The 279,202-nt window shown below is 38.6% G+C and overlaps 1 protein-coding gene and 2 long non-coding RNA genes across 5 annotated transcripts; 2 read left to right on the forward strand and 1 right to left on the reverse strand.

Moving 5' to 3' along the window:
• Window positions 1-2,296: 2,296 nt before the first annotated feature.
• LOC110678800 lies at window positions 2,297-2,768 on the reverse strand. The gene is made up of 2 exons (XR_002501949.1): window positions 2,639-2,768; window positions 2,297-2,573 (listed from the first exon to the last, which is right to left on the reverse strand). It is a non-coding gene; the product is annotated as an uncharacterized LOC110678800 (long non-coding RNA).
• A 123-nt stretch (window positions 2,769-2,891) lies between these two features.
• Window positions 2,892-3,898, forward strand: LOC110679244. The gene is made up of 2 exons (XR_002502328.1): window positions 2,892-2,987; window positions 3,054-3,898. It is a non-coding gene; the product is annotated as an uncharacterized LOC110679244 (long non-coding RNA).
• A 68,549-nt stretch (window positions 3,899-72,447) lies between these two features.
• LOC5572136 (potassium channel subfamily K member 18) lies at window positions 72,448-242,581 on the forward strand. 3 transcript variants are annotated; one of them, XM_021850625.1, is made up of 10 exons: window positions 72,448-72,733; window positions 142,188-142,884; window positions 148,702-148,849; window positions 149,990-150,138; window positions 172,186-172,287; window positions 172,461-172,591; window positions 194,412-194,548; window positions 194,689-194,812; window positions 240,898-241,002; window positions 242,208-242,581. In XM_021850625.1, the coding sequence occupies exons 2-10, from the start codon at window positions 142,746-142,748 to the stop codon at window positions 242,310-242,312; spliced, it is 1,140 nt and encodes a 379-aa protein (XP_021706317.1). In that variant the 5' UTR covers window positions 72,448-72,733; window positions 142,188-142,745; the 3' UTR covers window positions 242,313-242,581. The 3 variants fall into 3 exon arrangements, with proteins under 3 accessions (XP_021706317.1, XP_021706318.1, XP_021706319.1); XM_021850626.1 differs by lacking the exon at window positions 72,448-72,733 and adding an exon at window positions 72,778-72,930; XM_021850627.1 differs by lacking the exons at window positions 72,448-72,733; window positions 142,188-142,884 and adding an exon at window positions 148,437-148,643.
• Window positions 242,582-279,202: the final 36,621 nt, after the last annotated feature.

Below are 279,202 nucleotides of genomic sequence, written 5' to 3' on the forward strand. Positions count from 1 at the left end.
TCGGGATACCATCGGGTCCCGGTGCCTTGTTTGACGCGAATTGTTTCAGGACTTCTGCCAGCTCTTCGTTTGTCTCGCCAATTCTTCTCCTTCATTTGGAGCATACGGCGCTGGGGGCTATGGGCTTATGGGATGGTGCGGGAATAGTACATCGATTATCGATAGCAGCAACACGGGCGACTTCTCTTGGGGCGCTATAGCACCTTTGGTCTTAATCATTACCAGGGAGGGAGGCACCGATATTACACACTAAATATGACACAAAGGCATTTCGAACTGCAAGAAAACTCCAGCTTGCCAACGACAATCAAGGCCGACTTGATGAAAATCGTTAGTTTTCTTTTGTTGTGTTCCTTCGATCGTTCTGGATAAACGGTCAAAGTTTTCTATGCATTTCATTTTCGTTTTTATTGGAAAAAGTAAAATTATGCGTATTTGAATACTTTATATTCAATGAGAATAAAAGGTGCTATTATGACATTACTTTTGAATAAGCATGAATAGCTTTTCAATCGATTTGTTTTTGTTACATTTGATAAAATGCAAAGATATGTTTTAATCAATTACGCGCTTCAATCATGTTTGTTCATTGTTTTAGATCTGGGCTCACAGTGACATTTCGTGACAGCAGAATCTCGGCTCACCTTGACGTACATAAATTTCGTATCGGTTTCTCCCTCTCAGGCCATTACCACTCTGTAGTCGTCACCCCATGGACTAGAATTGGCACTCTCGCATATACTATCAAAGCATGCCCGTTTTCGACTCTTGATTTCCTCTTTGAGAGTCAACTTTGCCTCTCTGAATGCTGCACCGCGTTCTTCTCTTTGTGCTTCTGTGCGTGCGCATTGCATTCTTCGTCTAGCCCGAAGGCAGATTGATCGAAGATTTGCAATTGATTCGCACCACCAGTACACCGGCGGCCTGTTCTCTCTAGGAGGGTCTTTTCTCGACATGGAAGCATCACACGCTCGTGATATCACAGCAACTAGCTCTTCCCCGTTTAGGTTCAGAGTGTTCCGTTCACGCCTCAGGGCTTCAGTGCATACTGCGTACACGGCATAAAAATTAACAAGGCAGTCTCTTTACTGATGTAAATATCAAGTTTAATTGTAAACATGTGACGTCACTCCTATCGTACCATATACCTTCCGGACCACTAGATCATTTTTTTCGAAAATTTGTTCGAGGTGGATAGGAATGACGTCGTCAAGTAGCTGTCAGTTTTCGGAATATATCACCTTCTTAATTTTAGTACAGCGTGACTGCGTATAACCGTCATCAACGCGCCATTTCATGGTACCTAAAAGGTTAGGACTACAAAACGTCACATCGATACTCGATTCTGCACCATTTCTGCGGAAGGTACTCGCTGTACAAATTTGCCAATTCTACATTTAATGTGGCCAGGGATTCCAACAATAGCTGGCCTCTTTGGTTGGTGCAGCGGCTACCGACACCACTGCCCATTAGTGTGGGACAAAATTTAGATTTTCGCTCCAGACCACTTTTTAGATTGCATTTGGGTCCCATAACAACTGTGCAAAATTGCAAGCATGTATGGGATTTACCATGGGAAAACTTATTTTTGCAACGAAAAATCGCCAGAGGTCACTCATTGACCTCTATAAAAATTCTGAACACAGACCTCGATAGGTATTTTTACGATGAAGAATATTGCCGAAGACCGCGAAACAATCCGACACTAAGTTTTCCCATAGTAAATCCCATACAAACTTTGAACGGCTGGCGCTAAAATATAGTTTCTCCGATCGAGCTGAAATTGTGCACAGTTGTTATGGGACCTAAATGCAATTCAAAAAGTAGACTGGAGCGAGAATCTAAATTTTTCATATAACCGTGTCCCAGGCTACTGCCCATGCATTAAAGTCACCAGCTATCACTACTGGCTGCCGATTAGCTAGTTCGGCTATCATCCTGTCAACCATGTGGGAAAATTCCTCAATCGACCACCTTGGGGGCGCGTAACAACTGTAATAGTACACGCCGTTGATTTTTGCTATCGCAAAATCGTCATTTGAGATAGAGACTACTTCTAGGATTGGGTATCGTCCTGTCGTCCCTATATCTGCTAGCTGTTGAGAACTATCCGCCACCCAGTTCCCATTGTTGGCTGGTATGCGGTATGGGTCCGATAGTAACACCACGTCAGTGTTGGTGACGTGAGCCCATATAGGCATCAACATTCTTCACAATACTTCGAAAACTTACTTGTTACGCTTGTAGACCTAAAGGCCTATACGAAAATGAATGTTTGTATAATCTTGAACGGTCGTTGAACTTAAAACTGGACAGAATCGATTTTTATTTATTGAAACATTTGGATATTATTTATTTTCATAAGTTTAATTATTATACTCTCCTTATAAGGCATGAACAAAATTCACAAAATTAATCTTTTATAGGTGGATCCAGCATTTCTCGTCGACATGATTGATAGTAGCTAAATTGGTTGCAAACACAGTTGATACCTTGTCCTATTGGTACAATTGAGTTTGGTTTGCTACATGTTTCACCCAACGGTTTTCCTTTTATTGCTTGGGGAAGTGAATCTGATGGGATATTATGAAACACAATTATTACAGATTATGCTCGAGTATGATGCTCGATGACCTACAAGTTACACTAAGCAGAACAAGCAGAACTCCGAGCAGAATGGTGGCAACCTGTTTCATCTTTCACAGTTGTTTTACGTGCACTGATCCTTAGTCCACTAGAAAGCGAATCCACTCGGTAGAGACATTATATGAAATCTGATTTGAAAGGCATGCAAACTGATTACGGCCATGTACTCAACCACATCAAATCAAATTTAATTTGCTTAATGCTTGTTAATCGTCTGGCGATTTGAAAGAGCGATAAAACATGATGGCAGTTTTAACGACTCACCATTTAGTTGTCTGAAACGATGTTCCAAGTAACGTATTTGCCAACTCTCCTAATTATTGTGCTATTTTTCCTAGCAGGTAAATACCTAGATGCACGTATAAGAGCGTTAATTTGGTGACATTAGCAATTTCAATTACTTATAGTGCCATCATATACCGCAAAAAAGCTGGCATTGCGTCTAGATGGGTTACCTTGTACGGATTTGGACCAGCAGTTCGATCAGGATGGAAACACTTGTTTTTGTTCTTCGTATGGCATCACCCTCTATTGCCAGCCCGAAATTGAAACCGTATTGAAGTGAATTAATCGTGTACAATTGTCCCTTCGTTCTAAGTCATCTGATGGTACACAATTTCCTAGCCACGTGCTTACTCCCCCAATAATGTAATTAAGAATGTTTAAAATTAATCCTTATGAAATCCTTCGCGAAATTTCTAGCAAAAAAACATTCCCATCATATACACACCGTATCCAATGTACTCTGATACATATCCGATGCACAATTATTTCACACTAGTCTAACTGAAAACATTTTGATATTGTTTGAAATATATACCACACTTTCCACAATTTATGTTAAGCGGTGCACTCATAATCATAGCCAAATTCAATCTGGGACCATGTTCTTGTATTACTGTACATAGTAGTTTGATTATCTAATTTCAAATCTTAAAAATGTAAAGAATTTTAATAATGTTTGAAATCAACTCTATTAATACTAACGAACTAATTATTTCAACAATTGAAATGTCTAAGATCAATCTATGAAAATGTGAAACATAATTGCATTGTATAAAAATAACATTGAAATGAACTAAAATTAACTCTTAAAAGCAAAAAAAGAAGGTTTGTATCATCCCTTCCGTCGACTCACTAACAACCACGCCTATGATTCATGAGCAAGCAGTTCCACATTTATTTCGCACACATCCATGTTGAAAATATGGCAAACATATAATAAACCATTCTGATGCAGCGTCCCTATCAATCTCCCTCGAACCCCCTTCAGGTAGAGTAGAAAATGAAAAATGTTATCCTCGTCAAATGTTACCTTGTTTATAAAACCACTAAATTACGGACCAAACGAGATTAGCTTTTCCACTCGAGCGTGGCAAAAATAGTTTTCCACAGAGCATTCCTGTCTCGTTTGATGAGAGCATAGTAAAATACCGTCCGTTGCATTCTGCGTTAGTAAGGAGATAACCGTTGGTCTCCCTGTCTAGCACCAAGAACCTGACTGCACTCTGGTTTGACCATCACAGATCGCATCTTGCGTACCTATCTACTGGCTGCAAGGTGCTCCCCAGACCGTTTATCTTCAGAAAAAAATATTTAACGAGTTTTCAACAGGACAATTGTTTTGGAACAATAGGGTTGCAGACCAGGTGGTTGGGTGACAAAAAGTCGAAAGGAGAAAATAGGAAGGAAACGCAAATTTCTTGGAAGTATAATTCTCTTTCAAAATAATATATAATTCGACATATTGTCCTTTCGACTAGAGTCAATGAATAAAGAGTTGCGCGAAGAGTGAAACCATATCTGCCTATCGAACTGTCAAACGTAGGTAGAACAACAAAACAGATAGGGTTTTTTTTTATTTTTAGCATTCAACATTTGGCCTTTCAAAAGTTTGTTTCAAAATCATTGTCGGAATAGTTATTATACATAGGTTTTCACAGAAGACACATTTAACAAAATTTATATTTTTCCTACTTTTTGACGCTCTTATCTCTCGAATGTTCAAGGCAAACTTATACAAGAAGATTCTTCTCTTAACAATTTCATGGACTTAAAAGAGCATCTGAGAGAAATTCTCCGAAAAAATATAAGAACTGGTAAGAAACTTTGCGTTTGTATCGACTATTTGGAAGAGTTGCTCGTTGTCACTATCAACGCTTAAAATTTTCTGATTTTTCTGGCCGACTGCGATATAATTCGGATTATTATATATCACATCAACATCATGCTGTATTGCTGTGTGCGTTTGAAGTGCTAATATCAAATGCGGGAACAGCAAACGCGGTAAGATTTTTCACAAGGAAGGCGAAGTCAAAAATGATTTTCTTTGCTGGGTTGGCGGTGATATCGATCATGGTTGCTAAGTATCCTTTGATTAGTTTATGTTACCGCGTTTAAAGCTCAGTTAGACATATTTAGCACCTCAAACGCAATCAGCAATATACTCCATCAATGCACAGATGGCGATAGACTATGGATATAACTGATGGGTGACGTTTAGCCATAAATTAAGCAAATCAAATCTCTATTCGTGATCTCTATCGTGATCACTCATTCAGCAGTGATTATGATCTAGAGTGCGATGTCGCATCACTGCTGTTGGTTGTCAAATCAAAGTGATATTGATAGCTTGCAAGTGATATTGATAGTTTTAGTGCATCAGCTATCAGCTGATATGACTGATATTGAGCAACTCTGCTATTTGGACGGTGAAAACTGGATCACTTGCACAAGTGTTCGTCATGTTTTAATTTCAGTTTTTGAATTCGTCACTGATTTGCTATGGAGAGTGGCGAATAAAGGAACACCATTGCGAAATAGGGTACAATGGAGCTAAAACTTGGAGCTTTTCGGAGTTTAGAACAAAAATTATTAACAAAATTTTGAGTTATAGCTGCTTTTATGCATAACCATTTGAAGAATTGTTTTCAAATAGAATAATTTGGCATTCTTAAACTATTCTTCTTCTTCTTGGAGAGAAACGCTCTAAGCCAAACTATGCAATATGGTCTTCCGAACATTTAGGGGGAATGGTCTTCCGGGATCTGCGATCCGAACACTTGATTTTGAGCCATCCAGCTTAGCACATATCATCCTAATTAGTTTCGCCGGAAAACCATGTTCAGACATTATCTGCTACAGCACATTTCTTTTCACTGAGTTGCCGGGTCTATTCCCGTAAAATCAATCCGTTTGCTCTTCTTTTGCCTTTCTTGGCTGGTGAAGAGTCTTCGATAGGCCACCTAACCAGGGTTGTGCTACCTACATCCTGCTAGAGAAGCTGACACGATACAGCATTGTCCGATTGTTCTTTACAGGATGACCACGGTTATAGCCATCACAACCATCCACCTTTATCAGGGCTTTGGATTTGTAGCTCTGGTTCTCAATAGCTTCAAGTTCTTTCGGACTGGTGAGCCGTCATGCGCTAGCGGTGTTAACATTGCACTCGAGGGTGCTATTAGGAATTCTGGCGTGCAGAGAGATGGCACTGTTATCACAAGGTTGCACATGCTCCTTGGCTTTGCGGACGATATAGACCTAATTGGAATCGATCGCAGGTCAGTGGAAGAGGCCTTCGTGCCTCTAAAGAGGGAGTCAGCGACGGTAGGCCTGACCATTGATTCTACCAAAATGAAGTACATGGTTGCAGATAAAGATAGAATCAGGCTTGGTGGTGTAGGTGCTGAGGTAGTACTTGATGGAGATGTGTTTGAAGTTGTTGAGAATTTGTTTACCTTGGATTACTTGTGACATGTGACAACGACGTTTCCCGCGAAGTGAAAAGACGTGTTGCGGCTACGAATAGGACCTTTTATGGACTACGTAACCAACTTAGGTCCCGCAGCTTTATTTATTTATAATATTACACCAACAGACAACAATTGTCCCAATGATGCCTTAACCTAAACATATTTTTTTCACAATAAAAAATATAACTCATAAGGATATCACTAATCGTCATTTAAATTGGAAAATAGTACACAGAAATTACGACGAACAGTTTCACGAGACAAAATAAAATCAAACACAGAAATGGCCCTTTTGAACGTCCGTTGCATGCCTATTATTGCGCTGTGCTGTCCGTAATTAGTGCATTGGAAAGGTAATCTTAATAACGAATTATTTCGAAGCGTTCTAGGACGAACTTTCAAGTTCACCGCCCCTAGAATATCTAGGCATCAATCCGGCCTTGTAAAGTATCAGCTACAAATAGAGCTCTCGAAACGTCCTTTCGCACTTGAAGTGAGTCGATATGTATTATTCGACATCGACTTTCATAGCTCGGTAGATAGAATGGATCACGCCAAGGAAGTCGACCAAGAGCGAACCGTATGAAGCGACGTTGTACTGATTCGATCCTATCTATTACATTTTGATAGTAAGGATGCCATACGACCGAGCAGTATTCGAGATTGGATCGAACTAGCGAGCAGTACAACGATTTAACACAATAAACATTCGTGAAGTCTTTTGCGTAGCGAAAGATAAACCCTAACGTACGCGATGCCTTCTCTACGACATATGAAACACGCCGTTTGAACGTTAGCTGGTTGTCTAGAACTACACCTAGATCCTTTGCATAATTGTTATTTTATTTAGATGGTGTTACATCAATTAATTTGATAAAACCTCGTTAACGATGTTAGGCCAATTTACTCCGTCCACGGCTGCGTCTCTCTAACTTCGATTTTGGCCCACATTCTCCAGATCTTGTTGCACCTGACCAAGCCACCTCACTCGCTGTGCTCCCCGCCGTCTTGTGCCAACCGGATTCGACGCGAACACCATCTTTGCAGGATTGTTGTCCGGTAGTCTTGCAACATGGCCTGCCCAGCGCACCCTTCCGGCTTTCTCAACCTTCTGGATACTGGGTTCACCGTAGAGTCTAGCGAGCTCGTGGTTCATTCTCCGCCGCCACACACCGTTCTCATGCACTCCGCCAAAGATCGTCCTTCTCAGACAACCAAAATGTACGCATAACGAAATCACTTGGAGGCTTTGTATGTGCCAAATTTCACTTATAAGATGTAACGAAAAGGCCTTCTACGTACAAAAGTGGAGGCGATATGCGTGCATATTAGAGTGATGCAAATTTTGAAATTTTGGCTCCCCTATGCTTAAGGTGCAAATAAAAATGGGACAAAAGTCAAAACTGAAAAAGCAGTTTTCTTTTTTACAATAGACAAATCGAAGAAAATAGAAACACACAGCTCTTTTATTTCCCAAATAAAACGGCTGTGTGTTTTTATTTTCTTGGATTTGTTGGTTTGTAGGGAGAAAACTGCTTTTTCAGTTTTGACTTTAGAACAATTATTACTTGGGCCTTAAACGGCTTAAAAAAAAAAGTAAACTGGGTATGCATTTTGCATGCTGAACCAACTGCCCGGCTGGCAACAGTGGTGCTCCTGGTGGGTGGAATTGATCAAAGTAATCCAGGCTACTATGTTCTACAACAAAAAAGCAGTGTTGCTCTGAAAGTAAGTAAATGATCATCTCAGCATGATTTAGACTTTGTTATCAATAATAACAAATTATTCTTACGTCCCATCAAAATGTGGTCTTCGGCAAAGTTGTAGCTGGGAAGATTTTACATGAAAAGAGTTTGTTCACTTTTACATTGATTATTATTTCGAGCAGTTAGAGGACTGAACACAAAAGCTTTGCCTTTTTAATAGTAATTTCCAGATAAACTGCAAATTGCGTGTGCACAACCAAATTTATTCAAAACCACTTCAAATTATGGGAGAATGATTTTCATCATAATTGACATCGTTTGAGCATAGGGGAGCAAAAGTTTCAAAATTTGCATCAGTCTAGTGCATATATTATGTGATGGTTAATTAAATACAATGCGAGTGTATAAATATTCTCCCGAACTAACCTGTTATCTTTTGCGACTTAACTTATGATAACAGATGTTGATTTGACAGCTGCTACGGATTGATTCGACTTACTTTGTAAGAGTGTACGGGACGAAACAAAATGTACAAATGAACTCAGAAAAAAGTGTTTTATGCGAGGAAGCTCATCAATTTGACGAGTTTATCCACGGTGTTTTGCGGGTTTGATGTAATTAGTATGAATAAACGAGTTGTAACGTGAACTTTCATGCGATTTCTGGTTGTCTGTGTTAGAACTCTTCACTCGAACACTCCAAGTACTTGCAGATCCTCTTCCAGCATGGTCCATGCTTCATGTCCATAGAGGACCACGGGTCTTATAAGCGTTTTGTACATGTTACATTTGGTGCGGGGGTGAATCTTTCTCGACCGCAGCTTCTTCTGGAGCTCATAGTAGGCGCGACTTCCACTGATTATGCGTCTCCGTATCTCACGACTAATGTTGTTATCAGCCGTTAACAAGGATCCGAGGTAGAAGAACTCATCAACCACCATAAAAGTATCCCCGTCTATCGTAACACTGCTTCCTAGGCGGGCTCTGTCGCGCTCGGTTCCGCCTATCACGTTCGGCGCAACTGGAGAAGTTTCGTCCAAGACCAAAGAAATTGGAGCACTACAATGCACCCGGCAATTGCGTGACGCTACGCTGTAGCCATCAAGGTATCAAGGTAGGTAGGTCCTCGGGAAATCTAGGGGGTTGGTGTCAGACCCTGCAAGCCAGCCGTAAAAAATCAAACAATGGATAATCAACGAGAGAATACGAATCGAGACAATCGGTGAAGACCACAGCGACGTAAAGGGACTAGCGATTGGAAGCTAGGTACGTGGAAATGTAAATCTCTTAACTTCATTGGGAGCACACGTATACTGAATGTGCTGAAGGACCGCGGATTCGGTATCGTAGCTATGCAGGAGGTGTGTTGGAAGGGTTTAATGGTGCGAACGTTTAGAGGTAACCATACCATCTACCAGAGCTGCGGCAAGACACACGAGCTGGGAACAGCTTTCATAGTGAGACATGGTACACAAACTATGTAACGCTAAAAATCGTTTTCGTAGCCTCCCCTACAATTATTCAACGCTTACACAAACTCTACCCCCCTCCCTTATACATAAGAAATATTGTAAAATTAAGGTTTGATTAGAAATTTTAATTTCTTGGTTTCTAATAAGAAAAATCTCCTTTTCCCGATTAGTCAAAGCATTTTCTACGGCACGTGCGTTGGATGTTTCCAATTTTGAAAATTTGTTACGTAACGGTTACCAGAAATCCTCATCCCTCTGTTGTAACAATATGTACCGGAAGTTTAACTCCCCTCCCCCTTCTTTATGTGTTAAGAAATTTGTGTACGATGCCCAATGGGTATGTGCAGAGGCGCGTGATCGGGTGGTGGCCGATCAATGAAAGAATGTGCAAATTGAGGATCAAAGGCCGGTTCTTCAGCTTCAGCATAATAAACGTGCACAGCCCTTACTTCTGTACTGGTTTACGACACAAACCAGGGACGGATGTCAACCGAAGTAACTGTGGGAGTTCCACAGGGTTGGGTCAACACTGTGGAATATGATATACGATGGAGTGCTAACCTTGACACTGCCGAATGGAGTCGAGATCGTTGGGTTCGCAAATGACGTCGTAGGTGGAGATGACGGCGGAATCGCTTGACACCATTGAGTCGTGGAAGACTGGAGTCAAGCTGCAGTTGGCTCATCATAAAACTGAGGAGATGATTGTCAGCTGCAAGGCGGTTCAGCAGTTCGAGATCAACGTCGGAGGACACGTAATATCATCGAAGCGCTCCCTGAAAGCTACTTCAAGTAATGGTCGACGACAGGCTTAACTTAGTCAGCCACGTAGATTACGCCTGCGAAAAGGTAGCGAAAGCAGCTAACATTGTAGCTACGATCATGCCCAACATTGGAGGACCAAGAAGCAGTACAAGGCGTCTTCTGGCGACCGTATCATCGTCCATACTGAGATACGGAGTCTCGGGTTGGGCTGCAGCGTGGACAGGCAGTGTGCGTTATCGTCGGAATAATCCCCATCTGCATCAATCTGACTGAGGACATTGTATTTTACCAGCAAAGGGACATTAGGAATGTGAGGAATATCATCTGATTGGTTACAACTGGCAGCAGGAGTGGAATAACCCGGAGAAATAAAGGTGGACTCACAGGCTCATTCCTATGGCGCCATCCACAAATTACGTAACGCTTTAGGGGGAGGGGAGGAGTTGGCTCAAGCGTTACGGGTCATACAAAAATTTGAAATTTTCCATTCAAAAAGGGTTATGCAATCTGAAATTTTTCATTCAAAAAGTGTTACGGACGGGGGGAGGGGGACGAAAATTGACAATTCTAGCGTTACATAATAAATGGATACCGCCTAATGTGTCGGTGTGAACGATCAGAAGACATGGGGAAGTTAATTTTCCTGGCCTAGCTTTTGTCAGGCTATGGATGCTTCCGGAAATATCTGCACAGATTCGGACACAATATCGAGGAGACACCGAAGCATGTTATATTCGATTGCCCTGCGAAAATGACAACTTTGGCATAAAAAGCTCTCAGTTAATAACTGTGGAAGTGCTCCTCATAAGAACACTACGCTGAGACGCAGGCTCTGTCCCAGTGAGGACGTTAATGCCAAGAAGAAGAACCAGAAAGCTCAAAGTCGCGATCGGAATAAGCTAGATCTTCCGTCGTAACGTAGTATCGGTAATAAGTCGTCGGTGCGCCTGCAAACCGGAAGTCAAAACTGACTCTGGAACTTAGCCGACCAACGTCGAGTCGAAGTAAGCTGAGTCAACCGCCGGTAATTAATTCTCGAAACAACACCAACAAATGGTCGTCGGGGCGAAACCGGAATCCCAGAACCGACTTCGGCATCTGCCCGGATAGCATCGATTCGGGAGATCTTCCACCGCTGGGGAAATCTTCATCGGAGTAGGATAGATCCACCACCGGGGACTACTCTGAGTAGTACGTAGCGTATCACCAGCTTGAGTCGTCGGAGCGCCACTGGACCGGAAGCCAGCCTCCAACCGGAATCACTGGACCGACTTCGGCACTCCACTGGCCAGTATCGAAGTATGAAGAGGCGTGTAGCCGGATGAGGCTGGCTCCACCGTCGGGTACTAGGCCGAGTAGCATCGGTCGTCACAAAACAGTTTTGGGTCGTCGGGCGCCAGTGAATCGGAAGTCATCCTCCAACCGGAATCGCTGGACCAACTTCGGCATCAAACTGGTAAACCAGGAGAGCTCGAATAGCAGCAGCGGAGAACGAGGCATCGTATAGCAACGAAATGCAATGAGCGTCCAGTAGAAGTCTAACAGGGCTCTGACGCGAGGCCAGCCCAAGGGAAGTATGCGGCGTGGCACAGAAAGCTGTCCAAAGTCTCGGTGAGATCTTTAACCGCCAATTGGGCAAAACGAGAAGTCACAGACACACCCTAGAAATGTCATAATGAACAGTGTTTTGACGACCTTAAACTCCAACAGCGAACAAGCAGAACAGCTAGTGACTGAGACTGACGAAGTGCAGCCCTCCATCGATGAAGTTGCATGATGTAGTTCCAAGGGAGATCGAGGCACCAAAAAAGAGCAATAAATATAAAAGGCCATCACTCCGGAAGCACTGATGATGATGATAATGGCGCTTTTTACGATACTAAATCATTATTTATTTATTTATTTATTTATTTATTTATTTATTTCGTCAAGCATAGGTAGACTACATACAATAATTACAATACTTTCTTACATGCTATGGATTACTTCTATTGTTCTTTAGCTGTGTTTTAAGCTGCTCTTTGGACATAGTAATGCCAATGAATTCGCAATGTACATTATACTGACGCATCATACGGTTTATTGGTCCGTTTTGAGCATAATGCGTTCTGCATGATTTTTCTGAAAATAATTTTCTTGTTCTTAAATTCCGAGAGGTTGTGTAGAAGTTTAGTTGAGAAAGAAGTGCAGCAGAGTCTACACGGTTCGAAATAATGTTGTTTATAAAGAGAAGCATTGCGAATTCCCGGCGTTGCTTAAGTGTTTCCAAGTTGATGAGCATGCAGCGTGCTTCATACGACGGAAGTGGCAGTACAGTCCAATTCAATTTCCGAAGGGCGTATAAAAGGAATTGCTTCTGTACTGATTCTATGCGTTCTTCGTGTACGACATGATACGGGTTCCATACTAGGTGACAGTATTCCAAAATTGGTCTTACATATGTAATATACAATAGTTTAATAGTATATGGGTCTTGAAAATTGTTACTGAACCTCTTAATGAAGCCAAGCATGCTGTTTGCTTTGTTTATTATGGAATTATAATGTTCTACAAAAGTGAGTTTAGAGTCTAGGATTACGCCCAAATCCCTAATAATTTTACACTTCTGCACTACTTGATTTCCTAAAAATACTTCAATTGGTGGTGTTACATATTTTCGACTAAATGCTATTGAATTACATTTTTTGATATTGAGCTGAAGTAAACTTTTTTGGCACCAAGTGAAGAATAAGTTAATGTCATTCTGGAATTCTTCTGCTTCGCTAGAATTACTTACTTCCATGAAGAGCTTCATGTCGTCTGCATATATAAGAAATTTTATTTTTCTAAGTAAAAAGGAAATGTCGTTTACATACAAAATAAAAAGAAGTGGGCCTAAATGAGAACCTTGGGGTACTCCAGAGGTTACAGAAATGGGTGCTGATAATTTATTTTGAAAGCGCACAATTTGTTTCCTTTGTGATAGATATGACTGGATCCAACTCAAGAGTCCTGGCTCCATTCCTATTTTTTGCAATTTGAAGATTAATTATGGTAAGTCGATTCGGTCAAATGCCTTACTGAAGTCAGTGTAGAGGGCTTCTACGTGCTTGCCATTGTCCATTGCGTTGAGAATAAAAGATACAAATTCTAGCAGATTGGAAGATGTTGAGCGGCCTTTAAAAAAGCCATGCTGCATACAAGTAATTTGGTTTTTTACTTGCTGGAAAATTTTGTCGTTTACGAGAGATTCAAAGAGTTTGGGAATACATGAGATAATGGCAATTCCGCGATAGTTCCGTATGTCAGATTTTGTACCTGATTTGAAAACAGGCACCAAATATGAGGATTTCCAAGCTACTGGGAATTTTCCATTATTTAGAGACATGTTGAAAAGGCGTTCTAAGGGAAGGGTAAGTTCTTCTGAGAGATTTTTGAAGAACACGGGTGCAATGCCATCCGGTCCTGCTCCCTTAGTTGCGACCAGGTTTTTTAGTGCCGATAAGATTTCTTGTTGTGATAGTTTTTCAATAGATATACTATTAGAAATTTCTGGGAAAAAAGAAAAGAAACTGCGGTCGCGGTCTTCTTCGGAGTAGGTGGTATACACTTCTTGGAAGAAATCTGCAAAGAGGTTGCAGATATCGGAAGAGTTTTCACCTACGTTTCTGTCAAAATGCATTCGCGAAGGGAAATTGCTACTTTTTAATTTTGTGTTTACATAATTAAAAAAGTTTTTAGGACATGATTTGACTTCGGATTCGACCTTACGATTATATTTTTCATGTGCGGAGTTAATGGCAGAGTTGAGTTGGTTACATATGTCATGATAATTTTGTAAGTTGGTGGCAGTATTTCCTTTTTTGTATAATTTATGCGCTTTCTGTTTCTTGTTCTTTAGGTTTTTCAGATGTGGGCTAAACCACACCGGTAATTTGTTATTTTGTATACTTCTTTTTCTTCTTGTTGGCACAGTTTCATTAATTATTTGTTGAATAATTGAATGGAACTTGTCTACTTCGGTGTCGACATTCCCTTCAATACTTATGATATGTTGCCAATTAATTGTACATAGTCTACGTTTGGCTTCTTTGTAATTTGCCTTATTGTATTCCGGCACTTCCTCGTACTCCCAGTCGTTAGGGAGAGAAGTTTTATGTATGAAGATTGAGTATTCAATTGCTGTGTGAAATACCTCATTTTTCCATAGAGGTGATAATGATGTATACACACAGAAATCTTCAGTGCAATTTGTAAATAAGAGGTCCAAGTAAGAATTTTGCTGGTTTTTTACGTGATTAATTTGATTTAGGCCAAAATATGATGTTTTGTCGAATAAAAATTGTAAAGTACTGTCTTCGCCTACGGCTGGGAGTAAAAGTGATTCATTTTCATTGTCTGCAATAAAGTCGGCATTGCGTTGGTTGAAGTCGCTATAAATATGCAGTTTTACTTCAGGTTCCATATTTGAAATAATAGTTTCGACAATTTTGAAAAATAATTCAAAAGAATGTTTGTTAGCGTGTTCAGGTGGAAAATACACGGATGAAAAAATATGCGTTTCCCCATTAATTAGAGCTTTAGCCCAAACATTTTCGAATTCTTTGTGTTTGAAAGTTTCAATTTCTTCAGAAGTAAAGTCTGCATTGATGGCTATGAGAACTCCACCACCGGACTTCTTATTACAGTGTTGCAAATTTCGGTCGTGCCGAAATACATTGAAATTGTTTCCAAAAATTTCTTCGCTTCTTACGCTTTCGTCCCAGCTAGTTTCAGTTCCAAGAATTACATTGAAAGAAGAAGATAACAGTTTTTGTTGAATTTCCTTCATTTTGGCTGAGCTTTTCATGCGATTGAAATTTTGGCAATATACCAGAATTTCAGTCGCATTCTGTTGAGAAGACGAAGAAAGTTTTGGATTATTTGTGATACTTACATTACTATGTGCGTCAGGTAGCGTGTGTAGGGTGGATGTTGTGGAGACGTCAGTGATGTCTGCTTCCAAGGAATGCGTCTTTATTTTCGAAAATTTTGTAAGCCGGTTGAGTAAAATTTATTAGCACTCTCCCTGGTAAGCTGCAGTCGCTGTATGCGCTCGCTGGATAAGAATGCCCGGTACGACTTCAAGTCTTCTAAGGCGTCGCTTCGCGAAATTCCGAGTTCTTCGTGGACGTCCAAGAAAATTTCGCGCAAGAGATTAGTGTCCGCTGGTAGTCCTTCTGCAGCTAATGTCAAAGATGCGCTAGTTTTGGTAAGTCCACGAATACATGTTGAAGGGGTCTGGTCATGCAAGAATGAAAGATAGGTCCGCACTATGTCCATGATTTTTGGGTCCCGTAGACGTGCTTTCAGGAAGCGTTGGTCCTCGGCTGCAGATTCTTCCGTGAGTCTGACTTTAGGTGGACGCATGGGGTCAAAGAGTGGAGGGTTTTCAAGCCTGGCAGGTTTTTCAGGGCGATAAGGGTTGATGGTTTCCCCTTTTTGGAAATTTATGAATTTCGGTCCATTGTCCTTCATTGGCGGCTGAGAAAATTGTACACGTGCCGCTGCCAAAAGTTCTTTGTCCAATGGTAATGACGAATTTGCACGCACAGAATTCATGTGCGTTGAAGTGATTTCTGTTTTGTTAGTAGTACTTTTGTCGATATTGTGGTTGTTGTCGTTGATGTTGCTGATGGTACTGTTATTTCTGCTATTGCTATTGTTGTTGATGTTACTGATGCTTCTGTTGTTGTTGTTTTTGTTATTGTCATTGTTGTTGTTGTTGTAGTTGTAGTTGTAGTTGTTGCTGTTGTTGTTGTTATTGTTGTTGTTGTTATTGTTGTTGTTGATGTTTCGGTTGTTTTGATTCCTGGCGTAAATTTCCTGGCGTTGTTTCCTCCTTCGTCTGGCCTTCTTTTCCTTCTTTTCTTGTGTACGACGTGAACGCTGTTTAGCGTCATATTCAGTCGAGTCATGCTTCCATACTTTTTTATTGCCTAGCATGCGCCAGCTGGGGGAGGGTTTGATGATGTCCCTCAATTCATTGGCTAAGTTGTTTGCCATTATTGGTTCACATGTATGTGTATGTGTCGCCGAAAATGTTTTTGCCATTTCTTCGATGTGCGATTTTACATCGGAAGCTAGAATGGCATTTTTGTCGACCAAGTCATTAATTAATTGGGGCAGTTGGTCATTATAGGAGATCTAAGCGCTCAGGTTGGCCAGGAGCTGGAATTCAGACCGACTATCGGAACGTTCAGCGCTCACCGGATGACGAACGAAAACGGCTTACGACACCTCCAAGAATATGGCCATTCGTACCACCTACTTCCAGCACAGCTTTCAATGCCGATACACCTGGAGATCACCACAGCAGACAGTACCACAAATCGACCACGTTCTGATTAATGAATGGCATTTCTAAGACACTATCGACGTCAGAATCTATCCTGTCGCTAACATCGGCTTTGGTGATGGTTAAACTGCCCCCAAAACTATGCGTCGTTAACAGCGTAAGATACCGACGGCCGTCCCGGTATGACCTAGAGCGGCTTCAGCAACTGGATGTTGCAACCGCATACGCGCAGCATCTCGAGCCATCAACGATGCAGCTGAGAGCAACGTCGCACAGTGGCGCATGGCTGGACAAAACCTCAAACATTCTTGTTCTTAAAACCACTTGTTAATATTTTTATAGGCTTCTTTACTATTGAGTGACAATTTCTCAAAATATGAGATTGATCTGTATAGTTTTTTTTGGCAGCATCATAAGTGTGGAAAAGTCAGCAAGTACATGCCAAGCCGAGTGCAACAGGGCTCGCCTAGGTTGCAGGTAGTCGGATTTACGTTCGATGTGGTCGACGAGTTCGTCTACCATGAATCCTTTAGACCGCACTGGACGGTGTTTTAATCACCCTCTCCATTTGAAGAAGCAAATCTCAAGTACCAATCAATATATCGATGCGAAAACTGCATTACTATAATTATATATATAATGCACAACCCAATGAATATTCAGTTTAATCGGTTCACTAAAACTAAAGATTTTCTTCTGCAAAGTTTTGATGATAATTGTTAGAGTGAGACAAAAGCTAGAGAAAATAACACGGTCTTCCGTGTCACCTTAATGACAGCTGATAATAACGTTAGCCGTGAAATACGGATGCGCATTATCAGTGGAAGTTGGGCCTACTGTGGCCTCCACAAGAAGCTGCGGTCAAAAAAGATTCACGCCCGCACCAAATGTACCATATACAAAACGCTCAAAAGGCCGGTAGTCCTCTACGGACATGAAACATGGACGATGCTCGAGGAAGACCTGCAAGCACTTGGGGTTTTCGAACGTCGGGTGCTTAGGACGATCTTCGGCGGTGTGCAAGAGAACGATGTGTGGCGGCGAAGGATGAACCACGAGCTCGCCCAACTCTACGGCAAACTTAGTATCCAGAAGGTGGCCAAAGCTGGAAGGATACGATGGGCAGGGCATGTTGCGAGGATGCCGGACAGCAACCCTGCAAAGATGTTCGCTTCGGATCCGTTTGGTACAAGAAGGCGTGAAGCGCATCGAGCAAGGACGGCGGATCAAGTGCGTATTGATTTGGCGAGCGTGGAGCAGAACCGAGGATGGAGAGATGCGGCCACGAACCGAGTATTGTGGCGTGAAATCGTTAATTCAGTGTTATCTGTTTAGATGTTACTAAATAAATGAATGAATTCAGAGCTGAATGATGACATCATTTGCGTTGGTGGCCGGCTTAAGCACGCCGATATATCAGCAAGTCGTAAGCATCCGTACATAATCGATCACCGACACACGGTGTGCTGGAACACACATATTATCGAACTTTCATGAACCTCCGATCATTTTTCATTAAAAGTTTGCCTTGGTAGACAAGAAAAGCATGCGGCATTCAAAAAAATCTTTCATCGGCAAAAAAATTAAAAAGTCGATTTTTGTGTTTTTGTCCTCTCTTCACATTTGGGTTCATAGAACAATAATAGAATTACACTAATTTCGATGAATTTTAACGCTTGAAGTCCAATTTGACACATCATGAACCCACATAATTTATGAAATGTTCTAAATTTAGCGTCATTTTAACATACACCCACACAATATGAGCAGCCCATGGCAGTATGCCGCATTTTATGTAATCAAAAATTTCTCTAACCACATTGCAGCAGCTAGGATACCGGTACCTACATTATTTACTACTGGTGCACGTGTTCCAATAGTTTGGATAGAGCTCCAGTAAAAGACTTTGGGAAGTGGTGCAAAAGGTTTCAAATAAAGTAATAAATTAACACGTAAGTTAAACATTTTTGTAGTAGCAGTCATTTAAATCTTTTGAATTTTGCGTACAAATAATCTCTAGAACTCAACTTTATTTGGAGGTGAAGATGCAACGAAGCCACACCTCAAATTTCCTGGAGCACAAATCACCACCAGCGAGTAATCAATCGATCAAGTTTTCAATTCAAACCCCTGACACATATTCTAGATTTGGGCTGTTGAAAATTTGAGCAGCAGCGGCAGCACAATAGCAGTCCAGCTGATAGATCCCAGTCATCCAGTCCGCCGACTGTTTTAGTTTTCAATGCGTTATTTTTATATCTAGTATATAAGTCAGAAATAGTCTAGCAAAACAAAACAGTCAATAGCTAGAGCAATTAGTAGGGCAGGTGTACCAGTTATGGACATAATGGTTCCCTATTCCGCCATACCTGAGTAATTCGATTATCATCAATTTTTTAATAACTTTGTGTGATTAAGTAGTTTCATTTCAAATATATCTTGATGTTAAAACATTCAAAAATATTCAATATGTGAAAGTTTTTGAGAAAACCCATATGGCCAAATAGGGAACCACTATGGCCATAACTGGTACACTTTCCCTAGTTGAAATCAGAACATTTTAAGGCGGCCGGCAAATGTTGAAGCCAAAAACAATCACTACTGGCCGACCGATGGGTTTATATTTACGTTATGCACAATTTCTTTGCGATTGCTTCTCGATCGTCAGCCAGCCAGCAATCAGCTGGTAGTTGAAAATAAATCGTCGTGCGGCCGTATTAGACGGCAGAAAATTACAGTTTTGTGTTCGCGTTATACAAAGTGTAGTTCTGTTCTTACGTTAAATAAACTGTTTGTGTGTTTATATGTAGAAACGAGTACTTTAGTGCAGTGTCCGAAAGTCCGTTTATATGCGCGCAAACAATCACTTAATAAATTGGAGAAATTTTCGGAATAATCGAATCAAACTTTTATCTTTTGATTCCTATTGGGTTACGTTTTGCTTTTGTGTTTCCTGTTTGGTCTATTTTAGGAATCTTTTTGGCGTCCTGCAAGCTAGATGCCTCTAAATTTAGAGTTTGTATATTCAAGGCACTTAAACACTACCAACCTTGCAGTGTTATTGATAGAGTCATCTAAAAATTAATTTTTAAATAATTTAGCTCTATTACTTGATCTGCAGATCTATAAATTACATTCGTACCTAGACTTTATCATCGTTGGGAAAGCTTTCGTTACAGTTGGAAATGTCACGTTAGAAAATCGTCAGGAATTTAAACAAAAAGAGTTGCACTCAACTTGTTTATCCAAATTATTTTTTAATCTTTTCGTTTCTCATGAAGTCAACAAAATCCCATTCTAAGTGAACTGATATTTTGTTTTATGAATTTCATTCGACTTTATTAGCATAGGATTTCTTTAAAAATCAAAAGAGTATGTACTATTGCATTGATTCTAATTACACAGTGCTGGGAATGGTAATAGTAGTAGGCTTGAATTTCGCGAAAATTACGTGGCTTTCCCAGTACAGTAGTTCAAAAACTTGAATCTCATCAAGTAGCCTATGTTGGGTGCATGAGTTTTATAAATTTTTCATAAATAATTTTTCTACAGTAATTTTGGGTTTGCTGTTAGCAACGGGTGTTTTGCAATTTTCAAGACTCTTTGCCTACAGCAGCGATAAGCGTGAGTTTCACTGGCTTCGCTGACTGCGATTAGCTTTGTTTGGCTACTGTAGAATGAATTTCAGATTTTTTCCCAACCCTGTAATTACATATTTGTAAAACTTTAACTACATGTATGTTTGTCAATATTTGTTGACCACCCACCATTCCCTCGTAAATGCGGCCCTGTGTTCGAAACTGGGGGACAGGAGGAGCTACACCAAAATTGATTCTACCCCATTACCCCGAATGCCATTACCCCGAATGCCATTACTCTGAGATCCAAATCCCCGAACGACCCATAACCCCGAATGACATTACCCCAAATTCCAATATCATTAGAAAATGTCATCAATGTCATCTCGTCAATATAATTGTAAATTCAGGGAAATAGCATTCGGGGTGACGGAATTCGGAGAGATGGCATTCGGGGAAATGAGATTCGGGGGAAATGGTGATTCTACCCCAAATAACCAATATTGTATTTTGACCAATTTTCGCTCAAATATAGTACAAAATACATTCTTACGTTCAAATTATGATGTTTTTTATTATGCTTCCAAAATCCGAATTATTTTTCCTTATTTATAATCATTGTTAAATAAGTACAAATTTTAGGTTATAGGGTGCAGAGCTACTTGGGCACTTCCATGATTCAATTTGGCATGGGGGGTTTTCTTGTCTGAAACTTTGCAATAAGAAGCGATACGATTCACATTGTGGCCAAATATGAGCTCAGTAGCTTATAAAAAAACTCCGCTGCCGAAGTGCCAAGGATAAGATCCGGCTCCCTACGTCAAGTTTATATCGATTTTCAAATATATCTATTTTTCCAAAAAAAAAAGAAAAAAGCGTGCATATTTTAAGGATATGTTACTCTACCCACCCAACGATGTCCGGTGTTGGGTGTCTGGGAAATCTCCCCCTACCACGAAAGACGGATGTAAAATCCAGTTGGTGCGTGACGAAAAGATCCCGAGAAAGAAAATGACTTACCAATGAAAAAAATATTTATCCCAGCGTGGCCAGCCGGCCCTTCGAAAGCGTTGAATGAATCGTGGAACGAAAGGCACCTAGTGAGGCCGGCAACGCTGGTGGTGACCAATCGATCAAGTTTTCAACTTCAACGGCTGTTGAGTTCTCTATTTTTTAACTCTTGAAAATTTGAGGTTTGGCGTCGACGCATCTTCACCATAATGTTTTGGTGGTTACCACATTAAAACGGCGTAATTCAAAATTTTGTTGATCTGCACTGCATTTTATTTCAAACTTCTCCCACGAGACTACTGTTGACATTACAAACCAAATTTGAAACATTCCAACGGTATATTTCTTTTGATAATAACCATATCTTTAATATCGTAAATGATTTCCTTTGAATGTGTGAGCATATATCACCTAAAGGGCGTAACCGCCTAGAAAGTCAAGATTTGATGGAGATTTTTTGCTGATATAAACGTCTTGAAAATCACCGTGAGTTGGTGATGGTAACGCATCAACAGAGCATCATTCAAATAGCTTCAACCGCTTATTTTTTTTCTCTGTCATGAGGTGAAGACAGCGAGCAATTGTGAATGTGAAGATCGGAATTCGAAACCAGCAACAAACTTATTTTCGAATAGGTAGGTGCAAAGTCACTCTGCTCTAAATCTCTGATTTATCGATGGACTGTCATTCACAAACGAATAAGGGGAACGAACGTTTGCCACTCGTAAATTTTCGCATATCAAGAGAAAAGTTCCCCAACACTAATAACTCACATTGACATACTGTTGTTTATTTGAGGCTAAGGCAGGTATAAAAATACACCACCTCTATGAGTGTACGCAATGGAAATTACTGCCGGTGAGGTAGAACCTGATGACCGCGTAGGTGTCTTGCAATGGCATGTGTGAAACGCTCATGTGCTCATGGCGAGAGTGAAGACAAGTATCACAGAATCGATCTTTGCCGTGGTTTAGAGTTCCATTCTCACAAGTGGAGCTGTTCGAATAGTTACATTTATATTGAATAATTCACCTAGGAGATAAACTTGTTGCTTTTTTTTTTCTGAAATTGAAAATCTTTTAATATGCTATAGCTCAATGAAATTTAAATTAAAGTTCCAACGTGGTTCTAATCCGTCGTTATCTCAATTGAATTCTAAATTAAATCCTTTATTTACAAGTTTAACCACTCCGAAGCCATCATCATTTGTGTAACTCCTGAAAAAAAACTGAAACTGCAATAACTTCTTTGTTTTTTTTTTTGGTTTATGAAGGAATAATTTCACATATAAGTTTTAATCAGGTGGATCATCGCTGCGGCAATTCTGATAGCAATGTAAATGATCTCAAAAGAGAAAAAAGAAACAGTACACTGCTAAAAAAAATGTTGTAAATTTAAGTTTATTTTCATGCACATCTTTGTAGCATCAAAATAAGTCTAAATTTCAACGGCCAATCCATTATTTTTCAATCGAATTTACTCTATATTTTTACGATCATGTGATATCCAAGCATTTTTAGTTGAAAATTGAATTAAAAAAAGACACTTATACGTTAATGCTTCCAGTGGGCAATTTGCCCTTTGAAGGAAGCACCACAGTGGCACAGTCGGAAAACATTCCTCTCGAAAAGTTTTTCGGCCTTAGCGGGAATCGAACCCACACTCCTTAGCACGATGTGGCTAAATGCCTCGGTGACACTAACCGCACGGGTACGAAGCCCACAATGGTATATTCATTGTATTCAATTGTATATTCATTTCAGTTTACATGATGCCGTAACATCACACGAATTTGATTCATTTTTACAGAAGTTTTCAGTTTACACTACATTGAAATTTAAATATATTTTTCTGTACAAAAAGAGTGTCTTTCCAACCGTGAGGAATATAATATCTTATTATCTCTGTTAGCAGGCCCATTATCAGTTTCAGACTGATTCGTCTCTTCAAATAACATTCTGAGGACAGCCGTTTTTCTTCATCATCATCTTCTTTATGGTGTTACGTCCCATCTTGAATGGAGCCTGCTGCTCAGCTTGATTTTCTTATGAGCACTTCCACAGTTATCGACTGACAGCTTTCTTTGCCAATTGACCATTTTTGGATGTGCAGTACGAAGATACTATATGCTCTGGGAAGCCCAGAAAGTTTCCATCTCGAAGAGATGCCCTGTGATATTTGAACCCACGACCCTCAGCTTGGTCTTGCTAAATAGCTGGGCGTTTACCACAACGGCTATTAGGTACAGTCGTTCTGGTCACTTTAACACCCGACAGGACCTCTGTGAGTTGGGGTTTGCCCAGGATGTGGTAAGGTTCACAGTGCACAACGGACCGAATCAACAATTTAGCCGGAAAAAGAGTTTCCTCTTTTCTCGTCGATTTCAGACCTTCGATGTCTTCAAGAAGTTATTCGTAATTGAGTTTTGCATCTTTAAAAAAAAAAAGTTTAAAAGGGTGGCCCTTATTTAAGTTAAAATTTTGACTCAAACTTTTTGCTGAACATTGCAAGTTTGTAATTCTTGTAATGTTGAAGTTAAAAGTAAATTTATGTGAAAAACTATGAAATCTTTAAATGCCCAATACTCATGGAGTTGGTTTGATAAAAAAAAAAAAATTAGTGGCATTAGAAAGGCCACATAATAGGCTGCAAAAACTGTGAGAACGTTATTTTTGTAAATTGAGAAAATTCACTTCAAAAATACACTTAAAAACCTCGAAATTCGCATGTAACTCACAAGTTTTTAAGTTAACGGCATGCTGTTTTCAGCAAAGTTACCAGAGTACCCCAGCCCAAACCAATAGGAGTGCCAACTGGCACACTTCAGGATTGATGCCAGTAAGATCTTGATAATGACATAGAAATGAAACTACGAGTAGGAGTGCTTCGAGCACATTGGAACCAACGCCAGTACGGCCCTAAATATGTATAATGGCAGCGCACGACCATGGAGAAGTAGCGGTATATGCATAGGATTTTGGTGGGTAAATGGCTGGGCAAGGAGTACCACCTGCAGGAATAAAAAAGACCCCTTTGTGTGGTCCTTAGCCTCTTGCCCAACAACTCCTATCCCTACCTCCTCGCGGTACTGACCGGGGTACGAGTATCCTTAGGAAAGATCGGGTAACCAACCCCGGTGGGAACTTGGGTCGTATGCTGGCAGGGAAGGGGGGGTTTGCTTTTGCTTTTGCAAACCTGGAGCGTCTGTACTCCATGTTAGGAGCGGCTCACAACAGCGTCTGTTCCCCATGTCAGGGGCGGCTGATCATCGTCCGAGTGCCAGAGAAGGACTCTAAGCTAAACTACGCACTATGGTCCTCCGAACTTTTAGAGGGAATGGTCCTCCGGAAATCTAAGGGGTTGGTGTCAGGCCCTGCAAGCCAGCCGTAAAGAAATCAAGCAACGAATAATCAACAAGAGAATGCGAACCGGGACAATCGGCGAAGACCACAGCGACGTAAAGGGACTAGCGATTGGAAGCTCAGTACGTGGAACTGTAAATCTCTCAACTTCATCGGAAGCACACGCATACTCGCCGACGTGCTAAAGGACCACGGATTCAGCATCATAGCGTTGCAGGAAGTGTGTTGGAAGGGATCAATGGTGCAAACTTTTAGAGGTAACCATACCATCTACCACACATGCGGCAACACACACGAACTAGGAACAGCTTTTATAGTGATGGGTGATATGCAGAGGCGCGTGATCGGGTGGTGGCCGATCAATGAGAGAATGTGCAAGTTGAGGCTCTAAGGTTGGTTCTTTAACTTCAGCATAATAAACGTGCACAGCCCTCACTCCGGAAGCTTTGATGATGATAAAGACACTTTGTACGCGCAGGCCAAAGGCGAGTACGACAGCTGCCCAAGCTATGACGTCAAATTCATCATAGGAGATCTAAACGCTCAGGTTGGCCAAGAGGAGGAGTTCAAACCGACTATTGGAAAGTTCAGCGACCACCGGCTGACGAACAAAAACGACTTACGACTAATTGAATTCGCATTGTTCCATACTGATACACCTGAAGATCACCACATCAATCAATATCACAAATCAACTACGTTCTGATTGATGGACGGCACTTCTCTGACAAAATCGACGTCCGAACCTATCGAACCTCTTACCACTATCTGATGAACTGTGCCCGGTACTCTCCGTCGTTAAACACGTACAGTACCGACGGCCACCCAGGTATGACCTGGAGCGGCTTAAACAACCGGATTTCGCCACTGTATACGCGCAGCACCTCGAGGCTGCATTACCGGAAGAGGGTGAGCTGGATGAAGCCCCTCTTTAAACTGTTCGAGTACAGTGGAAGTAGCCACCAACGATGCAGCGCAGAGCCACGTCTGGTACGTGGGACGAAGTAGAAGGAACTTTGCAGTGCGAGCGGCCATGCTATAGCAAGGGACCCGACAGAACCTGGACTATTATAGACGGAATGGGCAACAGCAGACCCGCCTCTTTCGGGAGCAAAAACCGCCGCTTGGAGAAAACGGAGTGCGTGGAGATAGAACAGCCGTGACGGTCTCAAGAAACACGGAAGTCAGAAACTCAACGCATCCCGCAATGGCTTCGTACTGCGAGCCGAAATATGCAGGGATAAGGATGGGAGCATTTTGACTGACGAACGTGAGGTGGTCGAAAGGTGAAAGCAGCACTTCGACGAACACCTGAATGGCGCTGAGAGCACATGAAATGAAGTTCGAGAGAACGGAGGATACGTCTCCGTTAGTACAGCGGACGGTTGAGACAAATCAACCCCTACTTTTAGGGAGATTAAGGATGCCATTCACCAGATCAACAATAAAGCTGCTGGTAAGGATGGTATCGAAGCTGAACTCACAAAGATGAGCCCGGAGTGGCTGGCCATCTGTCAAATAGTATTGTCACATTTGTTCATATAAATCAACAATACAAAATCAACTAAAGCTTTCAAAACTCCAAACTTTTCCTTCATTATTCCTCCAAAAAATGATTGATTCTGTAAAATCTTATGCTGAGATATTTTGCGGAAAGATTAACTAGATATTTCACTGTGAATTCCCTTAAATAGTTTTCACAGAAAAAAAAAAAATTACAAAATCTTTTTTTCAATTTTTCATAATAATTTTTGTTTTCTGGAAATTATGCTTCAAATTTCCGGATTATACAAGAATTACTTACGAAAAATGTTTTTGAAATGTCTCTTGCCTTCGAATCTGTAGAGAAAATTTTGCGAAACAATACAGGAAAATGTTTATTTCTGAGATTATGATAGCGAGAAAGAAATTTGTAGAGAAGCATTCAGCAGAATATCTGTGTAGTGGAAGGGATTTATTAAGATATTTATACAGAACTTTGTGAGAATCTTCCTTCAAATATTTCTTTAGAAACAATTTATATAAAATTATGGGAAATCCGAATGTCAAAAAAGGAATTTTGCAATATTGCAAGAATTGTTTTTAAGAAGAATCTGATATATCCTCTTGAGATTTTTTTTATTTATAAGAGTGCTTTTAATTATCATGTAATAATTCACTTCTAGAGAAAAATAACAATTACTTCTATTTTGCTGTCCATCTGCTTCAACATTTTGTTGTTTGTCTGAAGCATTAACGCTTTTTTGATGAGTTTTCTGTTCATACTCCTGAAAGCAACACTATAAAGAATCTAAAAAATAGGTAACTTCTAGAGGTTAGCATTAAGCATTTAACACAAATTCGTAGGTGGTACAGTCCTAGACCATTGTATGAGGGTTGCCTCCTTCCCATCCATTACCAAAGTCCGAAATTTGGGACTAACTCCAAACTCTTGGACAAGATTGACGCATCCTCCAATGATCGAGAGCTGTTGTGGCCACGTCCTTGTGAAAGCTGGGGAAAAGGATGATTGATTGAACACCTACTTAAGAAAGATGCAGAGAACTCTACGACCTCTCATAGGTGTTACGGGATGTTTTGGAATGTTGATGGAAAGGGTAATGCCACAGGATACGTTTGATAGACGTTCTGGCCGACCAATATTTAAAATTTACGCATTGAGATCTTGCGCTGCTGATCAGAACAAACTCACAAAATTCGTTTTTCGAAACTCCTCTGCAATCCGTTGCTTCTCTAGCAATGAACACTACATAACATAAACTTACACGCTTGTTAAAGCCGTAACTTGGCACTGCCCATTTAAATGCACGCACCGCGTGAAAAATCGATACAAAAAACTCCCACCTCTAACCGTGCATCCAGCAACCATTCAATTTTTAAATCAATATGCTTAACACACACCGGAGATGAAAAACGAGTCGTGTGAAACGAATTCGGCTCGAATAAAACGCGCGAAAATCGAAAAAGAAACACAAACCCCACAAATTGTCTTCAGATATAACCTCCAACAAGAAAAAGCACTTTTTTCACTTTGAAAAACATGTTTCTGCAGATCATTTGCAGTTGGCATAGCACCATCTGCCGAATCTTATTTTCAAATTTGAAAACGGACCCGAACAATTTTCGATATGAGAAGAGTTTTGAATGGCACACACGCAAGTTATTTTATGCCAAACGTCCATTTTGCGTAATGTCTTTATGCCTAACGTCCATTATGCCTAACATACTTATGCCTAACGTCCTTATGCCTAACGTCTTTATGCCTAATGGGGTATACTCAGCGGTAAGTGGTGGCGAAGGATGAACCATGAGCTCGCCCAACTCTACGGCGGACCCAGTATCCAGAAGATGGCCAAAGCTAGTGCTTTTGCGCGTTTCTTTGGACAGGCACATTTTGCTGTTTGCTAGGTCTCTCGCTGCAGCATGACCAAAGCTACATTCTTCTCACTCAGAATCTGCTTGCATTCCCAATCAAACCAATCGTTCCGAATACTCTGTTCAACGTACCCGTCAATATTTTCGCCTGTGTCGAATCATCTTCTATGGCAGTCTCAGCGTACTCAAGCATGTATTCTTGTAGATTAGACGTACATATAAGGTCATCCAACCATCCAATGATCATTTCTTACTTCACACTTCCTCACATATCTTCATAAGTATTCAATTAACGTTTGATACAGCTGCTCATTTCCGTGTTTTTCGACCGCAATACAAAGCAGTTATTCTGTTGAAGAAAACACGACATTCTTGCAAAGAGAAACATTTTGATTTCACACCATTCTTCAAACACGGCAAACGGATGACGATATGTCGGTAGTCGGATCAAACGAGTCCGAAACTTGACGGTAGTTAAAAATACATTAGAAGCTGGTCTAAAAAATATTGCTGTTGGCCTGCGTGTCAGATGTCACTTAAAGTGCGGTTGGCTGACTGTCAGTCTGTGCACAAAAAAAACTTCCGCGTCAACTCCACGCACCACATTTCACCTGTAAACCACACTTCATATCGGTTAACCCTGCACGCGAGCGAAAAGCGTTGAACATCCGTCCGTCACACGTATGTATAATCCGCAATCGAATGGAAGATTGTGGTCAATTCGCATCAGAAATTCACACCATCTCTCCACTATGTGGAAAAAAGGAAAAAAAATCAAACCGATCTGAAAACCGCTGCCATCTCCAAACTACTCGTCATCAGCCTTAGGAGCATCATCACACAAATCGTCATCGGCCAACCAGGCAGCAGGTCATATCGGAGGATAGGAAAAGCCGCAACAAAAATAAAAAATGTAAATCGAAAAGTCCGTCCCGCCTCAAATAAGCAATGGATGTCAAAACAGCAATATTTCCTTCACGTCTGTGCTATTTTTGGTGTGCGGGGGTGGCGGCGTGCGCTGGTCTGGGGCGAAATTCTCACTTTTATTTATCGCCGTCGGTCGCCGACGTTTTAAATATAGTTTTTGGCGTGTACCAACTACAAGGCTTCGGCTTTGTATTTTGTGACTTCCATGCCCTCTTTGCGTTTCCAATGTCGGCACGGAAGGCGGAACACTTTTCATACTTTATGCAAGCAACGTTGGGATAGGGTGATAAAATGGTTGAAATGAATCGCAACAGAAATTGATTTCGGCTCTTTTGAAATATCAATTGCATAAAAAATGTCATCGATCATAAAAATACTAAACAACACTTTAGCAACTACATGTATTCAATTACACAATATTATATTACTGAGCAAATTTATTGACAGGCATTTATTTGGAACCCCTCTAATCATGACAACATGTCCATTTGAAGGTTTACAGAGTTTTTGGTTTATGTGGGAATACTATAAGTTGAAATTTTGGTATGAAGAAGAAATAACCAGATTAACCTCAATGCCCAATGAATTGAGAAGGCAAATAGGCAGCTATGAAAGTATACTTAACAAGCTGAATTTCAACAGACCCACCTAAAGTTTCAAAAACTTCGGTTTCAAATGACGAAAAAGGTTGATATTTTGTACGCCTATGATTGCAACTCTCCCACATATCTCTTTAAATCATTACGATAAACAAAAAGTTTGGATCTCTTTTTATTTTGGATATATGTTTCAAATAAATTTCAGTAATAACTGCTATAACACCGCAAGCGCATGACGGCTCACCAAAGTAGCATGTCCGAAAGAACTTGAAACTATTGAGAACCAGAGCTACAGGTCCAAAGCCCTGATAAAGGTGGATTTTTGTGATGGCTATGACCGTGGTCATCATGTAAAGAACAAACGGACAATGTTGTATCGTGTCAGCACCGAGGAGGCAGCCCCTTTAGCACGATGTAAGTAGCGCAACCCTGGGTAGGTGGTCTATCGAAGACTCTTCACTAACCAAGAAAGGCAAAAGTAGAGCAAACGGATTGATTTTACGGCAACAGACCCGGCAACGAATAAAGGACACGATTGGAAAGTTGGATCTTAGAACGTGAGAACTTTGAATAAACCCCGTGCGTGTTGGACTCCTGGCTCGTGAACTGCGGAATGTCGACGTAGACGTGGAAGCTATCCAGGAAATACGCTGACCGAGAACCGGAGAACGTGAATTCCGAGTGGTGGACCCCATCGCCAACACTTCATTCAAGTACCACATCTACTACAGCGGTGGCTAGTGTAGAACTAGCCCTCGTGTGTTAAAATACACTCAAATAAAGATTTAAAAAAAAAAAAAAAAATACAGCGGTGGCGACAGTGCAGAACGTGGCTTCATAGTGATTGGGAAGCAGATGAAGCGAATTATTCGGTGAAAACAGGTAAGCGACCGAATCTGTGTGTTAAGAATAAAAAGAAAGTTCCTCAACTACAGCCTGATCAGCATATATGCGCTAACGAACGATAAGCCCAATGGCATGAAGGATGAGTTCTATGAGAGCCTGGATAAGGCCTACGGAAAGTGCCTAAAACAAGACGTCATGATAGTCATCAGCGACGCAAATACGCAGATCGGGAAAGAAGATTTCCGCTGACCCGTCATTGGAACGGAAAGCTTTCATTCCGTTACCAATGATAATGACCTGCGGCTGGTAACCTTCGCTGCTGCTAGAGGGATGGTAATTAGCAGTACCTACTTCACATGAAAGAATATCCACAAACACACCTGGCGACACTCGAATGGCGATGCTTGCTCCCAAACAGACCACGATGGGTTGATGGGCGACATTTTTCAGATGTCGTGGATGTCAGGACCTTCCGAGGTCCTAATAAAAAAAAAAGTTTCTGAAGGGATGAACGCCTTAGCGTAACTGTGAAAGTGGTCCAGTTTTTAGTTGATTATATCCTGCTCCCGTTCCGCCTTAAACCACCCAGTGCCCATGATACGGTGAACGAAACAGTGATTTGAAGTTTTATCATTGAGTTACCTGAATATCGTTCGCGATCGTCTGCTAAAAGCTATATTTTCGTCGCGATCAACGATAACGTTCCAAGCTAGACCCCTTCAGAATATTATCTTTCTGCTTCCGTTGTTCAACGTCAAAATCCAACAAAAGCTATTGCGATATGAACCAAAAAAAAATCAGCAAAAACAAATCCATCGATCACTTGATCGGTTTCTACATCGTCTGTGTGCAGCGAAGGGAACAATAATAAACGACCAAGGGATGACGACGATTCTAACTGCGATATGCTCGACAAAATACAGGAAATGTTCTCTGCTTCTAACGCTAACAGTGATCTTATTATCTCCGGTATTCCCTATGCCGTCAATGAAAATCTGGTGGAGTCGTTCTACAAGCTTGCCGCGATCCTGGGTTACAACGAAGTGGATCGACCCATAGTGGACTTCAGTTGGTTGATGCGATCTCCGATTCCAGTCGGTGCCACTCCACCAACTGTTTGCCAGTTTGCAATGAAAAATGCAAGGGATGCGTTCTACGGACGTTATCTTAGAATGAGAAATTTGTTGCTACGTCATCTGGGCTTCGATAGTAATCAGAGGGTGTTCCTGAATGAACTCACTTAACATGCCAGGGATATCCGAACTGCTGCAACTAAGCTGAAGAAACAAGGAGTTCTCAAAAAAGTTTTCACACGTGATGGGATTGTATGCATTCAACGTGCTAACGGATCCAATGCAGAATCAGTCGTCGATTGCAAACAACTGTCAATTCCGCAGTACTCAACCCTTTCCAAATAGTTATTCTCTTCCTCTCCTCAGTTATCCGTGCCTCCTTTCATGAATAGTCCATGATTCCAACCACTCCTGAAAGTTAGTTTTCTTTGAATACAACCTTATCCAAATAGTTTTTCTATCCTTAATCTTCTACCATGACTCTTTCCTTCGGTTATTCCTTTGACTTCTGCCACTCCTAAAAGTCAATGCTGTCATCAGTAATCTGTTGCTGTTGCTGTGGCCTGTGGGGAACGTGGCTGCTCTTGTCGAGAGGACGTTGCTGTTGAAAAGGCGCTGTTGCTGTCGTTGAGAGGATGTTACTGCTGCTGCTGCTTCTGCTGTTAGGAAGGCGTAAAAGAATTTTATTGTTTCTGTTCCTTTACTTGCATACTGTTGATGGTATTTAAATTAATAGTTTGAATTGAATGGGATAATAATAAGCAATGAATTAACTCTGATTCGCAAACCTCAATGAAATGTTTATGTTAGTAAATAGTAAATTTTCTTTTTTGATGTTCAATATTGCATGTGGTATGGGTTCTTTTAGCGGATTTTCTTCAAAGCGGAGTTGCACCACTTTTTTTGATAATGGATAAAGTTCCAGACGAAAATGCTTCTCTGAACACAATGATACAAAGGATTGTTATGAATGCTGCATTGAACAATGATCACTTAAATGTCGCTCATATCAATGTACAAAGCCTAATAGCCAGGAATTTTACGAAATTTCATGAACTTCGAATGAGTTTTTCCGACAGTAAGGTTGACGTAATATGCTTCACAGAAACATGGCTTAATAGCACTATCAGTGATGCCATGATTCATATCGAAGGGTATAAATTAATCCGTAATGATCGAAATAGACACGGTGGAGGTATTTGCGTGTATTTGAGAAAAAGTTTCGGTCATCGTGTAATAGAAAAATCGCAGTTTTTGGATAACAATCACGGAGAAATTGAATATTTAGTTGTGGAAATCAAAAATAGAACGGAAAAAGTCCTACTTGGAGTGCTTTACAACCCCCTCAATAATGATTGTACTGACACTATAAGTAATTTACTAGGAAATTTTACTGTGCGATATGAAAGTACCTTTTTTATTGGAGATTTCAATATAGATTTACTAAATCCCAATCGTTTACGAAAGTTTAAAAAATGCTAGACAGCTTGTCATTTGTTTGTATTAATGCTGAACCTACTTTTTTTTCCATAGAACTGGTTGTTCTTTACTCGATCACATTCTAACCGATTCTCCAGAAATTGTCTCAAAACTAGATCAGCTCTCAATGCCAGGGGTTTCCAACCACGATAAGATATTTTGTTCTAAACGATTAATCCAAAAAAAATGCTGAACCTGTTGTCACAACATTGATTGGGATACTTTTTTATGTATGACTGATCCTAATGATTTGATTGATTTCTTGAATTACCATTTACTTTTGCTCCATGATAATTATATACCTTTAAGGTGCAAGAGAAACAGTTCAACCCCATGGTTCAGTAATGAAATTTCTTCTGCAATTGTTAACCGTGACTTAGCGTACGGTTCAAAACAGAAAACTATAGAAATAATTACAAACGACTAAAAAATAGAGTTAATACAATGATATCTCAAGCTAAAATTAATAGTGACAGACTCAAATTCAATGCCAATTTGCCTAATAAACAGCTTTGGAACAGTATTAAGAAATTAGGAGTTACTAAAGATTCCGCTTTTTCAAATGATGATTTTTCAGCTAATGATATTAACGGCTATTTCACTTCAAACTTTTCGAATGATGCATCATTTGAATCAATAACAACCAATTCTCAAGGGTTTAGCTTACTTCAATTTTCGGAACACGGCATTGTTAACAGTATTTTTTCAATAAAATCATATGCAATAGGACTTGATGATATACCAATTCAATTCTTAAAACTTCTATAACCCTTAGCTTTGCCACTCGACTCAATAATAAAACCTCAATTTTCCCAAGAGCTTGGAAAAGTGCTAAGATTATTCCTATTGAAAAGAAAGGAAATTGTTCTACAATTGGTAACCTTCGTCCGATTAGTATTCTAAGTGCATTTTCTAAGGTTTTCGAAAAGTTAGTAAAATCTCAAATTTCTAAACATGTTGTTGATCATAATTTGCTGCACCCACTTCAGTCAGGACTTCGAAGCAATTTTAATACAAATACCACATTGATCAAGGTCCACTATGATATAGCCCATGCAGTGGATAAAAGAGGCATAGCTATACTTTTGCTGATTGATTTCGCCAAAGCGCTCGACCGAGTGTCACATAGTAAACTAGTTAGAAAATCAACAAATCTGTTCGGATTTTCTCAGTCAACTGCTAATCTTATTAAATCTTATTTAACGGATAGATATCAGGCTGTATTATATAACAATGAGTTGTCATCCGTTAGTCCAATTAGATCTGGAGTCCCTCAAGGATCTGTTCTAGGACCTTTATTATTTTCCTTGTTTATCAACGATCTTCCGAATAGCTCGCGTTTTTGTTCGATTCACTTATTCGCCGATGATGTTCAAATCTATTTTAGTATGACTGGGAATTTCAGTATGGCTGAGGAAGATTAACCATGACTTGAATTGCATCTTCCAATGGTCGATAAATAATTTGTTGGCTGTAAATCCATCAAAAACGAAAGGTATGATTATATCAAAACTCAGAAACCTTCCCGTAAAACCAGAGCTTTACTTTGATGGTCAAAGAATACAGTTTTACGACAAGATAGATAACATTGGGGTTATCTTTACATCCCACTTGTCATGGGATGCTTTGATAAATTCCCAATGTGGGAAAATATACGGTTCACTCAAGAGGTTGAATACTGTGAGCAGGCATTTTGAAATTTCAACAAATATCAAACTTTTTAAGTCGTTGATACTTCCCCATTTTATGTACGGCGAATTCGTTTACAGCAATGCATCTGCTGCTTCACTCAATAAATTAAGAGTTGCTTTAAATTCGTTTATTAGGTATGTGTATAATTTATCTAGATATTCCAGTGTTTCACAATTTCAAAGTTCTTTAATCGGATGCAAATTTGCCAACTTTCACGCATACAGATCTTGTACACAAATGTATAGACTAATCAAGTCTAAGGAGCCGCCATATTTATTTGATAAGTTGCAATTCCTTAGGAATACCAGAACAAATAGCTTAATCATTCCTCAGCATTCAACATCGTTCTATGGTAATTCAATGTTGTTGAGAGGCATTTCACTTTGGAATAGATTGTCACCAAATAATAAATTATCTAATAGTTTAAATAGCTTTAAAGAGGGTCTGCTTGAAGAACTTGAACGCATGCTATAGATGAATTAATATTATGATAAACAAATTCAGAAACTTTGACTTAGAGTAAATAAATTGTTTGCAAAGCTCACATCCACTACAGTGTAATTAAAAAAAGGACTTATCTATACGTTACATAAATCCAAATAAATATATAATATCGACTCGGATCATTATTTCGTTGTAGCTCAAATTCGTGCGCTGCGCCTCAATATACAAAACACAGATGGCTCAAAACGCGAAAAACGCTGCGAATATAGCGTGGTATGTGATGAACATATCATAAGAAGGCGAATTTATGGGAACAGCAGCATATATGCAGCCGAATGTGCAGCTCTAAAAGAAGCGTTCCAACGGATAGTCAACAACAAACACGTTGGAGCATACTTAATATGTACTGATTCGCTCAGTGCAGTTTCAACTTTAGAAAAACACAAGATTAAAAATAAGTGGCATGATGAAATGATCCATCTTTATCGTAGTATCAGGGAAACAGAAAACGACATTAAAATTAAGTGGATTCCCAGCCACATTGGAATAATAGGCAACGAGAAAGCAGATTGCGAAGCAAAACGTGCACTGGGTGACTCTTACGAAACTGTAACATCAATTGACTACAAAGAAATCAAAACCGTCATTAAAAACCAGATCATTCTTCAGTGGCAGGCCCTCTGGTCTGCGACAAGGGACAATAAGTTACGCGAAGTGAAACCCTCTGTTAAACCCTACTCATCAGCATTCTTCAGAAATCGGAAGGATGAAGTAGTTCTGGTCCGCATTCGCATCAGACACACCAAGATTACTCATCAATACTTAATGAACAAGGAGCCTCCACCAAACTGTCAGTTCTGTATTGCGTTATTAACTGTGAGACATTTTGTCACAGATTGCCCAGTATTAGACGATGAAAAACAAAAATCAAACATATCGTCCACCAGCCTCCAAAATGTTTTGAAAGATAGTTTAGATTAAGCGAAAAATGTGATTCAATATCTTAAAAATATCGACATGTATAAACAAATTTGAAATTATTAGCGATATGTACAAGATGTTTGTAATTTTAAACTTCAGTGGATCCGAATGACAAAAGTTAAAAGATCCACTTTAATCAATAAATAAAAAAAATATTCAAAGCTTGTCGACTAATGGGGTAGCTGTACAGTACTGCCAGCAGCTAGACGATCAGTTGGGAGGAATCAACGTTGCTGGAGATGTCGACAGCCTGTGGGACCCTATTCACGAAGCTGTGACAACAACGGCGCGCGAAGTGAATGGCACTGGTCAACGACGAAGACGAAACGACTGATTCGACGAAGAGTGCCAGAGAGTGACAGACATGAACAATGTCTCCAGAAGCCGTGTGCTTGTGGCCCGTACTCGACAGAACAGAGACCGGTACAGGGCAGCGAGAGCTGGAGAAAAGCGAATCTACCGCAGAAAGAAAAGGCAGCACGAAGAAAGTGAAGCTCAAGAAAGCATGAACCGGAATGCTATGCGGAGATTCTATGCAACGGTCAAGGGTACGCGGCACAATACCGTATCAGTGCCCGCCATATACAATGATCGAGAAGGGAATTTGCTGATTGATAAAACGACGGTGGCACTTCCCGCAATTGTTGAACGGTGAAAATGGAAATGTAGTGCGGAACAGGATGAATATTAATGATGACGACCAAACTGTGGACCCACCGACCATAGGAGAAGTTTAAAAGGCTATCAGTGAGTTGAAGAACTGTAAGGCTCTTGGGAAGGACGAGATCCCGGTCGAGCTTCTCAAGCACGGAATTGAACAGCTTTATCAGTCGATCCAACGAGTATTTCTGAAGGTATGGGAGAACGAAGAATTGCCCACTGGCTGGATGGATGGCCTCATACGCCCAATTTATAAGAAAGGGCACAGGCTGGAGTGTGCCAATTACAGAGGAATTACCCTGATGAATTCGGCGTACAAAATTCTGTCGCGCATCCTGTTTAACAGACTAAGATTGCTGGAGGAGTCCTTCGTGGGCGAATACCAAGCTGGTTTTCATGAGGGCCGTTCAACAACGGACCAGATGTTTAGCTTGCAAATGATCCTAGATAAATTCCGGGAGTATAACTTGCAGACTCACCATCTGTTTACTGATTTCAAGGTGGCGTACGACTCAGTGAAAAGAAATTAGCTGTGGCAGATAATGTCTGAACATGGTTTTCCAGCGAAACTAATTAGGCTGATAGGTGCTACGCTGGATGGCTCGAAATCAAGTGTTTGGATCGCAACCGAGGTGTCAAGAAGAAGAAGCTCCGCCAATTATACTTTTGGCATCCATGTGATAATGTTTTGTACCATTACCCCACTTTTGACACTGAGTGTGGTTCTGAAAACGAATGTGCCATAAAAGCTTCGTGAGCACATTTCGGAGATACAGAAGGGAATCCATTATTCACAGTCAGCGAATATGAACTGGAGAGTTTTGGAGGGGTACACCCATAGCGCCCATCCAGCGATTCGCTATCGCACCGGTCTACAGAACACTGCACCAACAATAGGAGGCTAGCTGACGCAAAAGATGGTACCGGCTTGTGACGCAACTATGCCGTGAAAACTGCAGCCGTGGAGCAAACGGCGACCAGCTCACTTGTGGAATGACACACTCAACATGCTTTGCACTGCTTTTCTCAGAGCCAGAAGGCGGGCTCTGAAAGCAGGGACGGAAATGGAAAAAAGGAAACGAAGGACGCCTCAAGCTAAGTAAATCTTATTGCTACAAGGAGCGGTGCCAAAACGCAGACACCAATCCGTGGGGTTATGCGTATCGAGTCATTATGACAAAAATCAAGGGCCATTCGACACCAGCTGAGATGTGCCCAGGCAAGCTGAAGTTGATCGTGGAGGATCTCTTCCCGAAGTACGATCCTGCATCCTGGCCACCAATTCCGTACGGTGAACACGCATAAGCAATCGCTGAGGAACATCAAGTGTCTCACGACGAGCTTGTAGAAGCGGCGAAACGACTAAAGTTGAAGAAAGCCTCTGGTTCAGATGGAATACCGAACGTAGAGCATGAAGCTTCCATCCTGGCATATCCGGACATGTTCAGGAAGGTGTTTGACGTTCCTTGACGAAGGTAACTTTCCATAAATATGGAAGTTCCAAAAACTGGTACTGCTGCCAAAGCCAGGGAAGCCGCTGGGAGATCCAGCTTCGTCTAGGCCCATTTGCCTGCTGGATATGCTGGAAAAACTGCTGGAAAGGATCATCCTTACCAGGCTGGCGAAGTGTAAGGAGAGTGAGCGCGGGTTTTTAAAAATGTAGTTTAGATTCCGCAAAAGCTTATCGATGGTGGACGCAATTTGCAGTGTGCTGAACAGGCGTCGAAGCAGAAACTAAGAGGTGATCGATACTGCGCCGTGGTCACGATAGGTGTGAAAAACGCTTTCAACAGCGCCAGTCGGAGGCCATCGCTGCAGCACTGCACAATTATATGTGCAAGATCCTGCAGGTTCCCAATTATATGTGCAAGATCCTGAAGAGCTACTTCAAGAGCAGAGTCCTGATATACTAAACAAATGAAAGGCAGAAGACAATGCAAGTGACAGAGGGCATCTCTCAAGGTTCCACTTTCGGTCAAACTCTTTGAAACGGGATGTACGACGGAATCTTGAAACTGCAGCTACCCAGGAAGATGATGATTGTTGGTTTTGCGGACGATGTGTCACTAACGGTGATGGACGAGACTCTGTAAGAAGTGGATATGTCAGTGATGAACAATATTGACGCAATTGAGGGCTGGATGAGCGGAGTCAAACTGCAGATAGCTCCTCACAAAACAGTGGAATTGCTAGTCAGCAACTGCGAGGCATTTCAGCAGATGGAGGTCAACGTAGGAGAGTATGTGATTGCACCGAAGTGCGTGTTGAAGCACCTGGGAGTAATGATCGAAGATCGGCTGAATTTCAACAGCCACGTTGATTATGCTTGCGAAAAGTCCTAGAAGGCAATGAACGCAATAAGGAGAATCATGCCAAACCTAGGTGGTCCAAGCAGCGTACTAGGCGTCTGCTAGCTGACGACTCGTCATCGATACTGAGGTATGGAATTCCTGCTTGTGGAAAGGCACTAGAAATAAAGCGGAACCGCGAAAAGCTGAATAGAGCGTTTCGACTGATGGCAGTGCGAGTCGCGAGTGCATATAGTACGATATTGTCAGATGCTGTATGCGTTATACTCTGTACGATCCCTATTTGCATCACTTTGGCGGATATCGAGTGCTACCAACGAAGATACGTCAGAAACGTATGGAAAATGGCAGCATGAGTGAGACTGCGCGGAGAAAAGAATAGTGACCCACTGGCTCATCCCAAACCTGTCGAAGTAGGTGACTATCTGACACAGTTCCTATCAGGTCATGGATGTTTCAGAAAGTATCTCCATAGATTCGTGCACGCAAAGTTGCCACACTGCCCAGACTGCCCAAACATCGAGGAGACACTTTAAAGTGTAGTTTTTAACTGCTCAAGGTTCGCGGAAGTGCGGAACGAAAGGCTCGGAAGCAGCGACGGGGATATAAACCCCGAATGTATCAACAGTGATAACGCATATCATGTCGTCGCTGCAACAGATATGGCGAGAAAACCAGAGGGCGTCGGGCCGCGATTGGAGTAGGCTTGATCCTCCGTTGGGGGCTGGGCCGAGTAGTTCGAGCATCTCGGTGATGGGTAGTCGAGGCACCTGCGTATCGGAAGCATTTCTCCACCGGAAGCGCAGGACTGATCTCGGCACCATACCGATCACCATCAAGTTGGAGTAGGCTAGATCCTCTGTCGGGGACTAGCCGAATAGAACAGTACTGGCAAATGGTCGTCGGGGCGCCTGTGAACCGTAAATTTCCCTCCACCGGAATCGAAGGACTGACCTTGGCATCTGCCCGGATAGCATCGGTTCGGCAGATCTTTCGCTGTCGGGGAAACCTTCGTCGGAGTAGGATAGATCCACCCTCGGGGACTATTCTGAGTAGTTCGTAGCGATTCATCGGCTTGACTCGTCGGAGCGCCAGTGACCCGGAAGCCATCCTCCAACCGGAATCGCTAGGCCGACTTCGCTACTCTAGCGCCCAACAACAGAATAAGAAAAACGCGTAACGTTATCGGTTTCATGAGATATTCCTCTGTCGGTGAACTCTCCATCGGAGTAGGCTAGCTTCAACGTCGAAAACTACGCCGAGTAGTATCAACCTCGACGAAGTTTAGCTAAGAGTCTTTCTCTGGCACTCGAACGACGATCCCCAAACAACCAGAAGTAGCATAAAAGTTTACGTAATAACTCATTAATTCATACAAATTGCATCATTTACACAATACACGGTGGATAAAATTGTCAGATTGATGAGTTTCCTCGCATAAAACGCTTTTTTTTCTGAGTTCATTTGTACATTTTGTTTCGTCCCGTACGCTCGTACCGTTTTGTCTCAAATTCCAAACAGACTCATATTCCGAACACTCGGTTTTTGTATGGCGGTTTGGTTGAAATGTTTCGCTGAAATATGTCATCAAATGGCAAGGAAATTGACGGCAATTAAAATTCCATTTTAACGTCTTCTAATCTATTCTATACCTCGGGAGTAGTCATGATTATCTAGTTCGAGACCAGTATAACCAGCTCAGATAAATTTATTTGCGAAATTATTCATTTGAATACGATTTATTCGTGCTGTTCGGAATTTGAATCAAGGTGTTCGGAATATGAGACAGAATGAACACGGTGTTCGGCATTTGAATCAAAATGTTGTTCGATACTTTTACGTAAAAACCATACTAAACCAGTTTAAACAAACAATTTTATCGGCACATCTAAAAGCTAACAGTTAGATTTTGCGGAGAAATTATAATTTTCACAAATATCAGCTTATTTATGCCTTTCAGATGCATTTGAAGTCACGGTTGGCCTTAAGTGTTCGGAATATGAGTCAAAACGGTAAGTCAAATCAATCCGTAGCAGCTGTTACATCAACATATGTTATCATAAGTTATGTCGCATAAAATTAAAGGTTATTCTGGTAGAAAATTTATACACTCGCATCCCACGCTATTTTTCATCACATAATAGATGCATGTATATCGCTTCCACTTTTGTACGTAGAAGGCCATTTCGCGACATCTTATAAATGAAATTTTGCACATATAAGGCCTCCAGGTGATTTCGTTATTCGTACATTTTAGTTGTCTGGGTCATTGATCAGCCGCCTCCTAAAATAGGGAACAGACGCTGATCGCAGTGATGGAAAGTGGCGAACACTTCTTCAGAACTGGAACAAAAACAAAACCAAACGCTCCCGAGCGTCAGAGCGCTGGTTTACTCGCATCTGTCGGCTCCCGAGTAACTGAAGCTAAAAGTGATTCGCGAACGTGTTCGGAGCTGTTCAGAGTCATATTGTGCTTTTGGGAAAAAAGCTGCTTCCCCTCCGAGATTTATGGTTTTCAAGGGCTTTTGACTACAAACTAGTAGTTTACTGTCGATATGATGGTTATACAATTAATTTCTCTGTCAAAACCATAATAAATCACACCTTGCTCGGTTACTCGCGAGTAAACGCTCCCGAACTTGTTGCTACTTCTTTTGACATGTTCTCCCGAGCAGACGGGTGCGGACTTACTCACACCTAGCCAGTTCTCGAGTCTGTGATGTTTGTTATGCGTTGGTATACACTCGTGAGCTGCTTCGTGATGCGAACTTTTCCAGCACTGCGCTGAAGTGACACGTTTCTATAATGTCATACAGATGCTTCAGGTTTGTGTAAGCAAATATCCCCTTTCTCCGTCGGTATGCTATCAAAGTTTCCACCTTAAACTTCCATAAGGATACTCGTACCCTGGCCGGTACCGCGAGGTGTTAGGGATAACAGTTGTTGGGTATGCAAAGAACCAATAGTATGCCACGCCCAGTATTTAACAGCCAAGATATAAATGTTGCTGAACTCCAATAGGTTGTATTATAGTTGCAACATAGTCTGAAGTCAATGAATGAAGAAATTTATTTTGGGTCCTCCATTCAACATCTTCCGCTTGTTTTACTGACCTTTTCTGTATAACAGCCCAAACACTGTGATTGATGTTAGTGCTTATAAACATACAAAATATCATGTTTTAATTAGACCGTAAAATTTAAATAATAGGGTATATCAACGCTTTACATATCTGCCCCTGTATGTCACTCTAACCGAAAGACATTACGCATCCCAGAATTTTCAATTAAGTAGAAGTAATTTTCAACCATGCGAAAAAATTTCCCCTCAACGCAATATTTAGACGCCCATCGCAAAATTCTTTTCTTCTCAATGGCTCAAGCCAAGAAGAGAAGGAAACCCATTCGTAGCGTAACATCGTTTCGGAGATATTTTTCATGTACCCAATAAAGTAAGTTGACCGAACTGCCAGAACCGAAAAAGCGAATAGAATCCGTACTGAATCCAATGGGAACCCACCAAGAAGAGCAAGAAGAAGCCCCAAAATATCTTGTCTAATTATCTAGAAAACGACATGCCAAGAAGCGAGATATAAAACGTGCTAAAAGCGAACAGCGTCGTCCCCAGTTGTACGTAGTGTAAAATTTTCACCATCAATTTTAAAACAACAACAAGATTTTCGCTGACGCTGAACTGCCGCCAAGTGTTACAGTATATGGTATTCGGTCGGGTGCCATCAGTCGCACAGTGAAATGAATGCTCAAAATCATGACCTTTCTTCAGTAGTACCAGGTCCGTCGCACTCGGGCTCAGATTGGGTACCACTTCTAGTACTGCATTTGGTCCCTCGGTAGTGCAAAAGGTACCCAAGTTTGACACATCGTAGTACACTTTTCACGGCATTCTAGATTACCTTATGAGCCATAAAATTTTGGGCATTTGCAAGGGACATGAAGGTCTTTAATTTGTCTTTGGTAGTACTCTTCAACAATTTTCATTTTCACAGTTAACGAACGCAATAATCATACCCATCTGGTAAATTGTAATCATGCTCATTGAAATTTCCTCGTTTGGATAGTTATGGCTGCAGACAGGACCATAAGAATATGAAATTGAATTCAGTTTGAATTAGAAGGGTTTTATCTGCATACAATTACTTCCATAAAAGAGTGTGATGTTGCAATCTGTGATTGACCAGACCAATCGAAGTTGCACAGAGATTTAGAACCAAAACATGAAAAATTAATGTTTTCAACAAATAATAGACCACACATATTCCTTGTTTGCATTCTGGAATCATACTCATCCCCACAAAGTTGTTTATTTAGACTATGTTCAAGTTTGTAGAACATTGTTATCATTGAAAACTTTTTTAAATATTTTGATACAACGATTGTTTAGAATCCTTCTAAAAGTAACTCCTGTGTTTCGTTCATCCAAAGACCCTAAGCACGTTTTAAAGCGTTACTCAGATATGGCCACAATTTTCAGCTTTTGTCCCACTTTGCATCGGCCGCTGGCCAGTGACAAGATTTGGCATGTGCCATGTGACGGTGGCCAGAAGATCCATCCACGATGTGACCCGACCAGTTAGTGGTTAGTTTTGTTCTATGCCCGAGTTGGTCTTTGGACAATTTTGCCCGCTTGCCACATCGTATAAAACGTGGGAAATTGCACGATCATCAGTCATTTTGTTGCTTTCTTCCCGATGATGTTTTGCAAGTTTTATTTTTCAACTTTCAACATACCGTGTCACGTTCCCGAACGTTGGTTGGTTGCCTGCTTTCTACGGTGGGTGGACAGAGATTGGACGCTTTTGGCTTATTTCATAAAACTGACCGCATCTATGGCAGTGAATGGCCATTGGCGTAGGGAAAAGGGATCGGCTGGGCTAAGCCCTTTCTCAAGTTTTTTTTTGGATGCTGAACATGAAATGGATAAAAACAATCAGATTTATTTGTTTGCTACTGTTTAGCTCCATATTAGATTTTAGCCCTGCAAGCTTCTGCAAAAAATCCAAAACAAAATGAGCTCCAAAAAGACTTGTTTCTTCAACAACTTACTCAATAGGGCTAGGAAAATAAGTTTACATTATGAGATAATAAGAATAACATACTGTTCTTATGTGTTATGGAATATTATTTTAATACTATTTTTATTTTTTATTTTTTTAATTATTTTAATTTTATTATTACAGTCGACTCTCCATTTCTCTATGCTCTACATCTCGATATCTCTCCCTTTGTCGATGATTTCATAAGTCCCTTCAGTCTGCATACATTTTCACTCTCCATATATCGATATCCTCCTTATCTCGATATCTCCATATCTCGATATGGATGTGTTTCTATTGATTTTTTGTTCTCAATTTTCTCTCCGTATGTCGATATGACCAATATCGAAGGTTACTAGACTAAAATTTTGGGATTCAAAACAAATTAGGAGCGCGAAATGACGTCTGTTTGTGTATGGACCAACGCACAAGTTCACTAATTTGACGTTTGGGCGGTGCCGAATTCACTCGTTGCCATGGTCACATAAATAACACGCCTCCGCTCAAACGTCAGATAATAAACTCGTGCATCGGTCCATTACTTTCTTGGCAACGGAGTGTTTCTCAATCTAGTATTCATCAAAAATTTGTTCTCTGTCTCAATCTCTCCCTATCTTGATGGTCCCTGCGATATCGAGATGTGGAGAGGCGACTGTATTTTGGAATTTTCATATAAGCCTTTATCGCTTTTGGACCATCTTTGAATCACCACAGAAAAAGCTGAACGTTTCACAGATTACTATTTTTATCGTAAGGATGGTAAGATATGGGAGATTGGATTTTCAAACTTTTTTAATTTTCCAACCGTTCTAGTGCACAGTGATCTAAAACACTACGATAGATTCACGTAAATCACAAAAGAGTACAATAACTAGAAAACAGCGAAAACTACATCCCCGACACCAGAATACGCTGTCCCCTCCAGGACTCTTTCCAGAAAAAATCCTAGCTACGCCAACGTGAATGGCAGACGCGCTAGGTGGAGTTATGTCCCCCTTAGTATTTATGGCATGCTTCTGTCACCTGTGGTGTCTCCGAATGGACGGAATGAACTTTATTAAAACGTATAAATTTGTTAGCTTGTGGTTCCCATTCTGGCTCAACTTCTGCTTCCAACCCAAATCGGTCCGGTCCAGGTGTTGAAAGTTTGGTATACTTATGAATGCAATAGCAATCATTTTTTTGGCACTGCAAATAATGGAATGTTAGCATCGCAGCTTAAGAGGATGTTTGCTTTATTGGATGGTAATTTTGAACCAAGAAGGGACTAAAATGATGCAAATTAATGAAGTAGCCGTGCTTGGGTTTGTCGGGTGGGTACTATTCCTGCTTCAGTCCGGAGAACTTTCGCGAGGAATGTTTTCAGATTGTATCACTGGTCGTTGAATGCTAGCCCGTTGTCTTTTGTGGTGCTTGGATGTGCACATGCGTCATTTAATGCTTGTATGCAAACTTCTATGACAAAAGCTAAGAATTTGTATGCCGTCCTCTAGCTCTATATAAAAATATTCTTTGAAAAAGTTTGCTCTTTTTTCCTAACGAAAGTTTTTCTTGCTACAATTTAGCCGGAGACCAAATTCTGATTGAGCATCTGGCTCTTTAGATGTTCAAATATATTAAAATGTTTGGCTGTTCGGTACGCAATATGCGTTTTACACAGTGGGTTCTGTACTTTTTTACATTTGGCGACATTCAATAGAAACCAATCTATTTTTCCGCTGCTGGGATTTTTTTATGCTGAGCTTGCAAAAAGCTTAACAGTCATTAACATAAAAGAACAGCAACGATCATTTTTTACAAACTCATGTAAAATAGTACAGCTTAAATGGCGCTAGTTCAAGAACCTTACTTTTGTAAAGGAAACTTCTATCTAAGCAACCTTGTGGCCCCCGTTTTTGATAATTTCAGCAAAAATGGTACTAGTTCATTTTTGCTGAAAGTTTCCAAAACTGAAGCCACAAGCTCGTCAATAGAGCAACCTTTTTTACACTCAATTCTGAATTGTTTACCAGAGATGTCCAGGTTGGGAGCAGTAGCATAGCTGGGGGGTGCGGTGGGTGCGGTACGAACAGGGCTCTGAGCTCCTAGGGGCCCCAAAATCGTAGCTTGTAGGTAACTGGCAATTTATAGAATCCCAAAAAGAAAATGAGCGTGGCAAGCATAAGTTTTGTTGGATACTTGGATCAGCGATTATTTTGATTATGGCAAAATAGTTTGGATCACGCAAGCATGAAGGACCTTTTAGATCGACATCTTGTAAACTAAGTAAAACTAAAATTGTTCATGTAAATGTTGCAAATGCAATAAATTGGCTATGGAATTCTAATATCAATAGAAATCGAGCCATTTCCAGATAGTGTCCGGCGTTGTTAGCCGCCTTTTATGATTGGACAATTTGGTACTAGAATACATCATCAAAATATGATATAAAAATTCATACTTATTTTCCCAAATTTATTTTGTACCCTACAAAAACTGTAATATTTATCAAAAATAGATAATAATGTGACATAAACCACTATGTTTTAAATTATAAAATTAGTGGTTTGAATGTCCGGTTCCTAGTATGTAAGTGAGTCATTGTAGTCATTGTATGTAGTGACTACATTGTAGTATATACAGCTCGACGAAATAAATTAATAAAGTCACTTGATAACTCTTTTGCCAATTTGAATGAAACATCAACAGACAAATGAAATATTATTGTTTCGTCTTTAATGTGCCTCCATTTTTCATAAATTATTAGAGCAGGTCAAAATAAAGAATTGCTTCCCCTATATGATTTATGAATTTCAATCGCTTCACTGACATATCGATTGAATCTTGAATACGATGTTGAAATGTACCAATTTTTGCAATGCACTTCCAATCAATAATTGCAACAACCAACAATGCATCTCGTTTATTGGTACGTCTGTGCATAGTGCGGTGAACAAAAAAATAAATACTACCGTTCGATATAGTTCGCATGTGTTGATCTGCGAGACAAACAAAAATCAAATATTGGTGCACATTCCCGTCCAGCTTGAGCTGACGGTTTCGATTAGAAACAATAACTACCCATCGGTTGATCGAAACTTAATTGAATAAACAAAAAATTTACATTTTACGCATACGGTCACGAATCATATTGCGAACCATCCAATCAGCAGTCATCCAGCCAACAGCGCCAAACTGACGAACAAATCACATAATCCTCTTCCGTGTGCTCAAAACTTCCTGTCGCTTTGCTGGGCCACATAGGTTTTGGGAAAAAGGTCCTGTCGGTTTGCAGCTAAACTGTGGGGCGCTATGGGCCAGAATTCTGAACTTCGCGACAAAATTCAAGGATTTTGAATTATAGACAAAAATTAATTAAAAATACCTAATACAAACAAATATACATCTATAAAAAATGCTTAACAAAACGAGTCTCCAAAGTGGGACTATTGATTAGCAAATATTGAAACATTTAGTGTGAAATGTTTCCCATACAAAATATAGCATCCGGAATTTGAAGCTGTACGGAATTTGAATTAGAACCATACATTGTAAAATCAATGGTAAAAATTAAAATGTACATTACTTTTAAATCATATATGCAAAACATGCTCAGTGCGCTTTTCAAAAACGTACACCCAATGATAAACAATTTTCATTAAATTAAAATTCAACTCTAAAAATTGTTTTGAAATTCTGTAATAAATTATCGTTCACATTTTCTCCATAATAGGGCATTCCTCTAATATAATTCATATTGTATACAAAGTTTTGGCTTTTGTCGCGGAAACTTGATTTCTGCCCCATAGTGCAGACATAGGGAGATAGAGAGCGAATACAAGCGAGGTGGTTTTTCAACTGGACAGACTCAGCCAGTTTCAATATTTGGTGAATCGATTTTTCAATTATTCATAAGCTGAACTGATCCGACAGGCAGACAGTCTCTCGCGCAACCCTCCGCAGTTGAAACGCATTGGAATGTCACAAAACCTTCCGAAATCCTGCGGAAAACTCCTCCGCAAGAGGCAGCGAAGTGTGATGAAATGTACCAAGGAGGAATAAAATAATCAAATCATTTCGACCGATGATTTTCCTCATTCAAGGGCCCTAGCTTTGAAATGGGATATGTTTGCGCCCGAATCTGGACAAACGAAAGCTAATTGAAAAGACATTTTTCTATCTCACTCCCAAGTCCAAGCGGTTACGGAAAAATCTTTCGTGAGCTTAACCCGGATTATACAGCGATAAGAAGGGAAAATGGTAATAATAAGAATGGGGTTGGAAAGTATGCTAAACATCAATTTATTTTTAAGGGTTTTGATGAAGGAGGTTTTTAATAAATATGAAAACGAGAGGTTTTAAAATTGTAAATTAAACTCGAAGCGAAGCTTTTGATGGAGCAACAGAAATTTCCATTAGAAGTAAACAAAAGACCACGGTAAACGACTTCTCGGAGGTTGTATTTTGCAATATAAGAGAAACGAAGAATTTTGTATGCCGTGAAGCACAAGTCAGCATCATCTGCATTTTCGTCAAAATTGAGTTGTGTTTAGTTTTCAATATAACTTCCAATGATATTTCAGTTGTACCAATGAGACAACATATTTTGTTCGGACATAATAGAAAAAAAAATACCAAGTCGAATTATCACATAATGATATAAAATTGCTTAATTCAAATTAAAAAATGTTTCAATCTCCTGGATTTTTTCGAATATTCGTATAAAAAACGAATTTGCAAACTTCACAGCCCATTTTCTCAGTCCTTACTTTTTACAGATGGGACTGACTTGCGATTCACAACAGTGCAAGCATGTTTAATAACTCGATTTAATCTTAATCGTACAATTTCAATCAAATTATATCTGAAATGAAATTTGAAGTCACGTATTGCATGCTTGGTGGATTAGATCACTAAAAAGATTGAAAATCATGCTTTAAATTTCAGGTAAACGTCAATGAAAACAGTGATTTATACAACTTAGGCGAGCGATTCTACCCCACTAACCCCGAATGCCAGTTCCTCAAATGCCATCACATCGAATGCCATTACAACGAATATACCATCAACCCAAATTCCATCACCCTGAATGCTATTTCCCCGAATTTACAATAATGAGGTAGATATAATTTGATCCTTGAGATACGTAGAAATTTCATTATTGTTACGCTGTGTAACAGGATAATATAGCATTGATAACATGATAATATGTTCATTAGCCTGGGACACGGTTATATGAAATATTTAGATTCGCGCTCCAGTCCACTGGTTTGATTGCATTTAGGTCCCATAACAACTGTGCAAAATTTCAGCTCGATCGGAGAAACTTCCGTTTTGACTCATATTCCGAACACTTAAGGCCAACCGTGACTTCAAATGCATCTGAAAGGCATAAATAAGCTGATATTTGTGAAAATTATAATTTCTCCGCAAAATCTAACTGTTAGCTTTTAGATGTGCCGATAAAATTGTTTGTTTAAACTGGTTTAGTATGGTTTTTACGTAAAAGTATCAAACAACATTTTGATTAAAATGCCGAACACCGTGTTCATTCTGTCTCATATTCCGAACACCTTGATTCAAATTCCGAACAGCACGAATAAATCGTATTCAAATGAATAATTTCGCAAATAAATTTATCTGAGCTGGTTATACTGGTCTCGAACTAGATAATCATGACTACTCCCGAGGTATAAAATAGATTAGAAGACGTTAAAATGAAATTTTAATTGCCGTCAATTTCCTTGCCATTTGATGACATATTTCAGCGAAACATTTCAATCAAACCGCCATACAAAAACCGAGTGTTCGGAATATGAGTCTGTTCGGAATTTGAGACAAAACGGTATATTTTAGCGGAAGTCGTCCAAAGTTTGTATGGGGTTCACTATGGGAAAACTTACTTTTGCAAACAAAAATCGCCATAGTTCGCCCATTATCCTTTATAAAATTTCTATGATAAACAACATTGCTGAAGACCGTAAAGCAATCCGATGCATGTGAAAAAAGTTAATAAGCATAGACTATTCGGAAATTTTGCATTTGGGCCAATATTTTGTAAATGGAAGGTTAAAAATATTCTGTCGATGTTGCCACATATCAATCTAAGTTTGACTTTTTTCATCCAATATGGCTCTCACGTAGGATAAAATAAGTTTGGACGCCGGGGAACTGGGATCGAATCCCATCCCCGAGATAGTCACTTATGGCAAAAAAAGTTCTAGTGACGACTTCCTTCGGAAGGGAAGTACAGCAGTTATTCCAGAGATGATCTAACGCAGGGCTAAAAATCTCGTTAATAAAGGTAACAAAAAGTTTGGATTGACTGGCATATAGCTCTCAGTGAGTACCGCTTTGTCTCAAATTCCCAACAGACTCATATTCCGGACACTTGCTTTATTATGTGGCGATTTTGTTGAAATATTTCACTGAAATATGTCATCAATTACCTGAAAATGGCAGTCGCTTGCAATTCAATTTTACGTTTTCCAATTTATTTTATACGTCGATAGTAGTGTTGATTGTCAAGCTTGAGGTCGTAAAACTAGCTCAGATAAATTTGTTCGAAAATGATTTACGATACTGTTTGGAATTTGAATCAAGGTGTTCGGAATATGAGACAGAAGGAACACAGTGTTCGGCATTTGAATAAAAATGTTGTTCCATAGTCTTACGTAAAAACAATTCCAAACAAGTTTAAATAAACATTTTTATCGGCACACCAAACAGCTAACAGTTCTTCTTCTTCTTCTTCTTGGCATTTGCGTCCTCACTGGGACAGAGCTTGCTTCTCAGCGTAGTGTTCTTATGAGCACTTCCATAGTTTAACTGAGAGCTTTTTTGCTAAGTTGCCATTTTCGCATTCGTATATCGTATGGCAGGTACGATGATACTCTATGCCCAGGGGAATCAAGGAAATTTCCTTTACGGAAAGATCCTGGACCGACCGGGATTCGAACCCAGACACCTACAGCATGGCTTTGCTTTGTAGCCACGGACTCTAACCACTCGGCTAAGGAAGGTCCCAGTTAGACAGCTAACAGTTAGACCTTGCGAAAAAAAAACAAGTATTAGCTAATTTCTGACTATTAGATGCATTTGAAGTTACTTTGTATATCAAAATCCAACAAGAAATCCAATTTTCACCGGCAGAATATTTTTGACTTTCAGTGTATAAAAGTAAACAAACAATTACTTATCCTAAAAAGAAAAAAAAATCTGCCACAAAACCTACTATTTTAGCTGACTATCCCCCTTCTTAAAACTACCATGTAATGTCAGAACAATTTGCTATGTTTATAGTATATTTCACAACCTTACTGGTACATTTGACAAATAATTTTCTTTTTTCTAATTTCGATTATAAACAAGGTCAAATTAAGCGCAATTCTGGTCTACTGAAAATTGTCGGTGCGAGCAGCCCTGTCGTCCTGCTTAGTCGGACTTAGTCGACGACTAAGAAGCTTTTCTGAATTTTTTTCTTAACGCCCTGTAGGACTTCAATTGAAAATTCAAGCTGTATCATCGACCAGAAGTAATTTGACTTTGCTTAATGTTGATCTGGTGCAACCTAACGCCCTGTAGGACATCAATCGAAATTGTCGACATGTATCTACGCCCTGACATTACATGACCTTGTCTCAAACAGATCAGCAGCATCTAAACGCCCTGCAGGGCACCATTTAATAATTCCAAGCTGTATAAACGCCCTGAGGTAGTTTGACCTTGTACTATGTAGATCAGATGCATCTTAACGCCCTGTATGAAATCAATCTATTAAGGTTTTTCAACGCCCTGGGGTGATTTGAGTTTATTACACATAGATCTTTGCGAGATCTGTAGCATCTTTACACTTTGGAGAGAATCTATTGAAATTTTCGAGCTGTATCAACGCCCTGGCGTTTTTTTACTTTATCCTAGATCAAGTGTATCTCAACGCCCTGTGAGACATCAATTGAAAAATCCGAACGTTATCAACCCCCTGGAGTATTTTGACATTATTCCACGTAGATCAGATGCATCTTATTTCTAAGCTGTATCAACGCTATCCTGTATAGATTCAGTCCATCTCAACGCCCTGGAGGACATCAATTGGAAACTCCAAGCTTTATCAAGGCACTGTAGTATTTTGATTATATTTCACGTATATCAAATGCATCTTGAGGCCCTATATGACATCAATCGATCAAGCTGTATCAACACCCTGGAGTAATTTGTGTTTATCCCACATAGATCTTTGCGTGATCTGGAGTATCCTTACGCCCTGTAGAAAATCTGTCGTGATTTCCCAGCAGTATCAACGCCCTGTAGTATTTTGACTTTACCGTATGTAGATCAGGTGCATCTTTACACCCTGTAGGACATCAGTTGAAAATACCAAGCTTTATCAACGCCAGGGAGTAATTTGACATTATTCCACGTAGATCAGATTCATCTTAACGCCCTGTATGACATCAATTGGTCCAGCTGTACCAACGCCTTGCAGTAATTCCCCCTTATCACAAATAGATCTTTGCGATCTGGATCATCTCCGAACTGGATAATCGCACTGAAGTTTTTTGACTTATCCCATGTAGATCAAGTGCATCTTAACGCCCTGTTAAACATCAATTGAAAATTTCAAAATTTATCAACGCCCTGGAGTAAGATCTTATTTCATGTAGTTCAGATGACGCTCTATTTGACACCAATCAATCGAGGTGTATCAACGCCCTGGAACAAATCCTATGTAGATCAGGTAAATCTTAACGCTCTGTTTGCCATCAGTTACAAATTCTAAGTGGTATCTACGCCCTGGAGTAATTTGACCGTATCATACGTAGATCAGCTGCATCTTAACGCCCTGTATGATATCAATCATAATTATCGAGCTGTATTCACTTCCTGGAGTGATTTGATCTTGTTTCATGTATTCATCATCTAAATTCCTTGTAAAACGCCCTTAACCTTATTCCACATAGATCAGGTGCATTTTAACGTTCTGTTGGACATCGATCGACACTTTTGAACTGTATAAACATCCTGGAGCATCTTAACGCCCTGTAGAAATCAATCGAAATTTCCGACCCGTACACCCTCTTGTCACCAATAAATTCTGATATTCTGGTATTAATTACCTTTTCCACGTGGAAAGCAAAATTATGTAGAAATTGTTACGTTAACTCTAGCATGAGCAAAATTATGTTGAAATTGTTACGTTAACTCTAGCATGAGTGAAATAATATCGACAAATTATCCCGAGCAACTCTTGAAGTTTGATGAGATATATAAAAGTTTGGAGCTGAAAACAAATTTCAAAACATAATAAACATAGTAAACAGTTTATGGATTTTAAGTTAAATATCTCAAAATTAAGTTTTTGGCGCTTGGTGCAGTTTTCACCGATCATATGTTCTAAAGACAGTTAGTCAATATCCTTATTCATTTTGGACCAATAATTTGTAAATAATCGTGACGAAAGGGATGAGTGACAGTGGGCTTCATGGCCGTGCGGTAGTGTCGTCAGGCAGTTAAAGGTATCGTGTCATGGGGTGTAGGTTCGATTCCCGCTGTAGTCATTGAAGCTTTTCGTCAGGAATGTTTTTCGGCTGTACCATTGGAGCATGGTTGTCCGTTGCGTAGTGTTAAGTTACAGGTTGTGCAGCTAAATGGCTGAAGATGGTGGCCGTGTCTTTTAAAATAAGAAAGTTTATTATCAAGCATGCATCAAAACCAGCATTTTTGTTTTTTATTTGATGAAATGAGTTTTAAAGCCACCTCCCTGCCCTTAGGTGATGGGATTGACGGTGATTTATCAAGTGATTGCATATTGTTGATATTGTGAAAAATTACTCTAATGCTAATATATTGATCGCGAAAATAATCGTTATTATAACTTATAAAATGTAAGCTAGTCTAATAGTTTTAAATTAAATAATGACATGTGTTTCAATGCTTAAATATATTTTACACTTGATTTATCACACCTTCAGCATGAGTTTAGTTACTGTCGCATGATCTAACACCAGATAACTACGCGTAATGCTGGAGGGACCGGCAGGGCTCACTACCAGTCTCTACTAACACTCAAATCACTAACAAGACTGGGAAACTAACGATCACCTCCATCAGTAGCACTATTTCTAATAGTAGTATTAGTTCAATATACATAAATCTTTTTCAGTAGACCACGAGGCGCAAGAGTGGATGCGGGTGGTCTCTGCGTCTCACAGGTCATTGAAAATAGACATTCATGTTAGGTTTACTAACAATGTAGTAATTATTACCTTAGTAATACCGTAAGGTGCCGTAATTCAGCGCATCGCCTAAATCCGCATATTTGGTCCAAAATTAATCGAAATTTAAGAAAAAATTTGAAATTTGTCCATACCGCTATTTGTATATGCTTGTAATGCATCATAATTCCAATTAAAATTGTCATTAACAATAATTTACGATTTTTGAGAAATACTTCAAAATGTTCTGAATTACGGCATTTTACGGTATTGCGTTATTTAGTAAGGTAGGTTGTAGCGGTATTAGAGATAGTTTAGTAATGTTACTGATGTATGTATAATAATTAGAAAACTGATGGCACTGTTGTTACTGAAATGTTTCATTTTTAAATATCTTTTATAATATAATATAATATTGTTGAACAAAATGCTGTAATTAATAACTTATTTAATCCTCTACGCTTTTTTGCACTACTTTGCATTTATCACACCAACACTGGCGACAATAGCGTTCTTTGGGTAGTATTTCTGTTATGTAGTAGTAACCTCTATCGTTTTTATTCTAACGATCATAACATAATTATCGTGAGCGTAGTAGTGGAAATAACATAGAAGTAGCTTTTGTATTCGTAATTAAGGTATCATGGTATTAGTTCCCTGTCCTTTGGTTCAGAAAGGGGTATGGGCGCGTTCTGCCAACTCGGTCGAGGCAGATTTCTTGTGTGAACAAGTTACAACATGGACGTTCTAAAGTTCCAGAATGAAGTGTTGTGCATTTGAAGATGGGATGGATTCGCGTTTGTGCTTTACTGCTGCTTATCTATAAAGTTATATGCGATAACCTACCCTTAGCTTAACTATTTAAATTAACAGTTGCAAATATAATAATCGTTTTGAAAATATAATATAATATATAATTTTGATTTTGATCTTTTATCTACATCCGTCGAACCATTCTGAATGGCCGTTGTGAGAATATCACCAAGAACTTCTCACATGCAATAAAGCTGGATTGTCATACATTGAAACATCAAGGTTCTCGCTCTTTCGTATTCATTTTTTGTTGTTTATCATTAGTTTCAGGGATTGTTATCGTGGGAATCCAAAGAGCAAATTTTGTATGACTTCAATGTACGCCAATACTGCCATATAGCATGTAACAATCACTAACATTCCTTCTCTCTTTATCCTTGTTTTCATATCTATCCCGCTTCGAGGAATAATTCATCGAAGAGGAAAGGCATCTCTTATCATGGCAGCGTAATGGCCGAGAAAACGACGGTTTGCGGTCGCATCTCTCCATCCTCGGTTCTGCCCCACGCTCGCCAAATCGATACGCACTTGATCCGCCCACCTAGCTTGCTGCACTCCACGCCTTTGTTAAGTATAAAGTTTCTGTAACCATTGAATACTAATTGAAAGGTAAATCAAATGAACTTATTATTTAACTAATAACAAATTTGTTCCACAGAGCGATTTACAAAACACCACACAAAATCCCTCCTTTCACATATCCTTAGGCAAAACACTTCACTACCGTTATATGTATGACTGATTCATGTTCTTTCGACCTTGCATCATTCATACGTGTAGGGGAAGTCTAGAGTAACAGCAAAATTTAAAGAACCTTCTGGTCAAAGATGTTGCGTTGCCTACTTCCCAAACTCCAAAACCCCCGGTGTATTATGGAAGGTGTGAGTTTTTAAACTTATGCTGGAGACTTGGCCCCTGACCCCCTTGTACATCAATAAAATAAAATAAAATAAAAACATTAAGGAGCATCATGGAGTCTACATATCAGATATACCAACTAAACCACTGCTCTTCATTTTTCAGCATGTCGTTCTTCCCTATGTATATGTATATCGTTTTTACTTTGAAGGGCACTTAAGGAGGTTAAATTCATCACGTCTGTTGAAATAACTTTAAACATCTATATCAACTATCTATTAACATGATTTACATTTCATATATCTTATTATATTCATTTCGATTGATTATATGTTGGGATTAGGGAGGGTGCATCAGTGCATCATCGAAGTTGCAGCTGGACAATGGAGTGGAGTGCCACCCGGATTTTAGGAGAAAATCCAAAACTCAAGCTAGGATGGTGGCTATCTACATACATACATACATTGACATTGTTTTTTTTTTCAGGCTTGTTGGAACAATCTGTTATTTGGTTTTTAATATTAATCATCTTTCATTCATAGATTCTAGGTCAAACCATCGAGTTATTACATGATTATCTATATTTTTATATTTTAAATTATTATATTTAATTTTATTAAATAAAAATCATTTAATTGAATCATATGTTAAGTGAAACCGCATGCAGAGCAAGACTCAAGCTAGGATGGTGGCTACCTACATACATACTATTATTTTATTTTCATATTTTATTACCATATTATTATTATATGAGCAATTCTCGCTGAAACCAGGCCGCCATCGGCACCCATCGTTAGATTTCCAATTTTATGTCACTGATCGCTAGCTTTCGATAAAACTTAAGGGTGGTCCTTTTTGTTTTCTCAAATTGGTGGACCCCTCGTACGCCAGCTAGCTAAACAGTTTGCAAAAAAGCCCATTTTTTGATAAATCTTGGGTATTTCTTCACGTGATATGTCTCATATTTCCCTTGGAACACATACCAAACTTAATGGCATCGTATAGAGAAAGGATATAGCTTTCATTTGAAGTTAAAAAAAATCCTGCGGCCATTTTGAATTTGGCCGCCATCTTGAATTTTGTTAGAAAAATCGTTTTTTCACCATTAGCGCACCGCTCGTTTTGAATTCTGAGATCACCATCAGAAAGCTGAGGAAAAATTGCGTAAGATAGGCTACAGAAACTAGGTGTGCAATGGTATTTACCCTATGAAATGAACGATTTTCTAAAACATGTTCCACGATTTTGACGTATATGGCGAGTGCAATCAATGCAAACATCATTTTTTGTACAACAAAGATACAAGTTTTCAATAGTTGGTGTATTTTTCGAGTCAGATGAAGAATAGGAGTATTATTTAGAGTGATAAAATCTGGCAGCCATCTTGGATTTTGACGCCATCTTGATTTTGACTAGTAGAATGAATTTTTCACGTTGATAGCACTCAGCATGTCGAATTTAGAGGTTACCAATAAAAACAAGGTTACGTATACTCTTCTTCTTATTATGCTTCATTTTCCTGACGTTACGTCCCTAGTGGAACCGAGCCTGATACTCAGCTTTATTAGTTATAAATACAGGTTATTAAATAGGAATTTTCTTTTATAATACGATTTTTAATAACAGAATATTTCTTCGACGTATCTTTGAATTCAGTTATTATGAATAAATAAATTTAATGAATAAAAACCGTCCAAAAACATTGATTGAAAAAAAAACAACCATACGCTTTTTTTGTCATCGAATGAAGTTTATAAATTGTGCTTTGGGACGTTAGTAAGTTTTGTGGTAATATCTGTAGTTTTAACGTAAAACATTTCCAAAAGTGCATTTATTTAGAATGGAAATCTTAAATTTTTAAGCAAAAAAAATCCTTGATTTTCTGAATCATTAATTATTGTTTTTACTAACACCCAACATGCATGTGAAAAATAGCGAAATTGAAAGGTGAGAAGCAGGCTTTGTTCTAATGTGGACGTAATGCCGAAACTCAGGTGAATCATTTTGAGTTTGGAAAATCTGGTAGCCATCTTGGATTTCGACGCCATCTTAGTTTTTAGCAGTAGAATGATTTTTTACCATCTCAGCGCTCTTCATGTTTAATTAATTAAAGATCTCCGTTAAAAAACAAACAGATTCTTTATGTCTTATCTTATTTTAGCTGTTCAACAGATTGTTCATTTCTATCAATGGTTTTAGACCAAATAAATGAAAGAATTAACGCTATTTTTCAACTCGCAGATATGCAGAACAATCATTCAGGTGGCAAATAAGCGTTAAAAAATTCTACTTGTTAATTTATTTTTGAAGCTTAGGGGCTGGCTCTATTCCAGTAGGGACGTAACGTCAGGAAAAAGAAGAACAAGAAGAATAGTAAGTGTAACGGTGGCATTAAAATGCAACATGTTGAGTGTTATCAAGGTGAAAACTCATTCTACTACTTAAAACCAAGATGGCGTCAAAATCAAGATGGCCGCCAGATTTTTTCACTCTAAATAATACTCCTATTCTTCATCTGACTCGAAAAATACACCAACTATTGAAAACTTGTATCTTTGTTGTTCCAAAAATGATGTTTGCATTGATTGCACTCGCCATATACGTCAAAATCGTGGAACATGTTTTAGAAAATCGTTCATTTCATAGGGTAAATACCATTGCACACCTAGTTTCTGTAGCCTATCTTACGCAATTTTTCCTCAGCTTTCTGATGGTGATCTCAGAATTCAAAACGAGCGGTGCGCTAATGGTGAAAAAACGATTTTTCTAACAAAATTCAAGATGGCGGCCAAATTCAAAATGGCCGCCGGATTTTTTTTAACTTCAAATGAAAGCTGTATCCTTTCTCTATACGATGCCATTAAGTTTGGTATGTGTTCCAAGGGAAATATGAGACATATCACGTGAAGAAATACCCAAGATTTATCAAAAAATGGGCTTTTTTGCAAACTGTTTAGCTAGCTGGCGTACGAGGGGTCCACCAATTTGAGAAAACAAAAAGGACCACCCTTAAGTTTTATCGAAAGCTAGCGATCAGAGACGTAAAATTGGAATTCTAACGATGGGTGCCGATGGCGGCCTGGTTTCAGTGAGAATTGCTCATATATTATAATCTGATCTACTATATAACATGTCACTATAATTGAATTTACCATGTTTTGGGGAGGGAGGGAGCATCAGGGCATCATTGAATTTACAACTGGACAATGAAGTGGAGTGCCAATCGGAGTCAGGAGGAAAAGTGTTAGTCGTTCGCGTCTAGTATTTTTCTCTCCAACAGTTGTAAAAGATTTGACGCGCCCTTTTTCTAACAAACCTTTCCGTGGAAAGCTCGACAAGTATTGCAAATTCTAATGCTCAATCGGTTGGATCATATGGCTGGAAGGAGATTCTCTATTTCCCGCGGGTTTCGCGTGAGTGTTTCTGCTTACGGGTCCGCCACCCCCCTTTTGGCCCTTCATACAGCGGTATGTTGAATGCAGATTGGTAATAAAATTTGACCTTACTGTTGAGTGGAGCCGCATGCAGAGCAAGACTCAAGCAAGGATTGGTGGCTACCTACATACATACATACAAATGAGTTTTAAAGCCACCTGTAGAAAAGTTGTCAATTCTAAAATCCACTAAAAGATTCAACGCAAAACTACAATACAAAACCATAGCGAAATACATTTATATCCAAAGCAATTGACAAATGTTTTGCACTTTGATATCACTTCAAGAGCAGACACAATCAAATCTCAAAAAACTCAAAAAATATATAATAGGGTGCAAAGCTACTTGGGCACACCACCATAAAGCTAGCTAAAAAAAATAAACAATTTTTTTCGAGGATAAATCATCTCCAAATTAGTTGATATGCAAAATTTTTGCATTCAGGGTGGCCACAGAATCGGGAAAACCGGGAATGACGGGAATTGGATTCCACCGGGAAAACCGATAATTGGAGATAGTAACCGGGAACATCATTTTGAACGAACATTTTCGAGCTATAAATCTACAAATCAGAAATTGTGGAAAATCATCATGTTTGAATGTATTGTAATTCAGCATTTGTGAATTTGAGCAAGTAACTGGCTTTGATTATTTCTACTTTAATACACTCTTCTTCTTCTTTCTGGCGTTACGTCCCCACTGGGACAGAGCCTGCTTCTCAGCTTAGTGTTCTTTTGAGCACTTCCACAGTTATTAACTGAGAGCTTACTATGCCAATGACCATTTTTGCATGCGTATATCGTGTGGCAGACCTGTACGATGATATTTTATGCCCTGGGAAGTCGAGAAAATTTTCAACCCGAAAAGATCCTAGACCGGTGGGATTCGAACCCACGACTCTCAGCTTGGTCTTGCTGAATAGCTGCGCGTTTACCGCTACGGCTATCTGGGTCCCTACACTGAGCATTTTAAAAATGTTTCACTTTTCTCACAACATCGTTAGCCGTATTTCGAAATAATATTTTAATCTTTCCACTACTATCATGATTTTTTTAACTTTTCCCTTACTGTTTTGACCTAATGTTTTAAGTCAATATTAAATAAATTTATTTAGAAGATTCTGGCAATAAAACGTTTTGGAAAAATACCTTCAGTCACTGAACATTTATATCACAATTAAGCTGGACATGTATGTTGATTGATATGGGGCCCACATAGCCGTAGCGGTAAACGCGCAGCTATTTAGCATGACCATGCTGAGGGTAGTGGGTTCGAATCCCGCTGGTCGAGGATCTTTTCGTAAAGGAAATTTTCCTCGATTCCCAGGGCATAGAGTATCTTCGTACCTGCAACACGATATACATATGCAAAAATGGTCAATCGGCAAAGAGAGCTCTCAGTTAATAACTGTGGAAGTGCTCATAAGAAAACTAATCTGAGAAGCAGGTTTTGTCCCAGTTGGAACGTAACGCCAGAAAGAAGAAGAATGTATGTTGATTCCCGGGATTACAAACTAACTATCCCACAAACTCATTCGGATTATGGCACTGAAACATCCTTTAATACTGATCAATGTATTTGTGCACCGATCGTGCGCACTCTAACTCAACTACTGATCCTGTTCACACAATTCAAATTTAGATCAACCGTACTATCCGATTTAATTTCCGTACATTAGACATGTTCACTTTGGAAATCCAACATGTATTATTGAAAACCAAACCTTGACTTATTAAAGTATAAGAGTAATTCTCTAAAAAAGTGTTGAATAAATAAGGTGCTTCTACTGTCTACACATGTGGCTTTGTTTCATTTTTACCTTGAAGTTATTTGCTTTAGAGGTCCCTTTATTTTCATGAAAAAAATTGAGAGATTTTAGATAAGATATGATTAGCGAAATAAAAACACGGGACAAAAGCGGGAATTTCAAAATTTTGTGGCTTACCTGTGCTTTGTATCTGATCAAAAAGTCATATAAATAATTAGGTTTTCGAAAAAAAAATAGTTTTCTTTCATCAGTAGTTACCATCGTAATGCAGTAGTCGATCAACCAATGGAAGAAGTCCTTAAAATAGATATATAAAAATGAAGAAAAGTCCTAGATATGACCTTTATGCTTCATTTGAGAGATTTCAGTAACTGCTACGAGGGAAAATTACTGAAACACGCGTACCAATTGTAGATCAAGTGATTTCATGTACAAAATAGTAGTTTACGTAACAAGTTGCAGAATGATGATCTTTACAGAACTAACCGTATATTTGGTTAATTTCGACGAATGCTGTAATAAAGAATTCCATAACGAGTTGCATACAACATTTTTTGCAATTCGGTAGAAAACCACTTGAGGATATCAGATATCATATTGGGACGTACTTACCATTATTTTGCAAATTTTGAGAATTGTCTTCCGAACTTTCGAGGTGGTGCTTGTCCTGCTCACAACGCGTTGTAGTTTCATGTTATTTATTGTACTTCTATCTAGGAGAATAATCAGATAATGTATACTAAATTATATTCATTTTAAACTAAAATATTTATTATGAATTTAAGCACCTTCCATTTAACATTGACATGTAAATAAAGCGAGCATCTGTAGCAACTTGTACTAGCTGTGGGGAATTTATGGACCCATTTTTTTTAAACAGGAGAATGTTCAAGCCCATGTACTTGGTCTCGTCGTTCCAAATTTCAGTTGAAATGAAACACAAACTAAACACGTGCAAATACATGATGATTCTTGTGTGTTTGGAATACATATTTAAGTATTTGTGACAATTTTTCTTATGAAACACCCTTATTAACGCTTGAGAGTTGAAGCGCCCTCTGGGCTATAGCAGCGCGCCCCTCAAATGGAGACGACTAAGAAGCTCAAATTTTACGACGACAGGGCTGGGCGCGAGCGCTTAAGTTAGGCCCCTTAGCTAATAGTTTATACCACACATTATTTTTGCATGTAGTTGAAAACAATCTGAGGTTCATGGAATTAAGATTAAAATTAAAAGCCGTCATGATACAGTCATATTTTACGGGTTTTATTAAAGGTCATGAATACACTACCCGTCATATATACGGACTCACTTAAATAAGTATTGCAACACTCAGCTGAATATTGAATCACCCCCAAAAAGTTTAGCATCACCCCAAAACAGGTAAATTCACATTGTTTTATCTCGAGATCCTTACGAATTGCAAAGAAGCAATCTTCAGCAAAGTTGTTCAGGGGATTAAGGACATCTGGAAAGCAAATAGCTTGGTTCGCGATTTTGCCGCTAGGTAGCGCTAGTGAGCATGTAAATTGAGCATTTCAAACTAGTTCTAGCTAGTGATCCACAAGAGATAGAAAGTTCCAGTCTTCAGCTAGAAGAGAACAGAAAGAAAGTAAAGGACATCCGAATAGCAAATTGTTTTTATTGCAATTTTGCCACTAGGTTGCACTTCTACGCATATTTAATTAAATATATGAAACAAATTCTATCTATTGAGCCAGATGAGATAGAAAGTTTGAGTCTTCGGCAAAGTTGTCCGGAAGGTCAAGGGCATGCAGGAAACAGTTTACTCTGAGTATGGAGGGATGACTGTACCTAAACAATATGGATTTGATAAGATAGAATCCCCAGAATGCCGTTCAGAAAGCTTTTGGCATTTACAAGTTGAAGTGATTCGGGACGGAATCATATTAAATTAAAGTGATTCAGGTCTGAACAATTGTATCATACTTACTTGATACTTGATGGGCTACAAATCGCTACGATGAATCTGCGCCGAATGGATGAGTCTTCTTCGCTGGGCTCGGTCCTGGGACAATCGCTTCCAGTCGCCCTGAACGTTAAGTGCCCTTAAGTCCTCCTCAACCGCAAAAAGCCATCGTGTGCGCGGCCTACCACGAAGTCGGCGGCCTCGTCCGGGTTCTCTGTTGAATATTATCTTTGCTTGTCGTTCTTCCGGCATACGGGCAACGTGACCAGCCCAACGCAGCCTGCCGTGTTTTATGCGCTTGACAATATCCACCTCATTATACACTTGGTACAACTCGTGATTCATGCGACGCCGCCAGATGCCGTTTTCTAGTTTACCGCCGAGTATTGTTCGCAGCACTTTACGTTCAAACACCCCGAAAGCTCTTCGGTTGACTTCCTTCAATGTTCATGATTCATGGCCATATTGGACAACCGGAAGGATCAGTGTCTTGTATAACGCGAGTTTTGTTTTCGTTTGCAGGCTACGGGACTTCAGCTGGTTACGGAGCCCGCTGAAAGCCCGACTCGCAGCTGCAATACGTCTTTTCACCATGTTCGGACATAATTTACCACAACTCGTTTCTCTTCACTGAATCGTACGCTGCTTTGAAATCTACAAACAGATGATGAGTCTGCAAGTTATACTCCCGGAATTTATCTAGGATTTGACGCAGGGTAAACATTTGATCCGTCGTTGATCGGCCCTCACGAAAACCAGCTTGGTATTGACCGACAAAGGACTCCTCATACGGTCTCAATTTGTTGAACAGAATTCCAGACATGATTTTGTACGCCGAATTAAGGAGTGTTATCCCTCGGTAATTGGCGCACTCCAGTCGATGCCCTTTCTTGTACAAATGGGAAATGAGACCTTGCAATCAACTTGTAGGCATTTGTTCTTCCTCTCATATCTTCGAAATGATACGGTAAAGGAGTTCGTGCAGCAGTTCACTTCCGTGTTTGAGAAGTTCGGCCGGGAGCTCGTCCTTCTCTGCAGCCTTGTTGTTCTTCAGCCCATTGATAGCTTTCTTTACCTCATCTAGCGTTGGAGGTTCCAATTGTATCATATCTGATTCATATTCTAGTGATTCTGGTATGACTTACTCCATGTGCGAGTGACTCAGTCAGGACTCATACCCATTAAATCAAATCATTCAAGTCAGAATCTATCATATTCAAGTGGTTTAACCTTCGGGCTGTCGCGCTGTTGTACTTTGTACAACAGTTGTGATTTATATGCTATCATTTTGCAACAAAGATATCTATCGACACCAAACCAAAATGTATTCCTCAAGAATCTTCTTAAGAACAATACTCGACAGTTTTTATTTACAGTATGACCCTTTTATAATACGGTTAAATCAACAAATGTACATGGAAGTCGCATAATAATGAATGCACTATGTACGGTTCGAGGAAACCACAGTTTGAAATCGTCATATCTCGAAATCCAGATAATATAGAAACTTGGGATCTTTAGTAAAGTTGTTCTGGAGGTGGAGGAGCGCTATCTGATGGTACCTTATTTAATTCGGGATTTGACCGCTAGGTGGCACTAGTGGGCATGGAAGTTTTGCTTTTGTTTTGCAGATTTTTCAGGATCCTGACCATTTAGAAGGATGTCGTCTTCGGCAAAGTTGTTAAGTAAGTTAACCCATTAACGCCCGAATTATTTCACATTTATAGTAATCACCTGATTCTTTCTGGAGTATCGCATTATGATAAGAGAATACTTAAACCGTCATTTAAATGGAAATCTACGGTCACATTTTGTCACAGTACACAGTGGGTCATATGTACGCAAAATATTGAAAAAAATTAAAATACTTGATTATTTTTGCAAATGTTTGAAGGTGGTATGGTGCATTAAAAAGTGACAAGATATTATGACAAACATTATGTAAACGGTAAGAACATGATACCATAAGTATAAATAACAAAACGAGGCTTAATTGAAAACTACACCCCAGAATGATGCTGAATGTGACACGCGTACGAAACACACACACACGATCACATATACGTACATGCACAACACAAACTTTTTTGTACATACAAACATGCATACATTCATACACATATAGCCGCAGTAGTCGCATTTTCCTCCTTTATTTTACGCCAGGCTCGTTTGTATCAAATGGTTACGGGGTACACACTTATACAAATTTCCACGAATATGATATTTTTTGTCGTAATAAAAACCACTCAGGATTTAGCAGGATTCTCAACAATTACATATTGTTTCTACAGAAATCCTGAAGGCTTCGCACAGAATTCCAATAGGATTCCCTCAGGATTCTCGAAGAATATCACAAAATCCACATTGCATTAATTCCAGGATGCTGAATTCTCTTAATGTTGATAATTCCCGCAGTATTTCTACACAATACCCAAATAATTCTTACAATTGACTCTTACCAATAAGACCAATCCAAATTCCCAAAGTATTTCTACGTGATTCTCTCAGGAATACTAACTGTTTGCCATATAACTATAAGACAAGATTTCAACAAGCCATCACAAGAATCTCAGCATTCTCGTTAGATTCCCAATGTTTTTGCTCACTATTTTCGCAATTTTTTTACAAAATTTGCACAGACTGCATAACTCCAACAGGATTCCCTCAGTATATCATTGGGTTATCATTTAACAATTCCCACTGGAATGCCAGAATCCTCACTGGAATACAAGCATCTGCACTAGAATCCCAAAATCCACACTAGAAATCCATGATCTATGCTGGAATCCAAAGATCCACGCTGGAATTCAAGAATCTACACTGGAAACTCAAACTCTTCACTGGTATCCTTCAATGAAACCCTAGGATCCACATCTGAAATCCATACTGGAATATCCCAGCATCCCCAGTGAATTTCAAAGATCTACACTGAAAATGCATTATCTTCATTGATGTTCAAATATCCACACTGTAATCCTAAAATCCACACTGAAATCCCAGCATTCACATTGGAAACCAAGGACCCATGTTCTAATCCTGCGGTTCACACTAAAATTGCAAGGTCCATCAATCCTGAAAACACAAGGTCCCTACTGAAATCTCAGGTTTCACATTGAATTTACACGACCCATGCTACAATCCCAGGATCTAAACTGGAATTCACGGATTCAATTCCAGGAATTTCAATATCCACAATGGAATACCAAGATTCGGAACAACAGTCCCAAGATATACACAAAAATACAACAAACCTAGTGGAATTCTAATATCCACATTAGAAACCAGGGATCCACAATGCAGCAACACAATCTACACTAGAATCCTATGATCCACACTGAAACACTTGGAATCAGACTGGAACACCAGGATCCACATTGTAATTCCAGGATCCACACTGGATTCCAAGAATCAACACTAAATTCCTAGAATCCACACTGGGTTTCGCAAAATCCACACTGGATTCCCAGAATCCACATTGTATTTCCAGAATCCACATTGTATTCCCAGAATTTAAACTGGATTTCAAGAATCCACACTGGATTCCCAGAATCCACACTGAATTCCCAGAATCTACACTGGATTCCTAGAATCCACTCTGGATTCCCAGAATCCACACGGGATTCCCAGAATCCACACGGGATTCCCAGAATCCACACGGGATTCCCAGAATCCACACGGGATTCCCAGAATCCACACGGGATTCCCAGAATCCACACGGGATTCCCAGAATCCACACGGGATTCCCAGAATCCACACGGGATTCCCAGAATCCACACGGGATTCCCAGAATCCACACGGGATTCCCAGAATCCACACGGGATTCCCAGAATCCACACGGGATTCCCAGAATCCACACGGGATTCCCAGAATCCACACGGGATTCCCAAAATCCACACGGGATTCCCAGAATCCACACGGGATTCCCAGAATCCACACGGGATTCTCAGAATCCACACGGGATTTCCAGAATCCACACGGGATTCCCAGAATCCACACGGGATTCCCAGAATCCACACGGGATTCCCAGAATCCACACGGGATTCCCAGAATCCACACGGGATTCCCAGAATCCACACGGGATTCCCAGAATCCACACGGGATTCCCAGAATCCACACGGGATTCCCAGAATCCACACGGGATTCCCAGAATCCACACGGGATTCCCAGAATCCACACGGGATTCCCAGAATCCACACGGGATTCCCAGAATCCACACGGGATTCCCAGAATCCACACGGGATTCCCAGAATCCACACGGGATTCCCAGAATCCACACGGGATTCCCAGAATCCACACGGGATTCCCAGAATCCACACGGGATTCCCAGAATCCACACGGGATTCCCAGAATCCACACGGGATTCCCAGAATCCACACGGGATTCCCAGAATCTACACTACAATCTTAGCGTCCACACTGAAACCCTACGATCCACACTATAACTCCAGAATTCACACTGGAATCCCAGGATTCTGCAATGGAAACCCTGGATCCACATTGGCATCCCAGGATATATTCTGAAATCTCAGAATTTACTCTGGAATCCCGGAATCCACACTGACTTCCGGCACAGGAACCATTCTATAATTGTTCAGGAATCTCTGATTTGCAAACCACGCTTATGGTAGTATAAGACGAGCGTGGTGATGCCGACAAGAGCTGGTGACAAAACAGAAATGTTTCATGCTGATAGCGCAACCTAGAGGAAGAAATATGAATTAAAAAACCTGTCATTAGACTGCCCATAATATCTTTCACAACTTTGTCAAAGATACCAACCATCCATTTTGTCTAAAAAATTAACTGTATTCAGAAATGTTACTGATCTCAAAATAGATCACTGGGCGTTCGAGGCATCTGATCTCAAAATAGATCACTGGGCGTTAATGGGTTAAGGACCATCATTTTTCGAGCTAGTTGATTCAAAATATTGCCAGTAGACGGCGCTAGTGTGCATGAAACTTTTGTTTGCAGGTATTTCAGGAGCCTGACCACTTAGAAAGATGATGTCTTCGGCAAAGTAGTTTGGTAGCTCAAGGGCTATCATTATTTGAGCCAAGAAATACGATATTTTGCCATCAGGCGGCGCTAATGTGCGTGAATTTTTTTTGCGGATCCTGCAGGATCTGGACTTTTTAGACAGGCACCTTTGGCAAAGTTGTTCAGAAGCTCAGGAACTATCATTATTTTAATAAATCTCTAACTTTTAGGATTAAACAAAGAAAGAATTTGAGCTACTGAACAACTCTGCCGAAGACATTCAAAGTGATCAGGCTCCTGAGATATTTGCGAAACAAATGTTTCTTGCTCACTAGCGCCACCTAGTGGCAACATTTTGAATCAACTAGCTCAAACAATAAAAGTCCTTGAGTTACCGAACAACTTTGCCGAAGACGCCATCTTTCTAAGTGGTCAGGATCATGAGATCTGGGAAACAAAAGCTTAATTCTCATTAGCGCCGCCTAGTGGCAAAATCCCGAATTTCTTGGCTATAATAATGATAGCCCATAAGCTACTGACCAATTATGCCGAAGACGTCATCTATCTAAGTGGTCAGACTCCTGAGATATTTGCAAAACCAAGGGTATTGTACAAAGTACAACGCGCGACTACTCGCGTTACAAAAATTCGCGCGACGACCGAAAGGTTAAGTTTGATTGACTTCATATCCAAGTGATTGATGTCTGATTCTCTTTATATTCTTTCGGGTTTGATTCTTTCTATATTCAATTGGACTTAAATATGGAGTAAAAAAAATCATGTCAAATTTACTCCATGTTCAAGTAACTCAGGATTAATTTAATTTATATTCAAAATATGCAAGTTTTGTTCTCTCCATACCCGCAAGTATTTCACGTGAGATTCACTTTATTATTAAGTGATTCAGAATTGATTCATTTCATATTCAAGTGATTCAGTTCGCTTCATATCCTAGTGATTCTTATCTGATTCACTCATATTCGACTGTTTCAGGTTTGATTCACTTATGGTGGTAAGCTCCTTTGAAGTTAATACGCCAATCGTGTATTATCCTCGATTTTACTATAGTAAAATCGAGGATAATCGCGGTTGGCGTATTAACTTCGATGGAGCTTACCACCATTAATGTTCAAATGAATTCAAGTGATTCATACTTGATTCACTTCATTTTCAAATGTTTCAAATTTGATTCACTTTATGGACAAGTGATTCAGGTCTGACTGTTTTCATATTCAAGAGATTTAGGATTCATTTCCAGTGATTTATGTTTAATTCACTTCATATCCAAGTGATTCATATATTCAAATGATTCAGGTCCGATTCACTTCGTTTTCAAATATTTCAGTTTTGATAAGCTCATATTCAAGTGATTCACATCTATCAGCTCATTTATATTCAAGGGTTTTAGATCTAGTTTACTTCATATTCAAATGTTTCAGAGATAATTAGTTCAATGTCGATTCATCTAATATCAAAATTCATCTTCATATTCAAGTGAATCGTGTCTGAGTTACTTCATATTCAATTGATTCAGGTGTCATACATTCAAATATCAGTTATTCCGGTTTGTTTCTTCTCGTTATTCAGTTATTAAGGTTTATTTTAATTTACGTCTCAGTACTTCAGAGCTCATTTACTCATTTGAAAGCAGTTCATGTATGATTAATTTCATATTCAAGTGTTTCAGGTTTGATTCACTTAATATTCAAGTAATTCAGGTCTGATTCACTTAATATTGAACTAGTTTGAAATGCTCAATTTTACATGCTCACTAGTGCAAAATTGCGAACCAAACTGTTTGTCTTCCGGATGTCCTTGATCCTCTGAACAACTTTGCTGAAGATCGCTTCTTTGCAAGTCGTAAGGATCTCGAGATAAAGCTATGTGAATTTACCTGTTTTGAGGTGATGCTAAACTTTTCGGAGGTGATTCAATATTCAGCTGAGTGTTGCAATACTTATTTGAGTGAGTCAGTATTCATGACGGGTAGTGTATATCCAAGAGTGCAGAACTACACTTATAATGAAAAAATTCGAAACTCGTTCAGCTGTTCAAACTCAAAACAATAGATTGAAAATTTTCCAACCAATGCAATTCTGCCGTTTCAAGCCACGGACTTTGAAATATTTGACGAAAAAATAAATACAGTATCATTCGTATTCAAGCCAAGACTTTTGAATGTTAGACGTAACAAAAAAAAAAATGTTTCATATAGATGCTCCATTGTCATAGTTATAGAAAGTTTTCCAATCGAGTTAAACAAATCTCTTAAAATTAGAATGAAAGTTTAAAAATAAAATAAAAATTAATGAAAGATTGACAAAAGTTAAAAACAAGATACAAAATAACAACTAAAGGAGATTTGACTGTAGTTATATAGTTCAAGTAGGCGTAGAGACATGTAATGTCTTTATTTTTTTAAACACTACACTGACTTCATATGTTTTCCACAATTTTTCCAAACAATGCTTGTTATGGAAAGAGTATATGTTGCGAAATATCTGAATACAGATATGGAAACAACCGTCCATACCCAATTCAAATGTTCGAAGTGCGTGAGAAAAGTTTCTATTTTTATCGGCTAGTGTACTGTATAAAACAACAATATTGTACTACACAAAAAGGTAGAAAAATTTCCAAGCATATTCGCATGATGTTTCTTAGGTCGTAAACATTTGTTGTACAATCTCAAATTCGCTAAAATTGGATGTCCATGTCGTCGTCGTCCCGAATCTGTGAAACGTTCATCGCAACCTGACTCAATATCCAAAGTCGCAACCCTTGATGGTTCGTTTGTTTGGGATCCCATCTTGCATACAGATTGCCTGAGCTCAGCTCAGCTCAGCTTCTGTTGCCAGTCAATCGGTTCGCTAGTTTCGGTTGGAAGATCGGTGGCGTCATTTCGAACACGTGTGAGCTGATGATCCAAATTATGCGCGCACTCAATCTACTTTCGCCTGCGGTTCTCTGACTCTGACTCTGACAAGAGTGGACACAGTCAGCTAGCAGAGGCCGATGAGCGTTCTGGTCTGGATGGATGTGGATTACGGGTTTTGCCAGTCGTCGTCGTCGTCGATTCTCTTGAACGTCATTACTACCACACTGTCGAAGGCGGGAATTGCGGCATTTCGAAGTCTTTTACCGCATCACCGTTGCACACTGGGGCAGATCGCTGTTTCAGATGGCAAAAACCTCTAATTTTCTGGATATGCATCCTACAGGTTTGGTGTCTTCGACAGAGTTGTAATAATTTGAATAATTTGTATCGTAAAACGGTATAACTTTGATATTTTTGGTAGAAAATTTGCATTCTGTTTTAAACAAAAACGGGGTATCTTTGATAATGCGGGTATCCTTGATAGTGCGTTACCTATCACATACTAAACAAAATATCATAATTTCTGTTAATCGGTTAAGCAAAACGAATGCAAAACTTATGAATATTTGTATAACACTAGATGTAAAAGCTGTTTTTATTTGAATCTAGAACATTTGAGGCTCTAAATATCGATACTTAGGATGCCAGTACTTGTTTCAAAAATATAAATTGTAATTTTTTGAAACAGCATGTATAAATATTCAAGTTTCCTTCGAAAAAACTTTTAAAGTTACCCCGTTTTACGGTACTGATATTTAAGTTATCGATTGTAGTTGAAAGCTTGCCTAACGATTTATTTTTACAATTTGGAAGAATAATTTAAAAGAAGATTTGGTAGCATGCTCAGTTGTAAAATACAAAGATGAAAAAATGTGTGTTTCTCAATTAATTAGAGCTTAAGCCTAAATATTTTCGAATTATTTGTATTCGAAAGTTTTAATTTCTTCAGAAGTAAGTCTGCTTTGATGACTATAAGGACTCCACCCCAAATTTCTTTTTACAGTGTTGCAAATCTCGGTCGTGCCGAAATTGTTTGTGTATTTTTGACGCATTCGTCCAAGTCCCAAGAATTATATTGAAAGGTAAATATAAAAATTTCTGTTGAATTACTTTTATTTTGGTTGACGTTTTAATGCAATTGAAATTTTGACAGTATTCCAGAATTTCAGTCAATTCAGTTATCAATGAAAAATCCCTAAAAATCGATAGTTCATTAGTAATTCTAAGTAATCAGTTGATAATAAGAACATCAAATTGACACTTATTTTGTTATGCTATATATTGTTTTATACTGTTTGGTAATCAAATCCGCATGGTTATTAAATTAATTAGCTCATTACGGTTTTGGCCGTCGAAGGTTGAAAACGGCGATCGGCCCCAGTGTGCGTCGCGAGATCTTGTTGCTACAGAATGGATGGCGGGTGAAAAACACCGGGAGACGAGTGGTCCATTGAAAAAACGTGTTCGAGATGGTGTGTCGGTCGAATTTTCGGCCTCGGTAGACTGTTATTGTCGGTACGTGCCCCTTGAGTTAAACGAGAGTTAACGTTTCTTTGGACGTTGAGGAAAATGAGAGGAGAGCCAACAAACCATGCACTGTTTTGCGGCGGCTTAGATTGAATTTTCTATACAGTTTTGTCATAAAATCCGTCGAGTAAGGAGTGACGCGTCGTTTCACGGGTGAAGAGTGAAAATTTTTCGAACGTGTGTTGTTTTTTTTTTCTGTGCTACTCTTTGCCGGAGATATATTTATCTCGGTTCACCGTGAAGAAGCGGCATTTTCCTCTGGGAGCCACTCATATCGTGCCTTGGTTGAATGCGCAAGCTGTGGTAATAATCGTGAAAATGCGAATGAATGTTACTTGCTGTGATAATGGAATATACAGTGCAAGGAAATTACAAGAATATCTACTGTGAATGGAAGAAATAATGGATAATGAACCGAATGGATTCATTTGAATTGGTCGATAGTATAGCTTTCAGATTCGATCAGATATGGGAGAAGAAACGTCTGTTTTCAACATACTGTGAGTTGATGTGAAATGATCGTGTATAGTGTATAGAAATCGTGATAAGTGAATCTCCAACAAGAGATTCGAATTAATATGGTATAGTCAATGGAGCAGACATGGATTCAGCGAACTACTTATCGAATAGAATAATTAAAATATCCCTCATATGATAATACCAGGCTTGAACGAGAGCAATTCAAAGATGTTCACAGCAGCACCAGTTCGATCAAAAAAGCAATAGCATAGCTTGATCAAAAGGTTTGGTTCATTGAAAGTACAGACGCAAAAAGGATTTCACTCATTATTCGTTTTAAAACCAGCTTTGCCGGCGATAATCAGATCAGACATGTCAACTGGCATAAATAGATAAGTTGACGATAAAAAATCTATGATTCAGAGATCTCTGGATGTTATTCGACCCAAGCTTTTTTTAAACTAATAAACTCGTCCATCATTCAAGATATATTTCGGATTGTCCAGTATATTCTCATACAATCATTTGGCTGTAATTTGTCTGACAATATTGGTGATTTTATTTATTCAAAGGCCTTAAAATACTGATTCACAATATATTAGAAATATTTCATTAATTAACAAATTAAATTAAAAAAAAAACCTTTCGACGTTTGTTTTAAGCGACACGCCAATTGGTGGTGGTAGTCAATACCACCACTTGATTGCACTCCTCCAATATACTCATACATCAGGTTTTGTCTACCCATTACAGATCGCAACAAAAATGACATATTTGCGTGTCTCAAGGATCAAATTATGTGTCTCTAGTAGATTTGGGGATGCTCAATCCAATGTTCTAGCACGACACCATTTTTTAGCTATATGTAGTTGGCCGAAGTTGTATAAAACACTGATTTAATTGATGTTTACATAAAATTTAGAGTACGATTTATCAAACTTTTTGTGATGAAATCCACTAAGCGTGCAAAATTGCTCTTTAACTTTCATTTCAGATATAATTTGGTTGAAATCGCATGATTAAATTTAGACTAAATTTTTTCAACATGCTTGCAGTCTCCATACAAAATTTTTCGGTTTCTCTTATATGACAAAATACTATACATTTCTAAACCATCAAAAAGTAACTTTTCAGCATTGAAATTATTATGAACTTGATAAGTATTGTTATACACACGTCGATCGAATTCTGTGGCGAATCAGGCAAATAAATTTCCATACAACCTGTCAAACTTGCATGTAAGTTGGCTAAAATATTCATATCTAAAAATTAGACGTGCCATGATATTTTTAAAAATGCAATGGATTCAGCAATCCTTAATTAGACAGATGGATGTAGTTTGATGCTGGAGACAAAAACGTGTTCCACAGTGTTACTATTGGAGTCTTCCATATTCCATATAAAATATTTGTAACTTTCTTTAGTGAATAATTTAACATTGAGAAATTTCTCTTGAAATTTGACCTGAAATAATTCAAGCAACACTTTAAGAGCGTTTTAAAAAAATATTCAAGATCTACCCAATTGGTACCAATAGCGTTGGTCAAGGCTTCCGAGAAGAACATTTTGAAACTCTGAGACACTTTCTGAATCATCAATGACTTCCAGCAGAATATTTGGTGAAAGCATATGATTTCAAAACGATATTAAAAAAAAAAATGATTCTGTTTTAGGACCACCAAAAATTTGAAATAGTTTCAGAACAGTTAATTTATAGCTTTTAAACAGTGCTTCCCAACTTTTTTGAAGTTGTGGACCCTTTCAAGTTCTACAAACATTCCGTATCAGGTATCAGGAGGAGGGACTGCACGAGCAAAGGGATGGGAAATAGGAGTGGGGTCCTTTGTAGAGGGAAAATCGCATAAGCGAAGAAGCATGTAGCTCCATACCACTATGGGTTCGAACAGCGCCCTAAAAAGGGCACTGCAACTCATGAGCGTAAAGGGAGCCTATAGCGGGTTAAGAATAACAGAATGTCCTGAAGACTCAGGCTTCTGAATTCAGTTTCACTTAATTAGTGTTTACCAAGAAATTGGAATCGCATTTGCGCCAAAACTGGACAGTTACATATCAGGAGATACCAAGTTCCATAATCGGAGTCACAACTATCACACACATATGGGTCAGCACTGAATATATGCCATGTGATAGTTGAGTCGGCAGTGGGCTGTCAACGCTCTGACCAAGAGACTGCAATTATGCTTTGACAGATTTGATGAATACTTCATCACCCTTGGAGATGGCTCAGTAATATACAATTTTGTTCGACGACATGACTCAAAATTATTTCAATATTGCTTGTGTTGAGTTTTCACCCAATAATTTATCTGAAGCTTCACCCAGCACTTTGAAATTAGGATAGCTGGCACAGGGTCAATGAAGTCTTGCGATGCTCCATCGCGAGCTAGCTCATCAGCCAATTCATTTCCAGCGATGGAAGAATGGCCAGGTACCCATACAAGGTTTACAGAGTTGACTGAATTCAGTTCCTCAATTTGAGTTCGACATGCGATAACAAGCTTCGACCTTGAGTTGGCCGAAGCGAGAGCTTTTATAGCAGCCTGACTATCTGAACAGAAGTAAATGACTTTACCCATTACGCGCTGCTGAAGTACTGATTGCACTCCACACATAAGAGCAAATAATTCCGCCTGAAAAGCGGTGCAGTTTCTACCAAGTGAGTAAAACTGATTCAGCCTTAGGTCACGAGAATATACTCCTGCACCAGCTCTACCTTCAAGAAGGGAGCCATCAGTGTAACATACTATATTGCTTGATATACTTCTTTCCAAATAGCCCGACGTCCACTCTTCCCGTGAAGGGAATTGTGTGGTAAATGTCCTGTAAGGAAAGTGACAAGCAATTGTGAGATCACTTGTCCCAATTCACCAATTTTGTCCCAATTCACCAAAAGTGGAAACAACGAAGTGTGTGTAGATCTACGATTTACTGGATTTTCCTTCAGTAGATCCAGTACCCGGTAAGAGCAAGAAAGTTCTTCTTGTTTAAGATGTATGTGTAGTGGTGCAACGTCAAAACGGGCCTCGGGCGCTGCTGTGGGAGTTGTAGAGAATTTCACGTCGCTCATTTGCCAACAACATGAAACATCCATATGCCAATATTGGTCGAACAACTGTTGTGTAAATCCATTTGATATACTTGGGATTTAGGCCTCAAGTTTTATCAAAGGTTCGCCGAAGGCTATTCAAGCTTTTTTAACTCCGAAATCAATATGAGGTGTTCCTAAAAGTTTGTAATCAAGAATGACTCCGACATACTTTACTTAATCAGTCACATTAATATCAGTGCCAAAAAGACGTAAAGGTCGAATTCCATCGCAGTTTCGTCTTTCTGTAAAAAGAACAATAGATGTTTTATTTGGGTTAATCGAAAGGCCATATTGGCGACACCAACTCTCGACTACCTTAAGAGCACTTTGAATATATTAAATGACCTACAGGGAAATTTTTCTAACATTGTTAATCTCTTACCAATTTTGAAACTCTTAGCATTCTTTTCAAGATTGAAGAAGATAGAAATTATGAAAAATTCGTTGAATAGCAAATTCATCTAGCCAAAACTAATCTATGCGAAACGTAGTTTCTTCAAGTTTTTCCTTATATTACAAAAAATTATCAACTTTGTTTGACTATAACTTCATGGAAACTCAACCGATTCCAAGTATTTTACCATGCTTTGAAAAATAATTTGGCTGCATTTTAAAATTGTGAAATAACTTTATGAGCTTTTTGGCGTCAGTTCGACAAAAACTGTCGAAAGACACATTTTTTCGACGAAGAATCACAAATTTAAGGGAATGTATCGTTAATATCAATACTGGCTTTCCTTAGCCGAGTAGTTAGAGTTCACGGCTACAAAGCAAAGCCATATTGATTGTGTTTGGGTCCGATTCCCGGTCGGTCCAGGAAACTTCCTTGACTTCCCTAAGCATTGTGTATCATCGTACTAGCCACACGATACACGCTCAAAGCTTTTTTTCTGGAAAACGTAAACTGTCAAAAATACACCGTGAACTACCATGAACGTTCTCGTATACATGATCTTGTTCACGGTGTATTATTGCTTGTTGACGAGTTCACGCCTGCTGTTCACGGATACGAGAACGACTTTTTTTCTGTGTTCGAAAATGGAAACTTTGGCAAAGAAAGCTCTCAGTTAATAACTGTGGAAGAGCTCATAAGAACACTAAGCTGCGAAGCAGGCTCTGTCACAGTGAGGACGTAATGCCAAGAAGTATAAGGTATACACATTTTGTAATTTTCGACAAAAACTTTAATATTCTAAAGATATATTATTTTTTTTATTAACATTTCTTGTTTTTGTTGAATAACAACAGTGGCTACTTTATCATGAATCACACACTGTTACGGGACAAATGCATTCTAATTACATGTGGAACATTGTGACTAATTATCGTGATTAGGTTACCATAATAGTGTAGGTAGTGCAAATCAAAGCCATTTATCAATTAAATATGTTTTCTGCACAGTTTGACAACAACTTCAAAATTGACTGTGAACGTATGTTTAAAGATTTAGAATCGGTTGAGTATTGTTGAAGTCATGGTTAAATAAAATTGTATAGTTTTTGTAAAATGAGGAGAACATTTGAGAAAACTACTTCAAACTAAGATTAGTCTTGATATACTAATGCCTTTCATAAATTTAATTTTGAAGAGAATAACGCCATTTTTTCCAATACAATTAGGAAAACAACAATGTTGCAAAGACTTCACTGTAGATCATATTTTATAACTTAAAAATTTACCTGTAAGCCGCTTAGGCCACCTCTTAATCTCAAGATTGTTGGCTCAAACTATGAGGTTTGTTTTTTAATGTGATTTGAATTTAGAAGAGCATACAAATTTTTCGTTTTATGAGTTTTTGAAAAATAACCGTACCCTAATAAGTATCAATCAATATCTATGCAAAAAAAAAAATTATACAAATTCCTCTAGATTTATAACGTGTTTATTCCATCTTAAGAAACTTACATACGTGATTTTTTCCTATAAAATCTGTACTTTGATGAATAAAATCTAATCTACGTTCTCTATTTTAGTTGTGGATTTATATGTGTTTATATACCCTCTATCAAAGTTATCCCAAAACCGAAAATAATAAATAATAAAAAAATAATAAAGAAATATACATACTTTCTTCCAAAAACTTTCAAAGTTACCCCCTTTTAGGTACCTTTTGAGAAACGAAAGTAATGCAAACTATTGATTCGTATTTTAGCACATAAAAACTTATTTCTGAACTAAATTAGGAAAACATTTTATTCGTAGTCAATTGTATGAACAAAGAAGAAGGGGGAAGAAGGTCTAAGATCTCGAAAAAATGGCTACGTGATTAATGGACGACCCCTTACAGAAGCCTGAACAAATGTGAATTAAAAGAAAACTTCTCAAAAAATACGAAACGTCCAGAAATATTGATTAACCATTCAATTTTAGCTGACGCTGCCAAATCCGTATTTAGAACTCCGCTTCACAGAACTTATCTCCAATCAACCATTTTCATTGGAAAATGACCGCCTGGCGTTATAAAAACCATTTGTCATCACCCACTCGTGCCAAGTGATGTTTTACATGCTGCGATGATTAGCGCGATGGCCTTGATAAATACGTCATCGCCCTGTTTCCCGATAACCCGGGCGATAAATCTTGGCCTGACCTCGCCGGAGGCCAACTATAGAAGAGCACCGACCGCTGGCTGCTGTTTGCATTATTCACCGGGATTGAATAATTCACCACGCTGCCAGTGGGTACTGGAATAATTGCGCACTTGTCGGGTCATAAATCGATAAGAATTGGTTTAATTTCAAAGTAAGTGTGTAATGCCCTCTGCGCCATAAGCATTACCTAAGCATAGAACGGCACCCGGTTGAGCATTGGCGAAGTTAGGATTTCTATCAGAGGAGGTTACATTTGGCTTGAATGCCCTTAATATAATTTTTGAATTTATTCAGCATGAGCCCTAGATACTTAACTTTATCTTACCAATTTATTGGAACCCCTCTCATCGTGACAACATGTCTACTTGAAGGTTTCAACTAAAGAGCTTTCAGTTTATGTGGGAATATTATTAGTTGAGTTTTGGAAGCATTAGGAGAAATCTTCCATTTTTGCAAGTATGAAGAACATATATCATTTTTTAAAATCTAGTACAGATGACACGCAGGCTTCGTCCTTTTCCAGAGAAGCCTGTGTAGTCCGCAAAAAAAAAAAAAAAATTTGAAGCAATTCCGGTAAGTCAAATGTGAAAATAGTGTATAATATTGGTTTCAAAATTCTGCCTTGAGGAACACCAGCTCTTACAGAAAGTCTTTCAAACTTGGAATTCTGATGATTAACCTGAAGTGCACGATTAAACAGATAACTCTGGATTATTATAACAATTTACGTTGGAAAAATAATGTTTTTTAATTTTACCATAAATTTTTCATGACTGTCGAATGCATTTTCTATGTCTGAAAGAGCAAGACCAGTAGAATAGTCTTCAGATTTGTTGGAACGAATCAAATTTATTACACGTGAAAGTTGATGAGTGGTCAAATGTCCATGTCGGAATCGGATCTATTCATTGGCAAAAATTGAATTTTCGTTGATGTGAACTATCATTCTGTTTAACATTACCTTTTCAAAAAGTTTGCTGAGAGGAAAGCAAGCTGATTGGACAATAGCTGGAAGCTTCTGCTGGATTTTTGTCCGGTTTTAAAATTGATACAGTCTTAGCATTTTTCCATTTGTCATGAAAATATGCCAACTGAAACAAATGTTAAATATATAAACCAAGAACGATAAACTACTCTATGGAAGTTTCTTGATAAAGACGTAATAAATCCAAGGGCTTTTATATTTTTATTTATTTATTTTTCAACCTCTTCCAACTAAGTCCTTGAAGAATTGAAGATATACTCTTGATTGAAAGTGCTTTCGACATCCTGAATAACTTGATTTTTAATTGAACTAGTGAGTCCTAAGTTAAAATAGCATAGCAAGTTTTTGAGCTTTTCGTCATTAGTCAGTTATAATTCGTTTAACTCTTTCAATGCCAGAATTGGCTCCTGAATTTTTTTTTTCTAAATTTAAGATAATTTTCAAAAGAGCTTAAAGCCAGTGTCCAATTGACAGATTTTATGTTAATTTTTTTTTGTTTCTCTTTGATGTAGTCATGTGATGATTAAACAAAGGAAAAAAATAGTTTCTTGATTGAATGAAACGTTTTTCATTTCTTTTTGCAGATCCTGCCATATAATTTTCATAGCAGGATCGCAAGTGCGATTTTATTGCCTTTCCTCACGTTTTTAAGAAAGAACAGGATTTGAAATCATCGTCTATAATCACGGATTCGAATTTTACTTCACATTTTGGTACTGCAATGCCCCTTGCTTCAACAATGGAATTTAATAAAGTTTCAATAGCATTATCAATATATTTTTTTTTGACAAAGAAATGTTAACATCAAGATTACTATTGGTACTGTAACATTCTTTGAATGATTGCTGTTGATATCTTTGACAAAAACATGGTTTTTAATTGGACTTCAAGAATTATCGAGAAAAATGTCATTACTCATTGATCTTCGTAACAAAGTAGTTGAAAGCCTCCCACCTGGCTACACCCATTCAATTCAGTTGCGGTTGAAGGATCTGCTGGATTGCTCTCGATGGCGGCGGCAGGCGAAACCAGTTGAGTGTGGCAAATTGCTCCACCACCTAGTGCGTTATTTGAATTATCTGTGAAATGTGTGTATCCGAGCGATAGCACCACTCAGCAAACATTTGCCTGCCGGATATGGCGAATGTGGAAATTGTTTAGTGAAACATAATATAAATCGATCCACGTGTTGAGGCAGTCTCCGATCCATGACTAAACCGTTGGCGTTGTGTGTGAAGCGAAGAGCAGCTAAAGGGCCGGATTATCGGATTGAAGAGGAACACTTTGCTATGTGTTTTGCACCTTCAAATTGAAATTCACAGCTTTCACCAACGTGAATACCGAAATCAATGCCGTTCAATGGGAGAAGACAGCTGTATCTTTCTATTGTAGTGCAGAGTTTTTGGCAATGGCATTAAAGACATCGTTGTTTGATGTAATCAAAATCTGTTAAGATACAGCTAGAGTACCGTTTTTTCTCAAATTACGAACACTCAGTTTTGATTGGTTGCGACCAAATTTCATGGATATTCTCCGTCCATTGAAAATCCAAGTGATCTGGATGATGCCGTTGATACTACAACATCCTAAATTATGGAAGCTTTTGAAGAAGCATGTCCTCTGCGGTCTGTAAAGACTACAAGAGGGACCCCATGGTGGAATTCCGATCTGACTAGACTCAGGAAACAATGTAGAAGGAGTTGGAACAGACGCCGTTCAGCTGGATCAGAGTCGTTCAAGTCAGCTCGCAAGGCTTACAAGAAGGCTCTTCGTTCTGCTGAACGATCCGGCTGGAAAAACCTTTGTACAAATGTTTCCAGTTTGAGTGAAGTCAGTCGGTTGAACAAAATTCTTGCAAAATCTAAGGATTTCCAAGTGAACGAAATTCGCTTACCTAATGGTGACTTTACTTCTTCCGATGAAGAAGTTTTAGAATGTTTATTCAATACACACTTCCCCGGATGTGTGGACATAGCATCTACGGATGAACCAAATGTCTTTTCATGTAGTTACGAGTCTCTGGCCTCGGCTCGCAGTATCGTAACTACTGAATCGATTCAATGGGCACTTAATAGTTTTGCTCCTTTCAAATCTCCAGGAGCGGATGGGATTTATCCTGTTCTGCTCCAAAAGGGATTTGAGTCTATCAAACATGTTTTGAAAAAGCTACTTGTAAGCAGTTTTGCTACCGGGTACATTCCCAAATCCTGGCGTGATATTACTGTAAAGTTTATCCCAAAAGGAGGACGTGCGTCGTATGAGGAAGCGAAGAGTTTTAGACCAATCAGTCTGACCTCTTTTCTTCTGAAATGTCTGGAACGCATTATCGATCATCACATCCGTGATGTTTATTTGGCAAACATGCCTCTTCATGTGAATCAACGTGCTTACCAATCTGGAAAATCCACTGTGACTCTTTTACACAAAGTTGTATACGATATCGAGAAAGCATTCGCTTAGAAGCAATCGTGCTTGGGTGTTTTCTTGGATATTGAGGGTGCCTTTGATAACGTGTCTTTCGATGCCATATTGGAAGCCGCACGAAACCATGGGCTACCTACAATGATTACCAATTGGATTCATCAAATGCTCAAAAACCGACATCTCTTCTCGACATTGCGTCAAGCAGCGATTCGAAAATTGAGTGTTTGTGGATGCCCCCAAGGGGGAGTCTTGTCACCACTTTTGTGGAATTTCGTAGCAGATACGCTATTGAGGCAACTCAATAATTGCGGTTTTCCAACTTATGGATTTGCCGACGACTATCTAGCTCTGATAGTTTGCATGTATCTGGGCATGCATGGGGCCCAGATAGCCGTAGCGGTAAACGCGCAGCTATTCAGCTAGACCAAGCTGAGGGTCGTGGGTTCGAATCCCACCGGTCGAGGATCTTTTCGGGTTGGAAATTTTCTCGACTTCCCAGGGCATAAAGTATCTTCGTACCTGCCACACGATATACACATGCAAAAATGGTCATTGGCATAGTAAACTCTCAGTTAATAACTGTGGAAGTGCTCATAAGAACACTAAGCTGAGAAGCAGGCTTTGTCCCAGTGGGGACGTAACGCCAGGAAGAAGAAGAAGTTTGCATGTGCATAAGCACCCTATTCGACCTGATGCAAAGTGCTCTTCAGGTAGTCGAGAGTTGGTGTCGCCAATATGGCCTTTCAGTTAACCCGAATAAAACATCTAGTGTTCTTTTTACGGAAAGACGAAACCGCGATGGAATTCGACCTTTACGTCTTTTTGGCACTGAGATTGATGTGACTGATCAAGTAAAGTATGTCGGAGTCATTCTAGATTCCAAACTTTTATGGACAGCTCACATTGATTTCAGAGTCAAAAAAGCTTGCATGGCCTTCGGTCAATGCCGGCGAACCTTGGTTAAACTTGGGGCCTCAAACCCAAATATATCAAATGGATTTACACAACAGTTGTTCGACCAATATTGGCATATGGATGTCTTGTGTGGTGGCAAAAGGGCGAAGTGAGAACAATCCAATCAAAATTGGGCCATCTCCAAAGGATGTGCTTGATGGCGATGTCTGGTGCGTTCTCTACAACTCCCACAGCAGCGCTCGAGGCCCTTTTCGACGTTGTGCCACTACACATATATCTTAAACAAGAAGCACTTTCTTGCTCTTACCGTTTATGGGTACTGGATCTACTGGAGAAAAATCCAGTGAATCGTAGATCTACACACACTTCGTTGTTTCCACTTTTGGTGAATTGGGACAAAATTGTCCTTGCTCCAAGTGATCTCACAATTGCTTGTAACTTTCCTTACAGGACATTTACCACACAATTCCCTTCACGGGAAGAGTGGACGTCTGGCTATTTGGAAAGAAGTATATCAAACAATATAGTATGTTACACTGATGGCTCCCTTCTTGAAGGTAGAGCTGGTGCAGGAGTATATTCTCGTGAGCTAAGGCTGAATCAGTTTTACTCACTTGGTAGAAACTGCACCGTTTTTCAGGCGGAAAAATTTGCTCTTATGTGTGGAGTACAATCAGCACTTCAACAGCGCGTAATGGGTAAAGTCATATACTTCTGTTCAGATAGTCAGGCTGCTATAAAAGCTCTCGCTTCGGCCAACTCAAGGTCGAAACTTGTTATCGCATGTCGAACTCAAATTGAGGAACTGAATTCAGTCAACTCTTTGGCAACTACTTGGCCATTCTTCCATCGCTGGAAATGAATTGGCTGATGAGCTAGCTCGCGATGGAGCATCGCATGACTTCATTGGCCCTGAGCCGGCTATTCCAATTTCGAAGTGCTGGGTGAAGCTTCAGATAAACTCTTGGGCGGCAACTCAGCACAAGCAATATTGGAATAGTTTGGAGTCATGTCGTCAAACAAAATTGTACATTACTGAGCCATCTCCAAGGGTGGTGAAGTATTTAACAAATCTGTCAAAGCAGAATTGCAGTCTCTTGGTAAGAGCGTTGACAGGCCACTGCCGACTCAACTATCACAAGGCAAATATTCAACGTGCTGACTCATTTGTGTGTGATAGTTGTGACTCCGATTATGGAACTTCGTATCACCTGATATGTAACTGTCCAGTTTTTGCGCAAATGCGATTCCAATTACTTGGTAAACACTTATTAAGTGAAACTGAATACAGAAGCCTGAATCTTCAGGACATCCTGTTATTCTTAACCCGCTGTGGTAATGAGCTATAGGCTCTCTTTACGCTCATGCGTTTTGCAGTGCCCTTTTTAGGGCGCTGTTCGAACCCATTGTGGTATGGAGCTACAAGCTCTCATTTCGCTTATGCGATCTTCCCTCTTCAAGGGACCCCATTCCTATTTCCTCCCATCTTTCCCTTCCCTTTCCTCTCCCATCGGGTAGATGATGAAATAGGCTCAAATATGGCGATGGCACAAATCTCCCAACTGGTGGGGAACGTGCCTTTGGAGCCGGCCTTCTGATAACTGATACTCAGCAAACATTTGCCTGCCGGATATGGTGAATGTGGAAATTGTTTAGTGAAACATAATATAAATCGATCCACGTGTTGAGGCAGTCTCCGATCCATGACTAAACCGTTGGCGTTGTGTGTGAAGCGAAGAGCAGCTAAAGGGCCGGATTATCGGATTGAAGAGGAACACTTTGCTATGTGTTTTGCACCTTCAAATTGAAATTCACAGCTTTCACCAACGTGAATACCGAAATCAATGCCGTTCAATGGGAGAAGACAGCTGTATCTTTCTATTGTAGTGCAGAGTTTTTGGCAATGGCATTAAAGACATCGTTGTTTGATGTAATCAAAATCTGTTAAGATACAGCTAGAGTACCGTTTTTTCTCAAATTACGAACACTAAGTTTTGTGTAAGGCGATTTGGTTGAAATGTTTCGCTGAACTGTGTAATTCAAATTACCAAAAAATGACAGTCCATTGAAATTAAATTTTAACGACTTCTTATTTGTTTTATACCTTGGGAGTAATGATGATCCTCTAGTTCGAGATTAGTAAAACTAGCGCACATAAATTTATTTGATAAATTATTCATTTGAATACGATTTATTCGTGCTGTTCGAGATATGAGACAAAATGAACAGTGAACACAAGCTTCGGCATTTGAATCAAAATGTTGTTCCATTCTTTCACTTAACGGGTCGTCGAAATATAACGTCCATCATTTGGAGGAGAGGAGGGGTCTACGAAAGTGTGACAGTGCATGTATTAGGTATTGGAAAAAGTGTGACAGAGGGGGAGAGGGGGTCTATAAATCCCGAACGATGGACGTCATATTTGAATCGTCCCTTATGAACAATACTAAACAAGTTGAAATCAACATTTTTAACGTCAAACCCAACAGCTGACAGTAGAGACTTTGTAAAAAAATTGAAATTTTCACAAATATCAGCTATTTAAGCCTATCAGATGCTTTTGAAGTAACTGTTGGCCTTAAGGACATATCCCTTTCAGTACCAAAATGGCATCTAATATGGCACCTCTCAGTGTTTCGGAGAGCGATCACAAAAATGATTATTTGAAGCTACTAACCTTATTGTAGAGCGGTGGTTACTTAACTGAAAGCATTCTATAATGTGTTTTTCAGAAATCACCAGTTTTTGAATGCAAACACGTAGTTATTGCTGTGATTTGTGTTGTAAAATACCACGCACTACCGTATCACTTCTTCTTCACGCACCGAGATATTGTTTGCTGGCTTTTCGGTGCTCGTTCTAAAACTCACTTTTAATCGTATTTCTACTCATCGTAACAATTCAAAAATCTAATTCGAAACTTGAAATACTTTGATTATTCACGCACGATGCTCCTGGGAGCAATAAATCACTTGAATTTATCAATTTGTGCTCGAAAACAGCACCGGAACGCGAATTCACTGAGCCAACATTGTTTATGATTCGAATGCGCCGCTCTCACTGATTGGAAGTGATGTCAGTTTTTATGTTTGCAATTAAATTTGTTACGAATATCCAGTACACTTGCTACAACCACGTATTTCACAATTTCATAATGGCAACTTTCTCTGTCCGTGAGAAGCGAGAAAAGAGAGGAGAAAGCTGCCAAAAACAGTAAACAACACACGCATGGTGTAAAAATGCTTATAATTTTGGTTAAAAAACATGTTTTCACTACCAAATGAAATAAATTGTGATTTTGAGCTTTTATGAAGTTGTTGATGAATTCATATCGACAATAATACCTTTGTATGAAACGTGTGCAAGTAATTCTGCCTACATAATTCTGTGGGTGGAGGTATACATGAAACATGATGATTCATTTTTAACCGACGCACATAACATTGTGCTCCGCCTTGTTGGGTGGCTCGAGAGGGTGGTTTAGCGGGTGGCTCGAGTGGGTGGCAACATTATGTTTACGTGCTCAATGAACTTTCACCTTAAGTGTTCGGTATATGAGTCAAAACGGTAACAATAATGTCTTCAGCAATATGTTCATACTGTGGACTGATATGAGGCAACGTAAAGCTAAAATTGACAATTTTACAAACGATTGTGAATCTGCAACATCTGCAAAGCTAACATCTAGTCCGTTGTTGATCAGCCATCACATATGTAAAGAGAAGACTATTTAAGCGATTCGATAAACACGCAGCATATTCAGCATGACCATGCTGTAAGTTCTAATCTCACCGATCTTAAATCTTTTCGGAAAATAACATTTCTCGACTCCCAGGATAAAAGTTTGCAGTGTTTTTTTTTTGGCTCACACAACAGATACCCTGTATGGGTTTGACACCTTGTTAGGTCAATCTTATAATATGATTGATTGTAGAATGCATTTGTGTTGAAGTAAAAATTTAAATACTTTTAGTAGAAGACGTTTTTGTTGTAACCTCGGCTTAGGGACGAAGGTTCGCACTAATTTGACACATTTATGTAAGAAGACTACTGTAAATGGATGGAATACACACAACTAAGAGATAGAGCATTATGCCAGGGAAATTCAACAGTAATTTGGGAATTTGTCGAAAACCAGTATGTGTCGCTTTTGGAACGTAATTCCAAATGTTCCTTTTCAACGTTCCGTAGACAGTAAACAGTGTAGAAAGTGTCAGAAGAGTTTTCACAAGCAATTTGCACGTCATACCCTTGTCATTTCCTCAATGCGAACTTTTGCCCCCACTATGGCGAAAAAGTTCACATTTACGATGTAGCACTGAATATTATATTTCTCGAAACACAAATGTAACTTGAAATAATGTAGTACTAAGTTTTAAAGGTAATATGTATAACATACCATACAAGCTTAAATACTTTTAATTCAATCGTTATCTTCTGAGGAATGCTAGGTGCGAATATTTGCCCCGCATTACTCTACGGATGCAGCAATGCTCAATTTGCAAAAAAAGCTCATAGATAATAAGTGATGAAGTGATCATAAGCAGGCTTCCCGAAATCTCACGACCCCACCGATGAGACCGTGAGCAATGCGATCGGCTGTCGCATTTCTCTTTGTATTATGGAGAGCGAAACAAACAGAGCATACACAACTAAACTGTTATGAGTGCGACAAATCGCATGCTCTCAATATTCCGATGTGTCGCACGAAGTGAAATCTCATCGCAACATTGTCGCAATGTGTACACGAGCTTGACTGCACATGTGCTGTTTCATGCGCTATCCGATATGTGACATGTCTCATGCGCTGTTCATGCGATAGGTACTGGTTTCAAAGCTCCAAAAACTTAGCGCGTTATTTTTGTTTTACAACGGTTTGAACTGCATGGGGCTCTGCACTGTTTTGATTTTGTATGGCATTTTGACTTTTACTGGCCTTGGAGTAGTGTTTGATCCTTCGACCTTGACACTTGCTCCTGCTGGGGCGGGTGATGAGGGCAGGATCAAACATGTCGCGCGTCGGTAGTGAAGCGGTGAAAAAGTGATCGGTTCGTTAGTAGTGTTTGATCCTTCGACCTTGACACTTGCTCCTGCTGGGGCGGGTGATGAGGGCAGGATCGAACATGTCGCGCGTCGGTAGTGAAGCGGTGAAAAAGTGATCGGTTCGTTAGTAGTGTTTGATCCTTCGACCTTGACACTTGCTCCTGCTGGGGCGGGTGATGAGGGCAGGATCAAACATGTCGCGCGTCGGTAGTGAAGCGGTGAAAAAGTGATCGGTTCGTTAGTAGTGTTTGATCCTTCGACCTTGACACTTGCTCCTGCTGGGGCGGATGAGGGCAGGATCAAACATGTCGCGCGTCGGTAGTGAAGCGGTGAAAAAGTGATCGGTTCGTTAGTAGTGTTTGATCCTTCGACCTTGACACTTGCTCCTGCTGGGGCGGGTGATGAGGGCAGGATCAAACATGTCGCGCGTCGGTAGTGAAGCGGTGAAAAAGTGATCGGTTCGTTAGTAGTGTTTGATCCTTCGACCTTGACACTTGCTCCTGCTGGGGCGGGTGATGAGGGCAGGATCAAACATGTCGCGCGTCGGTAGTGAAGCGGTGAAAAAGTGATCGGTTCGTTAGTAGTGTTTGATCCTTCGACCTTGACACTTGCTCCTGCGGGAGCGGGTGATGAGGGCAGGATCAAACATGTCGCGCGTCGGTAGTGATGCGGTGAAAAAGTGATCGGTTCGTTAGTAGTGTTTGATCCTTCGACCTTGACACTTGCTCCTGCTGGGGCGGATGAGGGCAGGATCAAACATGTCGCGCGTCGGTAGTGAAGCGGTGAAAAAGTGATCGGTTCGTTAGTAGTGTTTGATCCTTCGACCTTGACACTTGCTCCTGCTGGGGCGGGTGATGAGGGCAGGATCAAACATGTCGCGCGTCGGTAGTGAAGCGGTGAAAAAGTGATCGGTTCGTTAGTAGTGTTTGATCCTTCGACCTTGACACTTGCTCCTGCTGGGGCGGGTGATGAGGGCAGGATCAAACATGTCGCGCGTCGGTAGTGAAGCGGTGAAAAAGTGATCGGTTCGTTAGTAGTGCTTGATCCTTCGACCTTGACACTTGCTCCTGCTGGGGCAGGTGATGATGGCAGGATCAAACATGTCTCGCGTCGGTAGTGAAGCGGTGAAAAAGTGATCGGTTCGTTAGTAGTGTTTGATCCTTCGACCTTGACACTTGCTCTTGCGGGGGCGGGCGATGGGGGCAGGATCAAACTTGTCGTGCGTCGTTCGCTCAGAGAAATGAAAAAGCGCCGCGGATCGCTAGTAGTGTTTGATCTATTGATCGCGTCGCTTGCTCTTGCGTGGGCGAGTGACGAACCCTTGTTCGGCGTTTAATGCGATTATCGAATTATTTCGCGAATCCGGTTAGGCGTGATTATATCATGGATCGCATCACCAAACATTGGTGACTCCCAGATCTTTACCTTATCCCACTAACCCAATATCCTCTCCATGACAACCGTGGAGATGCAGAGGTGATCTCGGTCTCTAGTAACAACGGTAGTCACACTAACATTCCTTCCCTTCCCCGATGACCGTAAGGACGTGGCCGGCGCCGTTATTGACTTTTAAATTTGAGCTCTCGATTTGTGCACATTGAAGAATGGTAAGCTAATCCCAAGCCCCATTCATTAATTCCCTGTGCAACTTCGATTGTTCTGGTCAATCACGGAGTAGCAACTACGAATTGTACGGTCATCTATGCTTATGCTATGCTTATGCATTTTGACTTTTACTGGCCTTGTTGTTTACTAATTTCATGAAGGAGCGAAGGAGAGCGAATAATTCTTGTGCAGAGCCCCATTGTACGAGACGTTCCACAGTGCGTTGAATGCAAGGAGATGCGAGACAAAAATAAAATCTGTAAAATCAAGCCATTTTAACACCTCGGTATGGAAGGGAAAGTTGTTCTTAACTAAAAGAGCTGTAATTTACATAAATGACATATTATATAAATATAATCGCAAAACTGTCTCAAGCACCAATTTCATTGTTTTCCATGAACAACCCTGTAAAATGTACTTAAATTGCTCATAAAGACGCAAGAAATTACAGTACTGACCCGGTTTTGTCAGCTCCCGATTTTGTCTACCCCCGATTTTGTCAGCTTTTTGACCCGATTTTGTCAGCCTATTTTAAATTTGTCAAAAAAATGTAATCGTCATGTTTTACAACGTTTACATTAAAGTTAATGATGATGTTTGATGTCATGCACGCATGGGCGTAGCCAGAGGAGGCAATGGCACTGCCTTTTATTAAAAGTGAAAAAAATCGATATTACCAATATAAGGAAGGGGGGAGCCCCTGATAAAAAAAAACTGGCTACGTCCATGTCCATTGCCCTCTTAAAAGTCCATGTAACCATGAAACACGTTAAAAATTTGAAAAACAGGAACAAAATAAAATGACCCGATTTTGTCAGGTTCCCCATTTTGTCAGCCTAAAATTCATCGAGGGGCTGACAAAATCGGGTCCTTACTGTATTTGCAAACATGTCACTTTTACTTTTACGCCTTTATGCTAAAAAATCGTATATTTTCCGGTTTTCAATATAAAAATTGAATAAAATATTGGGAACTACACATATTATGTTGTATCATTTTTGATACAAATTTGCTCTGGTGTAGAGTCTGGTAGCCGATACAACATAGGATTAGAAGATTTTATGTTTTTTTTTATTGCATAAAACCCATGTTTATACTTGTGCTGGTTAAGGACTGTGCTGCAAATATTCAAAAATCTTTAAAAGTTGCAGTTAGTTGCAACTGTATCTTTCAGACCTCTTAAGGAACATACTTAGAAGCAAGTCCCGAACAAAGCTTGAGATCATTGTGAAAGCTTATTTTCATGTTGTAATGTCGCGGATTTTGATCACTTAGTTGGTTGTCATTTTGGTCGTTTTAACGGTTAAAATATCAAAACGGAGAGCAGAAATATGTTCCCATGAAATCAAATTGAAAACTATTTTTGCTATCAGTAACAGCAAATTGAAAACAATTCTGCTATCATTGAGGACAAATTGAGAACTTATTGAGATATTAATATTTTTGTTTGATACCAAAACAAGCCTGCAAAAAGAAGAATGCAGTATATTGTATATTATCATAGCTTTTAAAGATGAAACAGTAATAATATATAATTATATTAAACTGTTACATAAAAAAATTAAAAGATAACAAAACGAAAACAAAATATGATACCGAATATAATAATGTTAAATTGATATCAAATTTTGACATCAACTCCATGCTGAAAACAGGATATGTTTTCGGCTTGCTTTCTTTTCGATGTTGGACTTTGTTCCGGGTCTGTGCATGATTTAGCGTGAACAATGTGAACAATTTTTTGAATCGATAATTCAATTACACGTTAGTTTTTCATAACAAAATCAACGTGCTGATTCTTCAGATTCAAATACAAATTATGGTGTTCTTGTCTCATATAATATATTTACTAACCTTCAGCCATGTTTACTTAAGATTTTAGTTGAATAGATTAGGACGCAACAATTGAAGTACGTTTCGTCTTTCAAGATTGTTCCGTTTTTTGTTCTTCATTTGTCCCGTTTTTATCCGATTTGCTTATGATCAGCCTAGCCACAGTTTCGTTACTCGAGAAATTTGATGTTAGATGCTTTTCTCCATACAAAATAAAATTAATTTACTTTTGCTGATCAACTGTGGACATGAAAGAAAAATGCAATCCATTGATGAAATCTCATAAGACAAATTGCGGGCCAAATCGCAGAAACAATTATGTGTAGCGAGCTACTTTTTTAAGTGCACAAATGTTCGCATGAATTCTGATAAAAGTTAATAAATCAAATTCTTGAAATTTGACAAAATCTTTTTTTTTATTCAGCCATCCTATGAAAAACCGATCTAGTGGGTCACCGAACTCCGTGAAAATTTGATATTTTGTTCCTTATCCGAAATAAGGATACACGTGTTTTTGGATTTTTTTGATTAGGGTGACCTTTTCCGAAATAGGGTGATCAGGAAAATCGCGATTTTGCAAAATTTTTATTTTAAATAAAATTATAACTTTTGAACCGTTCGACCGATTTTCAAACTTTTGGGACGAAATGAAAGCTAAAGAATTTGACTTTTCATGAAAAATATAAGATTTCACAAAAAAAATGTTTTTTTTTACATGAAAAAAAATCAATAATTTCCGTTATTTAGTGTTTTGAAGGCCTCGGGACCAAAGGGGCTATTGCTGTTCTCATTTTTTCTTGAAAGTTCAAAAAATTTTACGTTTACTGTCAAATTTTCAACGATGTATGTTTCTTAGTATTTGAAATATATTTTTTTTTTGAAAATAAAAAAAAAACAGTCATTTTTCATCGGCACACACTGTAGGCCTCAGCGCATTAGATTTTTTATTTTTAAAAATATCATAACTTTTGAACAGCTCAATTAATTTCCAATCTTTTTTTATGAAATTAAAGCTTATGATTTCAACTTCTTAGACAAAATTGAAAAATCTAAAAAAAAATATAAAAATATTATATTATATGAAAAAATATAAAAATTCAATTTTTTTTTCTAGAAATTTCCATTTATTTTAATGTAAAAAATATATATTTTAAGTTTATATTTTATTTTGAAAAGTTGAAATCTAAGCTTTATTTCCATGAAAAAAGATTGGAAATCGGTTAAGCTGTTCGAAAGTTATATTTTTTTAAAAATAAAAAATTTTATGCTACACTTTTTTATATTAAATTTAGGGGAGGGATTATTAGAGTATGTTTAAAACTACAAATTGAACTTTAACACTTCACTTTTTGCAGAAAAATAAAATACTAAAATCACTGTAAGGCGAGCAACTACCTTTAAACTCTAATATGTGTTGCTTATCTTGACAGATAGGCCTATTTCGTCTGCGACTTACAGACTTCTTCAGTGTCGAGTGCTCGACTTCTAATGCGCTGAGACCTACAGTGTGTGCCGTTGAAAAATGACTTTTTTCATTTTCAAAATAATATATCTCTAAAACTAAAAAACATACATCGCTGAAAATTTGACAGTAAACGTAAAATTTTCTGATCTTTCAAGAAAAAAATAGAACAGCAATAGCCCCGTCCCGAGGCCTTCAAAACACGAAAAAACGGAAATTATTGATTTTTTTTTTTTTGTAAAAAAAAATATATATTTTTCCTTAAAAGTCAAAATCTTCAGCTTTCATTTCATCCAAAAAGATTGAAAATCTGACAAACGGTTCGAAAGTTATAATTTTTTTAGAAATAAAAATTTTGCCAAATTGCGATTTTTTTGGTCACCCTAATTCGGAAATGGTTACCTTAATAAAAAAAATCCAAAAACACGTGTATCCTTATTTCGGATGAGGATGACCCACTAGATCGGTTTTTCATGGAATGACTGTTTTATTCGGAAAAAAATTGCTGCTAAATATTCTGACGCTGGATATTTCAAAAGTCCCTTTCGAAATTATATAACAATCTCACCAAGAATATTTTGAAGGATCTATCGTAAATTTTTTGTGGACAGTGAGAATGATTCCTAAGATAAAAAAAACATATTCAGAATCCGACTTAGTATTATTCAAAATCCAGCTTAAGATGTTGTGAGAGCATGACTCAAAATTTATGAAAATTGTCATCACCTTTGCGAGTATCCTACTTTGAAAATATTAAAGAAGGCTTCTATCATTTAAGATTCTATCAAAATATTGAATAAGATTACAATCTTGCACAGGATTATAAAAAAACCGTTCGAATCCCACCTGAACACGTGGATTTTTTTTTCATGATTTCACTCATAATTTATCCATAAAAATCCACGCGTAATGAGCTTCTTCTTCTTCTTGGCATTAACGTCCTCACTGGGACAGAGCGTGCTTCTCAGCATAGTGTTCTTATGAGCACTTTCACAGTTATTAACTGCTTTCTTTGGAAAATTTATGCCATTTTTCGCATTCGTACATATATCGTGTGACAGGTACGATGATACTCTGTGCCCCCCCCCCTCTTTACGAAAATATCCTGGACCGACCGGATGTTCCGGATCTTCCGGTAAACCCCCAAGTGGCCATAGCTGATCATAAAGCGTTCGAAATATTAGTTTCGTCTTTTAATGTAGAAAACTAGTGAAATTAAAAAACAACGAGAATTTCCAAGACATCTTCCATGATAAGGCCAGTTTCAAGGACGTTCCGGATCGTTCGGGGGACCATACAGTAGGCAACAAGAGTCACATGGTGGCCTAAATACCGATACTGTTTATGGCAAGAGAAAACAATGAATTTTCAAAAATTGCGGTGTTGTGGGATAAATCACGCGGATTGTCCACTTTTCCGGATATTCCGGTGAGCACCCAATGGCCATATATGGTTTTATGCACTCAAAGCATTGGCTATGTCTATGTATGTTGAAAACTAATGAGATTGAAAAAACCGCGGCTTTCCAAGTTATTTTTAACGATTTGACCACTTTTACGGATGTTCCGGATCTTCCGGAAAGCATATTTCAGTTTTTAAAAGAAGCTTCCCTGAAAGTGACTCCTTAAATCACTTGAATATCTTTCATGTTGCACGATTGTCTGTTCCTACAAAACATGAGTTGTTAAATGACAGTTTAGTATTATAAAACTGCTCGGGAAAGGAAGTTGATCAATTTTTTACCCGACTCGATCCAGGAGGACACCGGAATAACTCCGGCCACAGGCAAAATTTTGGACCACTTTCCCCAGCATAAGAAAAAAGAAGAGTTTGGATTTCATATAGTGAAAAAAGTTTGCAAATTGAAAAAAAATAGCTTCACGAGAATTTTTTGATTTTCTTTTTTTCATAACCCGGTCGGATACGGGTTGAAATCATTAATATTTGATTTGGAAAAAAGGTGTAAAACTAAACTTAAAACTAAAACAGATTGGAAGAATAGTGAACGGGTCAAACATAAGAAATGTGTTCGAGATCTTCGCGGCCGCACGTAATTAAGTCGTGGGTTAGACGCGGCCCGCAAGCCGAACATTGGGCAGTAGCGTGGGACAAAATTCAGATTATCGCTTCAGTTCACTTTTTGGATTGCATTTGGGTCCCATAATAACTGTGCAAAATTTCAGCTCGACCAGTGAAACTATAATTTAACGCCGTTCAAAGTTTATATGGGATTTATTTTGGGAAAACTAACGTTTACTAAGAAAAATCGTCATCTATAAAAATTCTAGAAATAGCCCTCGATAGGTACTTTTACGATGAAAAACATTGCCAAAGACCGCGAAACAATCCGACACTTGTGAAAAAAGTTATTCCGAAAATGCTCCTAGAATACCGATCGGCAGTCGCTCTCCGTATACTACACATTTACGCAGCTGCCTCGTACATATGGAAGCCTCATGAGCTAAGTCTCATGAGACGATACATGCGCTACGGTGACATGCGGTTCACAAATTGCTAAATGCGACAAACGATGCAGTCGCACAGCGCTCGGGTTTCCTATGTACGTGCGATGCGACAAACAATAAAAGAGAGAGGCGAGAGAAGTCTCATTTCAAGCGCACGTCAAAACGATGATCGTGTGCTTCTTTTCGGTGAGTCTCACAAACAAAGTCTCACGCACTTGAAGCCTGATCATAAGACACTAAACTGAGAAGCAGACTCTGTTCCAGTTGAAGCGTAGTGCGTGATAGAAAATGACGAATATCCCTCTGTAATTCACGCAATTCAGCCTATAAACCTTCTTAGCTTAGCTTAGCTTAGCTTAGACTGACTACACATATCAATGGTTGCTATTCCGTGATTGACCGAAGTCAGTGAAAATGCACAAAGAATCAACTAGAAGTTCGGCTGGGATTGGCCATAATCTTCTTCAGTGTGCATAATTCAGTGCCTCCATTTATACATGTTCAATAACGGCGCCTGTCACGTCCTTGCAGTCAGGTGGGATTGGGGGAAGGAATGTTAGTGTGTAACCTTTGCTATTTGGAGACCGTGTTTGCCTCTGCATCTCCACAAAGGTTACTGGGAGGGATGTTTGTTAATGGGAAGGATCGTTGGGTCACAGGATTCACTTTGATAAGCGATTAGACCATGATAAATAATTATTTGTGAGATGTAAACATTATATGTAAATATAATATATTCGTTTGATATGAACAATATTTATGTGGAGAAAAATTATGCCGACACTTGAGGTGACGAACCTTTCAAAGTTTGTTGAATAATTCTAATTGCACACCGGTTATCTCTGATCTCGGCGGAGGCCTGCTTAGGTCTGGAAAACGACGAAATCTTGACCCATCAAGAAAAGAGAGAGCAACTATGAGCACTGAGTCAGCAACACCGTGTACCCCTCGAAAGTCTGCCACTGTCGCCAGAATAGAACAGACAGTCCTGCTTAGACCGAAGCGCAAACAAACATCAGAAATCACACAGAAAGATGTTCATCGTAAGTTAGACCCAGCAGAATTCTTAGTCAAATCAGCGTTTTTTAAAGAAGATGGCGAAGCTGTGATTAGATGTGAAACCAGCGAAAATGCTCTCAAGTTTGTTAATGCTGCTACCAAGATGCTGTCCGAAAAATACGATATATCCGTACAGAAACCTCTCAAGCCTCGCATCAAAATTTTTGGAATATCTGAAGATTTTACTGCTGAAGAAATACTCACCAAGATTCGTAAACAGAACAACCTTCCCGAATCCTCCGATGTTAAGATAGTTAAACTGCAGAAAGCCAAATCCAGAAAATCAAATCCTGTCGATGCCGTTTTGGAGGTTGATGCGAAATCGTTTGATTACCTGATTAAATTGGAGCGGGTCAACATTGGATGGAACCGCTGTCGAGCCATGGAGATGGTTAATGTTCTTCGGTGTTATAATTGTTCAGCTTACGGCCACAAGGCGTCTTCATGCAGTAATAGTGTATGCTGTCCTAGATGTTCAGGTGACCATAATGCTGATGAATGTGAAGCAGAATACGAAAAATGTGCTAACTGTGAGCGGTTAAACAAGGATCGAAAATCAAAAAATGATGAACTCCTCGATACTAACCATTCGGCATGGGGAACTGACTGTCCAATCTACCAAAGGCGCTATAAGTTGGCCAAAGAACGAATCGATTATTCCTAGCAATTAATGGATAGATCAATGAAACGACAGGAGCAACATAATGCTTGTTCAGGTAATTTAGCTGACAGTATATGTCTTGCCGAAGTTACCGTAGATACTGCACCCAAATCAAACGATGGTCACCGTTTTCAGAAGCCTTCGACAATACGGATCTATCACGATCTACCATTAGACGACCAGCAAGGGCCATCCCAACGTGTAAAAATCATCGACCAATGGAATCAGCAAACTGTTTGTCCAGGTAATTTAGCCGGCAGTATATGTCTTGCCGAAGTTACCGTGGATACTGCACCCCATTCAAATTGTGGCGACCGGTTTCAGAGTAACTCAACGCGGCCCTACCAATGTACGACCATAATTGACGAGCAAGAGCGACATCATCCCGTCGCCCACCAAGTGAATAACTACGATGAGCAACACTCTGCTCGTGCAGGTAAATCTATGCTTAGTATATGTCGCGCCGAAGCGTGGCAAGATACTACACACAGCTCAAGAGACTTCCATGGCTTTCAGGATACAAATCAACAAGCAAGAACCGACGAAATCAACAACTGTGAAACCAACACACCTGACGATTCACCTGCTGCCGCTCATGCATCGTCTTCATCGCCATCTGATCATTCGATAACTTTCTATTATCAGAACGTCAGAGGGTTGCGTACGATCATCGAAGACTTTTACCTGACCGTAATGGACGCCGAGTATGATATTGTTGTACTGACAGAAACATGGTTGAACTTGGAAATTCAATCCCCACAATTATTTGGACAGCTGTATACTGTCTACCGACAGGATCGCGATTCATCGCGCTGTGGAAAGTCTAGAGGTGGTGGCGTTCTTATTGCCGTCAACAACAGGCTTGCTTCTTCACGTATCGATATCGCTCGTATTGATACAATTGAGCATCTATGGATCAAAATTGAAGTGTCTGCTAGTACAACTTATGTCGGAGTCGTCTATATACCACCAGATGTTGCATCTGACTCAGGTACTATTAGCACTTTGGTCAACTCTCTCGAAACAATTGTTAATGCATCTGGGCTACATGATTCACATATGCTGTTTGGTGACTTCAATCAACCGAGCTTGACATGGTGCCTTTCCTCCGGACACGGTTTGATTGTGGATCATCAGCTTTCGACTACCACCGTGACTAGCGCAATCCTGCTAGATGGACTTTCATTGCTGAATATGACGCAAGTCAACCCCTTTAAAAATGCTCTCAACAGAACTCTGGATCTTTTGCTCGTAAACGATGATATCGCGGAAAAGTGTATCCTATATGATCCGCCTGAACCATTGACTCGTGTGGATCCGCACCACCCGCCGTTTTTAGTCGTCTATCATTGTCAATCTGTTACACAATTCAGAGATATCGTTGAGCTTGCTGCGTACGATTTTAACCGAACCGATTTTGAAGAGCTTAATCAAGCATTTCAGATAACTGATTGGACTCCTTTGTATGCGGCAGAAAACGTTAACGCTGCGTTGGATTACTTTGTCAGTACACTGACTGAACTGTTTAGACTCCATGTTCCACTACGCCGATCACCTCGTAAGCCGGTGTGGTCAAATGGAACTCTTAGAAGATTGAAACGTCAGAGGGCGGCAGCTTTACGAAAGTATTCAAGACACCGGAACCCATTTACGAGAAGATCATTTATTGTTGCGAGCACCAAGTATAAATGTTACAACCGCACATTATACGAAAGACACGCTAGACGTACGCAAACGAACCTTAGGCAGAACCCAAAACGATTTTGGTCATTCGTGAATGAGAAACGTAAGGAATGTGGATTGCCAACCTCCATGTTTTACGAAAACGATTCTTCAGACTCTCTTGATGGTATCTGCAATTTATTTGCTAAACACTTTTCAAGTGTTTTTGACGACACCACTGCTACTACTGAACAACTTGATGACGCAATCAGATATGTACCTGAAAATATACTTGATTTCCACACTTGCGATTTTTCAGCTAACGATATTTTATCAGCATTGCGCAAAATAAAGTCCTCAACTGCGGTCGGTCCAGACGGAATTCCGACGATTGTGCTGAAAAAATGTTCAAATGCACTATGCGAACCACTACGCTACATTTGCAACAGCTCTATCCGGCAATCTACGTTTCCCAACCAGTGGAAGGACTCTGTGATGTTTCCTGTGTTTAAAAAGGGCGATAAGAGGGACGTGGCGAACTATAGAGGAATAACTTCACTCTGTGCTGGATCTAAGTTGTTGGAAACTCTAGTAAGCCAAGACCTTCTGCGCGCATCAAAAGCTTATATTTCGCCGGACCAGCATGGTTTCTATCCTAGAAGATCTATTTCAACGAATCTAGTACAATTTACTTCTTTCTGTATCACCAATATGGGAGAAGGTGCTCAAATTGATACGGTTTATACGGATCTGAAAGCTGCATTTGATCGAGTCAACCATCAGCTACTGCTCCGAAAAATACATCGACTGGGATCACCGACGGATTTTGTGCAATGGTTGAAATCGTACCTCGTGAATCGACAGTTGTGTGTGAAGCTGGGCAATTGTCAGTCAGTTGCGTTCACTAACCATTCAGGCGTTCCTCAAGGAAGCAACCTTGGACCGTTACTCTTCTCATTGTATTTCAATGATGTGTGCCTTGTTATACCTGCTGGATGCCGATTAGTATATGCGGATGATTTGAAAATATTTCTTATCGTAAAATCTGCAGACGACTGTAGGCAACTACAGAGACTCTTAGATTTGTTTTCCCAGTGGTGCGAGGCCAACTTTATGTGCATAAGCGTTGGAAAATGTGCTGTGATATCATTCTCAAGATGTAGGAATCTTTTGATATGGCCTTACACAATCAGAGGAAATGCGATTGAAAGAGTTGCAAGCTTTAGAGACCTCGGGGTGATTCTTGATAGTCAGCTTACATTCAGAGAACACTACTCGTACATTATTGCTAAAGCCAACAGGAGCTTAGGATTTATCTTTCGTCTGTCTAAGGAGTTCACCGATCCACATTGTTTAAAGGCTCTCTACTGTTCTTTGGTACGTTCAACACTTGAAACCGCTTCAACAGTGTGGAGTCCGTACCACGACGTCTGGATAAAGCGAATCGAGTCAATACAGGCTAAATTTATCCGGTACGCATTGCGGTTTCTTCCATGGAGCAACCCTGATGAGCTTCCTCCATATGAGAACCGATGCCGCTTGTTGGAACTGGACACACTTGAAAAACGGAGAAAGATGATGATAGCCGTTTTCGCTGGAAAAATCATTACCGCGAACATTGATGCTCCTTTTATTCTATCCAGAATCAATTTGAATGTAGTACCCAGACCCCTACGTACTCGAAATTTCCTTAGGCTGGATTTCCAACGAACTGACTACGCTCAGCATGAGCCAATTCGAAGAATGTGCGAAGTTTTTAACTGTGTGTATGACCTGTTTGATTTTAATATGAGTATTGATGTCTTCCGTAATCGTTTATATTCTAGAAATTTGTGATGTTTAATGTTAAAATTAAGAATATTCATGTAGACATTTTTGTTCGATGAATTATGAAATAAATAAATAAATAAATAAATAAATAAATAAATAAATTGAACCTTTCGCAAGTCTACACTCGTAGTGTCGAACCATTCAAAGTTTTTTTTTTTAATTACAAAAATAAAGGTGTTAAGAAAAAAAATAGACATAAATAATTTATGTATCAGAGTTTATACCGACACTCACAGTGACGAACCATTCATAGTTTGTTGAAAAATCATATTTACGTCTCACCGTTGTAACGATTAAAGGTGCAGTCATACATATTTTATAGATTACAAATAGTAGCATGAAACGAGCTCACCAATTGATCCGTCATCCTTGAGCAGCAACAATCCACTTTCAGCTTCACTCGTGTGCTCGGCCATATAAAAACACTCAGAGAAAGTAGGCGCGCGACCCGAGAGGGAAAACAACTGACGACTGCTCGGGCTTTCTTGACGCACTGCCCAGAAGCAAGCGTAAACGTCGGAAGATCAAAAAGGACTAATCGAACGCGGCACATTTTCACTTTACTCGACCGACGCGCGACATGTTTGATCTTGCCCTCATCGCCGGCCCCCGCTGGAGCGAGCGTCAAGGTCGAAGGATCAAACACAACTCGTTCTCAATTCAGCCTATAAACCTTCTTATAGATAAAGCCAAATATCCAACTGTTGGCTTCGTATAAACATAATGAGCTGGACGATTTCGTCCACCGCACTTGAGTACTTCACAGTAGTCTTGTAGTTTTTCAGCTCGCTCATCATCATCAACGAATCTGTTTCTGTTCGGGATGAACCACTGCGACCAGTTTTCTTTGATCTTTTGTGGTATACCCGTGTCCTTTGTTTAGTGCATGTCGTTCTACTCCATTACTATTGAGAAATAATGAAGTAGTCGTTTTTTATTCAAATATCATTCTTTACCATTTTGCATAGAGCCTCTTTAGAAAAAGATACCGCTATTTATACCTTTTGTCGTTATAACAAGCTTCGACTGTATTACAAAGTTGTTGGATATATTAGAATGCGTGGTTGTTCTTTTGATCTTCGACACACCATCTTGCAGAACAATTGTGAATCACTTTTCCATAAATTGCTTAAAAGATACTAACCAAATTACTTGATTTTTGAGTGATTTTTATTTGATTTCTTTTTTCAAATAATAAAGAACAAACTGATTTATGGTATACGGAAATTTTCTGTTGGTTGGCATGTCTGATTAAATAATGAGACAAATAAATCCGATTGCAATGAGCAGTGAGGTAAAATGTAAAACAAATTTTTTCAGCAGCCGACCCTGTCATTTAAAAACGGCAAGACTGGATGTGAGCAAGTGGCAGTGAGATACTGAATTTATGTTTATGCTAATTAGTTCGATTATGGTCAATAACAGAAACAATCTAAAGTGGCGCTAATTGGCAACTGGGGGTCGGATAGTGAATGTAGTTCGTAGTAGTAGTAGTAGTAGTAGCATTGCAGGAGGATTCATCACTAACTGTGTAGCAGGCTGGAGTGCCATCAACATGTTTAGGTGCGTGGGATAATTTATGCCATCGAGATGATAACTACACACCCGTTACGTTCCTTGATTGGGGACACATCGGGAAGACACACCTAAACCTACATACAAAATCAAGATTCCGAGCGACATGGATCAAGCAGGATGAACTGGATGTCTTCGAACAAGAATGGTTTATATCATTTCAACTCCCGAGTGGAAGCATTTCAAGGAAAGCTGAATTATAGAAAATGTAAATTTTTGGCACACCGCGTTTGTGGAAATTCAAGCGATGATTCCGATGTACCATGCCCTAAAGCTCGTTAGTGATGACTCAAGCATGGCGTTCTAGCACTATCGTAGGTGCGAAATTCAAGTAAGGAGATGCTAGAAGCAACTCATTCACAACCAGTTTGATTTTCAAAAATGTATTATTGAATAGGATCGATAACTGTTCTTTACTCTCCTGCCAAAATACTATGAACACATTAATTTGATCGTTCTTTTTTCGAATTTATTTCATTTTGAAATTTTGAGAGCTAAACATACGATGAGTTGCAAGTTGCACTACTGAACAATAAAATTGAGATGGTAATTCATTTGAAATTTGGAACATTTGAAAGATGGAACATTTGAATTTATATATGGAAGATTAACTGTGGTTTTTAAGTCCATTATTGATCGGGCAGGTTTGTAGTGAAAAAAACTAATAATCAATTTAGATTTATAATTATTTAAAGCATTTTGAATAAGTTTACTGGTATGTCATTAGTAGTTATCATTGCAATCAATATGTGTGTTTTTTTTTTGTGATCGATGTAAGTCTCGAAGCTGCAAAATCCATATTTCCACTTGAATGCAGGACATGTTGCTCACGCACTTCATCAAATCAACACAACTCCTACCGTATGTGAGAGCATAAATTCACCACATCCGCAGAATCCATCAACAACAACAAAAAAAAAAAACAAAAACATGTATACAATCAATTCAGCGCTCAAATAATTTTTCCACCGCAAGCTCCATCCATTTTTGTTGGGCGCCATAATTTATCCACAATGGCACCTGCGTCATCCAACCGGCGCGTTGAGTGTTGAAAAGCGTCACGCAAATAAACCCAACACGTGACTATACTGGAAAAAGGGCGGACGGGAACAGGTCAAAACTACCGCAACCTATCGTCACATAAAAAGAATCATATTTTTCAAAAGTGACGTCAAAAGAGGGAGATCACAGCTGTTACCTTTGTCGACGAGGATTGCCATTTCGTTGGCGTCGTTACGAGGTGAATAGAACTAGTTTTACGAGCTCGTTCAGAAGACTGTCAGCTCTTCGTCGAAACGTGATTGAGAAGGTGTTTTTTGGGATGTTTCAAACAACTGTTACAAATGGTAAATGTATCCACTGTGATGATGTGACAACCGAGCATGATTAGAAAGACATCGACATTTAATTAGGAATGTAATTCGGTTGATGTTATGACCATTCCGAAGCATATGGCGAGGTCACGGTGGGTCTGAAACCGCTTATAATGAAAAAATGACCAGCAGCTCTCTGCCCTTCTACGCCTACTTGCCCCATGTTCCATGTAAACCTTATGGACCGCGGGGCAAATATGCGTAGAACGGCAGCTCTGTACCCACCATTCGCAAGATATAATATCCTAGCATTCTCCCCGTAAAATCAAAAGTGTTTCATCGAGGAAGGTGTAAATCATAGTGATTTGAATATATCAGTCTATTCTCAAGATATATAGTCATGTTTGAAACAAAACCTGTACTCTGATTTATTTATCATTTAAAAATAAATAAGGGGTAAGCGGGGATTAGTGAGCAGGTGGGGCATAGTGCATTATCACCGTAAGTTTCCTTTCAGACACACCGTGTAGTAGTTTGTGCACTGTACGTCATCCCTAGAGAAGGGTCTGAGAACGATGAAGGAATGACTTTTTCTTTTATTAACATGTGCAAAACGAAGTGAGTGCTGCAAATGTCTTCGACTAACCTTTCGGCTACTGCTGACTGATGACGGGTTTCAGTATGGCGATGATAATATTTCATTCTCAACACTAATGCGACAGGGTGGAACATGTTGGTGGCATTGACTGAGGTAATCTGTTACCGATTTTATGGTTTATGGGGCTCACGCATAAGGGCATGGCAAACACATTTGGATGACCCGCACGAGAGAGAAAAATAAGTACGTGCTCGTAAAAATGTCCAACGATAGTGGATGTTTTATTGCGACACATTAGAAATGATGCCGAAATTCGCAACCTTGCCAGATGGGTTTGTGATTGATTAGAGCTTCTCAAATTTCAGAGAAAAGCAATCAGTGTGGTGTTAAGAAACTTATTTGATTTATTTTTCTTCTTTCTGGCACTACGTTGCTACTGACACAGGTCCTGCTACTAAAAAGAAAATTTAAATGGACAATACAATGTTTTTTCGTTTTGCCAAAAGCGAACGGGTATTTTACAGTGTTATATAGGGTGTCCCAGAAAGTATGGACACGACTTCATCATACTGCCATTTCAAGACCAGTGAAGATACAAATTTGATTTTTACACACTTGATTACTGTACCCAACAAGAGCAGATTGCAATTTTTTAATGAATAATTGAATTATAAATGTGTTGATTACGTAACATTTCCTTGAAGCATCTCTTATCAGTCTTGCACAAATCGCGTTATTTTTGAGCGACTTTGTTTTACAAAATTTGTTCTATGTCAGAAAGTGCGTACAGTAAAAATCTGAAAAAATATATTTATCAGCGACGATATGATAATTGAGCGGACTATCACTTATTGGAATTAAAATTTTAAACTTAAGCATGTAAAATTTGTACTGGAACTGAAAAATCCGGTTCCAGCCGTGGTCGATTTGAAAATGGTCAATAAACCAATCCTTATATTTACGTACAAACAATAATAAATCGAAAATTAAAGTTGTCTATTCAAGAGAATAGGGATTAACCTTTCGTTAATCTGAAATTTATTATTTTTATTACTACTTATAATACCTGAAGAGTTATAACTTTGTAATGTTGTCTTATGTGGAGAGAAAAATACGATATTTTTCGATTTGTACCATTTACTCAAGTGATCTCTAACAAAACCAAACAAAATTTCAAGCAAAAATTTATGTAAAACATTTTTGATACAATGTACTTGAACTCACCACGGTGAAAGATTTTGATAAAAACATATTTTACTAGTTAGTTTTCAACAGAAACAAAATGTAGGGTCTGTGCTGACTAGATCAGAATTGATTTTCTAAAATCAAAATTTTCAATGTAAACAATTATTAAGTCAAACAAATTTTTCATAGATGCTGGTTGAAATAGCCTATAGAAAAATACAAAAATATAAAAATATTTGATTGTTAGGAAAAGTACTATGATTTTCATTATCAAAGTCGTGCCCATACTGTCTGGGACACCCTATAACCAATTTCAAAGGCAATCACAACTAAAAGATTTTAATGCTATCCTTAAAACTAAAAGTATAATAAATTTTGTAATCACGGAATCAACATTTTTCCTAGGCCTCTGCCAGAATTTGAGATACTAGGTGGAATCGTTCGAAATAACAGCTGTTTCGAATTTCTGCGAAACATTTCAAACCAAAATGTATTTATTTGTATAATGCATCGTACACAAATTACGTAACGCATGAAGAGGGTGGGGGAGAGGGATTAAGCCCTCGTAAGTTATTGTTACGATAGGGAGATGGGGGATTTGCTAACCGTTACGTAGCAAATTTCCGCGATTGCAATAATCAAATGATTTTGTTTCTACACGCTACTACGTTTACTGGAACAGAAAACGAGATGTTTTTTTTTCACCCCGATTAGGTCTTAAACCTAACTCTTTTTAAGGTGACACATTACGGAATTCAAACATGGCAGGTGCAATGGCCGGCTTGTGCCCCTACTCACGATTTCAAAGGCACTAATCTGTTGAAATTATGGACGTACAAGGTCAATCTTCTTATTTTAAACTTTCTGCTAGTGCACGAAGCTAAAATAGGAATTGCACTGTAGTTTGATGCCTCTTTCGCGAGATTTGTGCCTTCAAATTTTTGGTACATTATTGAATTATGATTCCAAGCTGTTTCACCTTAATGTTGAGGCAAACATTTTCAAAGCTTAACGATCACTTGGACATCTGGTGGCTAGTAGGAGAACCGTCAAAAAAGAGGTTGTGTTCAGAACGCACCGTGTGCAGCATATGAAGGAGCTCATAATTTGCACTTTTTCTCGGAATAGTTATTTTTTCGACGATCAGAGAACATTGAAAAACATGATTTTTTTTTTCCTTCGAAAATGTACAGATCCGGTTAGTGCTCATGTACGATAGGGGTACCCGGGGCAGTATGGACACCCTAAGGATTTTGCCTTTTTTTACATACAAAACAGAATATTACAGTTTTTAACAGCTAACATCTTTGTTACACTAATTTAGCAGTTGTTAGTATATAGAGCACAATTATAAAATAATAAAAATCAAATTTTAATTGCGACCGAAAATTTCTCATATACCTTGATCTTCGTCAAGGTAACGGGGCAAAGCTGACACCATAAGTGTTTTTTGATTTACGTTCAGAATGTTATCTTAAGAAACTGATTGTCCGACATTTCCCCGAAAACCATTTCCCCGAATGATTTCTTCCTGAAAGATTTTCTCCCGAAAACCATTTTCCCGAATGAACTGTTTCCCCGAATGTACCGTTTCCCCGAAACGAATGATTCTCTTATGAATGATTTAAATCGAAAAAAGAAAGATGAGATATTTGGAGTGAAAATCAATGACAGTTTTTACTGGCAGGTCTGCTTTTAAACATATGTTAAAAAAGTTAAGTTCGGTATTCAAATTTTATCATGCTAAGAATCGTATTAAAAATACATAAAATGTTTCTAAAGAACATTCAAGAGATGAACAAATCTGACGCTTAATGTTGTTTGTTCGAACATAATTCATCTTAATGACATCTAGCTGAACAGGCAAAGGCGGAATAATGAAATAAAGTTTGACTGGTTGAAAACAGTTTGCAGGATTCAAAGACGTGTCCCTAATGAGACCTTCACTCCATGAAAACTTAGAAAGAATGAATGAGTCACTAATGTCGTTTTCGTTTTTAGGAACTGGGTCAGTGATCAACACATAAACAAACCAACGTCAATCAAATTGTAGCTCGGTCAAACCTGAATCGGGTTGGAGTTGTAACTGTGAGTCAGAGCGACCAGTTCCAAGTTTCGCCAGTTCCAACCTAGGCTCAAAAACGAATTTGACATTAGTTGATATGGGACGTATTTGACAGTCCAGCACACCGTGTCCAGGCTATCATTCGATCATTATTTCCGTGTTAGTAGATTGTGTTTCTTAAAACATAAGCAGATTTTTTTTTAACTACAACTGAAACGTAAAAGGCATGTTTTCAATTATATAAAAATCCCTTCTTTAGAACGTAGGCTGTTCTTTAAAGCTTTGTTGGTTTGATATTGTTCTGCTTGCAGCTGCTACTGATTTCATCATAAATTTTCCCTTCTTTTATTTGAAGGCTGTTCTTTATAGATAAATACATATATCCATATAAATTGGCAAAGCTACTGAAACTTTAATCAGATTTTTTTTTCTGGTTATTACATGCTACTAGTTCAAATGGCATTTTGAGAATTAATACTACAGATTCTAATATTTTGATCCAACATTTTCAAATGCTTTCGATCTACTTAATGAATTTAAACTTAATTACTTCTAATTACTTAATTTAATTAGCAGTTTTTTTTTTCAAATAGGCGATTTTTTCTGTTTAATTAGTGATTATTAGCACTTTTAGTATTCATTACTAACTTGTTCTCTTTATCCAACGTTTTCGACTAGATGACCCATTTGGAAAAATTGACGTTCGGGAAAATTGTTGTTCCAAGGCATAAAAAAAAAATTATCTGGAAAACTAATATTGATTGTCAGGAGGAGAAAAAAGACTAGAAGGGAGACTCAAGGTTTAATTATGTAGCGCAAGATAAAATAGATTCTAAGGATCAATGGTTTCACTGTAGCTAGTCACTAAGTGTAATGAAATTAAGTTTAACCTAGTGGACATACACTACCCACCATAAGTATGGAATCGCGTATTGTAACACTCATACTGAATATTGCAGCACCTTGAAAAGTTTAGCATCACCTAAAATGAATATTATCTCGTGATTCTGAAGTACAAGATCAAAGTATTTTTGAGGTCATCTTAAAGAATACGTCTTTTAGCCCCTGCGTTTTTTTTATTCTCATTGAAAAAAAATGTATCACTGGATTTTGGGTGATGCTTGACTTAAAAGTGCTGCAATACTCAGTATTGCAACGATTCCATACTTATGGTGGGTATTGTATGGCACGAATACGTTTGGCCAAATAAGGCATCTTTGTGTAATAATGCGAAACAATGTGAAAGAACAGCCTATTATTATAAGAAGGGAAATTTAAGATTATCACCTAAGTGTCACTGAATGTTGGAACAGTATGAATATAAAGAACAGCCTATTATTCTAAGAGAGCAAAAACAAAGCCGAATGTTCATTCGTCCAAATGTTCATAAGCCAAATGTCTACACTCCAAAGATACCGCTTCAAATAAAACTGCCTATGTGCTCGCTTTTTTCATCAGGGTAAAAAATTAATCTAAGTTGTTTTGAGCCAAATGCTCGTGGCACGTTGTTTTGAACATCTGTAACTTTAAACACATGGATTTTTATAACAAATTAATCAATTTTCGTCTAATCTTACATCAGCTAACACGTCAAATACTTTTTGGCAGCAGGAAAATGGATAGCTTTCAGTATGTCATTAACAAAACGATTTTTTCGGGGAAATTGTACATTCGGGAAAATAATTTTCGAGGAAATAGTTCATTCGGGAAAACGTCATTCGAGGAAATTGCATTCGGGGAAATGGTTTTCGGGGAAATGTCGGACAATCTAAGAAACTTGCTTTTTAATGGAGAAAGATAAGCCGTAAAGAAATGCTTGATATGTGGTATGTGATTTTAGTTCAATTTATTTCAATTCATTTTTTTTTTAACGTAACAATGATCAAACAAATGAAAATTTCCAATTCAAGATATCGAATAAACATAAAAACTTTCAGTGACAGGAAGGGCAACGGGTTTCCTTGCAACCGTGAAACCATGTACTGCAATCCGAGCATTTGTGCCATCCAAATCCTCCATCAGAAGCACTGAAAACTTCACCGCAAAGATCACAAAGGGAATCTTGAAGAAGATCTAACTTTTTCATTTTCACACCTTTGGGACGTCCTCGTCCTCGTTTCGGTGTTTCGGAAACTGCTTTGGAAGCTCCGCTCACTTTCTTTCGACGTTCTTTCTGAAGCTCATTGATTTCCTTTGAAGCCAAATCCTTTCGTAGATCATCCCGGTATGGACTTGCTGTTATATTGGCTGTCTTCCCTCTTTTCCGGTTCCGCGTGATTTTTCGTGTAGTAGTTTTTGGTAGAGGGTAGATCGCATCTGGCGAAACTTTGAATGTTTGCGCAGTTGTTAGTCCACTAGTTGAGGGACAGGCATTCTGGCAATCCATCACCGTGTCATCTTGATGCGATTCAATTTGACCGACAGAAGTTGATGGATCTTCCGATTGCATGTTTACCGGAAGCGGCTGGAAAGATGAACTTCTTTCCTCAAAACTATCCTCGAATCCGAAAAATGGGCCATCTGAATCTTCATCCATTGGAACGTCCGTGACCATAGAAGGTGCAAAGTCATCATCGTTAAATGTGAACCTATTTAAAGGTACAATGCCAGCTTTTCTGAAGCCGTTGATAGCGGTGGTCGGCACAGCTGTTTACAAGAAAGCAGTCCAACCAATCTGCTGATGTCGTTCAAAGTTACCACCTTTCCGGGATTGGTTTTGAGATAGTTCTCAACCGCCTGGGACAGGTTTGTTTTGAGCGGCCCCATAAAAGACACATCCAACGGCTGCAGCTTATGGCTGCAGTGAGGCGGGAAGCATATTACTGTTACGTTGTTGCTTCGAGCTTTTTCAATGAACGTCAAGTTCTTAACATGGGACGCATAGCCGTTCAACAACAGCATCACAGTGCTTTGTGGAGACGGCCGTGTGTGTTCCAGAAAATGGTTGAACCAGATATTGAAATCCGGAATGGTCATCCAACCTGATTTGTTACAGCTAAAAATGCTGTCTGCTGGTGCCCCTTTCTTCAGCTGTTCGGTTAGTCGTGTTCGAGGGAAAATGAACATGAGCGGCAGGAAATGTCCAGTAGCCGAGACACACATGCATGCCGTAGAAAGGATTTTCAGCAGACGTAATACAACCTACTTGCCTTCTTCCCTTCAGTGCAAGGATTTTCGACCTTTTAGATTGTACCTGTAAGTAAAAATCAATAATTAACGTGATTTCCGGATTGATTCAATACTCATCTTACTGTTACAACCGCTGTTTCGTCGACATTGTAAATGCGACTCGCAGGGAACTTGTCCGTAGCCAGCTCTTTTTCTAGCACTTCAAAAAAACTATTTACCGAAACTATTTACCGATACTCGGTTGAACCCCTGCGCTCGAGCAGCGGATGTTTCCTCTGGCAATCGTAGCGATAGTTCAGGGTGCAGCTTTCGGAAAGATTGTAGCCAATCGGCACCAGCTAGCTCTGTTTTCTTGCTGAATGGATGATCCTTTTGGTTTCTTTCCGCGAGCTGATAAGCCAGACCCCTCACATCCTTTGCAGTTAATCCGTAGCAAGTTGATTCCATAGCGATTATGTGGTTCACTAATTCCAGTTCCTCAGCTGGAGTGAAAACCGGCCCGAACGCTCCCAACTGCAATATCTCCTCCTCCCGTCGTATCAAAGTTGGACGGGGAATTCCATACGCTCGTGCCGCTGCCTTTTTAGACGAACCTTCGAGCTTGACCGCATTCACTGCCGCCTCTAAGGCAGTTTTAGTCCACTGTCGTCGCTTTTTGGCCGGTTTATAGTTCCGCACCATGATTACCGTGGCAAACTTGTGACCGAAAACAATAATTAACGTACTCGATAGTTTGGTTTGTTTTGCACTTGAGGTTATGTTTGTTTCTCTTTAAGGTGTCAGTTCTGCCCCATCGAACGGTGTTCATTCTGCCCCAACGAGAGAAGATTTTTATAAATTTGTTTTTATCATAACAATTTAATGATCATAAACAGGTAAAAACGCAAGCTTACATCGAAAAGAGTTGAACAGTGCTACGATAACCGAATTTCAAGTAAATTTGCTGTAATTTGTTTGTTAAACGTTGTTTGGCTAATAGTAAAAATTATAAGTTTCTGGCATCAATAGAGCGTGGATATGTTTTTTTTTGTCAAAAATCGATTTAAATTTGAAAATTATCATATATTTTCTTTGAAATAACATGTTTAAATTATGGTTGAAACATTGGTAATATAGAAACCGAAAAAGAGTAGGCATATGTTAAGATACAGGGGGTGTCCATTCTGCCCCGTGTGTCCATATTGCCCCCGGTACCCCTAAGTGGGATAAAATATGGAAATTGGTGTTTGGCAACATAGGTTATACACTTCCAGAATCTTTGACAGTGGTTAAATTTGTTATGAAATCACGCGTATCGTAAGAATAAAGGGTCAAAATGATTATGCTAATGGAAAAAAGTTCAATAATAAATCAATTATGACCTAATTCTTAGGTTGAAAAATTGAATTTTGGACGTAAACAAACATTTTCAATGATATTTCTTTCCTTCTTTTCCAACGACCTCTATACGCTTCCAATCGCGAAACGCAACATACTGTTAGCCATCTATATTTTGGTAGCGCAACTAGTCAGTGGATGAGAGATTTCAGGATATGTGAGGTTAGTTTCATTGGAACTTTCGCCTGAGCGATTTTTGCACTTGAATAAAACACGTTTCGGAACATTCTCCGTTGACTCTAAAAATACCATTGGATAGAGAAATGAGTTTTCTACCATTGGATCTCATTTAATTTTACGCATTACTTCACTTAAGCGGCAAAAATAAATATTTTGTTCTGAATGTTTTGAAACCATAAATGGGTTTGACATTGCTCTCGTGAACCATAATCATGACGACAGCAGCACACCCCAGCGGACGAATTGTCGTTTTGGGAGCGAATGATGGTGGAATGATGGTGGCGCAGGATATTTGCCTATTCGAATCCTCTGAGCAGAATCTCAAAAGAGAAATAAAAGAGTAAATCGGAGTACCTTTTACCCTAATTCGGTGTAATTAAAAGATACAAGGTACTCCAACCTGTTTTTTGTTTCTCTCTTAAACTGTAACAAATGTCTATGTTACATAAAGTTATGTAATAAATTAGTTATTGATTATTTGATCAATTTATTTAAACTTCTTATAATTTGTTTATCAATTTTAGCGTGTTATGTAGCCGCTTTGTAGAAGGCAACATTATTTGTGATGTATTAAGCCACCTGTTGTCAAGTAGCCTCACTACGGGCTTAGTACCAAAACGATAAATGTCTGAGATAGGTGGGTTGCCTACTCACAGGCGAAATCATGTGCGAGCTCCTCTTGGGTGCTCGACTAAATGTGGAATAAGCTTAGGAGTGCTAGAATTTTGCCATTTAGCCCGAAACCGAAAACTTTTTTCCTAGGCAATCCAAATTCATCTAAAAGTTGAAAAAAAAAAACGGAAACCATTTTTGGACCAATCAGAAAACAGGGCGGTATACAATATACAGTTGTGGGCAGATCTTATACAAGAGGGTCGAACGAGCTTGTATCACACAAATTTGCTCATTTTGGTGGAAACCGTGGTGAAGAAAAGTGGTTGATTCTAAAGTTAAAGTTATTTCGAATGTGATTGATTCTAAACCTGATATTAGGCTTAATACGATGAAGTGATTAATTGTTAATCGTTTTGTGATAGTAAATATTAATTCTAAATGTTTTTTCAAAGTTATTGTACTAGTTTGTTTTCGGAAGTGGTTCTTAACGTTAGAAAGAGTGTGAAGCAAAATCGGTCGTACTTAAAGGATTTTTTTTTTAAATTGTGGTGAGTGCTTGGGCTTAAATTATGTACGTAGAATAGGAGGCTAAACCCATTCAACGTGGGTGTTTGTCTAGAGCCCATTGTAAGTGTCCGTTCGTCGCAAGGGGGGCAAGCAGCCGTCCACCACCCTCGATTCCGGAACGCCAATGTACCGGAAGAATCTGCTGTGCGGCCTCCCTAGAATACGACGATTCTCGAACCTCTCCGAAGAACAAGTGCATCGACGCCACGTGAAGCCAACCGTCTTTGGAACCCAAGCCAGCTGGCCAGCAACCCGAGCAAAGTTGAGTAGCAACATGATAATAAATCTTGTTACCTGATTATCATCATTTGATAACTGATTTTGTTATCATCTTGGCTGAATTAACAGCCAACATAACAAAAATGAGAACTCAAATTTGTTCGTCGAATAACAAAGTAATAGTAAATTTTGTTATCACTGAGTTCAAGTTGATAACTAAATTTTCATCATTATATTTTTGTTCAAAATTGTAGTCATAAATCACGGAAAACTTCTGAGAAATGAGTATTTTGGGTTAAACTTACGCTCCAAACAATTTTACAAAATTTTGCAAGACGAGGAATCAACTTTGTTTATTAGCACACGTTTCATAAAAAATGTGATGGGAAAAATATGTAATAACATATTTTGTTATCAAACATGTCTGTCACGGATACAATGATAACAAATTGTGTTATTATTCGGTTATCACTGATAACAAAATATCAAAATGATAACAGTGATAACAAAAGTTGTTATCAATTTGTTATTATCCAGTTATCCGGCTTTACTTGGGAAGTAAGCCCGTTCTTGTGCACTCTTTGACTCGAGCTCTGAAAAGATTTTTTGAGAAATTGTACATAAATGTAAATAAAATTAGTAGATAGCTATTTTAGTTTCTAGTTTTGCTCTTACACTCTTTCGTTGAAAATTAAATTCTTTAACTTGAATTTGTGCTTACATTTTTTTTAATTACTTTGGGAAGCGTTATAGAATTATGTTTTGAATTTGATCTCTCATTGCTTTATTAGAATTAGATATTTCTTTCGTAGTAACTCTTCTAGGTCTAAGTAATTAACCATCCGCCTCCATCAGTGCTCGAATGTGTGATATGGGTTCGAGTAGTTTATTTAATAGTTTGGTTCATTGTTTGGTAGTTTTCTGATTGGTTTTTATGGTTGAATTTTGGTATTGAATTGGAAGTGAGTTTACGGCGATTGGGAATAACTACCTGCCCTCAGAAAAGAGTTTTGGCCGGACATTGACGGTACTAGTGATCCTTCAGTTGAAAGTGGCGCTCACTAGCGATATGTAACCAAACACGTGGCTTACGACTACTTCCGATCGATAAGACAACTCTTAGGTAACAAAACCTAGTTTAATTATATGGGTAAACGTGATTTACGGCTTAGGCGAAGGTGAAGAAATCGGCCCTAAGAGTAATTCGGGACAGAAGTTCAGTTTTTTTTTCAACACACGAGAAAGAAGCCCTATGAACGATGTTTGGATATAAACAAAAATAATTAATTCAGTGTACCACGATGTTATTAATAAATTTGTTTTTTTTTTATCGTTTTGACCTTATATTTAATTGTTCGATAAGAGTTTTGAATTATACAAATATGAATAAATCTAATATATTATTATTATTATTATAGCTTTATTAAGGAGATTTTCAGCCCTAGGCTCTAATATATTGTAGTAACTTTCTGTGCTATATAATGATTGATTGTAAGGTGCATTAAATCTGACGTAAAATTAACAAATTTTTTTTAATAACAGAGCAAAACAGTGTTATATAATGATTGATTGTAAGGTGCATTAAATCTGACGTAAAATTAACAATTTTTTTTAATAACAGAGCAAAACAGAAGCTACTTACGCTTCTGTCAAAAGTTTGCAGGCATCATGGGACAACGTTTTCCCTAGAAAACACATTTAAAATATCTTGAACTGCTTCAGTTTATGATATAAATTCAAGAAAACTACTATATTTAAGGTTTATACAGTATTGGACAAAACATTTGCAACTTTTTCGATTTTCCATACAAAATAACCAACTTTGGTAAGCTATATCTCAGTTATTTATGGACCGATTCGAATGAAATTTTGGCAAAACATCAGACATAATTTGAATTTTAACATATATTTTTGGATGATTTTTCCAATTACAAGTTTAAAAGCAGTAACGGTTTAACTGAAGTGCATTTTATGATGATTTTTTATAAATGACATCGACATTTTTTATAAATGATCGTCTCCCCGCTTCCAGTACATTAACGATGTCCTCTGTACCCATCGCATCGTATTCGTACCGTTCATCATGCTCATCAACATCTAACCCGGGACGCTCGACACTAAGCACTATGGAAGCCCCTGGTCCACCTAGCTCAGTCGCGCCTTCGAGTGTCGTCGAAGAAACGTTGCAGCAATGTCGTTCGTGCCATCCAAGTCGTCCCGGCCCTGAGTCTAGTGTTGGTGAAGGGGTCTTCCAAGCCACCTGCGATGGCAAGTATCTATCCAATAATGGTGTGTCTTGTCCTGACGATTCTTCAATCCCTAGGGCCGCAACCAATGCGAGAAATGATGCGTCGGCTCCTACCAATATTCTAATGTACTATCAAAATGTTGGCGGGATCAACAGCTCTCTTGCCGAGTATCAGTTGGCCTTCAGTGACGGTTGCTACGACATCTACGCCCTTACCGAAACCTGGCTTAACGGAAATACTTCTACTAGACAACTGTTTGACGACTCTTATTACGTCTATCGACAAGATAGGTCATCCTCGAATAGTGATAAATGCTCAGGAGGTGGAGTTTTGCTAGCCGTTCGTTCAAACTACAAATCCCATGTGATAGATCCTCCTGGAAGTTCGATGGTTGAGCAAGTTTGGATCGCTATCAGCACTGTTGATGCAATGCTATATTTATGCGTGGTCTATATTCCACCAGATCGTGTAAATGACGAAATTGTGATCGAAAAACATCTCGACTCCCTGAATTGGGTGGTCTCACAAATGGGACCAAGAGACAAACTTGTTATTCTGGGTGACTACAACTTAAGTGCGATCTTTTGGCAACGGAATTTTCACGGTTATCTTTTTCCCGTCGCAACCCGATCCTCGATTAGCCTGGCTTCGCGGAAACTTCTTGACGCGTATAGTACCGCTAGACTCCGCCAGATGAATGATGTGGAAAACGAAAATAATCGCATACTGGATCTGTGCTTTTTCATTGAGGAAATACAAAACGACTGTGTGGTAATGCAGGCTCCGTCCCCACTCGTAAAAATGTGTAGGCACCATCCACCTGTGCTGACGAAAATTGCGATAAGACCACAACTACGCTTCCGTGATACAACTGAAGGTGTCAACTACGACTTCAGCAAGGCCGATTTTTCCGGAATGAATAATTTTCTTGCGAATGTTGACTGGGACGAAGCGCTCCACGATTCTGAAGCTAGTCTCGCTGCGTCGACCTTGTCTGGTATTCTGATGTACGCTATTGACCAGTTCGTTCCAGTCAAGCTCAGGCGCGATATGCCCAAGCCAGCGTGGTCGAATACCGGACTTAACCATCTGAAAAGAATGAAACAATCAGCTCTTCGGCGACATAGCAAGTACCGTACAGACTCTACGCGAGCAACATACATGGAAGTGAATGCCGAATACAAGAAACTCAATAATCGTCTGTACAACTCTTTCCAAAACCGTTTGCAAAACCGCCTCAAAACTAACCCTAAAAGTTTCTGGCGTTATGTAAATGAGCAAAGAAAGGAGGTCGGATTGCCCTCTACGATGACCGATGGCCTGAACGAATTCAATTCCACCATGGACATTGCAAATCTTTTTCGCACCCAGTTCAGCAACGTTTTCATCAATGAGCATCTCCACCCTCAAGACATAGCCAATGCCACCACAAATGTTCCTCGACTACCTGCATCAGTAGAGCAGTTCACTATCACTGACAACATGGTCATCGCGGCTGGAAAGGAACTGAAATCGTCTACTGGATTTGGCCCTGACGGCATACCCTCTCTAGTCCTCAAACGCTGTATGAATTCACTAGCATCGCCGCTGGCAAAATTATTCAACACATCTCTAAGTACTAACGTTTTCCCGGACTGCTGGAAACACTCCTATGTTTTTCCAGTGTTTAAAAAAGGATGTAGACAGAGCGTTTCGAATTATCGTGGAATTGCTGCACTGAGTTCAACATCTAAATTGTTTGAGTTAATTGTTCTTCGCAAACTAACTCAGAGCTACTCTCATTACATATCGCCAAATCAGCATGGCTTTATGTCTAGACGTTCAACGACTACCAATTTGACTTGCTTTACCTCATTCGTGATACGCCAAATAGAATCTGGTCACCAAGTAGACGCGATACACACCGATTTATCGGCAGCGTTTGATAAGATGAACCATCAAATTGCAATTGCGAAATTTGACAAACTGGGCTTGAATGACAACATGCTTCTCTGGCTGAAATCCTACCTGACTGGACGAAGCATGTCCGTCAAAATTGGCGAACATGTTTCAATGCCTTTCTCGGTCTGGTCTGGCGTACCTCAAGGCAGCCACCTCGGGCCTTTCTTGTTTTTGCTCTACATGAACGATGTCAACTTTATTCTGGACTGCCTAAAACTTTCTTACGCTGATGATATAAAGCTTTACTGCACAATCAATAAACCGCAAGATTCTGAGTTTTTGCAACATCAGTTGGAAATATTCGCAGAATGGTGTAATATCAACAGGATGTCCCTAAATGTGTCCAAGTGCTCAGTGATTTCATTTGGCCGCAGACGCACACTTCTACAGTTTAATTATGGTTTGGCTGGTGTCGAACTGCAACGTGTAACTACGGTGAAGGACTTAGGCGTTCTATTGGACACTAAGCTGACTTTTAAGGATCATGTTGCTTACATCGTCTCGAAAGCTTCTGCGCAGCTGGGTTTTCTGTTCCGCTTCAGCAAAAAGTTCACCGATGTGTATTGCCTGAAAGCTTTATACTGCTCAATTGTACGCCCTATCCTGGAATACTCATCGGTTGTATGGTCACCATTCTACAGGAACGAGATTCAACGAATTGAGGCCATTCAACGCAAATTCGTGCGCTTCGCCCTTCGCCGACTTAGGTGGAGAGATCCACTGAACTTGCCAAGCTATGAAAGCCGCTGCAAACTTATTGATCTGGACCTTCTGGAACCTAGACGCAATGTAGCAAAGGCGTGCTTCATCTCTGACCTTTTGCAAGGATCGATAGACAGCCCTCTGCTGCTCAGTTCATTGGACATCAACACTCGTCGCCGAAATCTCCGGTTTCATCCATTTCTGAACATTCCTTCCGCCAGAACAAATTATGGCCTTCACGAACCAATGCGTAGCATGTCCCGTGTGTTTAATAGTTGTTATCATGTGTTTAATTTTAATGTGTCGCGTGGAACAAATAAGTGTAATTTTAGACAATTTTTATGTTAATTCATGTGAAATGTTTGTTTTGGTTTTTTTGCTTTTAGACTTAAGATCAATTGTCATTGGGGTGGGAACTTCACCTGTTGACTAAAGCAGTAAATAAATAAATGAACTTAACATATTGAAGGAATAGCTTCATGGTATCTTCAGCAAAGTTATAGATTTCAACGAGATGAACAAGTTTGCTGTAATGCTATCAGATTTTGAGATAAATCGTTTTGAATTTATCGTCAAAAAAAAAATCCCCTATTAACACGATCCGCGATACCGTGGTACGCGAACGACACGCGAAATGTTAGATCCTGCTGCCGTCGCCTGCCCCCGCAGGTGCAAGCAACCAGGTCGAAGGATCAAACACTACTCTTTAACATAGATACACATAGATATAGTCTAACAGAAGACAAACTATTACGAAAAACGAAAATATTGTCACAAGGGTATTTGTTTGTACATTTGTTCACACCAGAAAAAATACAGTTTTTATTCAATTCTATGAAAATGTACTAAAAAGTACTCTTAGCCCATCCTGGAGAATTGTTTATTTTATTAGTATCATTTCAAACATTACATTCATTTCTTATATCTAGGTATTCTGTGTTATTAGACAACACTATCATCCTAATTTGGTTAAACAAATTTAAGATTTTATTAACATTTTGTTAACAACATATTACATTTCATTTGCCATATGCAAATTTTGAACCCAATAGTTTGAAAACCACGCCCATGACGAAGAGAACAAAGCTGTCGAAAATACAACAAATCACCCTCAGAATTTTGCTGAATTGTCAATCAGAAGAACCGAAAAAGTAAATTAAAAAAATTTAGATCCGAAAAAATATTACAAGATTTTTGAAATTTCTTGTCGTAATAGGCTTTTTTTCATCATACCAATCTGTCATGAAACAGCATAATTTCCTGAACTGAATTATATAGTGTTGTAATAGTCATCACGCAACTGAAATCAGTCACATAATGATAATTACGCAACGATTTTTCGTTACGCAACTGTTTTGAGTTGCGTCATTAATCACGACAATTTTCAGAAATTGCAAAATAATGGTGGATGCAACCCGATATGATTTATGATACTTTAAAGTACGGAATTGCAACTCATTGCAGAACTCGATTAAGGTTTGAAGAATGAGTTTTCAATATGGAATTATAAGTTTCTATTTACATTACAGTACTAGCGTGTTTGGAACATTTCTCAAAATTTTTTCATATGAACCTACATTGCCTTTGAGACACCTTCAAATCACCACCTAGAAAGCTAAAAATTCCACAAAACACTATTTTTATGATAAGGATGGTAAGGAGCATATGAAAGATTGCATTTTCATACATTTTTAAAATTTGAATCGCCCTACTGACCATGGCTCTTATTATTCAATTATGTGTTTCAATATACCATTCCTAAAAATTTAACAATGTTTGAAATGGGTTTTGATGGTGCAAAATATCATTTTCTGTCACAAAAAGTCAGGACAGAACAAAAAATACAAACGAGCATTTTTGAGGAATGGAATTGTACTACTTAAAATCTTAATTATAGGTATCTCACCATTCCCAATCAATTTTGATACCAATCCTATCATTATCATCCTCTCGTTCCTGCATGCGAATGCAGGTTTGTGGTTATTGTTTTTCAATTAGTAAAAATGGCAAGCATTGGTTTTTCGAATCAGAGAGCACATGTATATTCTGCATCCGCTTTGTGGCCAGTTCCAAACTTGAGCAATTTACAAAAATATACAATCCCAACCTGCTGGATTTGGTCAGATGTGTGCTCCCATCAATGTTCGCCAGATTCGTATTTTGACCAATTTGATTAAAAATAAATGTTCGTACTATTTCTATAGTTGCTCGTGCCAGCAGCAAGCGATGCATTCAAACATTTGCCTCCTAGCAGTTGGATGACAACACGTCGAACGACAAAACGTCGAATTGAAAAACGTTAAGAGTTTAAAAGGTCGAAGGGGCTAAGCGTAGAAAGGACAAGACGTCGAAAGGACAAAACACCGAAAGAAAATATGGAAAGAAACGAACATTTCTTGGAAGAATGATTTTATTCCAAAGGAATAAATAATTCATTTTAAGTCAAAAGTAATATTGCATATTTCATTGATTTTTATATTGCTGTTCTACGATGAAAACAAACGCTGCCTGCAAAATCGAACAAAATCAGTGCTAACGTTGAGTTACTTTGCCTAAATATACGGTTCGGGGGAAGTCAGTCTATCAGCCAACCATACAGAAGGGAATTTTATCCCGCCAGGAATGTGTGCAATTCAAAGCAAAGTCTGGAACGATGCGTTCCCCATTCCCCGAAAATCTCGCGTGATGTGCCAAATCAACTGCTGCAGCTCTGCAAGGATATTGACTGGAGAGCATCCGCCAAGCAAGCACCGGCGTTTTTTTCCTCGCTGCATTTCCCAAAATGCTGACACGGAAAAGCTGGTTCAAAATTAATTATCGAAGTGCGTTCCAATTTGTGGAAGCGCAGACGTTTGATTTGTCCTGTCAACCGTTCGTTGTGCTGAAAAGTACTTTTCGTCGAACGGTTTGCCACTTATCCATTGGCATCGTTTCTGCGCTAGGATTGACATGGGAACGAATAAAATCATTGGCAATATATCAAAGAGGTGATTCTAGAAAACTATGTGAATTACTTCAGGGTTGGTAGCGGGAATATTTTTCTAGGACTTGACTGTTAACAAGAACTTACTGTGACTAACGTATTTTAGTATATTTTAGTATATTTATTTAGTATATTTTAGAAACACGATTGATGACGCTCACAAACTTCTGGCTCAAGACATGGATTTACATACGGAAACAGCCTGAAAAAAATAGAAAATGGTTTAGCTATTCTATGGGTTCGAAAGGCAAAACGTTAAATGCCAAAACGTCAAAGGGGCAAAACTTCGAAAGATTTTTTTTATTACGAGAACATCCTGGGCCGACACCTCTCGGCTAAGGAGGGCCCGTAATGTATTTCTAACATGTGAATGCGTTTTACTCAAGACGAATCTTTAAATACTAATTTGCTGAGTAGAACAACGTACAATCAAATTGGCTACAATTGGCGCTATGGCCAAAACTAGTGCCTGTACTAGTGCCTAGAGTTGCTATCGAAACGAACGATCATTAAATCGACGGGTGATAAATTTCACTCCAAAATAAGATTCGCCGTTGTGTTTGTTTTCCTGTAGTTTATTTGCAAGTAGTTTATTGATATTTATAACTTTGTGAATTCCACAGCCTGTAAATTGAGGGTAATCAATTTTACCCGCAATTACAGTGCCCCTAAAAATTTAGTATTACTTTCTTGGATTCTTTCAGCATATACTTCTCCCGGATCAACAAATATTAATTCATGATTTTTTTCTAGCATGATCTTAGAAATGCTTACAGTAATTTTCTAGGAATCTTATTTTCCGACAATTTTGAGCATGTCTCTAGAAATTTTCCAGCCGAATATTCATTTAGAGATTTGCCAGTGATTTTATACCAACCGACCAAAAATTCCAACAAGTTTTCATGTGTGTTTGCCATTTACAGGTATTTCAATTTTGGGATATATTCCTACTGTATTCTTAGAATGATCTTTGCCAGGAATCTTTCATGTTTTCTGAAGAATACCTTCGACGAAATCGTCAAGAATCCCCTGGAGAAATTCCTGCTACAATCACTTAAATTACTCGAGGAATGCCAAAAAGAATCCGGGAGAGCCGACCGGAAAATTATTCAAATTAACCATTTCAAAATGTAATAAGATATGAAGAAAGAATGCCGAAAAGCAAACCCGGAGTATGAATAACAAAATCAATATGATTTTTATTAAGAGTCGGAATGCTTGGAGTTATCTATCACAAAATTCTTAGTTACATCACAAAATTCCTGGTCCTATCACAAAATTCCTAGTTAAGCTGAAGGGCTGGCTCTGTTCCAGTAGGGACGTAACGTGAGGAAAAAGAAGAATAAGTGTAACGGTAGCATTGAAATTCAACATGTTGAATGCTAACAAGGTGAAAACTCATTCTACTACTTAAAACCAAGATGGCGTCAAAATCCAAGGTGGCCGCCAGATTTTTTCACTCAAATTTATACTCCTATTCTTCATCTGTCTCAAATAATACACTAACGATTGAAAACTTGTTTCTTTGTTGTACAAAAAATTATGTTTGCATTGATTGCACTCGCCATATACGTCAAAATAGTAGAACATGATTTAGAAAATCGTTCATATCATAGGGTAAATACCATTGCTCACCTAGTTTTTGTAGCCTATCTTACGCAATTTTTCCTCAGCTTTCTGATGGTGATCTCAGAATTCAAAACAAGCGGTGCGCTAATGGTGAAAAATCGATTTTTCTAACAAAATTCAAAATGGCGGCCAAATTCAAAATGGCCGCCAATTTTTTTTCAAGTTTAAATGAAAGCTATATCCTTTCTCTATACGATGCCACTAAGTTTGCTATGTGTTCCAAGCGAAATATGAGACATATCACGTGAAGAAATAGCCAAGATTTATCAAAAAATGGGCTTTTTCGCAAACTGTTCAGCTAGCTGGCGTACGAGGGGTCCACCAATTTGAGAAAACAGGAAGGACCACCCTTAAGTTTTATCGAAAACTAGCGATCAGTGACATAAAATTGGAATTCTAACGATGGGTGCCGATGGCGGCCTGGTTTCAGCGAGAATTGCTCAATGTTTATCAAAACATATGTTTGGTTATATGTCTTATTTCGGTTGTTTCAGACTTGTACGAAAAACATGTTATTATTATTAGTATTATTTTGGTATTATTATTACATATTTTTGGTATTATTTAAAAGAAACGAAATTTTCGCCTTTTTCCAATACATTCGTCATGCAGTGAATCAAAGGGACCATCATTATTTCATTAATTTTACTTTCAATACTAATTAAAACTATGAGATTTGTGGTCCCAAGTTTTGATAATAGTAAATATAGTATAAAAAATTGATGTATTTTAGTAGAAAACGAAATTAACGAATCAATTTATTGAATGTGATGATCTCTATTTTCAAATAATCACTTGGTCTGATATACCATGTTGTATGCTGTACCAATATGGACTAGCTGTTGTAATACCAGGAAGAAAGCTCTGCAGAGAATTCAAAATAAAATTTTGAAAATGATTCTGAGGCTTCCTCCCTGGTATAGTACCAATGAGTTACATAGAATATCCAATGTTGAAACATTGGAACAAATGTCAAATAAAATAATCAATAATTTCAGGCAAAAATCGTTACAATCTTCTATTGCCACGATTAATGCGTTATATGTTTAGGTTAAGTTAGGTTAAGTATATTAAAAACTTTTTTTTTCTCTTATAAGCAGGTGAAATCAACTCACCTGTAAAAAATCTGAACTGCTACGGCAAATGAAATGTAATATGTAGTTAACAAAATGTTAATAAAATCTTAGATTTGTTTTACCAAATTAGGATGATAGTGTTGTCTAATAACACAGAACACCTAGATATAAGAAATAATGAATGTAATGTTTGGAATGATACTAATAAAGAAATAAAAAAAAAAAAAAAAAAAAAAAAAAAAAAAAAAAAAAAAAAAAAAAAAAAAAAAAAACTTGGTCTGATATAACAAAATGTTTTTCAAATGATTTATAAAGGCGAGCTGTTTTTTTTTTTCAAAGCAAAAAATGTATGTTTTACAATAACTTTTGATTGGCACATGAATTTACTGTTAAAGAACAGTTTTCTTCATTCGTAATCCTGTAATTAAAAATGAAGGCTTTTCAATGTTTGCACTTTAACATTTTTCATTGTCGACATCCCAATACATCTACAACATTAAATGTTATCAGCTTTTTGTTGCGTTTATGGTTTGTTGAACAAAGTAGAATACATATTTATGTATACCTAAACTCATATGATACATAATTTTGACAACAAAATTATGTTGCATCTCTGCGCTTTTCCAGTCATATATAAGTATAAATAGAAGTTTTATCGCCATGAAATAGAATTTTTTATTAGTCATGTTGGAGTCATTGTTATTTGTATGAGACATGTTGTGTTACTTGGAGTCTTGAGTTTAGATTTATCAGCATTTTTGCTCCGTTTACTGAGGATTTTTAATAATAGTCCATATCGAATTCAATACTTGTCACATTTTCAGCCATAAAAATGACGGGCTGCATATAACGTTTCGTGACGGCGGCATCTGGGCTGCATATGGTCGGCGTTAAGTCAGAGTGAACCAAGTGACATTTTAAATATTTTGTAATTTTTGAACTCGTCAATATTTCGGTTCAATATTTCTACACATCTTTGTGTTGCTTTCAAACAATCTTCTTCTTTCTGGCATTACGTCCCCACTGGGACAGAGCCTGCTTCTCAGCTGTTCTTATGAGCACTTCCACAGTTATTAACTGAGAGCTTACTGTGCCAATGACCATTTTTGCATGCGTATATCGTGTGGCAGGTACGAAGATACTTTATACCCTGGAAGTCGAGAAAATTTCCAACCCGAAAAGATCCTCGACCAGTGGGATTCGAACCCACGACCCTAAGCTTGGTCCTGCTGAATAGCTATGCGTTTACCGCTACGGCTATCTGGGCCCCATAATGGGCATACTGGGCAGCGCATAATCACAATGCGTAAATACTAACCATTTGTCGGCCAGAATGTCTGCCGAACGTATCCTATGACACTACCCTTTCCATCAACATTCCACAACATCCCGTAACACCTATGAGAGGTCGTAGAGTTCTCTGCATCTTTTTCAAGTAGGTGCTCAATCAATCATCCTTTCGTCCTTTCGCAAGGACGTGGCCAGGACAGCTCTTGATTATTGGAGAATGCGTCAATCTTGTCTAAGAGTAAGAGGAAAATCCCAAACCTCTGATTTTGGTAACGGACGGCAAGGAGGCAACCCTCATAAAATGGCATAGGACTATACCACCTACGAATTTGTGCGAAATGCTTAATGCTAATGCTAATCTGTCCAAATAAAGTAAATAGTCAAAAATCAAATTCAAATGCATCGAATAAAGTAATATTTATAAATTTCTATTGATGGATGAGAAAATTAATCCTTCGATGTGAAAAAATATGTCAAACCTCATGAAATGTGTTTCATTTCCTTGAATTCCTCAGCGCGCTGATCATTTTCGCTGTTATGGTAATCAGCACTTGGTCCACTCTGACTGCATACTTTTATGGATTTGTTTTGATCATCCAAAACAATTTATTACATTATTTTTACTCGTTGAAATTTTGGTTCAAATTTCTACATATCTTTGTGGTACTTTCAAACAATATAATGTGAAGTGATAATCATGAAAAATCATTGTCCAAACCTCTGATAGAATGATTTTCTGACTGAACTAAAGACCAGGGGCCCAGACAGCCGTAGCGGTAAACGCGCAGCTACTCAGCATGATCATGCTGAGGGTCGTGGGTTAGAATCCCACTTGTCGAGGAACTTTTCGTAAAGGAAATTTTCTCGATTCCCAGGGCATAGAGTATGTTCGTACCTGCCATACGATATACACATGCAAAAATGGTCATTGGCAAAGAAAGCGCTCAGTTAATAACTGTGGAAGTGCTCATAAGAACACTAATCTGAGAAGCAGGCTTTGTCCCAGTTGGGATGTAATGCCAGAAATAAGAGTAAAGACCACCGTTCAGTGAGTTGGTTCATTCTGACTGAACAATTTCTAGGAAAATAACAATCATTTAATAATTGCATGGTCAAACTGGGTGCATATCTTCAAGGTTAACAGATTAGCAACATCGTTCGACATCAGTATCGTGAATTCTTCAATAATCCATATCCTAAAACTCGAAATCAGTGGAATTACGATAGCTTGGAAATTATGGTTTCGCAAGGTCAGAAGATATGCACCTGAAGACCATAAATATTCAATATGCATTCAGTCAGAGTGGACCAAGTAAAAATCTTCAGTACCGACCACTGGACCAATAAGCGGGTTCTAGGACATTCCATAAATAAACCATAGAACTACCATAAACTGCTACCGGATTCTGAAATCGACTCAAAAAATGCAATAATCAATCAGCTTATTGCTTTTTTACACTTGGTCCACTCTGTCTGCACAGAAATTAATGCAATTTCTGACCACCCATCCAAATATGGTAAATGGTCAAAAATCAAAATCAAATGCATCAAATTAAGTAATATTTATAAATTTTCATCGATGGATGAGTAGAAAAATCATTCAATGTCGAAAAATCTGACAAATCTTTCGAAATTTCTTACATTTTCTCGCATTCCTCGGCGCGTTTATCATATTCGCTGCTATGGTTATAAGCACTCGGTCCACTTTGACTGCATACTTTTATCGATTTTTATTGATCATCCAAAGTAAATTTATAACATATCTCTCGCAGTGTACAGCATTCATCAAATCTGATCAAAGTGAAATGTAGGTAAGGTAATTTCGCATCTCATGAAAGAATAATCCAATTTTACCAAGTTTTGAACTTGGTCCCCTCTGACTTAACGCCGACCATGTGACGTTGATATTTTTCTTCTTCGCGAGTCTCTCTTAGGTTGGACTGTAAAAAATCTACCATGACAAAGACATTTCATGCACTGCCCTTCTACGCCTACTTGTCCCACGTTCTGCAAACCTTATTGACCGCGGAACAAATATGTTTGTTATAAACTAGTTTACCGTTTTGATTCATATTACGGACACTTAAGGCCTCAGTGAAGTATAACTCATCAGAAAGCGTATAAAATGAATCATTCTGTATGATTCCTCCGTGTCATCAAGCCTTCAAAACAATTAACTTTCGAATGGTGGATGAAGATTTTGATTCCACAACATGAATAAATTTAAATAAACAGAAATGTGTGGACTTTTCATGATTCTTATTCCGGACGCTTCCTTACTTTTGCCCCATATTCCGGACACTTTGATTCGAATTTCGGACAACTCATGAAAATCATAAATAGAAAAGTCAAATCATTAATTGAGATCGGCAAACCACTAAAGAAGCATTTAAGGCAGCTGAGCATTATAAATTTTCATAGATATCCATGGAAAATGTTAACTAAAACGAGCCTCGAAAGTGAGAACTTTTGAACGGCAAAAATTGAAACATTTCGTGTGAAATGTTTCCCATACAAAGTACAGTGTCCGGAATTTGAAGCTGTCCGTAATATGAATCAAAACGGTATTTTGAATTTATTTTCTGATTGATGGGAGGTGAGGTTTGAATCGCCCATGATATTATACAATATTTGTAAATATTCCATACAGAAAAGACTTAAAATCTTTCAACTGCTGGTTAGGTTTTGGTTTTATTTCACCTACGTGGTTCAACCGTGCAAATGTAAGATATTGCAACAAACTTTCGGAAGTCGCCTTCCAATTCATCCCTGGTGCCCTCAATAGTCCAACTATCGGTCACCATGTCGGACACCACCGGTTTCGAAAACGAGCCACTCTAATCGTCTCGTCTAGTGCAAAGGATGTCCATACATGTTTTCCATTACCATATCAAGAATATTTCCCTGTCAACGGTTTGATACCCTATTTCGCTTCTCGCATTGCTGGTTTTGACTGACACGATGATACCTACAACGAGAGACTAGACGAAGGATTCCCTGCTGCACTCTGTGTACACATCTGATTCATGCTCGTGTGCATGGGATGACCGTTCCACAGTGGCACACGTTCATTCGAAGGTTGGACAAAATCTGAAATATGTCTCGAATCGATTGAAAGTGGTAATCGATCTTTTTTTACCTTATAACGTCAACTTTTCTTCTATAATGTTATAAAAAAAATAAAAAAATGCGTCATCTCCAATAGCTACCTTTATACCATGAAGTAGCGTTTCGCAATTGCCGGGCGTATTGTAGAGCCCTGCATTTGTCGGTCTTGGGCGATACTACTCTAGGTGCCCCGAACGTTAAGGGTCACCATGTTCACTTCCACTGCGAACAGCCAGCGTATTCGTAGTCTGCCACGATGTCGTTAACCTCTACCAGATTCCCTGCTGAATATTATTTTCGCAATTCTAGAAAGATTCGCGAATCAGGCGAAACTGACAAAATGTACACAATATAAGAAAATATAGCGTTGAAATTGCAGCTCGATTGTCTATTCACTGTACTTGAACTTTTCCCCTATCGATAATTTAACTATTCAAAAAACGCAAATTTGTAGAAGACGAAACTTCACCTGGTGCAAAACCACACACTTTATTGATTACGCCTGTGTTTTTGTTTATCGAAGTGATGGGCGCATCTGAAATCGAAATCAAAACACGGCGAGAGTAAACGGCGACACTGCAAACAAAAAATAAACAAGGCGTACATGGCGGGCTTAATTGAAATCAGAATGTAAACACATCGCAAAAGTAATGGGCGACACTGAAAATAATATCGATTACAGGCTAATAACATTGGGCGATACTGGCATTCTTGAGTGCGTTTAAGGCGAAACCTTATGATATTTTTTTTTGGTACGAAATAGCTAGGGAAATTGTAGGAGATGTGTGTGGTATTGATGAGGATTTTAAAACTAGGTTTATAAAATGTGTATTAAAGTGAAAATGTTAAAGTTTGAGTATATTTCCTCCAATTGGGATTAAAAATTGCACATGAGAATTTCATTGGTTATTTTCTCATTGTTATTGAATTGTCAGATAGGCCCTTATCGCAAATCCCTCTAGAATTCTTTTTTCCGACATTCGCACTAAGTGACCAGTCCACTGAAGTCTTTCGTATTTCACACGCTTGATAAGATTGAATCGCAGGTCAGTTGAGGAGGCCTTCCGCACGAAGGCCTCCTCCACTGACGTGCGATCGATTTCAATAAGGTCGATATCGTCCGCAAAGCCAAGGAGCATGTGCGACCGTGTGACAATAGTGCCGTTTCTCTATATGCCAGATCTCCTAATAGCAACATCGAGTGCAATGTTGAACAGTAAATTCGAAATTATATTCGGTTACAGAATGCAGGCTTTCCGGCTTTTTAAATCAAGCATTTCGAGTCCAAATTGATCATAATTTCGTTGAGATACAGCTGTTCGAAGTTTGCTAGGTGGAATTTGTGTTGGTAAACAGAGCCGTAGCGTTGTCTCATGGCGCCTTTGGCGAACCTCTGTTTGCGCGCCCCTAGTCAAAGTCAAAATTTAACTTTTTTTTTTCTCATGAAACACGTTAAACTTACCATAAAAATTCCCAAAGGTTCATTTTCAATTTTTTTCAGCGGCTTCTATATGAACTCATTTTTGAAAAAAAACAGAAGAAGTGTCATGCTAAAGCTTAAGTGTTCACTTACATTTAAAAAACATGAACTGTTGATTGATTTTAAGAAAAACCCTTAAATTTGTTTTTAGATGAACTGTCTGAGAATTGTGTTTATAATACATTTGTTGATGAAATTCCATGATATTAGCATGAAAGAAATCGGTGGAAAAATAATAAGCTTTTAACAATGTTAGCATATATTAATAACAAATCTCAATACTATGGAGTTCAATTTTTTGAATTGTGTGTGATAAGTTCGTCTGAATGAGTCATTCTTATTCCATATTTTCTTAAGTCAAAATTGGTGTAAGTGTATTATTCTGAAGATAAATTTATCAGGTCCCTGTAGAGGTTTTATCTACGATTCTGCCAGGGAATTCTTTGAAAATTGTATCCAAGACGGTATGATCATTGCAGTGATGAATTTTGTAAAATCATACTCAGAATGCAATCAAAAGTATTCTGACTAGTATTCAATCAAAATGACACCAACTACATACTTAAATTATTTTACGGATTCCTGTGAAATCTCAACAGCTGAACGGTTCGGTAAAATATATTAACGGACTACGATAAATTTTCACAGTATTCGGTAAAAATTCACCGAAATCCGTAAAATTCCGACACAATTATGGTGTTTTATTTCACCGAACTGTTCAGCTGTTGAGATTACGGTGAAATTCACCATAGGAGCTAAGTATGTATTCTGTTAAAATCCAGATCTATGTCCACGATTTTCTGTGATAAGATATGTTGTTTTCAACAGCGTTAGTATTGTTGTAATGAACAGTGTTTAAAACAGTCTTAGTTCTAAATTCGTATGAAATTTTTTCTCACAAAAATATATCATTCAGCTAAATGTCAGAATGTTTAACTTCAAAAAACATTTCATTACAAATAGTAAAAACTGCAGTAAATACTCATGTTCTCCTAAGATCCCAATTATGTGTGAATCCTGTCTATAAATTCTGTGGAATCCGCTACTTAAGATTGTATAACAACGGTACCCTATTCACATAGAAATATTTTCTCAGGGTGTTCTTCCTGGATTTTATTAGTTGTGTTTGGCGAACTTCACTGAAGAGCAATAGTTTTTCTCCAGGTTTATTAGAAATACAGTTTAGCTTTCAAACAGCTTAAAAGGCATGGGAGAGGAAGCGTATCTTGTGATGCTTATATTTTTACTAATTCACAAAAAAAATTGTTTATTCTCGTTTTGAATCCTTAAACAATTTAAACAGTTATGAAGGATTTTATAACAGAAAAAAAAGAAAAGTACTTAGAACCTGGCTGCCAGACATACTTGTACACTAGTTTTAAAAAATAGAAATAAATTTCAAAAAATAACTAGCAAATTTTAAAGTAAATTTAAAGATTTTTAATTTTAAGAACTCTTGCCAGGAATCTTCAAGTTCCGAATACTGAAATCTTTTGAGATGCTTTCAACACATATTGTTAAAATATCACAAATGTGTTAATTTTTCCACTTTGAATTTGACACTTATTGGCTATGACTCTTCCAAAACTTTGCCAAGTGCGTCACGCATTTTGGCGCCCCCTGAGAGCTGGCGCCCCACACGCTACGGCACTGTTGGTAAATTTAAAGAAGTCGCAGTTGTCTGATTTTGCCAAACTTAAGAAGCTGCAAAATATCAAATACAAAACTTAAATCAAAAAAGAAGTCAGTTTCAAATTTTGGAAAACTGTCACTGCTATGGAAGTTCATACAAACCGATTTTGAGAACCCAAGTTTTGTCTGGCCATTCGCCACTGTGCACCCTGTGAAATAGTGCTACACTGCAGAGATCTACTGCAAGGACAGGACAGGAACCAGCATCGGCTGCTTGTCGCTAGTATCGATCACAAGATGCAAACTATTCATGTCATACGCGTATTTAGAGATTCTCTTATCACACTAGCCGAACAGGCACTGTCGAGTGTCCTACTTTCTTCAGCTCGTACAGCACCAAGTGAGGAAGACATTAGACCACACATGAAAGTGACATCGAGCAGCACAAAAACCGAATCGTTGTCAACTGATTAAAACCTGATGTTTGCGTTTGCATTTATGCTACGATGGATGATTTTCGGTTCTGTCTGATTGCAGGTTATTGCAATCGATATCTGATTGATGGGAGTTCGTCTCTGAAAATGTGTGTGTTTCTCTTGCTCAGGTCATAAAATGTGTTTCAAATTGGTGCACATTTCGTATTCAATGAGTGATTACCATTTTTCCTTCTCACTTGGCATCGATTCGGGTCCGGTTGCACTTTACATTGACTCAAATCTGGTGTTAGATGAAGATGGAAGACCGTGGACGTAGACAGGCTAAAGGGGCGAGTGACCTTAAAAGTTCATCTACGAATTTCATGCAAAAACGATCATTATACATGTTAGTTTACCGAGTTTTTACCACCCAATATGCGGATTACGATATCGAAACATAACTCAACAAACACAAAACCGACACCGATCGGTTTGACTTCAGATCAACAACTATCTCTTTATTCAATTCAAAGCAATATATATATATACATCAGTTCACCACATTTTATTAGGCATGTTCAATTCTTAAATCTAACATAAATAATAGATATTCGTAATAAATGATTTACTATGAGGCACATCCAGCCTCCTTCGTTGACAGTGATCGAAGTGCAGTCTGTTGTTATTGTCTGACTAACGAGTTCATGCAACGGCTTGAAAAAGCCCGAAAATTCGGTTGAAAAGATGCTAAATTAAACACTGCTTAGTTATTAGTTCCGTCAAATATTCCCTTAATTAGATTCAATCGGCATTTATTCTGGTAGTAATAACTCCCGTCTCGAGATTCCTGTGATGATATTTTCAGAAATTGGTTTTAAGTTTTCATTCGGATACTTTGCACATTATCTGCGTCGCAAATGTGATGCAATATTACCTTTCATAAACATATGAAAGTTATGTAGATACAAATTTGGGAAATGTAATATAATAAAAAAACATAAAAAGATGTAATAAAATACTTACGTAAAAAGCTACCAGCTGTATTTAATTCATATATATCGTTTTCTTATTCAGTTTTTTTTTTGTCAATTTGCACATTTTCACTCCAGTAATCAGTGCAAGAATTTCATCAACCCAATCCAATGATGGAAGGATTTAGTTGCAAAAGCATTTACCTTGTAAAAACCTAGCCTCCAATTGTAAGAACACAAAAAATACTCACGAAATCGATTACATAGTTACATGATTACATAGTGTGCATTGAGGGTACAATATAAACCCATGGCTTTGAAATGCTCTCAAACATCCATTTTTGAACCGATTCTCGTTCTTTTAGCATTATAAATACATATGCAATCCTGAACATTTTTAGTGGATATGGATACAAGAGCATCAAGAGGACCAACAACAAGATTTGGCCGGATTTGGTCGAAGTATTGCGAACCCGTTCCGGTAGGGTGTGATCTGGACATATTCAGAATATCACATAAACCCATCATGACTTTTCATCCAGATCTAAATCGGCACCATGCCAAAAATCAAACATAAAATTCTTCTTGTTTTTGGAGTAACGTCCCAACCAGGATAAAACATACTATTCGGCTTAGTGTTCTTATGAGAACTTCTACAGTTATTTAATAAACGTCTACAGTTATTCCCAAACGTAAAATTATCATACTCGAATATCATTTCCGTTACGGCCAAATTAGAAGAAAAATGTAAATGTAAAAAAGGCAACACAACGTTTCTAAAAAAAAGTCTCAAGACCTCTTGGGACCTTTTCAAAGGTTTGTCCAGAATTATGAATCAAACAAAAACCTTCACTACTTCTTAATAGGGATCAAGGAAACGGACAGTCAAGGCTGTTTAAGTTAAGTAAGAAATATAAACGAGCTTGAATACATAGGTAGATAGTTAGGGATTTGTATAGTCCTAGGTAGATTGATTGTGTAGGGACTTATCTGGTGTTAGTATTTAAGTTGAGAGATGCGACGATTTCTTCAGTGGATACGAGTAACTGACACTGAAGAAGACTGCAAGTGGTAGTCGAAATACGCGTATCTGTCAAAGATAAGCATTTAGGAGCGGAATTGAAAGGTACACGGTACTCCATCTACTATTAAGTTTCTCTCTTTGAGATTCTGCTCAGAGGATTCGAACATTCATTAAAGAGTATGAATCAAATGTCGTTTTCGTTTTTAGGAACTGGGTCAGCGATCGACACATAAATAAACCAACGTCAAGCAAATTGTGGTTCGGTCGAACCTGAACCGGGTTGGGGTTGAACCTGTGATTCAGAACGGGTTGCGCCAGTTCAAAAACGAATTCGACTAAAGATAAGACTATTCCAAAAGAAACCCCTAAACGTATGCTTTCCCTAACACACAATTTATCTGTGAGTAAATTGCTGTTAAAGTGTTCTGATCCATAATATGTGTCGATTTAATCCATAATACGGAACCTCCTCTCCTACTGATCCACATCTGTGGGATGGACAACGTTTGAAATTTCGATAGAAATCGACACTTTTCGGTAAAAAAAAATCAGGAGTTTTGAGGTGTATTCCGGAAAACAACTATATTGTGCAGTGTGCGGAAGAGTAATTTTGTTTTGTACAGCGTCACCATGATTTTAAATAATGTCTTCTTCTGAAAAATGACCCTTAGCTGATCCACAACTGTGGGGTGACTGTATAAGTAAAACGACATTTTATTGCTGACGAAAAAGAACTTTTGGCAGCAATCGCAATTTTGTGACCAATTCAAATGGGGCTTCTTCAGGAAAACTTCCAGAGATTCCTTTCAAAAATTCCTCCATTATAATCTCTACCGTAATCCCTACAGCTTAATTTCTAGGAATTCCACCAGGTCTTTTGCTAGATATTTGTTCAGAAACAAATTTTGTTCACCATGAGACATTTAGGGCCGGTTCTGATAGGGATCCAGAAATATTTTCAGCAATTCCAGGAGTTTCTGCAGAGATATTGCTACAGGGATTCCTTTATTCATAGACTTCTTCAAGGATTCCTTTAGAAAAATTTCTAAAAAGATTTTTGCAGATATATCTTCAAGATATTCACCAGGAATTGTTCAGTAATTACACAATCTCTCAATGATTACTCAAGATATTACTTACATGTCAAGCGTTATAATAAAACCGAGAAACGAACGAAGCAGAATAGGGGAAAAGAATCGATTCTTCCTTCTTCCGGATTACTTTTTATATGATCCGTACTGATCATATGAACCGACTCTCGTCAAAAAAGAGCTATAGATCACTCGTTCTTTCATTCTTCAGAAAAATATCTACCTGAAATTTCTCTAGGGATTCCACCAGCAAAGTCTCTACAGTGATTCTTTCTGGAATACTTCCAAGGATTCTCCAGGGATCCTTTCAGAAATGCCTGCAGGAGTCTTTCATTAATTAACTTAGATAATCCTTCCTACAGGAGTTTCTTTAGAGCCTCTTCCAGGGGTTAATCTAGGAAAATATCTACAAAACTTCCTGCAGAGATTTCTCTAGCTTATTATATATGAATTTCTCCAAGGATTGCTCCAGAAAATCTCAAATGGTTTCCTCTAGAAACAGTTCCAGGGATGAGCTGGTAAAGAATCGACTGTATATTTAAATTAAATATTCTTTTCGTCTACGCAATCTTTATTATAAAAAGCCGTTAAAAAATAAAGATTGCTTTAATTTTGTTTCTCGAAGAAACGTTGTTGATGGTGCAACTGTGTTGCTAGTAGTGTGCGCACTCATTTTTAAGAGTATTCAAATCATCATTTAAGCTAAAAACCATAAAAAAATAAAATTGTCTAAATTATTATGTTTTCATTAAAAACCGTTATAGAAGGTTTGACTGTTTTGTCCAAACCATTCCATATTCACTCAAAAACTAAATATGTAGTAGTTTAATGACGACATAACAATAAATCTAATATTACCGAATAGTTTCATGCCTTTTACACTAATGCACGGTAATAGGAACCATATGTATTGAAAAAGGTCCATTCACCGTGCATTTGGGTTTCGACTGAAACAAAATAAAAAAATCTAAATTGACGTTACCTATCGACTGAAAACGTATAGTCATACGGTTTAAGGTTCTTTCGGCCTTTGCAGTCTTAGACGTCAGAAAAACGGTTTTGCCTTAATGTCCGACGGTTTCGGTTTATATTAAACCTTCTTCAGGGAATTCTACAAATAAATTGAATAGTTTCGTTTCAAATTTTTGACGGTTTTTAACTCTAACCCTAACTACTTACAAAGGCTCGTTTCTTTGTCCCTATACATAGTAAAAGCCCACGTAAACTTGTCCAGCATTTGTAGATGGCGCCTACTTTGGCTGTGGGTAAAATTCTTGGATCACATTTTTGGTTTTACAAGTTTTTTGTGTTTTACTCACTGCGGTTGTGCCGCTATTTGCGTAGCACACTGTTGTGGTCTAAAAGTTTATAGCGAATAGCTTTTAGAGCTCACTTTTTCGCTTTCCGCTTAACTTTTATGGTTTTTATCTCCTACACTTTTTTCGACACCTGCTTTGGTTGCCTACGCACTTACTTGTTAGTGTGGATGAGGTAATAGAAGATGTTTGTGGTTTAGTGGTGGACATTTACAAAGATTTTTACATAGTTGTGTTGGGTTGTGTTTGTGTAATGTTTACATTTTCATTTTCATTTCTGTTTTCTGTTCGTGTTCTGCTTTTCTCTACTTCATGTAATATTCCAGCGTAGATTGCATGGAGTCCATCTGTATCAGTTCGTTTGTTGATACTTAGCCTGTTGCTCGCGATGTGACACATTTCTAAAAATGGTAATGCTTGTGTTTTGTTTGCCCTATCTAAAATTTTTACTTCTTTCAGATCAAATCGGTGGTTCTTGGTGATGCTGTGTTGCAATAATGCTGTCCTTTCACTTAGTGATGATATGCGGGGATCTGATGCGCTTGCTCCTTGTTGATGTAGTCTGTCCATGGTATTGTAGAGTGTTTTGTGCCCGCTCATCCTGGTTTTCAGGCGATTTTTTGTCATGCCGATATAGCACGCTGAGCAGTTGGAGCATGGAACCTGATATACGACGTTCGATTGATCTTCTAAAAGAATGGGATCCTTTACTTTAGAAAACATTTTCCCGACCGTGTTCACGTTATATTTGGCGAGTGTTATGTTGGGGTATTCTCGCTTTAATGCTTTGTCGATCCTTTCGGTAAGGTTCGGTATGTGCGGGATTGAACGGTACGTATGCTCTAGGTTTTCGTCTGTTGGTTGACTCCCAATGGCATGTTGAGTTGGTTGAGTTCCAACGGCGGTGTTGTTTGTTCTTTCGTTCATGCGGTTTGCAATTCTTTTGCTTAATGGACGGGGGTATCCATTCAACTTTAATTGTTCCTCGACGATAGTCATTTTCGCTTGTACATCGAGATCTGATGATAGCAGATGAACTCTTCTGGCAAAGTTTTTAGCCATATTTAGCTTTTGTTTTAGCGGGTGGAATGACATGTAGTTTAGAAATCTACCGCTAGCGATTGGTTTTTGGTACCATCTAGTTTTTACCTTCTGGTTTTCTTGACGAATCAAAAGCATGTCCAGATAGGGTAATTGGTTGTCCATTTCCATTTCATAAGTGAATTGTATATGGACGTCATAGCTGTTAAACACGTTTAGAACGTGTTGGAGTTTATCTAGTGGGAAAACAAAAGCTAAATATGGCTAAAAACTTCGCCAGAAGAGTTCATCTGCTATCATCAGATCTCGATGTACAAGCGAAAATGACTATCGTCGAGGAACAATTAAAGTTGAATGGATACCCCCGTCCATTAAGCAAAAGAATTGCAAACCGCATTAACGAAAGAACAAACAATACCGCCGTTGGAACTCAACCAACTCAACATGCCATTGGGAGTCAACCAACAGACGAAAACCTAGAGCATACGTACCGTTCAATCCCGCACATACCGAACCTTACCGAAAGGATCGACAAAGCATTAAAGCGAGAATACCCCAACATAACACTCGCCAAATATAACGTGAACACGGTCGGGAAAATGTTTTCTAAAGTAAAGGATCCCATTCTTTTAGAAGATCAATCGAACGTCGTATATCAGGTTCCATGCTCCAACTGCTCAGCGTGCTATATCGGCATGACAAAAAATCGCCTGAAAACCAGGATGAGCGGGCACAAAACACTCTACAATACCATGGACAGACTACATCAACAAGGAGCAAGCGCATCAGATCCCCGCATATCATCACTAAGTGAAAGGACAGCATTAATGCAACACAGCATCACCGAGAACCACCGATTTGATCTGAAAGAAGTAAAAATTTTAGATAGGGCAAACAAAACACAAGCATTACCATTTTTAAAAATGTGTCACATCGCGAGCAACAGGCTAAGTATCAACAAACGAACTGATACAGATGGACTCCATGCAATCTACGCTGGAATATTACATGAAGTAGAGAAAAGCAGAACACGAACAGAAAACAGAAATGAAAATGAAAATGTAAACATTACACAAACACAACCCAACACAACTATGTAAAAATCTTTGTAAATGTCCACCACTAAACCACAAACATCTTCTATTACCTCACCCACACTAACAAGTAAGTGCGTAGGCAACCAAAGCAGGCAAGCTTCCGAATTCTCACTCACTCTCACGATAATGGATTTCTCCATCACCACAATTTTCAGCGAAAAGCTGCCTTGCGAAATTATCCGTCTACAAAACAAAGCGAAAATAGATAATGGCACAACTCCACAGCTGTGAGAATTTTATTTTATCATTCTCCTCTCCATGGAGAACTTTTCATGTGTCCATCACCACAAGCAGCAGTTGCTTTTATGCATCAAATTAACTGCTGCTTTCGTCAAGTTGATGTGGTAGCATGGATAGAGTGCACGCATCGCGGCTGTTTTTAGCAATGTTGTAGGTTCGAATCCCGTCGGCGGCACCAGTTTTTGTTTATCCACATAGTGATAATTCTCCGGAGAAGTTGGTGAGCGAAAATATGATGGGGTGAGAAAGAAATTATCCCCGGAGTGGAATGATTTTCGGTTATCCTCCATCGTAACTCTAGGGAAAATAAGTGTGAGCGAAAAAAGATATTCACGTGAGGAAGCGAAAAAGCATTCTCCTTACGTGCGAAAAATCGTAGATTTCGCATCATTGATACGATAATTCAGAACCCTGAAAGCAGGTGTCGAAAAAAAGTGTAGGAGATAAAAACCATAAAAGTTAAGCGGAAAGCGAAAAAGTGAGCTCTAAAAGCTATTCGCTATAATCTTTTAGTCCACAACAGTGTGCTACGCAAATAGCGGCACAACCGCAGTGAGTAAAACACAAAAAACTTGTAAAACCAAAAATGTGATCCAAGAATTTTACCCACAGCCAAAGTAGGCGCCATCTACAAAAGCTGGACAAGTTTACGTGGGCTTTTACTATGTATAGGGACAAAGAAACGAGCCTTTGTAAGTAGTTAGGGTTAGAGTTAAAAACCGTCAAAAATTTGAAACGAAACTATTCAATTTATTTGTAGAATTCCCTGAAGAAGGTTTAATATAAACCGAAACCGTCGGACATTAAGGCAAAACCGTTTTTCTACCGTCTAAGACTGCAAAGGCCGAAAGAACCTAAAACCGTATAAAAAATTCTAATTTGCATAAAATCTTATTGTTCATACGATGAAATACATCTTACTAATAGTATCCACAGTGAAAACTTGTTGAAATTAAAAAAAAAATCATACTCTTTCGTAAAATGAAAATATGTGATTTTTTGGCGTTTTTACTAAGAGTGTTGAAAAATATCATTATCAAACAGAATTACATGATTTTGACTACATAAACTAGGTTTTTCAAAATGCTTTGTGATAAAAATTACTTCATTTCATCAGTTTTATCTTATTTTGCTGACAAAAGAATAATTTGTGAAAATTGTATGAATATTCTGTAGGAATTTGTATATGTGCGCGGTGACTGGTGACTTAACGGTGAAAATCATGCATGGACAAACAATTCGATTTCATAACAGCAATGTTGCCAATTTTGATGTTTTTTATTATGCTTTTATAGGTATTCCAAATTTGATGCATTCCATTCTCTATTGTTCTCTAAATATGACTTGGGGACTATATAAGAAAGTCTTTGAAGGCGTAGGTTATTTTGTATATAAAGATTATATTAGTACTTCAGTTAAAACGTATTTTAAACCTCAAAATGCTGTTCCTTTTAAAATTTTTTTTTAAAAGACACGGACGCCGTCTTCAGCCATTTAGCTGTACAGACTGTAACTAAACACTAGACAACGGACAAGCATGCTCCAGTGGCACAACCTAGAACCATTCCTGACGAAAAGTTCCAATGGCTGAAGCGGGAATCGAACCCACACCCCATGACACGATGCACTTGAATGCCTGACGACACTAACCGCTCGGCCACGAAGCCCACCAATTAGAAATATTTGTTTTTCTAAAAATCGGTGGAAATTGTTATTATGATATCTTTAAAAGTCTTACTCCGAAATACTTGTTTTTTTAAGGAAACTTCTTATTGATGATGCTTTTGAAGAATAAACCCTTTTTATAAATACAAAATGTAGATTGATTGTTAATTTGTACCAATGATCTTCAAACATATCTGGCTATGTACTTAATTGAAAGACCATCAATATGTTATAAATACACTTGGATATTTTAAGACCTATATTTCAGGATGCTCTTCAATTGCACTACAAAGAGCACGCAATGCATCAATAATAAATCTGTCAACGTATGTACATTAGAGTGATGCAAATTATGAAATTTTAGCTCCCCTATGCTTAAACGGTTTTAATTATGGTAAATAGCATCCTGCCAAAGTTTGAAGTGATTTGGAAAAAAATTGACTGTGCACACGCCATTTGAAGTCTATATAAAGATAACTATGGGAAACGCCATCTTTTCCAAATTCTTCTAATGTGAAATCCTCCGAGCTACAACTTTGCCGAAGACCACTTTTTGATTGGACGTCGTGATAAATTGTCATTCATCATCATAAAGTTGGTTTGCATGTAGCATGCTTCACCAAATGTTCGGCAGGCAACAGTGGTGCTCCTGACGGAAAAAATAGATCAAAGTAATCCAGGCTACTATTTTCTACAGCAAAAAAGCAGTGTTGCTCTGAAAGTAATTGAATGATCATTTCAGCATGATATAGACTTTGTTATCAATAATAGCAAATTATCCTTACGTCCCATCAAAAAGGGGTCTTCGACAAAGTTGTAGCTGGGAGTATTTCACATTAGAAGAATTTGTTCACTTTTCCAAAAAAAAATTATGACGAAGAGATAGAAGGCTGAACACAAAAGATTGGAATTTTCCTTAGTAATCTCCATATAAACTTCAAATGGCGTGTGCATAGTCAAATTTCTTCCAAATCACTTCAAACTTTGGGAGGATGCTATTTACCATAATTTAAATCGTTTAAGCATAGGGGAGCAAAAACTTCAAAATTTGCATCAGTCTAATGTACAGTTCTTGGTTCGCTAATAACATCTATTAAATGCAACAGGAAAGTAAACTCAGTAAGACTCAGAACAACATATTGATCTGATTTTTTTTTCAAATGTATCAAATGTAAGCACTTTCAAAGGTTCATAGATCACGCTTGTTCTTCTTCTTTTTCTTGACATTATATGCTCACTGGGACAGAGCCTGTTTCTCAGCTTAGTGTTCTTATGAGCACTTCCACAGTTTAACTGAGAGCTTTCTTTGCCAAGGTTGCCATGTTCTCATTTTCTCATTCGTATATCGTGTGGCAGGAACAATGATACTTTATGCCCGGAGAAGTCCAGGAAATTTACATTACGAAAAGATCCTGGACTGCCGGAAATCGAACCCAGACACCTTTAGCATGGTTTTCCTTTGTAGCCGCGGACTCTAACCACTCAACTAAGAAAGGCATCTATCACGCTTGTAAAACTGGTGAATATATTCTAGATTTTTCTGGAGTTAGGGGCAGATGCAACTCACAATCGTAGATTAACACACCTGAGTTGAGTTACAAAGCAGAAATTTAAAACAAATCACACTATTTCCAATGAATTGTCTTAACCCGGTTTACGAACTTCGTAAAAGAAACCGGCAATCCTTGGCTACGCTAATGTGAAAGACAAAGTGAAAAATTATCTGAAAGCTATCTCGATCTTGAAAGTACTATACGACCGAGAAAACCTCAAGAACGGTTGAGTTTAATTGGAAGAAAACCCATTAAAGAAAATGCATCTGCGAACATAAATTGCTAATTGTGTTGTGTCAATTTTCTCTTTTCTACTATCCCCTCCAGGAAAGGCAGCCCGAGGCAGTTGTGTGCGAGTGAGAGTATAATCGCTGAGTGAGTGCTTGGTGGATAATTCTCGAATGAAAATGAAGCAAATCAACGCAGCGGGAAAGTGTTTCAGTACTTTGCTGTGATTGGATCGTAAATTGAGAAGAAAAAAGTGAGTGCCCCAGAATAAAATGAAACCGGAAGAAAAATGAACGAAAATAGTGGAGGCTACAGAAACAGGCATAATAAAATTATCGCAATTCTAATAAAATAGTTTTTGATGAGTTGTTTCTACTGGCGCGAATTCGAGTGCAATACAGTGAGCGAGCGGTTGCACGGTTGTGCATCCGCAGAGTTTGTTCAACAGTGGCGCGGTTTGTAGGGAGCGGATCGAAGAAAAAAAGTGTGGTGTAGATTCGAGCGGAAATCGGCCGTCGGAGTAGAAAATAGCTTCCGGCGAGGCGCGACCGTTCCGGAGAGAAACCCGCCGCCGGTGGTCCTGACGTTGGGTTCCCAGACCGGTAGTATCGTATTAGTGGCCATCGACCGGGAAGCGGACAGCAGCATAGCCCTACTATGGAGCGAAAACGTTCGATCCGGAGGCGACAGAAACCACCGTTTGCAGAGCGGTTGAAAGATAACTGCCGAAATTTCACTGCATTTATGTTCAGTAATGTGGGAATCATTTTTTTAGTCGTCCTTTACATGATTGCGGGTGAGTATTAAGTATTTGTTAATTACAATTGGATTGTAATGATACCGTAGAACGGGGTATCAGCGAGGTAACTTTGATCGGTTTAATCCTACTGGAGAAAGTTCAAATCAAAATTTTTAGATGAACTATCTTCTTATTCTTCCTGGCGTTACGCCCTCAGAGCCTGCTTCTCAGCTTAACCCCTCTACCGGCAGCTTCATTTTTTACCGAAGGAATTTTGGAATATTTTCAAAACCAGACGACCAATAATCAATATCGACATGGATCCTAAAACAAGAAGAGTTTTTAAGAGTTTGTGAAAATATGGTGCAAAAATATTGGAAAACAACTTCCACATATTGTGTGCTCCCTTATTTATTTATTTATTTATTTATTTATTTATTAGTCAACAGGTAAAACATTACCCCAATGACTCTTGTTCCTTAAACAAAATACAAACACTAAAATATTCAAACCAAGATTACAAAAATTAGCACAAAACTCGACGGTAACTAGACTTATTAGTTTCACGCGACACATTAAAATCGAAAACATGATAACACATATTGAATACTCGGGACATGCTACGCATTGGTTCCTGTAAACCGTAGTTTGTTCTGGCAGAAGGTATGTTGATGAACGAATGAGTTCGAAGATTGCGGCGTCGTACGTTGATGTCCAAGCAACTGAGCAGTGTGGAGCAGTCGATGTTACCTTGCAGGAGATCTCCAACAAAGCAGGCTTTGGCTACGTTGCGTCTCGACACCAGTGACTCCAATTTGATTAGCTGACATCGGCTACCATAGCTGGGCAGGTTAAGCGGATCTCTCCATCTGAGGTGGCGTAGAGCAAAGCGGACGAATTTGCGTTGAATAGCCTCAACACGTTTGATTCCATTCTGATAGTACGGAGACCAGATAATTGACGAATATTCCAGAGTAGGGCGCACTATCGAACAGTATAAAGCCTTTAGGCAGTACACATCCCGAAACTTTTTGGCATACCGGAACAGGAATCCCAGTTGAGATGAAGCTTTGGACACAGCATATGCAACGTGGTCTTTGAATGTCATTTTTGAGTCCAGGAGAATGCCCAAGTCTTTGACTGTTGATACGCGCTCAAGTTGCGTGCCTGCTAGAAAATATCCGAAATGGAAAGGTGCATGTTTGCGGCTGAATGATATAACGGAACATTTTGACACGTTCAGCGACATTCGATTTATTTGACACCATTCAGCGAAGGCTTCCAACTCATGTTGTAGAAAAACTGCGTCTTCCGGTTGCTTTATCGTCCAATACAGCTTCAAGTCATCGGCGTATGAAAGCTTCAGGCACTTAAGCTTGAAATTAACATCGTTCATGTATAACAGGAAAAGAAACGGACCGAGGTGACTACCCTGAGGAACTCCGGACCAGACTTTAAAGGGTGATGAAACGTGATCTCCAATTTTGACGGACATATTCCGACCGGTTAGGTACGATTGGAGCCATAGAAGCATGCTGTTTCCCATACCAAGCTTATCAAACTTGGCCACTGCGATTTGATGGTTCATCTTGTCAAATGCAGCGGAGAGATCCGTGTAAATGGCATCGACTTGTTGACCAGCCTCCATTAGGCGTAAAATAAACGAAGTGAAGCAAGCCAGGTTAGTTGTCGTCGAACGTTTGGGCATGAATCCATGTTGATCAGGCGATATGTAATGTGCATAGCTTTGGACCAATTTTTGCAGAATAATGACCTCGAACAGCTTCGAAGTAGCGCTCAGCGCAGCTATTCCACGATAGTTGGAGACTAACTGTTTGCTACCTTTTTTGAAAACTGGAAAAACGTACGACTGTTTCCAGCAATTCGGAAACACACCAGAAGCCAGGGATAGGTTAAAAACCCTTGCAAGCGGGGCTGCAATTGTTTCTGCACAACGTTTGAGAACAAGAGAAGGAATGCCATCCGGACCAGAACCTGTGGACGATTTCAATTCCTTGCTTGCTGATGCAACCATATCGTCAGTGATTATGATTTGCTGCACGAAGGTGGAAAGCCGGGGAACATCTTCAATTGCATCTATAACAATGTCTGGATCGACGTGTTCATTGGTGAAGACGTTACTAAATTGCGTGCGGAACATATCAGCAATGTCTTCTTTGGAATCGGCCTCACGTAAGCCGTCGGACATGGTAGGGGGCAATCCAGATTCTTTCCGTTGTTCATTAACGTGTTTCCAGAAGCTTCTAGGGTTTGCTTTGAGGATGCTTTGCAAATGGTCCTGATGAGCGTTGTACAGACAATCATTCAGCTGCTTATATTCAGTATTCGCTTGCATGTACCGTGCTCTCGTAGAATCTGTACGAAACTTACTATGACGTCTGAGAGCTGCTTTCTTCACCCTCTTGAGATTTTTCAGTTCGGAATTAGACCAGGCTGGTTTCGAAGGTTCACGTTTGACCTTGACGGGAACGTACTGATCTATGCCGTACAACAAGATAGCAGAGATTGTCGAGGCAGCCAGATTTGCATCAGAATCTCGAAAAACGTCGTCCCAGTCAACATTTTCGAAGAAATTGTTCATTCCGTTGAAGTCAGCGTTACGGAAATCGTAGAAAACACTTTCGGAAACGTCGTGGAAGCGTTTTTGTGGACATATCTCCATTTTCAGCAGTATGGGAGGATGATGCCTGCACGTTTTAACAAGTGGCGATGGGGCTTGCATTACCGTACTAGCATCTCGTAATTCCTCGCTGACGAAGCACAGGTCTAGCACTCGGGAGTTTTCATTCATAATGCCGACAGTCTGTCGGAGGCAGGCAGTGCTGTACGCGTCTAGTAGCTTTCGGGACGTCAGGCTGATCGTTGATCGAGAGGCAACCGGAAAGAGAGAACCGGAACAGTCGTACTGCCAGGAAATACCACTCAAGTTGAAATCGCCAATAATCATAATGCTGTCTCTTGGTTTCAATTGAGAAACCACCCAATCCAGCGAGTCAGTATGCTTTTCAATCAGAGACTCATCGTTCACCCGATCAGGGGGGATGTAAATCACACACAGGTAGAGCGTTGCGTCGACAGTGGTAATAGCAACCCACAATTGCTCGATCGATGATCCGTTAGGAGAATTTAGCACACGAGATTTGAAATTCGATCGAACAGCGAACAAAACGCCGCCTCCGGTACGTTTGTTGCTATTGGAAGCCGACCGGTCTTGACGGTACACGATGTACGAGCTGTCGAAGAGCTGATTCGACAATGTATTAGCGTTGAGCCAGGTTTCGGAGAAAGCGTAGACGTCATAGCAACTATCACTAACGGCCCGATTGTATTCGGCGAGCGAGCTATTGATACCGCCAACGTTTTGGTAGTACATTAGGATGTTGGATGAAGCTGGTGCAGCTGGTTGATCAACACGTACAGTCCTAGAGGTTGAAGAGTGGTCAGGCCAGGAATTACTGTTACTCAATGGGTACTTGCCGTGGTAGGCAGCTTGGAAGCCCCCATTGCCAGCACTAGACTCAGGGCCGGGACGACTTGGATGGCAGGAACGAGAAACCGGCGGCTGATTGTTGATGACGGCAGACGGCGCGACTGAGCTAGGCGGATTCGGGGCTTCCATACTGCTTTGTTTCGGGCGTCCCGGGTCACATACAGCTAAGCTTGATTGGCAGGAAGATGATGCGTTGGAATTTGGTAGAGATGTATTTGTCGATATAACAAAACTAGCGGTAGCGGCCGCCTCGATAGCTGCCACCGGAATACTGGAATCGGAAGGGCCATCAGGAAGTGGAATGTGTCGATAAAAAACGTACTTGCCTGGTAAAGCAGGCTGGAGGACCTCGACTACAGACTCGACAGCAGGACCGCGACGGCTACGATGATCGCTGGCAGCGGATGGCCCGACTGAGTCGAGCTGAGACGAGGCCTCCATAGTGCTTTCTAACATGCGTCGCGGTGATCCATCATTTCGGCATCGTCCGGTGATGAAACATCTATTACCGTATCTTTCTGATTCAGCGTCAACCAAGCATGATTGGCAGGAAGACGATGCGTTGGAATTTGGTAGAGATGAAGATGTCGGTATAAAGCTAGTAGCAAAGGCCGCCTCGGCAACTGCCACTGGAATACTGGAATCGGAAGGGCCATCAGGAAGTGGAAGGTTTCGATAAAAAACGTACTTGCCTGGTAAAGCAGGCTGGAGGACCTCGGCTACAGACTCGACAGCAGGACCGCGACGGCTACGATGATCGCTGGCAGCGGATGGCCCGACCGAGTCGAGCTGAGACGAGGCCTCCATAGTGCTTTCTAACATGCGTCGCGGTGATCCATCATTTCGGCATCGTCCGGTGGTGAAACATCGTTGTTTGCTGTGCCTTCCTGGTTTGGCGTTGTTTGTGGTTTCCAAAAATTCGACTTCACTCGATTATCAATAAACTCGCGGTAGTAGATTCCTTTAGGCCATGTCGAAGAAGACAGTGCATTGGCCTTGAGATTAGCATTCACCCCAACTTTGAATGAAATGAACGAGAGGGTGCTTATATCGCGTTGTTGGCCGACTAATCTGACAACTTCAATGTCATCTGTGCCAAGACGACGCGAGGCCAAAGCTCGCACTTGCTCAACGGTAACGTCACGAGAAATGCGGGATAAATATAACCAAAATCTTTGCGTAGGCGCGGCGGCAACAATATTCCCCAGGGAAGGTGACAGTGACTCAGAGGTTCCATACATAAGCGGTTTGGGTTGACGTTTTTCGACGTGAGACTTTCCAAAAAGTCGGCGACGTCTGGTTGAGATAACAGCCGACGCTGAGTACTTTGATGTTCTAGGCGTCAATGAGCTTGAATTGAGGAGCGTCGAAAAGTTGGTCTTAATTTCTTTTTTTAGCTCAATCAATATTTCATGCTTCAGGCTTTCGACCATTTCGTTGTGCGAAACAAGAACTTTTTCCTGGCCCGATTCGTAGGCAGCGCGAAGAGCCTCTCTCGTGTGAATATTGTTCATAAGAGATGCACACTCCTTGCACATCCAAAATAGCTGTTCGTTTTTCATCACATCATCAAATACTGATGAAGGAATTCCGCAGCAAGTTGGGTGGAAAACCGCCGTGCAAAAGCCATGACAATTAACGTATGTTTCCGTAATTTCCTGAGCACACGATCCACAGGATGACGTCATTCTGCGCAAATTCGTGTAGCAAGACGAGAGCGATGAGATGAAAAATACGCCTAAAGGTCCGCAGCGGTAGAGCAGGCCAACTTGTTTGCAAGCTATATAAGAATTCTCGTTCGTGATGACTGGATGAGAGCGGGTCGGGATGTGGAGATGGATGAAATATCGTTGAATTCCAATCGATGCGAAGGTGTCACAAATAATAACCGATTTCGTAACTAACAGCACATATAACGATTAACTTTCACTGACATACGCGGCAATTAGCATTCAGATAGACCGACGAACTAATTAAAATATGTTCTGAAGGCTATGACATACATAAAAACGGTATCAAAGTGGCGCGGTAATTTCACAATAACAAATCAAAGATTAGACCTGTTCATTTGTTCATTCATTATTTAAAGGTAGAACATTACTGGCAATATAAATAACAAACATTGAAAATCTAAACATTACATTCAATATTGTGTACTGACTTCCTTGCAGGGTACAACATAATCACCATGTCCTACTCGGACACATTCTATCTGCTTTTATCTAAATCTTCCCTTTAACTGCCATCTTTCGCCTGGTGAACGGCTGTTTCGTGCTGTCGTTCTGTTCATTCACCGCCCCTCAAAGTAAGACCTATGTGTGCTCACCACTTGTTCTCATCTATTATGTATACTTCAATTACAGGTGCGTTCATGTTCATCGCGATCGAAGGTAATGAAGCTTTAGAAAGGTTTGCTCAAATACCGTCCAAGAGAATCGAGACTGCCATGCGACTTTGGCAGATTTCCTGCTGTGAGGTGAATGTGTTCAACAAAAGCGTGTTCGAGGAAAGGTGAGTAATTTTCCATCACTCCCCAGTTGCCATTTATCCACTCGACGAATGTAGCCTTTTATAACCTTTTCCGGCGGCGGCTTTATTCTTTTGTTCCATACCCTTTCCCATTTTCCATTTTCAATGCGATGATGGTCTTTTCCAAATGAGACATTTTTCCAACGCTATAGTCTTCAGACCAATTCACACCATTCAACCGGCATGGTTTCTGCTTTCGCTCACTTTCCCATTGCTTCGTTTTGGGCAGAATTATTCCGTTTAAATCCAGCTTAATTTGTTCGGCTTCATCCATTCGACCTGGATTTTCCTTGCATAAATCATCTATAAAGACCGGTGCTGCTTTAATGCTACAGGTGTTAATTGCTTATTGTAACGACCATGTATTTTGTTAAAGCACGATTCTGAAACAAAGACCTGATTTTTGGATGAATGGAATTTGTTAGGATATTGTTTAATCTGAAAGTAATTTATCTAATGCTGCACTTAGTATTGATATAGTATGTATCGGTAGACAAAATGTGTATTTTTTATTATAGACGCTTTAACAATAGCAGCTTAATCACGTCTGAGAAAATGAGCATACGTTCTATTCGGTTTCTCAAAAAAAAATCTTTGTGGGCAAGGGAATTTCCTCCATTAGGAGGTCAATGTTTAACAATGTGAATGACTTCGTTAGCATAGTTTCTTCATTATTTGATGTTTCAAAACTATTTTTAAAAGCTAAAAGGAATAACTGTGGCAGGAACGAAGATATTTTATGCCCTGGGAAACCGAGAAAATTTCCTTCACGTTTCTGGACCGGCGGGATTTGAACTCCCGACTATCAGCTTGGTCTTGCTGAATAGCTGCGAATTATAAGAATAGGAGCTAAATGGGCTCATTTTGAATCGACATCAACCACCCCAAAATGATCCTTGACATTTGAATCCAAGTTCCTCGAAGTATTAACATCTTTCACCCACACTTGCTCCCAGCAGATCACCCTTAATACTCACATTGTCTATAGTGACCTTCCCCACTTCGGCTTACATCCGTCGAGTGAATACCGATAAAACCCTAATTCAATTATCGACTGCTTTTCTTAAGAAATTTATTTTCGTACATTTTGTTTTCTTGCCGGTTGCCTGCTTTCCTTTCTAGAGTAGGAGAAGAAATTCGCGCCTACCAGGAAAAGATTGTTCTATGGGCCCGTCGCGGATGGCAGGGGAGTGACATCACGCTGGAAAGCGAGACGCAATGGTCCTTCTCCGGAGGATTCCTGTATTCCCTCACAGTCATCACCACCATCGGTAAGTGCTTTTCTGTTCGAGTTTTCTTTTTTTTTTCTCATTTCTCTGTTCCGCCACAGATCAGGTTTACTTTTGCACTTTTTCATCGCTAGGAAGATTTGGGAAATACTGAGTAGGGTGGAACTGCAGTGGTTAGTCCTATAGTGCACGTTTTATAACCACAGTATTTGAATCAGAAATAGTAATAAGTTTGCAGCATCTTTTGGCGAAAATGTCACACAGAAAATATATTGACAGACTACACTGCGGAACACGGTTTTGTCTCAAGCACCAAAATACCGCTATTTACTAAATTAAGGGTTGCTGAGTTCATTGCCGTTTTCAGAAATATCAAGGCACGTCTAGTTTTTGAGATATTGACTGTTGAAAATGCAAAATATGACTGTTTTAGCCAACTTGCATGCAAGTTTTCCAACTTGTACGGTAATTTATTTCCTCAATTTGTCACAGAATTCAAACTTCATGTATAGAACAATAATTATCATCAAAGTTCATAATATTTTCGATGGTAAAATGTTATTTTTTGGTGGCTCAGAAAAGTATTGTATTATGCCATATAAGAGAAACGAACAATTTTATATGAAGACTGCAAGCATGTTGAAAAAAATCTATTTAAACTAAATTTTATCATTAAATATCAACTGATTTGTATCTAAATTGAAAGTTCAAGTCCTATTTAGCATGTTTGGTAGATCATATCAGTATGTAGTATTTCGGGGGCCCAGATAGCCGTAGCGGTAAACGCGCAGCTATTCAGCAAGACCAAGCTGAGGGTCGTGGGTTCGAATCCCACCGGTCGAGGATCTTTTCGGGTTGGAAATTTTCTCGACTTCCCAGGGCATAGAGTATCTTCGTACCTGCCACACGATATACACATGCAAAAATGGTCATTGGCATAGTAAGCTCTCAGTTAATAACTGTGGAAGTGCTCATAAGAACACTAAGCTGAGAAGCAGGCTTTGTCCCAGTGGGGACGTAACGCCAGAAAGAAGAAGAAGAAGGTAGATCATATCACAAAAAAGTTTGATAAATCATACTCTAAATTTCATGTAAACACCACTTAAACCAGTGTTTTATACAACTTTGGCGACCTGTTGCTAAAAATTGTGACGTGTTGGAACATTTCTGATAACGGCATCAGATTCAGCGACCCAAAATCTACTAGAGACACATAATTTGATCCTTGAGACACGCAAAATTGTCATTTTTGTTACGCTGTGCTATTGAACATTTCGTGAAATAAGCATACTTTTTTGACTTATATTCCAAACACTTAAGGCCAACAGTGATTTGAAATGCACCTGATAGGCATCAATCAGCTGATATTTGCTAAAATTTTAATTTCTCTGCAGAGTCTAACTGTTAGTTATTGGGTGGGCTGATAAAATGGTTTGTTTAAACTAGTTTAGTATTGTTTTTACGTAAAAGTATGAAACAACACTTTGATTAAAATTCCCAACAGCACAAATAATGCATATTCAAATGAATAGTTTCGCAAATAAATTTGTCTAAGCTAGTTTTACTGGTCTTGAACTAGAGAATCATCACTACTCTCGACATATGAAATAGAATGGAAGACATTAAAATTGAATAGATTGATTGACAGCCATTTCTCTGTAATTTGATGACATATTTCAACCGAATCGCCATATAAAAATGGGGCTTTAGGACATTTCGTCGAATGACATTTGGTCGAAACGACATTTGGTCGAATGGACATTTGGTCGAATTGCTTTAAAACATTTATTTTGGTCGAATGGCGTTTAGTTGAACGGAAATTTGGTTGAAAGCTTATTTTCAAATGTTTTATTGAAAGATCATTCGGTAAAATTGATTATTGTTTTCTATGTTTTGCAAAGTTGGTGAGATTATTTTTTTGAACATTCTGAATCATCCACTGTTTTTGAATTAAAATGAAACATTTTATGTAGTCTTATTTTTAAAATTATATACATCTTTTTATTTATAAGTTGAAGTTATGCCACAATCTAGTATTTCGATGATTATCCAAATGAACAAGTTTTGTTGTACATTGGCTGAAATATTTCATACTAGTGAATTTATTATTCTTTGAAAAATTGCTTAACATTACTCAACGATGTATTATGTTGTTTTTAGTAATCATTATTCTTTTGAAATGCCATCGTTTTTCTTAATAATAAGCTGATCTTTATCTGATAGAAGCATTTGAAGATAGTGCTGGGGATCTTTCTTTGAATTCCGGGTTTTGCAGCTTACGGATTCGGGTTAGAATTTTGAATGCGGAAATCAGAATTAAAACGGCAGGAAAAATTTGCTTTAAGGAAAACCTTTATGGCAAAGTGAATGTAACGTGTCGGTAACTCTACTTATGACCAATTGGCTTGCTGTGACTTCCGGATTATTAACATTCCTCAAGCAAATATATAGCTTTGCTGACAGTGTTGATGACCTCGGGTGAACAACATAGTTTGCAGTAGAAGCTTTGAATCATTAAAAATGAAAATTGAGCTTATTCTATGTATCGGGAGAGAAAAGACAAGTTGACTGAGGCGACAAAAGTCGGCTTGCTTCCATTAAAAATAAGCTTATAAGACTCGGACACCGTCTTCAGTCATTTAGCTGCACAGACTGTAACTTAACACTAGACAACGGACAAGCATGCTACAATGGCACAGCCGAGAAACATTCCAGACGAAAAGTTTTAATAGCCGAAGCGGGAATCAAATCCACACTCCTTGACTCGATGCGGCCGAATGCTTGGTAACACTAACCGCACGGCCACGAAGCCCAAACAGTCCATCTCGAATCGCAGAACATGCCTGATCGAAAAAGCACAATGAAACGTCAAAAACGCAAGAAGTTGATAAATATGTTGGGAGAGCGTCCATCAAATTGAATAATAAAATTTTGCTAATCGCATATACATTATTGTTAAAATGGCTGATATTTTTCAAATTATTCAATTACTCTTGTATTAGCGACAAAATGCTACTCTCAACGGTCAGACTAAACGTAAAACTTTTTTCCATACTATTTAGTTTCGACCACTATCTTTTATACGAAATGTTGGTTCGACCAAATATCATATACATTCTGTGAATCTATTACATTTGGTCGAAAGACATTTGGTCGAATGACAAGTAGTCGAATGACGTTTGGTCGAAAGTACATTTGGTCGAACGGACATTTCGTCGAATGGACATTTGGTCGAAAAGGTTTAGTTGAAACAGAAAGCATATAATATTTGGTCGAACCGACATTTCGTGGAAAGAATAATGCTCGAGTCTAAACAGTATTTAGCAAGAAAGATTGAATAATTGAAAAAGTTTCAGCCATCTTACCAACAATCTATATGAGATTAGCAAAATTTTGATATTCAATTTGATAGATGCTCTTCCAAGGTATTAATCTACCTCTTGCGTTTTTTTATGTTTCATACTGCTTTTTCGTTCAGGCATGTTCTTAGATTCGAAATAAGCTGATCTTAAATGGAAACAAGCCATCTTTTTCACTTCAGTCAACTCGTCTTCCCTTAACCGATACATATAATTAGCACAGTTTTCATTTTTTATAATCCTAAGCTTCTACTGCAAACTCTGTTATTCACCCGAGGTCATCAGCACTGTCAGCAAAGCCATATATTTGCTTGAGGAGTGTTATTAAGCTGGAAGTCACAATCAACCAATTGGCCATAAGTAGAGTTGTGATTTCCGCATTCAAAATTCTTATCCACGTCCGTGAGCTGCAAGAACTTTACTTTACCAATTTAAAGAAAGATCCCGAGCACTCTCTTCAAATGCTTCCATGAGATGAACTGATTTTCATTACAAAGAACGATGATGTTTCAAAAGAATAATAAACGAAAAATAACATTATGTTCACATCGTTGAGTAATAGCATAACTTGTTGAGCAGTTTTTCAAAGAATGATGATATTTTAAAAGAATAAAAAATTCTCTAGAGCTAAAAATTTCAGTCAATGGACAAAAAACTACTAAAAACTACATTTGAATAATTATTGAAATCCTAGATTTTGGCATAACTTCAAAATACAAATAAAAAGATGTATTGAATTTAAAACTAAGACTGCATAAAATAGCCCATAATTTGTTCAACAACAGGTAATAATTCAGATTATTCAAAAGAATACGTTATCTTATCAACTTTGCAAAACTTAGGAAACAATCATCAATTTTACCAAATGATTCCGTTCAACTAAACATCATTCGACCAAAATAGATTTTCCAAAGCCATTCGACCAAATGTCCATTCGACCAAATGTCATTTCGACCAAATGTCCTTTAGACCAAATGTACTTTCGACCAAATGTCATTCGACCAAACGTCATTCGACCAAATGTCATTCGACGAAATGTCCTTAAGCCACTTTCGAAACTATGGCATTTGGTCGAAAGACATTTGGTCGAATGACATTTAGTCGAATGACATTTGGTCGAAAGTACATTTGGTCGAACGGACATTTCGTCGAATAGATATTTGGTCGAAAAGGTTTGTTTGAACAGAAAGCATAAGACATTTGATCGAACCGACATTTCGTGGAAAGAACATGTGGTCGAATCTAAGCAGTATGGAAGCAAAGTTTTACGTTTAGTCTCATTATCGTCGTGAGGAGCATTTTTCCGCTTATACACAGAGTGATTGAATTATTGAAACAGGTATCAGCCATTTTACCAACAAACTATATACGGTTAGAAAATTTTGTTATTCAATTTGATGCACCCTATTCTCCCATCATACTGATTAATATGCTGCTTTTTCGTTTTAACTGATCTTAAATAGAGACAAATCAACTTTTGTCACCTCTGCCAAATCGTCTATTCTTACCCGTTACATAGAATAAATACAATTTTCTCGTTCAACTTTTCAAAGCTTCCACTGCAAACTCTGTAATGCACCCAATGTCATCAACACCGACAGCAAAGTCATAAATTTGCTTAAGGAATATTATTCAACTTTTTTTCCTTGAAGCAAATTTTTACTGCCGTTTTAAGTCTGATTTCCGCATTCAAAAATCTTACCCACGTCCGTGAGCTGCAAGACCCGAAATTGAAAGAAAGATCTCGAGCACTCTCGCCGAATGCTCCCAGCAGATGAAGATCAGCAGTTCATTACGAAGAACGATGACATTCAAAAAGGATAATGATTTCAACAAATTATCATGTTCACATCGTTGAGCAGTTTTTGGCAAAGAATGATGGTATTTTGAAAGAATAATAAATTCACTAGATTTAAATATTGCAGTCAATGTACAAAAAACTACTTCTAAAAAGATCATTTGAATAACCATCGATATCCAATGCCGTTTGAGCCTCTTATTGTTAAGATTGTTTATTTTGAAATGTTTTTAGAGAAGATGAAGAGGTTTTTTGCCTTTTTGAGAAAGATTTCGGTTAGAAATCACTCAAAGGGGTTTTTCCATCTTCCAAAATTTCAAGTTAAAAATAAATAAATAAATAAATAAATAAATAAATAAATAAATAAATAAATAAATAAATAAATAAATAAATAAATAAATTAATAAATAAATAAATAAATAAATAAATAAATAAATAAATAAATAAATAAATAAATAAATAAATAAATAAATAAATAAATAAATAAATAAATAAATAAATAAATAAATAAATAAATAAATAAATAAATAAATAAATAAATAAATAAATAAATAAATAAATAAATAAATAAATAAATAAATAAATAAAAAAATAAATAAATAAATAAATAAAAAAATAAATAAATAAATAAATAAACATCGATATCTTAGATATTGGCATAACTTTAAATCATTAACAAATACATAGACGTATGAAATTTAAATATATGACTACAATACAGGGTGTCCGCAAATTATCCGTACAAACTTTGAAGACCTGGCTCTATACAATCAAGCATAATAAATTCAATATTCTTGCATGGTTTTAAACATTGGCTTATTATATTCTTAAAAAATAAGTTTGACACATTTCCGATTTCAAATAATTGCAAAACCAACCCAAATGTATTGAGGTGTCTTAAAGGGAGCTGTTTTCCGAGGTTTATGACGGAAGAGAAATGTCCATAGAACTCACTGGATTTGAACCGTACAATTTTCTATTTCCAGTCTAACTTGAAGCCACTAACCTGTAGATTACTTCAAATAATATAAGGACATTTGGATTCATCTCTGTTAGGTTTTAGGGATAACACATCCCCAGTATGACTAGCGGCCCTCAGAAAAAACGTCTCCGAAAAATTTAAATTTGCCTATCTCAGTAACAAGCAATCATTTCGAAATTTTCTAAAGTTGTATTTAGTGTTAACATATAGATGTATTATAAAAGGTACATGGACATTGATTTTTCATTGTTTTCAATGTGAGATCATCTTTCCAATATTTTGCTGTTCGGATAATTTGCGGACACCCTGTAATGTCCCATTTTTCATTCAACAACAGGTAATAATTCAGATTATTCAAATGAATCCGTCATAGTGCCAACTTTGCATAACTTAGAAAACAATAATCAATTTTCCCAAATGATCTATCAAAAACTATTTCAAAATAAGCTTTCGACCAAATGTCCATTCGACCAAATGTCCCTTCGACCAAATGTACTTTCGACCAAATGTCATTCGACGAAATGTCCTAAAGCCATCATATTTGGTCGAACCGACATTTCATGTAAAGGATAGTGGTCGAATCTAAATAGTATGGTATGGCATTTTGTCACTAAAAGAGTGATTGAATAATGGAAAAAGGATCAGCCATTTTCCCAACAATCTCTATAATTTTTGTTAAATATTGTTATTCAATTTGATGAACGTTCTCCTAACGTATTGATCAAGCTCTTGCGTTTTCAATTTTTCATGTTGCTTTTTCGTTCAGGCATGTTCTGCAATTTGAGATAAGGTGATCCTTAATGGAAGCAAGCCAACTTTTGTCTTCTCAGTCAACTAGTCTTCACTTACCCGATACATAATATTAGCATAAATTTTCATTTTTTATAATTCATAGCTTCTACTGCAAACTCTGTTTTTCACCCGAGGTCATAAACAGTGCCAGCAAAGCTATATATTTGCTTGAGGACTATAATTAAGGTGCAAGTCATAATAAGCCAATTGGACATAAGTAGACTTACCGACACCTAACAATCACTTCGTCATTTTCCTTAAAGCATATTTTTTCCTGCCGTTTTAGTTCTGATTTTCGCATTCAAAAATATTGCTCACGTCCGTAAGCTGCAAGACCCGGAATTCTAAGAAAAATCCCAAGCACTCTCTCTGAACTCTTTCATCGGATGAAGATCAGCAGTTCATTACGAAGAACGATGACATTTAAAAAGAATAATAAATAATGAAAACATCATGTTCACATCGTTGAGTAATCAAATAAAAACTTGTTGAGCGGTCAAAGAATGATGATATTTTCAGTGAATAATAAATTATAAATTCACTAGAGCTAAATATTTCAGTCAATGTGCAAAAAACTACTTCTTAAAAGATCATTTGGATAATCATCAAAATCCTAGATGTATGAAATTTATAAATTTAGCTACATAAAATGTCAAATTTTTTATACACTAACAGTTAATGATACCGATTATTCCAAAGAATACGTTATGTTACCAACTTCGCAAAACTTAGAAAACAATAATCAATTCTACCAAATGATCTTTCAATAAACCATTTGAAAATAAGCTTACAACCAAATTTCCGTTCAACAAAACGTCATTCGAGCAAAATAAATGTTCCAAAGCAATTCGACCAAATGTTCTTTCGACCATATGTACTTTTGACCAAATGTCATTCGACCAAACGACATTCGACCAAACGACATTCAACCAAATGTCATTCGACGAAATGTCCCAAAGCCCTCTTCCGGTAATACAGCCTCGAGGTGCTGCGCGTACGCAGTTGCAACATCCGGTTGCTTAAGCCGCTCTAGGTCATGCCGGGGAGGCCGTCGGTACCGTACGTTGTTAACGACTGAGAGTTTTGGGCGCAGTTTAACCATCACCAGATAGTGGTCAGAGTCGATGTAGGTGGTACGAATAACCATATTCTTGGAGGCGGCGAAATCAATTGGTTGTAGGCCTTTTTCGTTCGTCAGCCGGTGGGCGCTGAACTTTCCAATAGTCGGTCTGAATTCCTCCTCCTGACCAACCTGAGCGTTTAGACTTCCTATGACGCGAGTATGCGTGTGTTCCCGATAAAGTTGAGAGATTTACAGTTCCACGTACCGAGCTTCCAATCGCTAGTTTCTTTACGTAGCTGTGATCTTCGCCGATTGTCCCGATGTGTATTCTCTAGTTGATAATTCGTTGCTTGATTTATAAACTTCATATCAATGCTTGTTATTTTTTTAAATATTTTTAGCATTTTTGAAGAATTTTTAAAATATTATTTGCGAGAGTGTTTAAGCGTAATGCGGGAAACAACATCAAATTGATTCTTAGAGAAATGGAAAGAAATAGGATCAGTGTTCCCTTAGTAGACAGTCTCCTATAGTCGCACTAGTGGCTTTTTGCGGTCGTTTCGCTATAAATCGTTCCAAAATATGTTTTTGACACGAAGGTCAGGAGCTACTTATCTAAGTACCATTGATACACAGCTTGATTTTGTTCAAAAATGATCGAAATAATTAGTTTTCCTTAAAATTTAAGCTCCCTTGCACCTATACTAGACCTATTGTTCCTATAGTAGCACTACTGAGAGAAACTATTTTTTTATCATACGAAATTATTGATGAATTAAGAACTTTTTACATAAAACGAAAGCTATAGATCCGAACTTTAAAGGAAAATATGAAAGTTTCGTTAATATACGATTTTGATTTGTATTTTGCTATCGCCATGATGCTAGTGCTACTATAGGAACAGAAATTATAAATAGTACTACTATAGGCACATGTGTTCCTATAGTGGCACAAGCGATAATAAAAACAAACACATGAGTTTTGGTAGTTTTCATATTTTTCCTACAAAACCAAGATAGAAAGCTTTCAGATGATGTGAAAATAATGACGCTAGTGTTATTTTTCGATTTTATACGAATATTTGTTCTTAGGTGTGCGGTTATTGGTATATCGACCCTACCAAGAGAATTTTCTGTAAAAAAAGATAGATCTGTAGAGTACTCTCTGAGAAATCACTAGATATATTCCAATTGAATCCAGTATAATTCCTCATGCAATTTTGTGGAATATTAGGAGGAATACTTAGAGCAACAACTGGAACATTTTTTTGTAGGCTGTCCTGGATAATTTTTGCTTCGAACTTTTCAATCAATCTTTGCAGAATGTTCAAGAGATTTTCCTAGAACTTATTGAAGGAATCTGAAGAGAAGGTTTTGCAAGAGCATCAAAGGTAAAGTTGGAAAAATTATTGACGAACTCTCCGAAGAATTTGTGGGAAGAATCCAGATGATTTTGAAGACATTTTTGGTAAAACCCCTGGTATGTATTGTACTACTTCTTGAAGAATTATTTATTCCAGAAAATCCTGATAAAACTGTTGCTGAATAATTGCATGATATTTAAAACTAACAATTGGAATTATTAAGTAGAAAAAACCGTTTTGACTCATATTACGAGCACTTAAGGTCAACAGTGACTTTAATTGTATCTGATAGGAATAAATTAGCTGATATTTGTTAATTTTTTTATTTTTCCGCAAAGACTTACCGTTAGCTGTTGGGTGTGCCGATAAAAATGTTTATTCAAACTTGTTTAGTATTGTTTTTACATAAAAGTATGGAACAACATTTGGATTCAAAAGCCGAACACTGTGTTCATTCTGTCTCATATTCCGAACACCTTGATTCATATTCCGAACAGCGCGAATAAATCGTATTCAAATGAATAATTTCTTAAACAAATTTATCAGAGCCAGTTCTTGTAGTCTCGAACTAAAGAATCATCAGTATTCCCGAGGTATAAAATATATTGGAAAACGTTTAAATTGAACTGTAATTGACTGCTATTTCCTGGTAGTTTCATGACATATTTCAGCGAAATATTTCAACCTAGTCGCCATACAAAAACGAAGTGTTCGGAATATGAGTCTGTTCGGAATTTGAGACAAAACGGTATATCCAAGAAGGAGAGATGTTTACAAAAAAAATTTAAGGCATTCTCTGTCAGAATACTTTAAGAAATTTTGATAACCAATTTGAAAAAGATTCTCCGAGAACCTTTCTGTTAAGATCAGAAAGTCAAAAGACACTTCTAAAAAAAACTGTTGAATACAGTAATGACCCGATTTTGTCTACCCCCGATATTAGCATCTTTTTTGACCCAATTTTGTCTACGCCCGATTTTAGCATCCTTTTTGCCCAATATTGTCAGCCTTAAAATTGATATTTATTTTAATCAGGGTAAGCTCGTCTTAACTGCTGCATAAAGTCAATTATGACCTTGGCCACGTCCATACAATAATCTAAAGACCAAAATTTTGAAATCTGAAATTTTCAATAATTATTCATGAAACTGATCAATGTTACTTTGCATCACGGTACATAGAAATTTGAAGTAAAAAAACACAATGTTTATATTAAAACTAAGTCCTTCAGTTAAAATTAAGCTTGAAACCATTCGAAAATTTGTTTCCCGATTTAGCTCTTTTCCGATTTTGTCAACCCTAAATTCAGCAAGGGACTGACAAAATCGGGACATTACTGTATTAATTTTCCATGGGAATCGAAGGAAGAACTCAATGAAAACTGGGTAAAAAGTTTTTGAAGGAAGCACTGAAAAAGTACGGAAATAACTCATAAAGGAATCTGAAAATTCTCAGAGGAATCTTTTAAAAGCACATGGTTTAATTACTGAAAAGTTCGTTGAAAACCACATAGGACATTCCTCGCTAGTTCTTTCGATGAATTGATGAGACTTTATTTACTGGATTATTTGTGTAATTCAAATCAATATTTTCTGTAGTGAAAATTCAAATTAACAAATGTCACTAATGTGCAGCGATATGAAACAATATCACAAACAAATGATATCAATACAAATCTATACAAACTACGAAATTGGTTCAAATCGTGTTTACTGCGACCATTATGACTTCTCTTAAACATAAATTTGCTAGGCTTTCCCTTTCCATGAAAAACACGAAGCCCCCTCCAGAAAAAAAATCCATGCTACACCAATGCTTACGGTACATGTTCTATAACAACTGATTATGAAAACAAATCATTTTAGAGTAATACATCCTGCTATAAACTTGTCTCTTTCGTCTGGTTAGGAAGAAAGCTTCCGGTCCAATTTCAAGACTCAGCAAAGCGCTTGCATGTCGTAATATAGACGCAAACCCATGAAAAACGACCCAAAACGTTTCTGTGCTCAGGATCAGGGCTTCGAAGATTCCGCCAAGAAGATGCTCGAAGTGAACGAATCATCGAAGGTTGATCCCTAAGCATGGAACGACGATATGGCCACCAACACTCCGAATTTTCAAAATATCAACACCCATTCTAATTAAAATAATCATAAGAGTAAACATCACGCAAACTGCATTTATGTGATGTAAACATAAAGTAGTGTGAATTTAGTTTTCAAAACTTGAACATTTATGTTACACTCCAGTGCAAAAGTTTGGGTTCACCCCCTCAACAACAGAAAAAAGTGTTTTGCCAATAACTCTCTGATTACACATCTAATTGAAGCTATCTACACATTCTTAAGTAAATGATCGTAGATATTCTGACAAAAATATTTTTCCAAATTTTGTGATCTGAATTTTTCCTTGGTAGGTTGACAAAAATTTTGATTTTAGCGTTACACAATAAATGGACGCAGACTCCTAACATGACAACACTATAGTAATTCACAAACATGATTTTATGGATATGAAGCAAATAAAAAAAAGCAATTATGTTCAGTATTTTTCATAAAACTTCATAACAATAAATTAACGATTACCAAAGTTGATCCTAGAAGTCGCACAATTCAAGGATAGGCTGCTTGGACACGCGAAGCTATGATGTAGTAAATCTTCATGAAAAACACGGAGTGTATCACAGTCGATGAAATATGTATAAGTCAGTTTAGGAATTCTATTCAGCGCACAGATTATCCCGGGGGAAGCTCATAGACATACCTTTGTTGGCCGAAAGGTATATGACCTATGCCGCCGTATCAGCCACCCAGTACGACGATTGTGCACCAGTTGTGAAGGGAAGACGCTCCCACCCAAAGATCCCCCGTATCATCCATCTCTCCCACTTCGGAGATAATTGAAATTCTATAAATGTCGCTCGTTGGGCATGGCAGGAGAACATGGAAAAAATGAAACTACTTCGTCACGGCTGTTGACAAATTCAATAACGGAGACGGTTCGATGTAATGTTTTGCTACGTGGAAGAAATCTAAAACTTTTACAAATATTCTAATGTGGTAGGGCTCTTCAGTATATTTGAGACAAAACTGTTTTGTCCTACTGCCATAACGGGAAAAAATAAGGTTGCGAATGCACAGTCCAAAAGAAAGCTGAATTACCCTTGGGTTCTATGAGTAGAACGATTCATCCCATGTTGGAATAAAATTTACCCAAAATATATTTTTGATTTTTAACACCTTCCTTAGACGAGTGGTTAGAGTCCGCGGCTACAAAGCAAAGCCATGCTGAATGTGTCTGGGTTCAATTCCTAGTTGATTCAGGATCTTTTCGTAATGGAGATTTCCTTGACTTCCCTGGGCATAGAGTATCATCGTACCTGCCACACGATATACGAATGCGAAAATGGCAACTTATTCTCAAAAAAGCTCTCAGTTAATAACTGTACTAGTGCTCATAAGAACATAAGCTGAGCAGCAGGCTCTGTCCCAATGGGGACGTAATGCTAAGAAGAAGATGATGAAGATATTTTTGATGGTGGGCTAGTTTTTTTAATAGTAATTTCCAAAATTATTTCCCCGACCTCAACAAAATGAAACGCCGAGAACCGAGCAGCTGAGAGCTCCATCATTTTCAACACCGAATCTCGGTACTTGTTTTACCAAAATCTTCTATTTTCTACCGAGATTCGGTAAAGGTTTTTCGAGAATCGGCAAATATTTACCGACATATCAGATGTTGGATTGCCCAATTTTCAAATGGTTAGTCTAAATTTAAGGATAAAGATAATATGATAAAGATAAAATGTACATCTTTAGGTATAAGATCCGAAGGAAATCAAATAAAAATTGTCGACCAATATGATACATTCAAATTTCTAGGATCCTGTCATGAACACAATAGCACTTTTCCCAAAAACTGACAATGATTTAAAGTTCTGGCTAAAAATTTTAACAATTTCCATTTCATAGCAGCAGCTATTCAAAATACATCCTAGAATTAAATGCGGTAGCTACTCTCGTAGGTGCTGACGAACAAATACATATCCTGCATCGTGAGTGGAAACCCAAGATCCTGCAACGAAATCTCGAAAATATTTTCCTACTCGTATCTCACTGCATTTCGTACCGGTACAATTGCAACAAAAAAGATTCCAACAACCAACTCCAATGCCATTGGATCTTCTTGCTCGTTGGAAAATGCTGACATGTGGCTGGGTGATGGGGAAACAACGTGGAACAAGTGGTTACAAGTGTTTTGTTTTCCCGTCTTGGGGCATTTTATGCTGCGCTGATCCCACTTGTTCCAATGTAGCCTCCCAGCATCGAGTTGTCGGTAGCCTTTGTTTCTCTTTTCCGCTCGAATGTCAAGCCGTGTAATTTAATACATATCTACCACTCACTCTGTTCATATTCTTTCTCTCTCTGTTTCATGGTGAAGGACAATTTGGACCTTGGAGCTCACCGAACACAACAAGTAGACGAGTAGAATTATGAGTCCCCATTGTGACCAGGTGATACAATGCTTCAGGTGGGATGTATCCAGTTGTTGGAGAAAAAGGCATTGAAAACGAGGGGTGATGATAGCTACCAAATAATGGTTAAGAACCAACGGCTTAGTTTATGTGAACTATCACGCAATACTTATCGAAATATATCCTTATAAACACCCATTAGTATCGGCACATACTTATTAGCAAATTTCTTAGTGTTTTAGTCTATTCTTTGCAGACAATACTTTCATCTACCACACTATAAATTATCGTAATTATTTTCTTTACAGTACAATTGGTGAACTTTACTGTAATAACAATTGAATATACTGAAACAATATAAATTGAATGAATCATTTTTGTAGCTTCACATAAGATACAAGTAACGGATCACTTAAACTCAGAGGCTGTACAGACAAAGAAGCCATGATAGTATGGTTTCGGTTTTTGTCACGTCGAAAACAAAAGCTCAAATTACACTTCAGTCTATTTTGGTATTTGCTTGCCTCACATGCAAGGATAGTCATCAATGTGACAATACAGAAATGAAAATATGTAGCGTGTTTTGATGACTTGATTTATTTTAACACCTTAGAAAAATCTTTAAAAGCGGATCCGTAGCTTCAGCTTAACCCGTATAGGCCTGAGTGAAAACAAAAATACTGAAACCCTCACCGCTCAGCGAATTGGATTCAACGGATTCAAATGATTTTTTGCCAGTTCACTGGCCCACATATCTAGTTTCTAGAAGTGGCCAGAGGAACTTGGAAATATTCCTGTGGCCAGAGTTATTCCGGTGTTCAATGGGTCAAGTCGGGGAAAAAAGGGCTATTTTTTGGGACATGCCAAGTTACCTATATTTATTTGCAACTAGTAGTCCCGGCTAACTTCGTCTTGCCATCAAGTAGGCTGTTGAAAAACGCCATGCAAGCAGGGCTGGGAATGGTAATAGTAGTAGGCTTGAATTTCGCGAAAATCACGTGGTCTTCTCAGTACAGTAGTTCAAAAACGTGAAACTCATCAAGTAGCCTATGTTGGGTGCATGATTTTTCTAAATCGTTAGTGTCATTGAAGGCTCTAAATGCGGGAAATGCAGCGGGAAATAGAACATTTTTCTACAGTAATTTTGGGTTGCCCTTAGCAACGGGTGTTTTGCAAATTTCAAAGTTTTTTGCCTACAGCAGCGATGGGCGTGAGATTCACTGGCTTCGCTGACTGTGATTGGCTTTGCTTGGCTACTGTAGAGTGAATTTTAGAATTTTTCCCAACCCTGCATGCAAGTCTCGTGTAGAAAATGTCAGTTTCTTTTTCTCCCGTTTTCTCACTATCCCGATGACTTTCCCAAACTTTTTCTTCGCACAAACACGTCGGAGCTCTTGACGAATTCAACAGTGAAAGAATCATGTAAGTTCAATCACCCGTTCTCAAGCCATTTCGTGACATACGAACACCATTCAATTTTTATTTATATAGATGACAATCATTTTAATTTGCATAAATCATTAAGATCTGTTATTTGTTTTTTTTTTTATAACTAACACCAGCTGTACTGAACTTGGAAGCACCTATCACTAAGATATTCTTCATTGCAAGCTCTCATCCGATTACCGAAGTGAACATGATCGAGTTGGTTGAGTAAATGCGGTCGCCAGGCTTGGTCATATAGAGCGAATTCAAGATTAGCCTCTGTTCATTTTGCCTCTTCGATGATTTGGTTCAACTTAGAAAAATATGACAAAGTTCTTCTGCCGGCTCGGAACGCATGCTGCCCCGGATGGAGAAACTTGCTTTTTTCGAGGAAAGTTTTCAGACGATGATTCACCATGCGTTCGTTTATCTTTCCAATGCAACTCAGTAGAGTGATTGGACGATAATTCTCTACAGAATTTGGTTGAACACCAGGTTTGGGAATTAGAACAACAATCTCTTCTCTCCATAGAGAAGGAAACTTGCCTTCAGCCCTGACACGGTTGAAGCTTCGTAGCATTTCCACTTTTCCGGAGATAGGTGGATGGCGAATCGTAAAAGCTCTTGGTAACTGAAGTCACTGTCCAATGCACATTGGTCCCAAAGCCGTATCTAGGAAGACAAAAATGATTGCGCCTAAACCGTCAATTTTAGATATATAGTGGCTTCGGCAAAGTTTCTCCATATTTTTCAGTGATGTTAAATTAGGGTGGCCCACATGGTTTACGAGATCAGCATATAAACTTTTTCGCTGACGCATTTAGGCCTACATAATGTTCTACAATGTTTAAAAAGAACCAATTTGGAGCGACTTTGCCGAAGAACCCAAATTTCTATCTCTTATGGTTCGCGAGTTATGATTTTTTTAAACAACAAAGTTAGGGTGGTAATTTAAAATCAGTTTTTTTGATAACTTTTTATACGGTTATTTCAAACAATAGTAGATGAGATTCCGGTAGAATCTTACAAAAAATTCTGGTAGAATTCTGAGAATGATTTTTATGTAATTCTTAGCAACATTCTCAAATAATGGTGAAGAATTTGTAAAAGAATCCTGGGCTTGATTTAGGTGTAACCATAAGCAAATTCTCACAGAATTATCGAGATTATCATAGCAGTAAATACTATCGATAGTTTTCCAAAAGTAATGTTTGTAAATTTTATTTCATCCCACCTCTTTATTTTTCTGCAACAAAAAAGTTTGGCCCGCCACACAATATTGTTTCTGAGATTTGGCCCGTGGTTCGAAAAGATTGGGCAGGCCTGGTTTAGGCGCAATCATTTTTTTCTCCCTAGATATGGCTTTGGGACCAATGTGCAATGGACTCTTCTGTGGGGAATTCAATGGCACCGTGCTGCATCAATACCCGGACGCTTAAGCAGGGACCAATGTTCAAATTCTATTTTGAATAGATGTTTTCTAGAAATATATAATGTTCTGTGCTGCTACACATTCATTCAAATCTTATGTAAGTGAAGATAATGAGTGTTTGATTGAAAATGAAGATTTTATCATTTAAATAGTCAAATTAATGATGCTTGTCTTATCCTTAAATCCGGACACTTGGAACAAGCCTTGTTTTTAAATCCGGACACTTGTGAACCAAAATCCGGACAGCAGAATTGCATAATTAAATATTTTGTGAAATAGGTAATAGGCTTACCTGAATCCAATTAAACTTCACATTGTTACGCTTTTGATGCACTCATTTATTCTACGTTGCTCAAAATATGTGAAATGTATGTAAATTAGTGTTTTCATTACCTCAATCGAAGTCATAGATATCCTGTTAGATGCTTGTGTCTTTAAATTGCAGCATTACATGAATCGCACATTTTATTTTAAAATTAAAACGAAGTGAATGATCATCTAACACTTTTATAAAATAAGCTTCAAGTTTTCTCTTCATATTACTTTGAAAATGTTCTTTAACACATGCAAATTAAGGAATATTTTATCGCGTCCGGATTTCGAGCCACTGGTCTTCAATCCCGGACAGTCTATTCCAACACTTATAAAGTAGTATTTTCTCCATATTTTTCCATTTTTGTGTCACTGTATTGTTAATGAATAGTCCCGTTTGCACTTATACTAAAAACTCCATTGAAATAATTGAAATTAATCACAATATTATCAATCCGAACTTGATGAAGCTTCCATCGACGCTCAACCGAGAAGAGCTTGAACTGCGAAGAAAACGTGTCTGACTGGAACAACTGTTCTGTTTTTATTTTTAACAATTGTTTGGCAATGATTACTAGATCACAAGTTTCATGAAAATGATATACAATGTTAAAGGTAAAAGTGAAGCACAAAATTCAACATTATCACATATAACTTTTCCTTCATTTAATCAATATTATCACAGTGTCCGAATATTGGTACCGTCCGGAATTTGATTCATCACGGTACACGCCTGCTTTCTGGTTCCAGTACTTCCTCCTGACTGTGATATTAGGAAACAATTCGGGATGATTGGACCAAAGGCTGCAAATATTCCATTGGAGGAAAAACATCTTTCTGCTTGCGTCACCGAAGGTCGAGTTGCTGAGAGAGTCCTCATCGTTTTTTTGAATTTTCGTCATGATGAATTGTAGCCGCTTGAAGCTCTAGATTGTTGGAAAGACCAATGGAGTTTGACTGCTGACTTTGAGATATAAAAGCTTGAATACTTACCGAAGATGATGAAGTTACCACGCCGGCTGCCACCAGAGGCTCTTCGGACAAAACCGGAACATTCCTGGTCAGGGTCGACGCGGCAGGCCTCGCGATTGGCGAAACGTGATTGAAGATACCGTTCGTGCGATCAATGATGAGGTATCCTTCTGTATTGCTATTAGGTCGTATGCTTCAGAATCCCAGAGTGTTTCTTTCGGAAGTGGTGTTCGACATAATTGATGATGTATTCCTGCGACCGAGCTAGGAAATCGGCAGTCAACGGGTTGAAGAGAGACGTCCCGGGTTGCCTCCTTGCCTATACTCGCTCCGTGTTTGGAAGTGGGGAGGGTACTACACATTCCCCTCCCTCAAATTGCAATTTTACATTTGTTATTTTTTTTCTCGTTGCGTGTTGTTGAGGACAAGTTTATAATCGTAGTCCATTTGTATGCGAGGGTCGTTTGCTCAGTTTCGAGTTTTGCTAGTACGTTGTCCATATCAGGGTCCGGATTCATTGCAGGGTCGGTATTTTCAGAGGCGTACGAGGGAGAGTTACTAGCGGTCATCATTGTAATCTAGGTGCCTTCGTTTTTTACGGTCCCGATCCGGAGGGGAGGTACTGATACGCTTGTCACTTCGGCTTCGGTTTTGCAGTTCCATATTGTAAAACATTCTATTGTTCGTGCTGTGGGAATAGTCTTTCGGAGGCGACATTGATTGTCTTTCCGAGATTTTCTTCCGGTAGTTGCATTTACGCTTGTCCGAGTTTCAGTCATGGTACTAAGTGCGGATGACGACGGCATTTGGCTGTAGTGTCAACTACCTTAACAGTGGGATGCTGTTCTGCGCCACATTTTCAATCTCTGTTTCGCCGTTAGGGCGGTTCGACAGCGAGGTTTCTTTCAGAGTTTTCAATTCTGCTCTAACGGCTAAGAGTTCTTTAAGGTCACATCATTAAAGCGCGAGTGGATTGGATGATTTGCCTTACAATGCAAACAAAACGCAGGGTTTGTACCCCATCGGAAAAATGTACTTCTTGAGAACAGCGTAGGCAGATTGATGCTTCTTTACAGGCTTTTTTAGGGTGTCCGTAGATTCCACAATTGTAACTCAGAAGAGGCGATGGATAATACGTACGCATTGGAACTCGTAGTAATCCGAAATATATGAACTGGGGGAGTACCGCGCCTTTCAGAGACAATACAAGCAATGAAGTGTTCCGAAGAGTTCCATTTACCCGTTTCCGAATACGTCGAACCTTTGTAACCCCCTAAGTCTTCAAGTAGTCTAGAATATTGTCTTCATCATCGTTTATTGAATCTGACTAAACCACACCTTCAACTGAATTGATGGTTGAGTTGGGAACAACTTCCACAAGTGTCCCGCCTACCGGATATTTGATGGTTAGAAGCTTTTCGGCAGTTGGACGAGAGTTCGTGCGAAGAAGTTATTTCGTACCTCTACCTTCTCTGGAAGCGACAATTTCTCTAGCTTTTTCAGTACCAATCACTTGCTCTACTGACAATCTAATCACAATCGGGCTGGGAAGACGGGGGTTGATTTCCTTTCTCTCGAATCTAGTTCACGGCGGACTTGCATTACGAGTATGATCTGGTATCCTATCTCGTCATTGCTGGCCATGCGCCACTGTGTGACTGATTTTAGTTCTTCGATTCAAAAAACTTTTTTTATTTGTTTAATTGGTATTTATTGGTATCATCTAGATCTAGCTATAGGACTTAATTATTAATATATTTATTTTGAAAATTACTTCATCGATCACTTTGCAGACCTGGTAGCATTTAAGTGCCTTGAATGTAGGAACTGTAGAGAAATCCTGCATGAAAAAATGGACCAAAAAGAGACCAGACAGAAACCAAAACGAAACCAAAATGGAAAACAGGAATCGAAATTTAACCAGAAAAAATAAGAATCAGGACAGACATTTCTCTTTTTTTGTTATTCTTGTAATGTTCGTATTACTGTATGTATTTTTTCATGTTTTTTTTTTCTGGGAATTTCGTGAGAATTTAAGTATTTTCCCAAAGATTCACAAAAAAAAAATCGAAAATTAAGTTATTATTTCCAGTCAAATTCCTTCAAGAACTTTTCTAAGAAATTTCTCCAGGAATTTTGTTTTGGATATCTTAAGAATATAACCTGGATTTTAACAAAGATAACTATAGAAATTACCAAGGATTTCTCCGAAGATTCTTTTCGATATTTTTCAAGGAAGGCCTAAACCCTCCATGATTGTATCAGGTGATTCTTCCATCGGTTTCCTTAGTAATAACTGTAGAATTTAGTTAAAGAATTAGTGGGAAAATATCTTGAGGAACTCCTAGTACAGTTCGGGGTAATCCCTGAGGAAATAACTGGATGTGAATCGTTGTAATGTGTCTTTCTTCAACTCAAAACTGTTAAATAAATCTGTTTGTTCAATAACTTGAATATAAAACATGTATATGATAAGCAAATTTGAATTAAAGTACACCGGGGCAAGTTGAAACGGCTTGGGTGAGATGAAATGGCAAGGTATCATAATAAAATTTCATAATGATGAGAAATTCAATTCCAGAAATATTAAGTTAACAGATGGAACAAACTTTTAAGGAAAGAATATCTGCTTTCATTTAAAAATATCCTATTGAAAACTTTGCATTTCATCTTGTCCCACCCGTTTCAACTTGCCCCGGTGTACCTTAAGCTACCCATAAGAAAAAAATCATCAATCGAGTTTTGTTGTTGACGAATAAGCCACAAAAACATTGAATTCAACTTGTAAACATATTAAATCTTAGATGTTTTAAATATTTCAAAAAAATACATACATTAATTGAAATTTGAAATTGGTTAACGTTCATAGGGGATTTGAAGTATTTTTTAACGTTATGAAATAGTTTGACTCTGGTAATGAAAACATTAAAAATATCTAGTATATGCAAAGTATCAGGGGCTTTCCTTAGCCGAGTGGTCGGAATCCGTGGCTTAAAAGCAAAGCCATGCTGAAGGAATCTGGGTTCGATTCCCGGTCGGTCCAGGATCTTTTCGTAATGGAAATTTCCTTGACTTCCCTGGGCATAGAGTATCATCGAAACCTGGCACACGATATACGAATGCGAAAATGGCAAATTTGGCAATAACTATGAAAGTGCTCATTGAACACTAAGCTGAGAGGCAGGCTCTGTCCCAGTGAGGACGTAATTCCAAGAAAAAGAAGAAGCTATGATGAATAGAGTTATGAAAATATCGACTTATGAAAAACAAAACAAGATATGTAGGTGGGAACGGACCTGGTGTAGTGGTTAGAACACATGCCTCTCACGCCGAGGACCTGGGATCGAATCCCATCCCCTGCCTAGATAGTCACAAAAAAATTCTGTGATGACTTCCTTCGGAAGGGAAGTAAAACCGTTGATCCCGAGATGAACTAGCCTCGTTAATAAAGATAGAAAAAAAAAGATATGTAGGAATTGGAAGGAGCCGATACATTCATCTAGATATAGAAAATATTGGATTATATAATATCAAATTGTGGAGCGTTGACTGTACAGTTATTGATTTGTTCATATATGTTTACAACACTTATTATTATTTCAAGTATTAAATTTGAAACTGTACATTCCTAGTTTTACCGGTAACTGCGATTCCAGATGATGTTCGGTGCATTGCTAATAATGCTTTTCCGGATACCTTTGAAATTTATAAGTTAAATTTGTAGAACAAGTGAATATTTCTACTGTTGTTGAACACCTGGCATAAAATGAAACTGTTAATCATATTTTCAGCTTAACAGCTGCTGTGTCAAAATGAAACGATAGGTATTATCTTTCGTCGTGGTTACTAAACTTTCAATCTACGTTTATGAATGCATTCGGAAGACTAGCGAAACAAAAGGAGAGCTATTTCGGGTTTCCATGCAGTCCACAGACTAGCTGTTTTGTTTCCTCCTCGAAAAAACTATTTTGCTGACGGTAGCACGAGCTGGTTATTACATTTAAAAGTGGCTGAACAAGTTTAGAAAATGTACAAACTACTTTTGAACTTTGCAATTTCTCACTGCATTACTTTTCAAAAACTTACCATGCTGCATATTTCTTTTTCCCTTTTCCAGGTTATGGCAACATAGTTCCTCGAACAGAGTGGGGCAAAATTGCAACGATATTTTACGCAATCATAGGAATGCCACTATTCCTTCTCTATCTTTCCAACATAGGTAAGTTGCTTACATTCACGGAGCATTTCCCATTTTCCAAATGGAAGAAGAAACTTGCACAAGAGTTCAAGTAGGATTAAACTGTTCGCTTTTTTGTCGGTATCTGTTTTCAACTATGTGCCTCAACCACCTTCCTGATCCCATCTTCCCGGAAAACGACACTCGTGCGCCAGGTGATATTTTGGCTAAATCGTTCAAATGGATCTACGCCAAATTCTGTTTGTGCAGGGTATGTCCAGGTGTTGCTCGACGGCGTGCCCTCAGAGCTAGACGAAGAGCAAGGACTGAGGAACGTGACTACCAGGTAAGTGTGCAGCACTGCAATGCCAAACATAGGTTTTGCCTGCCAACCGCAATGTGCAATGCAAAACCGGAAGCAAAAATCTCTGCATGTGTAATGTGATGCCGAATAAACAATTTTATTAATTTCACTTCAACCGCTTACACCTGTCCTGGCCTGACAGAAGCATATTTAGCACTGTTGCTTCTTTCACTGCCTCTTTGCTTTCAATTTCCACCGCCAGCAGCTGGCTGAATAATGTTTTAAACAGTATCTGACTAGCCTCGGAATGTGGGCAGCCAATAAAGGGCCAGGGGGTGAGTGGACAATATCAGTTTGTAGTTGTTTGAAGTTTCCTCAGTATATCCAAGTGAAAAAATATTATTTAATTATGTAATATTCGTGAAATGAGATCTTTGGTATGTTATCTAAAATTCATGAACTCATTGGAGTAAAGGCTTTTAGATTCTAAAGAATCAACCAGTTCTAAAAACTATAAATTGCTGTGCAAACCACACAAAAATGTTTGAGCCAAAAATATTAAGATTTAGAGGTGACAAGCGACTTGAAAGTGAATTTTCTCTACAAAAATTAAATGTATCTAGGTGATTATAGAACGAAGCCACACCTCAAATTTTCAAAAGCACAGGACTTGAGAACCAAACAGCGCACCGCGTTGAAAATCTATCCCATTGGTCATCACCAGCAATTTGATTGGTTTTCAACGTGAACTGCTGTCAGATTCTCTCGTCTTGTGTAATTGAAAATTCGAAGTTTGGCTTCGTTTTATAATCACCTTAAAAGTTTATCTCCAAAGTTTAATCACCGTATGGCTTTATCATAATGGGCTTTTATTGGCTTTTATCGGTGAAAGCGATTGTGTTGTTCATATATGGCCCTAGCTAGTTTTATTCATTGCTTTCGTTGCTCGCTTGCGATTCTATCCATCATATTCTTTTATTATTTTCCTTGCTTCCTTCACTTTGAGAAGTATCGCTTTCACCGATAAAAGCCAATAAAAGCTCTTTGTTTGTTGAAACTCAAATTTGTCTCAAATAAAAACAAGTCTAAAAGTAGTTTTCTCTAAATGTTTCCTCTTTTTACAAAAACAATTATCTTTGTTTGACCGTAACTTTATGCATCCCCAAATAAAAAAGACTTGAATATTTTGGCAACTGTTTGAAGGTGGTATGGGGTATGAAAAGAAAGGGTGCTTTAGCGGGTGGCTCGAGTGGGTGGCAATGTTGAAACATGTTTTAAAAATGATTAGAGTAAGGTGGGGCAAAAGTTCGACCTTAGTGGTATAATCAAAGTATACAGAAAAACAATAGCAATTGAAACAAAATAAATACCATACAGTGAACCTTCAACACATTGGCTATAATTTTGCTGAACATACTTGTGTCAAAATATTAACTCATTTTTAGTTATATCATTTTCAAAATTGATTGTTTTAAACGAAATTTTGCCCCACCGGTGGTGCAAGAGTTCGAATCTAGTGTGGGGCAAAAGTTCGCTGGCTAAAACACTAAATATTGATACTTTTATGACAGGCATACTTTAAAGCAGCCGTAAACTTATGTTTGCCGGAAAACACACACTAAATTTTCGTAAAAAAATGCCCAAAACAGGGTTAATTTTGATATACCCAAAAATAACAGTTTTTCTAACAAATTAAGTGAAAATATAAAATTTTGGTAACATTTTTCGCACGATCAGGCAAATTTTGCTAGATTTGAAGATAATGTATGGATTTTGGGCAATTTAAATTATTTTCCGTGATTTTATACATGGGTTGAACTTTTGCCCCACTATGGGCCAAAAATTGTTTCCAAGCATTTATGCAAAAACTAATACACCTCAAAGCATCCTTATGGTAGGTCTAGAAACGCCCCTACATAAAATATTGAAAAAGATTTTATTTCTATTAGGTTCCGTGATACGAAAGTTTGAACAAAAATTACAACATTCACTTAAAAAAACAACAACTAGCCATAAATTTTACAAATCTCAACCGATTTTTATGATATTTGGAGTGAAAGTCTCCTACTTAAAAAGCATTAGAACCACCATGACATTTATAAGTTTTGTTTTGAATTGAGTTTGAAGTCTTAAAAAGAAACTCTTACCCCACGAACTTTTGCCCACTTTACTCTAGAATATTCTATAGAATTTCTGTAGATTTTTTTTGTAAAGTCCTTAAAAGAAAGAGATCTACAAGTGTGAGAAAGGGATCTACCAATGAAGGTACAATGGCGTTGTACCTTCTTTCGCCTCATCTTGGGTATAAAAGATGGACTGACACAAGATGAAACCCTCTTTCTGCTGCAATCCGGGTGACGTCATAGAAGTTGACTACCCAATATACCGTGCAAGTTTTTTTGATTTAGAGTGTTAAGAGTGCTCTCGATGATTATTCGTTGCTTGATTTTTTACGGCCGGTTAGCAAAGCCTGACATCAACCCCCTGTGAGCCGCTCCTAACATGGAGTACAGACGACAAATTAATCTCCCCTGAGGAAGAAACAATCCTCGTGTCGAAATGTTGGGTTAACCCGTTAACGCCCAAGGTATCTCACAATTGGAATTCAGCTCCGTTTTTGTTATTCATAGTCGTATTCCCATAAATTAAACCTTATTTCACCAAAAAAAAATCAAGTCTATGGTGGGGATCCAAAAAAATTCTTGAAAGTGTGTCGTCCATATCTAGCTGTTCTATAAGTTTATTTTCGAAATTAATCAAATATATTTTCATGCAGTTCGACCCATTACAATGTAAACAAGTTTGAAAAAAAAACTGCTGGTGAGAGGTAATTCATAAATTACGTCACGTACAGAAGAGGAAGGAGGGAGTTACAATGAAACGTGACTACCCATATAAAAATTGGAATCCATACAAAAAGTGTGAAACAGAGGAAAATTGAGGAGGATGAATATGGCAAAACTTTTCGTAACGTAATTTATGGACGTACCCTGATAAAGAAATTGCAACATAAAGAATAAAAATTTCAGAGGCGAAAGGTGTATGCCAGAACTAAATCATTTAGTGACTTCAATTCAATTTTCTGTTCTACCGCGTAAGTAAGATACAGACATACATACATTTCCATTTATGTACATGTACAATTATGCACACTTAAACCATTTATACCAAAAACAAAATAAAATCTTACATCAAATATTTTGATTTAACCAAAAACCTACAGATGTTTCAGAATAGTCTTCAAAAAGATTATATAAAACTTGCCAGCTGATAATGGAAACATAACTATCAAATGTTTTTTTCCCAGTCAAGTTATAAGTATACAATGTGGCTCGGCTCTGACAGCGATCCAAATCCTTTATATTTGAAAATATCAAAATTTCGTTAGTGCTAATCAAAAGTTTGTCGTTCAGTCCAATGACAGTCAAATATTGGACTCCGACTATTACATGCTGTACAGATGTGAATATTTGAAGCCAACATTACTCGGCTATAACGTTGAAGTTACTGCAACACTAATGCATATAGTCTTATTGGCCAAAATACCTGGGCAGCATACTGAAACGTGCCCGCTCAAAGGTCACAATTCTTGGTCCGAGTGAGTTCAGCAAGGAAGGCTCTTTACTGCTCTCAACGCGTCGCTGGTTCTAAAAAGTAAACAACCATACAAAACTACGACCAAACAATGGTGAAGGCGTAATCAACTTTCTCGAAAACATTCATTTTGAGAATTAAGTAGAATTTTCTGATTAAATTGGCAACAACGCACTGCAGTAGCGCGTAGTAAATAACTGCTTGAAACAATATCTTTCAAGCGCATTTATTACCTGTAATTTTGCGAATGATATTTTTTACTTTTCCACGTTTCAGTCATAAAACTGGTTCTGTACTTAGGTTGGCGGCTTTTCAATTTTACTCTCATTTGACAGCCGCCCTTCACCCTTGGAGTTCAGTTCATGGATGGATAGGGGAACACGGGGCAGTATGGACACCCTAAGGAATTTTCCAATTTTGACTGTAAAGACACGAATATTATACAGTTTTCAATGTGCAGTATGCTTTTTAGAGTTCTCAAGCATTTGTTAAACATTGTTGCAAAATTTTGAAAAAAAATATTTTGTTAGCAAAAATGGGTTTAAAAAAAGCTCATATTTGGTAGTCATCATCAAGCTAGCGGGGCAAAGTGGACACCCCCATGGGGCAGTATGGACACCTTAACGTTTATAGGAAAATTGTCCCACGATCATTCCCAAACTTCTAAAAATGAAGTACACATTCAGGAAACCATAGCGATAGATCACTGTGCCACTGAAAACATGATTAAAACCAATTTACGACATTTTTTCGTAGTGATGCCTTAAATATTGCCTCCAGATTAGTTTTAATACAGAACTGACGATTTTTAACCGATTTGTGGTTCCGAATCATTCATTGCATTGCATGCTTAATTGTTTTTGGATAGTTTTGTGTATTAAGTTACATTTCTTTTTCTTTAAAGTGTCAGCTCTACTTTGTCACTCGGTGTCCATATTGCCCCAACAGTACAGGAAATTTTCATATAAGTTTTTCAGTGTCTCAAAGTAGCAGAAAAAAATCTACTATATTTTTGAATTGAACATAAATAATTGAAGATTCAGTCAAGAGCTACATTTTCGGTCAACTTGCAGTCATTTGCCTCTGAAACCTTATTTGGTGAGGTGTGAATGTTATAATTTTTAAACCCAATAAAATCATGCTCCATTTTTTGGTTCAAAATCAATGTATAAAACATTTTTTCTGAAATTTTAGTGGACAACTTACTCTTTCGATAGGCAACTGAAATATTGTTTGCATCTAAAGTGTAAAATTATTCGCATATGCGAATATACAAAGGGTGTCCATTCTGCCCCGGGTGTCCATACTGCCCCCGGTACCCCTAAGTCAATTTGTCGGTTTTTTCGTTCTTCACTCCCTTCAAAAGATCAAAAGATCTAATCGGTGTCAAGGTTCATCTAAAAATGTAAGGAGCATTGCATCCGAAATAAGCGATTGTTGCTCGAATCGATAGTAAGTATCCATTGTTTTGATCTAGGCAGACCAATTTCTTATTGGTTGTTTCCTTGATGGCAATTCCCAACTAATATGTTTTTTGCGAAAATATCTCCTTTAGTTGATCATCGTTTTCAAGATACCAAATTTTTCATCACTGGACTTCAATCATGAGAATGACTTCCGAACTAAGAAGGTTTTAGGCGAATAATTTTCTTTGGATTTAATCAGTGGACTGATATATAAGCGAATAAAATGTGTGCCCAGTAGTGCCATTTAGGTGATTTCCGAAGTAATAAGTTTCTAGGCGAATAGGTCTCATTCAGATCTCCAACTTTGTCAAAAAAAAAGCAGATAATATGTTTGTCTACTAGCGCCACCTTGGGAGAATTTTCCAAACTACTATGTTTCTGGGCGAATAGATCCCATTTAGTTGAACACTTTTGTCGAAGATACCAATTTCGAGAGTTCGATTTTTTTCAGTCTCATCGCTAACCTGATATAGAAAAAATAAAATATTTGACCACTAGCGCCACCTTGTGAGTGTTTTTTCGAACTAATATGGTTTTAGGCGAATAGGATTCATTTAGTTGTTCAACATTGTCCATGACACAAACTTTGTATCTAATCACTTGACTGAGATATTAGCAAAAAAATCTTTGCCCACTAGCGCCATCTTGTGAGTGTTATAAGGTTTTATGTTACTAAGTATCATTTAGTTGTTCAACATTGTCGAAGACAACAATTTTGTATCTCATAACAGAACTTAGATGCAAGCAAATACAATATTTGCCCACTAGCTCAATCTAGTGAATGTTTTCCGAACTAATAAGTTTTCGGGCGAATAGATCTCATTCAGTTGAACACATTTGTCAAAGACACCAATATTTTTTTTTTTTAATTTTTTTTTTAGTATCATTCCAAACATTACATTCATTTCTTATATCTAGGTGTTCTGTGTTATTAGACAACACTATCATCCTAATTTGGTAAAACAAATTTAAGATTTTATTAACATTTTGTTAACAACATATAACATTTCATTTGCCGTAGCAGTTCAGATTTTTTACAGTTGAGTTGATTTCACCTGCTTATAAGAGAAAAAAAAAACGATTTAAATATACTTAACCTAACTTAAAGTAAACATATAACGCATTAATCGTGGCAATAGAAGATTGTAACGATTTTTCCTGAAATTCTTGATTATTTTATTTGATATTTGTTCCAATGTTTCAACATTGGATATTCTATGTAACTCATTGGTACTATACCAGGGAGGAAGCCTCAGAATCATTCTCAAAACTTTATTTTGAATTCTCTGCAGAGCTTTCTTCCTGGTATTACAACAGCTAGTGCATATTGGTACAGCATACAACATGGCTGGCCTGAAAATTTGTTTGAATATCAAAAGCTTGTTCTTAAGACAAAGTTTTGATTTTCTATTAATAAGGGGATAGAGACATTTTACATATTTATTACATTTGGCTTGAATGCCCTCAATGTGATTTTTGAAAGTTAAATTCTTATCTAGCATGAGCCCTAGATACTTAACATCATCTGACCAATTTATTGGAATCCCTCTCATCGTGACAACATGTCTACTTGAAGGTTTCAAATAAAGAGCTTTTGGTTTATGTGGGAATATTATTAGTTGAGTTTTGGAAGCATTAGGAGAAATCTTCCATTTTTGCAAGTATGAAGAAAAAATATCCAAACTTTTTTGCAATCGACTACAGATGACACGCAGGCTTCGACCTTTGGCGGAGAGGCCTGTGTCATCCGCAAAAAAAAGATTTTTGACATCCCTGAGGTAACTCAGGTAAGTCAGATGTGAAAATATTGTATAATATTGGTCCCAAAATGCTGCCTTGAGGAACACCAGCTCTTACAGGAAGTCTTTCAGATCTGGAGTTCTGATAAATAACCTGAAGTGTACGATTTGACAGATAACTTTGAATTATTCTAACAATGTATGTTGGAAAATTAAAGTTTTTTAATTTTACGATCAAACCTTCATGCCAAACACTGTCGAATGCTTTTTCTATGTCTAGAAGAGCAAGACCAGTAGAATAGCCTTCAGATTTGTTGGAACGGATCAAATTTGTTACACGTAAAAGTTGATGAGTGGTCGAATGTCCATGGCGGAATCCGAACTGTTCATTGGCAAAAATTGAATTTTCGTTGATGTGGGCCATCATTCTGTTCAAAATAACCTTTTCAAAAAGTTTACTGATGGAGGAAAGCAAACTGATTGGACGATAGCTAGAAGCTTCTGCAGGATTTTTGTCTGGTTTTAAAATTGGAACAACCTTAGCATTTTTCCATTTGTCAGGAAAATATGCTAATTGAAAACATTTGTTAAATATATCAACTAAAAATGATAAGCTACTTTCTGGAAGTTTCTTGATGAGGATGTAGAAAATTCCATCATCGCCAGGAGCTTTCATGTTTTTGAATTTTTTTATAATAGTTCTCACTTCTTCCAAATCTGTCTCCCAGGCATTTTCGAAAACGTTCTCTTGATTGAGAATATTTTCGAACTCCTGAGTAAATTCATTTTCAATTGGACTAGTAAGTCCTAAATTAAAATTGTGCGCACTTTCAAACTGCATAGCAAGTTTTTGAGGTTTTTGGCAATTGATTAGTAATAATTTATTTTCCTCTTTCAATGCCGGTATTGGCTTCTGAGGTTTTTTCAAGATTTTAGAAAATTTCCAAAAGGGCTTAGAGCCAGGGTCCAATTGAGAAATTTTATTTTCAAAATTTTTGTTTCTTAATTGAGCAAAACGTTTCTTGATTTCTTTCTGCAAATCCTGCCATATAATTTTCATAGCAGGATCGCGTTGAAATTGCCTTCTCCTCACGTTTTTAAGACGGATCAAGAGTTTAAGATCATCGTCTATAATCACGGATTCAAATTTTACTTCACATTTTGGAATTGCAATGCTTCTGGCTTCAACAATGGAATTTGTTAAAGTTTCAAGAGCATTGTCAATATCAAGTTTAGTTTCTATAGAAATGTTAACATCAAGATTAGAGTCAACATACGTTTTATATATATTCCAGTCGGCTCGTAAATAATTGAAAGTGGAGCTGATAGGATTTAGAATCGCTTCTTGGGATATTTAAAATGTAACAGGGACATGATCAGAATCAAAATCAGCATGAGTAACTAATTGGCTACAAAGATGACTAGAGTCGGTTAAGACCATTGTTATTGCTTTAGGTAGTTATTAAGAAAACTTCCAAGAGCAGAGAGAATTCAACACCAATGTTGTAACTCATCACTGAACTGAGATATAAACAATCAAAATGTTCGATTGCTAGCGTCATCTTTTGAGTGTATTACGAACTAAAAAGGTTTAAGGCGAATATGTCTCATTAAGTTGATCAACTTTGTCGAAGACATCAATTTTGTATCTAATAACTGGACTGAGATACAAGCAAATAAAATCTCTGCTCACTAGCGACCAAGTCAATCGTAGATGGATTTCTAGGATAAACATATAGGGCTATCAGGGTATTGAATTGAGAAATATCCTGCAGAGCAATCATCAAATAAAATTCTGCCGTTGGAATTACTTTGAGAATTATTCCATGACCGATGTTTGGCATTAAAGTCACCAATGACAAAAAATTTCGACTTATTGCGAGTCAATTTTCGCAAGTCAGTTTGGAGCAAATTAACTTGCTGCCCAGAGCATTGAAAAGGCAAATAGGCAGCTATGAAAGTATATTTACCAGACTGTGTTTCAACAGAAACACCTAAAGTTTCAAAAACTTTAGTTACAAAAGATGAAAACAGTTGATGTTTTATACGCCTATGAATGATGATTGCAACTCCCCCACATGCCCCATCAAGTCGATCATTACGATAAACAAAAAAGTTAGGATCTCTTTTGAGTTTAAATCCAGGTTTTAAATACGTTTCGGTAATAACTGCTATATGCACGTTATTAACCGTAAGAAAATTAAACAGCTCGTCCTCTTTACCATTCAGAGAACGAGCATTCCAATTTAAAATATTTAAATTATTATTTGGATCCATTAGAAAAACGTAATCCAATAACAATTTGATTTGTAAATTTTACACCTACTTGGACTGCTTCAGTCATAGTGCTGGCTTTGAACATTGCATCAATCATTAGATTCAATTGTTCAGTTAGAAAATTAAAATCAGAGGCAGACATGTCATGTGATTTCCCATTAGAATTTCCGGTAGATGAAGAAGCGGAATTACCTGTGGCGGTAGGGTTTTTTCCATTTGATTTGAAACAAGTAGAATGGGTACCCATGGATTGAACAGGGGAGGAGTTCAAATTTCCTGCTACGATATCGGCAAAGGATTTACCGTGGGTAGATACATTCGAGATTGAAAGATTCGAACGGCTACCCGACGGATTAAAATTAGTTTGTGAATGAGCATGATTATGATCTTCCTGATGGGTATGATTCATGATCAAGCGATCGTTAACTGAAAAATGAGCATTGTTCGATACTCTACCAGGAAAATTGCGGAAACGACCGTTATCGTAACGGATATTATCTTTCATCTGCCTGGCACGAGCCTCAATGACCCTTTTGCGTGAAGGGCATTCCCAAAAGTTAGCTTTATGAGGGCCCTTGCAATTGGCGCATTCAAACTTTCTGGTATCTTCTTTCACAGGACAGACGTCCTTAGCGTGAGAAGAACCTCCGTAAATCATGCATTTAGCATCCATGCGACAATTTTTTGTACCATGACCCCACTTTTGGCACCGACAGCACTGAGTGGGGTTCTGGTAATTTCCTCCAGGTTTCTGGAAATGTTCCCATGTCACACGGACATCGAACATAAGTTTTGCTTTTCTTAAGCTTTAATATTATTTAGTTCATTTTTGTTAAAGTGAACTAAATAATATACTTGAGAAAGCCCTTTCCGAACAATGCCAGATTGGGTTCTCTTTTTCATAATGATTACTTGGACTGGGGAAAATCCAAGTAAATCATTTATTCCATTTTTGATCTCTTCAGGTGACTTATAGTCACTTGAGAGACCTTTCAAGACAACTTTGAACAAACGTTCAGTTTTGTCGTCATAAGTTAAAAATTGGTGCTTCTTCTCTTCAAGATGTCTGGGAAGAAGTTCTCGATCTTTAAGAGTTTCCGGCAAAACGCGACAGTCTCCTTTCTTTGCGATTTGGAAGGAAACCTTAATTCCCCTAATGGAGTTCAAGATCTCCTACCTAAATCCCCCAAATTCGGAACAACTGACCACGATAGGCGGCACTCTTTGCTTCCTCACTTGAATCAAAGAGCCTGGGCTAGAGTGTATTACGAACTAAAAAGGTTTAAGGCGAATATGTCTCATTAAGTTGATCAACTTTGTCGAAGACATCAATTTTGTATCTAATAACTGGACTGAGATACAAGCAAATAAAATCTCTGCTCACTAGCGCCTAGTGAGTGTTTTCCCAACTAATAAGCTTTCGGGTGACTAGATCTCATTCAGTTAAACACATTTGTCGAAGACACCAACGTTGTATATCATCACTGAACTGAGATATAAACAATCACAATGTTCGACCATTAGCGCCATCTTTTGAGTGTTTTCCGTACAAAAAAGGTTTAAGGCGAATAGTTCTCATTTAGTTGATCAACTTCATCGAAGACACCAATTTTGTATCTCATAACTGAACTAAGATATAAACAAATAAAGTTTTGACTCACTAGCGCCATCTTGGGAGTGTTTTCCGAATTTATAAGGTTCTAGGCGAATAGGTATTATCTAGTTGTTCAACTTTGTCGAAGACACCATTTTTGTATCTCCTCGCTGGAATGAGATATAAACGAATTCTGAATTAAAATAGTTACCAAGTGGAAGTCAGCAGTCCTGTGATCAACTTTGCAGAAGACAGTTTTCTCCTAAACCTCTTTATTTTCAAGATATTTGCACTACAAGTACTGTCCTATTTATAGGACGCTGGGCGTTCGGGGCTTCTGTCCTATTTTTAGGACGCTGGGCGGATATGGGTTAAATTGAAACTCGTTTTAATCATTCCAAGACTGCGTAACCGTCAATTCCACAATTAAAAGATACAATCGATTCCTCCACAAAAATTATATTTTTGTTTTGTTTATTATTTTCTTTTAAGTATTTTACAACAAATAATCAATTTCACTATAACTTATATATGTTGCAAACAGACTTCGCCTCTTGCGCTTTTTGCGTTGCTATTCAGTGCAATTGTAAGTCATATTTTCAACAATTGACAAATCTGATTAGTTTCAAGAGATAATTTTATTCGTGAGTTGAAACAAACTGAGCTGCTTGGGAAACCCTCCCTTCCCTGTCAGCATACGACCAAAGTTCCCACCGGGATTGGTCACTTGATCCTCCCTAAGTTTGGATCAATCCTCGGCCAGTACCGTGAGGAAGAAGAAATAGGAATTGCTGTGCATTAGGCTAAGAATCACACAAAGTATCCATTTTTTTCCTTCAGGTACGCGAGGTACTTGCTAATGGCCAGCAAACATCAATTATGGTTTGTACGTACATGTAACGAATATTTCCAGAAATTATTCGGTATCAGATGTTCAGAATCAACTGATTCCAATTAGTCGACTAGTTTAAATAATTCCGTAGAAATCATAGGATGGTATTTTGTTTGCAATAATGTTCAAAAAATCATTACCGTACCATATGGTACGCCACCTTTCAAATACCATTCATTATCCATCAACCAATCCCAGGGCAAAATACAACCTCAATCCAGCCCAGACTGCTCTCTCACCCCAATTCCATAGCAATATTCCGAATCATCGTTTTTTTTTTTGCGTTCCCAATGCAGAATGCTGTCAGAGTCAACATTGTTGTTTGTCTTGTCTGTTTCCCTGCACTGAATCTACCCCTCTCTCGTCTTATGGCCCGGTCACGACGCACGGCAGGACAGGTGGTTTGTTTTAGAACACCACTACTGCCAGGAATTTTTTGCTGTGTAATTGAAAATTTAAATTTATTTTGCACAAGGATTCAGATTTTGTTTCCGAAACCGGACACTTCACCGAAGAACAATTTGCATCCGTTTCTTGGTCGTTTCGTTTTGGATAACACAATACACCATTTGGTCGTTGGATGCGGTTTGGTTGTTTTTCCTTTTTGCCCGAATTGCAAACCACTAGTTACTAGCGAATGGTGGGAAAACACTCTTGCACTGCAGCAGATCTGCGTCGTTTTCTTTCTCGTCTTGATAGTGAAGGACTGGGGTACATGTTGCCAGCACGTGACCTTCGCCTTATGCAAGCCCATGCAATTCCGCAGTTAACTGGCGAGGGTCATAAAAGATGCAGTGTTAGATCTTGGAGGCATTTTTCTGATGGTGTATTGTATGGAGTCGTTTCTTTGTCACTGAAAACTTTGAGCTTCCAAATCAATTTGGTCATCTTTGATTGAACGTGTTTTAATTCTATTCATCTTACTTGCTTGAAACAGTATTGCCGCCTATTCATCAACAATCGATTGCGTTGGTCGACTTGTGGAAGGTTGCTCTCTGCACCTGACCATTTATCAAGCTGTAATGGTGGTGCGAACTGTGTGTTATTTCTCACCTCCCACACAGACACCGAACTGCTTTTGTGGCAAAGACCGAGAAATTGCACAAACCAAGGACCTGCGTTGAATATCAATGACAAGAAATCCAGGCGAAGGCGTCGTCGATGGGAATAGTGTTTCCTTATTTCCCATTGTTGCACTGCTTTTTCATTCTGCACGTTCCGCTCCTCCTTCTATTATTGGACGGGCTGTTATTTCCGAAACCAGCTTCCGCAAAAAGAAGAGCAAAAAAACATTCAGACGTCTCGTTGCACTCTCTGCTCAACAGTGCACTGTTGCTTGCGAAAATGCACACATTTAAATTTATGTTGCAAGTGGTAACAATGGCGTGAGAAATGGAATCACCAGATCACTGTGCATGAAAATGCGAAAAATAACGTAATATTTCTAGTTCATTTTGTAAACGTTTGTCATTTTCGGTTATAAGTAAAATGCAAAAAAAAAAGAAATCATTTGCGTTTTTCTTATCAGCGAAGTAACAGCACGTTGCGTCAAGTTAAAAATCATGTGGTGAAATACTGCCGATGCTTTATTTTGAGGGTAGGTACCTTGAAGGATGCCTCAGATCAAAATGATTTTTTCACACGGTATAATGTCCGTTTCTAATTTTAGCAATTGCTAGAACATACGGATGAGCGTGAAGTGAGTTAAGTGAAAGAATAGATTGCACAACCATGACACATTAACAAAATAGTCTACCTAAAGACTAAACCCGGGAATGAACCCATAATCTACTGCTTACAAAGCATAAGCGGTAGTCATTAGGTCACACGGATAAAAATCTGATCCCCACACCATCATTTACAAATCATGAAATTCATAAATTGGTTAGGTCATAATATCAGGATCACAAATCATGGTTCCTGGAGTCATAATCATGATTCCTCATAAGCGTAACATCCAGTGTGAAAACACTAAGCGGCGCACTTTGCTTCATCTCATTCGTATCGATCACTCTAAATTCAAGATGACGAAGTGGTTGAGTGCTAGAGTACGTGGCTCACAATCAGAAGGTTCTTGGCTCGAATCTCAATGTATGCTGTTTTTAACTTTTTTTTTATTTTGTCGATCATAAACGGATGCGCGACTCAGCATTTTTGGAATTTGAATCATGATTCCGGGCCATCAGCTACAAAAACCTAACGCGTGTGTTGCGTTACGGCAATCTGACTCATGATATCATGAGTCCAAATCATGTTGTATTTTCTTAAGACGAAAACACGCTGAGTCATAATCTTGTTTTTGGATTCTGATTTCTACCCGTGCACGAAGCCCCATATTCTATAAAACCTTATACCAAGGCCCAAACTACAAAAATCGCTATAGTATAAAAGGCTTATCATCTTTGCTACACCAATACTGCGTGTATTTTACTATGTTCCAAACTCGACAAATTATGGATGGTGAGCCTCACACCGTCATAAAATCTTCTGGTACTCTTAGTGCACTTCTCTTCATCGTAATGACATACGTATATCATGGATCGTATCATCAACTGACTCTTCATTAATAACTGTGGAGATACAAACTTCTGTATCTCTGAAGGTCTCTAGTATCAATGTAAGTTAGACAACACTAACATTCCTTCCCTTTCCCTGAATCTCAAGCATGTTACCGCCGCCGTTATAGACTTTTAAATTTTGAGCTCTCGATTTGGGCATATTTAAAGTGGATTCCCAAGCCCCATTTATTGAATTTCTGTGCAACTTCCATTGTTTTGCTCAATCACAGAATAGCAACTACGAATTGAAGCAATACTCAAGCTCTTGCTCAATCTGGGGCTTCGAATATATCAGAGCCATACCAGAAGTAGATTCAAAACTTACTAGCAATACACGGATATAAGGGACTGTCCATTAATAAATCTTTGACAAAAGGTTGAAAGGACAGAAGGTCGATGGGCAAAAGGTCGAAAGAAAAAAAGGCCGAAGAACAAAAAAATTGGACAAAAGGTCGAAAACTGTTTTCCAAAGAAGAAACAAATTCCTACCTAGCAAGACGTTTTCGACCTTCTGTAGTTCGACGTTTTGTCTATCAACCTTTTGTCCATAAGCCCCATTAATTTCGTAAGGGTTTATGGGGGGAGGGGGCTTCGATATTTCTTACGCACCATACAAATTATTTGTATGTTTCTAACAAAAATCTTACTATGTGTAGACGAGGGGTTGAAAATTGACCAAAATTGTCTTCCGTTATCAATGGAAGGAGGCTAATGCAATGGAATCTACAAATTGTAGGCATGGAAGTTGGACCTCAACTAATAAAGAATGGCCTGGTGAAGCTGACCATTAGTCTGCACTGGCTGATAGGCACAATCTGGGAAACAGAACAGATATCGGGGCAGTGAAAGGAAGCAGATTGTGCGAACTATCGAGCGATCACCATTCTAAACGCAGCCTATAAAGTATAATCCCAGATCACCTTCCGTCGTCTACGACCTGTAGTAGGTAAAAGAGTTCGTGGAAAGTTATCAAGCCGACTTCTTTGACGGCCTACCGACAACGAACTTGATCTATAATGCACGGCAAATCCTCTGAAAATGTCGTGAGTACCAGGACCCAACTCATCACCTTTTCATAGATTTCAAGGTGGCATACAATAGTAACGATCGCATAGAGCTATGGAGAATCATGAACGAGAACAGTTTTCCCGCGAAGCTTACAATACTGATAGAGCAATGATGGAAGGTATGTCAAGTAGTATGAAGATTTCAGGCAAACATTACAGTTCGTTCGAACTCCTTCGGGGACTACGGCAAGGTGATGGACTTTCGTTTCAGTTGTTCAATATCGTAGTAGAAGGTGTCATGTGGAGAGCGGGGCTTAACAGCCGGGATACGATTTTCATGAGATCCAGACCATTTGTTTGCTTCACGGATGATATGGACATTGTCAGCCAAATATTGGAAAAGGTGGCAGATCTGCACACCCGTCTGAAACGTGAAGGAGAAAAAGTTGCACCAGAATGCGTCCAACACAAAGTACATGCTAGCAAGTGGAACTGAGCACGACAGTTCTCGCCTAGGTAGCAGTGTTACGATAGAGGGGGAAACATTCGAGGTGGTGAACAAGTTTATCTACCTTAGATACTTGCTGACGGCTGACAATAACGTTAGCCGTGAAATACGGAGGCGCATCATCAGTGGAAGTCAGGCCTCTAATGGCCTCCACAAAAAGCTGCGGACAAAAATGATTCACAACCACATCAAATTACAATATACTCATAATACCGGTACTCGAGCATGAAAAGTGGACGACACTCGAGGAGTATTTGCAAGCATCTTTGGTGGTGTGTATGAAAACGTTGTGTGGCAGCGAATAATGAACCACGAGCTCGCCCCACTTTACGGCGAACCCAGTATCCAGAAGGTGGCCAATGCTGAAAGGATACGATGGGCAGGGCATGTTGCAAGAATGCCAAACTGCAACCCTGCACAGATGGTGTTCACTTTGAATCCGATTGATACAATAATGGCGTGGAGCGTAGCGTGAAATTGTCGATTCAGTGTTATCTGTTTAGATGCTATTTTATTAAATGAATGAAATAATGTTGAAATGAAAGGAAGTTGCATGAAGGCTCAAGAATCCATCATTCAATCATCAGCAATCATCGAAAATGAAAAACCAGTCTTTTCGTTCAAATGTAAATATATCCTCATGAAAATCTATCACTGCATTACAGATAGCAAGTGTAATGCAATGATAAATTATCATAGACATTGCTTTGGTTTTGAGGAAAAAACTGGTTTTGAAAATATGTAAAACGATGATGGTTATTTTCCTCTGAAGTTGATTGGGTTACTCGATCCAGATAGGCGTAGTTCAATCCAACGTTGTCACGCATCACACGCCGCCTATTCCAACCCATTCATCGCAGTTTACACTGATATCCGTTTCAACAGCTACCGTACATGGGTTTCAGCTGGCACGAAGCTTTTTTCAAACACTCGTTATACCAATCACGTCGCTGTCAGTGCTCTATCTGCAACCTTATCCAGTGATAATCGCTTCAGCAGGCAACGAAATCAGCCAATCACATCCTCATTCGCATGCACTCGGATCATTCGTAGTCCCAGCAGTACTGGACACCTATGAGTTAGCAGCGAGACATCCTAGTTAAAGATACGTCCAAATTTAGTGGTCGTCCGGAGGACTGATCACTCTTTATCATGAACTTCGAGCAGTCAACGATAACGTGCGGATATTCCGATGTAATAAATCTTATCCTCCTCAAGAAATGCCTGGAATCCGTACGTAGTAAGCTTATTACTCCCTCCAGTGTTCCAGATGTCGTTCAAACTTTACGCACTCTTTACGGCAGACCCGAACTGCTGATTCGGTCCTTGCTAGAAAAATAATCATCAAGGTCCGACTTCTCAGCACGACCGGCTGAAAGCGGTGAAGATAAACGAGCGAAGGCACATTTAGAGTCCACCTGAGGGTAGGAGAGAGGGTAGCCCAGCAAATACGCGATTACGTACAGAAGTGATATGCGTGTAGAGCTACAGAACAAGAATTGGCGTCCAGTGATACCAAGCAAATTTGGTATCTTCTTCTAGGGATTGTTGTCAACCCAAAAAAAAAACAACAAGCTTCGATTTGTATGGAATGCAACGGCAAAAGTCAGCGATAATCTTCTCAAAGGCTTTCCAATTCTTTTGAAGTACTGCAAAGGAGTGAACAACGACTAGTAGAAAGTTCCAAAGACCTGTTGGTAATACGCGGCGAACTAACGGAATAAATTCTCGGAAAGCGGTGCATACCGACGGAAGACGTGATCATTTACTTTGCCCTACGTGCTGATCTACAAGCGGTGCTGGAAGAGAACCACGAACTGGCAAAGCGAGAGGTCCTGAAAGTGGTGATGTGCTTGTTTGGTCCGCTTTTCCATGATCCACGGTAAGGTGCTGTTCTTGGAACTCTTCTGGAATTAATTAGAGCACATCACACTATTCCAATTGCAAAATCTTTCTTGTGGAGCGATTCCAAAGCAGTACTTGCGTGGATTCAGTCGGAACATCATCGCCAGTGGCGTGAGAAGTGGGTAGGACAGGTAGGACATGTACTACGCACAAAAATACCTGGGTAGGACAGTTAAAGGGTTGTCCTACCCACGATTTTACAAAAAAAATATATCAGCAGAAAGCTTGAAAAATAAATTATATTATTCATCTTCTGTTGATATGATAAACTTGATAATCTTTTGGAATTCTCATGATTTTATTTTGAATACTTTCAGGGTCTCCTATTGGGATCTTTTCAGAAATTCTTCCAGATATTTGTCTACCAACTTTTGCTAAGAAGAATTTATCCTGAATTTGCCCCAAGAAATCCTTGAAAACTCCAAAGCTGCTACTTCTAGTTATTTGCTCAGTTATAACTTTGATTTTTTTTTTTTCAAAACTGTCCTAGAATCTCATTTCGATAATTTTCAACTAATCCTTCATAATTCCTCCAATCTAGGAGATCTGCCAAAGATTTCTACATCTGTATTCCTTCAAGAATTCATCCACGCTTCTTCGCGGAAATCCAAAATTTCTTGTGGGTTTTTCGAATAAATCATCCAAGTATTACTCTTGAAGTTTTACCAAACATTTCTTAAAAAGGTCATAACAAAATGCCCATTCACTCTTCATTTACTTTTAAGTTTTGTCACCAGTTTATACTGCAGTAGTTTTTCCAATCATTTCTCCGATCATTTGTACACAAATTTCTATAGAGATTCTGTCGAATGTTTTTAGAGTTTTCTTTGAAAAGTCCTGTGGAATACTATCCCGAGATTCGATGATTTATTTCGATTATGTTAGCAAATTATCTAGCAAATCTTATATACATAACTTCCTCAAGAGTCCAGGTGCTGTTTCAGAAATCCTTGTTTATTTAGGGAGCTTTTCAAAATGAGACTAGTTTTATCAAATGATTTTCTTTTTGAATTTTCACCAAAATTTCCTTGGCATTTCCAAAAGAATTTCCGATAAAAAGCTTCCAAGACTTGCTCGAAAAAATTTCAAAGAATTACTGGAGGAAGTTTTGTGGAAATCTTAGAAGAAATCTCTGGAGCATTTGCTGAAGGTATCTTAAAAAAAATCATATTTGAAATCTTAGATAAATCTTGACAGACAATTAAATAGAAAACCTGAGAAGTTTCTGGAGAAGTTTTTGATCAAATTAGAAGATGTTTTGACCGGGCATCTTGGAGGATGTTCCAGGGAAATCGATGGATCAATCATTCGATAAAATCTTGGAATCACGACTTTCTTGAAAAACTTCTCAAGGATTTATTGAAAAAAAAAAAATAAGATGATGATCGTCTTTGGAGAAATTTGATTTCTATGATTCTCCTTGGAAAACTTCAGGTTGTATTCTTGAGTTATCCTGAACAAAATTCTTGGAAAAATCCCCTAGGATAGTTGGTGGAAAAATTCCTTGGGAAATTGGTATATGAATCAATTTCTGATGAAAGAGAAAACAAGAAACAACACAACAGTAATACTTGACGTAATATCGCGAGGGAAAAGGTCTTAGATGTTAGATGAAAGTCTGCTCTGATCCTATGAAGAATCAAACTCGTATCTCCTGGCTCCTATTAGGTTGAGCTTTGTTTTCTTGGTTCCTATTTGGTCTCTTTTCGGCCTCATTTTGGTTTAGTTTTTTTTTCTGGCAAGACGTCTTAAATTTCCTATTTTTAAGGCACTCAGTCGCTACCAGCTTACTAAAGACGAAAAGCTTTTTTAGTCTTGTGGTAAAGATTGGCAGGAAATGAGAGGTTATACATAAAGGTGTTAATGACAAAAAAACTAGTTTTAAACAAATCTATTTTGAAGTCTTTTTAGCCTTTTTTTCAATCTACACAAATTGTATGGGAGTCAGTACAATAAGCCAGTCTTCTAAGAATTATGGTATTTTTTTCTGTTGAGTACTTGCAAGTATCGTTAGAACGCTTGGAAACAGTAGAGTTTGCTAAACTCAGCTCAACTCAAAACTGAACGGAATTTCACTTACGTCACTTGCGTTTCAGCCTCTTAAATATAGTAACTTTCAAATTTCAGTCCAGGATTACAAGTTTTCTTAGCTTCACTGTGCACAAATTATTTGCCAACGTTTTTCCTACCCACGCTTTCAAATGTGGACGCGCCTCTGATCATCCCTATCACAAGTTCGTTGTGATTGGTGTACTACTCTCTACCCGAGCAGAAGAAAAGTGCTACTGAATACCAAATTAAGGTATTCCATACCAGATAATTTGCAATACTTAATGCTTAAGGAGCATATTCAGAACCTTTAGATGCTTTGATCACTTTATAGTAGGTTCCCGGTGCACTGAGGGAAGTAACCAATTAGGAACATACCTGGAACCATATCAATATGAGCATCAAACTTCAAAACTTTTAAAGGTGATGCTTCCCGAAGCATTTTCAACACTACCGGCTGCCATGATCACTCTAGGTTAGGTTCCAGGTGCCCCGTGGGATATGGTCAATTTAAAACATGTCCGGAAACACATCAAAATGGGTATGGAGCATCAAGAAAGCATTTACAGAGCAACTAATTTCTTTGACCTCTGTATAGTAGGTTCCAAGTACCCTGGGGGAAGTGGCAGCCGGTGGTATTGAAAGTGCTTTCGGGAGAATCACCTATCAAAATCTTGATATTCGATACCCATATTGATGTAATTTCTGACATGTTTTGAATTGACGACATCCCACGGGGCACCTGGAATCTAGCCTAGAGTGGTCATGGCAGCCGGTAGTGCTGAAAATGCTTCGGAAAGCATCACCTTTAAAAATGTTGAAGTTTGATGCTCATATTTCGATTGTTCCAAATATGTTCCTAATTGGCCACTTCCCCCAAAGCACCTGGAACCTACTATAGAGTGGTCAATACGTCTAATGGTTCTGAATAAGCTACCAGAAGCATCTTCTTGAAATTTAATGCTTATTTTGATAGCGCCGGATAATATACAAACGGGGGTGACCCATTTCGCATAAAGACGTTTCGCATAAGGACGTTTCGCATACGGACGTTTGGCATAATGGACGTTTGTCATAAAGCACTTTCATGCAAGAACATGTAGCATTTTAAAGAAGGCATATAATTCTGATTATGCCAAACGTCCGTATGCGAAACGTCTTTATGCGAAATGGCCCACTCCCTATACAAACATGGTTGACAATATTCTCCGAAACCTGTTTTACGGAAATAATCATATTTATGAAGATTTTCAACGAATCTTAATGCGTCCGGCAGCATTCATTTTCCTTTAAGTTCTAGTTTCTAGGAAAATTGTTAACATCTGTACAACTTCACACCACACAAAAATACTAGTGACCTAAAAAATGCCATTTGGACGGGACCTCGGAAAATCCGGAACATCTACAGTGTCCGGTGGCCAATATGCATGGCCATGTAAGTTCCTGGCACTACACCAAATTTGTCGTCGACTGCTTCCGGTTGCATCCAATTTCATCCATTTTTCATAAAATTATGATCAAACTCAAACTCGGAAAAAAATTGCCTATCTCTATCATTTTGCCTATCCCCTGTATGCCTACTATATAAACTGCAACTGCTTATTGGGCTCAAATCTTAGCAAGGCGCCGTTATAAGTTATATCTTATAGTTCGTAGAACATTCTAAACCTGGAAGAAATGTTGTAATTATGTTGAAAAAACATACTTTCAATGGGCTTTATTTATTATTTCTTGTAATGTAATACAGTTATGAACTAAGTTTAGTTCAAAATCGTTTTTTTTACAGCTTTTATGAAGATACCAGGTTAATTTGGACAAAGGTTCTAAAAAAATTGCTTCTGGCCTTACTAACTCCTGATCATAAACCATCGAGAAATCCAGAGAATATACTGAAGAGAACAACTTATTTATAAGAGAAAAATGTACGTCATCGGTTTTTTTTTAATTTTGTCAACCAGTTTGTTGCCTAAAATCAAAGTAATGTTTATAAAAATCTGCACTTGCTAACTAGAATTTATTCACGATTTCTGCTTTATATGTTGGTTGCTCCACAGACTGAACTTCTTTTGTCCTCTGCTATTGAATGATGAACCATAATGCACCGGAAAGCAAATGTTCCATTCACACGCGCTTTGGCTCCGTGGCGAAATGAAACAAAGTGCGACAATAAATTTTTATTTTCGGAGGTATTTTTCAACGAAATTCACTCCTTTTTTCTCCTTTTTTATTTCTTTCCACAACTCATGTCTCGAACGTTGCCCTTCGCCCATCAGTCGGAGCTGGGTGATAACGGGTTCGATACTGCCACCATCACCACTTCCAACGTCGAGGACGAAATCGAGGAAGAAATCACTGCCGAGACGAACACCGTTACCGTTCCAATTACAATTTGTATAATGATAATGATCGGGTGAGTAATTGAAGTGCTTTTTCCTGAAGGATCCCTCATTGCGCTGAGCTTTCGTCAGCCTAGCTGTTGAAATTCAAATGAACGTTCCTTCAAAAGGTATTATTTTTCTTCTTCTAATGCGTGATTTTTTTTTCTTCAAGATATATATTTTTTGGTGCTCGACTATTTGCTGACTGGGAAAACTGGGACATCCTGGATGGGAGCTATTTTTGCTTCATTTCGTTAAGCAGCATTGGATTTGGAGATATAGTGCCTGGTGCTTCGGTAAGTTTATGTGAATAATATAACAAAATCATCATCTAACCAGCTCTACAAAACGGCGAATTCTGGAAAGGAGCATTTCTAGTTGAAACCAGCCGTCATTCGCACATATCGTTAGTATATGGTCTTCATTTTATCTCGTTTTCTTTTGTATTTTAACCTTCCTTGTGCATTGGGGTCATTTTTGGCCAATCGGTACGGTAAATAAGCTGTAACTTTGTAGAGAAAAGAGATATAAATCTGAAATTTTCTGACTTTTCCTAACTTTTGAAAACGAACATTTTCGTGCTAAAAGAAGCTTTCAACGACCTCTAGGAGCGGCGCTACAAAAAAAGTGACACATTATGCATTAAGGGTCAAAAATGACCCATGGCTTTAAAACGCTCTCAAAAATCCATTCTTTAACCGATTTTCGTTCTTTTAGCTTTATATGAAAGATATGGAACTCTAGAATAGAATCCTGGAAATTGTTTGTCAGTATGGCCATTCTGGGCACAAGGGCAAAAGGGAACCTGGAACCTGTTTCAGAAGGAACTAGCGTATATCATATTCAGCAGTTCATACACATGTATATAACGACGGTTCAAATTTCATGGTTTTTCATTCCGATTTACAAGAGCACCAAGAGGACCAACATTTAGATTTGGCCAGTATTTCGGAGTATTCCGGAACCGGTTCCGCTAGGGTGTGATGTGGACATTTTCAGACCATCATATAGTACCATCATGCGACGGCTCAAAATACATGATTTTTCATCCAGATGTAAATGGACACCATGCCATATACCTGGAGTTACGTAACTAGTGGAACAGAGCCTGCTTCTCAGCATTTATTAACGGAGAGGTTTGCCATCTGACTTTTTTTGCCTATGTATATCGCTTGGCAAGCACGATGATATTGTATACCTGGGAAGTCAAAAAAATTTCCAACCCGGAAAGATCCTCGTCCGGTGGGAATCGAACCCATGCCCCTTAGTTTGGTCTAGCTGAGAAGCTGTGTGTTTACCGCTGGGCTTCCCAAACATAAAAATATTATATTAGAATATCATTTCCGTTACGGCCAAATGAGAAAAAAATGATTATACAGTCAACTCAGCATAACTGAATTTTGAACGGATCAGAGAACAAGGGAGGTATACAGTATAAGCTAGAGTAACCTGACCAGTGGATTACAACAGAGTTGAAACAGATTTTGTTATTCCGTTAGCGCGTTTTTTCTAAAATAGTATGTTATAATTTTTAATGATTAGTAGTTAAAATAATAAAAATTATAACACAATTTACTCTAAACTAAACTAAACTGAAACAAATTATGTTATAATTCAAACAAAAGTGTAACTCATAATATTTCTAATCAACACAAATATAACTCATTTTGTTATTTTCCATTACTGAATTATAGCAAAATTTGTTATAAGCAATTGCTTTCACAAATTTTATGAAAAATGTGTTATAATCATGTTCTATCCAGTAACAAATTTGAAGCAGCTTTTGTTAATATAACTCGTTTTGTTTCAATTATAATTTAATTTCTTCCACGAATTCAAAGTACTTCTAGCAAAAATGAAACAAAATTTGATATTTGTAATAAATCTTTATATATTCGTGCTACAATATTGTTGTAATCCAATGGTCGGTAGTAGATAAAATAACAAAAAATACAATACAATTTCCTCTATACTAAACAAAATTGAAACAAAATATAATGTAATTTAAACAAAAATGTAACTTATTATGTTTCAAATCAAACAAAAATATAACTCAGTTTGTCATTATTCATAACTTAATTATAACAAAATTTGTTATGTTTTTACATGAATAAAAGCACACATGTATATGTAACTTCCCTCAGATTTTTTTTATCACGATTTGTTTTATAATTATGTTATAAATTTGAACAAATTTAAAATAGCCTTTGTTATTATAACTGATTTTGTTTTAATTATGTAAGGACATTGTTACAACTTAACGTGCATGAACAAAAATGAAATAAAATTTGATATTTGTAACAAATCTTGATATAATTGTGATACAATTTTGTTGTAATCCACTAATTGCATTCTGTGCACGTGCTGCAGCCTTATGTGCAGGAGCCACAAGCGGTTACCCTGAGATTTCTCCAAGAAACAAAATTTTGTTCGCTACCAGACCGTTTCCGATAGAACTCCAGAAATACCAGCAATTCCATCAGGAATATTGCCAGGATTTTTCCAAGGATTATTCCAGGAATTTCTGCAGGGATATTTGTACAGGGATTTCGCCAAGGCTTACTGCGGGAATGTCTCCAGTGATTCCTCCATAGATTCCTCCAGTAAAATTTCAACTACAATTTCTCAAGGAATTTCTCGAACGATTCCTCAGGGAACTTTTTCAGCTATTACTTCTGGGCCACTCAGGCTTCTCAGACACCCGTCTTGAATCACATAACAAGATTATGACATATTGTAACAAAAGCTGTTAAATTAACAGAAGTTCATATAACTTTGTCAAGATGGCTTTGTTCTTAACTTGTCACATTTTTTTGTATCAGATTAATTACATGACATTTGTTATATTTCTTATATTGCATGTGTAAAATGGTATTAAATAATATCTAAAGTTATGAACAATAACAAAATTTGCAATAATGTTTGTTTTGTTGTGACATGTCTGTAACACGTATTGTAATCATATTGGTATAATTTTAATAGGATTTGTTATATTCTATATTTATTTTACGTTAAATTTGTTATTCCAACTACTAACGGTATATGTTTTATAACAACTGGTCTTATAATAAAATCATATAAGAACAAAACTGTTATAATCTTGTTCCTTCTACTCTTCTTAGCATTCCTCCAGGAATATTGCTACAAGGATTTATGCAGTGATGTCTTTAAGGCTTCCTCCAAGTTACAATACAACGATTTCTTGAAGCATTACTCCAGATATTTCTCCATTTGTTTGTCCAGAATATTCTCGGGTAGTCTTCTCGAGATTTTTCTACGAATTATTCCTGAGACTTCCTCCGGGATCGCTCCCGAAATTCTCCTAGAGAAATTAATCTAAGGATTCTACAATAAATAACTTCTTGAATTCCTATAGGGATTCCTCAAAAGTTTACTTTAGGAATTCCCTCAGGCATGCATCCAGGAAATCGCTACATGAATTCTTCAAAGGATTTTTTCAGGTAATCTTCCAGGAATTCCCCTTCAAATTTCTTTAGAGACTCGTTCTGGGCCTCCAAAAGCTCCTCCGGGCAATTCTTCGAGAATCCTCTATAAATTCATACATAAATTTACCCATGAATTCCTCCGAAGATTTCATCAAAATGAATAATAATTCATCCTGAATTTCATCTGCAATTTTTTTAAAGATTCCTCTAGGAACTCTTTTTTTCAAGAAGATGTTTGAAAGAAAAAATCTTAGATGAGGTTCTGAAAAGATTCCTAGAGCAATCCCTGGAGAAACCTGAAAAAAAAAATTCACAATCGAAACACGTTCCTGACGAAAAGTTTTCCTAACTGAAGCGGGAATCGAACCCGCACTCCTTGGTCGATGCGGATAAAAGCGTTGTAATTCTAGAAAAAAATAGAGTAATCCCTTGAAGAATCCCCGGTTGAATTCCTGGAAAAATGTCTGAAGTAATTCTTGCAAGAGCCAATCGAAGGATTCTTAGAAGAATTCTCTAGAGGAATGCATGAAAAAATCTCTGGAACATAAAATATGCTTTTTGGCTCCGCTTTTTATTTTTTAAGCGGCTTTTTTTTATAATAAAGACTCCGTAGACGAAAAGCATATTTCATTAAAATGTGCAGTTGATTGTCTACCAGCCCATCCTTGGACAATTTCTAGAGGAAATCATTAAGAATTTTTTTCAAGCAATCCTGTGTGATATTCCTGATGAAAAAGCTGAAGAAATCCCTGCAGGAATCGCTGTAGAGATTTTACTAGAAAAAATCATTGGATGAGCCTCTGGAGATACTCCTGTAGGAATTTCTAAAGGGCTTCTGGAGGATTTTTGGAGAATCCTTGGAGGTGTCCCACGACAAATGCTGGTAGAATTTGTAGAGAAATCCCTGGAAAAAACCCCTGTAGCCTTTGTTTTGACTCTTCTGGAGAAATTCCTGGAATAATTCTTCAAGAAATCTCAAAAGAAATCTTTGGAGGATTACATGAAGAGATTTACCAAAAAAATCAATGTAGAGCTTTTACTGGAGGAATATTTGTAGAGATATTCGTAAAATAATCCCTGAAGTAGTTCTTAGCATAATGTATGACTAAATTCCTGCAGAAATTCATAGGAGAATCACTGAAGGAATTTCAAGAAGAACTCTTAGAGGACTCCCTGTTGGTGATTCAGAACGAGTCCCAGTTAGTCTGGAGAAATTATTAAAATAATTCATGTCGCGATTTTTCTTATGATATCTCTGGGAGAATTCCTCCAAAAAATTCTATAGGAATTTGTAATTTGAGAAACACCTGTAAAAATTCCTGGTAGAATCCCTGGAGTAATCCAGGGAGGAATCCAAGAAGAAATTTTCGGAATAATTCCTTGAAGCATCTTGAGAGGACTACTTGGAGATATCTTTGTATGTTTCCGTGGAGGAATCATCAGAGAAAATTCTGAAGAAATCACTAGATAAATATCTTGAGTAACCATTGAAACAAAATGTCCTAGTGTAACTCTTAGAGAAATTCCTGGGGGAAACCTTGAAAATATGAATATTAACATACTCGAACAATCCCTTCATAAAAAAAATGTTGCCTTGATTTTCTAGAGGAATCTCTGAAAGAATACCAGAAAAAATCGCTTAAACATTATCTGGAGAAATTACGCAGCTTTCCTGAAAGAATTCCTGGAACAGATCTTGGAGGATTTCTGAGAGAAACTCCTGGAAGAATCCCAGGAAAAAAATTACTTTAGTAATCACTAGAGACATTCTTGCAAAAACTCCTTGCGAAATCTCTAAAGGAATCCCTGTAAATGTCTTGGCTGTCTTGGTAGTGTTATTCGAACAACACGCCAAGCCGTTCCCATAGGGGACGTTAGCCAAAAAGAAGGACGTTTCGAGTAATACTGTTCTATATGGTAGGGGAACTGTGGGTAAAATGAAGGGGGGGGATAAAATGAACACGTTTGTGTTTTACGGTAATTATGCTTTAAATCTAAAAGTAAACAAAAACAAAGTACGCCTCTCCGTTTTCTCATATGATGTAAGTTTTCACTCGCGGAATTCAAGGTTTTTATGACTAAAATCATCGATAATCTTTTGAATCGCGCAGCACATCATATCTTTAAGGTATTTATGATAAGTAGACGGAAATTTAAATTACTTTTATCTTCTAATTTCTTAGAACAAATGATTTGAATAAGTTGATTCTTTGGGGGTAAAATGAACCACTCGAGATGGGGGTAATATGAACACCATGGCAGGGCGAATACTACCGGATTTTATTTCAGATGCCGAGAGTTTTCCGGAGAAAATACAAAGACAGACATGGACCGCCATCCAAATGGTCGCAGCTAAACGTTCCATCGATTCCGGAATGTCTGTGAGATATGCATTGATCATGTACCAGATGCCGAGAAACATACCGCAACCCGTTCAATTTGAATGGTGTTCATTTTACCCCCACTGCATGTTCATTTTACCCCCACTACATGTTCATTTTACCCCCATTACATGTTCATATTACCCCCATTGTATGTTCATTTTACCCCCAACATGTTCATTTTACACACATGTTTGGAACATTGACTCTGTGTAAAGAAATTTTCAAAATTATAATAATGTTGATAAAATTCTATTTTGATCACAATATTTGAACTTGTTACGTTGCATAAACATCTTTCTTCAATTCTAAGCTATTTAAAAATAATGTGACAGCTTCATAAGCAAGAAAACATGAAAATTGCTTAGGGTGTTCATTTTACTCCCAGTTCCCCTATGCCCTCTCCAATATCTAATCCAATTTCTCTCGCCTATCGTACCTATCCATCTAGTATTCATTGCTTTCTTCTCCATGCTCCCTCTTACTTCAAGTAAAATAGACTGGTATGCCGGTAACCAAATTAAATGCCTGTAAATATTGTTTGCAGGAATCCTAGGATGAATTGCTTATCGAATCCCTGGAGAAACTCCAGGAGGAATTGCTAAGATATTTAGCCTATCAAGAGCCCTATCAAAACTGGTCTAAAATGTATCATGGGAAACAATAGTTCTTCCTGGAGCAATCTCTGGCAAAAGCCCTAGTGAAGAAATTGCTGTAAGAATTGCGGTAGAAATTATTCGTGAAGGAATTTTCGAAATAATTCCTGGAGAATTCTCTGGAAGAACCTCTGGAGATATTTAGAGAGTGATTCTTGAAGTAATATCTGAAGGTTTTCCTAAAAGGATGTCTGGTGCCTTATTTGAGCAGGTCTCAAAATTGCGATTGATGTCAAAAGTTATAATAGTTATAAGTTAGAATTATGTCGAATGATTTCGATTCCTTATATTACATTTTTTACTAATTTGGTAATAACGGAAATAAAATTCAAGTATGATAACTTTATGTTTAAGAGACCCATATAGCCTCAGCGGTAAACGCGTAGCTTTTCAGTAAGATAAAACTAATGGGCATGGGTTTGATTCCCAACGGTCGAGGATCCTTTCGGGTTGGAAATTTTTTCGACTTCCCAGGTATACAATATCATCATGTTTGCCAAGCGATATACATTGGCAAAAATAGTCAGATGGCAAACCTCTCCGTTTATAAATGCTGAGAAGCAGGCTCTGTTCCACTAGGTGCGTAACACCAGGTATATGGCATGGTGTCCATTTACATCTGGATGAAAAATCATGTATTTTGAGCCGTCGCATGATGGAACTATATGATAGTCTGAAAATGTCCACATCACACCCTAGCGGAACCGGTTCCGGAATACTCCGAAATACTGGCCAAATCTAAATGTTGGTCCTCTTGGTGCTCTTGTAAATCGGAATGAAAAACCACGAAATTTGAACCGTCGTTATATACATGTGTATGAACTGCTGAATAAAATATACGCTAGTTCCTTTTGAAACAGGTTCCAGGTTCCCTTGTGCCCTTATGCCCAGAATGGCCATACTGACAAACAATTTCCAGGGTTCCATTCTAGAGTTCCATATCTTTCATACAAAGCTAAAATAACGAAAATCGGTTCAAAAATGGATTTTTGAGAGCGTTTTAAAGTCATGGGTCATTTTTGACCCTTAATGCATAATGTGTAACTTTTTCTTAATGCATTAGGAAGGTTAATTTTAAAAGCAGCGGTCTGTGCTATTTCTTCTAGCTAGGTGGCCAAGTTATCTTATTGTGCTTACTCCTTCACATAAAGAGTAACTACGCCTCAAGTTTTATGACGAGCAATAATGAATTATATATAAACGAATACAGTTCACAATAAGATAAGGAATGCCCAACAAACGTCACGTAATTAATCGAAGAATTCAACTCTTATCATTCGTGTCTGTCTGATTCGAGGAGATGCTAACAAATTCATTTCCAGCACTTCTCCGGTGGCACATAAAATAAGTTGATGTCTTGCATCATAGATGACAGACGATGACTTTCAGTCAGAGCACAAATCAAAACCGGCTATAATATGTTGGCAACTTTGAGATTGGAATTGTGGAACTAGAGGAAGGTGGACTAATAAGTCTTCCCAGTATTTAATTTGATAAGATTTTATTTAATTTTAATTTTAAGGGTAATGCGTTTGAGCAGTTCCAACTTTGAGTACCTCAACATAAATAATTGCAAAAGTTGTTGGATAAAATTCATCATAACTCTCATTTGTGGGCTTCGTAGCCGTGCGGTAAGCGGCTTTTAGGCGTATTGTACTACGGAGCGTGGGTTCGATTCCCTCAGTTGTAGGAAACTGTTCATCAAACGAATATTTCTTCACTGGTTCACTGGTTGTTACGTGCGTCCGTTGTCTAAAGGGTGTCCACGATGAAATTGCCACACACAAAATTGATTCGCAAAATTCGAGTTTTCATCCGATTGCCATCACATTTTCAGGGATTTAAAAATAACTATTAAACTTCATTTTACCATTTTACTCGTATTTTATTTACAGTCCATTACGCAAATGCCCGCACCTTGGCCTTAACCCCGGCCATAAGCTTCTGCACAACCTGTGAATCAACCGTTTTTTGCATGTAAACCCATACTTTCTTCAGTTCCTCGACTGTCTTCACTACCTTAGGTCGTTTAAGAAGGTGCTGCTTCATAATCGTCCAGTACTTTTCGATGGGGCGGAGCTCCGGAGTGTTGGGAGGGTTGAACATTTTCGGCATGAAATTGACCTTATTGTCCGCATACCACTTCAGCACGTCTTTGGAGTAGTGGCCTGAGGCCAAATCCGGCCAGAAGATTGTTGGGACGTTGTGGGCCTTTAGGAGAGGAAACAGCCGCTTCTGGAGGCACTCTTTCATGTACACCTGTCCGTTCATCGTGTCCTGGTTCACGAAAGGTGCACTCCGCTTCCCGCACGTGCAGATGGCTTGCCAAACCAGGAATTTCTTCGCAAATTTGGACATCTTCTGAGTGCGGAACTTATCCTTGGCCGTGAAAAACAGGTTGCCGGGGATCTGTTTGAAGTCGGCCTTCACATATGTTTCGTCATCCATGATGCAGCATTCAACTTTCGTCAGCATGTTGAGGTACAACTTCCTGGTACGGGTTTTGGCGGACTTGTTCTGCTTCTCTTCTTAGCCACATCCCGAACGGAGGCGTTCGGGTTTCGGTTGAAGGCCCCAACTACGCGGTTGTGATTTTTGGTGTTGTACGGAGTACTTTTTCCTTCACTTCTGGGCTTCCGATCGGTGGTCAATCGTTCCTCGAACCGCTTAATCACTCGCGACACCGTGGAATTCGCGATATCCAACGTTTTAGCGATGGAACGATGCGAGAGATCCTTGTTCTCGTGATGAATGCGCAAGATTTTATCACGCACGAGCTGTTCTTTCGACTCCATTTCCGCAAGTTTCGATCGCATGACTTTAAAACTCGCAGGATGTAAATAATGCACTATGAACTAAATCCACCTAAATTTTCATTAAATTCTACCCAACGGTTAAAAAGTTAGAGCAATTTCATAGTGTGGCAATTTCATCGTGGACACCCTTTAATGTAAGTTATGATCAATCTGTGCTATCTTTGACTGAAGACTATGTAAATTTTCTTTTTTTTTTGTACCTGGTGTAATAAGTCGATACTGTTTTTTTTCGTACAAGTATTATCTGCATCCAAGAAAATATCAAATAATAACTCAGCAAGCTCTACTTTGGCATAGGTCAAATGTCTTAAAGCATAAAAATTATTTGGCATCATAATCGTGTTCGTATAATATATAAATTGGCAATTAGTCTTAAAGCATTCTTGGTTGATATTTCATAATATCAAGATTCTCTTTGATTTTACTTAAGATTTATTTGAAATGATATCAAATGTTTTCCGATTGTAAAATTTTAATATATGTAGTGTTTCATATGTCATGTTGATAAATATGATATGTTGATGCATCAATTATATCATTGCATACTAGTTTTGACACTAATAAGACAAAAAATAGGTATCCAAGGGAGTCAGATGCAAATAATGTGTAAGTGACAAAAGTCTAGTTTAAAAAATGACTTTAAAGTTAAGTTATTTTTAGCAATTATCCATTCCATACAAATTGTAATTATTTTTTTAATTTGGTGTTACATCAATTAGTTTGATAAAACCTCGTTAACGATGTTACGCCAATTTACTCGGTCCATGGCTGTGTCTCTCCAACTTCGATTTTGGCCCACGCTCTCTAGATCTTGTTGGACCTGATCAAGCCACCTCGTTCGTTGTGCTCCCCGCCTTCTTGTACCAACCGAATTCGACGCGAACACCATCTTTGCAGGATTGCTGTCCGGTAGTCTTGCAACATGCCCTGCCCAGCACCATTCCGGCTTTCGCAACCTTCTGGATACAGGGTTCGCGGTAGAGCCTAGCGAGCTCGTGGTTCATTCTACGCCGCCACACACCATTCTCCTGCACACCGCCAAAGATGGCCCTAAGCACCCTTCGTTCGAACGCTCCAAGTGCTTGCAGGTCCTCTTCCAACATGGTCCATGCTTCATGTCCATAGAGGACCACCGGTCTTATTAGCGTTTTGTACATGGTACATTTGGTGCGGGGGTGAATCTTTCTCTATCGCAGCATCTTCTGGATCCCATAGTAGGCGCAACTTCCACTGATGATGCGTCTCCGTATTTCACGACTAACGTTGCACCAAGCAGTTGTCAGTTGTGGTCAGCCATTAACAAGGATCCGAGGTAGACGAACTCAACAACCACCTCAAAAGTATCCCCGTCTATCGTAACACTGATTCCTAGGCGGGCTCTGTCGCGCTCGGTTCCGCCTATCAGCATATACTTTGTTTTTGACGCATTCACCACCAGGCCGACTTTTGTCGCTTCACGTTTCAGGCGGGTGTACAGGTCTGCCACCGTTACAAATGTTCTGCTGGCTGGATCTTGTGAAAATCGTACCTGGGTTATTGAACCCGGCTCTCCGCATGACACCTTCTAGCGCGATGTTGAACAGCGGGCACTAAAGTCCATCACCCAATGTTCGCCCGAAATCTTCACGTTATTTTGCACACCGTCCATCGTTGCTCTTATTAGTCTTGTGAGCTTTCCGAGAAAGCTGTACTCGCCCATGATTTTCCATAGCTCTATACGGTCAATACTGTCGTATGACGCCTTGAAATCGATGAACAAATGGTGCGTTGGAACTTGGTATTCACGGCATTTTTGGAGGATTTGCCCTAAAGTGAAGATTTGGTCAGTCGTCGAGCGGCCGTTGATGAAACCAGCTTGATAATTTCCCACAAACTCATTTGCTATTGGTGATAGACGACGGAAGGCAATTCAGGATAGTGATCGCACGATAGTTTTCACATTCCAGTTTGTCACCCTTCTTATAGATGGGGCAGATGATTCCTTGCTTCCACTCCTCCAGCAGCTGTTCCGTTTCCAAGATTCTGACAATCAGCCGGTGCAGACAGGCGGCCAACCTCTCCGGGCCTATTTTGATGAGTTCAGCACCAATACCATCCTTATTAGTGGCCCTGTTGTTCTTGAGCTGGTTGATGACATCCTTAACATCCCTCAATGTAAGAATATATTGGTTTCCTTCATCCGCCGTGCTGACGTAGTCACTTTCTCCGCTGTCGTGACCTTCTGCGCCTGTGTTCTCCATGCCATTCAATTGTTCATCGCAGTGCTGCTTCCACCTATCGATCACCTCACGTCCGTCCGTCAAGATGCTTCCATCCTTATCCCTACACATTTTGGCTCGCGGCACACGACTTTTTCGGGATGCTTTAAGCTTCTCGAAAAACTTTCGCGTTTCTTGTGAACGATGCAGCTGCTCCATTTCTGAACATTCCGCTTCTTCCAGGTGGCGCTTTTTGTCCCGGAATAGTCGGGTTTGCTGCATCCTTCTCCTCTAAAACCTGCTTGCATTCTTCGTCGAACCAATCGTTACATGTCCTCCTTTCCACGTACCCAACGATGCTCTCGGCTGCGTTGTTGATGGCTGCTTCTATGGTACTCCAGCAGTCCTCAAGCGGGGCTTTGTCAAGCTCGCCCTTTTCCGGCAACACTACCATGAGATGCTGCGCGTATTCGGCGGTGACGTTCGGTTGGGACAGTACCGAGGCAGGCGCTGATACCTTACATTGTTGATGACGGATAGTTTTGGGCGCAATTTCACCTTCATTAGATAGTGATCAGAGTCAATGTTAGCGTAACGATAGGTTCTGACGTCGGTTATATCGGAGAAGTGCCGTTCATCGATCAAAACGTGGTCGATTTGTGATTCCGTCTGCTGTGGTGATCTCCAGGTGTACAGATACGGGAGGTTGTGCTGGAAGTAGGTGCTGCGAATGGCCAGGTTTTTGGAGGCGGCAAAATCAATCAGTCGTAGGCCGTTCTCGTTCGTCAGCAGGTGGGCGCTGAACATTCCAATCGTCGGCTGAACTCCTCCTCCTGGCCAACCTGAGCGTTCAAATCTCCTATGATGATCTTGACGTCGTGCCTTGGGCAGTTGTGTTTCTCGCGTTCGAACTGCGTGTAAAATACGTGTAAAATCATCAGTGCTTCCAGAGTGAGGGCTATGCACGTTTATGATGCTGAATTTGGAGAACCGGCCTTTGTGCCTCAACTTGCACATTCTTTCGTTGATCGGCCACCACCCGATCACGCGCCTTTGCATATCACTCATCACTATAAAAGCTGTTCCCAGCTCATGTGTGTTGCCGCAACTCTGGTAAATGGTATGATTACCTCTAAACGTTCTTCCGTGGCTGCTTGGGCACGTCAGGAGTTAATCATCAATATTAACCTCCTTTTCCCGAGCAGCCTAGATAGCCGCGTAGTGTCGGTAGCGGTAATTTCAACTGGCTAAGAATTAACACTACGGATTGCCTGTTCCGGTGGTAAAAGTCCACCTCACAGGTGACCCCTAATTTATGGTGTGATGCGTACCGTGCCTAAGAATGAATGGTTAGGGGGGTCTAAATAAAACCTAACCGCAAACGGAGCCTGTGGGGTACCAGGGCGCCCTCCACAGTATTGAGTCCTTCCTGTGCTACCCGGAGCAATGGTGCAGGTGACCTTGTGTTTCTCCGAGATAATCGGCTGCCCTTCTTCAGTCTCTATCTTGAGGCTTAATAAGGGTGGGATTATGAATATGTTGACATCTAATTTAAATTATCACCTATATGGATTCGCATTATGCGTTTTACACAGTGTATTCTGTGCTCTTTCGCCTTTGGCGACTTTAAATAGATACCGATCTGGTTTTTTCGTTGCTGGTCTTTTTCGTGCTGAGATTGCAAAAAGCTTAATCCTGCCTAGTTTGGGTAGTGGCTACGGTTAGGTTAGCTCAGATCAATCTTCAGCATAAAAGAACAGCAACGATCAATCTTTGCAGACTCATGCAAAATGGTGCAGCCCAAGTGGCGCTAGTTCAAGAACCCTACTTTCGTAGAGGGAACTTCTATCTAGGTAACCTTGTGGACCCAGTTTTTGCTACTTTTAGCAAGCTTGAAATGTCAAACTCGCGCTCCATGCCCCGCGCATGCGTGCTCGTTAATAAAGCAATCGTTGCTACACTCATTTCTGAGTTAACTACCAGAGATGTATGTGCTGTCACAATCGATGTTTCTGTTGGTGACCTCAACAGGAAATACGTCTATTGTTCGGTATATTTACCACATGATGAACCATCCCCAACGGATGACTTCAAACGAGTTGTCGTACACTGCGTAACAAAAGGCCTTCCGCTGATTGTGGGCAGTGATGCCAATGCTCATCACATCATCTGGGGCAGCTCGGATATCAATTTGAGAGGCTCCAGTCTGATGGAATACTTAAGTAGTACAGACCTTGGATTACTTAACATAGGCAATCGCCCAACCTTCATGGTTTCTAATAGAGAAGAAGTGTTAGACATAACGCTCTGCTCGAATAGAATCAGTCACGAGTTGACGAATTGGCATGTATCAGATGAGGAATCATTATCTGATCATCGCTACATCTTCTTTGAACATTCAAATGTAACTGCGCAGACTTTGCGTTTTAGGAATCCCCGGTCAACAAACTGGGAACTCTACATTGAATTGGTTGCGACCAAATTTCATGGATATTCTCCGTCCATTGAAAATCCAAGTGATCTGGATGATGCCGTTGATACTACAACATCCTACATTATGGAAGCTTTTGAAGAAGCATGTCCTCTGCGGTCTGTAAAGACTACAAGAGGGACCCCATGGTGGAATTCCGATCTGACTAGACTCAGGAAACAATGTAGAAGGAGTTGGAACAGACGCCGTTCAGCTGGATCAGAGTCGTTCAAGTCAGCTCGCAAGGCTTACAAGAAGGCTCTTCGTTCTGCTGAACGATCCGGCTGGAAAAACCTTTGTGCAAATGTTTCCAGTTTGAGTGAAGTCAGTCGGTTGAACAAAATTCTTGCTAAATCTAAGGATTTCCAAGTGAACGAAATTCGCTTACCTAATGGTGACTTTACTTCTTCCGATGAAGAAGTTTTAGAATGTTTATTCAATACACACTTCCCCGGATGTGTGGACATAGCATCTACGGATGAACCAAATGTCTTTTCATGTAGTTACGAGTCTCTGGCCTCGGCTCGCAGTATCGTAACTACTGAATCGATTCAATGGGCACTTAATAGTTTTGCTCCTTTCAAATCTCCAGGAGCGGATGGGATTTATCCTGTTCTGCTCCAAAAGGGGTTTGAGTTTATCAAACATGTTTTGAAAAAGCTACTTGTAAGCAGTTTTGCTACCGGGTATATTCCCAAATCCTGGCGTGATATTACTGTAAAGTTTATCCCGAAAGGAGGACGTGCGTCGTATGAAGAAGCGAAGAGTTTTAGACCAATCAGTCTGACCTCTTTTCTTCTGAAATGTCTGGAACGCATTATCGATCATCACATCCGTGATGTTTATTTGGCAAACATGCCTCTTCATGTGAATCAACATGCTTACCAATCTGGAAAGTCCACTGTGACTCTTTTACACAAAGTTGTATACGATATCGAAAAAGCATTCGCTCAGAAGCAATCCTGCTTGGGTGTTTTCTTGGATATTGAGGGTGCCTTTGATAACGTGTCTTTCGATGCCATATTGGAAGCAGCACGAAACCATGGGCTACCTACAATGATTACCAATTGGATTCATCAAATGCTCAAAAACCGACATCTCTTCTCGACATTGCGTCAAGCAGCGATTCGAAAATTGAGTGTTTGCGGATGCCCCCAAGGGGGAGTCTTGTCACCACTTTTGTGGAATCTCGTAGCAGATACGCTTTTGAGGCAACTCAATAATTGCGGTTTTCCAACTTATGGATTTGCCGACGACTATCTAGCTCTGATAGTTGGTATGTGCATAAGCACCCTATTCGACCTGATGCAAAGTGCTCTTCAGGTAGTCGAGAGTTGGTGTCGCCAATATGGCCTTTCGGTTAACCCGAATAAAACATCTATTGTTCTTTTTACGGAAAGACGAAACCGCGATGGAATTCGACCTTTACGTCTTTTTGGCACTGAGATTAATGTGACTGATCAAGTAAAGTATGTCGGAGTCATTCTAGATTCCAAACTTTTATGGACAGCTCACATTGATTTCAGAGTCAAAAAAGCTTGTATGGCCTTCGGTCAATGCCGGCGAACCTTTGGTAAAACTTGGGGCCTTAAACCCAAATATATCAAATGGATTTACACAACAGTTGTTCGACCAATATTGGCATATGGATGTCTTGTGTGGTGGCAAAAGGGCGAAGTGAGAACAATCCAATCAAAATTGGGCCATCTCCAAAGGATGTGCTTGATGGCGATGTCTGGTGCGTTCTCTACAACTCCCACAGCAGCGCTCGAGGCCCTTTTCGACGTTGCGCCACTACACATACATCTTAAACAAGAAGCACTTTCTTGCTCTTACCGTTTATGGGTACTGGATCTACTGGAGAAAAATCCAGTGAATCGTAGATCTACACACACTTCGTTGTTTCCACTTTTGGTGAATTGGGACAAAATCGTCCTTGCTCCAAGTGATCTCACAATTGCTTGTCACTTTCCTTACAGGACATTTACCACACAATTCCCTTCACGGGAAGAGTGGACGTCTGGCTATTTGGAAAGAAGTATATCAAACAATGTAGTATGTTACACTGATGGCTCCCTTCTTGAAGGTAGAGCTGGTGCAGGAGTATATTCTCGTGAGCTAAGGCTGCATCAGTTTTACTCACTTGGTAGAAACTGCACCGTTTTTCAGGCGGAAATATTTGCTCTTATGTGTGGAGTGCAATCAGCACTTCAACAGCGCGTAATGGGTAAAGTCATATACTTCTGTTCAGATAGTCAGGCTGCTATAAAAGCTCTCGCTTCGGCCAACTCAAGGTCGAAGCTTGTTATCGCATGTCGAACTCAAATTGAGGAACTGAATTCAGTCAACTCTGTAAACCTTGTATGGGTACCTGGCCATTCTTCCATCGCTGGAAATGAATTGGCTGATGAGCTAGCTCGCGATGGAGCATCGCATGACTTCATTGGCCCTGAGCCGGCTATTCCAATTTCGAAGTGCTGGGTGAAGCTTCAGATAAACTCTTGGGCTGCAACTCAGCACAAGCAATATTGGAATAGTTTGGAGTCGTGTCGTCAAACAAAATTGTATATTACTGAGCCATCTCCAAAGGTGGCGAAGTATTTAACAAATCTGTCAAAGCAGAATTGCAGTCTCTTGGTCAGAGCGTTGACAGGCCACTGCCGACTCAACTATCACATGGCAAATATTCAGCGTGCTGACTCATTTGTGTGTGATAGTTGTGACTCCGATTATGGAACTTCGTATCACCTGATATGTAACTGTCCAGTTTTTGCGCAAATGCGATTCCAATTACTTGGTAAACACTTATTAAGTGAAACTGAATACAGAAGCCTGAATCTTCAGGATATCCTGTTATTCTTAACCCGCTGTGGTAATGAGCTATAGGCTCTCTTTACGCTCATGCGTTTTGCAGTGCCCTTTTTAGGGCGCTGTTCGAACCCATTGTGGTATGGAGCTACATGCTCTCATTTCGCTTATGCGATCTTCCCTCTTCAAGGGACCCCACTCCTATTTCCTCCCATCTTTCCCTTCCCTTTCCTCTCCCATCGGGTAGATGATGAAATAGGCTCAAATATGGCGATGGCACAAATCTCCCAACTGGTGGGGAACGTGCCTTTGGAGCCGGCCTTCTGATACCTGATACCTGATAAAATCATCAGTGCTTCCAGAGTGAGGGCTATGCACGTTTATGATGCTGAATTTGGAGAACCGGCCTTTGTGCCTCAACTTGCACATTCTTTCGTTGATCGGCCACCACCCGATCACGCGCCTTTGCATATCACTCATCACTATAAAAGCTGTTCCCAGCTCATGTGTGTTGCCGCAACTCTGGTAAATGGTATGATTACCTCTAAACGTTCGCCCCATCGAACCTGTGTAGCACATCCTCCTGCAGCGCTACGATGCCGAAACCGCGGATTTTCAGTACATCAGAGAGTATGCGTGTGCTTCCGATGCAGTTGAGAGATTTGCAGTTCCACGTACCGTAAAACGGGGTAACTTTGATAATGCGGGTAACTTTGATAGTGCGAGACCCACAACATATTAAACGAAATAACGAAGTTTCTGCTAATCAGTTAAGCAAAACGAATGCAAAAGTAAAGAGTATTAGTATGACACTTCATGTCAAAGCTATTTTCATTGGAATCAAGTGCATTTGAGGCTTTTTATACGAATATTAAAAATTGACACAATTTTATCATTTTCGAAACGCTTACAAACAATCTGTTCTACGATCACTATTTGATGTAGTTTTGAATAGTTGGCCACTTATCTTTGACAGCCTAGTTATCATAGAACTTGAATACGGTCTCAAATCTCTTAGCGAATGGCATTTTCACAAACTGGGACCATTTTTGTAATCTAAGTCAGAAATTTCCATATAACGTTAAACGCCTAGAGGTATGCAATGCCCTATAAATGTTCGTTATTCATTCAATTTTGTTCGATTCCTACTCCATTATCAAAGTTACCCCAAAACAGAAAACCGACTTTCGATTATATGAAAAATTAAATATCCATTCATAATACTAGCATTTTAATCGTCAATCAAAGTAGACGTGTTTTTTATTCGCTGAAACCCGCGCGCGACTCGATTTTGTTTTAATTATTCTATTTTTTTGCGTACGTCATGAACTGCGAAATTTGTGCTTTGGACGCTTCTGCCGACTCAGTATTGTGGACATGTGCGGGGTGTCCACGTAAATTCCACGCCGCGTGTATCGGTGTTACGGTGCAGCGGAGTTCATTGAGGAGGAAAGATAGAAAATTGATTGACTTCACCTCATATGTTTTGCCTTGCTGTGAGTCTTGCCAAGAACTCTTACAAGCAAAATTGGACATAAAAAAGCTGAATGAAGAGCATAAACTTCTAACAGAGCAGCTCCATGCTAATACAGAAGTGTTGCATCGCTTCAATTTAAATAATGAAAAACCAAGCATAATCAACGAAGCTTTTGAAGGACTTGAGATTCTGATGTCTGCAATAAAAAATGAGCTGGCTATTATTAACAAGTCAAGTAGCTTGGCTGGAAGCGTTGCAACTATAAAAAATCATATAACGACGGTTCTTGACATAGTTGCCCAGAAAAACAATGATTATTTGACAAATACGTTAACATCATTTAAGTCCGATGTATCCACTGAGCTGCGGAACATAAATGACGATCTATGTCAAATAAATCAGCTGCAATTGGACATGGCCGCCACAACGTCTGCAAGTATGAACCCAAATTTATTTGTGGATATTGTCGACGAGCTGAAAGCATGGTCAGCAAACATGTTGTCTACAAAAAGCATTGAACCGTTGACACATGAGGCGTATCCTAGTTTAGAAGTTGAAATGGAAAAGTCCGAAGATACTTCAGGATGGCGTTTATTAGGTGACAAAAAAATATGGAAGGCCGATTGGACTTCATATGATGCGCGCAAAATGCATCGCGAGCGGCAGCAAAAACTGGCTGAAAAGGCCAAGCAAAAACGTAAAAGGCGAAACAGATTGCCACAAAACACACAACAACCCGCAAGGAGTAAATATATGAATAAAAGTCACCCGCGTCCAACCACCGTTAATGGAAGAAACTACAATGAGCCGAGCTACAACAGATGTTCCATCATCCATCAGAGAAATACCAGTAGGAACTGTTACAACCGTAGCAATACTAATGCCGCAGGAGATATTGACTTCAGAACAAATACTCCTCTTCTAGACAGAGAATTACTAGCAGCAGCGAAGGAAAGATTTTCGAGACCACCTCCCACTTCGTATCGTCCAACCATAGCATTCCAGAGAGGAGAAGTGCTGAACCCGTACCCTAGCGACAGACAACCGAATACGCCACACCGAACAAATGCCGCACCAGCACGTTTGAATGGAAGGTGCTCCTGCCAGTGTTTTTGCCAGAATTGACGCACTTCACAGAGGAAGGTAATATTAGTATCTTAACACGCAATGAATGTATTGCTAATAATTTAGGCTATGACGAAGGCTCAAATGACTGCGGCAACCATTCGAGTTGTGATAGGAATTGTATAAATTTAAATGATGAACACTTAAATGAATCTGATAATGCAAGGCATGATGTAGACCTTCCAAAAGCTTCCGAGGCTCTTGTTTATTGTCAGAATTTCAATCGTATGAGAGGATCTTCAAAAATCAAGCAAATCCATAAAAACATATTAGCGTCATCTTTTTCGATCATATTAGGCACAGAAACAAGTTGGGACGAATCTATAAAAAGCGAAGAAGTTTTCGGATGTGATTATAACGTTTTTAGAGACGATCGCGATTTTCTTATGTCACAAAGAAAATCAGGAGGAGGGGTCCTCATTGCAGTCTCTTCAAAATTTAATTCTGAAATTATTTGTTCTTCGAAATTCAAAGAGTTTGAACATGTTTGGGTGAAAGTAAATATAGAAAACGAAAAACATGTATTTGCATCAGTGTACTTTCCACCTGATCATGCCAACAAACATGCTTACGACTCCTTTTTCAAAAATGCTGAAGATATCATATCTGGTCTTCCCCTGAGGTGAAAGTACACATATATGGTGACTTCAACCAACGCAATGCTGACTTCATTCCTGATTTTGAAAATGAGGGCATCATGCTTCCAGTGGTCGGGGAAAATGAAACGTTACAATTAATTTTCGACAAAATTGCAATTTTGGGCTTGAACCAAATTAATCATGTAAAAAATCGGCAAAATTGTTACCTTGACTTTCTATTGACAAACATCCAAGAAGATTTCTACGTTACTGAAAGTATTGCACCCTTGTGGAAAAATGAAGCATTTCATACAGCACTGGAATACTCATTATTTATTCACAATAACTGCAGACCCACAGTGTGCGAATATGAGGATATCTATGAATACGATAATGCAAATTATGAAAACATAAAAAATAGAATAAACTTAATTGACTGGCAATCACTGATCAGAGAAGAAAATAATGTCGAAAAAGCTGTTGATATATTTTACAGTTTACTAATGGAAATTATTCGTGAAGAGGTACCTCTGAAAAGGAAAAAACTTTTTGGTAATTCAAAAAATCCCATCTGGTTCAATAGAAATATCAGGAATTTAAAAAATCGAAAGCAAAAGGCTCACAAAATTTATAAAAAACATGGAAGTGATGATAATATGCAGAAATACCTGGACTTATGTGAACAGTTGAACATTGCTATAAATTCTGCACTTGAAGAGTATAATAGAAAAATTGAGAGCGATATAAAGTCATGCCCAAGAAGTTTCTTTAATTATACTAAAACAAAATTAAAATCAAACAATCTACCATCAAAAATGCAACTTGACGATAAAGACGCTAACAACCCGGAAGAAATTTGCCACCTCTTTTCAACGTTTTTCCAAGAAATCTATACGACATTTTCAGAAGAGGATCGGGACCAAAATTATTTTTCATTCTTCCCTGCCCCCTCAAATGACATTAGTGTGCACCAGATAAGTGTACAAGACATCTTATCAGGCTTGAAAGGATTGGATGCCACAAAAAGTGCAGGACCTGATGAAATCCCTCCAGTATTTATGAAGAAGCTTGCTGTTGAATTAACATCTCCTTTGTTTTGGCTGTTCAATATGTCACTAAAATCCGGCAAATTTCCTAAAATCTGGAAGAAATCATTCTTAGTACCTATTTACAAATCAGGGAAGAAAACTGATATTCGTAATTATCGTGGAATTGCTATAATTTCCTGTATTCCAAAGCTCTTTGAATCCATTGTTAATAGAAAATTGTTTGGGCAATTAAGGAACAGAATTACAAATGCACAACATGGATTTTTTAAAGGCCGTTCCACTTCTACAAATTTACTAGAATTCACCAATTATACTTTGAATGCTATGGACAATGGTAACTATGTAGAGGCTCTGTATACTGATTTCAGCAAAGCATTTGACCGCATTGATATCTCTATGTTACTCTTCAAGTTAGAAAAAATAGGATTTGATAAACCATCTTTAAACTGGATACAATCATATTTAACAAATCGGCAACAAATAGTGAGATATAATGGTAAAAAATCGAATCCTATCCAAGTTACATCAGGAGTTCCTCAAGGCTCACATCTAGGACCTCTTCTTTTCATATTATATGTAAATGATATTTCCTACATTCTTAAGCATATAAATATTCTTATCTATGCCGACGATATGAAGTTATTCATGGAAATCAAGTATTTTTTTTTTTTTTGAGTTAATTATAGAGGTTTTAAACCTCGCGGTTCATTCACCTCTGAAATCAAGTATGCTAACGACATTGACATCTATCTGAGTGAAATATCTATTTTTGATGAATGGTGTAGTAAAAGCCTACTTCAGTTAAATGTTAAAAAATGTAATTTAATTACTTTTAGCAGAAAGCGAAACACAGAAGAAACAACTGTAGTTTTAGGAAATCAAATCGTTGAAAAATGCGATAGGGTCAGAGATTTAGGCGTAATTTTAGACTCAAAACTCACTTTTATCGATCATTACAACACCATTATACATAAAGCAACAAATATGCTTGGTTTTATCAAACGCTTTGATTCTAACTTTAATGATCCATACACTATTAAAACTTTGTACGTCGCTTACGTGAGGTCTATATTAGAGTATTGTAGTATTGTATGGTCTCCTTTTATGAAGACGCATGAAGAACGTCTTGAATCAGTTCAAAAGCAATTTCTGTTATATGCTCTTCGTAAATTGGGCTGGACATCCTTCCCTCTTCCATCTTATGAATCAAGATGCATGCTCATTGATATTCAGACATTGAAAAAGCGCCGCGAATTCGCTATGGTTTCATTCGTGAACGATATTGTTTCGCATCGTATTGATTCTCCTAACCTATTAAACAGTTTAAATTTTTATACTCCTTCCCGGCAATTGAGGAATCGTAACTTGTTTTGTATTAATCACCGTCGTACTAATTATGCAAAATTTTCTCCTCTAAACCGAATGATGAGTTTATATAATCAACATTGCGAAACAATAGACTTAACAATGTCGCGTAGTAACCTAAGAATATACTTTAACTCTGTAAGATATAGCAGTATATAGATTTAAGTGTTAACATGTAGTCTACTTTGATTGACGATAATAAATAAATAAATAAATAAATAAACTAAATAAATAAATAAACTAAATAAATAAATAAACCTTTTGGAAATCTATCGACTGCAATCGATAGCTAGGATGCCAGTACTTGTTTTAAAAATATAAATTATTATTCTTTGAAACAGCATGCATAAATATTCAAGTTTTCTTCGAAAAAACTATCAAAGTTACCCCGTTTTACGGTACCGAGTTTCCAATCGCTAGTCCATTTCCGTCGCTGTGGTATTTGCCACTTGCTCCGGTCCGTATTCTCTCATTGACGTTCCTGTGCTGATGTGTTTTTACAGTTGGCTTGCAGGGCCTGACACCAACCCCCTAGATTTCCGGAGGACCATTCCCCCTAAATGTTCGGAGGGCCATAGTGCGCAGTTTAGCTTAGAGTCCTTCTCTGGCACTCGGACAATGATCAGCCGCGCTGACATGGGGAACAAACGCTGTTGTGAGCCGCTCCTAACTTGGAATACAGACGCTCCAGGTTTGCCGAAGCAGAAGCAAAAGCAAAGCCCCTCTTCCCTGTCAGCATACGGCCAGAGTTCTATTTTATTCCTGCAGGTACGCGATGTACCCAGCTATTACCGTACCACGCCATTTACCGTGGCACCTCGTGTACCTGAAGGAATTAAAAATACCCCTTTGACCTTTTCCTTAGCCTCTTGCCTAGCAACTCCTTTCCCTTCCTCCTCAAGGTACTGCCCGGAGTACGAGCAACTTGAGGGAAGATCGGGAAATTAATACCGGTGGGAGCTCTGGTCGTATGCTGATAGGGAAGAGGGGGTTTGTTTTGTTTTTGCTTCTGCAAACCTGGAGTGTCTGTATTCCATGTTAGAAGCGGCTCACAACAGCGTCTGTTTCCCATGTCAGGGGCGGCTGATCATCGTCCAAGTGCCAGAGAAGGACTCTAAGCTAAACTGTGCACTATGGCTCTTCAAACATTTAGGAGGAATAGTCCTTAGGTACGAGCTCTAAAGAAAACAACAAACCAAAAAAAAAAATGGCCCTCCGGAAATCTACGGGTTTGGTGTGAGGCCCTGAAAGCAATCCGTAAAAGATCAAGCAATGAATAAACAACGACAGAATATGAACCAAGACAATCGGCGAAGACCACAACGACGCAAAGAGACTAGCGGTTGGGAGCTCGGTACGTGGAATTGTAAATCTCTCAACTTTATCGGGAGCACACGCATGCACTCCAATATGTTGTGTTGAAGAGGAATAAAGGTGCGAACGTTCAGAGGTACCGTCTACCAGAGCTGCGGCTGAGAACAGCTTTTATAATGATGGATGACATGTAGAGGCGTGTTATCGGGTGGTGGCCGATCAACGGAAGAATGTGCAAGTTGAGGATTAAAAGCCGATTCCGCAACTTCAGCATACAGCTCTCACTCCGGCAAATAGTCATCGCCTGTAAACCGGAAGTTTTCCTCCACCGGAATCACAGGACCAACCTCGGCATCTGCCCAGGTAGCATCGGTTCGGAAGATCTTCCACCGCCGGGGAGATCTTCGTTGGAGTAGAAAAGATCCACCGTCGGGGGCTATTCTAAGAAATACGAGCGTATCACCGGCTTGTCAGTGAACCGGAATCTCTGGGCTGACTTTGACACTCTACCGGCCAACAACGGAGTATGAACGTTATCGGTTTCGGAAGATATTCCTTCGTCAAGGTACTCTTCATCGGAGAAGGCTAGCTTCACAGTCGGGAACTACGCCGAGTAGTATCGATCACGATGAACAGCCGGCTTTGGGTCGTCGGAGCGCTTGCGAACCGGAAGTCACCCCTTAACCGGAATCGCAAGACAGACCTCGGCATCCAACCGGTCCGCCCGTAGAGTATGACGAGCAGAGTAATGAAGTCAAGCGCACCAACAAACACTGTAGCATCTTGTAACGGTTACCCGTTGCAGTTTGTAAATAAATCTATCTGTTAATATTTTCTTATTTAATTTTGTAAATAATTCAATCTGTAAATATTACATAAACTTCATATAGGATGCGTTAGAAACTGCGCGAATAGCAATAATAAATTTACGACTGACAGCAAATTAAAATGCATCCAAATCATGCTAGGCGCCTGCGCGTAGGCAATCAGTAACAATCTTAAAATACCTATGCCAGAATATGCTGAAGAGGAGTGGTATCACACCCGTTAAACCTCTCGCGAGAATTAAATGCTTGTCGCGATCGGGCCAAGAAAACCGAAGGTCACGTTCTGCGAAAGACCTTGAGGATTGGGGAGGAGAGCATGAATGTCGCATTTGATGATTACTGGTGGGAGCGAGATACCGAAAAACCGGAAAGGGAATAAGAAAGCCGACCCGAACTGTTCGTTAGGAGTTGTTAGTTTGTCCGAGGTTTCCTATCTGAGGACTATAAGATCCTAGATCACTTTGCCTGGACAATCGTAACGATTAGAAAGTGTTTCTCCCGTGTTCCGTAAAATCCATAGTAGTGAGTCTGATAAGCTAAAGTATATTGCTCAGTGAATTGATTGCCTTAACCATTGCAGGAAAGAAAGTTATTCCCGTGTGCAAAAGAGTGGTAGAAGCCTGTGCTTAATATACTTTTAGTGCAGAGAAGAAAGGTATGAAAGTCGTGCTTGATAGGTTGCGTTGCGCTCTTAACCCCTTTTATTGTGTAGCCGTGCGACGGCTCTATTTTGTTATCTTTAGAAGCCCGCTTCTCCCAGCTAGCAACGGTGATCGACAGTCCAGCAATCCGCCGGCCCACGCCGTTCTGTTGCCGAAGGGGCCGCGCCGTCAACATCGCGCCCAGCATCGATCGTCTTCAAGTAGCGTTGGACCAAGCACGTGACCAATAATTGGATGGTCAGAAAGTTCCGTTCGCCCTGGTAGGTGAATTAGCCACGCTCGACCCTCTTTCGTCGTCCTTCATCCACGCGGTTGAAATTTTGGCAATCGAGTCAGCCCAAGCCGACGAACAATAGGCTCAAGCCACGCCGACCAACAATAGCGGCCGCCGTCGCTGACCACCTCGCCGCCTGCTGACGCAATCAGCGTAGGTACACCCGATAGAATGCAGTAAAAGTGAGTAGAAATCATGTGCACATGTAAAACGTTTGGGGAAATGAAATTCTGTGAGATTTGAGTAGGGGAAAGAGCACGCACGCATAGGAAGGATTAGGCCTAGATAATAGTTTCGAAGTACTAGGAATAAATGTAGCGTTGTAAATATGAACATATGTGTTATGCAAAACCCCCAATAGAAACCCCTAGCTGTGGTGTAATGTTCTCTGGTTGTCGGTTCACTTGAGCAATCTCCTTTTTGCGCGCGTTCGTAGTTCCATTGAGTAATGTGGTTGAATGATGGTAAACTTTCTGGTCGGTGTCGCCATCTCTGGGACGGTGTCGGGACTTCCAATGATGATAAAACTTTAAATGTGGAAAGCTTCGCTTCGCACGTGCAACTAGGGTCGAGTAAGTAATATTCGCTTTGGGTTTATTCGGAATCTAGTAAGTCGGACGCTAGGAAAGTGGAATAGACGGGATTATTCTTCGAACCTTTTTCCAAGGTTCTTCAATGGACCAACTTAGGTGGGTCTCAGACCGGGCAAACTATTAACGTGAGCGGGAGGTCCTCTAACGAGGTGGCGCTTAAGCTTCTCGCTTTACAAGGAATGATCGCGTTAATCCACGGTGGCGGCAATTGAATTCCGGTTGTATTTCGGCCGACCACGAACTCTGTAGTTCGTGCGGCTACATTTGGCGCCCAACTGCAAGTTTCGAACCTAGGAATGCTTGAATAAATTATAGGATATTTCAATTTATTACGAAAAATAATTAATGTGGATTCGTTAAAGTCGTTTCTTCGGGATATTTAGGAAATCTAGTTATTGTGGAATTTTTGAATTGATTTTCGGATTTTTTCTTCTTGCTTAGGATAATTTATTTAGGAAATACTACATTTCGGATATTCAAAATATTGAAATTGTTTATTTATTAATTGGAAGAACATTTCTTGAATTTTGTATATTATTTTTTCTTTTTGCTGTATATATTTTTCTTAGATAAGCCTACATTCGTTGAATTTGTACTTTGAATTATTGTTTTTGCCTTATTTTCTTTTATCTTTATTTTTTCTCTTTGCTTACATAATGGATTTGTTAAAAGTAAACATGAATTCGAAATTCCCGTATGCGGGTCATTTAACTAACGATGAAATTGATTATGAACTAAAATTACGAAATTATACAGAAGACGTGGAGAAGGAATTGAACTTCAAACAGAGACTACTCAGGAGATTATTCAATGAAGATGAACAAGAGAATCGCGATTACCGAACATCCTTGACAATTGACCAAGAGTTTGAGTTTGTCGCAGGACGTGTTAACATGATTAGAGGTTGTTTGGCTAAATCATTCGACATTAAATATCTGTCGCGTTTGAAACACTACCACATGCGAGTGCAGCGTTGTATAGCAGGTGACGTAGAAGCGAATAAAATGAAAGAGCTCTTATTGGGAAATATAGCGACTCTTCTTGCGAGCCAAAATGCACTTCAATCGAAGATGCAGGCGAATCCAAAGGACTTGTTGGGGGAAACAGATTCAGATCAACATTGTTCTGAGAACTCAGAGGGAGCTAAAAGTTTATTGAACCAGCTTCCGTTTTTGTTACCCGCTATGGAACAATCGGAGCGAACACAAGGGAAAGAATCTGGACATACTGATCAGGATATAAGAAATTTAGGAGCCTATAGGAAAAGCGAAAACAAAATTACTCAAGAGAGAATTCAGGACAGAAATGAGAATAGTACAAGCCGAACAAATAATGGTTTACAAAGCGAAATTGCCACACCTGAACAAAACAGATCAGATGAAGTGATTGGTTTGCAGGCTAAAATGGACCAATTAGAGTTACAAGTTAGTAGATTGACATCTCTGCTCATGGCGTCCATCCCTAACTTGCAACAACAACAAGAAACAGGGTATAGTAATTTTTGCGAACTTCCAGCAAATGGATATAATCAAACCAATCAGGACAATCAAAGAACAAGAAGATTCGAAGGGCTTCCAAACATTAATTTGGAGCCTCAAAACGTGGGAAGTCCAAGAAGCAATGTAAGACAAAACGGAAACAGAATAAGATTCGAGGACAACAGTAGCGAGGATGAAACGCCAGTAGATTATCCCCATCTGAGAGAACGTGCAATACATAGAGAAGACAGGGTACAATATGATAGGAAAATGGAGAAGTGGAACCTGTTCTTTACGGGTGACTCCAGATCGACTTCCTTAGAAGATTTTATTTTCAAGGTCAAGGTGCTAGCAAGTATGAATAGCATACCAAATGCAAAACTGCTAAGCAATATACACTTGTTATTACGAGGGGAGGCATCGAATTGGTTTTTCACCTACTATCAACCCTCATGGACCTGGGATATCTTTGAAACCAGAATAAGGTTCAGATTCGGTAACCCAAACCAAGATCAAGGCAATCGCCAAAGGATCTATGATCGAAAGCAACAAAAGGGTGAAACCTTTATTGCCTTCGTGACCGAAATTGAGAGAATGAATAAGTTGCTCACCAAACCGCTTTCGAATACAAGAAAATTCGAAATAATTTGGGAAAACATGAGACAACATTACCGCTCAAAACTTGCTTGTTTTTCGGTATCGAATTTAGACCAACTCATCCAAGCAAATTATCGAATTGATGCTAGCGACCCGACGCTACATCCAGTGGGTCCGAAGCTCTCAGTTCACAACATCGAAGGTGAAGAAGTAGAAGGATCAGAAGACGAAGAAGTTAACGCGATAGACAGAAGGCAGAATAGAGGTCAAAATCAAGGGCTAAACAGAAATGGGCAAAATCCTAGGAGGGAAAACCAAGAAGCAACAAGAGCACCAATGTGTTGGAATTGCCAACAGCAAGGGCATTTTTGGCGAAATTGTAGGGAGATGAAAACGACATTTTGTTATGTTTGCGGCAACCCAGGAAAAATTTCCTCGACCTGTGACAAACACCCTAGACGATCTTCTCCAAATCAGGCGGTTGAATCCCCTTCTAGTTCGGGAAACTAGATTTGGGATGCGGTAGAGGGAACGCTGGCATCCCAAAGAAACAAGTCGTTCCAAATCCAAATGCCGTTCCCTATGTTGACCCTCTAGAAAGCCTTTTAGAGATAAAAATACAGACAAGTCGTTGCCCTCACGTCCAAGTTCGAATATTTAATGAAGAAATGGAAGCTTTACTGGATTCGGGCGCAGGAATAAGTGTAACCAACTCGAAGCGACTCATTGAACATCATGGGTTGAAAATTTTACCGTCGCCGATACGGATTTGTACGGCTGACAAAACCAGGTACTCTTGTGTCGGATACACTAACTTGCCAATAACGTTTAAAGGTATTACTCGGACAATTTCAGTAGTTATTGTACCAGAAATTTCAAGGACTCTAATTCTGGGCATAAATTTCTGGAAAGCGTTTGACATCAAACCAATGATGCAAGGCATTAGTGGTCTAGAAGAAGTGGCGGAAATTGGTCAGGTTGAAGAAACTCTTGGAACTGAGTTGTTTCACTTCTTCATCCATCCGATTGAGACAATTCCCGCAATCGTGCCTTCTTTACCAGATAAAACACTTGACATTCCAGAACTGGATTTACCAGAGGCCTCGGAAACTACTCCCGAAACTCTAGAAATTGAACATGACCTAAACACAGAAGATCGAAAGGAGCTCGAAGATATTATTCGACAATTTCCTTGCACAACCGAAAATTGTTTAGGACGTACAACTTTGCTGCAGCATGAAATAATTCTTAGAGAAGATGCAAAACCCAGACGGCAACCAATATACAAATGTTCACCAGCTATACAAGCGGAAATGGATAGAGAAATTGAGCGATATAAGAAGTTGGATGCAATCGAAGAATGCACAAGCGAATGGGCCAATCCTCTAGTTCCGGTTCGGAAATCGAACGGAAAACTTAGAGTATGCTTGGACTCACGCAGAATTAATGCTCTAACTAAAAAAGACTCTTATCCAATGCGGGATATGAGGAGCATTTTCCATCGCTTAGGAAGCGCAAAATTCTTTTCTGTAATAGATTTAAAAGATGCGTATTTCCAGATTCCTCTCAAGGAGGAATCACGAGATTATACGGCTTTTAGAACAGCTACAGGACTCTATCGATTCAAGGTTTGCCCGTTTGGATTAACCAATGCTCCATTTAGTATGTGCAGACTGATGGATAAGGTGATTGGTTTTGACTTGGAACCCTATGTATTCGTCTATTTAGACGACATAGTGGTTGCCACAGAAACACTCTCAGAGCATCTAAGACTTTTGAAGCTGGTAGCGGAACGCCTACGAAAAGCAAATTTGACTATCTCGTTAGATAAATCAAGGTTTTGCCGAAAACAAGTAAGCTATTTGGGTTACTTACTGACTGAGAAAGGAGTAGCAATTGACAGTGCCAGAATCGAACCGATTTTAAACTATACGAGACCCAAAAGTGTGAAAGATATTCGTCGTCTGTTAGGACTAGCAGGATTTTATCAAAAATTTATCAAAAATTACAGTAAAATCGCTGCCCCAATATCGGACCTTTTGAAGAAAAACCCGAAGAAATTCCTATGGACAGAATCAGCTGAGGAGGCTTTTCAAAACCTTAAATCAGCCTTGATATCAGCACCAATACTGACGAATCCGGACTTTTCTTGCCCATTCATAATTGAATCCGATGCGTCGGACAATGCGGTTGGTGCAGCATTAGTCCAAAACATCAACGGAGAAACAAAAGTTGTGGCTTATTTTAGTAAGAAGTTGAGTAGCACTCAGCGGAAATATGCAAGTGTAGAAAAAGAATGTCTTGGCGTATTGATGGCTATTGAGCACTTTCGTCATTTTGTAGAAGGAACAAAGTTTAAGGTAGTCACAGATGCTCGAAGTCTACTTTGGCTTTTTACTATTGGCATTGAATCAGGGAACTCGAAGTTACTTCGATGGGCTCTAAAGCTTCAGTCGTATGACATAGAGTTAGAGTACAGAAAAGGAAAATTGAACGTAACAGCGGATTGTTTATCACGGTCCCTGGAAGCCATAACTCCAATTGACCCCGATTATGAGGATTTGATAAAACAAATTATCAAAGATCCACAAAGCTATCCCGACTTTCGAGTCATAGATAATCGAGTTTATAAATTGGTGAAAAATCAAGGCAAGATTGAAGACACTCGATTCCTATGGAAACAATATCTTCCAATATCTGAGCGAGAAAGTGTGATCAAAGATATCCACGATAAAGCTCATTTGGGGTTTGACAAGACTCTAACCGCGGTGAGAGAAAGGTTCTTTTGGCCACGCATGAGTACTCAAATCAAGACATTCTGCCGTAATTGCTTAACTTGTCAGACGAGCAAAGCCACTAATATCAATACGACAGCTCCTATAATGGCCCAGAGAAAGACGGCTGATTATCCCTGGCAGTTCCTAACAATGGACTATGTAGGGCCTCTGCCTGTTTCAGGGAAAGGAAGAAGTACGTGTCTGCTAGTTATCACAGACATTTTCAGTAAATTCATACTTGTTCAGCCTTTTAGACAGGCGACGGCCGATTCTTTAGTCCCCTTCGTTGAGAACATGGTGTTCCAGTTGTTTGGAGTCCCTGAAGTTATTTTAACGGACAATGGGACTCAGTTCCTGGCCAAATCATTTCAAGACCTACTAGAGCATTACAATGTAACACATTGGCGAACTCCTAATTACCATCCGCAGGTAAACGATGCGGAGAGAGTAAACCGTGTCTTGACAACGGCTATACGAGCCTCAATCAAGAAGGATCATAAAGATTGGGCCAACAACGTACAAACAATTGCCTGCGCAATCAGAAACTCGGTGCATGAAGCCACCCATTACTCACCCTACTTCGTGATGTTTGGGAGAAATATGGTCTCAGATGGGAGAGAATATCGGTACCTGAGGGACAATGTAGAGGCAAATGACTCTACCAACATAGAAAGGGAAAGACTGTACTCAGAAATAAGAGAGAACCTCAAGAAAGCCTTCGAAAAACATTCAAGGTACTACAATTTGAGAGCGAATGCCAACTGTCCTACATTCTCATTGGGGGAGAAACTATTGAAGAAGAACACAGAACTATCAGATAAGGGAAAAGGCTATTGCGCGAAACTGGCTCCTAAATACATCCCTGCTATTGTAAAAAGGAAAGTTGGGGAACACTGTTATGAGTTGGAAGACGAGAAAGGAAAGCGTCTTGGAGTGTACAATTGTAGGTACCTGAAGAAGCTCACCTCGTCTTCATAATAGAAATGTCGATCAAGCTATGCAACCTTTTAAGGCAACGATGCGTCTTTGAATGCACAAAAATACATGTTTGGTATCTCATCTTGCTCTTCGCGAACGAGTTGAGACGTTGGTGGTTAAGCTATGGTACCTTTTTGGAAAGGAAACTAAGCTCTAATTTGTGAGCAATAAAATCAACCTAGTTGCATAGCAGACAGTCTCCTCGTAGATCGAGTCGAGCCATTTGGTAAACAGCTATGTATACTCTAAGAGTGGACCACGCAGTTAACACCTGCACCAAAATACAACCAGCCTTTCTTGAAGTGCTCCTCAATGAGTCGAGCCGTCCCACAATAACAATCAATCTACTGGTGACGAACTTCAAGAATGAGCATGGATAAATGGACACAATTGAAGTGTGAGTGGGAGGAATAACGGGAAGCAGTGTTTTCCAGAAAGCTATGTACTACTCGGGACAAATAAACAAGGAAACCCTGACGAGGTAACGTTTTATGAACGGAAATGACCCAATTTGACGAAGGAAAGGTGAAGGAATGAGCCCTGCCTAACCTGATTTAGTCCGAATATTAATCGTTAGTAATCCTATCCTTATTCTATGTTAGTTCTTAAGATTATTGTTAGTCTTAGAATCTAAAATGCTCACATGTTGGTTTAGTTTGTAAATATTCCATGTTTTTCGTTTGTGAACTTCAGCGGCGACGTTCCTGTTGGACAAGATCCGTTGAGCCAGTGTTTGTGAACCACTGCTTTGTTGTAAATAGTAGTCCGTAGTTTCATTCAAGACCCATTTCCATTCATTGTTGGCGAGAGCTGTTGTTAATGATCCTTGTTGTAGTGTTCTGGTATCACAGCGATTGTCCTGGGGTCCCATTGATAACAATACGTCCAATATTTCATATACTTGTCTTGTCCATAGTAGTTTCTCCTTGTTATCCAATAGTAGTTCGTTAGCCAATCCATCAACATCCAGTAGTAGCGTCCAATAGCCAATTCCAATTAGAAAATTTTGCTCAGAATCCATAATCTCCATTGAATAGTCTTCCGGTAATAATTACTCAATCCCACGTCGCAGCAACTGAAATAAAGACACAAAGCACTTAATTCTTATTTTGGGGAAAGTATTGATAATACTCCCCCCGTAATCTATATCCAATTAATGTTTCTGCAGGAAAAACTCAACAAATTCAAGAAAAACGTTTACATTTCAAAGAAAGCACACTTTCACTTTCAATCTTCCACTTTGTTTTGATCAGTTTGACAGTTCGTTTCGAGTCGGTATCGCGCGGTGCGTTTAGTACTCGGGTACGTATGAAGTTAGTGTGAAGTGAAGTGTGAAGGATTTGCTTCGAGGGGTGTTTAGAGGTTTCGGCTCTTTTCAAATTTCGCTTATCAGATTTGAATCTGGTGTGAAATGTGAATAAGACAATGTGGTTACGTTCTATGAGAGAGATGGACAATTTGCCTGAGGAGAAGCTTCGGGGTGGGCCATTTCTCCATAGAGCAGTTATGTTTGCGGTGAATTCAGCAAAAGGTCGGTGCTCAACGTTATGAATGAGGTAGACCTGGAGGCTGAATGAGCCTGTTTCAGGGTATTCATGAAAATTTCAATTGTTTTCATTCTGTTCCAGGTGAACAGTTTTGAAGACTGATTATGGGTGATTGTTTGAGGATTATTGTAGGGAGTACAAGACAAGCCGTTTCGCCGCCACTTGAACGAACTTGTCAAATTTTTTTTCTGCTATACAGTGAGTTAGTTGTAGAATAAATGTTCTGTTGTTTTTTTTTTGTATTATATAGTAATGTCCAATAGTTTGAATATCCGTTAGTTAATTGTAAATGTGATTTGTAGCTTTATTGATGAAAGTAACAGATACATTCGCTGGAGACCGGAGTCAATTGACGTTGATGGTCAGTAGTAGGCACGGTCCGTGATAGATCGTGTGCTATAGATAGAGGAGGAGTTGACCTTCGCGGTCGACGATGATACCATATGACCCCGAATGGAAAGTTGATTTCAGACATTTAGTTGCTTGTCTAGAATATAATGTTGTATATAATATTGAATTAACTAGTATTTTCTTATGAAAATTTAGTTGAATCAATTCAACTAAATTTTCATACTCTAAGCAGGGAGTGATGTAACGGTTACCCGTTGCAGTTTGTAAATAAATCTATCTGTTAATATTTTCTTATTTAATTTTGTAAATAATTCAATCTGTAAATATTACATAAACTTCATATAGGATGCGTTAGAAACTGCGCGAATAGCAATAATAAATTTACGACTGACAGCAAATTAAAATGCATCCAAATCATGCTAGGCGCCTGCGCGTAGGCAATCAGTAACAATCTTAAAATACCTATGCCAGAATATGCTGAAGAGGAGTGGTATCACACCCGTTAAACCTCTCGCGAGAATTAAATGCTTGTCGCGATCGGGCCAAGAAAACCGAAGGTCACGTTCTGCGAAAGACCTTGAGGATTGGGGAGGAGAGCATGAATGTCGCATTTGATGATTACTGGTGGGAGCGAGATACCGAAAAACCGGAAAGGGAATAAGAAAGCCGACCCGAACTGTTCGTTAGGAGTTGTTAGTTTGTCCGAGGTTTCCTATCTGAGGACTATAAGATCCTAGATCACTTTGCCTGGACAATCGTAACGATTAGAAAGTGTTTCTCCCGTGTTCCGTAAAATCCATAGTAGTGAGTCTGATAAGCTAAAGTATATTGCTCAGTGAATTGATTGCCTTAACCATTGCAGGAAAGAAAGTTATTCCCGTGTGCAAAAGAGTGGTAGAAGCCTGTGCTTAATATACTTTTAGTGCAGAGAAGAAAGGTATGAAAGTCGTGCTTGATAGGTTGCGTTGCGCTCTTAACCCCTTTTATTGTGTAGCCGTGCGACGGCTCTATTTTGTTATCTTTAGAAGCCCGCTTCTCCCAGCTAGCAACGGTGATCGACAGTCCAGCAATCCGCCGGCCCACGCCGTTCTGTTGCCGAAGGGGCCGCGCCGTCAACATCGCGCCCAGCATCGATCGTCTTCAAGTAGCGTTGGACCAAGCACGTGACCAATAATTGGATGGTCAGAAAGTTCCGTTCGCCCTGGTAGGTGAATTAGCCACGCTCGACCCTCTTTCGTCGTCCTTCATCCACGCGGTTGAAATTTTGGCAATCGAGTCAGCCCAAGCCGACGAACAATAGGCTCAAGCCACGCCGACCAACAATAGCGGCCGCCGTCGCTGACCACCTCGCCGCCTGCTGACGCAATCAGCGTAGGTACACCCGATAGAATGCAGTAAAAGTGAGTAGAAATCATGTGCACATGTAAAACGTTTGGGGAAATGAAATTCTGTGAGATTTGAGTAGGGGAAAGAGCACGCACGCATAGGAAGGATTAGGCCTAGATAATAGTTTCGAAGTACTAGGAATAAATGTAGCGTTGTAAATATGAACATATGTGTTATGCAAAACCCCCAATAGAAACCCCTAGCTGTGGTGTAATGTTCTCTGGTTGTCGGTTCACTTGAGCAATCTCCTTTTTGCGCGCGTTCGTAGTTCCATTGAGTAATGTGGTTGAATGATGGTAAACTTTCTGGTCGGTGTCGCCATCTCTGGGACGGTGTCGGGACTTCCAATGATGATAAAACTTTAAATGTGGAAAGCTTCGCTTCGCACGTGCAACTAGGGTCGAGTAAGTAATATTCGCTTTGGGTTTATTCGGAATCTAGTAAGTCGGACGCTAGGAAAGTGGAATAGACGGGATTATTCTTCGAACCTTTTTCCAAGGTTCTTCAATGGACCAACTTAGGTGGGTCTCAGACCGGGCAAACTATTAACGTGAGCGGGAGGTCCTCTAACGAGGTGGCGCTTAAGCTTCTCGCTTTACAAGGAATGATCGCGTTAATCCACGGTGGCGGCAATTGAATTCCGGTTGTATTTCGGCCGACCACGAACTCTGTAGTTCGTGCGGCTACAATCTATCGGAAAAAGTCTCACATGGCCCAGGCGTGTGGCCGGCTCCTAAATGTAAGTGACGTTGAAAAACAAACTGCAGTAAGATCGAATAGAGCAAGAGGCGACGAAAAGGCGTATAGACATCAACAAACCCTCCGCCCCCTGAAGTAGTACCAAGAGGTAGTTCCAGGGGGGAATCGGACTTGTAGCCCAAGCCAAAGAAAGGTGGCGTGGTACAGAGTTGTTTTCCCCTTTTTCTCTGTTATCACATTCGAGACATACATCCGTAAAATATACCGTTGAGTAATATATTGTAAAAGACCATTGAGTGAGAACCATTGAGCCTAAACCCCATGAGCTCCCCAGATAGCCGGGTTAGATGCAAGTGTCTAGCTTTGCTAGAAGTGCAAAAACTCTATTAAAAAAGCTCTCACTACGGAACCATATGGAAACAATATCGCTTATGCAATCTCACACAAATTTGATTAAAAATGATCGCAATGCACTAAATGATTTGAAGGATGCACGTTATGTTAGTTAACCCTACGAAACGATTGGAGGAAGAGAAGACGAGAGCCAAACAATCACCATAAAATGCAGAAGCATCGCAAAATACAGCAGATAAAGGCGTTTTTCAAGTATGGCGAGCTTTGTAAACGCTTTTTTAATGATCTAGACAAGGCAGTTTTAAGCAGGAAGGAAGTTAAATAAAATTCTGCCATCGTCGCCGTCAACAGTATGGGTACTTCTGCCATCACGCCCAACTGTCCGTGATGAAAAAATACGAACGTCAAACAATGTAAAGGCGATTTCGAAGTCACCTTCAACCATCTCGTAAATATCTAGCCCATCATGGTTAACCGATGAGAGCAAATGTTGAGTGGTTTCATGCTTTAGTGCGAGAGAACGTGCGGATTGGCAGAAGTACCGTAGACCGGGGCAAATTAATCAAAATTTTACAGTTTCTTGTTATTCAAATATTGTCAAACTAGTTTCGACAAAACCAGTACATTGATATCTATCGGATTATCGAATTTTCATGAGAAATAAGTGCTTCTTTATGAATCGTTAAAAAATTGAAAATTACACGCTAGGGCGATATTGATCACCATATAACAAAACAGGTTCATGAACAAAAATTTTCTCTTTCTTGGGTTCCCTGGAACTGCAAAGAATATCAAAATGTTTACAAGTTGTGTATTTGATCATTTTATTGCAAAATTTTACTTGGAATATCAGCAGACCACCATCCTTGCGAGGAAATGCTGCTTGATACCAAGCTGATCAAATTCACCTCAGTTATCAAATTGACCCCGGATTACGGTACACCCTGTTAAACACAGCAAGTAATGGTCACTATTTTACATAAATATAAATTGTATGAAGATCAGAGCATGCCTCCCGGAACGGCATGGTGGATAGTATCATAATCGTATCCATTTTCTGTGGCTGAAAGAGTTCGGGAAAGCTTTTGCGGAGTGCTTTTTAACCCAAATATAGTGCGCGGTGTGCTCGTATAGCACCAATAAAAGAACTGCTCCACGCAAAGTCCCTACCCAGGACAGGCGAAAATAAAAATGCTCGTTTTATATCCGCAAATAAAAAGCTGCGTGTGTGCATAAGCACGCGATGTATAAAATTATATTAAATATAATAAAACTTCATGCTTCAACATTATTCGATTCACTTTGGCGCTGACACGTACCACATTAAAATACGAAAGGTTTTATCTGGCCGATTTTCGGCAAATTCAGTGTACAGATTGGAACCTTTCAAATGATCAGGGCCCATGAGCATCCATTACAAAAATGGTATGCTGCAAGAAACAAGAAACAAGACCTTCCAGGATTGGTCAAACGAAATGTGAAAATAATCATTTAGCAAAGGACGCATCTTACTCTCGTGCTGTGCATACACGCTGACGGAATTTTTGAGACTACCAAAAGATTATACCTAATCCTTTTTGGACACCGCCATAGAAAAAAAAACCTCTTAGGGTCACTTCCTAATATTCACTTGCTGTTAAGAACAAAACGAAAAATAAATCTTTGGATTCACAACTCTTACTGAAAAAAGTGGCTTTTAAAACTATAGCTAAACATGTCAAAATATAAAATATAAGTTTCCCCTGAATGCGCCCTTTTTTTGCAAGTGCGAAACAGATTAATGTTGATAATTGCATGGAAATGACTAAGCATGTCGACACTAATAAACTGCTTTGATTATTTTTCAAATAGCTAATCGAATAACGTTCTGGCCCAGGCTGAAAAAGCAAAGAGTGCCGCCAATCGTTTTTCCGAATTTGAAGGTTTTGGGCAGGTGGCCTTTTACTGTTTGAAGACAATTAAGGTTTTCTTCTATATCGCCAAGATAGGAGAATACCGCGTTTTGCCGAAAAAAAAACTGAAAGTTTGCGAACTATTTTCCAAACAATTAGAAGACAAAAGGCACATATTTTCACCCAAGACAACTAAACAAAACGGGAATGAACCTGCGCCTCTGACACCGAAGACCTGGTTATCCAATCCCATGCTCGAGATGTCATTTATTTATTTACCGTCAAACGGGGTAACTTGCAACAGGGGTGAAACTTGCAACACGTCGACATTGAACCGAATTATCGTTTCGTTCAGCACTGAGTTGAATTATTATGATTTATTCCGCCATTTATTGACCTTAGGTTTTCAACAGAAGATTTTGGCAAGGGTTTGAACATTTTTTCGTTTTTGGTTGGTTTGCTGGAGGTGAAAATCATATTACACGTTGGGTTGTTTGAAATTCATGCTGAAAAACGTTCCTCGTACCACACGAATGGTAGAAATATGTCATTTGAGGCATTTGCTATCAGTTACAGTACTTGGTAGTGTACAAATTGACAATATAAAAGTTTTGATAATTTGATGCTTAAACACTATAAAAAAATCAAAAACGTTTTTGCCTACCCTTGTGGGGTATGCTAGAATTTCCCCTTGTGGACACCCTCTGCAATGCCAATGGAGTATTCAATCGATGTGGTTTAATACTCATAATTCAATCAATAATAATCAGTTTTCTAAGAGTAGAACAGCCTATCCCTGGTTATTGTCATGCTTTTACTGCAGATAATTTATAAATGATCATGATAACACGATAAAGGTTAAGTTTTTAATAATTTACTTTAGGTAGCACTGTGTGTTGCATGTTACCCCACATCAGGGGTAGCATTAAAAATGTATACTTTTCGTCTCTCCTGATTCCAGAAAACCAAATATTGATAAAATTAATACCGCGTGGTATTCTTTACTTGGCGATTAGGGTACCAGATGGTTTTTCTTGGTCACAGCTGAGTATTGTTCGCAACACTTTATATGGGCATAGCCAGAGAGGAGGCAAGGAGGGACCGATGAAAAAAAATTATAATTGATTTGCTTTAAAAACTAATTCAAAGTCTGTAATACAAAAATAAATCTAATGTTTGAACATCACCTGTGAATTCTCTGACCCCAAGTATTTTCTATTAGAAAGGAAGAAGAATTGTTGTAGACGTTCTACGTAATTGAACTGTCAATTGGTCAATTGGTCAAATTGGTCAATTGGAGTTTATAGTCAATCGTAACTTTCAACTTGATATTGATGATTACGTTTGCAGATCCGAAATTGTTTTTTTTTCAATAGAGCTCTTGGATAACCTTACACATTCATTGAACTCAAGATGGTTATGGAATGAAGCCAAATCTCAAGAGCACTAATCCAGAGAACCAAACATTGCTCTGATCTGAAAATTCGATCGGTTGATCATCTCCAGCATGCAACCAATCGATTAAATTTTCAAAATGAATGGATGTCAGGTTCTCTACCTCTGTGAACTTAAATATCCGAAGTTTGGCTTCGTTTCATAGACACTGTAAATACGACTTGTACATATTTTATTGCGCTTGAATTGGTATGATCTTAACTTGTTAACTTACAAAACATCACCAGCTATTTTTGTAGATCTGAAACAGTGTTGATAGACTCACACTCAAATCTCAATTAATACGCTCTCCCTTGAGAGCAAACTCATTAGAGCAGCGGTTCCCAAACTTGTTAAGGCCATGGCGCACTTGGAAGTATTTTGGAAATTTCGCGGCGTCCTTAGGAATAATCACAACATTTTTTTCAATTTTTTCTAGGTATAACATTTCAAACATGATATAAAAGACACGGAGAATATCATAGAAGTATCAATAAAAATGGGAACTATACAATGGTGGGTAATCTTACTTTTACGAAACTAACAAAAATGCAGAAGACTCTTCGCTCTCAATCATTTTTATGATATTGAATGAGTTTTACAAAGATATAATGTTGCAAGTAGAAATCTTGAACTTTGTCAATGAATAATTTTTAATCTACTTTAAGTGATTGTTTACCAAATCATATGGATTTCAAAATATACATAAATGACGGGTCCGCATACAAAAAGGTGTATGTTTTTTGTTTCCATTTGATTTGTTGAAAACAGTTGAAATTAAAATTTTAAAACGTTTTTGATAAAATTAGCTATTATACACTTATATCAATTCTACTTCTAACCTGCATAATTCATTTTAAAATCATTAAAATATGCTGTTATCTTTTCCATGCAAAATTCTATTCAGATAACTATTTTTTTATAATGCGTATAGGCATGACTTTCATGAAAATCCTGGTTACTGGCAAACCCTGATTATCGATTCGTCATTACAGACAGTCAGGGATATTCAAGATACCATAAGAAGTCCAGAATTATACTTCAAGCTTATAAAGATTAACAAAGATTTCGACATTGACGTTTAAATATTTAAATAAAATATTGTGCACATTTTCGGTAGTGTGTAACATCAAACTGTAACTGGTAAATCACTCATCACAGGTAGTAAATCAATAGTTAGAATAGAAATAGAACAGAATAGAAACAATCATAATGGTAAAATGGTTGAAAAAAATCAGATAAAAATACAGTTGGAAAGCTTAAAATCAGTAGATAGTAGCATTTGGGCAAAGACAAGAACACAGAAATCAGGACAAATAGCTGAAATCCTTCGATGTTTTACTAAAACATAAATAATAATTGATGTTATTCCACATATAACACACAATCTGTTCCGTGGTTCATAAGGTTTACGAAGAACAAGGGTAATGTAGGAGTAGAAAGGCAGCAAATGTCTTGAAAGGATAAAAATCATCCACTGTAAGCATTAACATTTATTTATATGTTAAAATTCTTTGTGAAAGAATAAATGAAGATCAGTGAATTTAAAAATGTATTCCATAAATATGAGCTGATTTCCATGTTATTTATGAGTTAATTCGCGGCGCCCTTGGTTCAGTGCTACGGCGCACCAGGGCGCCGCGGCGCACAGTTTGGGAAGTACTGCATTAGAGGTTCACTTCGGAAATCTCATGCTTGAGATTTAAATGCAAAACTCCATCAACTCAAATTGTATCAAATGATTCAATCACAAAACCCGTAAAAAACATGATACTCGAATGCTGTTGTTTATATTAGAAAGGATTACTATAATTCTACCAGACTACCAAGAAATTATTGCCGTGTGCAAGTAAACTTTAAACATATGTGACAATGAGTCAAACAGGTGAGCCAACTTATCCATGATTTTTTGAAGTTGTGTGAATTATGAGAAATTGAGTTTTTCACAATACTGATCTGAAGGGCTTTACTCAAAGAGTTCAATGAAATGATAACCAGATAGCGCAATCGGAACCAAAGTTTGGTGCAACATCATCGTATGGGCCCACATGATTTTAAAACTGATTTATTAATTTTCAAGAGATCACTGGTAACGTTTAATGATCCACTGGCCTGTAATCAGCAAAGTTCTTGAGATACCCTAGTCAGCTGTTGTACTCAATACTTGATAGATTATGTTTGTTTGAGTCTCAATGAGTACCTTATTCATAAATCTTCGAAAGATCTCTGGTTATGCCTGCTGATACAAAGGCCTTAGCTCAAAGATGTTTTTAGAACATCGCTAACTTTTTAATGAAGTCTTGTTTTTTTTGGATAACGTGATAGAACATGGTTTTGCAACTACTATTTTGACATTATAATTTACAACTAAACTTTCATTTTAAAAATCTTTGAAGTATGAGCTTGCACACTTTTGGTTATAGCTCACTTCGTCAATGTTTTGCTTATTGATTCAAGGGTTCCTGTATGGCATATCGAACGTTACACGCAAAACATAGTTCACCAAAAATCAGAGTTTAATTCTTAGGTTACGGCACAAACTCAAAAACAAACGAACTTTTTTTAGCATAAACCAATAATAACCATCAGAAAATTAAGCAAACGTGTATTTCTTACGTAAGTTAAAGCTTTTAGTGCAAAATAGAGACAGGGATTCAGACTCTATTGTTGAAATCGAAATTTGACAGGACATGTTCCGTTGAGCCTGTTTGGATTTCAACCTTATTCGTTAACATAAGAAAGATCACACTGGGTTCGCATATAGATCTGAGGCCCTCTATTAAGTTTTTCAATTCCACGGAAAACTGTTTTTATTATGGGTTGTAGTTTTCGGTAATGCAGCAATTGAAAATTGGTTGTGATATTCCTACTGAGAGTCTGTCATGAACATATGAATGGTGGTAGGTCATATGGCATAAAGCCATTTGGCATAAAGTCGTTTGGCATAATTAGTCTGAAACCACAAATTTCTTAAGATGACATTCGTTTTTATGTTTCTATTGAATCTTTCTGATGACATTAGGCTTGTTTTGGAGTCAATTGTTGCAAAATGGCACCTTTTTTCAACAATCGTATGCTCTTGAATAAACTGAATCATATTAGTAAAATTTTTGCCAATAGAATTTTATAATTTATCCAGAAATTACCATTCTTCCAAATATTAATGTTTTTTTGAGTTTCGCTATTGGAATAAATTTTTGCACTTGAGATTTTGATATACTTAGCACAATTTTACCCTTCTTTCAAGCATTTTTTTTTCTAAATATGATGTAAACTTAATTATAGCATAACATAGCAAAGTATGGCATTAACGACTGTACAAATCGTGGGTGGCTGTACAATGTTCAACTCTATCGATTTTGAGAAATCTATATGTAGTGTCGCAAAAACACGGTTTGGGATGAACGTAAACTACCCACCATAATCGTTGCAATACTGAGTATTGCAGCACTTTTAAGTTTAGCATCACCCAATATCCAGTGATAAAAGTTTTTTCAACAAAAATAAAAAAAACGCAGTTGCTCAAAGACGTATTTTTAGGATAATTTCAAAAATACATAGACCTAGCTTTTCAGAATCACGAGATAATATTCATTTTAGGTGATGCTAAACTTTTCAAGGTGCTGCAATATTCAGTATAAGTGTTGCAATATGTGATTCCATACTTATGGTGGGTAGTGTATTTTTCAACATAATAGAAATTAACAAAACAAGCATCACATTGAACACCTGACTACGTCTTACAATCGCTAGGGGAAGGGAAGGAATGTTAGTTCAACGTCTATTTAAGAAGATACAGGGAACCCCCAAACTATCTTCATAGACGTCACGGGATAGCGATATTGTGTTAGTAGGGTAGGGTAAATGAGAGGATAAGCTCAATAGTACAATTCAGAGCGATATTGGTAACGTATGAAAATAAATACATATATAATAATTTCTTGAATTTATTTCAGTATTGATTGGAATATATCAGTCCAATCAATACTGAAATAAAATTTTTAATTAGTAAAACATAAAAGAAAACTAGTTTTTACTTCCGAAAAGCTTCCACTCGGCTGGTTAGCCGTAAACCACGATTCATAATTAAAAACAAGTAAGTTTTCACTGCACTTCGCGAACAATATACTCAACGGGATTGATCTACTGAACCACATTTCACTTATCGCGTGACGCGCATTTCACACTTCCTGATTTTCCGCCCGCCCCCGCTGGAGCGAGCGTCGCGCTGGAAGGATCAATCACTACTCAAGGGTCAAAGACAACTAACGGATCGCGGCACTTTTTCACTTTCACTCGATCGACGCACGACATGTTAGATCCTGCCCTCATCGTCAGCCCTCGCAGGGGCAAGCGTCAAGGTCGCAAATATGATGTAACCTTAATTATAGATATAAAATTGTTGATTTAAAATTTAAATAAATTTCACCTTCTTTTATACATAGGCTGTACTTTGAAGCTATATTTTTTAGATATTTTTTTTGTTTTCAACTGACAAAAGGGCGGCAATCATTAACATTGAATCTGCTCAAGTTATCAGTGAAAAGAGAAATCGATTACTGCAGATACTTCGATTCGAAATATCCTGTTCCCCGATTAGCCTACTTCCCCTAAAAGTGTTTGATACCCCTAATCGTCGTAACTCTATGCATTTCAGGGTGGTTAACGAACTGGCCATCTAATATGCACCCTTCTTTATTAATTTGGCGATTCTTTCGAGTTTAATCGAAGTTTCGTTCGTCGAGTTTAATCGAGTTTCATCGTCTTCAGATTTTTTGTTAACATGTGAATAGCCGAGAATGAAAGAATACCTCCTTCCTTTGATTGCTTATCGTTCTTTCTCGTTCACTATACAGCCACTACAGACTATTATAGCACCTGTTTAAATTTCACCACTTTTCGGGGAAAAGGGTCATTCAGTGAACCGGCATTCGGAGAACCGACATTCGTTGAAACGACATTCGGGGAAAAGTAGCACAACCTGTTCGATGGTTCTGAACGCATTTTTTTATGCCTTTTCGTTTTATTATGCCGCAATAATTTTTGGCGTTCAATCTACTATTGGTTCAATCATGAATTTCGCCTTCTTTTAAAAATAGGCTGTTCTAAGTATTATTATTTAGTTAACCATTTTTATATTTTGCTGTTTTATCATTTCTCGCAAGATATGATGTTAGAAAGATAATTACTTTAGAACATGCCAATGTTCAACATATTTTTGTTTTCGAGATATGCTGGAAAAAATATTATTTCAATCACAAATTTTCCCTTTTTTCGATAACAGACGGCGTTTTCGATGTAACTTCCATAATTAAAATTCATGTTGAATCGTTCAAAAGTTTTGCCACACATATTTTCTATAAAAAATGTGTTGTTCATTTGAGTTATACTGTGAGAAGATTTTTTTGCGGTAGAGCCTTAAACATTTTAAACGAAAAGACTATTTCTCTCGTATATAGGCTATTTTTGCATGATGCTGCAATAATAGATCTTTGGATTAGAGCATTTAATATTTTGCCAATGAATTTTCCTTCTGTTAATTTTCATCAGTAATTTTCATCAAGTGTTACGTTCAAACTAGGACAGAGCTTGATCTGCAGCGAAATATTCTATGAGCGTTTCTTTTATTATTAACTGCGAACTTTCTTTGCGAATTTACTATCTTCAAATATGTATATCGCAACAAGTTCAAGGATTTTCTATGTTCTAGCATGTAGAAAACATTATTATTCCGAATAGATCTTCCACCAGACCCGTCACTAGTTTTATTTAGTGATGCTCTCTAATGTCACAACAATTTTTGACACTCATTGCTTGAAAAACTTCTGAACGAACATCATGCTTGTTGAAAACCTACCATATAGCTTTCAAAATGCCGATATTCATTCTAAGTCAATCATAATGCCAATCGGCCATTATGCCAAATGACCATTATGCCAAACGGCCATTATAACAAACGACCAAGCTGAGAAGCAGGCTCTGTCCCAGTGAGGATGTATTGCCAAGGAGAAGCAGCAGAGGTTAAGTGAAGTGTTGATGTTTTTGTTTTCTTATAAGCAGGTGAAATCAACTCATGTGTCAAAATTATGGAATGCTACGGCAAATGAAATGTAAAATGTTGTTAGCAATTTGTTAATAAAAGCTCAATTTAGTTTTACCAAATTAAGATAATAGTATTTTCTAACACAGAACACCTAGATATAAGAAATGAATATATTTTTTGGAACGATACTAATGACGGATTAAAACAAAAGTGTGTATTTTTGCTTCTAGAAACATCTGAGCTGATAAGCAAGCTTTATATCGGCATAACGGCTGGTATGTAAAGCCAAAGAAAGTGCTTTCCAAATTTAATTTCAGACGGTTGGTCCCTTAGCCTCCACAGAGTTACCCAATCCCAAACCTGAGATTTATAAGAAGGTCAAGGTGAATCCTGACCGTTCCTTATCCTATTGCTTATCGTACATCTGGTCCCAAAGCACTGTCCTTTGTTATGCCTTTTTTAAGCTCGTGAGTCAAATGCCTCCCACGCTTTTGCCTTCGGGGCCCTGAAATGCTTTGAACAAATACAAAAAAAAAAGATGGGACATATGCGAATCTGCTTATCTTCGTTTTATGATAAGCAGGATATTCTGTCACACGAATCAAAAGAATTCCTCCATACATGATGAGAAAATTTTCCAGGTACCACCATACAATCCTTGGCGTACATGAGACTCACCGGATTATATGGCATGGGGGCACCGAGGCTTTTCAAATGTATTTCATATCTGAATATTTTTTTCTTCCTTTCTATTTCGTTCTCATTTCATATCTTCCATTGCCCAAATCTGTGTGCCGGAACCGCAGCTGCAAACGAAAGGTGACACAAAGATGGAAATCAGCTTTATCCTATGCGCCATTTATCTGCTGCTTGGCATGGCCCTGATAGCCATGTGCTTCAATCTGATGCAGGTAAGTTTTCTCATAATAAACTGTCACCCAGTGGGGGGTGAATGTGGGACTCAGTTTGAAAGGACATTTATTTGGCTTGAACGCTCACTAGTACCGAGTCAATTTTCAATTCGTTCTTGAATTTCCAACGGGGTGCCACGTCGTCAGGCTCAAACAAATGTCGTATTACGAGCCATAATGGAGAAGCTAGAATTGTGGGACTAGGCTTTGATTTTTCCGTTCCGTACAAAGAGTCACATGTTACTGTCGAGTGTCTTAATATTATTTCAATTATCTTGCCTTCCACCGTAATTTGCATTAAGAGTAAGATATTCCAGCCAAATCATCGATCTGTTCGGATAAACTTGTATAAACGCTTGCGTTTTCTGCGATTCCAGACAATTACTAGTCCAAAATGCCGTAAAACAGAGTAATATTTTTCAGCGGGGTAATATTGATCGGAACGAAAACTAAAAAAAAGGCGCAATTTCATTTTTTGGGAACAGACGAGATTGCCCATACTCGCATAACAGTCCCATTTATAAAGGAAATCCCATAGAATATGGGACTGTTATGCGAGTATGGGTAGAAGATTAAGAGTAAATTATCTCCTTAGCTACTAAATTTTAGTCCTTCATATTTCAACACAATGTAAAACAATTGGTTAATTGCACCTTACATAAAAAACTTACATAATACGCCCAGAGGTAGGCAATTTCTTCTAAGCCTAAATATATTCAAAAGAGATTTAAATAGTTCATTGAAAGGAAAATATCGATATTCTGATATATAGAATCAAAAATCAAAACGTCTCTACAAATAACTCTAAGCTGAGAAACAAGTTAAGGATGTAACGAAGAATAAAAAATAAGTAACAGATAATATGAACATGTACATGACAACGGATGTATCTCAGAAAGCAAGAACTGGTAATTGAACTATTAAACTCGCCCTTACCAAATTCACATTCCATTGGAAAACATGCAGTGGAAAACCACATCGTCTGGATAATCACATTGGTTTGAAATTGTTATGACCTCTGCTGCAGCGTGTGTACAATTCCATTTCAGCACTGCTCCAGGTATTATGGCCATAATAGCTGCAGCGGTCTACATTCGTTAGGTGGGATGCACTAATATTATCATTATGATTTTGTTCCTTCGCCATTAACAAGGTTTTCATTTCCACTAACAAACATTTTTCGTTTTCATTTCTTCTTTCAACAGGAACAAGTCATCTATAAAATACGTTCCTTGAAGAAGTGCGTCCGTGGATGTTGTCAGTGCAAGAAAAACGTCCCACCACCAAGTGAGGAGGAGTCCGAAGGCTGAAAAGGACACACGGTTTCATCGAAGCTAGTGAAGTGCTCTGGGCCCTCAATTTCCGTAAACGAATTCTAACCCCTAGGATGTAAGATCACAGCGATTAAAGACAATGCGAGACAGTTGTTAAGTTTTTGTTTAGTTGATGTAAATAATTCTCAAACCATCTTACTTTTTCTAATCAACTTTTCAGAGTGAATAACTTAAGTCCATTCGTTGTAAGGGAATTCGGATCTTAACGATTGTTCAACATTCCAAAAGAAAATGAAGTTTATTCACGTTTATTGTCTTTCATTGTTAGTGATTATCACAATTCCAATTGAACTACCCACATTTTGTCATAAACGTGGTCAAAATACACCTTTCATACATCGCCGCTGTTTTATTTCGAATGTACATTACTAAATATTATACACCTTTATAACCGAAAAAGCGCAGACGATGAATGATTTAAAACATCTTTCATAGTCCAGTTAGATGTTTTAAAATACCTACTTCATACTTCTCATAGCATTCTGATGTGTTATATCGAAGTTATATCATACATCATTATAACCAATAAGTTGTTATCAAGTTATCAAGACGTGATTTTCCGTATTAGAATACAAGTGCATTTTGTGTATTAGGTGTTTGAAATGTTTTGACAGCTCAAAAAAACAAAAACAAAAAATATCATCCATTGACTTCAAATGGTGCAAATAACGTGATGAAAAACAAGCATCTTGCTGCATGAGATTTACTTGGGATATTTGTTTTTGTAAGCTTCGAGTTTTAAAATACAAAGTAATATTTGTGCATGTATGGTGTATGTTTTTTTCGGTGCCGTATTAGATTTTAGGAGAAAATGATTGGTTGTACTCCTTGTTTATTGACGCGCCATTTAAAATATGCGCGCAATTGTAACTTAAGTTCAGTGAAATATATCCGATTGTGTGATTTTTTTTTCTTTGGAGGAACAAGCGAAAAACATGGTGGATTCAATTATATGCCTACAGGGTAGGTTAAAACTTTTTGGAATGGTTATTGGATTAGGTACCTAAAAATACAATGTGTTGATGTGTTTTTTTTTTCAATAGAACGTAATATTAAAAAAATCAAACTTTTTAGCTGAGTCGAACCTATTCCTGGCGTTTCGTGCTGAAAACCGTAATTCAGCTAAATGTCAATTGCTTGCAATGAAAGCTCTACAGTTATTAATTTTTCTGATCGGTGCTGTAACATGGCATTGCTTTGAAAAAAGTAGAAGACACGAAAGTTGGAAGCAATTTTGTGTTTGAATGAAGTTATAACTACGTATTCAGTACGTGTTCAAAATAACAAACATAAATGCTGCTCAATTCATTGAAAATGTCAAATTTCGTCGTTGAGATGAAATGCTTGTTGTCATTGGATGTACGAAAGATGTATTCAAAAGCAACTTTATAACTAAATTAGCATAAACTGAAGTTTGGTTATGGGGAGTGCTTTAATTAAGTAATATATACGATTGTCTATCAGGAATATAACATAAACATTGGACCTGAGTTTGCAGAATGGATATGTTCTTCTAAAACATCTCGAGAACGGTTTTAGAACGGAAGATGCATTGGATTTCATCTTTAACATCTGATTACAACATCATTTTTGGATAGCTCACTGAGAAGATGTTTTCTGTGTTACTTGGGTAATAGGGTGCTGGTGGCAATAGTGGATAACCTAAGCAAAAAAAAAAAACATCATAACATAATAACCAAAAATCCTGAAAGAGAACTTTTAGCGTCAATCCAATGATTTCAGCCTCTATACTATAAGTAAAAAATATAGATAGAGTGATAACATTGGGTGGTTTGAATGAAATATAGTAAAGTTATGTTTACTACATTCTCGGTAGTAAACGCTACATGTGGAACGTGAGTGGAATATGTTTGTGTCATTTTTCTTTCTGCACCTTTCGAACATACTACAAACAACGCGTTGGTATGAACAAAAATAGCATTTACTACAAAGCTACTTGTAGTTAGCTTCAGAGGTTGCTTTGCTACTCATGCTTTGAGATTGTTGAATTGCATTGAATAATTGAAATGTGAGATATTTATCTGAGATTTCAAAAAGAGTTTTGTGATTCCGGTAAGATTAGCGAAGGAATTTTGAATTTTTGGCGTGAATTTTGGCAATATAGATATTTATAAAGTAATACTAAACTTTACGTGAGAATTGCAACACCAAAGATTTCCTTTGAAATTTCACGATTGTTGTAAGCCTTTCTGGGATTCTTGTGACAATATAAAAAGTCCGGCATATTTTTCGGTTATTGATCGTTTGAAATTATTTTGGTGTCTTTGAGAAGGTATTTCTGAGATTTTCGGATTTTACATCAGAATCGTAGTACTGGAATCCAAAAAAATTCTAGTGATTTTATAATTTTATGTTGCTGTTATTGCAAGATCATCCGCCGCAAATAGAAGCTACTCCATCCCGTCATTGCCAAAATCGTCTAAGTTGTGCCCTTAATGGAACATCATTTTTTTCCTGAAGAATCTAGCCGATCTTAAACTTGAACTTGCCGTTCTGGTGAGCAACGACCCTCCTTGGATCTTGGCACTCCAGGAAGTGAATCGTGTAACAATCGAGCAGTTTAATCGTTCCCTCGGTGGCAAATACATGTGGACCTCGAAACCGAAGGTAACATCCGCCGTTCTGTCGCTCTCGGGATTTTAAAGGCCAACCCGTTCACCTTTCTTTACATTGATTCTCAACAACTAGTTATGATGGATGATCTGCTAATCGGAGTGCAGATTTTCGTCTATGCGGACGATATAGTAATCGTAGTATGTAGATCAACATTCGTTGCTACACGCAGATAAGCACAAGCCTCTCGAGTGGCCAATTGGGTTGTCTCCGTAGGCTTCTCCATGTCGGCATCTAAAAGTATTCGATGTCATACATGCAGTGGCGTAGCTAGGGTTTTCGGGGCCCGGTGCGGAGTCAAATTCGGGGGCCCTTCCAAATAAGGACGTGTGCCAATTGACTAGTCAATAGACTGATGCAAATTATGAAGTTTTTGCTCCCCTATGCTGAAACGATGTCAATTATGATGAAAATGATCCTCCCAAAATTTGAAATGATTCGGAACAAATTTGGTTGTGTACACGCTGTTTGAAGTTTGTATGGAAATTACTATGGAGAAGGTAAACTTTTTGTGTTCAGTCTTCTAACTGCTCGTCATAATGATCTATGGAAAAGTGAACATACTCATCTCATGCGGAAAACCCCCAGCTACAACTTTGCCGAGGACCACATTTCGATGGGACGTAAGGATAATTTGATATTATTGATAACAAAGTCTAAACCATGCTGAGATGATCATTCAATTACTTTCAGAGCAACACTGCTTTTTTGCTGTAGAAAATAGTAGCCTGGATTACTTTGATCTATTCTTCCCGCCAGGAGCACCACTGTTGCCTGCCGAACAGTTGGTGAAGCATGCTATATGCAGACCAACTTTATGATGATGAATAATAATTTATCCTGAGGTCCAATCAAAAAGTGGTCTTCGGCAATGTTGTAGCTGGGAGGATTTCACATTAGAAGAATTTGTTCACTTTTCCATTAAATATTATGACGAAGAGATAGAGATCTGAACACAAAAGATTGGCGTTTTCCATAGTAATCTCCATATAAACTTCAAATGGCGTGTGCATAGTCAAATTTCTTCCGAATCACTTCAAACTTTGGGAGGATGCTATTTACCATAATTAAAATCGTTTAAGCATAGGGGAGCAAACAATTCAAAATTTGCATCACTCTACTAGCCAATTAATGAAACAAAAATATACTTTCAATCATATTTGGGATCGAAAATAATGGACCTTGTATTCATCTATTGTTTGGTCGTTTTCAATTTTTATTTAGTATCCAAACTGTATCAATCAATAATACAGCGATACGACCACTTCAGGGCGCGCTAAGTGTCTAAAAAAAGGAGCTTAAGAGAACTTATGCCTGAAAAATGAGCATGAACACCCAAGTAACAATTCAACAGCAATTTGACTTTCGTGTTGATTTATTATTGTTTTATGACAGTAACGTGAATGCTATAATAGTTAAGAGCGACATTTAACGTTGCCAAAAGATGATGTTTTGTTATTCGGCTCTTGGCTGTTTTCAAAACATTTTAGAGCCAAAATATAAAGTCAAAATTTGTTGGCTCTTATTTGTTACGGCTATGATGGCCTTCCTTAGTCGAGTGGTTAGATTCCGCGGCTACAAAGCAAAGCCATGCTGAAGGTGTCTGGGTTCGATTCCCGGTCGGTCCAGGATCTTTTCGTAATGGAAATTACCTTGACTTCCCTGGGCATAGAGTATCATTGTACCTGCCACACGATATTTTTTATTTATTTGATGAGCTACAATTCGCTAAGATGAATCTGCGCCGAATGGATGAGTCTTCTCCACTGGGCTCGGTCCTGGGCCAATCGCTTCCAGTCGCCCTGAACGTTAAGTGCCCTTAAGTCCTCCTCAACCGCAAAAAGCCATCGTGTGCGCGGCCTGCCACGAAGTCGGCGGCCTCGTCCGGGTTCTCTGTTGAATATTATCTTTGCTTGTCGTTCTTCCGGCATACGGGCAACGTGACCAGCCCAACGCAGCCTGCCGTGTTTTATGCGCTTGACAATATCCACCTCTTTATACACTTGGTACAACTCGTGATTCATGCGACGCCGCCAGATGCCGTTTTCTAGTTTACCGCAGCACTTTACGTTCAAACACCCCGAAAGCTCTCCGGTCGACTTCTTTCAATGTCCATGATTCATGGCCATATAGGACAACCGGAAGGATCAGTGTCTTGCATAACGCGAGTTTTGTTTTCGTTTGCAGGCTACGGGACTTCAGCTGGTTATGGAGCCCGTAGAAAGCCCGACTCGCAGCTGCAATACGTCTTTTCACCTCGCGGGTAACATTATTGTCGCATGTCACTAGTGTTCCAAGATACACAAATTCTTCCACCACTTCAAACTTTTCACCACCTAGCACCATTTCGCTACCACTAACACTACCGGACCCACGTTGACCACCAGCTATCATGTACTTCGTTTTTGTGGTGTTGATCGTGAGCCCAATCCTCGCTGTCTCCCTCTTGAAAGGCACGAACGCCTCTTCCACTGCCCGACGGTCAATCCCGATGATGTCGATATCGTCCGCAAAGCCAAGGAGCATATGAGAACGTGTGATAATGGTACCGCTTCTCTGCACACCGGCTCTCCTGATAGCACCTTCGAGCGCTATGTTAAACAGCAAATTAGAAAGAGCGTCACCCTTTTTCAATCCATCTAAGGTTACGAACGATGACGAAATCTCGTCCACTACCCGCACACTTGATTTTGATCCATCAAGCGTTGCACGAATCAGTCTAATCAGCTTCGCCGGAAAGCCATGTTCGGACAGAATTTGCCACAACTCGTTTCTCTTCACTAAATCGTACGCTGCTTTGAAATCTACAAACAGATGTTGAGTCTGCAAGTTGTACTCCCGGAATTTATCTAGGATTCGACGCAGGGTAAACATTTGATCCGTCGTTGATCGGCCCTCTCGAAAACCAGCTTGGTATTCGCCGACAAAGGACTCCTCATACGGTCTCAATTTGTTGAACAGAATTCCAGACATGATTTTGTACGCCGAATTAAGGAGTGTTATCCCTCGGTAATTGGCGCACTCCAGTCGATGCCCTTTCTTGTACAGAGGGGAAATGAGACCTTCCAACCAACTAAGGTCTGTTCATTTAAAAAAGTGGACACGTGGTTTTTACAGTAAACTGTTTATTTTCGAACAAATTCATGAGTTTACCTAAAATACATGGAAATCAACGTAATTTCGATCAATTTCACATAAATTTGAACATTTATTGAGCATTGCTCGAGAATGCTCTTACTTTTCTCATTATACCTCCCATAAGGATCTGCACAACTTTTTTCGGAACTTTTCGTTGTGCTGCTGTTCGTTGTGACCACATTTTCTTGAAAAAATCGATGGAGCTTGCAACGTAAACTTCCATCCTTCTTAAGATGTCGTTCGATTATTGCCCAATATGTTTCAATGGGGCGGCAATTTGATGGATTCGATCATTTTTCTACAAATTCGACTTTTTCCTTCTTGAGCATCTCAAAAGTAGCTGAAGCATAGTGAGCCGATGCTAAGTCTGGCAAAAACAATGGAGGCATGGTATGCTTTCAGTCCTTAGTAGGCATTTGTTCTTCCTCCCATATCCTCAATATGATACGGTGAAGGAGTTCGTGCAGCTGCTCACTTCCGTGTTTGAGAAGTTTGGCCGGGAGCTCGTCGTTCCCAGCAGCCTTGTTGTTCTTCAGCCCACTGATAGCTTTTTTTACCTCATCTAGCGTTGGAGGTTCCACAGCCTGTCCATCGTCATCGAATTGAAATCTGCTACCAGATCCACTTCCATTATCTCCGTTCAACAATGACTCGAAGTACTCTTTCCACCTGGCGGCCACCATTGTTTTATCCGTCAGCATGTTTCCTTCGCGGTCGTTGCACATGGCGGGAGACGGCGCTGTTTTTCTCCGCACACCATTTACAGACTCGTAGAACCGTCGCATGTTGTTCTGTTCCATAGCTTCTTGCGCCTGAGCAACTACTGCCTCTTCATGCTCCTTTTTCTTTCTGCGATGGATCCGATTTTTCGGCTGCCCTTGCTTCCTTGTACCACCGTTGTCGTTGGTAACAGAGTGAAGGCTCTCTTTACCAATGATAGGGCGGAAGAAGTCCTCTTTTCCGACCTTCTCATTAGCGTCGCCGATGACAATTTTCACGTCGTGTTTTGGGCATTCTCCATAGGTCTTGTCGAGACATTCGTAAAACGAGTCCTTCACGTCATCGGGTTTGTCGTTAGTCGGTTATACGTTGATCAGGCTGTAGTTGAATAACTTGCCCCGAATCCTCAATACGCAGATCCGCTCGTTGATCGGCTTCCACCTAATAACGCGCTTCATCTGCTTCCCAATCGCTATGAAACCGATTCCGTGTTTAGCTTTATCGCCACCGCTGTGGTAGATGTTGTATTTGAAAGCGGTGTTAGCGATGGGGCCTACCGCTCTGAATTCACGTTCTCCAGATCTTAGCCAATGCACTTCCTGAATTGCAGCCACGCACACGCCAACTTTTCGCAATTCACGAGCCAAAAGGCTCACTCGTCCAGGTTTATTTAAGGTCCTGACGTTCCAGGTACCGAGTTTCCAATCATAGTCCTTATTTCGTTGCCAGGTCGGTTGCCGAAAATAACGTTCGTTTCTTCTTCTTTCTCCATTTTTCGTGGTGGATAATGAATTCGGTATGCTACCTTACCGGGGTTGCGCTACCTACATCACGTTGATGGGACTGCCATCTTAGGTGTAGCTGACGTGATACAGCGTTTCATACTCAGCCGCTGGATGCCAGAACAGACGCTGTTTGAGCCGCACCTCCTGGTGTACTGACGCTCAAAACGCACCTCCTCACTCTAGCTGATGTCAGAAGGACAACAGGGCCCAGGCTGCACTACCAGCTAAGTACGCAACTCTTAGCTGGCGGTCTTTGTCATCATTTGACCCGTGGAAGCGCGAGGTAGGAACTTGTAAGGGCCAGAGCTGTGTTGGTCGCTCCTTCCTGACTGTCGACTCACCATTTTGCAGCCCACACGATATACGAATGCGAAAATGACAACTTTGGCAAGGAATGCTCTCAGTTAATAAATGTGAGAGTGCTCATAAGAACACTAAGCTTAGAAGCAGGGTCTGTCCCAGTGAGGACGTAATGCCAAGAAGGAGGATAATAAAACACTCATATAAAACACCTTGTTGTCATAATAGCTGCTTTTAAACTACATGACTTTCTATTGGCTTTTGATAACTTACGTTATTTATACCTCTCAAATCAGTATTTGGCTCCTAAGATAAGAAAACACCATTAGCATTGCAAATTCATTTCTCGGCACACCAATTTAACATAACTAATATTGGGTTATTACTAAAGAACACTTATTCATTTTTTTTGCGTATATTATTCAAAACAGCACCCTCAAACTGTCAAACGTTGTTGAATGCTGCTTGGCCAGCATAAAAAGCGAAAAAAAGCTGGATCATCTTCAATCAGCATTTATTGAGACCATTTGACATCCACAAATGCCGAATAATAACAGTGTGCCCTTATGTGTGTATTTATGATGACAAAACAGCATTTGTTGATGCACGCTGTGTCCAAACCAACAGATTATAAAAATTGAATATACCTCGGATTTTCTTTCCGCTAGAGTTTAGTATTTTGGTTATATTTTCGTAATCGGAAGGCTTTAAAATTTTTCATCGGTAAAATTTTGACTTCTTCCATTTTTTAGCTATTTTTTCATATACAGCCCATGAAAACGTTTTCCTATGCATTTCGGCCCATACTAAATGTGTGGAAAAAATTTCACCGATAGTATATTTTTAAAACCTTTCGATTATGAATGTATACCAAACATTGATCCCTAGCGGTAAAAAAATCCGAGATACATTCAATTTTCATAATCTGCTGGTTTAGACATAGCGTGTGATGGCAATCAATCAATTATGGCTCCAACTGTCGTAGCCACCTGAATTTAATAAAATCTCTTTCAAGACCACACCACAGCAATAATCGAGCTATAAGGTTCCTTCCTTAGCCGAGTGGTTAGAGCCCGCGGCTACAAAGCAAAGCCATGCTGAAGGTGTCTGGGTTAAATTTCCGGTTGGTCTAGGATCTTTCCGTAATGTCCTTGACTTCCCTCGGCATAGAGCATAATCGTACCTGTCACACGATATACGGATGCGAAAAATGGCAACTTTGGGATAGAAAGCTCTCAGTTAATAACTGTGGAAGTGCTCATAAGAACACTAATCTGAGAAGCAGGCTCTGTCCCAGTGGGGACGTAATGCCAAGAAGAAGAAGAAGTAAGGTTCCGTGTCACTGCAGCGCTAATTGATAGTCGGGAGTTTAAAGACTCCTCCAAATCAACGCGATTTTTTCAGCGACAGTGACAAAAAATCGCCGCGATTCCGTCGTTGTGTCCCTGCAAGCACTCTTATATGATACTATCTAGACCAACGCGACGAAAATCGCAGCAAAATCGCGCCTCTGTGGCTTGGGCACGCTCATAAAATTGTGCAGGAAGTGAAGCATCAGCGAAATCGCGGCGATTGTTTGTCGCTGTCGCCGTAAAAAATCGCCCTGATTTGGGGGAGCCTTAACGGTCTAGTCACTTTAGCGATGAGCAGACTTATTGACACACTGTCTCCCATCAATATTCGGTACGTTAGGATAGTTTGCACGAATATGGCCGCCTTTGCAGAGAAATCTGCTGGAAATGCTAGAACCCGCCTGCTAGAAGAGGCCGATAACCTGCTTGACAGTAGAGCCGACACCAGGCTACGGCGATCGTGACTGGCGCCTCTCATCCCTCAAATTCGATGGCAGAATAAAAGTCATTTTCAGAACAGAAAACTCGTTAACGCGGCTGCGCAAGGGGTTGGAAAAAGCATCGCGAACGACGAACTCGTGGTAAGCCTTAGTCTTCCCGGACAATGTTTGATTTTTTCCGCCGAAACCGCGGCTATTTTCTTAGCCGCAACTAAACCACTGGCTCGATCGTCATAATTACCGACTCAGCAAGTTGCTATATCGCCCTTAAATCGGAATCTCCCTGTCATCCGTGGATTCAGGGAATAATCAGACATGCATAGGGGTCACCGTCATGTGGATTCTAGTGCACTGGGGCGTTCCGAATAATAACACACCCGATCACCTAGCAGGATCCGATTTCACTCCCGCCGATATACAACAACGGTACCCCTGGTCGACATCCGACGTTGACATGATGAGCATGACAGACAGAATGGACTAACTAACGGGGAGCCTTCCTACGTAATACGAAACAAAGCGTTGATGCTAGGACGGACCTTAAATCAATGAAGGATCAAAAACAAATCTCCAGGTTTACACCTGGTCATACGAGGATTTCCCACAACCCAGGAGGGGTACCTTTCCACCGGGTCTACAGCGCAAATAATTCAGTCAAGTACGTCATTTACGTATGCCCGCTGTACGAGCATTCGAGACGCCCTTCAAGAAAAAAAATCAGTGGAAGAATTAAATTTGTTTCATTTTGAGGAATCTACCAGAACTGCGGCAACACACATGAGCTGGGAACAGCTTCAATAGTGATGAGTGATATGCAGAGGCGCGTGATCGGGTGATGGCCGATCAATGAGAGAATGTGCAAGTTGAGGCTCAAAGGCCGGTTTTTCAACATCAGCATAATTAGGGTGAAGATGAATCGAAGCCAAACTTCAAATTTTCAAGACCACAGATCTGGAGAACCATACATCCGTTTAAGCTGATAATTTAATCGATTTGTCACTCGCTGGTGATGACCAATCAATTAAGTTTTCAGCTCTAACGGGTGTTCGATTCTCCAGATGTGTGCTCTTGAAAATTTGAGGTTTGGCTTCGATTCATCTTCACCAGAACGTGCACTGCCCTCACTCCGGAAGCACTGATGATGATAAAGACGCTTTTTACGCGCAGTTCGAACGCGAGTACGACAGCTGCCCAAGCCATGATGTCAAAATCATCATAGGAGATCTAAACGCTCAGGTTTGCCAGGAAGAGCAATTCAGACCGACGATTGGAAAGTTCAACGCCCACTGGCTAACGAACGAAAACGGCCTACGACTAATTGATTTCGCCGCCTCCAAGCATATGACCATTCGTAGCTCCTATATCCAGCACAGCCTTCCATACCGATACACCTGGGGATCACCACAGCAGACAGAATCGCAAATCGACCACGTTCTGATTGATGGACGGCACTTCTCCGACATTATCGTCAGGACCTATCGTGGCACTAACATCGACTCTGACCACTATCTGGTGATGGTCGAACTGCGCCCAAAAACTCTCCGTCGTTAAAAACGTACGGTACCGACGGCCGCCCCGGTATGACCTAGAGCGGCTTAAGCAACTGGATGTCGCAGCGGCATACGCGCAGCACCTCGAGGCTGCATTACCGGAAGAGAGTGAGCTGGATGAAGTCCCTCTTGAGAACAGCGAAAGCAGCCATCAACGATGCAGCTGAGAGCAACGAGGGGTATGTGGGACGGAGTCGACGGAACGATTGGTTCGACGAGGAGTGCCTGGAGGTTTTGGAGGAGAAGAATGCAGCGCAGGCGGTCATGCTGCAGCAAGGGACCCAGCATAACGTAGAACGCTATAGACGGAAACGGCAACACCAGACCCGTCTCTTTCGGGAGGAAAAACGCCGCCTCGAGGAGAGGGAGTGCGAGGAGATGGAACAGCTGTGCTGGTCTCAAGAAACGCGTAAGTTCTACAAGAAGCTCAACGCATCCCGCAACGGCTTCGTGCCACGCGCCGAGATGTGTAGCGATAAGGATGGGAGCATTTTGACGAGCGTGAGGTGATCGAAAGGTGGAAGCAGCACTTCGACGAGCACCTGAATAGCGCTGAGAGCACAGGCAATGAAGGACGGGACAACGGAGGAAATACCTTCGTCAGTACTGCGGAGGATGGAAACCAACCAGCCCCCACTTTGAGGGAGGTTAAGGATGCCATTCACCAGCTAAAGAACAATTAAGCTGCTGGTAAAGATGGTATTGGAGTTGAACTCATAAAGATGGGCCATGAGAGGCTGGCCATTTTTCTGCACCGACTAATAGACACAATCTGGGAAACAGAACAGCTACCGGAGATGTGGAAGGAAGGTGTAATATGCCCCATCTACAAGAAAGGCGTCAAGTTAGATTGTGAGATCTTTCGAGCGATCACTATTCTAAATGCGGCCTACAAAGTATTATCCCAGATAATCTTCCGTCGTCTGTCACCTGTAGTAAACGAGTTCGTGGGAAGTTATCAAGCCGGCTTAGTTGACGGCCGATTGACAACGGACCAGATCTTTATTGTACGGCAAATCCTCCAAAAATGTCGTGAATACCAGGTCCCAACGCATCACCTTTTCATCGATTTCAAGGCGGCATACAACAGTATCGACTGCGTAGAGCTATGGAAAATCATGGACGAGAACAGCTTTCCCGGGCAGCTCACGAGACTGATAAGAGCGAGGATGGAAGGTGTGCAAAATTTTGTGAAGGTTCCAGGCGAACACTTCAGTTCTTTTGGATCTTGCCGGGGACTACGACAATGTGATGGACTTGTGCCTGTTGTTCAATATTGCGCTAGAAGGTGTTATGCGGAGAGCCGGGCTTAACAGCCGGGATACGATTTTAATGAGATCCAGTATTTTTTTTGCTTCGCGGATGATATGGACATCGTCGGCCGAACATTTGAAAAGGTGGTAGACCTGTACACCCGCCTGAAACGCGAGGCAGCAAAAGTTGGACTGGTGGTGAATGCGGCCAAGACAAAGTACATGCTAGCTGGTGGGGCCGAGCGCGACAGGGCTCGCCTAGGTAGCAGTGTTACGATAGACGGGGATACGTTCGAGTAGGTCGAAGAGTTCGTCTACCTTGGATTCTTGCTGACGGCTGACAATAACGTTAGCCGTGAAATACGGATGCGCATCATCAGTGGAAGTCGGGCCTACTATGGCCTCCACAAGAAGCTGCGGTCAAAAAAGATTCACACCCGCACCAAATGTACCATGTACAAAACGCTCATAAGGCCGGTAGTCCTCTACGGGCATGAAACGTGGACGATGCTCGAGGAGGACCTGCAAGCACTTGGAGTCTTCGATCGTCGGGTGCTTAGGACGATCTTCAGCGGTATGCAGGAAAACGGTGTGTGGCGGCGAAGGATGAACCACGAGCTCGCCCAACTCTACGGCGAACCCAGTATCCAGTAGGTGGCCAAACCTGGAAGGATACGAAGGGCAGGGCATGTCGCAAGAATGCCGGACAGCAACCCTGCAATGGTGCTGTTCGCTTCGGATCCGGTTGGTACAAGAAGGCGTGGAGCGCAGCGAGCTAGGTGGGCGGATCAAGTGATCATCGATTTGGCGAGCGTGGTAGAAGGAGGATGCGGCCACGAACCGAGTATTGTAGCGTGAAATTGTTGATCAGTGTTATCTGTCTAGATGTTAACTAAATAGATGAATGAGGAAAAATCATGGGATTTTGAAAAAACTGCATGTTATTTACAAATCAATCTATCTTCTATATAAATAAAAATGGAATGGTGCTTGTATGTCACGCAACGGCTTACGATTTAAATGATTCTTTCTCCGTTTTGTTTGTCAAGGGTTCCAACGTGTTTGTGTGTGTGTAAAAATCCCAGGATATTCACCGGGAAAGTTGAAAAAGAAAAAAAAACGAGAGAGAACGGAATTGTCATTTTGTATGGGACGATCCAAACCGTTTTCCAACAACCTACTTGATGCCAAAACGAAGTTGGTGTGACTACCGAAAAGCTAAACATTACATATACTTTGCAATTGAATTAAATGAACAAATTGATGTGAGTTGGAAAGTCACGTCTTCTTGGTGGGAATCGAACCCACGACTCCCTGATCTTTTGGGAGGACACTCAGAATTTGATCTAGAATCGAATGAGCGGTTTAGAGCAAAAAAGATTTTTTGAACCACCCTAGTGCCCATAGCAGGTCCTACCAGAAGCGCTCTCTGAATTAAGATGTGCCCGAAATGAGCAATTCTTGCTAAAACCAGGCTGCCATCGGCACACATCGTTAGAATCCTAGATCCACATCGTTAGAAACGTTAAAATTTTATGTCACTGATCTCTTGTGTAAGCTAAAACTAAAAGATGGTCCTTTCGGTTTTCTCAAATTGATAGACCCCTCGTACGCCAGCTTGCTAAACAATTTGCAGAAAAGTCATTTTTTTTTATATAAATCATAGGTATTTTTTCGCGAGACATGTCACATATTTCATATTTTTATATATAAGGAGGAACTGACGGTTCCATCACCTTCCAACTTTTCTATTTGATACTATTAACCCCTCTACCGACAGCTTCATTCGTTACCGTCAAAAAAAAAATTCAAATCGCGATAAATTTTTTGTTTCTCAATTTTTTTGCACCAATTTTTCAAAATTTCTCAAAAACTCTTTTAAGGCAAAGTAGCCCGTCATTCGTTTTGGCAACAATGATGACTTTTCAGCTTGCATTTCAAAGTGATAGAACTCAGTCTTGATAGTTTATATTGTCTTGAAAAAGTATCACTGTACACGCTAACATGCATAAAGTATGCTGATACTTTTTCAGCTGGGTCAGTGCAAAGCCAACTGATTTTCTTTGATTCGAATTCGTGAGAGAAATTAGCAACAATCATCAACGACGCGTACAAATTTCAATGATGGCCTACTTCGCCTTAATTTAAAAGTCCGTGTCGATATTGATCATTGGTTAACTGGTTTTGAAGATATTACGATGTTCCTTGGGGGACCTTGGAGAATTTAAAATGTCTTTGGTGGTCATTTTGTTTTACGCCAATTAATTAAAAAAAAATAAAATATGGGCTGTATAATACCAGTTTATAAGGAGCTACTCTGGAAAAATCATTCAAATCGGTTGAGTATTATTGGAGATATCTGAATATTATAGTCGTTATATTAGAACTGCTGCACCCAATTGCTTAATTTTTTCACAACACACTCTCATTAATTTACTTTTTCGAAGAGTGAATATCCGAATACAAAAAAAATTCTGTAGCCTGAGATTATCACGTGGGCTTTGGCTACGCGTCGGTCCCCCAAGGAATTTCGGAATATGTATCTCCGGATCTAGATAATTAATTACCATTTTCGACACAGAATATAAACCTAGAAAAGTTGAGAACTTGTGAAAAAATGCTAAAATATCTAGAAACAAAAAAATTATCCTGATTTGAATATTCTTTTGACAGTAAAAAATGAAGCTTCCGGTAAAGGGGTTAAAGGTTTTCAAAGAAAAACAGTGAGGGAAATACGCATCTTTGATTACAAGCCTTGTTCCAGACAAAACGTAAGGGATTATACCAAAATATTCTGAAACGTGCAAATATCTCACTTCACATCTAGTGCTTGGATAGACTTTACTACGTCGAAGATAAGGAATGGTTTAATACTGCACACTAAGCTTTTACGGTGAATTTCACCGTAATCTCAACAGCTGAACAGTTCGGTAAAATAAAACACCGTAATTCCGTCGAAATTTAATAGGATTACGGCGATTTTTCACCGAATACAGTAAAAATTTACCGTACTCCGTTAATTTATTTCACCGAACTGTTCAGCTGTTGAGATTTTACAGGAATCCGTAAAATAATTTAAGTGTATGAGCTCACATTTCCCGTTCTGTTAAACCCAAGGCTAGGATTTCAAAATGCCATGAAAACATCCCCAAAATTGTTGATGCTGGATGGCAATGTTTATGTATTTTAAATTTTCCATACTCCTCTTTAGAGGGCGAAAAAAATCGTATTCCATTAAACATGTGGCCGTTCTGCATGATAACATGATACTATGGTGAATGCTGCTGTTGGCTAAAGCCAGAAAGCTATAAGTTTGGTTACAATGTGGGTTGATAACTTCTGTCTTCTCCAAACGGCCCAAAACGATGCATGAAAACTAACATCAAAGCATAATAAACAACTGCCAACAAAACATCATCGTTTAGGAATGTACGGAAATGGAATGCGGAAATAAGGCTACGGGGGATTCTTGTCCGGTGCATAGTTTGGTCCTCTTGTCCGGGTATGCCGTTAAAAGCAAGCTTAAGATTCCATTTGAAATGTTATGGAATACATTTTCATGCTTCTCACATTTCCGTGTGTGGGTTTTAAGTGTGCGAAAATGGGTTTAGCCTCGTCAAAACCATTTCCATTGCGTGGGTTGGAGGCAATGGGAACTTTACACTGATTCAAATTTGAGACACGTTTTTATTTTATCAGGTCTTTTAGCAGCATGTTCTACACTTAATTTATTTTGTAGGACATGGATATAAAAGTACGTTGAAGCTCTCACGTTTCAACACTTAATTTAAGAACTTTCCATCTTGTTCAATACGCTATTCAAAAAGCATTATTGAATAGTATCAGAAGGGAACGTTATTCATACAAAAATTAAAACAATAACATGCATAAGTATAGCAGTAATCACTGAAAAGTATTTGAAACCTGGATCCAATCTCTTTCTAATACCTAAACTTTGTTGTTTATCGTAATGATCGACTGAAAGGAGCATGTGGTTGAGTTTTTAGGCGTATAAAACATCAATTTTTTCCGTCTTTCGAAACCTAAGTGTATGACTCTTATACGCAGGAGTAATCAACTCACCTTTAAACATTCTGCACTGCAAATCATTTCCAGCTCATCATTTTTGAATGAATATTGAACAAATTATCTTATTTTTACATTGCTAGTGTAGGAAGTGCGGTACAAAGTACTATTGATTTGGAGTCGTAATAATGATAATTTGTCATTTCTACTATTGTCAAAAATATAAGGTTAAGGTATAGAAACGCCGACAGTAATTCATCATTTCAGCTCATTGTCACGCTAATGATGTCACTCGCATTCATTGCTGGCGGTGCTGTAATAAGGATGTCTTCATTTAAAAAGTCTAAAATATACGGCACCTCCAAAGAACATGTTTCGCACAATGAGAACACATGCATATCTCGGGATCTACATCTCAACAGCCCGAACGAAAGCCAGACTCGTGTGTCACATGATGTTTTGGGGCGACTGCATCGGTACGGGAAAACGTTCCACTGCCAGGAATCCGGAATCAGCCTAATAATGTGATTACCGCCTTTTCTTATTATTAAAATACTTCGCATATCATAATGAGCTTTTTGCATCGTGTTCCGCCTCATGCAGGTTCTCCTTTGTTAGGTTTGCTGGAGAATCCTCATTCGTTTGTGGTTGTGACGATTCCCTTTCCCGCAGATAGTTACCAGGAATTGCTTTCTTCTGTGTTCTGCTGACACTTTGCCGCTTCGACTACATTTTCATTATGCGCATATAGAAAAGGGAAAATTTTTGGCGGCTTGCCTTGGCTGACGAGCACATTCGCCAGTATGAACTACCTTTGGAATGAAAGAAATTTTAACCGGTGGTTACCATGCATATTGGCCGTTCTTCGAAAAGTGGGAAATCCAGATGCATCTAGATGTACATATGCTCATCATTTAGAATTAAACTAAAGATTTAGAAATTTTATCGAAAATAAGGTGAAAATTAGTAGTTAAAGATGAGTCCTCCGAAGAGGTGATTTAAACATCTCGTTATTTTTCTTACTTATCTGAATAAGTAATCTAAACATGCAAGAAAACTAAACAGTAAAGATTACGAGAAGACAGTGTAATATGTGCCCGTTATAGAAAAAAAAACTATTAAAATTGAGTTGTGAGTTCCGTCAAAAACTGTATCCAATTGGGTTCACATGGAAGTCACAATTACTAAAAACAGTTATTGGATTGATGCAATCATAAATAAAGAAGCATTTCATCCCCCGTCATGCACCCTCAGAGTAGTCAAAATAGATTTTGATTTATTATTTGTTTAACCTTGAAACAATAAAAAAACAATTATTCGAATCTGTTTGTCTGTAGCTCGACATATAGAAAAAGATTATTTTGTTCTGCCTAAGAAACTGCGAAATACCTTGTTTCAAGACCCTGTTTGCTAATAAACCAAAGTAAACCAAATTCAAAGCAACTTCCGTTTTCTATTCAATCATCTGCACTTGACACCGACAATAAAATGTATATCGAAAAGACTATACGTCATTGTTTTAATGTGATTATAGAGCAAAGCCACACCCCAGATTTTCAGGAGCACAAGGGCCAATAAGCGCTCCGCGTTGAAAGTTTATCCCATTGGTCAACACCTGGGAGGGAGGCACCGATACTACACACGAAATATGACACAAAGTTATTTCAAACTGCAAGAAAACTCCAACTTGCCAACGACAATCAAGGCAGACTTGATGAAAATCGCTAGTTTTCTTTTGTTGTGTACCTTCGATCTTTCTAGACAAACATGGAAAAAGGGCCAAAGTTTTCTATGCAGTTCATTTTCGTTTTTATTGGAAAAAGTAAAATTATGAGTATTTGAATATTTTATATGCAATCAGAGTAAAAGGTGCTACCGTGGCATTACTTTTGAATCAGCATGAATAGCTTTTCAATCGATTATTTGTCACGTTTTATAAAATGCGTTAATATGTTTTGATGAATTGCGCGCTTTTATCATGTTTGTCCATTGTTTAAGATCTGGGCTCACAGTGACAGTTCATGACAGCAAAATCTCGGCTCACTGTGACGTAGAGAAATTTTGTATTGGTTTCTCCCTCCCAGGTCAACACCAGCAAGCAAGTAATTTGATTGATTTTCAACGTGAGCTGTTGTCAGATTCTCCAGTCTTGTGCATTTGAAAATTCAAAGTTTGGCTTCGTTTCATAATCACCTTAAACTCTATGTTACAAGCGAACAGGTTAAAATCAAATTCTGAATACAATCAAACATTTATGTTTCTACTTCTTCTTCTTTTTCTTGACATTAACGTCCTCACTGGGTCAGAGCCTGCTTCTCAGCATAGTTCTCAATGAGCACTTCCACAGTTATTAATTAAGAGATTTCTTTGCCGATGTTGCCATTTTCGCATTCGTATATCGTGTTGTAGGTGCGATGATACTCTATGCCCAGGGAATTCAAGGAAATTTCCATTACGAAAAAAATTCTGGACCGGCCGGGAAGCCTTCAGCATGACTTTACTTTGCAGCCGCGGACTCTAGCCACTCGGCCAAGGAAGGCCCCTTTGTCTACTCAAACATGTTCACTTTAAATCTACAATCAATTTATTGTAAAAAAAAAACTACACATCATCGCTTAAGATTTTGACTGAGAAGCGTACATGTTGAAAAAAAAAATAAAGAAATATAAATTTTGAGTGTAATAAAATAACAATTTTAACTCAAAGCAAAGTTAAACCAAATAAATCAAATTTCGCTGCTTTGAATTATGATAGAAAGATGCTCAGCATTCTTTTTTTTAAGTTTCTTTGGTTAAATAGTTTTGAGTGTAATCAAAAATATGTATTTCTCCTTAAAAATATTCACATCTATAAGCAAATTTATGTCGAAAATTACAGATCATGGTGCTTAATTCAAACATACAGGCAAACATGCTCATGATATAGGGGTTTTCGAAATTTCTTTGGTAAAATATTTGCAATTTGCGTATAGTCAAGATATTCTTTATTTTTTTTTCTCAAACATACTCACTGTCTCACTGTAAATACATGAGAAATCCAGTTGATTTACGAGTATTACCAATAAAAATCTCCAATAAATTTCAAGAGAACAAATTTTGATTTCACGAAGAATAGCGGACCCGACCAGTGGATTACAACAAAATTGTAACAGATATTGTTACTCAATTAGTGCATTTCTTGTAACAAAATATGTTATAATTTTGGCTAATTAGTAGTTCAAATAACAACAATTATAACACAATTTCTTTACACTAAACAAAATATATTATAATTTAAACAAAAATGTAACTCATTTTGTTTCAAATCAAACAAAAATATAACTCTTTTTGTCATTTTTCAAAACTAAATTAAAACAAAATTGATTATTTTCACCGCTCTCAGATTTTTTATAACTAATTGTGTTACAATTCAGTGTTGCAGTGTTACAAAGCAGCTTTTTTTATTGAAATTGTTTTTGTTTTAATCGTGCTACAATTTCCTCCATCAACTCAAAGTGCTTCTAACAAAAATGAAACAAAATTGGTTATTTGTAACAAATCTTGATATACTTATGATATAACACTGTTCGACAAAAAAAAATTTTTGGCTGGATCAGGGACGCGGTTATATGGGTCTTGAAGTGCAAGAAAAGTGTAGAAAGATGCCGTTTTCAAATGATTTGCAGCACCCCTGGATTAGTTTTTGACAAAGTTTGAAAATTTTGCATTTTTCATCAAAAAAAGCGTAATAAGCAAAATATCAATATATTTTCAAATTCAATTATTCAACCATTGAATTAGTCAAGTCAATATTTTTAGCCCTAGATCGCTTCAGGGAAACGTGCACCATTTCAGAAGAATATTGGCATCATTTTTATATATGAATTTGGAATGTTAACGATCATTAAACAAGCATACGAGGATGTGCACCATATAAATACTACTTATTTTTCTATTCCACACATCTGGTTCATTATATAATAATTATTATAGGTTCAAGAAGACGCTTGATTATGTTTTATTTCTTTGCTCCATTTTATAAAGCAATGAGCAATGCAATCCAGTAACATTTGAGTTCAACAAGGATACGACTACGGAAAATTGATGTGTCTGTGATGTGATGTGATGTGAATATATGGGCTGGTTGGTCTAATAAACTCTCAGCAGAAATACAAAATTTATAAAGGTTGGAACACTGACATGTAAGTGGTCTTACATACGCTAGTCGGTTTATCAGGAGACGATGTCTGTAAAAAAATGTGATAACATTGTTATTTGCAATTTCTACATCTTTCTATAGGTACTCATTAATAATTGTTTACTTATCGTGACATTCATTTTCCTCGGAATATCCCTAGGAAAATTACAGAATAACATAAAATAGCAACAAATAATTTAGTAATCATCATTATCACATTTTTTGCGAAAGCCGCTCAGGCAGGCATGAGCTCTTTTTGATTCAATCTGTGCCCAATACTAATCATTTGTGAAAATTGATTTAGTGGTAACATGCCTGCTTCTTACTTGTAAGATGAAACAATTTCTGGTTAAACCATTTCCGATATTTTTTTATTTTTCGGTTCTAAATTTCACATGTTTTTTGGCAATTTTAATTAAACTTTCAGTTTTGAGATTTGGAATGAATTTCACAAATAATTGCGATATATTCAAAATGAGTAAAACACTTGTTTTTCTATGTCTTCTTGTTTATAGAAAGAAAAATAGAAATTACGTGAAGTTTCGCAAAATTGTTTATCACAAATGTATGGATAAAGTATTTCTTCACTTAATTGAAAAGCATTTTTACTCGTTTCGAGGATATGGGAATGGGGGCTCATAAATGGACACGTTTGTCCTTATATGGGAGACGAGTTTAAAATTAACTTAAATGGTCGACTTCTTTATGTTTCCAATATGCTTACAACTAAACCCATTTAAAGAAAACATCTCATTGAACAAGAAACTAACGCTCCATTTGAAAGTTTGATTAAAATTGCTGAAAAATATGTAAAATGTAGAACAAACAAAAAAATCGGAAATGCTTTAACCAGAAAATGTATCATCTTACAAGTAAGAAGTAGGCATGTTACCACTAAATCAGTTTTCACAAATGATTAGTATTGTGCGCAAACTGAATCAAAAAGATCTCATGCCTGCCTGAGTGGCTGTCAAATGATGTCACAAAAAAAGTGGAATTGTTGATTACTGAATTATTGGATGCTATTTTACGTTAGTCTGTAATTTCTAGGGATATTCTGATAACAAATGGACCTCACGATAAGTAATCTATTCTTAATGAGTACCTTTAAAAATCTTTGGAAATCGCAAATAACATTATTATGACATTTTTCACGGACTTCGCCATCGGCTCCTGATAAACCGACTAGCTCATGTAAGACCACTTACATGTCAGTGTCCAACCTAATTTTGTATTACTGCCAAGAGTTTATTAGACCAACCAGCCCATATAAACATAACAGACACATCAATTTTCCGTATTCGTATCCTTGTTGAAATCAAATGTTACTGGATTGTATTGCTCATTGCTTTATAAAATGGAGCAAAAAATTAAATCCTAATCAAGCGTCTTCTTGAACCTATAATAATTAATATATAATGAACCAGATGTGTGGAATAGAAAAATAAGTAGTATTTATATGGTGCACATCCTCATATGCTTGTTTAATGATCATTAACATTCCAAGTTCATATACACGGAGAAATATTTTTACCTAATTTTTGAGTTTGATTTACCCAAAATTAAGTATATCGATTAAAGTTTCAACCCAAAATCTCTCGGTTTTCTCTTTCTCCCACACGAATGTTGTCAAAAATAGAGAGAGCTGCATCTACCCAATTGGGGTACTTTGGCCCAATAAGCCAAATTTGGGTAAATGCAGCTTTTCTTATGTTTGGGTCGAAAGAACTCAATTTTGCGTTAAATCAACCCAAAATTGAGTATATTTTTCTAATGGAATTAAAGCCAAAATACCTAGTGGGGACCTTGGAAATTTAGCCAAAATTGAGTTATTGGGCTCAACTACGGAATTGCGTTGAAACAACCCAAAATTGAGTTGAATTCCGTCTCCGTGTATAAAAATGATGCCAATATTCTTCTGAAATGGTGCACGTTTCCCTGAAGCGATCTAGGGCTAAAAAATATTGATTTGACTAATTCAATGGTTGAATAATTGAATTTGAAAATATATTGATATTTTGCTTATTACGCTTTTTTTGATGAAAAATGCAAAATTTTCAAACTTTGTCAAAAACTAATCCAGGGGTGCTGCAAATCATTTGAAAACGGCCTCTTTCTACACTTTTCTTGCACTTCAAGACCCATATAACCGCGTCCCTGATCCAGCCAAAAAAATTTTTTTGTCGAACAGTGTAATTTTGTTGTAATCCACTGGTCGAGGATATTCCATGATGTTTAATTTATCGCATATTCTGTTTGGCACTGTTTGTGTTTGCAAGAGATGACGATGTTGCCAGGTAAAAAGGGACAGATTTTTCTACCAATTGTAATATGTTTGTTTTCAGAACATTTGCTGCAATACTATGAAAACCGTTTCATTCTGCAAAAAAGTTTTTCAACTGATTTAATACACGTTCAATGGTTTTCATTATCAATTCTCATTCATTGCAACGATTTTGCGGATCGCAACTCTGACATCACTGCGAAGCATGAAGGAAACGTGTAGGAATCAAAGCATGATTGTCACATTAACCGGTTTGTGCCCCTACCCACGATATTAAACATGAGTAAAATGTTGGCAAACAAATCTATGAGTAACTTTATTGAAAATTCTTGATTATATCTAAAACAAAATTCTTGGATAGATTGCTAAGGAAGTCCGTAAAAATCACTAAAAGAACTCCTGATGAATATCTGAAGAAAACTTTAGGCAGTTACCGTTGAGATCTCAGCAAGCCGAGAGCGCGGGCGGCTGTGTTTTGAATTTTGTGTCTTTGCTTTTTCTTTTTTTTATAATTCGGCTTGTGAAAATTAAATTCCGCGGATGGTGCTATGCCACGTGCAAATGTTCTGTGGGAACATGTTTTCGATTTGCTTGCGCTTTGCTCGATGGTGCTCTCCAACAATTGAATTCGTTTCGCGCGACTCGTTTTTTTTATCTCCTGTGTGTGTTACGCGTGTTTATTCAAAAATTGAATGCTGAATTGAATGGTTCATGAATGCGCGGTTCGGGATGGATTATGAACTGCAGTTTTTGGTCGATTTTTGGTGTGGTGAGTGCATTTTGATGAGCTATGCTTAGTAATGGCTCACGCTGTTGTTCATTATTAAAGGACCGACGGATTTCAGAGGAGTTTCCAAAAAGGAATTTGATGAGTTTGTTCTGAACAGCAGCGTATGATCACATTGCATAAATATTAACCATTTGTCGGCCAGAACGTCTACCGAACGTATCCTATGGCATTACCCTTTTCATCAACATTCCACAACATCCCGTAACACCTATGAGAGGTCGTAGAGTTCTCTGTAGGTGTTCAATCAATCATCCTTTCCCATTCCCCAGCTTTCGCAAGGACGTGACCAGGACAGTTCTTGATTGTTGGAAGATGCGTCAATCTTGTCTAAGAGTTAGAGGTTAGTCCCAAATTTCTAACTTTGGTAACAGACGGGAAGAAGGCAACCCTCATACAATGGTCTAGGACTGTACCACCTACGAATTTGTGCGAAATGCTTAATACTAATGCTAAAACTTTAGGCAGTTACCGTTTTGTCTCAAAATTTCGAACATGGCTCATATTCCGAACAGAGGTGATTTCAAGATAAGAATTAAGAGAGTAGGATCCGTCATTGATTTGAGAATTTTCAAAAGCAGTTTTTTCTTTCAAATTCAAACACACAAAAATGTGTCTATTGTATTATATTCTCCAACCGAAACACAGTGAACACAATTTAATCGAATAAGGGGGCTGAGGACAAGAAGGACCTTAAGATATATGGATTCAAATCATGGCGAATCGATGGTTTTAAAAATATAAGAAATTCATGTTAATTTCAGATTTTTGAGAATGTCACTTCTTAAGAGTGTTTTTTACAAGACATGAGGCAAGAGTGCCACTCGTATGGGACAAGAAGAGTAAAATGCAACAAATCATACATATTTTTGTTTCTTCGCCTAAGCGGTACATTCTAGAGTAGGGCTGCCCAACGTATGGCCCGCAGGCTGCATTCGGAACGCGAAGAGTGTGGAGGAAGACTCTTCTCATATCTGGCCTGTTGGCTGTTTTACTCATTTAAAGTTAGAGCATACAAAACATCAATGGGGGGGTAAAATGAACAGGTTTGTGTTTTACGGTAATTATGCTATTAATCTATGCAAAACATAGCACCATCCTTAATCCTCTGACTAAGAAACTATTTCGACAACTCTAGCATGATCTAGAACCACTAACTTTGATGTGAAGTTTTGCGAAAAAGTTACACGTCTTCTCAGTGAGAATCGAACTCACGACTCCCTAATCTCTAGTTAGGGCGCGTTAGCCCTACGGCATGAAAGGACTCATGGACGCAGAAGTTAACCTGAATTCGATTTCAGCTCAATAATCACGTGGTCCTTTTTCGCAAAGTGCACCTCTTTCGGAAGTCCTCTCACGGCGTAGGGGTAACGCGCCCAAACTAGAGATCAGGGAGTCGTGAGTTCGATTCTCACTGAAAAGACGTGTAACTTTTTCGCAAAACTTCGCATCAGTTTGTCCATTTAATCCAATTGCAAAGTATATGTAATATTTAGTTATTCGGTAGTTGTCAAATTTAGGCTGTACCCTCATCAAACCCCGTGCGGAAGCGGCAAATGTCGTATGAGAAAAACATTATACTATTGATAATCGTTTATCGTTGTGTCTAATAAAATGTGGCTTAATTATCTAACAATTACAGAAACTGGATAATGTAATACGCACTTAACATCAAATTGATTAGTAAAATAGGAATGTCGCATTCGAAAACTTCCTTTGGCGGGTTTTGGATCGCCAGAACTTTCCGACTCGAACGGCTGAGCAGTATCGCTGGTAGGGAAGATATTAGCCGCGGGCAATGAGCACATTACCTGTCAATCTATTTCAGGGAACGCACAACCCAAACGCACTTTCCTAACTTGAACTTTGGAATCGGAACTAACAAAAGAAACAATGAACAATTAGTCTAAATAAATATGACCACGTTATTGTCACTCACATGAAACGGCTTTTCGACAAAGTAAACCACGACACTTCTATACTAATCTGCGGATCGAATGAAAGTGAGATGAAACCGTGATCCTCAGATAAGGGAACGTGCCTTTGACCGAACTCAACGGAAGTTCGATATTTCCCACGAATTTCTTCGAAATAATTCGGTAGTGCCACGGTTTATGTTGAATGCTTGCTCAAGTTCGGCTTCGGCCGCGACTCATTCTTTCCCCTAATTTCTCCGGAGATTCCAAATTTCCTTGACCTTCGGAGAACTCCTTCGTGGCCGTTTCAGAGCTTATGAGCTTTTTATGGCTGAGTACCTAGCTTTCGGCGTTAAGGTAATTCATAATTAAAAAAGCTTTGGCGTACCACAACCTTACCTGTTTTATAGGTCTCTTTCTATCTAATCTAATTAATTTATTGGTTTCTAACTGAATGAACTGATTTACCATGGAGCAACGGCTACAACTACCATGACTTGCTTCAATATTTGAATGAAAAAACTGAACTTCAAGCAAGCTTACAAGCTATAATGTGAAAAGGTTAAGTCAAACAAAATAATTTAACGGAAAACTGAAGAGTAGAATTCTTTGAACATCTTTGACATGATTCTTATATACAATTTTGAGCAGGATTTTGAACGATTCCTGAACTAAATTCTGACATAATCTTGAACACACAACTCCTTCGCAACATCATTATAGAACACTGAGTGTGATTCTTACACTCACTGAATCCTTAATATGATGTTCAAAAATAATTACTTAAAAAAAGTAAGAGGTTGTTTCCGAGTTACAACCGCCAAGTTGACGTTGGATAACGTTAGCTTCATCTATTTCGTGGCTTGAGACCGTCACGAACTTATGAAAGATTTCTACTGATAAAAATCCAATAATTTTTCATACTATTTCTTGCAAGTTAATTCTGACCTATTACGGATATTGTGTGTTACTATTTGGTTGGTTTGGTTAAAACTTCAACACCGATAGAATCGGTCGATGGAAGAAGAAGCATGAGTGGTAACTCTTGTTCTCCAGACAAGTATTCCGGGTGAATGTTAGGTCCACTAAGATTGGTTGCTTTAGTGGGTTCCGAAGCCAGTTTGAAGTTGAGGTACTTCTCAATGAAGTCCGCGAGCTCCATGTTCTCCTTTTTGCTCAAATCGATGTTAAAGTTGCCAATCACGATGATTGGCATGATCTCCTTTTGATACTCGAAGAAGTTCCGCGCCATGAAGAACTTCTTCTGCTTGGTCGTGGTTTCCGGGGAAATGTAGAAGCAAATCTGCGATTCCAGAGCTCGATTGTCATGGTCCTGCAGGAAGTGAGTGGCCTAACTGATCGGTTTGTTTGAGGATACCAACCTGTGCGCGATCCACGCCAACGTGTCAGCATCATGCCGAAGGACATCCAGCTGACTCGTCGTATTCGAGGAAAAACTACTATTCATCATTTATTTAAATATTGCATTACTAGCTTACCCGACGTGGCTAGCCACGTTCCAACGAAATTTTAAAGTTAAAAGCTAAGTATATTATACGTACCGTAATCCGGGGTAACATTGATCAGCGGGGTAACATTGATCGCAATGACCCTTCTCGTAAAAAGTTCCACTCAACATTTATCGATGAAATATTCTCAATGCGTGAATGGTGATTTCTTTCCTTCTATGCACGATCTATTGAACATTATGGTTTTTGCAAAAATTGAGTTGTGTCTATGCGTATTTTTTTCAATTTTTGGAAATATTGATTTTCATGGATATGGATGCAATGCTCAATGAATCATGTCTCGCATGAGTTCTGAAAACGATATGAGCAGAAGAAAAGCTTTTGTTACTAAAAATGACATCGCTGAAAACGATTCAGTTTCCAAATTTTTTATAAATATGTTCAGTTAAGCACAATTCACAAATTACTATTAAGAATGCAAATATTCCTTAGGAAATTGCCTACATTTAGGCGTATTTCACAATTCAAGGTGTTTTTTTATTTTGAAATAACTCAAGAAGTAAATGAATTGAAAGAGTTTGGTCTTCATATTCGGCTTCAGGGACCATGATTTTAGTTAGTAATGATGTTTTAAATAAAACCGAATGTTGTTTTCATGGGTTATCAATGTTACCCCATATCAGCAAAATCAAAAAAAATCACTTAAAACATTTTAATCAACATGCTTTAAACTTTGAGAAAACAAAATACAGTATATAGACACGAGCATTGGGTGTCAGTACTTGTTTTAAAAATATAAAACTTGCCACATATGCATTTTCAAATAAAATTTTTAAGAAATATCAATGAGTACAAAATTGCCTAAATTTATGCACTGGCCATACTCCATCGAGCACGTGGCCTACAAACTGTTGTAGTGTTCTAATCTGAAATAATTATAGCCTTATATGCTGTTGTAGTGTTTTTTCTGTTGTGAAATATTTCAAAAGTTCCAGAAAATTCTATAATTTAGAGAGTAGAATCTTACAAAAAATTCTAGCATGTTCTCCCGAATAGTTGCCGCAGTTTAGTATGATTCACTGTCATTTTCCAAAATCACAGTTGTGGTGAAAAGACTATCGACTCAAGGAAATATCGAGTCATGGAACAGGAATGTTTTGGAAAGCTGTTTTAAGGGATCATCTTAGTAAGCATAAAATCTTGTTTTTTTTTAGTATGCATCCATGAGTCGATATCGAGTCGGAACATCGACTCATAGAGGTTCCACTGTAAATTAATAAATCTCGAATATTCGGCGCACATTCATCTCATTCATGTTTATCTTGCTTTTATATGTGTCGAGCTCGTTTTGAACCTGAGCTGGAACTGTGGAAACCTATTTTACATTTTCAACTCCAACCCGATTCAAGTTCGACCGATTTACAATTTGCTTGAAGTTGATTTGTTCACGTTTTAGTCACCAACCAAATTTTTAAACAGACGACAATGACGAAGGGTTCGAGAATATTCTACAAATTGAAATGAACAAAGTTCCAGAGAACTCCAGAATATTCTGTCAAAGAGCTAGTGTAGTGCTCTACAATTTGCAATTGTAATGTTCTTACAATCAAATATACTGTTGTAGTCCTCTAAAATTGCTGTTTTAGCGCTCAGTGAAACTTTTCGGTGAAATATTTCAAAGCGTTACTGACAGACAGACAACTCTGGGATTTTGTATATATGATGAAGAATTTAGCAAGCATATTCGGATTCAGGGAGCTCATATTTATTATGTAGAGTCGTTTCAAGAAATAACGATAATCGCACTGACAAGTGATCAATTTCACTCCGAAATGGGATTCCCCAATTTTTTATTTAAGGGATAATTTTTAGCACTAAAAACACATTTGTTAGAAAATGTTGGCACATGAGCCAAAAAGGCTGACCGTCGTACTTGTTTTCCTGCATTCAGTTGTTTGGCATTTTCAACTTTATTGAAAACAGACAAGAAAAACCATGAAATGATCATTTTCACCCGAAATTACGGTATATATACGTTAAAACCTTATAACAGCAAGAAAAATGTGCTTTTCTATGAAAAATAAGACATGCTTCGATATTTCTCAATTTTTCAATAGTTAAGTCATCAGAATCAATAGTTTTCATTGTTGGAGTAGATTCGTAGAAAGATTTCCAATCGATTAGTGCAAGAATCTTGAAAATCTATCCGGGCGTTAGTAAGTTATTAACAGTCAAAATCTAACCACTTTTCGTGACGCGAGCGATTTTTCGTTTTTCGAAATTGTACCCCAGTATGTTGCCGTAAGACGTTATCCAACGTCAAAAATATTTTTCTTATTCGTTTAAAAAAATTTTGGAAATGTTTTGGCCTGCTGCCAAATATTATTTCTGAGATATTGCCCGCGGATCAAAAACGTTGGACAGGCCGGTTCTGGACTATCAGGTATCAGAAGGCCGGTTCCAAAGGCACGTTCCCTGCCAATTGGGGGATTTGTGCCATCGCCATATTTGAGTCTATTTCATCATCTACTCGATGGGAGAGGAAAGGGAAGGGAAAGATGGGAGGAAATAGGAGTGAAGAGGATAAATTGCATAAGGCGGCTTCCACAAATTACGTAACGCTCTAGGGGGAGGGGGAGTAGGCTCAAGCGTTACGGTTCATACAAAAATTTGAAATTTTTCATACAAAAAGCGTTACGGAGGGGGGAGGGGTCAAAAATTTCCAATTTTAGCGTTACGTAATAAATGAATGCTGCCTAAGCGGAATGAAAGTAGGTAGCTTCATACCACAATGGATTCGAACAGCACCCTTAAAAAGGCACTATAATACACATAAGTGAGAGCCTATAGCTCATTACCACAGCGGGTTAAAATTACAGAATTTCCTGAAGAGTCAGGCTTCTGAATTCAGTTACACTTAATAAGTGTTTACCCAGTAATTGGAATCGTATTTGTGCAAAAACTAAACAGTTACTTATCAGGTGATATGAAGTTCCATAATCGGAGTCACAATAAATGAAGCAGATTTATTGGGTTTTGAATTTTATACAGCTAATTGAGTGGACCGTTGACATGATTTTTCAAGATTATGAATATTTGCAATCCATCTTTCACAAGCTATTTATGAATTTAAAAAGAGCTCAAGCCGCAATGGTATCTTCAGAGAAGTTGTTTGTATATACATAAAGTACACCTGAGTTCATAAAATTCATACAAAGTGAATTGAAGTTAAAATTGTTCAAAAACCATATTATTTTTTAGAAAAGTACCCTAAGACATTAGTAGCCCACGAATGCCCGCGATGAGAATAGGTTCATTCGAAAGCTAAAAACAAGAGCTTTCAAGTACGGTACAAATTATTTTGCGAAAACTTGCAATAGACCACTTTCAACGCGTTTGAAGGTGTACGGAGTGTAATTCTAAAGCGAAGTATGCACTTCAACAGAAAAGTTATCGCCTATCTCGAAGCGTGGGAAATTTCTTGCAAGAAATGCTCAAGAAAAGCATTTTTCTTTTATCGCAGTACGCTGTTGAAAAGAAATGTCAATTCAAATGGAGCTCACTGTAGAAAATTTCTTGACCATTTCTTGAGCTGAACTGCATACTTAGCTTAATAAAATAATAATAATCCTGTGATACGCTAGTACGTGCATTGCAATCGCAGTACCGTAAATTCGGGTTAAATTGATCAGTAGGGTGAAATTGATCACTGTATCACACGATTTTATTTCTTCCTAATGGAGCACAAATATCAATGTTACCTGCAGTGAATGAGCGTTGTTTGTCGTAACTATTGTCGAATTGTGTGTTATGAAGTTTTTAACGTTAAAAAATATTTATTGCTATGAAAATGACGAAAAATTTCAAAATCATGTACGGTGCAGTATTGGCAAACATCCATAAACTTTTAGTTCTCAACAAGGATTTGAACATGGTATGAACCTGAAAGTTTGTGAAGATGCTTAAGATATATCCCTAAACCCGATTTCATAATAAAATTCGTACCAATTCGCTCATTTGGTTGATATAATTGAATTTCTGTTAGATATCAGGGAATTCCTTAGGAAATTGCATACATTTAGGCGTTTTCCGCGTTATTCTTGAAATTTAGCTATTCATTATTTATATAAATGTTGTATTGTTAAGAATTTAACTAGCATATTCGGATTCAGGATGCTCAAATTTATTATGTAGAGTTGTTTTGAAAACTAACAATAATCGCATTGACAAGTGATCAATTTCACCCCGAAATGAGATCCCCCGATTTTTCATTTTAGAGATAGTTTTTATCACTGATTTGACATTTGTTAGAAAATTTTGGTACAAGAGCCGATAAGGCGCATCTTTGTACTTGTTTTTCTGCATTTAGTTGTTTGATACTGCCAACATTAAAGAAAACAGACAAGAAAAACCGTGAAAAATGATCAATTTCACCCGAAATTACGGTAGCCATGAATTGCATACCGAGAAGAAACGAAAAACTCGCTGCTATCTTCTTCTTCTTTTTTCTGGCGTTACGTCCCAACTGGGACAAAGCCTGTTTCTAAGCAAGCAGGTGTTCTTATGAGCGCTTCCGCAGTTATTAACTGAGAGCTTTCTTTGCCGATTGACCATTTTTGCATGTGTATATCGTGTGGCAGGTACGATGATACTTTATGCTCTGGCAAGTCGAGAAAATTTTCTTTACCAAAAGACCCTCGACTGGTGGGATTCGAACCCACGATTCTCAGGTTGCTCTAGCTGAATAGCTGCGCGTTTACCGCTAGGACTTTGGGACCCTACGTATACAATATTTTGATATTATACCTTAATTAAATATTGTCCACACCTATATTTGATATTATTGGGGTATTGAAATACTTTGAATTCAAATTTGAACTGTCACTATATAATAAAACACAAATGTGGGCTTCGTAGCCGTGACATTTAGCCGCATCATGCTAAGAAGTGTGGGTTCGATTCCCGCTGCAGGCCGGAAAACTTTTCGTGAGGAATGTTCTCCGACTGTACCATTGGGCGTTGCATGCTAGTCCGTTGTCTAGTGTGGTGCTTCCTTCAAAGGGCAAAATGCCCACTGGAAGCATCGATGTGAAGCAAATATCTCGGCTTATTTAAATGGTTGAACGAAACTTTTTCCTTCGACGTGCAGTCTCCAGATAAAATGAAACTTATTGGAAAAATCATTCCCTACGTGGACTTGGTTTTGCTTTTAAAACAAGTATGATGATAGACTGAAGCTATAGACATGACAATCATGCTGAAAATGATTAAATGGATGATACTTGCATCAAGGCAGGGTTAGATCTGAAATATGTATGGACAAATATGCATGAAATTTGCACATATTTTTCAGACATCATATGAATTTCAACATATATTTTTGAGTGATTTTTTCAAGTGATTTATTTTACAAATCTGAAAAATTGGCGTAATAAATATATAAGGTGGACATTTAAACGATCATATTTACTTATGATGGTTTTTGTGTAGAGTTTCCATATCTTTGGATGAATAGTTTATATTTTTATTGTCAAAAATTTCACTTTAGTCTAGTTGTTTTTACTATTGGAGTTGTGCATGGAAAAATTACTCAAAAATATATGTTGAAATTCAAGTAATGCCTGACAATCCATCAATAAATAACTGAGAACTAGCCTGTCCAAGTTGACCATTTTGTATAGAACATTGAAAAAGATAAAAATGTATTGTCCAAACCTGAATATTCTAATTATCAGTCCAAAACAAGAAAAAAAATTGAAAACAAAAGTCCATAATAGTTAAATATGGCATAAAATATGTGAAATATTTCATCTACATAAAAGAGAGTTTGAGGTTTAGTCCAACATTTGCTCTAGATCGAACCACTGTGCAGTGGCCTGTCAACGCTCTGACCAAGAGACTGCAATTCTGCTCTGACAGCTTTGATAAATACTTTGCCACCCTGAGATGGCTCAGTTCTTTTTCTTTTAATTTCTTTATTAGTATCATTCCAAACATTACATTCATTTCTTATATCTAGGTGTTCTGTGTTATTAGACAACACTATCATCCTAATTTGGTAAAACAAATTTAAGATTTTATTAACATTTTGTTAACAACATATTACATTTCATTTGCCGTAGCAGTTCAGTTTTTTTTACAGGTGAGTTGATTTCACCTGCTTATGAGAGAAAAAAAAACGTTTTTAATATACTTAACCTAACTTAACCTAAACATATAACACATTAATCGTGGAAATAGAAGATTGTAACGATTTTTGCCTGAAATTATTAATGATTGTATTTGACATTTGTTCCAATGTTTCAACATTGGATATTCTATGTAACTCATTGGTACTATACCAGGGAGGAAGCCTCAGAATCATTTTCAAAATTTTATTTTGAATTCTCTGCAGAGCTTTCTTCCTGGTATTACAATAGCTAGTCCATATTGGTACAGCATACAACATGGCTGGCCTGAAAATTTGTTTGAATATCAAAAGCTTGTTCTTAAGACAAAGTTTTGATTTTCTATTAATAAGGGGATAGAGACATTTTACATATTTATTACATTTGGCTTGAATGCCCTCAATGTGATTTTTGAAAGTTAAATTCTTATCTAGCATGAGCCCTAGATACTTAACTTCATCTGACCAATTTATTGGAACCCCGCTCATCGTGACAACATGTCTACTTGAAGGTTTCAAATAAAGAGCTTTTGGTTTATGTGGGAATATTATCAGTTGAGTTTTGGAAGCATTAGGAGAAATCTTCCATTTTTGCAAGTATGAAGAAAAAATATCCAAACTTTTTTGCAATCGACTACAGATGACACGCAGGCTTCGTCCTCTGGCGGAGAGGCCTGTGTCATCCGCAAACAAAGATTTTTGACAACCCTGAGGTAACTCAGGTAAGTCAGATGTGAAAATATTGTATAATATTGGTCCTAAAATGCTGCCTTGAGGAACACCAGCTCTTACAGGAAGTCTTTCAGATCTGGAGTTTTGATAATTAACATGAAGTGTACGATTTGACAGATAACTTTGAATTATTCTAACAATGTATGTTGGAAAATTAAAGTTTTTCAGTTTTACGATCAAACCTTCATGCCAAACACTGTCGAATGCTTTTTCTATGTCTAGAAGAGCAAGACCAGTAGAATAGCCTTCAGATTTGTTGGAACGGATCAAATTTGTTACACGTAAAAGTTGATGAGTGGTCGAATGTCCATGGCGGAATCCGAACTGTTCATTGGCAAAAATTGAATTTTCGTTGATGTGGGCCATCATTCTGTTCAAAATAACCTTTTCAAAAAGTTTACTGATGAAGGAAAGCAAACTGAATGGACGATAGCTAGAAGCTTCTGCAGGATTTTTGTCTGGTTTTAAAATTGGAACAACCTTTGCATTTTTCCATTTGTCAGGAAAATATGCTAATTGAAAACATTTGTTAAATATATCAACTAAAAATGATATGCTACTTTCTGGAAGTCTCTTGATGAGGATGTAGAAAATTCCATCATCGCCAGGAGCTTTCATATTTTTGAATTTTTTAATAATAGTTCTCACTTCTTCCAAATCAGTCTCCCAGGCATTTTCGAAAACGTTCTCTTGATTAAGAATATTTTCGAACTCCTGAGTAACTTCATTTTCAATTGTACTAGTAAGTCCTAAATTAAAATTGTGCGCACTTTCAAACTGCATAGCAAGTTTTTGAGCTTTTTCGCAATTAGTTAGTAATAATTTGTTTTCCTCTTTCAATGCCGGTATTGGCTTCTGAGGTTTTTTCAAGATATTAGATAATTTCCAAAAGGGCTTAGAGCCAGGGTCCAATTGAGAAATTTTATTTTCAAAATTTTTGTTTCTTAATTGAGCAAAACGTTTCTTGATTTCTTTCTGCAAATCCTGCCATATAATTTTCATAGCAGGATCGCGAGTGCGTTGAAATTGCCTTCTCCTCACGTTTTAAGACGGATCAAGAGTTTAAGATCATCGTCTATAATCACGGATTCAAATTTTACTTCACATTTTGGTATTGCAATGCTCCTGACTTCAACAATGGAATTTGTTAAAGTTTCAAGAGCATTGTCAATATCAAGTTTAGTTTCTATAGAAATGTTAACATCAAGATTAGAGTCAACATACGTTTCATATATATTCCAGTCGGCTCGTAAATAATTGAAAGTGGAGCTGATAGGATTTAGAATCGCTTCTTGGGATATTTGAAATGTAACAGGGACATGATCAGAATCAAAATCAGCATGAGTAACTAATTGGCTACAAAGATGACTAGAGTCGGTTAAGACCAAATCAATCGTAGATGGATTTCTAGAAGAGGAAAAACATGTGGGGCTATCAGGGTATTGAATTGAGAAATATCCTGAAGAGCACTCATCAAATAAAATTCTGCCGTTGGAATTACTTTGAGAATTATTCCATGACCGATGTTTGGCATTAAAGTCACTAATGACAAAAAATTTTGACTTATTGCGAGTCAATTTACGCAAGTCAGTTTGGAGCAAATTAACTTGCTGCCCAGAGCATTGAAAAGGCAAATAGGCAGCTATGAAAGTATATTTACCAGACTGTGTTTCAACAGAAACACCTAAAGTTTCAAAAACTTTAGTTACAAAAGATGAAAACAGTTGATGTTTTATACGCCTATGAATGATGATTGCAACTCCCCCACATGCCCCATCAAGTCGATCATTACGATAAACAAAAAAGTAAGGATCTCTTTTGAGCTTAGATCCAGGTTTTAAATACGTTTCGGTAATAACTGCTATATGCACGTTTTTAACCGTAAGAAAATTAAACAGCTCGTCCTCTTTACCATTCAGAGAACGAGCATTCCAATTTAAAATATTTAAATTATTATTTGGATCCTTTAGAAAAACGTAATCCAATAACAATTTGATTTGTAAATTTTACACCTACTTGGACTGCTTCAGTCATAGTGGTGGCTTTGAACATTGCATCAATCATTAGATTCAATTGTTCAGTTAGAAAATTAAAATCAGAGGCAGACATGTCATGTGATTTCCCATTGGAATTTCCGGTAGACGAAGAAGCGGAGTTACCTGTGGCGGTAGGGTTTTTTCCATTTGATTTGAAACAAGTAGAATGGGTACCCATGGATCGAACAGGGGAGAAGTTCAAATTTCCTGCTACGATATCGACAAAGGATTTACCGTTGGTAGATACATTCGAAAGAGAAAGATTCGAACGGCTACCCGACGGATTAAAATTAGTTTGTGAATGAGCATGATTATGATCTTCCTGATGGGTATGATTCATGATCAAGCGATCGTTCACTGAAAAATGAGCATTGTTCGATACTCTACCAGGCAAATTCCGGAAACGACCGTTATCGTAACGGATATTATCTTTCATCTGCCTGGCACGAGCCTCAATGACCCTTTTGCGTGAAGGACAATTCCAAAAATTGGACTTATGGTTAGCCCCGCAATTACAGCATATGAATTTGGTGGTATCTTCCTTCACTGGACAGACGTCTTTGGCGTGAGAAGAACCTCCGCAAATCATGCATTTAGCATCCATGCGACAATTTTTTGTACCATGACCCCACTTTTGGCACCGACGGCACTGAGTGGGGTTCTGGGAATTTCCTCCAGGTTTCTGGAAATGTTCCCACGTCACAAGGACATCAAACATAAGTTTTGCTTTTTCTAAAGCTTTAATATTATTTAGTACTTTTTTTGTTAAAGTGAACTAAATAATATTCTTGAGAAAGCCCTTTCCGAACAATGCCAGATTGGGTTCTCTTTTTCATAATGATTACTTGGACTGGGGAAAATCCAAGTAAATCATTTATTCCAGTTTTGATCTCTTCAGGTGACTTATAGTCACCTGAGAGACCTTTCAAGACGACTTTGAACAAACGTTCAGTTTTGTCGTCATAAGTAAAAAATTGTGCTTCTTCTCTTCAAGATGTCTGAGAAGAAGTTCGCGATCTTTAAGAGTTTCCGGCAAAACGCGACAGTCTCCTTTCTTTGCGATTTGGAAGGAAACCTTGATTCCCCTAATGGAGTTCAAGAT

Source organism: Aedes aegypti, chromosome 3 (assembly GCF_002204515.2).
Source record: "Aedes aegypti strain LVP_AGWG chromosome 3, AaegL5.0 Primary Assembly, whole genome shotgun sequence".
NCBI lineage: Eukaryota > Metazoa > Arthropoda > Insecta > Diptera > Culicidae > Aedes > Aedes aegypti.

What these genes read in the sequence shown, in the direction of transcription:
- LOC5572136 (XM_021850625.1), top strand. Translation starts at nt 142,746, where the DNA reads ATGGAGCGAAAACGTTCGATCCGGAGGCGACAGAAACCACCGTTTGCA. An exon ending in AAAAGCGTGTTCGAGGAAAG is followed by an intron (nt 148,850 to 149,989) that starts GTGAGTAATTTT and finishes TTTCCTTTCTAG; the next exon opens with AGTAGGAGAAGAAATTCGCG. An exon ending in CTGAGGAACGTGACTACCAG is followed by an intron (nt 172,592 to 194,411) that starts GTAAGTGTGCAG and finishes TTCGCCCATCAG; the next exon opens with TCGGAGCTGGGTGATAACGG.